The sequence below is a fragment of the Carassius carassius genome, chromosome 46, assembly GCF_963082965.1.
Source record: "Carassius carassius chromosome 46, fCarCar2.1, whole genome shotgun sequence".
Taxonomy (NCBI): Eukaryota; Metazoa; Chordata; class Actinopteri; order Cypriniformes; family Cyprinidae; genus Carassius; species Carassius carassius.
Genome location: NC_081800.1, coordinates 17,121,242 through 17,342,660, shown reverse-complemented (window position 1 = coordinate 17,342,660; position 221,419 = coordinate 17,121,242). Strand labels below are relative to the sequence as shown.

Below are 221,419 nucleotides of genomic sequence, written 5' to 3'. Positions count from 1 at the left end.
TCATTCCTTTACTGTCTGAGTGCCCTGATACTGTTTCACCATGTGTTTGCTCCCGCTTTTAACCGTTGCGCTCGGACCATTAAATATTTGAGACCGGACAAAGATCGCCCTCCCTTCCTGCGCGCGCTCCGGAACAGTAGCGCACACGCCTCCTCGCGCGCGTTTCCAGTCAAGCAGTTGTGAAGTCATTACAATGTATTGCAACGAGTGGGGGCTACTTTCCTGTGCGCTGTATTTAACAGCATATTTACATGCTGTTACAATAGAGAAAATAGGAGAGACTAAAGCTATATAAATCAATATTTCTAAGGGTCAGCTTACTAATAAAAATACATTTCTGTACAGTTTACTATCTTGGATACAAAAACTCGGTTGGACATTTCCACCGTTAATGCCTATTAAAAAGGCCTTTTGTGACAAAATGCCCCAATTGTGTTTGCTATAAAAAATTGTTGTAGAAACAATTTTCACTCAGAAATTCTTAGTAAATTTCACAATTACAAAGAATTGGAAAGTAGGATAACACTGAATTCAAAATGAAATTGTGAAGTGAAGACTGCAATGGTTTTGTTAAACGTAATTTAATTATAAAATAAAAAAATGACGACTTGCCTGGATCTCACATTTATGAAAAATCCTTTTGTCGTGAGAACACAGTTAAAGCGTTTTATTAAAATCAACTTCCATTCTTATTCTATTGTAATTAATGATTTAAATGAATTAAAATATTAAAATTTTTCTAAGAGAGTTTTTCAACACCAATGCTAGGGGGAAAAAAACATTTATGGAAATTTTCCTTTAAAAAAAATAAAATAATAACTTGTGACAACTAGCCAACTTGTCTCATCTCCTAGGAAAGTGCTTAAAACTAGTCATTCACTCATTCAGCTTGTAGTGTATTTAGATGCAGGTGAGGGTCATTGACATGAATCTAAGCTTCACTGACAGCTTCCCGCTCAGAGATAACAGCGTAATTTTTGTGACTTATTCATTTCTCACTCTTTGTTTTTCTCCCGAAGCATAAGACACTGGCTGACACATGCACCTTGTGCCAAGAAGACCTCTGGGCTGTTAACACCCATGTTTTATCAGCTTCATAATTATAAACAACCTCAGAACAATAGCTCAAAACTAGAAGACAATACAAATATCTCAAGTCAATATGGCAATGTGAGCACGAGGAAGAAAAATAAAGAGCAGCAAAATATCAAAAAATTTCCGCTGACCTACGTTATATGCATCCAGACCTTTGGCATCTCAGACAATTCATTCACACACAGAGATAATGCATGCAAAGGTTAAGGCTCTTAGGAAATCTGTCAACCTTTTAAACAACACTTTCAGTAATTTTCCTTCATAATATATCTTTGATTCAAAATGAATTTAAATTATACTTTTTAAATTACTGTTTTTCATTGGAGGCTCAGACTAATAGACAAAAGCAGCTATAAAGTATGATATTATTTTTGTGTTCAACTAGTTAATGCAACATGTTAGAATAAATCAAAGATCCATCCTGATCATGCAATAGATCATATTTTATGTACTTCTAATAAAATCTGAGGTACAGATCTGTGGTTCAATCACACGGCCCAGACACCACAAATAACAAATGTGGGGAAAACCTTAATCATAAGTACAAATGCTTTCAAGAGCACACTCAGTGATACTGACATTCAGCCAAGGAGAAATAGAGAAAATAGCTGCCATTAAACATTAAAGGAAGCAGATGACAATAAAAATAAACACAACAGTTTCAAAAAAATTGTTATTTCCTGAGCAGCCACAGCACAGAAAATGCGATCTTTCCTGCCAGAGTTACTCTGGCCCTAGTTTTCCCGTTACAGATTAATTGTGACTACACCTGGCCTTATAATAGTAAAGCGCCATTGAGCTCATGCTACCTTACTTGACATCAGCAAAATTAGATGATGCATCATTCGCATTCCAAAAATTACTCTGAATAGTCAGCTGATCTTTGGGGGTGATGCTGTTCAATCAGTCATGTCAGACGTTAAAGAGCATGTTTATGTAAGACAGGCCTGTAAATAAGGCTGAACCACTTAGATTTAGTAGGAAAATGCTGACTAGACACTAATCTGCATATGTTTCCGTAGACAAAAGCTATTGGGGTTGGCAAGAAGAGTCAAGGAGCTGACACCCATTATAACCCACCACCATCGGTCAATTCTGTCGTCTCTCACCCTGTTATCAGTGCAGGAAGAGGCAGAGAGGTGTGTCGGACTGTGCTATGCTAAAACCACATGATTTCTGGCTTCAGAACCAACATATGGCTTCATAGGCTGCCCCTTACCTTAAATAACATGCTTATCGCAGTCCAGGGCAATGTGACAGGGGATCATGGATAAACAGGATGATCTGTCAAAGGTGTACATAGATACAGCACGCTGCATTATGTCCTGGTTTAGTTGACATGTCATGCGCCGTCTATATATGCATGCTCCATGCTTTTCTAAGAGACTGAAATTTGCCTATATAACAATTCTTGCGATACAACAACCATTACAAAACAATAACAGATCAGGGTGGAGCTTCCTTACCAGAAACAAATAGGTTTACAGAGAAGAGAATATATTGCAGATAATGTACTGTACTTGCTATCATGCTGACCAGGTTTAGAAACATGTTTTTACAGCAGTGCATAACTAACTCAACCAGGAAAACAAAAGATAACACAGGACAACTTCTTGTCTTGCTTTTTAAGGATAATTCATATATTACACTCAGCCTAAGTATTTATCGGAGGATAAAATGTGAATGTCACTTTCAGGGCTCTGTACTGTAAAAACCCTGTGTTTAGAATGTCTAGAAATAACAGCAGGTGACTGTCTTTACAAGTGAGTCATTGAATCATTCACTCAATCGCTACATTCAAAACACAGATTGATTCAAATGACTTGTGTTTTATGGCAAAAATATACTATAGTAGCACTATGTGGTTCCGAATTCTGCAATCTTAATGAGTGGATCATTGAATCATTCACTCAAATTATTAATCGAAATACCGATTAATTCAGTAACGAAACACCTTTACTGCATGTTGTTCAGATACACACATGCTGTGGCTTAAAACTGATAAAGTGGTAAGTAACAAAAGTATCAAAGCAATGTCAAAATGTAGGTTAAAATAATTAGTATAAATGACATCTAAATGAAGATTTGCGAAACACCATGGCTTTCTCTCAACTGTATTTTGCTTGCCGACATGGTGTTGTCTACATAGTGGTCAACAAAATGAATAGCACATATCAAACATGCTTTGTCTGGTTACTGCTGTGGCACTGCAACCAAACCTTTATTATATTTTATTTGTCAAAGAGATGAAGTCATTTGGTGTACACTAAAATGAATTTAACATACTAACTACTAGATCAAATCTGCATGTTGTAACCATGCCCTGTTTTATTTTTATTTATCTATGTTTATAGATATATAAAAACCAAATCTTTTTTTTTTTTGCTTCTTGTGGTTCTCTGGCAAAACATCTCTGTCTGAGAGGCTGCTCAAGGGAGTGTGTCATGAGTGTGCAGGCAGAGAACGCCACTCATTATCAGTTGATTAGCAAGTCTTTTCCGGCTGTGAAAGAGCGCATTTCTTCCTCTAATATGATTGATTTGGACCAGCCAAATGCCCTCTGCTGATTAACAAGTCACATGTATCCACCCAATATTATTAGACTAAATGTTTCTGAGGTAAACTGAAATTGAGAGGACAATTCCTAAATTGCCATCATTGTAAGCACATTGATTTATTAATTTGATTTCAATTTATCAATGTCACAAACTTGCTTTGATTTGTGACTTACATATTTGATATACATTTCCTTCATAATATTTTATTACATATTTTTCACTTAAAAGGCTTAAAATTACATGTGGAATCACAAGTGAATGAAAAATGTGCAAGATTAAATTGCTAAACAATTCAGATTTGATTATAGCAAAGTGGTTTAATAAATGCTAAATATTAATTGTATATTTCATGTTATATAATAAATCTTAAATGTTATTTTAACCTTTGCTTGTCATAGCTTCTGCTTCAACTCACTGCCTAAAAACTGTCTTCAGTTTCAGTAAAAACTTCTTGTTGAAGCTGTTTTAGCAGAGGAAATTCAACAATAAGCACTCCTAAGGAAATCCAACAAAGAGCACAAGAAACGAAGAGAAAACAAAAATCACGACAGACAAATCATAATAAGAGGCCAGGATTTCTTTTCTTTTTCTTTTTTTTTTAAGGGAAAAGACAAAAGGAAAAAGATATGAACACTCAACAAGGAAAACGGATGGACGATATAGAGGTGGGGGGTAAAAAGCGAGTGGCTTGCACTCTCCTGATGATGTAGGGCTTTTATCTGTCATGGGCATCCGTGAAGGGAAAGCACAGGATGGGTCAGCAGCGGCGTCTCTACAGGCCTGCTGACAGACCTGGGGCAAAATAAAGACCCTGATTAAAGCTGGCCAGCTCTGGGCAGAAGGACAGCTGGGGGAAGATGTATAGACAGACAAGCACACTAACACCAGAGCTAAACATAACCACCACGGCGCCATTAGAGCAGTGGTCAGGTGCTCAGATGGCAAGAAATGTACGCTGACCTCTATGGAGAAGTCTTTAACAGATCCAGAACTAAAAATGGGTTCAAAATGACTCACAAATGACACATTGGTTGGAAAAACAGATGTAAACACATTTATTGTTCTTTTCTCAGTCCTTCGAAGGGAATGAGGAGAAATGGTTTGTCACAGTTGCTAACTTGCATTAAAGGATGCAGCTGGATTTTTCAAACAAACTATTAAAAGGTCAGCAATTTCTTTTTTGAAAAATGAGTAATTTGTTCAATCTACTAGTGAAGTAAAACAAACATCCACATATGATCCAGTAATGCAGGACAGACAGTCTGTCATCACGAATCCAGTTTTTCTGAGCAGTAAAAAATGCATTTTGTGAGAATAGAAAAAAACTTAAATGGATAGTTCATCCACATTGTTACAAACCTGTATGAATACAAACTAAATTTTGAAAAATATCTCAAATGTCATCAGTGGGGTCTATTGAAAAATAAAATCTGTTATTAAAATATGGGTGAGAAAAAAACGAATTAGAGAGATGTTGTAATGATGGATTTGTGGCATACTGTCCTCTACTGACCACCGCTTAAAGGACGTTTAAAAAATATGCTGTTATAGAAACAAATTCATAAATAACAGAATCATACAAAAGAATAAACAACAGCTGGATCAGCATGTGTACACCACAATACTGCTCCATATAAAACGAGCGATTATTAAATCAAAAAGTCCACATTTATGAAATCACAGCAACATAGTGTCCGTGAAACTGGAAATGGTCATGTGCGTTGATTGTCCCTCTACACAGTTCAAAACATAACTTATAAACTAGCCAAACTCTAACCATATTGCCCGAACTAGGTGTTCTTAATTGAGCCAAACACCTTTTGTTTTTGATAGGAAGTTAAGTTAGATTTGCATAATTGTGACACCGTTTCATAATACAATATTGCACTTTAAAACAATTCACTTATTAAATATAACCAAAAAAGTTATACATTCACAGTTGTCTTGGCCTGAAATTACAGTCAGCCATCTTTTAAACATACATTTTAAAACCTAATCTCTACAATAGTGTATTTTACAAGCTAGAACCCCATTTGTTTCCTCACAACGAACATCATCTCTAAGATCACTGTCACTTTTTCCACTTTCATCCCTTTTCTCAGGTTCAGAAGCAGACAAACTCCGTCAGACTGGTCTTCCAATGCCAGTGCAGTAATGACCCACAGTAACTGAATTCAGTGAATGACACTAAAAATAGTGATATACAAGGGGAAAGCGTGGGGGGGCCCACCAGGACAGGACTCAACACTCTCGTTCCACCACCAGGAAAAGGAAACGCAGTCATGGCCGTGATGTCATCCTCTGAAATAGCTCTCCTGTCTGGATGCGTGTCAAAGTCCTCTGTAACCATTGTTCATTTTTCATATGCTGATTGTTCAAGGCGTCCAGTGATTTGACATCCCTTTATTAAACGGAGTAATATGATTGAATATTACTGAAGTAAACAATGCATAAACCTGTAGTTGTAGAATCCCACTTAGGAGGACCCATCAGTCGACAAATGTTATCCAACAGCTTTGGTGCCTATTCACCTAAAACGGACTAAAAATAGCACTGGTCCAGTAGGAGAAATCCACCGACTGGGAGCCAGAACCTTCTCCAGAAGGTAAAGGGCTTCAATAGTCAATTATATATCAAAAAGCTGATCGCTCTTCAATGAATCTTTGAGAGTCCATTGGCTAGGAGGAGTTTAAGGGGGATGGTTGATCGAGACACAGTCCGAGGCAGTCTGTGGAGACCTGGAGAAAGGAAAAAGGACCGTAAACAACAAAGGGGTAACCGTGATCTAATAACCAGAAAAGCTTATTTTGGTAGGCGATGTGCAAACAAATCAATCAAAGAACAATAGTCGGTTGGCAGAATAAAGAAAAAGAGATGCTATCTGAAGATGTTCTATGTGAGCGAGTGTGTGTGTTCACGTTCAGCAGTCTTGTTTTTATTAGGCGGAGGGCGATGGGCGTGTGTCTTCCAGAAGGAGTTTGACGCCCTGAGGTCCCCAAGGAACCCTTCTCCCCTTCTGTCCCCCCTCACTTTCCTGAGAGAATTGTGCTTTTTCTATCTGAGGAAAGAGACCTACCCATAGAGAAACATGGCCTGTGCGGGGCACACCTCACCCAAAGACTAACTACAAACACTGGTGAATGGCAGCATAGCACACCCCTTGCCCTTCAAGACACAATGTGTTCATGCACAAATCTTTCTCCCGACACGTTTTCCTTGAGATAAACGTTACAGTTAAGTGTTACAAAAGGAATGTTCTAAGTTCAGTCCAAGTTAAACGTGCACAGAAGCATTTGTGGTGTCTAAAATAAATGACTTTAAAAGTATATCCACAGGTCTTAAATATTATATGCATTGTATTAAAAAAATATATTTTTTAAAAATGTATTTGTTTAAAACAAAAAATAACAAATACATATATTTTTTACATATATATATATATATATATATATATATATATATAGGTAAAAATAAATAAATCAATATGAGACATGCTATTCATGGAAAAATAAAAAACAACTAACCAAAGGCACGGATGAGTTCTCTTTGCAAGGCCCATGTGACTGTGTTGATGAGGCAGGCGGATGTGAGTCCAGCAAAAAGCATGTTGTACAGGAAAACAATGTGGAAACTGCCAAGCCAGTTATACCGTCCAAAGTCTCCAAGCAGATCAAACCTTGTGATTCCTTCATGAAATTACATGGAAAATAGGAACATAATCTTATAAAGTTGAATATTTGTCTAATTGTATAACATAACGGAAACATATTGCTATTTAGTGTCCTCTAGTGGACAGACAAAACAGCATTACAATTGGAACTCTTGCCATTCATAAAGTTTGACAGGTGGACCTTAAGTACCCATTTATTAAATGTTTTTGTTAATTTAATTATGACTTTGAACCACCATTAAGGGTACAGTACTCTCAGCTACATTTAAAAAAGTTGAAATAAAACAATTAAATAATTCAGCAGATGTTTCCCTTAAATAAGTGCAGAAAAAACTTTGCCTACAAAAGACTTTAAAACCATGTCGCTATAAAATAACATTTTACAGTAATTTAAAAATACTTACCCAATGTGCGGGAGAAAACAGGCAAGGCTGAACTGAGTATCACAAGAGAAACACAGTTCCCTATAATCTGTGGAGAGACCAAAGTAAAGGGCTGTCACTTTTGTGAAAAAATAATTTTCGATTTTTAAGACATATGTGTTCATTGAATTCCTTTTTCAACGTCAAATAACGGACGAACGTAAAGAGAGCGCTGGAAAGGCACAAGTCAGCAATATTCCTTATTTATTGGCATGAAGTTTCGTGCAGAATAACAAACAGCAACAGGAGTGCAACATTCTCGAAAAAATATATATGCAGAGGGGACGGCTGCCATAACAAAAGAAAAACATCACTGCAGGCTTCAACCTGGCTGCATTTATGATTTAGGCAATTCAAAAATCTCCAAGATTATTTTAAATAATGATTCAATCCATTTCAAACAACTGTTCAAAAAAAATGAAACTTTAAATGGACTTGAGAACAGGCCATGTGTGTTTTTTATTGAACGTAACCAACACTTAGGCTAGGCGGCACTAGGCAGGCATAATGAAAGGCTAGGGCCATTACAAATATATTGGACAGGAAAACAAGTCGATCAACATTTTCGGGGTCCCGAGCAGAGCATTTTTTATTCACTATATGTCTGCATTGATGTCCCAGGGACACTCGGGTACAGCTGTGCAAGGTGGGGGTATTACTGCCAATTTTCCACCACAAAAGCCAGTTGCTGTCAGCTTGCAATGGTCCTTTTCATAGCTCAGAATCTCCTGTAACTAGATGCGCGAATGAGGTGAATTCGCATCTACCGCGCCGCGAGACATTTTTACATTGACTTAACATTGAAATCCTTCGCGCCAGATGCTCTATTCGCGTTTGGTGTGAACGCAGAGTTCGCTTTCGACATCACTGGGTCTTATAGGCGCGTAAAATTGCTGGTATTTTCTGTCTAGCTTTCGCAAGGCATAATGCACTTTCGGAATTCTTTATTTCCTTTTTCTGCTTGTTTGTGAGTTTTGTTAGATCTATATTTTTTAATTGTTTAATTATTTTAATTAATAGTGTACATATTTGGTTAAAATCGATTCCCTATTTTCATTTTCGAAACTTTTTTTGGTTGGTCCGATCGATTGTGCAATCGATTTTCGAACTAAAAGTGACAGCCCTACAAAGTAACAATTTAATTTTTCTATAAAGAGCCACCACATGTGAATGTGTAATATGTAATTCCCACAGTTGTTTAATGATGAGTATAAGAGATCTCTGGACCTGTGTGAGGGTTGTGTCCTGTGCACGTGGCAGCAAACCGGTGAAGAGTGGAGAGCTGTAGAAGCCGACGACCGAGGAGACCATGAGATACAAGATGATGACCACCTGCACTGCAGCTCCCAGAGAACCGAACATAGAGAATGATGCACGGCCCAAGTGAGGGTCCTGCAGCAGAGAAAACCAACCAATGTGAAATCATCATGATAAATTACTACTGCAATACTGCATGGACTACTTTTATGATGCTTTTGGATGTTTTAGTACTATATGAGGGTGTGTAAGTTAAATTATGACAATGCCCCTAAATCTTTTTCCATGAATTACATTTACAGGTCCATCTATGAATCCTGAAATGACAAATACAAATGGGTCATTGTCATGCACCTCACCTCCATTCCTCTAGGCATAGCAGACTCATCGAAGAGCAGTTCAAGCACATGGAAACACACCATCAGCGCAGACACCGCCTGAGAAAGACCATAAATTTGGCTTTAGCACTACGGTATAATTGTAGCCAGAGTAAGTATTCTGTATTCCTTAAGGATTACTCTTACAGTTAAAGCTAAAAGCAGCAGCATGGCCACTGGGTATCCCAGGTTGCGCTGCCATGGTGATGCTCTTTTCCTCAACTCTATAATGGAAGCAGCAAGGGTGAAGAGCAATTCATGATAGCTGACTGATGCATTCAACACTCTGAGAGGCATGTCTGTACCTAAAGCAATGCGTTTGGACTGCACACTCAAAAACTCGGTGTTAATGGACTCTGGGTTTGCACTGATCCAACAGAAGGTGTTACCTGAAAGAGAAAGAGTGATAGGAAACCATGGTTTTGAAATGTAAATCCTTGTTTGACTTGCCAGTAAAGCTTCTTTGGACATTAAAAATAAAATGAGAGAAAAGAGAAAGAAATCTGTATAAGGTGGGGTCACTTCCTTATCAGTCAGTATGTCTTTCTCACATCCTGATACTCACTTTTCAACTTCCTGGACAGAGAGGCCTCTTCAAACACTGTGCAGTTCATGGTCTCTTCTAGGTTCTCCAACAACTTAAAAAAATGTATAATAATAATTTAAAAAAGACAAAACTTCATAGCTCTAATTCCTCAAATATTTACTCCATCCTTCAAACATTTGGCGCTCAGTAAGATATCTCAAAGATATTAAAACTTTTATTCAGCAAGAATACATTAAAAGTGACAGTAAAGAAAGTAAAGACATTATTTCATATAATGTTAATCAAAAATAACATTTCAAATAAATGCTGTTCTTTTTAACTTTCAAATCATCTTGAAAAAAGACATATGGTTTACAGAAAAATATTCAGCAGTACAACCCTGAATTAATTTCAAAACTGATAATGATAAGAAATGTTCCTTGCACATAAAATCTGCACATTAGTGTGAAATATTTTTTTAATAATCAATGTTTTTATACTTATTTTTAATCAAATAAATGCACCCATCGTGAGCGTAAGTGATGTCTTTCATAAACAATAATTTTCATACCACCTGTGCAAATAAATCACAATCAAAATTTAAGAGGTATTATGTCTACCTACCCGAGGTTTGACCAATAAGCTCCCAGTGATGCTAAACATACGTGAAAGCCCAAAGGGTGTGCACACTATAACAACAACAACAACAACAAAAAGAAAGAAAAAAAGAAATGAGATGCAACAAATATATAATTATAGGACGTCAAATGCAACCATTTGCATATACCAAAAAATACTATAACCTACCAACAACATATAAATAGTACATACATTTAAACACACTTACACAAAAGCAGTAGAACTCCAAAAAGTGAGATTCCAGAATAAAGATAGGGCAGGTAATATTCCCACAAGTCTAAAAAGCACAAGAAAAACAGAAGACTATTAATAAGACTATTTCCTTCTTTTTTTGCATTTATACAATTAAGAGGAAATCTGGGAGTCTAATTGGCATTATAAATTGTGCTCTATTCAACTGAAGGCAATCAAAGAGACTAAACAAGTGCAGTGCATAGCCTCTAATGTTACACGGCCTCACCATAAAGACTCTCACGTGCGGTATTGTGATGGAGGAGGGCTGATGCCACCCACACAATGCCCAGCACCAGCAGACTGAGGAGCAGCAGCATCACGGCAGTCTCATAGACCCGCGCCATAACGCCCTTTCAGAGGAGAAAACACACATACCAACTGAGTTCAAGTGCTCTGGATTTGCGTTTACCGCTACACTAATGACATTTTTACCTTTTTGGACCCAGTAAATCCTTCCGATTCAGTAAAGAAATAGGCAAACGGCATGAGGAAGACCAATGAAAGGTTTGAAAATAAGAAGACTAGGTTCCACAAGCCTGAAACAGAAACATATAGAGAATGATTAAGTAAATGAAACATGATTTTGTAGTCTAACCATAATAAAAAACAAAAACCCACATCCTGCACGATAACGCACCCATGTACATTTGTGGTTTTAATACTGTTCTAAAGTTGTTGTTTTTTAATACTTTAGTATACATGGATTCATCAAATTGAGCAAAATTGACTTTTACAAAGTAAAACATTTCAAAAGTAAAGAATTATATTTCTAATAAATGTTGTTCTTTTAAGCTTTTATTCAAAGAATCCTAAAAAAATGTATCACAGTTTCCACAAAACTGTTTTCAAAATTGATAATAGCAAGAAATGTTTCTTGAGCTCCAAATCAGCATACAAGAAAAATCTCTGAAGGACCCTGTGACACTGAAGACTGGAGTAATGATGCTGAAATTCAGCTCTGCCATCACAGAAATAAATTACTTTTAACTAAAATATATAATTATTTTAAATTATAATTAAATATATTACACTATTACTGTTATTTTTGATCAAATAAATACAACCTTTGTGAGAGACTTTAAAATATATATATATATTTTTTACCATCCCTAAAGTTTGGACCAGTATATATGAGCAATATTTAAAGTTCTGTTTCATATTGTGTATTCACAAGAACTACGAGTTAAACAGGTGGAATAAAAAGAATCTGTCAAACTTACACACCACTAGGGGGCAACCACGTGCCATACTAACTTCAACTTTTACTAGCTCTTCATCTTAAGTGCCATTAAGCTTTTGTTCGGTTTATTTCTCAGTTGGTCTGAGGTTATATGGCTAATTCTATTGAAATCACGAACAATCCGTGAAGCTTATGAGGTCAGGTGTTGCACGTGCACTGCAAAACACTAGAAAAGGCATTTCACCATGTGCTTATCAAAGTGCAAATTAAAATCTGGATTTTATACTAATAGTAGCCTTAGATTTACAGCCAGAACATATTATACTCTTGGCAGACTTGCCGCCATGCCCAAACCCGAGATAACACGACACAGAGCCATAGACATTGTGTTAAGTCTTAAGACCTTGTGGGAAAAAATATTAACGTCTCAGTTCATATTGGGCAACAAAATACTATTTGAGAAGTTGTAAATCAATTAGATCGATAACTCTATTGATATTATAGTCACATAATCCAAATGTGCAAAGCAAACTTATTAGTTATTCATGTATTTACCACGGATGAGCGAGCCATTGAGCCACTGCATGTAGTAACTGTGTGGGAATGTGAGAAGAACTTCATTGGACAGGATGGAGATGGGCAAAAGCAGTACTGCACATACGGCCACAGAGAGTGTGAATGTACACAGCCGCAACCTGCAGAGTGAGACAAACAGTCAAAGAAGGGTCAGGAAGCATTTTACTTTGACACAGTGCCAACTGTGAAAGAAGGCGGTTTTTAAATGCCACGCTGGAGACCAAAGGGCAAACTGTCCACTTACACCCATTCAGGGCAAACTAAAAAAAAAGCAAAATAGCAACCAGTATGGTGTCTTCAGCTGCCTAGTTTCCTTTTTGCTGTGAAATGTAACATTTTTCTGCCATAACATGACATATTTCTGAGTGAAACAAGATATTCAACCACTTAAGTAGGGAGGAAGCTGATTTTATGCATTTGGAATTTATTGGATGGTGAAAATGGGATGTTAAACACTAGAAAGAAACCAAACTAAATTTGATTTTGCTTGCCTAAATAGATATTGGCTATTACTGACCAAAATCCAATTGTCATGTAGCCTACATTAAGAAGAAGAAAAAAGGAACTTACACAATTTTGTTGACAGTGGCATCCTCAATGTCATCTGTGGGCAAAAAAGGAAATACGTTTGTCACCACAACACTATCCCACAGCACAATTCAGCCTTGAACTGAAATTGAGGCAGATTCAGCATGAAGCTATTCTGTGAAGAAAACAACACTTTTAAACCCTTATTTTATTTATGGACTTTTTGTGCCTTTTTTATTTTGAGAGGACAGTGGAGAGATGACGGGAAAGTATTGGGGTTGGTAGAGGGGAGCGCGATCAACAAAGGACCTCGAGGCGGGATTCGAACTTGGGTTGCTGTGAGCGCAGTTGCGCTATATTTTGTAAGAAGTCTGGGGAAGCTTTCATTGTTAGATTTTTCATTATTGCACATGCAGAGTGCATTATTGCAGTGTGCAGTGTGCAATATCCGTTTCAAGAGGAATTGGTCTTACTAATACGGATGGATTAAGAACATGAGACAGACAGAATTAAAAATATATCTCAAACATTCACATGTGAGAAGAGCGAAACAGGCACAGTGTGACAAAGCTGCAGGGTAGATATGTGTGACATTTCCTGGGAGTGCTCGAAAACCTATGGCAAAACAGGTTCTTTGCACATATCCTTCAAAAACACCAACTGAATCCAACTGAAGAAACTGCTTCAGCCCTTCACAGCCGGTCTCGTAAAAGGGATTCTGTTTATGTTCCAATATTAGAATATGGTAATGGTTTGGCTGGCAGTTGAGTACACAATGTTTTTTAAGTGTGTGTAAATGACATTCTTATAACCGTCTGCATTATTTTTTATTGTTTGATCATGTAAGCATGTGCTAAATTGAGGTATTTAAATGTTGTGATGACACAGGAGCACATCTCACATATTTCAAGACCCCTAGCTGTTTTGGAACAGAATGCATTCTCTGTTGATGGTTCCTAACAATCCTTCAACAGTCTTAACTAGCCTGAGTTAAAAAAAAAAAAAAAAAAACATCCCTCAGATTTTCCACAGCAAGTAGGTATAGCAGAACCTGGAAAGAGCAGAGAGTTTATTTCTGGGGTGTATACCAAAACACAAGGTAATGTTCTCTCTTATGAAACCTCAGGCAGTGTTCGGGCAGGGGGCCTATGTTTATCTCACGGGTCGGGAACATTCCTCATCCCCACTGATGCCCTCCTTCAATGTTACATAACAGCTGTTGACAGCTATCAGAAGCTTTGACTCTTCTATTCTGAAGATGATTTCTATTATTTAACAATTAACACAGAATACTTCATTATCCGAGTGTGACTGGATACCAAACAAAACATTTTTGGAAAGTGCAAGAGCATGACCGTGTCAGGTTGTGCTGACCAACAAATGTTATTTAGCTCTTAGAGGAGCTGTAGTAAATCACAGTTGTGCCTTGAAGGACTGGACAGTATGAAGCCAAACAACAGCAGCGGTTCCGGGGTTACACTTTACACTTACCAGCGACAAACTCGGCATTCTTCTTGAAGTGAGTGAGAATGAAGTGTGACAAGATGTAGAGGCAAATGAAAAGCAGCACGCAAATCTAAAACAAAAAAAACAGAAGAACGTCAGCGCAATATGAAAACATTCAAAAATATACATTATTTACAGACAACATGACTTAAACACTGCAGCTTGTCATTCTAAAAGTCTGAAGAGGAGGAGAAAAAAGACTGATAATATAAATACAGTGCACAGATCTATTTTCAGAATCAAAATGGCTTTATTGCCAAGTGTTTACACACACAAGGAATTTATCTTTGTGTCAGGAGCTTCCAGTACAGAAAGTACAGACCTAGTGCTGACATACATATAATTTAAGGTAATATGAAGTAATAAAAAACAAGTGAATAGACAATAAATAAATAAATAATATGGTAATAAGATATAGAGAAAAAAATATCAATAGACAGAATTGTGAATGTGAATATGCTATTTAGAGATGAAAAGTTTTGATGTACAGTCAAATTTATTTGTGCAGTCCTGAAGGATGTTATGTGTTGTTCAGGTGGAACATGGCCTGGGGGAAAAAGATGATCTTGTTTGTTTGGCCAGAAGGCAACAGTTGAAAGAGGAAGTGTGCTGGGTGTGAGGGGTCCAGGGCTCCTAGCCCTTTTCCTCACTCTGGAGGTGTAAAGTTCTTGGAGGTTAGGCGGGGGGCACCAATAATTCTGTCAACAGTCCTCACTGTCCTTTTTTAGCTTTCAGAGTCCTTTTAGGAACATTACGAACACTACACTTGGTCTCCACTCAATTTCATTACATGTAAGAGAGCAGTGTGAACATCCTTCAAAACTTTTATTTCATGTTCCACAAAGGAATAATCACAATCTTTCTTGAAAGATAGGGTACAAATGCCACTTTGCAGAATATCAGATGACATACATTTTCACAGGCATCTGCAGTATGAGTCACACAGTTAATATGAGCAACACAATCATCAACAGGCAGTGACAAGACATGCTGTTCAAACAGGCTGCTTAGGTGTGATGCCAATTTAAGTTATCAAAGACAGGTTAGACAGTAGACTGTAAGAGAGCAGAGGTCATGAAACACACTCCAACACAGCCCCATTATCACAGATACATGCAGCTGTACACAGTCCAGATCGTCTTTACAGCTCTGTGACATAAGAGCTCCAACTCGAGGACATTTGGTTCTTAATGATAACACACAGATCGGTGATGGGATAGGATGGGAGCAGTCAAAGATATTATAGAAATACATTTCATATTATTGATAAAAGATAATGGGAAGAAATGTATTTAGTGTCCCGGAATATTTATCTTAAAAATATATATATATCTAAAAAAACAGTCATTTGTGTGGCAAAAGAAAGTGAATCAGTAAGTGAATTAGTGAATTATTTAAAAAAAGCAAATTCCTTAAATCATAAGAGCCAAAAACAATTGTAATACTGCAACATCTCAATATTTGACCAGAACAGAACAAATACAGTAGTGATGCAATAGAAAAAGAATAGAAAAATTTTATATTTATTAGGGATGTTCATTTTAACTAGTTAACCATTAACTGACCATTAAGAATTTTTAACCGATTAATACAATCAGTTAAACGGTTAAAGTCATTTATAAATTTGTAAGAATTTATCAAAATATTTGAAAAGGTTTGCTGCATGGTTGAAATAGGCTTATGCTACGCATATAAAAAAAGTTTTTAGAGAGATAAAATAAAACACAAGTTGCGTTTTATTATTTCATTTAGAAAATAGGCCGACAGGAAAAATGTTTACAAACATTATAATAAACACTGTAAACATAGCTAGGATATTTTAGTTCCCCTCACTCCACAACAATCCTTTCAATTAACTTTATTTAGAAATGAACAATAATTAAAAATAAGAAGCTATAGCTATATACAACAGAAGCTATATAGGAACCGAATGCATACTAGGCTACTCGTTGCACAGTTTTTTGTTCATTTTCTTAATTTATTAAGTAAAAATATATTTATCATACAGGCCTATTTATTTGTTTTATATTTAAATATACATTATACATCTGTAATATGATAAAACAAACAGGGTTCAGCAAATGTTTGTTGATGGATGCACATTCTGGCTTCCCAACACAACAGCAGAAAAAAAAAAAACTTGCACAAACCATTCACTCTTGTTCAAAGTGAATGCCGTATGCTGGAATATGAGCAGTCATTTATTCCGTCATCATCCGGATGCTGATAGCATGCGCACGCACAGGTGAGACCTGAACAGCACAGTTTAAACTAAACTAATTTAAGCTTTGGCAGTTTAAACATTTAAGACCAATGGACACAAGCTCACGCGCGCAGTGAGAAGATTTGTGCATGTACTCATATTAAGCTCTCTCTGAAGTATTGTGTGTAAATGGACAAATTCACACAAAAATTGTCAAAATGCCCATCTTTGTACTGTAAGTATCCTACAGCAGACATAGCCGGATTAGCACATTATCTTAAAGCGACAGTCTTTATATCATGCAGCAACAACAAAGAAATCACATACTGCTCTTTATTGAAAAGATTTTGTAACTTTAATAAAGAATAATCTTTAATTTATACAGTCCAATATGCAATGCTGTTTTACATTTGATTACTTTATTCAACTTCTGTACCTAAAAACTAATGCTAGAACTACCAAAAAAAAAAAAAGGAAATCACCTAAAAATCACTGTTTATTTTTTGATCTTTATTTTATTTATTTGTGCTGTTGCTTGTAGTTGGATAGAATATAATTTATATATATATATATATATATATATATATATATATTTTTTTTTTTTTTTAATAAACTTAGCACATACTGAACTGTACCGAAACCGTGACTATAAAACCATAAAAAAAGGAACTGTGAAAAAGTTGAACCGTGCCACCCCTAATATATATATATATATACTCATGTTCTGTTGTTTGCTGCTTTTTGCGAATGTAAAATTTATTTCCGGGAAACAAATATTTGTATTTTTAACAGGTCACAGGCACTTATCCTTTCTTATTTATTTAAATTCTAATACAAAATAATCTTGTCGGTTAATAAGCGTTGGTTATCAGTTGAACCGAAATGAACAACCCTAATGTTTATGAATTAATGAACAATGAATTAATGAAGCATGTCCAAAAGAGTTTGACATTTTTTTTGCTTACACTGAATTCTTGTCGATGTCTCATTTAACTTTAAAATAAACCTACAAAGCCACAATCTCTAAAAATCATATTGTACACATTTCCTGTACAATGCTGGCATCTATTATTCAATATCTCTTTTGGCAATACTTTAACATGGAGAAAGGGCAATGCTTGACTCTTCTCATCCTGAGAGAGCTGCAGTGGCATCTGTCCACATGACAATAACCTTCTAATTCAATGATTAACCTTTATCCTGATTTCAGATATAAGATCTGCATTGTGGAAACAATACTTTAGAGAAATGAAACAAAAGACATGACGATTATGTATTGAACACACCTTATAGGTGTGTTGTATGGGTTATATTGAGTGAACTGAATAAGACAAAAACATTTCTGAAGTACCATTATGTCCAATAAAAGAGAGGAAGAATGACAGCAAGAGGAAGAGGGAGGGGACGGGACAGGAAACTGGGATTTTGTCTTCAAATTGCAAACAGCAGTGAAAACAATTGATCCGTGGGATAGTATCACTGAACCTCTGAAGGTGGTTCACACAGATTTGTCTGCTCAGCATTTGAATACTTTGTTTTCAGTCGACTAAAACAGAATATACTCAACCCTCAAGTTAAAACAGTCAAGCTAAAATATTGCATGTCAAAACTGAAACAAAAGATTGCGTAACAAAACTGTTGGATATAACATGAGAATACATGTCCAGTTCTCATTTAATAACCTTTCAAATACATTTTTTTAAATACCTCAGGGTTTTTATATCGATACAATGAAAGTCAATAGGGTCTTAAACAACACTGGACTCAACAGACTCTCATTGAAAGTATCTTCTTTTGAGCTTATTTTTGTTGAAAGAAACGTCATACAGGTGTGGAATGACACTTTGTGACGACAAATGTCATTGCACAGTTTCCCTTTAAATCCTTTCAAACAACCAAAAGGGTGGACAAAGACAATATTTACCAGTCCCTATCAATAAACAGAAGATAAGAAATCTATTCTATTTCACTAATCTTATTAGGGCAATGGTGGGCATGTTTTCAAACCTATTCATCAATATGGGTAAATGTTACTTTGACTGACCGACTGTATAATGCAAGTGTAACTTTAGTATAGGCAACCAGGTCATATAGTGTACATGCTGACCAAGCGGAGCTCAAACGTTCTGAATCTTAAGGCTCATTCATCTGCTCTGGGTAATTCTCACTGCATAATGAGACCTGGAACCAACCCCAAGTTATTTATTCTAGTGAAACAGCCTATTTAGCAAAACAGTCACTGAATTGACACAATGAGAAAAACAACACTAGTGGTGCCCTGGGACAGATTATGAAAAAAATACTAATATAACTTGATTTGATGAGAGGTACTCAACCCATTACTAGATAGGATTAGGATAGAACTTTGGGAAGATCACTTCTTAGTAAACACCTGCAGGCGTGCAGGTTTTGTTGTTGGTCAAGTAACATGTTCAGATATGCACCTTAATACACACTGCATTCCTCCACATCTACAGAGTGGGAACCGCAGCAAATCTGCTACTCCCTCTAACAGACTGTCCCTTCTGAAGGTCAACCAGGTACAAACCTGTGACATTGTCATACACTGTGTTTGGTTTGAACTTCAATAGTTCTGAGTTCCACCCAGGGATCCATTTACACAAAAGGCTTTATCAGATGAAGGACCTATTAAAACATCATGTATGTTCTCGGGATTATTTCAGCTTTTAATATGAACAAAATGTATTCAATTTAGGTGGTAATAATTCTATCAACTATTTGATTTTAGTTCAAATATCCTGAAACAAAAAAATAAAACTAAAAATGCCAGAGGAATAAATTACAAGACAAACTGTTTTTCATACAAAAGTAAAAAAAAAATGAATGCATTTAATTAGCATTACAATGAACTATACAACATGGAAAATTTATGAATATGAACAATGAAAACTTGGATATAAATAACAACATAAGTAATTATTTAGCATAACACAGTGAAGAATCATCGAGCCAAATATTCTTTTATTAGTATTAGTCATATTACTGAATTACAGATTAATCTGAGCCAGTCTAAATGTATGTAAATTGTACTGTAAGGATCTTTGAGTGTCAACAAGAAATGATGTGAAGCATTTTCTCCACCCTTTCTAAAAGCTGAATTGACCTTTTGTTACTCTAACTACAAAAATAAAATAAAATAAATTAAATACATAGTTGTTTGCATTATTTTTTAGCAACTTTACATTTAGCACTGTCTTTCCCTTTAGTCTGTGATTACAGTCCAGCGACATGCTTTTAGGTCAAGATCCACCTGTTGTAAACCACTGATTTAAATTATAAATCCCAGATAAGCGTCTGCAACAGGGATAAATAACCATAACAGCATGAGCTCTGTGGTGCTTGGCCCGGGGAATGACAATAGATCTAGATTTACATTTTCTGGTGTGACCCATATGGTCATTTCACATTTTCTGGGAGGAGTACAGCTTTGCATCACACACAGAAAAAGAACAGAACAGTGTATAAGAGACAAGAGTGTATGGACTTAAAATATCCAAAAGTGGAGCTTTTGTTTGATAGAAAAATTAATGATGAAGTGGACAATCCATACGACAGCTTCAAGCAGATTATGACTAGAATTTTGAGCTGATGTATCAAATTGTCATTTAATATATAGTTTTAGGAGGCCAGTTTTTGTAACTAGTGAATTACAAAATTAGTGGTTTCAAAAAAAAAAAAAAAATGTATTGTTCTAAATGCTGAGTGGGATACATTGTGAAGGAGTAAAGGTTAAGTCCAAGCATCTCGCTGTACTTAGGTCTGAAGTTCAGTTATAGTTGTAATTTATTAGGTGACAGACATTTTCATGCACAAGAACCCCAAAAGCTAATTTGTTCTCAAAAAATGAGTTCTGGACACTGGAGCAGTCTCAGTGTTACAGTGAGCAGCTGTGCATCACCATGTAATCGTTCTTAACGTTTCAAATAAAGGGTCTCTTTGTGTACACAATACTCTATAACAAAATGTTTTGTTAAAAAAAAAAAGCAAGGACAACATATACACAGTGAAATCAGGATTTTATGAGAACAAAGTTCATGATCAACACACAAGATCATGGTTCACACAAACATCTAATCATTCAATGGTTATTGGTTTTCTTTAGGAAAAACACAAGGGCGCATTCAAAACTGTAACACTGCAAACAGTAATTCATAATCATTGTAAACAAGAAAAGCAAAGAAAGGGAAACTCACAATGGTTTCTCGGACTCGGTTGTGGAATAGTTGCTCTCTAACCGTCACGTCTTCGGTTTCCATACTTTGAAACCATGTCTTGGCGTCTTCGCTGTTATAAGTTGTAAAACATTTGAGTATCCGAGAAGATAGCCTACGTGGAAACTTGTCTCGCGTTAAAGCGAACGGACGCTTTCCACCTCCAAATGCATCGCGGTTGCTCTAGCTGAAAGCACAAATTCAACGAACTAGTCCTGTTTTGCTTTTATTTTTATAGATTATGTTTTAATGATTATTCACCTGCTAAAAAGGGAAATTATAAACTGTGAAACTCTTCGAGTCAGCGTGCTCGCAGATGCTCCTCAATGAATCTAGACTCCATCTACTGGAGGGGCTGGACTGTGGGAGGAGGAAGAGGCGGATTTAAAGGGATAGTTCACCCAAAAATTTAAATTTGATGTTTATCTGCTTACCACCAGGGCATCCAAAAATGTAGGTGACTTTAGCCCCTTTCACACTGCACGTCGGACCCGGCATTTTGTGTGAAAGCAAACACGTCCCGGGATTGATTCCGGCATTGAACCCGGGTCGGGGACCTAGTAACATTGCGGGTTCGACCCGGGACGAGTGAAGTGATGACACGCGTTATCGCGCGACTCTTTTACCGGCTGTTTTGAAGGAAGACAAAAAAATATGTGCAAACTGTAATGAAACAGAGATCAGTTAGTTCCTCACTTTCCGCGCTGACGCCGAGATCGTTCGCTTGCTTCAGTGAAAGTATAACGTGCCTAACGTTTTCGACTCATACATTACACGTCACACCCTGATGTCACGTGTCGTTACGGGATCTTTACGGGTTGTGTGTGAAAGCACGCACATATTCCGGGTAATCACTGGCAGTGTGAAAGTGCAAAATCTAGCGACCCGGGAACAATTGCCGGAACACTTTACCCGTGTATTTGCCGGAATGGCAGTGTGAAAGGGGCTTTTGTTTCTTCAGTAGAATACAAATACAGTAGAGAGAGAAAAAACCAAACAAAAACAAATAAAACCCTACAGCTCGTGACGATACATAGATGTGTAAAGATGTGTAAAGTAGTCTGACAGCAGCCAGTGCTCCACACAGAGATCTGATCTCACTATCATCCAGTCTGTTTGGAATAACATGAAGAAACAGAACAAACTGAGACCTGCAAAGCTACAGTACTGTGCAAAGTTTTAGGCACTTGTGTAAAAATGCTGTAAAGTGAGGATGGCGTCAAAACTAATGCCATAAATAGATTTTATTAATTAACTTCTATTAACTAAATTAAACTTTTGGTGTGATCACACTATGCGTTAAAAAAACCTTTTGTCCTAGGTGCACTTGCGCATTGTTTTTCAGCTTTGCAGGTAGATTTCTTGAAGTGTCTTCGAGACATTGCCACAGTTCTTCTGGATTGAGTCTGTCTCAGTTTGTTCTGTTTCTTCATGTAATCTCTGACAGACTGGATGATGGTGAGATCAGAGCACTGGCTGCTGTCAGACTCATTGTGTAAACAAAAATCTCACTGGATTATTACAATTAATGGCAAAAATAATGTTTGGAAATGTAAGCTGATATTTACTACTGACACACTACAGCAAAAGATAGAAACAACTGACTTAAAAAAAACATTTTTTGTTGTTGAAAATACTAGTGGCCTAAGACATTTGCACAGTGCTGTATATATTGGTAGTATTATGATACTTTGATATTGCTCTTAGAGCCGAGCTATCAATACTGTTTGCTCTTTTCACAACTCTGGGCATTTCTTTGTAACTTATTAAAACAAATAAAAATGTTATAGCAATAACTGCAACTGTATTGTTATGAATAATAACAAATGCAAAAATATAACCCATCCATAAAAAATATTCTAATATTCTGATACGTTGCTCAAGTAACATTTCTTATTATAGTCAATGTTGCCCTGCTTAATATTTATATATATTTATATAATAATAATAATTCTCCTCAGGATTCTTTGATGAATAGAAAGTTCAAAAGAACAGACCCCCCCCCCCCCACCTCCTTTTTTATTTATAATTTTTTTTAAACAGAAGCTTTTGTATCATTATAAATGTCTCTGATAAATTGAATGCATTCTTGCAGAAAAAATCTTACTGATAACAAACTTTTAAAATTAATTCAGATTAGCAGATATGTGTTTAACGTTGCAGTATGAGGAGCATGGCACAGGATCTTTACCCTGTAAAACCACAATTAGACCCCACGAACTAGTCATTACAGACAGATCTCGAATCTTCCTTTTCTGTCCAAGAAACTAGAAAAGATAGTATCCTTACAATTATATTCCTTCTTAGAGAAAAATGGTATCTGTGAGGATTTCCAGTCAGGATTTAGACTGTATCATAGTACTGAGACTGCTCTCCTTAGAGTTACAAATGACCTGCTCTTATCATCTGATCGTGGTTGTGTCTCTCTATTAGTGCTATTGGATCTTAGTGCTCCATTCGACACAATTGACCACAACATTCTCTTGAATAGACTAGAAAACATTGCTGGCATTAATGGAAGTCTATAAGCAAGGTTCAAATTGTACTTATCTGACTGCCATCAATTTGTTGTAGTCAATAAAGAGGTATCATATCGATCACAAGTGCAGTATGTCATACCTCAAGGCTCAGTACTAGGGCCGTTACTTTTCATGCTTTACATGTTACCCTTGGGAGATATCATCAGGAAACATGATGTTAGCTTTCATTGTTATGCTGATGATAGTCAGCTCTATATTTCTTCAAGACCTGGAGAAACATACCAATTTGAAAAATTTATGGAATGCATTGTTGATATAAAAACCTGGATGAGAAGTAATTTCTTACTTAATTATAGGTTAATTATAGGACCTAAAAACTCTGCATGTAATTACCTAGAACACTATCTAAGACTTGACGGCTGCGCTGTCAATTCTTCATCATCAGTTAGGAACCTAGGTGTGCTATTTGATAGCAATCTTTCCTTTGAAAGACACATTTCTAGCATTTGTAAAACTGTATTTTTCCATCTCAAAAATATATCTAAATTATGACCTATGCTCGTAATGTCAAATGCAGAAATGTTAATTCATGCTTTCATGACCTCAAGGTTAGATTATCGTAATGCTTTATTGGGTGGTTGTTCTGCACGCTTAATAAACAAACTCCCGCTAGTCCAAAATGCAGCAGAGTTCTTACTAGAACCAGGAAGTATGACCATATTAGCCTGGTTATGTCAACACTCCACTGACTCCCAATCAAACATTTTATAGATTTTTTTTTTTTTATAGATTTTGATATTGCTCTTAGAGCCGAGCTATCAATACTGTTTGCTCTTTTTTAAAAATCTTGCTTATTACTTATAAAGCCCTGAGTTGTTTAGCACCTCAGTATTTGAATGAGCTCTTATTGCACTATAATCCTCCACATCCGCTGCATTCTCAAAACTCAAAATTTGATAATAATTAGAATATCACAATGTCACTGTAGACACCAGATCCAGTCTGTATCCAGATCAGATGGTCACAGCAGTCACCCGGATCCAGCCCAGGTGGTGGATCAGCACCTAGAGAGAACCTCTACAGCCCTGAATGTCATCGGAGACCAGGACAACTAGATGAGCCCAAGACACAGACACACAGGCAAGACCTTATCTCCTAGACCTAGACAGCCACCAGGACAAGACCACAGGAAACAGATGATTCTTCTGCACAATCTGACTTTGCTGCAGCGTGGAACTGAACTGCTGATTTCGTCTGGACAGAGGAGAACTGGCCCCCCGACTGAGCCTGGTTTCTCCCAAGGTTTTTTCTCCATTCTGTCACCGATGGAGTTTTGGTTCCTTGCCGCTGTCGCCTCTGGCTTGGTTTGTTGGGGACACTTAATTTCCAACGATTTTGTCGACTTGATTGCAAAGACACTATTTAAACTGAACTGAGCAGGATGATGACATCACTGAATTCAATGATGAACTGTTTTTTTGCTTTATTGACACACTATTTTCCTATTTAATGCTGTTCAGCTGCTTTGTTACAATCTGTATTGTTAAAAGCACTATATAAATAAAGGTGACTTGACTACTAAAAACATATTTAAGAAGTCTAGTGCATTTTAGTAAATGTTTAATGTTCCATGTCTGAAAAGTGTTCACAGATAATGGGATATTAAAGTTTGCTCTTTACAACTGTGTCATCATCAAACCAAAGTCCATACTGATGCAAACACGGAAGTCCATAGGTTATTATTTTCTGAAAGTGAATGATTTCAATTTAAAAACCATTATGCTGTGATCTATTGGATGGATTCTTAAATTTTTTAATGACTACCATTTTATAGGAGTCTTCTAAAACAATCTGGTATTTGAATGAAGCTTGATCTCTCAGTTCCCGCAGGTAAGAGAGCAGTGAGCTGTGTGATTTTATAACTTGAAAGCCAGTGATATGGGTGATATGAGAGAGTGAAAAGAGAGATTATCAAAAGCATAAAACCCAAAAAATGCCAATTATGTCATTATTTACTCGTCCTCATGTTATTCCAAACCTGTATGACTTTATTTCACCAAAGGAGAAAATATATACCCAAAATGTGCTTTTCTTGTTCATACAGTAAATGCTGACCAATGCTATCAAGCTCCTAAAGGAAAAGGCACCATAAAAGCAATAAATAAAGCAACATTCCATGCTATATAGTCTTATAAGATAGATTTACATGAGAAGCAGGTGAAATTGTTACTATTTATTTAAAAACTGCATGAGATTCACCTAAAATGCTTGTTCTTAGACTTTATTATTAAGCACTATTCGTACTCATGTTATTGGCTAAACTTTTAAATTATTGACTTTTTTTCAAGCTCCTGTGTGCAGCTAGAATGACCTTATGGCTAAAAAGGTCATGATCACATATGCCTTGTGGGCAATGGGTGGCCCACTTGGCCTTCATCACATTTATCTTGGCAGAGACAGCCATGCTCTTCTTTGGATACTAACTTTTGGAGGTTTTGGCATTGGCTGGACAAGAGACTTCTTCCGTATCCCATCGTATGTGAACGAGGCCAACCATGCAGCAGAGAGAGCCCCCGTTAGACGTCCACAAGCCACTCCACCACCACCTGTAGGCCTGATTCGGTTCGCCGGTCAGATTTGTGTTGGTATTTACTTCGGCTCTGTGGCTTTAATAAGTCTTAGTTCTCTTAGCTTCTTCTACTTCCTAGTGCTGCCACTGAGCGTAGCTACAGGTATTCATCTGGTGTCCTCTGTGGGCCAGCAGACCTCTGACCTTCAGAAGACCCTCATTACGTGCATCATCACATCATCCATCTTCTATGGAAGCAACCTATCTCCTCTGCCCATCAGCATAGCTGGCAGTGTTACCGCTGCACAGCACAGCACGTTCAGACCTCAGAGGCTAGAGCCACTTGGTGAGATGCACTTTACATATGCACATTTTATGCATGTCAACCCATAGTGAATGTTCCAAGAACTTTGACTAACACTTTGGCAAGGCTCTCTGAAATGTTATTGCAGTAAAGGTATATAAGTTATTTGATCTCTATTTGGTTCTCAAATTGTTAGTGCAAAAAAGTTATTTATGCATAATGTACATGTGCGTTTAATTAAGCCAGTTTGTGTTAATCTTCCCAAGGGCCCCGTCTGTATCGTCTGAGTTTAGGTGTGCTGGCTTTCTCTGCTCCGCTGGGATACTGTGTTTTCCACAACACCACTGCCACATTATACTACATATCGGACTGTATAGCGACACTACTTGATTTCTTCTGGTTCATTCCGTGGCTCAAAGGACTCCTAGAGTATTTTTTGCTGTTGCCATATCGTCTGCTATGTGTCCTGACAGGAGGAGGTTTCTACGAGGAAACCTGGAGGAAGATGCTAGAAATAATTCTTAATGAGTATAGTAAAAAAGAAATGGAGGCTCTGAAGGTGAGTTCAGTAGTTTCAAGTGGTCAACTGTGTATAGAATATTTATAGGTCTTACTTTGCAGTGTTTTTACATATAATAAGGTAAATAATGGATTTTTTTATAATGGATACATTTTAATATTTTCTTACAATCAGATGCTATCACTGTCAGAAGAAGCATCTCTGGAGGAGGTCACTCGCAGCTATAAGGAACTGGTTAAAGTGTGGCATCCAGATCACAACCCGAAGCGGCAAGCAGAGGCACAGCAGATGTTTATTCAGATTCAGGAGGCATATGAAATACTTCTGAACAGACATAAGACAAAAAGGAGAAAATGATCTTCTTGGAAAGAAGTCACATAGGTTACTGTTTAAAAGTCACAAATTTAATTTTTACATACTTGAGAGAACAAAAGGATATTTTTTTCTTGATAAAGTCAATATGATGTAATAAACGTTAATTAAAAAAAAAGGTTTCTCATTTTTATTTAGAGAAGTTCTCCCTCGAGGAGGACGACTTAGGATTCTCTGCCATCTTGTGGTAACATTTAATCAATTGTTTTGCTACTCAGCGGTCTTCCACGGGGAGTTGGCGACCCCAAGGGGTTTTCAGTGGCACTGCGGGGGGTTGGGGGGGCGGGGGCACTGTCTATTATTATTATTTTTAGCAATTTATTGTAGGGAAAAAATGAAAATCAACAAAATGTATATAATAATGACAAAATTAAAAGATTATTGTAGATCTCAGGCTTCTGGAATGGATGTAGATTTGTAAGAGTGAGTTGATGTAGGAGGTTGCTGAGCCTGTGGCTGTACAATTTGCAAGCATCAATGACTTGAACTTTATGTGAGCTGCAACGGTAGCCAGTACATGGAGATAAAGAGAGCTGTGACGTGGGCCCTTCTGGGCTTGTTGAAGATCAGACATGCTGCTGCATTCTGAATCATTTGCAGAGGTTTGATTGCGCATGACGGAAATCCAGTCAGAAGAGCACTGCAGTAGTCCAGCCAAGAAAGGACAAGGACCTAGACAAGAAGTTGTGCAGCATGCTCTGTTAGCAAGGGCCTGACCTTTCTGAGGTTATGCAATGCAAGCCTGCAAGATTGAGCAGTTTTTGCAATGTGGTCCTTGAAAGTTAGCTAGTCATCAAAGATTACACAAAGATTTTTGACCGATGGTGATATAATTGTTGATGAACCTAGGATATGAGTAAATACTAAATATAGGTATATTATATATATACATAGCTATATATTTACTAGTTTAAATTAGTATGACTCTAATATGAAAATTAAAATCAAAACAGAGTATTATATGACTCTGCAATGTAGGTATCATAGCCAAGAATAAAAATAAATGAACGTGGAACTATATGCATGTTACTGTAGGACAGGCCTATATAACATCATCTACTACAATAATGATAATATTATTAATGATAATAATACGCACTCTTATTAAATTATTAATGGTTTTAGAATTAAGAATTTCGTGAATGTTGCCTATCATTTTTGTCACATTTTTAAATTCAACAAAATCCCCAAAACTAAACAAATATTAGGCCTGTTACCTTACATAGGGAAATTATTAAGTGTTGCTTTAATTAAGGATATTTGTATGTGTGACAAATCTTAGCAACACATCTGCTTTTAGGATGTCTTTTTTTATTTGCACACTAATAAAATGATTAATGGTTTTAGAATTTATAATATCAATACTGTGTGATTTGTTCTAATAATACGTTCAACGATTCTCACAAACAGACACATTTGACCTGTTTGTTAGAGTGAAGTGTTTTAAGTGGCTTAAATGAAAGAAGTAACGTAACGTTATTACTTAAGATAAATCATAGGAAAGATTTGTTTTTTAAATGTCACTACTACTGACACTGTAATTGAAATAATAACAACAGCATAATTAGTAATATAATTAGTCTCAATTGTCCAAATTATACGGTCACTTTTACTGACACACTATCGTCGAAAATAAATAATAATATAATAATAATAAAAGGTGGCGTTTGTAGCTTTTGCGTAGCTTTTTATTTGCTAACCTGTAGCATGAGGATCGATGCAATCGATAATCTCTCGCAATCGTGGATTTGAGAGGCGGTTTTCGGTTATAGGTTACTCGGGCCTGTATCCCAGCATGGGCCCGGAAGTTGTTTGGGGTTTCAGGTAAAAGATCCCGGAGATGTTGCCTTCGCCAGAGAAAACAAACGGCGCTTCTGCTGTATAAATATTGCAATCACAGTCGATCGTCAGGTAAGAAAATACTCACCGTGCAAAATCGCTACCGGTTATTCAGAGAAAGTGACATCAGATCAGGTAACTCTGCTCGGATTGGGAGGGTTTACACGGCTAGACGCATCTGTCGAGTACTGGGTGCCATAGCAACGCGAGCGGGCTCTCAGGAAACAAAATTCCGCTTTAGTTTGTCACATCTAAAGATCGACTGTATTTCACGACAGGAGGCTGCCGATTGGGTTGCGTTGTCAGCAACGGTAGTTCTTTCGTTTGTGAGTTAGTTCAGCGGTGTCTTTGCCTTATTGTGAGCTGTCACGTCTCGTTAGCTGGTTAGCAGCGGCTGCTAGCTAGTGCTGCTCTTAGACAGACAGGATTGACATTATTCTGCGTGCGGTCTGTCAGTCCTCCTCTGCAGCACGACGGTGCAGGAAAGTTACTAAACACACAAGTCTCGTGTACGACAGTCATGTTCTCGTCGTCAGGCGTTGTTTTGTTCTGTGATTGACAGACGAGGGCTGTTTGGATTAATGCGGTAATTAGACTCAGTGACAGCACTGTGAATTCATGAGACTTGTCTGTTGGAGCTGTCTGTTTTCTGTCTTAGACGACGCAAAGACGTATTACATTTCTGAAGGCCTGTTTGTTATTAGCTCATATGTTATTAAATCTTTATAAAAATTAAGCGGATATAAGATAATAGTCTTTAAGAGCCCATATTTATTCTAGGTTTAAAAGAATGAAAAAGTACCCAATGCCGTTTGTCGTCTAATTGCAACTGTCTACTGTCTAGATATTTTTATAATATCTGAATGTGTTTAAACTGTATCTTCCTCTGATCCTTAGGTCAGTTTTGACCCATATTAACCCCCCCAAAAATAATACAGTTGTGATACTAGAGATTCTAAGTCCTTCAGAATGAGTTTTTATCTGGTCCCAAAGAGTAGTACAATGGGGAAAAAACTCAATATTTTTAAACTAAATAATTGTCATGTGTCAAAAAAAAATGTTCAGGTCTCAGTGTGAGCCAAAAGTGTCACTTTCATGCTTATTTCAGTCGCTTTTAGGGTTTCTTTGTCTTTTAAAACACATTGCTTGCATATTATTTTGCTGTTAGTAAATGTATGGTGTATCTTTTTCTCTAGTTTATGTGTTTCATAATTCTATGTTATGACTGGAGCAGACAAAATTAGTTTATTTTGCATGTTGATTTCAACAAATACATTAATTCCCAGTGTTTTTAGTGTTGTTATTTAGTATAAAATATTACATCCAAGGGAGCTTTTACTGCAGGTGGTCTTTAGCCTAAATATTTACAATCATAAAGAACAGTACGTGTGAGGGTCTAAATTTGAGAAAATATGAAATATTTTGGGGTCAAATTTTATTTATAGATATCAAAAAAAAAATGATAATAATAATATATGTATATATATGTATATATGTGTGCCAATGCCACAGCTCGCAATGCCAAAGATTAAAAGCTTTAAAGTCTTAAAATTACAGTCCTTTTTTGATGGCAGACGTGTCAAATAGTTATTTTTATAAACAAAAACTTTTATTTCGTTACCAAAAGTGTTGCATTTGTTTCCAGTACCAAAGGCGACAGATAATATGTGGAAATTTCTGAGTAATGGCAAATCATAACAACCCCTGCATTTGCCTTAGTATCATGGTTGCTTTAGATGTCAGCCTGTGTTCTGATAGGTCACAGTCTAAAGGGAGGGTAGTTTCTTGCACACTACGCTTTCCATTTAAGACTAGAAATCTATAGAATGGACACTCAATTCAGCTGTTGAGCTAGAAATGAGATCTTGACCAGTGTGTGCATATAAATTATTCAGCTACTCGAACCGTTCAACCACACAGGAAAGGGAGATATAACGAACTGCAAGTGAACCAGTTTATTTTTTCAGTTGAAATCAGAAGAGCCAAAGATAAACATTTTAGCGTTCTTTTTGTGCACTGTATTATTGTATAATGTATCAATGCATGCACTTAGGATTCTTAAAAATGTGCTTCAAATTGTAAGTTGTTTTTTTGTAAGATGTGTAAGTTTTATGCCTTATCGAGTAATATTTTTTGTATGATTTCTCGGTACAGGCACCTGGTGTGATGATGAATGCTGACGATTGCAATGGCCGTTCGTACATGTCAGGTAAGGTGCCTTTATCAGGTCTTATTCTTTTGTTTTTTCTCATACACGTGCATGTAGCTAAATATAGTGGGTTTCAATGTCCATGTCCACATTAAAATCTTTTTTTTTTTTTCATTTCAACTTTTCACTCAAATTGTCAAACTGATATAATTTATAGTGGGACATTTGACTTAAATGTAAAAAAAAAAAAAAAAATTCCACAGACTATTTTGACCCCCTTTGTACATGACTGTTTCAATGTTTTCAGGTAGTGGAGATTCTTCAACAGAGCGGGAGTTTTTTGCAGGGGTCAGAGGACCCACTGTGAGCACACCAAACAGTCAACAGTCCTCACCCAGCCGCTCACTCAGTGGTCAGTATTTCTGTCCATTAAACTCACTTTTACATTTTGAATAATTTCTGCATTTGCCATTGATTTTACTGCCACGCACTGATTCCTGATTATTTCTACTCTGGAATGGATGGAATCATTTTCAGAGTGAATAAATGTACAACTTTCTCTCCATTCCCAGCTAACTCCATCAAGGTGGAGCTGTATAGTGACGAGGAGGCAGGTGGTGCTCCACTGGCGGAAAGGAGAGTTGGGGAGAAGGATGAAAGATGGAAAGATGAAAATGGTGAGTTGGCAGAAGATGGTGGTGTGGAGATGGTCGGAGGTACACGAGGGCAGTCTGGTAGTGGCTGCGGGGAGATGGCCAGCTCTGAGTCCGCATCCCCGGGTCCCATTCGGCTGCCCAATGGGAAACTTAAATGTGATATATGTGGGATGATTTGCATCGGACCCAATGTTCTAATGGTGCACAAGCGCAGCCATACAGGTAAGTGTTTCTTTACTTACTCTTGACAAAAAAAAAAGATCAAACTCTTTTAAAAATGCCAGCTTGAAGATATGTGGTGCTGTTTTTTTGGGCCGGTGGGAAAACTGGTAGTCTTGGTCTCTGTAGGTGAGCGGCCATTCCAGTGTAACCAGTGTGGGGCCTCCTTCACTCAGAAAGGCAACTTGCTGCGTCACATCAAGCTCCACTCTGGCGAGAAGCCCTTCAAATGTCCCTTTTGTAACTACGCCTGTCGCCGCCGTGACGCCCTGACAGGACACCTCCGCACCCACTCCGGTGAGCCTTTGTGGTTTGAGAGAGGCCATTTGCGAGAAATAAAGAGAAGGAAGGAAAGAGAACTTTGCTGCTGGAAAATAAATGGATGGAAAAGTGTGTGGGATGGAAAAAGCCTTTCGATTTGCCACGGAGCAGAAATTAATGTAGTCAAGGTCATTTTAACCTTTTTCTCCTTTAACGCAAGTGGTGATTATTTTGCTGCCTAGAACTTTGCTAAACTTCATTTTAAACCTGTTTCTATACTTATGGTTGTGCGAGCAGACTAATAAGTGTAAATAAGACCTCATCCATTGGTTATGTAATCAAGTTTTAGTAAAAGACAACAAAATTCAGCGGTCTAGTATGACATTTAGAGTATTATGAAAACAGGATATCCTGCTTGTGTTTTTGAATGATGAAGAGCATTTACCTGTAGTGCCTAAGGTCCTTTGAATGAGAATGCAGATATTCAGAGAAATGACTTTAGTAATGAATTTCTTCGAAATGACGCACATCTCTAAAGCTGAACGGACAGATGCGGTCTGTAGGTTTTCCTATTCTACAAACGTCATAGATGAGCAGCGTGTCATTTCGTTTTTGGGGAAATTGTGACAAGGGAAATTCTGTGGTCTGATAAATCCTGTATAAGTCATTACATTATTCATTTTTAATAATCATATTGGAAATATTAGTATATTATATTAAAATTTCTATATTGCAATTTAAAAAAAAAATCATTTTAAGTGGGTAACATCTTTTATTAGCCACAACATCAATACTGTATTAGTAATGTTCATGTTTCACCTGCAAAGCTGTGTGAAATGCATTCATGTTCTCTGTTATTTCAGTGTCCTCCCCTACAGTAGGGAAGCCCTACAAGTGCAGTTACTGTGGCCGCAGCTACAAGCAGCAGAACACCCTGGAGGAGCATCGTGAGCGCTGTCACAGCTACCTACAGAGTCTGGACCACCAGCCTGCTCGCAACACCCAGCCTGCACACGGTAATACCATATTTACTCACCCAAATGCAAGGGAGGTCAGAACTAGCAGTACTTTGGCATCAAGATGTTAAAATGCATGATCTCATTCTTTCTGGAGCATCAGTGGTATTCACTACTCAAGTGCTGTCTGACAGGCGGCTGCTTTTGAAAGCTCTCCAGTGTTATTGCATTCATGCTCTGTGAAGATCACAGCTGGTGATGTAGCTGCGTGCATGAACGGTCCAAAGCACTTCGTGATTAAAATACATGCTTTGGAAAGGTATAATTGTAAACACTGAGAATATAAACAGGTGGTTATGTGTAAAATATCACTGTGCTGTAGGGCTTGCAGTATGAGTTCAAATGTAGCTTATACCCGTCTCTTTTGTTGATGATATGCTTTTTTATTCTTATTTGAAAAACAGACCTGCTGTGTTAAATCAATATTAATGTATTGTAAGTTCATTAATAATCATACAGTTAATGCTCTGCTCTTAAGTAATTTATTTTACATTGGACTGTGTATTTATATTTTTAAATAAAGGAGTATTTTTTTAAATAAAGGAGTACGCTGCTGTTCAAAAATTTGTGGTCAGTGCAATTTTTCTTAAGGACAGATTGAATTGATCAAAAGCAACAGTAAAGACATTTGTAATGTTATAAAAGGTTTCTATTTTAAATAAATGTGAACGTTACTTTTGCAAAAGAACCCTGGAGAAATTGAATGCAGTTTCTACAGAAATACTAAGCAGCATTGTTCCAGGACTGTTTTCAACATTAATGATAATAGGAAATTATTTCTGAGCAACAAATCAGTATATTAAAATTACTGATGCCTGGAGGGATGACGAGGAAAATTCATCACAGGAATAAATTACATATAAACATATTATTAGTAAAATAGAAACTCTTGAATTTCACTGTAGTACTGATTTTACTGTCATTTTGATCAAATAAGTGCAGCCCTTGTGAGAGATTTCTTCCAAAAACAGACCCCAAAACATCTGAACAGTAGTATATATTCAATACCATATAAATAATTGCTGTGGAATCAAAAATGGTGTGAAATTGCACTGGTATTGGCTAACACCATTTTGAATACTATTCTATTATAAACATGCTTCTACATTGGTATTATGTTCAGGTGAAGAGTCCCATAACGTGGAGATGATGTCTGAACCCCTGATCCAGTCCTCCTCAGAGAAGATGACTTTCATTGACCGGCTGACCAATAGCATCACCAAGAGGAAGAGATCTACACCCCAGAAGTTTCTGGGTAAGACCATTTCTTTGAATACCTAAGTAGAACAGTGTTTCTGCTCTGACATTCCGGGTGAAAAGTTAGTGAGTTAGTGAATTGTTTACAGACTATACACAACAGAAAACATGTTTATAAAAATGTATGACCAAATCACTCAGGTTGTATCAGTCAAAGCAAATCTGTCTGAATCAAGGGCCAAACCATGATTTGGACTTCAATGTTTTGGTTTGGATGGCTTTTTCAGTGAATCGCATGTTATTATGTCTGACTCAAAATGAGCTGAGCACTCAAAATGAGCTCTCTTTGTACATTTTTCAATTGTTAAACATGCAAATTTGTAAGATTAGTGAAACTTAATTCCATCTAATTATTGACTGATTGTTAATATAGCAACATTTAGATAAATGTGGATGCAAAAGCTGCATTTATTTGATCAAAACAGATTTATATATATATATATATATATATATATATTTAAATTTTTGTAATGTATTTTGGTGATAACATAGCTGAAATTTCCCCAGCCAATTCTCCAGTGTATATGTCTTTAATATCACATTAATTTCTTTAAAAAAATATTACTGTACTCAAATTGTCTACAGTAGTGTGTGTGTGTGTGTGTGTGTGTGTGTGTGTGTATATATATATAATTTATTTATATCTTCTAATTCTTTTGCTCTGTTTTCTCAGTTAAGGTTTTAGAATTTTGCTGCAATGAATTAGATTTAGAAAAACAATGTTATAAAAATTTGATTGGTTATTGCTTTGGTTATTTCAGTGCAATCTAGTGGTTACTGAAGACCAATGATGCTCCTTGATTTTCTAGGTGAAAAGCACATGCGACTGAATATAGCCGAAGCACCTTATGAACTTGACCCAAATCCTGATAAAGAAGGGAACATGTTGCTTTCGCACTCCGAGGGTGACACCACTGCTTTAGCAGGCATGGGAGGACGTTTCCTGCGGGCTCAGAGAGGCGGCAGCAATGATATGGATCCTACCCACTCCCTGCGGATGCCTCCCCACTCCGCTTGCCTCTCAGAGTTCACCCCAGTCATCAGCTCCGTATACCCTCACATAACTCCTCTTGGGCAGCGTCTAAACTGTGCAGGGGGCATCTCCATGGGCCTGGCCGGGAGGGAGGCTGGCGAGGGTCATGAAGATGCGCCCTCCACCCGCAACCATGTCGCTTCGCCAAGCAACGGTTACCAAGATTCGACAGACACTGAGAGCATGGCGGAGGAACAGTGCGTCATCACCTCGGTGCCACCGGGAAACTTGAACCACCGTGGGCGAGAGCGGCACAGTCCTAGTCACGCCAAAGAAACAGACATGGAAGGGGACAGGGAGAAAAGGGTCCCTGGGGGTTTACCGACCAAGGCGAGTCCACGCTCGCCACCAGCGAGGGAAGCCATGCAGGTGGTGGACGGGGAAGGGCGGTCGGTGCGCTCCTTCCGCTGCGAGCACTGTCGCATTTTCTTCCTGGACCATGTCATGTTCACCATCCACATGGGCTGCCACGGCTTCCGCCAGCCCTTCGAGTGCAACATCTGTGGCCACCGCAGCCAGGACCGCTACGAGTTCTCCTCGCACATTGTCCGCGGAGAGCACCAGGTTGGCTGAGGTGGGCTTGTAGTTGGCGGAAGTCGAGACTGGGGGGGAGATGTACAGAGTTGTATGCTGCTTTGAGATGGCGTCATGGCGTCTAGTTTGGTCTGCACCAGATTGGGGTATATTAGCACTTGCTTTTATAGTTAATGGACATAATGTTTTACCGTCGAAGACTAATCGCTTAGGTACAAACATAAAATGTGCAATTGCATCCCGTGTTAGAGGATGTCAGGAGGATTCAAACGGGGGACAAGTTGCATCCTCCGATTGCACTCCCATACCAAGTCATTCATCGCAAGACGCAGCTGTTTTGCTTTAGAAGTGCCTTCCTTCCGTGGGGTTTATTTTAATCAGTTGAGAAGAGAAATTCGAGGTGTGAGATTAGGTCTATACTCATCTGTTCGGTGGCGTTTACATAGAGTCTGCCTCTTGAAGAGAGAAAGACAATGAACTGCTTTGGCGTCCAAAGTCTGGACTGTTTCCAGAGTGGTTTTCCAAAATTTCTGAGCCTGTTAAACAAGAGAAATCTATGCCTAGGAGTATTCACACAAACTTTGTGCTCTTTTAGGATACCTTGGTGGGACTGTTGAAATAAGGCGACTCAGGGAGGACATTGCTGACAGAGAGGGAATGGAGAGCAAGCAGCGTGAATTGCAAAACTGAGGCTGGAGTATTGGTATGTTAGCCATATAAGGAGCACAGACACATATTGCCTTAATGGTTGCTTTATATGAACCCTGTACAAGCTTGTTGTCGAATTGCACATGGTTTTTAATGCTGGACGATTCAGTAGGTACAGTGCAGCTTGAATTCGGGGAACTTTAAAACTGAGATGATACGGCACTTTTGGGTCAAATAGGATTTGGCTTAAGCTATGGCTCGGGTAATTTTATTTCTTTCTAATATGTATGTTGATGTTTTACTTGAGAAAGGAAATGAACTTGAAACATTTGCCTTAGTTTTTGAGTCTACAACCTCTGCCCTGAAGAAAAAAAAAACAAACACTTGGTTTCCTCGTGCCTCAGATCTTGATTGTCATTTCAAACTTTATCTCGACCTCACTTAAATGATGATAAAGAGTTTTTTTTAAAAGCATTTTTGTAGTATAAAGTCCCTGCCATCCATCCTTGGTTATGCTGCGATCACAGTGAGCCACATTATGTTTTTTAGATGTGGAGGGGGGGTGGGGGGCCTTAATGTTCTGGTGCAGACCAAACGCAGACCCATGTTGCATTCCGAGACTTTGATGACAAGTGAAGGGGAAGGGTTGTTACCTCAAAAGGAGGATTGCACTTTTTCTAATTCTGCTTAAATGTGAGTGTTTTGCTGGGGCTGTTGGGAGGGTTTCGGACAGACGTGGCGGCACGGGGGTGGGAGGGGGATTTTATTCAAAGGCTTTAGGGGGGGAAGGCACAGTATTGGCTGGTAACTGAGCTTTGAAACATAATCCTTTTTTTCTAAAATTGCGCTATTGCACTGATTTCTGATAAAAATGCTATTTAGAGAAAACAAGAAACAATTTGATACGAGAACACGTTGGTTATAAAGACCAGATGAACAGTGTGGTGTTTTTAAAAACAATTCTATAAAGGCTATTTTCCTAATAATAAAAGGCGTCGTGGTCATTTAAGGATTCAGAACTGAACATTTTCTCCTCGTGTTGTAAAATTTGGTGCTTGGATGTTTGTGTGACTTCTGCCCTCGATATTGGACTTGTATTCTGTACGCTTGTCCTGTGTGGTCAAGTCCTGAGTTCATGCATACGGTACTCTCGATCCCCACTGAGTACGAACGAACTGCTGCTCGATTTTGAAGGAAAGAACTGAAATGTTGTCGTAGAGGTACTTACCGTCCTGCCAAGATATATCATGGCATGTTTTATCAGTGGATCTCACTTGCACAAACTGAGACAAAACGAAAGCACCAATGAGTGAATTTTGAAGATTCTCGAAGATTTGTTTTGTTTGATTGCTTGTACATTTTATCACCTTTATGTGACGTGGGCTATGGTTAAGGGTACTTGGATGTTGTGGCATGTGTGTATCACTTGACCTTGGAGGTGGTCAGCTGTTTCCTATACTTGCTTATGTGTAATCCACTGACCCTACATCTTACGGTTACTTTTAAAATGTTTGTAGGCCTCGTAATGCGTATGCTTGAATTCACTCCGGTGCAAGCCTACGGAGTACATGAATGGTATGAATGGATCAAAGAAGTTAGATCAAATCCAGTATTTACAAAGGTTAGTTAAGGACTTTGCACCCTTCATAGACTTTTCTGCAGACATAAATTTATTAACTTGAATTATGGCAAAAACCATATATGACACAATGCACTTAATGGTCAAAAAGAAATTATTTAATGAATTCTACTGCGTGTGTGAATGGGGGAGGTTGCATGTGTACTCGTTTGTTTGCTGGGGTTCTGCAACTGTTCTGCTTGTGAAATACTGGCTGCAATTTTCCCTATTTCGTCTAAACCAAACCCAGCTCTTTTCTGCACCATTTCATATTTCTTATCCCCAAGGTGTGAGGAGCTCAATATTTTTAAATGAACTGTGAAGCAACCATAATGAGCAGCAACTGAGAAAGAGAGACCTAGCATTTTGGGGGAGGCAGGGATCAAACTCTGTCATTCTAGGGTTTTATCCCTGTTCAATGTTTTTAAATATTTTGTGAGAAAAAAAAATGTATATGACAAAGAAAAACTCTTTACCTCAAATTTGTTAGAATATAAAAAACTGCCTCATGTTCTATAAAAGGTGTGTTGGTTTCAAGAGGTATTGTTTATTTGATCTTGTTTTTAAGGAGTGTAACCCAACTTTAAGTTGAAGTAATTTTTCATGTCCAATAAAGTAATATTTGTTGTAACTTCTGTCCGCTTACAACTCTAAACACTTGTTTTCTAGTTTGCCTAATTTATGTCTAATTTTGTGTATTTTATGTTTAGTATTCTTTTGATTGTATTGTTCAGTATGTTAAAGGGAAGGTGGACATTTAAGGTGGCTTATGTAGTGCACTTAAATAGTTTTGCTGTATCAGATTAATTTTGAAAAGAACAAATATTCCATGCAGTCTCGGTTAAAATAAGGACAGAACCATGACTTAAAAAAAAGTTCTAGTATGTATTATAAATTACTGTTCTAATAATTATTTTCTCAGTTGTTCCAACTTAATTGCAGATATTTCACTATTATTAATATTCTACTATTGTATTTATTAGTGTTTTTAATGTTTTTATATTTTCATTAAAAAATTTTTTGAGTCTTTATTAGTTAAGATGTTAATAGTTTGTTAACGAGAATACTAATAGTGTTTCATTATTATTTACTACTAGTACATCCATCTTATTTGAAGTAAAAATATAAAAGATTTTATTTGTAAAACAAATATTATTAACACTTCTTACATGGACAAACAATGAGTAATGTATTTTACAGCATTTATTAATCTTTAAGTTTATTGTTCGGACTGCTTTAATGTTAACATATACAACTTTAGATTTTAAAACCGTTTTAGTAAATGTAATTAACCATTAAGATTAATAAATGCTGTAGCATTATTGTTCATAGGTAACTAATGTAAACTAACAGTGGTAAAAGTTTTAGCAAAACTTCACAATATTTTCCTTTTCAAAATGCACTTCAGTAAGTGTATTGAATTTTGTCCTAAAAGTAGAAATGAGGAAAAAAAAAAAAGTCTAATTCATTTGACTATAAAAATTTAGGGTTTTATTTTCCCCATGTAATCTTTCCCCATGTAATTCTCAGAGTAAAACCAAACTTAAGTACACAAAGTAAAGCAACATTTTTAATTTGAGGGAACACATACAGAAGAACATGCTTTTAATTTTAGTCCACTTTATTTCCTTACATAAAAATGTATGCAAATATCTCCAGATCACATTGGTTTGGGAGGGGCTCTTGGGGGACCACCCTGAAAGAAAAAAAAACATCAGTTAACTTTGTATTACATATTAAATTGGTATTAAATTAGCTTGTTTTATAATTCCTAACTGCTATCAAGCACAACACATGATTATGTTCTTATTGAAAGTGGATGTTGATGTAAGACTTACAGCAGGCCTGAAGCGTGGAGGAGGGGTCCGGTCCTTTCTGGCCTCACGAGAGCGGTTCCTCACCACTTTGCTGTGGATGGCACAGCTGACACAGTAGTGCAGCTTCACGTACAGTTTGGGCAAAATGTAGGCTGTAGAAGGACAAAGAAACAAGTTTGATAAATTCTTTAACAAACCTCTGATTGTTCCCACTACCCAAGAAGCCTAGTATCCCGACTTGCTAAAAACAAGTGCATTAACTCACAGTCAAACACACTGGCTTCAGAGATGTCCCTAACAGCTGCAGCCTCCACAATATTTCTGATGACAAACTTCTTGATGGCTTTGTCCTTAGGGACACACCGGGCACAGTTTGTGCATCGAATGGGCTGGACATGTCCACGTCCTTTTTTGGCACGACCATTATTCCTCCTTTTCTTAGTCTAGATTAAGAAATAACGTTACAGTTGGCACTGGTTTATAAATGACAAACTTGTTTAATCATAAGCTTATAAAAAAGGTGTTAGATTTATGATTAAGTTAAAATATACTGGTAACCCAAGTCTCTTTGTCGGTTACTCCATTGTAGGCGTTTACATACTTGATTTTTATAATGTACATCTCGTGTATTATAGTCTATAGCCTAAAAATCTCCATCACTCATCCGGGCTTTTAAAACATAAATAATTAAGATAGTCGTTAGTTGTGTACGTTACCATATTTTAAAGCTTAACATAAGCAGTTTAAAGTCAAGATAAATGTCTTATAAATGCTTGTTACGAGTTTAAATGTACATGCGTTACACTTCAGCCGTAGTATCGCTTTAATGACTTCATCTGAACAAACAGGAGTAACGTTAGAGTTTATCTGTACGTAGTAACAAAAAAAAATCCGATATGTAGAACCAGTGTAAAAACCGCACTAACTCTTTCTCATAAACACATTATGAAGCACTGGCCTCTGTCTGAACGATTGTTAAACTCACCATCTTGTTTCAGAAAAGCATGAAAGAGGACCGGAAGAACGTTTACGTCATTTATATAGAGCGGAGAGCAGCCGGAAGTCTCTGGGTAAGATAATAAAAGGCCCAAAGATTTTAAAGGAATAGAATATCGTTTAATTATGATAGATATTTCTGGTCTGGATCTGAATTGGTGCCATTTAGAGATTTACAGTAAAAAAACTTCCTGAAGTACATTGCACGGATTGCAGCTGATTTATAATCATCTCGGTAAATCCAAACAATGCAAGATAAATTCGTGTTCATACATTTTTTGGCGCATTAAGGTTTCCACTAGATGTCAGTAAAGGATTCGTAATACTTTCCTGCAGAGACCTATACTTGAGCGTCTCTCCCAGACCCAGATGCTTTTGTCAGAGTTTAGAATAAGTTAAATTAATGGTCATCCACTTAATGGTATTAGCAGCCAAGCACTGAAGAAGTTGCCATGAATTGAAAATTGAGACATTCCAAATGTAGAATCATTGAAATACCCATATTTTTGTACCACAGATCTAAATATTTGTGGGGACGGGTTCTCTTTGGTGCACAGTTGATTTCTTCATGAACAGTTTTGCTGTCCGAAATACCACTGTCAATTCAAGATCAACTCACACCTCTGTATGTGGCAGTGTTGTCATTTCAATGAGGGGGATTTCTGAGATGATGGACAATAATTGACAGTCGGCATAATGGCATTCTGAAATGTCCTCTGCTTTGCTTCTGGAAGTGATTATAGAGTTGGATTGTGGAGTGGAGTGTTGGTGAGAGGTGGGGGCAAAAGAGGGAGGTGTTCTAATGCAAGCAGCTCTCAACATGTGTGTGGAGTCTGGAAGAGTGGATGTGTAGCTCCTGCGGTTGACTGTCCCCTGTGTCACTGCACTTAAGGAGCTGTTGCAGAGAAAAAATTTCTTCTTTACAGGGTAGCTGATGGGAACTGAAGAGATGAAACCAGGCCTCACTGATTCAGAAGTGCATGCAGTCATATTTACTTCCACTACCTTGTTGAAAGAACCAACACATGTTGGTTAGGTATGTTTTGAAGTATGGAAGCTGGTTTGAGCTGGTTAAACCTGGTCCTTAGTTGGTCTTGGGCTAGTTTAAGCTAGTTCTGAGCAGGAGCTAGTTGCTCAACAAGTTTAGGAATAGCTAAAGACCAACTAAGGACCAGCTCAAACCATCTGCCATGCTACAAAACATAACCAATGAGCATATGCTGTATTTTTTTTTTCAACTGTAATATTGTTTATCTTTGACCTTGTAATAGTATGGCATTTAAGATGTCCATTTTAGCTCTGGGACTTGAGGGAAAGACTGCTGAATTTAAGATATCATGAGAGAGAAAAGGGAGAGTTGGGGACAGAGGAATGTGTCAGTGTTCCTGTAACCAGTATGCCCCTAAACTTCAGCAAATAAACATTCCTCTGTTCATGTGTCAGAGTTGAACACTTACCCACTGTTGCTGTAAAAACAGAGCCAATAGTTAAAACCTAAAAACCCAATGCTTTTTCCTTTGTCGTAAACAACCCCCCCCCCCCCCCCCCCCAGTGGATTTCATTCAGACAGTCAAACTACTGATAACTGTTTTTTTCTCTCTCCAAAACTAGATAGGATGGAAGTGCATGAAGCACTGTAAATAAACTACAGTATATGATTTGCAGCTCCACAGGCAACTTGTGTGATCATTATGCTGGAAGATTTTTAGGTAGGTATGATCCAGTTAAAATTTATACTTATTATGTGGCTTTTTGGGATACTTGATTCTGATTGGTTAATCACGCCATCCAGGGGTCAGATATTTGTTAATATTTAGTCTGTTTTGTTGCTTGGCCAACTGTTTCATACATTGTAATGTTTTGAGGTTAAACAGGTAAAATATACATAACATAACATATTTTCTGTCCATGTATTTTTGATAAGTAGCAACACTGCAAACAACATTGGACCCCATTGACATTTATTTATGGAAAAAAAACACTAATATTTTCTTTTGCGTTCTAAAGAAGAAAGTTTTGAAAGTTTGTAATGATGTGAAAGTGAGTAAATGATGACAGAATCATAATTTTTGAGTGAACTATCCCTGTAAAACATTTGTTTCTGAGCCAACATTAACAATTCACAATTTTCAGTAATCAAAAAATAAATAAATAAACAGGCACCATTATTTAACCTTTATCTCTGTCATCATGTGGTTGCAGAATGTGATTTAGCCTGGCTGGAAAACAGACCTACTGAGAACCGTCTGTCGCCTCAATAGACTAAATTAAGAGGTCATGGTTCATTGTGTCGATATTGCCACCTAAATCATTACTGCACCAGGCCCGTTCGCCCACACACACGCCAACATATACACTTGCACAGGTATACAGATATTATTTCACACAGACTTTCTTCCACAGACTTAATGCTCAGCATAAGCAACAGACATCAGTCTAATGGTTTATAATACTCACCCTCATTCCACAGAAACATCCTCAGAAAAGATGTAGGTTTAAGAGTGCATGGCTCCTGTTTCTGTAGATATAGACTTTTTATCCACTAAATAATGTAAAATTCTCCTTCTACACAATTATTAATGTCAATCCTTTGTTCTTTTAAAAGCAATTTTAGGTGTGTCAGAGCTTCTTGATTAGTACATTTTTAAATATTTCTTTTTGAAACAGGATATTTGAATGGACATATTGAAAGATCTTAGTTACATCACAGCTATCAAACATGATTTGCTATTGCCACTGCATTCATAAGCAGGTTATATATTTCACCCAAAAATGAAAATTTGCTGTAATATTAGTGACACCCAGGCCATCCAAGATGTGTTTGTTTACTCATTAGAAAAGATCTGGAGAAATTTTGCATCACATCACTTGTCACACCAATGGATCCTCTGCAATGAACGGGTGCCGTCAGAATGAGAGTTTAAACTGCTGATTAAAAACATCACAATAATCCACAAGTAATAGAGCACCATGTGTGATATGCAAGAGAAAACAATATATTATGGCCGCAAGTTATACATTTATTAAATCATTGTTTTGTTTTAGGTAAATCAAGATAAATCACATTATATAAATTTTCGCTTGTCTTAAATTAAATTCTTCAACTCTTAATTTATTGTGACAATATCTACAGTATATTCTTATATATAGACTAAAAGCCATAAAACTCTTTGTAGGTATTTTGCAAAATGTCAGGTGTTTTTTGTCCATATTATAAAATTCATAAGGCTCCGGTGTTGTTTTGCACCCTACAGACTTTCATGGGCAAAAACAGTTGAAGCATTTTTAAAAACATCCGCTAATGTGTTCCACAAAAAAAAAAAAGTTATACAGGTTTGGAATGACATGAGGGTGAGTAAACTATCCAGTTAAATGAAAGTAGTAGCTCATATGAATCAAATCAAATAATCTAGTAGGTCAGTGATCATACATTCAATCGCATTATGATTTCTATACAATGATGCCAACTAATGCCCTGTCATCTTTAACATTGCTTCTTCTCAGGGAGCAGTTGCAAGGCAGAGTACGAGTGAATGATGGAGATGTTACAAGACTAGGGCTTTTGTGATGTGAGATGGCAGTTTCTCTGGAGCCACCATCTGCTGAGAGGGTCATGCAGCATGTAGAGTTCACATCTCCTGGATTCTGCCTGCTTCCCAGCTGCCATGCCCAGGCACTCCGAAATCCACACACAACCGCACTTGCACACCTCATTATTATCACACATACTCGCAGACACCCATAATCCCAGGCATGCTGTGCTGCTGAAACCATTCTCATCAGGGCTGACACTAAAGAATGTTGGGATTCTTGTCTTGAGGTACCAGAGTTTGTGCAGAATCCACACATTCTGTTGAAGCCATGCGCCCACACTACATCAGCTCTGCATGTGACCACTGCTCCACTGTGCTCTATTCAGCATGGTGACCCAAACTTTGCTCACATTCCATAAACTTTCTTTGGCCCATTTTGCCCGGCAGCCCGTACCTCAACCCTTTCTACATGACCCAAGCTAGAGGTGGGAAAACAGTCTTCTGTATTTTTTAGTAAAAGCTGCTTGTCACAATTTTTTGTGGTCCATATATCATGTACCTGTTTTCTGTGCTGTGACTCTTTTCTTTCCTTGGATTGAAAGTATTCGCTCTACAACAACATTGCTTGGCCAAACTCTTACTCGGTCCAGCCCTGTGAGGATTTGTTTTGGTTTTTTTTCAAGTGATTTAATTTTCTGCCATTATTCTATTAGCTTCAAACCACAAGTGGAAGGTTACGTTTCTCTAAGCTTTACACAGCCCCTCAAGGGCACTTATTAAATTAAAACTGTATTGCTCAGCTTTGGAAAAAGAGCAGACCGCTCCAATGAAGAAAAACTGCAATTCATAAACTCTTTCGACCATGTTACTAAATAGAGATGTACAGTGTTAATGAGTTTTCAGCTTGTGGTTGCATATATCATAATCTGCGACTCTGAATTTGTGCTTTTTTTTGACTCTGTCGTTTGCATATGTCCATCATGATCCTTACTGGCATTGAAAGCAAAATGAATTTATGCTTTTAAGAGCTCTTGTGTTCTGAGATCCCTTTCCCAGCCTTCCTCCCTGCTTGCCGCCTGGCAGGCCCGTGTGTCAAAGGTGGCTGCTGCAGAACAGACTGTGGGAACAGCCGGTCAGCCTCCCCTGTCCCCTATTCCCTAACCAGAGGGGCAGCCATCAATCCAAGGCTGCTCGAACCCCTCCCGGGGCACACATCTCTGCAACCCACACACTCGCTCCCCAATAATCCGCGGAAGCAATTTCATCTCGACTCGGGTGGCGGCCCATTGTCGCCAACTCCTTCAATCTTTCCTAATTAACTCTCGCTTTGTCCCACATCCGAGCTTCTGGACTCATCTCTACGACATTCCGATCGGGGCCAGTCTTCACACTCCCGGGCAACCCTCAGACCCTAATCCCACTGTACCCCTCCCATCCGAGTATCTCTTTCCATTTTTTTTCTTTCCCCCAACCTGCTGATCACCTACTTACAGAGTTAGGTAGGGGCATTAACTCCTTGGGTTTTTTGAAAGAAGAGGGCGAAGGAGGGGGCGAGGAGGAGATGGCCAGAAAGCGACTCCAACCCAGACAATTAGAACAATGGGCCGGGCCTGTAGGGGGCTAACTCGCAGCGTCACGCCTGGACGGTGGGGTATTTTGTCGGTTTAATGAATTGTCCGTCAGTCCCTGGCTGCATCACAGTCCGTGTAGAGAGTGGACAGCAGGGACCCAGACACTAAGTCGGTATTTATTACATTGCCTTTGTCACTAATTGAGCTAATTATCAGTGACTCTTCAGCACTCCCACAATGACAGTAGCCCTCCACCCTCCGCCTCCCTCATCCCACCAGTGCCTGGGAATGCAGCCTGACTTTGCTTCTTTATCCCTCTTTTCTATCCTTCTCTTCTTATTCTAACTATATCTTTCCCGCTTTTATTAATGCTTTGTATTTTAGCACTGTTTTGCCTTGTAATGCACCTGCATATATCCAGAAACTTCCTGTAAGGTCGAAGATCGGTTTAAGGTTTACATTTGTTATTTTTAGTTTATTCATTATTATTTCCCTTTCATAGGGAAGCTTTTCTGGTTATATCTTTTGGGTGTGTTTTATTTATTTACAGCCCACAAGGCTATGCTTTTCAAAGTTAATCTATTGCAAAAAAACTGATTGTCCTAAACTATCAGTCAAAATTTTGAATAATTTTGTTAATATAATGATGTTTTGGAAGAAGTCTCTTATGCTTAACAAGGCGGCATATATTAAATTAAATAATATTGTGATTTCTTTTGCCATTTAATCACTGTTTTCTATTTGAATGTGTTTTAAAATGGAATGTATTCCTTTGATGGAAAAGCTGATTTTGCAGGGGCTATTAATTCAGTCTTCAGTGTCACATGGTGCTGATTTGATGTTCAGTTCTTATTGGTACTCAATTATTAATGGTTCTTAATATTATTCATCTTGAAAACTGTTTTTACTGCTCAGTATTTTTGGCTCAGTATTGTTTTTAGGATTTTTTTATGAATATAAAGTTTAAAAAGCAGCATCTAATTAAATTGGAATTTAGAAATCTTTTGTAACCTTATAAATGTCTTTCTTGTCACTTTTAAATCAATTCAATGCGTCCTCTTTTTGTAAAAGCCTTTTTTTTATTCGTACTTACCCCAGACTGTATCCTGTATCAAGGTTTCCACAAAAATATTAGGCAGCACACAGTTTTCAACTTTGATAATAATAAGAAATGTTGCTTGGGTACCAAATCAGCGTATTAGAATGATTTCTTAAGAATGGTGTGACACTGAAGACTGAAGTAATGGCTGCTAAAAAAATTCAGTTCAGCATCATAGAAATAAATCACATTTTAAAATATATTAAAACAGAAAATAGTTATTTTAATGTGCAATAATATTTTGCAATATTACTGTTTTTACTACATTTTCATGTTTCATGTTACATGTTTCAAAAACATTACCAAATCATAATTATTTAAAACTTTTGACGAATAGTTTATATAATTGAACATATTGTACATAGAAGTATAACATTTACATTTAAGCTTTGTTTCAGTCTATTTTTTAGTTTTAAATCTTAGTTTTTCTTCTTTTTTTCTATCAATTATCTTTGAGTTATCTGTGAGTTTCATTCTGTCAGCATTCCAGATCCTATTTTTCTTTTTTTCCCTCCGATCACTTTGCATTCTGGGATGCAGTTGTGACGACGGTTGTGGTGCAGCGCTCCATCCTGCTGACCTTCAGTGGCCCTGTGATATGTTGCGGTGAGTGAGAGAAAGAATCATTCTGCCTTGGTCCAAACTCATGTGGTTGCACTGGTCTCACCAGCAGGGCGGGGGCAATGCAGCCTGTAATTATTTTTAATACCATTCTTTATTTTATTTCTGATATTAAGTGAAGCAAAACCTCTAGTGTCGTGAAAACACACCAATTTAACGCTGTGTTACGCTGCTGCCCAAATTCCCTCAGCGGTTACTGTGGATTCAGGGTGCATGACTGTTCGAAGAAGAGGGCTGCTCTTGTGCTTTTAGTGGTGGGAATGATGTTTGGAGGAACGGATATACTTGCACACTCACACTGTTGATTTTAGGTTAAGTGATTTAGACATACCCTGTCATAACAGATTGCGGTTCTGAGAAATTATTGATGGATCACAAATGTAGCTCTGGAACATATGGAAAGACAAACCTGTTATTGAACCCAAACTGTGAGCACTGTTAAGAAATGAGTGGTTCTCTGCAAACACAAATAATGAAAATATAAACTTTATTGTTCTATTACTCTATATGAAAACAACTTTTCTAATCTGAGCTAAAGTATTAAATTTTATCAGCATTTCTTTTTTTAAAAAAAAGCCATCATACAATAATAAATACTTTCCATTCACAATATTAAAAGTTGGTGTTCAGTGCATGTAAAACAAGTGTCAAGAGACAAGAAAATCAGGCTTCTGACAAAGTAATCATGTCTCTGAGATGTATGTGGCCTCAGTTTGATCATCCATTTGTGATCATCGGTATAAATTGGCACACAACTGGATGGAATTACTCCTAAAATTGTAAATAATGATAGTGTACTCACCCCACTTTCAGATTAAATCACATTGCAAGTTGCAGCATAAATATATATAGATCATATCCATTTATAATATTTACAACATTTTGGTTATTTTAGCTGATATACATAATACAGTTTCCGTAATTGTGGCTCTTTAAAATATGTGAACTGTATGTCCACTGTAAACTAGGTAGCAGGGCATTTACAGGATTATCTTTACACACTTTTTAAAAAAACTAGTATGTACTTGTGCGTAATCAATGTAGTCAACGTAATGTAGTCTTCCAACAGAAGTCTTTTTCTCTCCCAAAAGAGTTTTGGAAATAACATGCTTCTGTCAGAGCCGAATCGACGAGTCAATCTCGGGTCAATCTTAATTTTCTCTTCCCAATACTTTTCCATCAGTACAATAACATGGTATACCACATGATAATAAATGGTATTAAAGAATGGCAGGAGACTCAAAGCAATGACGGGAAGTGTGGCAGGTCCGAATGGGACATCACAAGAGGTTGAGCCAAGTTCGGGATTCCGCTACATAGTAATCGGAAAAGGAAGCCCCATCCCTTGAGAAGCACTTCACACAGTTTTATGTGAGACGAGTAGGACTGCAGCTAAAGAAAACAAAACGCTAAAATATTTTAAAGAACCGCCCATATGTTAGAGTTTTGCACTGGTTTATGAGAGAGCATGCTTGTGGTTCGCTAACCACAGGAACATCTGTCAAACTGTGTCCAGTTACTACTTTCTAGCTTCCATGTTCCCAAGAGTACCAGAGACGGAGGTCAGGAGAAGAGAAGACAAACTAGAACCTCAGAACTAGTGCTTCAGCATGCTGAATTTCAAACTGTCTACATGAATGCTCGGTTCTCGACCCATTTCTATAGATTTAAAGCTATGTTGCAGTAACATCACCAAAATATTGTGTTTCTGGACTATCATCAGCTAAGAGTTCTGTACATGTATTTTCAAACTTTTCTCAGTAGTTAATACATTATACTTGCCTGTTCAACCAACAGATTGTTTAGTCCCTTTTTACCTTGCTGTCTTCTCTCTTTTCTTCAGTATTTAAACTTAACATGTTTATTAATTGATTTATGTCTTCCAGATACACCAACAGCCCATTCCAGTATCCAGTTTTGGACCCTTTGCCTCCAGTTTGTCAGTTTGTTCAATTATGTGTTGATCATAGACACTGATGGACAGTCTGTGTACTGGTGCAGTTGAGGCAGCTCACATGACAGCACCAGTGGAAAGTACAGTGGCATCTTTCTATGACCTGCTCCATACGAGTCTTGTATCCCCTTCCACAGCACAACAACTCGCATCCGTCCAGTGCCGGCGATGAACTATTGCAGGTGCGTCCCGATGTGCCATGCGTGCCTGTTTTGCCATTGTAGGAACAGAAGTTGGGTGACTTTTCAAAATACACGAGGTCCCGAGCTGAAGGGAGCTTATGTGCTGGGTTCTCAGGTTCCAGGTGGCGAGTGTCAGCTCGATGGGATGCACGGTTGCTTCCTTTGTTGGCGTACACGACTCGGGAGGCGCCGTCGAAACGGTCCTTCAGGTAGTCTCCCACTACACGGAAGCTGGGCAGTCTCATCCAACATGTTCGCACAGTGCAGGACCCAGACATCCCGTGACACTTGCACTCTTGCTGTATCTCTGATTCGACTGTCTGTAGGGAGAGAATTGAAAATTAATTTATATTGTGCAAAATAATTTATTCACTTATATTGTTGATCCATCACCCATAGATCGAAATAATTGTATTGATAAACTTGTTAATGACATTTAAGTATATTTAATAAATTAGATATTTATATCAAAATTCTGCACATTTTATCTGTATTGTAACCTGAATTATTATATTTGTATTTATATATTAATGGGAAAAAAACATATAATATAATATAATATAATATAATATAATATAATATAATATAATATAATATAATATAATATAATATAATATAATATAATATAATATAATATAATATAATATAATATAATATAATATAATATAATATAATATAATCTGTAAATGTGCTGTGTTAAATTAAATTCAAACTAATTTTATTAGTTCATTAATATTTCAATAGTAAAGTTCATTAGTATAACTCATTAGAAAATTAATTTGAATAATAAAAATAGCCATTTTAGGCTGATAAAATTGTTATTTTAGCAGCTTTCCACCTGTACTTTGAGAAAAATCCATGTATTGACAGATCAATTAATGGCATCTACATTTGGAGGAGACAAATGGCTTTTGATTGTCTCTTACCATTCTCCCTGCCTCATTGTTGTGCAGGTTGGTCAGATACCGTAAATCTCTGCCCCTCTCACTGGAATCTACAAACTCTCGCCCGAACACCCTGCCAAAATCCACATTGTCGCTGCAGCCTCCCCAGTGCCAGTCTGGCCCTCCAGGACCCCGGCGCCGGTAGTCGCAGGTGCAGGACTCAATGGCTCCCTCAGAGCAGGACCGGGCCACGGCATGAGTTACACCAGCACTTGTGATGGCAAACACAAATGCAGTCTCACGGCAACCTAACAAAACAATAAGCACAACTTAGAATCTCTGTCGTGCTGTGTCTCCATACAGAAAATATTAATGCGTAATTCCATGTTCTGCTATTTCACTGTATGAGATATGAATAGTGTGTGTTGTTTAAATCTTTCATAATGTCACTCTGAGAAGCCATGCTCACCTCGGTTGACAATTTTCCCAAAGACATTGGGGCTGTGGATGGTCGGACAGTTCCAGCGCCGGTTACGAAACTGCCATTTGCATTCCTTGATGGCTGTATGCAGGCCTGCAGCAATGGCGTGCAAGATGCCAGGGTTTAGCCGGATCAGTTTTCTCTGACGACGACTCAGCAACGCCAGGCTGGGGTCCAACGCCAACTGCACATTCTTGGAGTTGGTCAGGAGATTGCCTGAGGCTGCCACATTCACAATACCCCTGTTGGAGAAACAGGAAGATTGACTATTGTAAGTAAAAAATAAAAATAAAAGGTATTTTCTCATTTGACTGGTATGAGATGCGAAAACATTTTTGGCCAATTTCTCATTGATTTGCCTTTTTAGTTTGTGAGATGAGAATCACAGACATGTGATGTGCAACAATTTAAATTGAAAAATCAATAGTTTCACTAGAATGCTTTGAAGGAGATATCACAGCAAATAAATATAAAATTTTAATGATGTAATATTGAACATTAGCCAAGGTATGCCTATTTTTAAATGCAACTGGCAGTAGACTGCAACAGGTCAAACTTAACTCATGTCCAATTAAACTGAAATCAATCTGAAAACTACTTAATACAAAACTTTTCAATAAAACAATAAGGACAAATAAGGTACATAATTGTATAATTCCTATAAATAACACGTGCATTTAAAGTATATATAATATAAAATAATGTATTTATAGGCTATGGATTAGGAAATAACAACACGTTTCTACGTATATCAGCGTGTTATCATTTTTTTATTCTCACTTTGCCATTGTTATGACATATACATACAGCTTTACATCAGCATAAACCATTTTTAATTCTCCTTCTCATAACGTTATTATGACACATACAGCTTTGGCTCATTAGTCGTGTTTTGTAACCTACTCTACAATGCTTAGCACATTACACAAATTCGACCCTGAAAATGACCTGGAAAGGAACTGCTTCCAGCCTTAAAAATAACTCCACATTTAATTTATCCCACATTGGATTGAAAAATATTGTCCCGTGTTCAAGCCACACTGTCAAAATGAAAGAGAAACCGAGAGGAAGAGAGAGAGCGCGCGCGCGTATGCAGTAGCTCCCCGTAAACAGGCGTAAACTCAGATTGCATTGATTTATTTGGAAACTGAGTTTGACTTCTCTAATTTAAGCATAACTTCGCGCTACTTTATTATATCAGTAATACAGTGTTTTTTTATTATTATTTAAAGGGATAATTTACAATACAGCTGCGCGCGCAAATGTTTAGTAGCCTAAATGACAGATTCACTTCAACCCTTAACAGCCTACAAAAGAAAAAGCATTGGTTGTTGACATTCTAGGATGAATGTACTATATCTTGTATGTAGGCTTCTAAATGCCAAATATTATGGGCTTGCTGTATCTTACCACCACCGGCCGCTGTTGTTCACCGCCACTGTGCCAGTGAGAGAGGAGACCAGGAGGACACATGCCGCTTTGACTGCGAGAAGCAACGCGAGTACCCGCATGATATCTGAAAGGGTAAAGTTAACCAATTAACCTCAAATAAGATTCCTGTAATGGTAAACGATATCAGGACCTTTCTATATTAGAGGAGCTAGTGAGCATCTTACCAATTATGAATTTAATAATAATAGCAAAACAATTAATGTAGCGCACAGTAATGAATGATATTATGTTCTCGCTATTTAACGTAAGAATTGTTTATATATACAGAAAATACGATTTGTGTAGGAATACATGTAATTTTAAATTAATGTGCAATACTGTTCTTTAAACGTAGATATGACTCAACAAAAATCTCAAATATCAACCAGCGCAATATATGTAGGCTATATATATATATATATATATATATATATATATATATATATATATATATATATATATATATATATATATATATACCAGAAAAAGTGACAACCAAACTAGTCCGAGTGCCATAAAATATACTTTAAGTTCTTTCAAAAAAACTTAAAGAACATGAATACGCTTAATATTCTCCAAAAAAATCATACAGCAACTCACGAACTCTATACAGCCTAAAATGCTTCTTTAAGATGTTTCTCAATGTGCTGCACCTTTAATTTAACATTCTAAATTTGAATAAAAAACATAAGTGTTTTTGGTGCAATAAGCAATCACTTACCACTCCACATTCCAGTGCGACTGACAGCGTGGGTCAATGTTTATTCATAAAATCAGGGTAGAAGTCACAGAAAGGTTCCTGGATGGGATGCCAGTGCTGCTGCTGCTGCTCTTACAGTCTGTGCGTTAGTGATGCTCCGCTCGCAGCACTGAGCGCGTGGGACAGTCCCGTAGACCTGATCCCCTCGGTGACTGATAGGCGACACATTGTTCACATATTGAACGCTACAAGATAAATAAAAAAGGGATTTGCTGCACTCATCTCCCTCCGTTTTTTTCCTCCCTCCTTTTGAGTGGAACTGAATGGACGGATAGCTTAATTCTTCTCATTGGGCACAATGAATACTGGAGGCAAACCCCGACATAAAGGAGAGGAGATGAAGAAAAGATCCGTTATAGGCGCTTTAAATTACATATCATTTTGTAATCCTCGTCCGGGGATTCCTCAGATACATTCAAGCGAACTCATGTAAAATGCAGTCCCTTCAGGCGTCTTCCGTACACGCAGAGCATATTTATTCCTTCTCATTGCAGTGGGAGTGTGCGCGGGCGTGTGTCCCTCTGCGTGGATGGTGTCGCGACACAGTTACATTAACAGGGGAAAATGAAACATCTAAACTGGGCTTTTTACCCTGAGTGTTTGCATGTATTACTCACTTAACTGCGTCTCCTCCCTCTTGCGCGTTCCTTTTTTTTTTTTTTTTTTTTATAGATGTCCATACTTGCGCTCTGCACTCACTCGTTTGTACTGTTTAGCCTAAATAAAGTAGCCTACATCAAGCTGAAACGTCATTCTAAAAATCTGAAAAATCTGGTCTTAAATGAAAGGTAAAATAGATTAAAGACAAGGATAGCGCTTAATGCTGCTTCAGTTTAGGTTTAATCTGTGTAACACATTTTGGTTTCAAAGTCTGTACTCATCGTCTTTTTCATTTTTTTTTTTGTAACTCAACTTTTTTACCCTTTTTGTTTTGGTTTTGTGTGCCACTTATTTCGAAATTTTTCCATATCTGCATGCCACAAATTTAAATCCACAAATATGCCCATCTCTAAACTGTGTAGCATTCTCAACTGCAATGAGACTGTTGTAACGATCCGGTTGTAACAGTTTTATAAAACGTGGAGAATTTACATATTGGACGTGAATTTATTATGGTAATCAGAAGTATTTGTTTACTATAATTATTAAATCACCACCCTAGCCTTATTTCATTTTAAACATTCCGATGCAAAAGGAAAATAGCAAACGTTTTATAAAACGTTGGGTAACAACAAAAGAGAGCGTTACAAATCGTTTAACCTTACAATGAATCGCATAAATCTTAAATTTTTTTACAGTCTTACAACTTCTAATGGTAATTTAACCCATGAAGCTAATTTACTAGCTACATCATTACCATTTTTGACATTTTAGAGAACGAATAAAATAAATCGTTACAGATAAATAACTCAACACGTTTGACTTGCAATAGTGACACCAAAGTAAAAAGAGCCAAGATAAAACTGTTCACCATCTGGACTGCAGACCTCCCTTGATCACATATGGTCAGTAAAGGCACGAATCTAATAGTATTTTGCTGTCAGTTTTGACTCCATACATTTATGGTGTAGTCTGCGCTAAGAATTATGAGCAGTTGGCAAATATTAAATTAGCTTTTTGATGTTTTTTTTTTAACACATATAGCCTAAGGTGTTTGACGTCGCCATGAAAGAATCAGAGAGAAAGAGAAAGTGCATTATTATTTTTTTTTTTTTTTTTTGAGGGATTGAAGTAAATGGCTAACTGAAGGAAGTGCGCTTTTGTTAGTGGTATTTAATGAAGGCTGCTTTTCTGGGCTTAGCCTAGTCTTATAGCCTACTCTTGAATGATCTTAAACAGTTTTCCTGAAACACTCATGCGATGCAGCGAAGATTAGTGCCAATCCGGTTAAAGGGACGCCTTTTATATACAAATCAACTTCAAATCACTTTTAAACCACTTATATACACGCCATGGCAAAATGCTAATGCACTTTTCGTTGCCTTTAAGAAGAAGAGTAGAGGTGATTAGCTCCAATACAAGAATTGATCGTCGGGAATAGGATGTGATTAGTCCAAAAACCAAGAACTGTTGTCAGGATTTGGTGTTAAGGATGGTTAAGGGTGGATTTAACTAAATTTCATGACATTAATCCTAGTTCTACTACTGTTAATAGTAATATTAGCTAAGAAAGATAGGAAGCAAGATGCTCGTTAGGATCAGTTTTTCTCGCCTGCTGTGTAGGCCTATAGTGCATAGCTGACCACCAGCACGATAATCCCTTAATCTTGTAAATTTCTAATGCCTCAGATATTCTGGTTTATTCATATATTCATCAGAAATATGTTCAAATCTTCTTGTATCATGTCATCAGGCCTACGTTGCAACTAGATTATTTAAAGAGAGAGAGAGAGAGAGGGAGAGAGAGAAAACACTGACAGCTTGTCTATTGAACAAACTTATTATGTGCATTATGCATAATTTGTTGGCCCACTATGTAATTGCGTATCACTTCAATGAGCCTTGACAACAACCTCTCCATCATGGTCAGTTATGGGACTAATTATACGCACAAACTCAGACGTGTATAGACAAACAAACGAAATAAGTCTTTTTTCCAGTAGTGCTGTATAGGCTATCCGCAGCAACAGTCAGCAAAGCCTTCTCATTAAGAGTGTCGGGGAAAATGATGAATGTGGGCTTAATTAAAGTGAAACGTCACAAGGGCTCTGCATGGTGAACTGTTGAACTGATTCGGAGAGGGAGGATGGGCGAACACATGCACGCGCACACGCACCTAGCATTGTTCATGAAGAACCGCACGCCTGCCTGCTGCTGCTCTGCTTATTGTAGCCCATATGAATGACTTTTAGTTTAGCTTATACACGTTTTCTTGACATGTCTTGTCACGAGTTCTGCAGTGCAGACAGGTCGGATAATAGGCCTGCTTCATAAACAAACAGAAATACACAACAAGAAAAATAGATCAATAAATAAATGATGCACCCACTGCAAGTAACAAGTCACAAATTTCTTGGATCACAAAAATAAAAACAAATAGGCTACAATAAATTAAACGTCGATTTTTCATATCAGTTGGTCACTTAGACAAAAATAATCTATATAAGGTGCGAGGATAATACAAATAGATTGAAACCTGGCGTGTAACACATTGTTAGTCACGTGTTGCTCAGCGCACTTGATGTGAAAAAGATCCAAATATCATCAGTGCCCTTGTTGTCAGTATGCGTCTCAATTGAGAATGTAGCCTACACTGTAAAATCTAATAAGTTGGGCTTACTTAAAAAAAGCATGCAAACTGATTGCCTTGAAAAAACTAAGTAAAGTGAAATAGGAATAGTATGTTGTACTGATAAATGCTTAGTTAGTATAGTTAACTTACACAAGAGTTCTAGTAACTAAAAAAGAACTGTAGGGGGTACTTGATCCTTTCATTTAGGTTTACTCATGACTTAGTATAGCTACTGACTCCCAGAGTGCATTGCGCAGAATAAATTATGCAGTTTCTTTGTTTTAAAGTTGTTGTTTTTATTTGCCAATTTTATTTGCTGTCTTGTGTCAGCAGTAGCACAACAAAAAGAGCAAATAAAATGGCTATTGTTACAATTAATGAAAATAAATTAAATTTAATTGTTACCATTGTTGTGGTTCATGTGATGAATGTTTAAGTCTGTGTGTGACTTCAGCATATTACCACTCACTATTTAAGGATTATATAAAAATCATATCAAGGTATTTATGAAAAATAAAATCTCATAAAAGGTCATTATTAAACACACACAAAAAATGCTTTAATTAAAAAATAGATCACTTTATAAAAGCAATCTATTTATTAATTTTCTTTAAAATCAAATTCAAAGAATTCATGATGCATTTCTCCATTAATAGAGAGAAATTTATAGTAACATAAATTAAATTTCAAGTGCCCAACCAAAGGGAACGCTACTCACTATAATGGTGAGCTAAAAAAAAACCCCGGCAATTAGCAACATATTAGTGCACCGCTGCCTCTCACTGGTTTATTAATGTAATTGGTTCATTTGTGGCTACTTGAATATTTTAAGTAAGTGTCACTCAAAACAGTAAGTAAATTGTTTTATTTGCCTTGAAAGTAGTTAAAACTTAATAAAACCTAGTAAGTATAACAACTAAGTAAAGATAACTAATTAACTCTAAGTAAGGTAAACTATTGGATTTTACAGTGTATTGGCTTAGGCTTCTACAGAAACTGATTTATTCATATGCAGGTTTATGCCCATTCAGCATGCCCACTATTGGTGGGGGTCAAGATTATCACATACATTTTTAGAAATATACAAAGTTTGTCTGGCCTTGCTACTTTTTTATCATATTGCCCACCCTGACGGCGCCCCCTCTTCTCCCTCCTTCTCCTCCTCAGTGACACACACGCTCCCGTCCCAAGCTCCATCAAATGCTGCTTGCTCAACTCCCCGCTCCTCACACAAACAATTGAAGTCATTTCCAGTTCGTCTCTAACGCGATCCTACAGGTGTTTTAATGTCCCGTCGAGAAAAGCTTTCAGCGCAATGGAGTTACCCCACAGACAGTATTTGGGACGAGTCCTGATTGTCACTGCAGCGCTTCTGTCACCTGCGTTCACGTAAGTAGAAAGGTAGAGGCGCGTTTAGGTTCGTGCCATGGCTGCTAGTATCTAAAAGTAGTAAGCTAGTAAACGACTTGTATCGAAAACGAATCAGTATCTTTTTAATGCAGTTTTTTGCTATTAATATAGTCCAATGAGTATAATTTTCCAGTCAATAGAAGGCTACTTAATCATTACATACTAGGGTACTCATTCCTTTGATACTAGACGTGACTCTTCAATTATTGACAAACTGCACGTTTGCCATTGATTATATGGGAATTTGTTGTTTAGATTCTAAGTAGAATTTATTCCAACTGTTGCTGGTGCTGTTATTACTAGTTAAACAGGTCTTATTAGTAACAATTACCTCCTAGTACTAATTGAATAGAAACTAGTGTCTTTTCTGGTAATTGTTACATTTACATTTATTCATTTAGCAGACGCTTTTATCCAAAGCGACTTACAAATGAGGACAGTGGAAGCAATGAAAAACAACAAAAAGAGCAATGATATATAAGTTCTATTTATTTTATAATAAGTTTGTTATCACAAACATTTTAATCTCATTGCAACTGTGTGGTTATGGATGTTCTCTCACTTCTCAAAACTCTCAATGGGCATAATGTATTTATTAACATCAGCGTGTTTTGATTAATATTTTCCCCACAAATCTTTTCCATATAGTAATTTTCTCATCAGATTATGCCAGACACTGATAGAAACCAGGGTGTTTGAAAATTCATGGCTGTTTTATGTATGCCTCTGGCAAGGTCACAGCCTTGTTTGAGTGTCAGGCCACTCAGCTGCTGATATGAAAAGCTCTAGAATCTTTGCAGCATTTAAAATGTTCCAGTAAATATGTATTGATCATACTATTTGAAATGAATATGGTACCATAAAAATATCCATTCCTGATACAATATTTTACTGCTTCTCGTTAATGACTGAATTCATTGTCATAATTTCTTCACATATGAGAGTCATTTAAAAAATACCACATTTGATGACGCTTTTTAACAGCAGCCTTCTGCAATATTTACTGCATGCAGTGTTACTTCATGATATCACTTCTATAAAATTAATTTTCTCCTTTCTCAGGGTATTGGGCAATGACATCCTTGGCCTGAAGGTGGCAGGAGAGCCAGTTCTTACCCCCAACGCAGTGTGTTTACGACTGGCAGGCCTGACCAAAAAACAGATGCGTTTGTGTGTGCGCAGCCCTGATGTCACAGCCTCTGCTCTGCAGGGCATTCAGGTTGCTATTCCATGCCAACACCAGCTCAGAGACCAGCGCTGGAACTGCTCCTCCCTGGAGAACCATGGCAAGGAGCCCCATCAGAGTGCCATTCTCAACATGGGTGAGTTGATGGCAAAAGGAGCATGTGCTGAAGCTGACGTTGTAGAGAGCCAATACAGTCATAATCCGGGCATCAAAATGCTACATTGGCCAAAGAGGGAAAATATCAGAGCTTAGTCATTGTTTAACGCATTTGCGCCATGGAAAACATCTTTTATGAGATTTTAGATAAAGGTCATTATAGATAATTATCTCACTAGTTGACTCATATGCACTTCTCTTTCTGAAGGCTCTGTTTACCCCTTTTTTGTGATGTAAAGGTACTTTCTTTCATCCCAGGTTTCCGAGAGAGTGCCTTCTCGCTGTCCTTGGTGGCTGCAGGTGTCGTGCATTCAGTGGCTTCGGCCTGCAGCCTCGGTAAATTGCGCGGCTGTGGCTGCGAGGCTAAACGTCGCCAGGATGATGACAAAATCCGGCTCAAGTTAACCCAGCTCCAGACTTTTCAGAGGAGTGGAGTGTCCATAGCAGGTGCAGGAGAGAACACACATGAGTTTGGTTCACTTCACGGCAGCCTGCCGGCCAATCTGCACTCGTCCCACCCCATCAGTCTCCTCAAACCCCTGCCGGATGAGGTCACGACGCTGCAGGACACCTGGGAGTGGGGAGGATGTAGTCACGATGTCCGTCTTGGTGTACGGTTCTCTTGGGATTGGTTGGATTCTAGAGGATCCCCCCGTGACATACATGCTCGTATGCGGATTCATAATAATAGAGTGGGCAGACAGGTGTGGTTTTAAATCTTCAAATCCAAATCTTTTCTGATAATCTGTACTGCTGTTGAATAGGTCTTTCAAACAATGACAACCATGTCCTAAACCATGTCCTTTTTACATCTGACATCTGACAGTACATCTGTAAAATATTTTCTTTTCTATTACTGTTGAGACTCTTAAATGTCATTGTTCCATTTTTTTGATTAGCTATAAGCTACCACATGTAAAAATATATAGACAGACATTTATGACATTTATGACATTGTGTTAAGCATTTGTTTAACTTAATAATATAGATATACTACATTCTTTTCATTATGTGTTTGACTTTAACAGGTAGTTACTGACAACATGAGAAGAAAGTGCAAGTGTCATGGCACATCAGGCAGCTGCCAGTTCAAGACCTGGTGGTATGTTTCTCCTGAATTCCGGCTTGTTGGTTCACTGCTACGGGAGAAATTTCTGACTGCCATCTTCATAAACTCTCAGAACAAGAACAGCGGAGGATTCAACTCTCGAACTGGTGAGAGCAGCAGCTCAGATCAGCTCAGAGCCCGGCGGAGGAACATTTCCCGTGAGTTAGTGTACTTTGAGAAGTCGCCCGACTTCTGTGATAGGGAGCCAGCAGTGGATTCACAGGGGACACAGGGTCGCATCTGCAACAAGAGCAGCCCCAGCATGGACGGTTGTGGGTCGCTATGCTGTGGCCGCGGACACAACATCCTCAAACAGGCACGCAGCGAACACACCGTTCGCTTCCACTGGTGCTGCTATGTGCTCTGTGAGGAGTGCAGGGTTACAGAGTGGGTTAATGTGTGCAAATAAACCAACCCACCTTGATCCAAATCCTCATTTCTTTTTTGGACCGAGAGACAACAAGTGTGTTTTGCTCTCACACAGTGTGCCTGTTTCTCCATTTCTCTCTTTTCTTTAACCTTCATCATCTGGGATCCATTTGCATTGTGTTGCTGTTGTTATTCTCAAAATGCCAAGTCAGAGATTGAGGAGGAGGTGACTCATGTCATTTGTCTTTTTTTCCTAACTTTGAATCTTCAGCCTCCAAAACCAAGCAAATGGCCCGAACCCCATCTGCACTCCTCCAAATAACAGCAGGAACAAATTATTCCTGTGAAATATAGGCACTGCTACAGTCTACCTTTTTTTTTACATTTAAAATGTGCACTTAATGTATATTCCTTACCTTGGCAAAATGTTTGAGACATTATTCTTGATGGCGAAATACCATCAAGAATCTGAAACACTGTGTTTTGCAGTATTACAATCTTTGCCCACATGGATCATGAAGAATCAATGGCTGTGATGATTGAAGGGAACATCTCAGTGCCTTTTATGAGGTTTCTTAAGATAGGAAAACTCTCCCAAGTCTGGAGCGAATCTTGGCCATCAACTGAGAATGTGCCTAGCATAGGGGTCTGAGATTATTTGGTTTTTATGAAAACCAGGACAATTGTGAAGTTGATATGCTGTGTAACCCCATCCTAACCCAGAGACAGACTAATCAGAAAACGGAGATGGATAGAGTGAAGGAACGACTGGAGAACACTTGTGCCTCCTATAGATTTTTTGCAGCTGATTAAAAACAGTCACATCTCATCTAATACTGCTGAACAATATTGGATGCCAGATGCCTTTGATACATTCATACTCTCAAGTCTTGAGTTCAGCTATATTTAAACAGTTGCCATTGCAATCATATTACAGTGAATTTGATTAATTTTTAAACTTTAATTTTGAGCAATCAATGCTTAGGGAATCAAATTAATTATATGGATAAATTAACTTTCATATATTGCTGCCTTTTGCATTCTTAAAGAGACTTTAGAGAATTTATGTTACAATGTTTAAGAATGCCTCAATTTTTGGTTATGAAACCTTTGTTGGTTTATCGTGTATAGGTTTTAGAACCAGGAAAGACCCTCTAGAACAGAGGAAGGGTCATAGATCAGTGTATTAGATATATTTCTACTCTTCTGACCTCTCATAATGGGCAACAGGGATATGCTTTTACAGTTTTTCTCGATTGGTTTGGCTCATTTCTTGAAACCGAGATGACATTCTCAAAATAACATGGACAAATCTCCAAACCACCTTGCAATTGTTCACAACAGAATGTAATTTTTCATTGGTTTTATCAAATTGCAAATGCTTTAGTACATGTCTCAAGTGACTCTGTGCTTTTTTTCAAATGAGTATGTACAAGTAGCTACAGTTAGCACAATGAGCCCACATTTAGCACATTTTCCAAATAAATAGATCTTGCTGATCTAAACTGATTAGTTGATTTTTCAGTGAAATGGTTACTCTCTCCAAAACATATCAGCATGGTTTCATTGTGTAAGTCATCATATGCACAATTGTCTGTTCAACTGTCAAAATTAGTCAAAGATATAATACCATGAAAGAATTTCTTGGAACATTTGATAAATTTATGACAGTACTTGACAATCAATCAGTATGTTCTCTAATGTTAACATTTCTTTGTACGAATAAAAATGTTTACAGTTTCCTTGAGTATGAGTGGTTTATTGGAGGCTGATTTTACTGTAAAATCTTTTAGTTTTATTCATAGTGGAATTCTGTTGCTAGACCTGTGCCTCAGTGACAAAACGTCTAAGCATTTTGACTTGCAGTGCTTAAACAATGCAAAAGGTATAATGCATTTTGGGGGCATTGACTATTTATATGAGAAGGATATTTAGTTTTGACACATGGATAAACTGTTTTGGGAGAGATATGAGCTTTTGCAGGGGATCCATGGTGTTGTGCTAAACCATCCAGGTTATTTTGACAAAAGGACTAAATGAATGCACATGTGCCAAGGCAATTGAGAAGGATCTGTGCTATTTTGACTGTACTGACCTTTTATATGGGAAAGGAATCTGCTTTTGAAGCATGGAAGAAGAGTTTGGGGAAAGATATTTGATTTTGCTAGTGAGCTATAATGTTGAGCAGAACTGTAAGACTGTTTGGCCAAATGACCTTATGGTTTTGAGAATGTCATCTCGGTTTCAAGAAATGAGCCAAACCAATCGAGAAAAACTGTAATAAAGAGTTTTATAAGCAGATTGAGGCATGAACCGGTTTTATAGGGATCAGCTGTCCAAAGTTGCACCATGTGCTGCTGAGTGTTTGTCCTTGTCTGTGAATCTGCAACTATCAGAGACTAGACCACTGTGTGATTTCCTAACTAAACACAGGCGTCTTTGATGTCTATGCTATGTGTGAGTTTTCTGACAGCACAACAATCACAAACATTTTAGGAATAAATGAATTTTTCTGTATGATTCCTCACGAGACTCTGTAATGAGGATATGTGGTGGTTGTGAATTGAGTAAAGTGACCACCTATGGTCTGCTGGTTTTATCGAACTTGCTTCTTGTGGTATTTCCTTTGGTAATAAAGATGGGAGCAAAAGAGAACTAGAGAAGGAGTGGTGTGGAATGATAAAGCGCTGGATATCTGGTTTGCATTTCTTTATTCATTTAGCATTTCACCCTCGAGCTGCTGCAAGGGGGAATTTCCTGTCGCTGTTTCTCCCATGTGTGAGACAGAGAAACTGGATGGCCATAGACCCCCCCCCACCTCCCCCAACACAATGCAGTGTAGCCAATCACACATACAAAGCAACATACTGACAGCATGAAGAATAATGACAACCAGACACAGCCCCAGTAAAGACAGGAGACCACAGAACTAATCTGAAAATGCTTCAGTTAGCTACTATACGTTTGGATGGTTGGATGGACAGACAGAGAGACGGACGGACGGACGGACGGACGGACGGACAGATAGATAGATAGATAGATAGATAGATAGATAGATAGATAGATAGATAGATAGATAGATAGATAGATAGATAGATAGATAGATAGATAGATAGATAGATAGATAGATAGATAGATAGATAGATACTAAGGTAAATCAAAAGAGGAAGAAAAGGGGAAGAAATACAGCTGGAAACATCTGCTTCTGGGCTCCTTGTTCAGCTTCCATTTTTGATGTGGGATAGAGAGAAAAAGAGAAAGGGAAAGAAAAAACAAGGAGCCAGCTACCCAGAACATCAAAGCCGTTGCCTAAATGTGCAAGCCCTCATTAGTTCTGCAAGCCTAACCAACCCGACTTATGATTGTGTTTGCTGGGGTGCACTTTGGCAAACACTTCAGAGTAGAGGCTCCTTTAAATTATAACCCCCTCTCCCCCCATCCTAGCTCTCTTCTCCCAAATCTATCCACTGTAGCCTCTTCTGCCCACCCCATAACCCCCAAAACTCCCAGTGCACACAAGCACAGCACTCCCCCCACACAGCACTCCACCCTATAATCTGGTGTGCAGCTGCAAGCATCTGCTCCACTCCTTCTCTCTTCTCCTAACAACCACTGAATTGATAAACACATCAATCATAAAGCCACTGACACACGGTGGACCGTGTGAAGCAACACGGGAACAGAGTTTCCTTTTCATCTGGACTAGGTCTGGGCAGGCACTGTGTGCTTAATTACTGTTAATGCAATATTACTTTTTAATTAATAAATTGATGCATGAGAATGAGCACTACATTATGAATAAGCCCGACTTGAATGATCATGTCATGATAACTTAGCGTTCAGTTTAACCGTATAATTTTTACTCAATATGAGTGATCTTTTGCTTAGTCTCTGTTTTTAATCTGGCATGCATCTACTGAGTAATTTGGCAGCCTGTGGAAATCAGCTACTTGCTGCCAAGTTCTGTAATTTGGCAGCATCTAGCAGGTTACTTATTCATTAGGTTCAGTCAAAGCTGAATAATCACAATATGGAAATGTGCTTCCAAACACTTGCAGCAATAGATCCTTCAGCCGTAAATTATCACATAATACACATTTCAGGAGGAAACTTCTTCAAAATGTTCACTCATTATTGAGACACAAGACTTAACACGTAACACAATTTTGCCTGACAGCTTTACCAATGTAACATTTCTGATATGATTTAGAGATCATTAGAATGTTCTTTACACAAATGTACCATTTTTATTCTCTTTTTTTATGTCCTTTTTGTCAATACTGTTAGATATTTATGAAACATATAATTAGATATTTATCTTATAACATCAAAATCTGCTTTCAGGTCCTGAAGGTCACATTTCACCTTTTATGAGTTCAACAAGATCATGGAGAATTAAACCTGAATACAGACTGACTTATGACGACTCATGTAACATTGGGACCTAAACTGAGTTTATAAATCATGTAAAATTATTTATTTATTTATTTTTGACAATGTAAAAATGCAAAAAGTTTTCTGTGAGGGCTAGGGTTGATGTATGGCTATAGAATATGCGTTTTGTAAAGTATATAAACCATTACGCCTATGGAGAGTCTCCACAAGAATAGTAAACCGGACGCGCGCGTGTGTGTATGTGTGTGTGTGTGTGTGTGTGTGTGCGCGCTTATATTTTCTGTCACAACCATTAACAAAACATTGGTTTTTAGATAATTGAAAGTATTAATGCTTGTGGGTAAATACTTAATCATCTTATTCTGTTCATTTCGATAGATTTTACATCTTGGTTCAGACAGAACACCGCTTGCAGGAGATTCATTCATTGACTTTCTGAATGTTCATATACCAGGGTGCGCTTCGATCATATCGCGAGATCTTTAAGACTCTCCTGCCTATACCGCTGATGTCGTCGCGAGAACGGAGTGACTTGCGTGAAATAATCCGGTGTTGGTCTCCGAGGTGAGTAGGCATGTTGCAAAACGCCAAAATACATTAGACGTTGTTGGCGTATTTATATGTGTTATTATTTGCATTAAATAGCGGAGCAATTTATAATATGTTGCTCGGCTCATGCTGCTATAGTATCTCTACGTCGTGACAAAAATAAAAGGTGTTAACATTAACATTAGACGTAGCCTATAAACAGTATCACTGCCTGATGTGACGCGCTGGTTTATCATGAGAAGGCATTTCTGTTTTATGATACAACAGGATGCATCTTTGTGTATTCATGAGCAGCCCACATACAGTCCGTGTAGGCTGACATTAGAAATAATTTCTCATATTAGGGTTCTCTGCTCTTAAATGATTGTTTCCATTTGCTAGTGTGTTCAAGCCGGCAGATTCTGAAAGCTGAATGTGATTAGATCTGGGCTTCAGTAGTTCTGTTAGATTAAAATTATGATACAAGTAAACAGTCTCTGATTTTCTGGCATTTGCATACTACACACATGATGTTGATGTCATCACTATTTTATGGAGGATGAAGAATCTCTCTTACTGACAAACACATTAAGAGTCACATCTCATGAAACTGTCCATTGGCACCTCTCATACGGGCAGTCAGCAACTAAATAAAGCAATACTACAACTTTAAACAATACCGTAAAACTATTTTGAAAACAATCATCATACTGGACTTTTAATCTATATGCATATCATTTTAGTGTAATGCTTTGTTATAAATGAAAATTCTGTAACTATTTACTCACCTGATTTTCCATTTACTCTAAATGTGGTGCTTTCTGTGAAAAAAAAAAAAAAAAAAAAATATATATATATATATATATATATATATATATATATATATATAATTTTTTATTTTTTTTTCCAGCAAAAGTTAAAGATCATAGATGTATTAATCATTAAAATTGCAGAAGGATTTCTAGATTCTAGATTTAAAAGAGGAACATTGGCATATGTGTAATAAATTGGATGAAGATAAGAGAGTACAATGTGGTAGCAAGTGTTCTTTTTGAAAGGGCCAGTGCTTTATCTGGAGGTATGACAGTTTATGTGTCAATAAAAAAAACTGACCATAGATTTTCTCTTCTGATGTTGGTAAAGGCTAACCAGCTATCATGGGGAACATTTTTGGCAACCTTTTGAAGAGCCTCATTGGGAAAAAGGAGATGCGGATTTTAATGGTCGGGCTGGATGCAGCTGGGAAGACCACAATCTTGTACAAACTAAAACTGGGAGAGATAGTGACTACCATTCCTACTATTGGTGAAGCTCATTTTTAGACTTGAAATGTTGAATTGCTTGGTTATTATTGTATTATTTTCCTCTTGCATAGAGACAAAAGCATTGATGTCATGTTTAATTTGTGTGCCATTGTGTTTTTTTGTTATTAGGTTTTAACGTGGAGACTGTTGAGTATAAAAATATCAGTTTTACAGTGTGGGATGTTGGTGGCCAGGACAAAATCCGACCTCTGTGGCGTCACTACTTCCAGAACACACAAGGTGAGTAGAGGACTCATACACACACATAAAAACAAACAGGGTTTTGTATCAGACAGAGCCATGATGAATAGCCAACGGATGTGACAAACCCTACTGGTATTTAAAAATGAAAAACATATATTCCTATCCTTCTTTCTTTGCGTGAACATTTGGGCGGCATTATGCAAATATTTTGTAGATATGTGGGGGCTTGTTTGAACGAGCCGTTTTAGGGGGGCGTGGCAGAGTCTTAACTTTGATAAAGAATATCTCTTTGGATTTGAGACTTTAGTCTTTGCAACTTTACAGATCTTCTTCATGCACCAAGAGCTTGTTACACTCCAAAGAGAAAGGAAAATTTTAAATCGCATCATATGACCACTTTAAAAATGTAATTTATTCCTGTGATGGTAAAGCTGAATTTTCAACAGCCATCACATGATCCTTCAGAAATCATTCTAATATGCTGATTTGGTTCTCAAGAAACATTTCTCATGTTATATTATCATTAACGTTGAAAACAGTTGTGCTGCTTATTATTTTTGTGGAAACCGTGATACACTATTTCAGGATTCTTTGATGAACAGAAAGTTTACAGGTTCAGCATTTACTTGAAACAGAAACCATTCGTAATATAATAAATATACCTCTGGTCCTTTTAATCAATGGAAGGGGTCCCCGTTGATTAAAAAAAAAATTTTTTCTTAACAATGTACTGTTTCAATAGGAACTACATCAACACAGAAACAAAGAAAACAGTACGTCTCTAGTTTTATCATTTGATCTTTAATGCTTCTTATTACATTTAGCATTACATAACATTGTTGAAATTAGAATTAAGATCTTATATTGGGGTCCCCAAGGGTCTTTATTTTTTCCTTTTATTAATTATTAACTTTCTATAACCACATTTCACATAAGGTCTCATCTTTGTGGTGGACAGCAACGACCGTGAGCGAGTGAATGAAGCCAGAGAAGAGCTGATGAGGATGCTGGCAGAGGATGAACTGAGAGACGCTGTACTCCTTATCTTTGCCAACAAGCAGGCAAGAGCTTCCTTGTGCTTCTGCTGTTTTCTTCAAACCACAAACAGTTCTTTGATGTTAGCGATGCATCTGCTGTCTACCCATTTTAAAGCAGCCCTAGCACGTGCATCAGTTTCTGTAATGTATGTGGCGATTTGTTGAAGATGGAAACCTAGCTGCAGTAACATTATGTATGGTTGTAGTTTGTTAGTTACAAAGGAGCTCAGCCAGGCAACGTTTGTTAGACAGAAAATTTCCCTCAGTCGGGTCTGTATGTGTTTGCCTCATCTTCCAGATGGCAGAGGTAAAAACAGGCTATTTTTGGGCTGGATGGGCTCTCTGATGATTTGGAGAACAGTGGTTGTTGAGGTCTGCCACCGATGTGTTGAGCAGTTTTGACCACTCGCTGAAGGTCTCTCTGATCTAATGATGTGCAGCTGCTGTATCTTAGTGAGAAGCAGTAGGTCATGATGCTCCCAACACTGAATCTGTAAAAGATTTGAAGAGAAATGGAGGCTTTTCAGTGAATGCAGGGATTATAGATACTGGGTCCAGGGAAATTAGTGGATGAAAAAAATTAGCAGGAAATCGTCAATGATGAGGGCATGTCGTATTTATATAAATAGTAAGATATGTAGTTGTGTCTGTTTCTGTCTCACTCTCCAGGATCTGCCAAATGCCATGAATGCTGCAGAAATTACAGATAAGCTGGGTCTCCACTCCCTGCGCCATCGTAACTGGTACATCCAGGCCACTTGTGCCACCAGTGGAGATGGTCTATATGAGGGTCTGGACTGGTTAGCCAATCAGCTCAAGAACAAGAAATGAGAAACAGAAGCAGACCGGATCCAAGAGGAGCCGGGGTGGGCGAAGAGTCACCTGAGTGGCAGCTCATCAGGGAGCACCAGTGGTTTCCAAGTTTCTTTCATTCTGTTTACAAGCAGAGACCAACAGGATTTGGGTCATTTCAGACCGTTTAACCCCTCGCTATGTCTCACCTAACAGATCTGTGAGATGATTGGGGAAGCACCCATGATTCATATTCATATTTCCTAGTGAAGTTAGACATGTTTTGCTGTTCTCATGTGATTTTAAACATCTCAGTTTCTTGTGTCTCTACACTGTAAATATATAAAAGACAGAAACGGGGAGTGAATGAAAAGCTTTTACTTATATTAATATTGTGGGAGCAAATCTTAAATGCAGGTCATTTAAACTATATTAACTACACTGATAGATGAGAAACCTGTTGATTCAGTTTCCCAAAATATTTAAATAAAATCAAGTGAAGTGTTAACACAATGAAGAAACATGTTGTGCGTTTTGCTACAGTGGTGTCGTTTTGCTACTGAAAATTGAATATGCATTGTGATTTATTATTAGCATATCAGCCAGACTTCATGACTGTCAGTGTTACAGACAAAGTGGTGATGATGCTCTTATTGCATGTATTCACACAATAACCAGTGTCTCTGCACAGGTTGCTGAGCAAGCTTTGGTAAGTGCTGAATGTAAATAGATCTGAATGTAGAGCTCTTGTCTTGGCATGCATATTTTGCAAACGATTAAATAGCACATTGTTCCGTTTTCAAGAACTGTTTTTCTGTGCTTATATTGTTCACTACCCAAGCTGCTGTTCTGTTGTGTAGCTAATTGCGTTTGTTTCACCCATTGCACACTGTCGTCTGTGTCACGCCGTGCAGACATGCTCATTGACTCTGTCCTTGCATTCGTGTTAGTTACTTCTTGCTAGTGTTGTATGGGCAGATCTGAGGAGCTGAACAAGAGCTGATCTCTATAGACCTCTGACAGGAAAGATTGTCAAAGCGACTTTACAGTAGACGCAGGTACTAATAGACTCAAGTATTTATGGCTGTGTGTGTATGCTCATGAATGACTAAGTGTGTTTATATATTACACGCTTAATAAAGCATGCATTTAGATCATTTAATGTGAAAATCTTTTAGTTGTTGTAGTCCTGTGTCCATACATTTTTTTTATTTATGTTCCATCACATCCTTGCATTGAGATACTATGGAGACAATTTTGCAAGCAATTAAAATCATGTTGCCTAAAAATATATATTTTTTAATGTTCCAACTAACTGAAATAAATACAAAAATTGCTTATAAGTTAATTAATGCTTATAAGTTAGTTAAAAACAAATAAAAAAGCAACAAAAGTACATCACAAAAAAAAGAAAATAAAGAAATTCCAAATATTAATAAATACTATATTAGTATATAAATAATACTAAAATAACACTGTTGTCAACTAGGCTTTTTCATTTATTACACTCCAAAATGTTTAAATATGGTCAAATAATAAAATATATATTAAACAATACCAAATAGTTTAGTCTACTTGTGTATTTTATAATATTTCATCAAATCATTACCTTCAACGTGTTATAGTATTATAATATTTATTATTTATATTTTGAATTAGCTTTTATTTTATATTTTGAGTTTTCATTTTATTTTTAGTTCAAGTTTATTAAATTTGTCATGTTTTTGTGATCTTTATTATTAGTTTTTGTTTTTTAATGTCCATTTAAGTTTATATTTCAGCTAGTTGCCAAGGCAGAATTTCTTTCTTTCTTTCTTTTTTCTTTCTTTCTTTGTTTTTTTTAAGTTTTCTTTAAATCTTTTTTTTAAATATAATAATTATATAAATTTTTATGATTTTAAGAGTTTAGTTTTGACTAGCAATAACACTGATTCCATTCAATCAAATTCAGAAGTATTTACATATAAGACAGGTGCTTGTGCTCCACAAAGTAAAAATTATGGAAAAAACAACACGACACAACAAAACCACTCAAGTCTTTCAGAACCAACCAAGTCTTTATAGCAAAAAATGAACCCACATGCCTGATGAAGTTCATCTACTATAATTGCTTCCATTCTGGGATCTTTTTTTCGGTTTACACAAACCGCTTATTCGCTTCAGTCATTCAGCGGTTTGGTGTGCAATTATAAAATTTGTTTCTGCATTATGAGAACTTTATCAGACACCATAGAATGTGATAAATCTTATCTTTGTGTGGTTTGTGAAAATTTCATAGAGCATACTGAGAGCACTTCATCTGCTCTGTGTGAACATTTACCGCTCTTAGTCTTAGAAAAGCCTATAAATAATAAGAAGGGAAGTCTGTTTGTTTAGCAAGATGCCCAGTACCTCACCCCCTTTTTCTGTGGCAAATCCCACACACCTCCCTGCCTGCCCTCACAGTGTGTGTCTCCAGGGGTGTGACAGCAGTATGTGGGTCAGGGCTGCTCCCTGGGTTGCCAGCCCCAATGGCCCCCTGCAGGCCGCTCATAATAGCGGCACCATTGCGGGTGCCATAGCTGGGATTCCCTCCTGTAACCGGGGCGCCCTCGCCCAGGGCACAGACTCACTGGCAGCAATGCTGCAATCAATTCATCAATCTGTGATGGGAGTGGCGACCACTGAAGCCAGGCCAGCACACCCCTCATCCAGGCCATGACCACCAGCAATGAGGCTGATGAATGAGCATGAACAAGCAAGTACACACACACACACACACACACACACGCACACACACACACACACACACACACACACACACTTTAACACAGTAATGTTACATTTGGAGTGAGGCAGGGCTGTAGCCAGCAACATTGAAGGGAACACATCAACTCCAGATTAGTGGTTGTTCAACATGGCTTTTCAGCAAACATTAGAAAAGTTGTAGTTGTAATTAATATTAATATTAAAAGTAGTAGTAGTAGTTTTGCTCATTCAAACGGTAGCAAATGCAAAAAAAGTAAAATAATAATACAAATTTTTGCTTATTCATAACAAATAAGTCCACTGAAATGGGTCAAAATGTGGTGTGATAATTTACCAGGGAAATGTAAGTGATTTATGGACATGGGGGTGTTCAGTAGGCTATAATTACTGTCAGTGTAAATCTTTGTCTGTATTCCCTCAGAGTAACCATTATAGCTGTACAGTACAAAATAAACTCGAACCTATTAAGAATGACGTTTTAGCAACATCCTTCATCATTTAGTTGATGTCTCCATCTGCTGGACAACGAAATGTATCGTTACGTCCGTCTTCCAAGTCAAGCCACTTTATTTTAATAACGCTTTATACAGATTGTGTCAAAGCAGCTTTACATTTACAAACAGGAAAATAGTTTTATAAAGTAAAATAGTCAATAATGTAAGAGGACAATAACAAAACTTGATTCAGTGATGTCATCATGCAGTTCAGCTCTCTTCAAATCATGTCTGTGCAATCAAGCCGACAATATTCCTAGGAATTAAGCTTCTCCAACAAAGCAAGCCACTCCTCATGGGCTCATATTTTTTAAATCCACCACGTAGTAACAACTGCATTGAGCTTTGTTGAAGACAGGATATAAAAACCCTTCAGAAACTTAGCTTGGCTTTACCCAATGTAGCACTATAATACACTATATGTAAACAAAAATAACAATACAACCATAGAAAATGCAGTGAAAGCTATTGCATTAATGTAGTAGAATCATACATTCATATTCAGATAAACAAACCCTGGCATTTGTACAGTTTCTACATTTTGTAGTCCATTTATTTTATATCCCTTACGAAAATTAACCATGGTTTCGTTTACCTACCACAGATAAAATCTAAAAATCACGGTTACTATAGTTAAACCATGCCACAAATTTACCATAGCTAAACTAACCATAGTTTAACCATATTTGTAGTAAAAATGTGGTTATACAAATGGTAATCAATATGGCACAAAAAAAAAACCACATGGTTACTACATTTTCACTACAATAAAACCATGGTTAATGTTCGTATAATAGATTAAACATAATAGTTTGCTTTAGAAGCTTTGTAGAACTTAAATGAAGTGAGGAGCTTTTTTAAAGCTTTTTTTATTCATTTTATTCATTTTTTTTATTTACTTGTTACATTGAGCTAACCATGGTGATGAGGAGCTATCCTTGGTGTTACATTTGGTTAATGTACAAGAACCACTGCTAAATCAATCTGTCAGTCAATCTTATAGTTAGTATAGTGGCTATGAAATAGTGTTGTGGAGTATACATGCAACTGATCTATATATGAACTATATGTTTTCTATTATAGATCAGTGATACATGCTTATCTGAAGCCTCTGCAGTCCGAAGAAATAGCTACCGACATGCGAAGCAACTTTATTGTTCCCTCTCCCGCAGACAGTGGTCGCTGCTCGGGCGGATTGGGATGGATTTATAGCACGGGAAATCGCTGCGTTATGAATTTCATAAAATCTTTGCTTTTCAGCTGTGGACTGTATTCTTTCGAGATCTTGCCAGATTTGTTTATCCACTCTCCTTTGTTAAATACGTAAGAACGGAAGAAGTGTACGATTTTTAGAAAACATCTTGTTGTTTGTAAAGCAGGCCGCTTAAGCCTCGGAGTTTACTAAAATTTTGCCCGGCATGTTACGCTCGGCCCACGGAATACTCGCGGCTTTTTTCACCCGGTAAGACCCGTTACCGCCGTTCGAAACAGCGCGCGCTGCAAAAAGTTTTTTTGTTTCGCAATGGGTCGTATGATCCCAACCTCCATATTTCATATTTTAGGTAAATTTGAGTTTAGATTAGTGAGTTAACTCAGTAACTTGTCGTTGTTGGATTGTAAACACAAAGATTAGGCAGATCCACGTAGTTAGACGTTGACGAGCATGCTATGTTATTAGCAGCTAAGCTAGCAACTAGCTATTGTGGTTCAACAAACAGTTTTCTGCTATCACAGACCGTGTGACTAAATCAAAAACATTTCTTTTTAAATTAACAAATCCAGTGGACACATTAATTGTGCATTGCACATAATAGCTTTTATAATTATTAGCATCGTCCAAGTGTAAGCTCTGCAGCTCTGAACTATCTGAATTAACTAGAAACACAAAGATGAGTAGTTACTGTTTATGTTATTACTTCATTTATACGATTATTAATAACTTTTTAGCGGTCACTGCCATAAATGTGCGGTTTATACATCTACAATGCATAAATGTGTATAAAAGTGTTATGACTCGCATCTCAAAAACCTCTTGAGATCTAATCTCTGATTTAACCCAAAGTAAAATAATATCAGGACCAGATAGACTAGGCACAGATGGTTTAGGGATGATGTTTAATAATTTGCACATTTTGATCTTAAAATATATAATTATAACAGTTTTCGTGCTTTTGCCCTTTATTGTATGAAGTATTTTGTTAGAATGAATAGAAACTTGCTTATATGGAGTCTCTTGACTATAATAAAGGCAGAGGATGCATGGGTGTAGAACTTAAGCTAACCAAATGAAGCGGGAAACTGCTGACAGATCCTGTAGGACGTAAACATTTTTTTTAGTTTAGAGTGCATGTAGTGTTATTTTCATAAACGTATGTGTATATGAATGACCATTCTTCCTTTTTTTTCAGCTAATTGTCCTCCACTCTTTCAACAGGTGCATGGTATCCACCTAGTCCTCGGTTTGACAGCAGTGGTCGTAGTAGCGACACATTTCTCATCTACGATTGACTGAGAGCTGTTGTCACTGCCCGCATACTTCTTATACAACACTTTACTGTAAATACAGCGGTCTTGACAGGATTGCAAGTTGATTGGTGAACCACTTGCAAGTGAAACTGACTCTCCACAGAGGCAACTAAGTGAACTGTGGTCCCCAAACAGAAGCAATACCATATCACAAGACTTTTTTTTTTTTTTTTTTTTTTTTACATTGACATATTTGGCCAGAGATTTTACAATGGCATCTGTTCCAGTTTACTGCTTATGCCGTCTCCCTTATGATGTCACGCGGTTCATGATAGAGTGTGATGTTTGTCAGGACTGGTTTCATGGCAGGTGAGGTTGCATTTTGTAAATTATAATTGAAAGCCAAATTGAAATCGCCTTTATGGTATATATGATGTTATTTGTTTGCAGTTGTAATGTTTTTTTTTTCTCTTGTAGTTGTGTTGGTGTGGAGGAAGACAAAGCGGCAAATATTGACCAGTATCACTGTCCTAATTGCCAGGTGACACATGGACCCTCTGTCAGTAAGTGCCGCAAATACTGCACAATAACTACCATTTTGTTGATTTGTAGATGAAATGCTTTTTTTCCCCTGAAAGATTTCTTTTATTTTCATTAAAAATCATTGAGGTACTATTATATTTTTTATTAATAATTTGAATCTGTTATATATACAGTGTCTATAAAAAGTATTCATACCCCTTTGTTTTTTCACATTTTGTTATTTTGCTGCCTTATGTTTTTTGTCCCACATCTATCTACACTCCATACACCATAATGACCAAGCAAAATACAGAGTCTGTGTAATTTATTCAGTTTTTTTTATTTATGAATGTATTTGTTTTTAGTATGTTACATTACAACAAGAATTGTAACCTTGGTAACTAGCTGAAATATATATTTACGTTAATGTTGATTTTTTTTTAAAGTTCTAAAAAGGTTTGTGGTATCAGACTAATAATCTATCAAGCGCATGTAGGAATGAAAATAGACCATTTATAACCTCATGGTGGAACACAAACACAATGTAAATACAATTTTAAACCATTAAAGTAGATCAGAATGGACTACCAAAATTGTGAGCTTGCACAAATGGATTAGTAACTATGGTATATGTTTCCCTCTCAGTGCGCAAACGTCGGGGGGCTATTAAACATTCTGATGCAGGAGTGGTGAGAGACTCGGGACGTCCTGTGAAGACGGGCAGTGCTCAGTTTGTCAGAGAGCTACGCAGCCGCACTTTTCCCGGGTATGGTCACAGGATGATTATTTATTGCCATGTCCAAATTAGGCTACTGGATGACCTTACTTTATTAACCCAGATTAATTTAGCTCTGATCAGACTTTAGGCTATGATTCACACCATTCAGCTTTGGCTAGCAATCTTTGGTGTCATTGGATTTTTAAAAAGTTGATGATGAGTATGCTGGAAAACGTATTTGACTTTTTATTTGTTTCTGTTTAAGTGCTGATGAAGTCCTGCTGAAGCCGACCGGGGCCCAGCTCACGGTTGAGTTTCTAGAAGAGCGCTCCTTTAGCGTCCCAGTCCTGGTCCTCAGGAAAGATGGTCTGGGCATGAATTTGCCCCCGTCATCTTTCTCAGTGTCAGATGTAGAGCATTATATTGGTACATAACTCTAATCTGCATTGCCACGTTGTGCTACTTTTAAGTAGTATTTTAGATGGGAATGTAATGCTTTACTATTGCTTTATAGGTTCTGACAAGGAAATTGATGTGATTGATGTCAGCCGCCAAGCAGACCTGAAGATGAAACTGGGAGAGTTTGTCGAGTACTACAACAGCCCAAACAGAGACCGAGTGCTCAATGTGATCAGCTTAGAGTTCTCAGACACCAGGTACTTTTAGGGATGTGCAAATCTACAAATGTCCATCTGAATGTGTACAGCTGTAGCAGTGGTGCTTTGAAGGAAATGGAAATTCACCCTTTATTGATCTTACTGTGATTGGATGATCCATAAACACTGCCATTTCTTACAATCAACCACAAGCTAGAGTTCAGATCTGCTTCTGTCCAGTCTACAACCAATCGATTGATTAAGTCCTTGCCCTGCATTTTTCTTGATAATCGGATTCACTTAAATGTATGTCACAATACAGAAGAAAAAATCTGTTTCTATTTCCATTACATCACAGCTTCAGAGGGGTTCAAAGGTACAACTTTTCAAAGAGGATTTAACCTTGCAAATTGTCTTGTATTCTTTGTCTCCTTTTGTAGGTTGTCAAATCTAGTGGAGACACCAAAGATTGTGAGGAAGCTGTCATGGGTGGAGAACCTCTGGCCTGAGGAGTCTATTTTTGAGAGGCCTAATGTGCAGAAATACTGCCTGATGGGAGTGAAGGACAGTTACACAGACTTTCACATTGACTTTGGTGGAACATCTGTGTGGTACCATGTACTCCGGGTTAGTTGTTTTCTATTAATTATATGCAGTGGAAAATGGCGGAGAAAGAGAATGACTCTCTAGAAAGCATCATGTTTTGTCCTCCAGACGAAAGTGGTCATATGTATTACTTTTTCTGCATGTCAGGGTGAGAAGATCTTTTACCTCATTCGTCCCACTGCTGCTAACCTGTCGCTTTTTGAGCGCTGGAGTTCATCCTCCAATCAGAACGAGCTGTTTTTTGGGGACCAGGTAGACATGTGCTACAAATGTTCACTAAAGCAAGGAAACACCCTCTTCATCCCAACAGGTACTATCTCTTTTTCTGCCAGATTTATTTCAAAAATAACTTTTTGATATCCCATGTGACTGAGAGAAATTATAATTAGATTAATAATGGTGATTCTTTGTGTGATAATTATCTGCTGTCAGGGTGGATTCATGCTGTTTTGACCCCTGTGGACTGTTTGGCATTTGGGGGAAATTTTCTACACAGCCTCAACATTGACATGCAGCTTCGGTGAGATGACGCTTCTGTTTGTCTCCTTAGTAGTATTGTGTTGCACTGGGCTTTTTCATTGGTCATTCTTTTCTTTTTTTTCTATCAGAGCATATGAAATAGAAAAACGACTGAGCACAGCAGAATTATTCAGGTTTCCAAACTTTGAGACCGTGTGCTGGTATGTTGGCAAGCATCTGCTGGACACCTTCAGAGGTGAGGTTTCTCCTCATAAAGCAAATGGCTTTTTTTTACTGTTTATTTTTTGTTTTAGTACAGCATTCTTTCATGTACTTTAGTTTTTCTCTTTTTCCAATCCACTTTAGGTCTAAGAGAGAATCGACGGCATCCTGCCACATACTTGGTCCATGGAGCCAAAGCACTCAATAATGCTTTCCGCGGCTGGACACGGAAGGAAGTACGGTTAATTATTATATTAATAGATATATTTGTATATATGAAGTCAATTGGAATAAAACATTCAAAGTGTTTCAGTGAGTTTAATCAAAACTGTAATTCAGTAATTAATGTGCATCATGTTCATTAAACACCTCATGTAAATATAGGTTGATTTAATATTGAAAAATAACTGGAGAATGTGAAAGAAAATAATGAGTTAATTTGGGGAAAAAAGTAATTGGCAAACCAGATTTTAATGTTTTACTTGTCATTTTTAATAAATGTATTAATGTGTAATTGGTTTGACTGAAATGTTTTTACATTTATTGGAAAAAACACCGTTTGAATATTAGATTTATATTGAATTTTGACAAAAGGCTAAAAACCATAAAAGAATTTGAGATATTTGATATATATCTTGAATGGCATGCTAACGATATTAAGTATTTGTCTGTACATTGTTGTTAACCATCATAAATTTGTTTTGAGAATGTATATATATATATAATTTTTATTTTTTTCTCCTTCTCAGTCCCTGGCAGAACATGAACATGAGATACCAGAGACTATAAAGACCCAGCAGCTTGTGAAGGATCTGGCTAAGGAGATACGCCTAGTTGAGGTGAGAGTAGCTCTGGGTTAGATTTCAGAGAAAAAAATCTAGTCATTTTTGTCTTGCATCTGAATTTATGTCTCTTTTGCAGGATATCTTCCAGCAGAACATCGGCAGGAGTGGGACACCATTTGGGGGCTCTCAGGGTCTTCCCTCTCCTCACCCCAAAGCTCCGTTAAACACATCCCTCACTTTTGGCCAGCACCCTGGTAAAAAGAGAGGCACCAAGCTGAAGGATGGATTTGGAGGAGGGGGTGTAGGCCTTCCAGGAGCTAAGAAAAAGAGCCAAAAAGGCAAAGAGATAAAAACAGAAGCTGGAGAGCTGGACCTGCTGGAGATTCACACTAAACACACGCTCAAGAAGTTCCAGCCAGGAAGCAAAGTCAAAAAGAGCAAGGTAGAGTTTCTGCTCAATAAGATTTTTTTTGTTTGTTTTAAAGAATGTAATAATTTTATTCAGTTAACATGCAACCAATTGATCAAAAGTGACAGAAAAGACATTCAATGTTACAAAAGATTTCTATTTTGAATAAATGCTGTTCTTCTGAACTTTCTATTCATTAAAGAATTTTGGAAAAATGTATCACCGTTTCCATATTAAGCAGCACAACTATATACAGTATATGTGTGTCTATATATATATGTATATATGTATGTATGTGTGTGTGTGTGTGTGTCTAACAATTTATTTAAAATTGTGATAATATAATATATTACTATAATATAAAAGTAAATATAGCTTTGTGAGCATAAGAGACTTGCCAATCTCAACATTTTGAACAGTAGTTTACAGAATATTATTATGGTTATGATTTATTATTATTGTATATTCTCTGTCTGATAAATTATTACATTATTAAATTTGTTTTACAAAAAAAAAAAATAATAATAAATATATATATATATATATATATATATATATATATATATATATATATATATATACACACACACACATATATATATACACACATACATATATACTCATTAAGAAAAAAATATTTTTTATAATGGAACTAAAGCTGAAAAACTAGTAATGTTATGTTATACTTTCGCCTAATATCGTCATTGTAAAGAATATAATTTGACCTTTCAGCTTGAGCTGCCCAATGACTGTCTAGATGATTTTGAAGAGAAGATCAACAAGAGCAAGCTTAAGCTTGTGCTGACTAATGGAAAGATACAAGGGTAAAACCGTGTCCTTCTCCCATCTCTCTGAAAAGAGTTTTTAATGTTATGTGATGACACTTATTTTTAATACCTCTTCTTCTTCCTCTCATAGAAAGAAGGGTCGTGCTGGCAGTGCAAATGGAGCCGGGAGTTCACTTCAACAGTTCCATTCCCACATGGCTACTTTGTCTGACTTTGACTCCGAAGATGAGCTTCAGATTGATGAAACCCCTCCACCTCGCCGTAGACCGTCTCTATCTAGCAAGAAGAAATTAGCTGGTAAAAGATTTCTCCTATTTATTAATCATGCTTTCATGATTCCTTTGTTTACACATCATTTACCCCCCTTTATATCATTCCAAACCCGTAAGATTTACTTTTAAAGTTAATAACAGTAATATCTTGGCTCAATGGTCTCATTAAGGTCTACCAAGGAAACTGCCTCGGGCCAAACCGTGCAGTGACCCCCACAGAATTCGTGAGCCAGGAGAAGTGGACTTTGATATTGAGGTATGCAAATCTCTTATAGGCAAGCTTAAGATTTCTCTCTAGATGTCTGGTTGTCACTGCTTTTATATCTTGCTTTTAAATAGGAGGATTACACCACAGATGAGGAGATGCTTACAGTGCAGGGAGTAAAAGGTGGAGCAGGCGGGATTTTAGACTTGCTCAAGGCAAGCAAACAGGTTGCGGGTCTTGATTCTGCACTGAGGTACTTCACACGGACCCTTTTTATACTACATGCTGATCATTACTAGCCTTTATCTCAAAGTAAAATATGTAGTTATCTACTTGCTATTAGGCTCAACTCTACTAATTTTCCCCTTATCATGAAGTGAGGAAGCACCAGCCTCCCCCAGCACCCGTGATGCTATCCAGGGCATGCTCTCGATGGCCAACCCTCCATCATCCTCATCCTCTTCCTCCTCTTCCTCTCCCCTGTCTGTCTCTGGAGGAGGTGAGATGCTGGGGCTTATAAAGGAGAAAGGAGGGAGAGCTGGGTGGATAAGTGGAGTCAAGAAGAATGAGAAAAAGACCACATTTCAGAGGCCAGGAAAACGGCCTATCAAACGACCAGCACGGCACCTCAGTGATGAAGAAAGCTTGGATGAACAGGAGACCTTGGGTACCTGTTTTAAAGACTCTGATTATGGTGAGTTCACAGATTCTTGAACATTTACACCACTGTTGCTAACATACTTATCAGAGGAAATACTGCGACCCACAGTGATTCTGTTTAAAGGAGAATTTCCACCCTCTTCTACAGTGTATCCATCACTAGAATCTGACGAGGAGGATCACATAAGCAAGTCCAAAATGAAAAGAAAGCGAAACTGGGATGATACACCCTGGAGTCCTAAAGGTATCTGTGTTAATGATTTATGATTATGTAGCATTTCTTAATGGTTCTAAACCTCATTTCTTCGCATATCCTCAGCACGTGTGACCCCTACACTGCCTAAGCAGGAGCGGCCGGTGAGAGAGGGTGCAAGGGTGGCTTCTGTAGAAACTGGGCTTGCAGCTGCTGCTGCCAAACTGGCGCAACAGGTGAGCTTTTGTCCCACACTTTGCCAGAACTTTTATAGATGTGGACCATTACAACTTTGGATGTGAATCTTTAAAGGGATAGTTCACCCAAATATGAAAATTCTGTAATTAATTGTAAATGTCGTTCCAAACCCGTAAGACCTTTGTTCTTCTTCAGAACACAAAATAATATATTTTTGATGAAATCCGAGAGCTTTCTGATCCAAAAAAAAACAAAAAAACTTTATTTAACAATTCTCCCCCAAGTTACCATCTACTGCCATTATTGAGAATAACACGACACATGCGCATGATGCTGCTGACGTAGGATATTAACTTTTTAAATATATATGAAATTGTCTATATTAATTGACGCATAAAAACGTGTAAAAACCTGTTCTCCTGAAATTAAATTACGCTTTAGTTATTCATTGTCCATGTTTTATGTGTTTTAGTGCTATAGTTCAAGTGCTGTCACAACTTGATCTACATGTTCTAATTAGCATGTTTTGACTATAATTGGATTTTTAAAACTATATTCTATTTTGCTTTTCTACAAAAAAACATTGCCTTTAAACGTACACTATGGTTCAAAAGTTTGAATTCATTAAGTTGGTTTGTAACTGCAGCTATTTAATCCAAAATACAATAAAAACTGTAATATTCTGTAATATTACTACAATTTAAAATCAAGCAGCTGTGCTGCTTAATGTTTTTGTGGAATCTTACTGACCCCAAACTTTCGTATATAAACATTAATATATATTTTTTTATATTTTCATCAATGCTATAATTTAATATAATTAAAATTATAAGTATTTTGTCATTGTCATTTTTTTTTGTCTTGTCTTTATTGTTGATCATCAAAACATTTTGTTTTCTCAGTATTTTCCTTGACAAGATTAACACTGACCTTAAACATCTTGTTACTTAAATGTCAGGAACAGCATAAAACCATAACCAGGAGAAAATACACCAAGAAGAAGGTCCCTCAAGAGAAAGTACATTCTGCAGCTGCCCAACTCCAGTGCCAGCCGGACTCTGCCCCTGTGTCTCCTCCTCTGCCCTCTGAGCCTCCTGTGGACTGCATAGTTGAGGAGAGGAGAGTGGAGGTGTACTCTGCCAGCCTGCTGGACCATGAGTACACAGCAGGACCAGGTCCTTTTAGCCCGGGGGGCCCAAGAGGAAGTGGTGCCATGGCTCCTGGCGTCTTCCTGACTTCAAGACGCCCCTCACTCTCTCCCCAAAACAGCAGCAGTTATCCTCCCTCTGCCCCCTCACCTGGAGGGCTGGCTTCTCCAACGTCAGCAGGAGTGTGTCAAGGTAACTAGATTTACCGTACGTAACCCTTAAAAGAATAAGGGGCGGCAGTGGCTCAGTGGTTCATGTAGGTTGTCTACAAACCGGAAGGTTGGTGGTTCAATCCCCGGCTCCACCTGACCAAGTGTCGAGGTGTCCTTGAGCAAGACATCTAACCCCAGCTGCTCCCGACGAGCTGGATGGCGCCTTGAATGGCTGACACCGCAGTTGGTGTATGAATGAGTGTGTGAATGGTTGAATGTGAGGCAACTTGTAAAGCGCTTTGGATGGCCATGTGGTCTTTTGAAAGCGCTATATAAATGCAGTCCATTTTACCATTTTGTTTTTACCAATAAGTGTTTCGAATCACATTGACATTTTTCCACTCTTCTTTCTCACAGGAAAACGCCCGAAGAAAGGACTTGCTACGGCTAAACAGAGACTGGGAAAGATTCTTAAAATACATAGAAACGGCAAGCTTCTTCTGTAGTTTGATAATATGGAGAGGAGACTGCAGGGAACAATAGAGGAGGAGAGAACGAATAAGGATTAGAGAGGACTTGAGTGATTTTGGTGTTAATTTATGTGACTGTTTTATGGTTAATGTTCTGCTAGCCTGGTTTTTAGTTGCTTCATCGGGATGAAAAGTGAAAAGAATGAGAAAATTCAGTTGAAATCCATTTAGCATGGTGTTTTAGAAATAGAGCTAAACAGATGGATACAATAATGGAGTGATGACTGTATTGCTAATTGTTTTTCCATAATTTTCAGTACTCCAACCTTTGTTTCATAGTTATAAACTGACTTTTAGTTTGAAAATTGTATATTTCTAGAAAAAAAATGCTGAGGAGCACTTGATGTTAGATCAAATTGCCTAAAGCCATTGCAAACAAAAAGATGACACTGTTCAGAAGATCTCTGACTGGTTTATTTGAAGTCAATTTATAAATGTCACTTTCTCATGGCTATTTGTCCCGGTCCATTCTCCTTCTGAATCCATGCATATTATTTGTTTACATGCTTCATTTAGTATCTATTCATATCAAATTATTTTATACCATAGTAGGCAATTTGATACACAATGGAACGTAATTGCTGTAGAAGTCCTGTAGTAACGTCTCTTTGCTTGTTAAAATGTTTTTACAGTAATACTAACACATTTTTATCAACAATTGTATTTTAGATGTGTATATACTTAAAGTTTGTCTTGTTTTGTTTGTTTTCCACCTAGCATGGGCAGCATAGTGTCCTGTCACCATTTGGCCAGGGTTGTCTTTCCCATCTATAGTACAGCTCCATGTTTAATTGTAGAGATTGAGCTCAGTGGTGGGCACGTTTTAACGTAGTAATTGTAAAGAACACAGAAATTGACTTTAGAGCAGTTTGAGATCATACGGCTGATTCAGTAGGTTCAGTGTACATATTTGGTGTTTTATTATTATTATTTTTTTAATATTATTAACGTTTTTCTTTAGAAAGAAAGAAAATTGCATTGGAATCTTTCTTGACACCTTGTACAAAAATACGTTTTGGGTAAATGACAGCATACCAGTTGTTTAGTTCAGTTTTATTTGTATAGGATAATTATGCTGTTATTTTTCATTGACGCTTATGATATTAGCAATGTGATGAAGTTAATGTATTCTATTGCTACTTCAATGTTATTGTTCATTTACCCCCCCCCCACTTATCAATGATATTAATTTTAATGTCAATATACTTTAGTTTTGCTTTTTTATATAATACTTCATTCTAGAAGAGTAAAATGTAACATTTTCTTGTAATTCTATGTAATGGCAACAATACATATTTTTTGTCTTCTCCTTTGACCATTATGTCAGAACCAAAAAATATTGATAAATTAGTGGGCCAGTGTAAATATTATTTAGTTTTTTTTTTCTTCTTCTTTTTTCCCCCCTAAAAATATCACGGATCTTGTAATCCAAGTGTAATTGGAAATTTGTTTTGAGGTTTGTAGAAATATGTTTTGAACGTGAAATAACAGAAGACAGTTGTTCGAATATTCTGGTAAAACTATTATTTTTAGATATTGTTGTCAGATGATTCTGAAATGATTCTGGATATTTTTGTAATATTTTGAGTTTTTTGTACATCCGTTTGATTTGTCATCATCTTCACATCGTCTCTTAATGTTGCTACTTACACTCATATTTTACTAAACATCTGTGCCTTCAGTAAAGTACATAGCGAGCTCTCTTACTGAAACCGTGCATATCTGCACATCTTTTGATACTAGATTTAGTTTAATGGCATCTCTTGTCTACTGAGACAGCTATTCAGGATTTCTAGCAATTGACAGTAAAAAAAAAAAAACAGGAATGATGTGAAGCAAGATGCGCAACAAAGAAACTGTTCAAAAACCTCAAAATATGCGAGGACTGACTTTCAAATATGTTCTTATTAAAACTTACATTTACTTAAGTTATTCTCTTCTCTATCTTTCTCTCTTCTTTATTAATTGTGTGCGTTTAGGATTTATGTATGTATTCATCTTTTTTTTTTTTGTCTGTTAAAGTTAATTTTAAACTATTATTGTTGATCACAGTTCCTCTCAGGGTTTAATTTGTATCTAATTTCATTTTGATAGAATCGTTTAAAAAGAGCAACGGTAGTGTTAGGAGTTCACTTCTTTCAGGACAACTTTAAAACCAAGTCAAATTTGAACCCATTTAATATTTATAATTGGACGTTGTCTTTTGCTAGTGTCACCACCTTTGGTTTTTGAAACGGCTTGAGCAGATTTTTCCTAATGACCTCTATTAAAAGATATTTGTTAAAAAAAAGTGTTTGCATTTTTGTCATTTTAAGTCTATTTTCGTTTTACTTTGCAATATAGTCTCTCACATGCTTAGTTGGTTAACTCCACATTTCCCCGCGAAAAAGAATCTTTGTCTCTTGACGTAAAAAATATGAAACCATGGAAATGGAATGATGAACAGCACAAACGGAATTTATGTCAGTCAGCAATTGGCTGATGCCACGTCTCCGTCAGCCAGTCAAAATGCGCGCTTTTTACAAACTACCCCGGAAGTCAGCACGCTAGTGTTGTTTTCCAGCCTCGCCTGGGAAAGGGAGAGTGGCTTGGTGTGGAAAGTCCTGTAGCTTGAAAACAACATAAAAAGCTGCAGTTTTAGGATACTACTGTAACCCAGGACTTACGTATGTAAAGGTTTGTTAGTAAAACTACATACCTACCGTCTTATTCACATTGAATATGACTTTATTAGCAGTATACTGACGCGGTACACTGCTATAGTTATATAGTAGTGAGGTTTTTAATGATTGAGCGAACATTTCTTCGTTAAGGAACGTTTTGTGACCACTCTCAAGGGCACTGAACCCCTTTAGAGATTGCGTCCTCAAACACTATGAGACCCCAGAAAAGAAATCAGCAGGTTCATGCAGGGTCAGGGTGAGTGAACAGATCATGAATTAAACACATTTGACTCCCTAATTTGCAGTACTGTAATGGATTTGATATCACCTTGCTCAGTTTTTGAATAATTCATTTGTCATTTGTTTTGTAATTTTTTTAAGTTAATAATAATCAGTTTAATGACTGAATATTTCATGTAAGTATCAAAACTGAATAATTTTACAGTGATACTATGGTGTTGATTTCTGAACCATTTTCCATTAGGATCTTGAGGCATCAAGAGTTAAAGACAAAAAGTGCTTCCTCTAAAAGAGGATCTGAAAATGTGGACCCCAATGCCTCTCCTGAAACTGGAAAAGGAGTCAATAAACTCAAAGGTGTCAGCAGGCTTCCAGTCCTTGCCAAATCTCTGCAACCAGCTCTAAGTGAGCTCTCCCAAAATCCCAGTCACAACAAATGGGAACAGAGGGCTCTTACAGTAAGGACACCACAGAAGTGTTATTTTGGTATTATTTATATACTTATGTATATATTTTTATTAATATTATTAGAATATTACAATAAGGTTGTATTATTATATTTCAGTTTTCATTTACATTTTAGTAAGTAATATTTTAGTAACATGATTTCTACATTTTGTTTTTGCATTTCTATACATCTTTAATTTCAATATGAGTAAATTTAGTACTAATCTAATAAAAATTTTGAGCTGTTTCTTAGGCAACTACTTGAAGTAAGATTAAGTTCTAATTCTAATATTTACATTTTTATTTCAGCTTTGTTTTGAATACCAAAAATTATTTTTGATAGTTTTAGTTAACCGTAACTACGATGGGAAATAATGATTTCTTTTTCTTTTGTCTTCAGAGTAAAGCTCAGAAAAAAAGGATCAGCACCAAACCTTTTCCTTTCAATTTGTCCCAGTCACGCACACACAATCAGAGAAACAAAGCCATTCCTCTTGGAAAAGCTGCCCTGGTGACTTCTACCCGACTGAAACCAGGGGCAAAAGTGAGGAACTTGAATCAAAGTGCCAAAACTGAAACTTCAAGTAATAAAGCTATGACACCAGGTGTCCTTAGGTCTCCGGCTAACAATTCACATCAGCTGCAGCTTGGTAGTCATGTAGAATATGTGGCATCAAATAAAGACTCCATTGATGTTCACCCACCTTCACATGAATCCGGAAGCTGCAGTCACACTGATTTAAGTTCACGTTTAGGTAGCATCACTCTTGTACAATCTAAGATTCCTGAAGACTCAAGTTTGAGTCATTTATGTAAAACTTCACTCATTAAAGTAGATGTTAATTCTGATAATCAAGCACCAAAGGACAGGAACTGTCTCCCAACAACAACACAAAGCCATGTAAACACTAAAGGTGAGTGACATAAGATCTTTTCTTATTGTGTCAGTGTTCAAGTTCGATCTCAACAGTGTTCATAGGTTTTTATTTTATTTATTTTTTTATAATTAATGTATGTAAATATGAGTCAAATCATTCATCAGCTGTGCACAATGTCCTCCCATGTGAAGGATCAAGTGCTGTTGGAGCACAATACATGATGCCACGTTTATCTACCTTCCCCCCTGGACCAGAAACCTTCAATAATCTGGTTAGAAATTGTTGATCTTGGTAATAAAACCTAAGTGTTTACTGTCCCTTCATGATGATCATGACCGTTGTCTTTTCAGTCAAGTATGTGCTCTGGTGCACATGTATTTTCATCTTGTAGCTTCAAAGAGTTGTGAAGAAGAGTCATGGCGTTGATGTCATCGCAGGTTAGTTCCTTTTCAAAGACTCAAACTTGTCTTATTGATCACAGAATGTAAGCGTTTTCTTTCTCCTATCATCTCAAGACAAAGAAAAAACACTCAAAAAAAACACTCATCCTTAACGGTTTGAATGAAAAGACTAAGAGTTTAAGAGAGATTAAGATTGATCAAATTGTGTTCAGTAATCTGTGTATGGTTTGTGCCTGCAGGAAGTGCCTTCTCTCCTGATCCATCAGTGCTCCGTGGTATTTTACAGATAAGTGGAACAACACCTCATGCACCAACCGGCCTTACTGGCAGAGCAACTTCTGTTTACTCTGTAATGCCCAGTCAGATTTGCTGTCTTAACAGTTGAATTTTGAATGCTAAAAAATAAGGTTTGAAATACCTTATTGTTCATTTCAGGCTCAAAGAGTACCAGTTAGGAAACTTCAAACAGATGATTCACCAGCTGTCAAAGTTCCTGCAGGTAATCTAGCCCATTTATTTTGCATTAAATAAAGTGTATACACTTCTGCTAAAATCAATACTTTTATTTAACACGGATACATTAAATGACAGTAATGATATTTAAAATGTTATAAAAGATTTCTATTTCAAATAAATGCTGTTCATCTGAACTTTCTATTCAAAGAATTCAAAAAATATTTTTTATCATGGTTACTACAAAAATATTAAGCAGCACACCTGTTCCCAACACACTGAGCCACAACTCCGCATATTAAAATGATTTCTAAAGGATTATATGATATTAAAGACTGCAGTAATGACTGCTGAAAATTAAGCTTTGCCATAGCCCATCACAGGAACAAACTACATTTTAAAATGTTAAAATGGAAAATTATTTATAATTGTACTTTTTCACAATATTTTTTAAATTAATGCAGCTATGTATAATGCTAGTGTATACTGATATGTTACAGCACTATTTACAAACTATGTGTTATAATGCAGTGCTTTTTCCCCCATAAGGTTAATATGAATGTAATGTGATTCCAAAATATTTTTCTTTTAGGAAGTGGTGTGTCCTTCTCCCCTGACCCTGTGGCCCTGCGCAGTATTCTACTGAATGAAGGTGTGAGGGCTGGTGGAGCAACACCCAGAGTTTCCACCTGTCCCACTCGCAGAGGAACTTCCATTTATTCTGTGAGTCTGCTCCGATGGATTCATTTACATTTATTCATTTGGCAGATGCTTTTATCCAAAGCGAGTTACAGCTGAGGAATACAACCAGATTAAGGGGAAAAGGTACAATAAGAGAATAGAAAAAGTGAAGTGCTTGCAGGAAAAAAAATAGTTTTCAGTTGTTTCCTGAAGGTTGTGAGGGATTCGGCTGTCCGGGTGAAGTTAGGTAGGTCGTTCCACCAACAGGATACAGTGAAAGAAAATGTCCTGACGTGAAAAGTGAAAATGTGAAAGAGTGATTTTATGCCTCTCTGCAATGGGACCGCTGCACATTTACCAACCACAGGCTCCTGAGGGGAAATAGACTGTAGGAGATAGGGTCTAGAGGGCAGGTGGTAGGGTGACGGGAGAGGGTAAGTTTAGAGACTTCATCTTCTGTAAAAGGAGAGAAGATGATCAGCTGTGTGATTGTTTGCTGTGAGTTCCTGGGTGAGTGGGGCAGAGACCTGGCTGCTGTTGGATGTGGTTTTTGTGAAGTAATTAGCAAAATCGTTTGCTGCTAGAGAGGTGGTGGGAAGTGACGGAGGTGGTTAAAGGACAGTATTGTATGTTTTGAAGAGTTTTGAAATTATTCAGATTCCAGTTGTGTGCCATAATGAAGGTGTTTTGAATTTTCTTTACTTTAGGCCCAGAGAGTCCCAGTGAAGAAGAATAAGCCTGAAGTTGTTGTAGCAGCAACATCATCTGGGAGTAAGTTTGACTCTCCAGTGTTTCTTCCCTTTCAACATCATGTTTTCATTCCTGTAAACCACTGTCTGCTGTGGTGCAGGTGCAAATAGAACACCAGTGATGAAATGGACACCACAGCGGATCGCAAACCCCAAACCACAGTCAGTGGTGAGTGTTCTCTGGTCTTGTCTAATTGTTTTGTACAGTATCCATTGGCATAAAGGCTGTGAAAAGTTTTCAATATCCTTTTTATTATTATTTTATTATATCATATTATATTAATAATATTTTTTGTGTGTGTGTTCTGTTTTGAAACTATTTGTATCCCAGGTTTATGTTTACTGTTTCTATTTACAGAGGAAACTTTGTACTGCCCATAAGATGTCCAGTTTAAAGTGCTCCCCAGGTTTGCGTGAAGCCCACAACCCCAGCACTGGACTCTTGGTGTCACAGAAGGTAAAACAGTCCCATAATGCAGAACCCTTTTAATTTCTTACTTGATCTGCATGATAAAATGTCAGGTCAATACGGAGTGTTGAATGTGTTCTAGAGGGAAGATGTCGTTTAAAGGTTATTTGAGGACCAAGAGCAGATGGATGATGACCAGATAGACCAAGATGATGCTACTTCACAACAGTTACTGAACAGCCATCAAACTGTACGGTTGATTTTAGTCTAAAACATGAATTTATGCATTACTGATCAATTTCTTTATGGCCTAAAAATAGTCTGACGTGATCTTCTCTTCATGCAGACTGAAGTGCAGTCAACAATTAAAGAAAATTTGAATTCAAATCATTGTCACACTAAGAACGAAGGCAAGAAAACAGCTCAGCCTTTCATACAAGCAGCACACAGAGGGTCAGTCATTGTTTTCTCATCAAGCCAAAGACTTGGAAAAGACTGGTCTCAGGATACTCTGAAGACTCATGGGACCGGTGACCCTCTGCAGCTCTTTGAAGGCCAGCTTACATCCCATAATGCATTACCACTACAATCAGACCAAAGCAATGGATCACAGATCAATCCCAGCTTAGACCTGCCTAAACAAAGCCAATCAAAAGGTAAGCATTCCATCCGACGTGAAACTAATATGAACCTTTTTTCTATTTTCTTGTAACATGCATTGCTGCAAATGACCATTTTTGTCCAGTGTTGTAATTAATGATGCTTAAGCAGATATTTTACACATCCTGAAAACTTAAGCATTTGTAACATTAAATGCATTTCCACACCTGTCTGTAGCTCCTACTGTAATGCAGTCTACCGCTGTGTCTGCTCTGCGGCGGCGTCATACTCCTCTGGAGGAGATGTTTCTGGATGAGGAATGTGCTACTTATACTTCTCGCCTGCTGTCCTGCCCACTGCAGCCCCGCTATGGTAACCCGGTGGCTGCCACACTTCTGTTTCAAGACTCTAAAGTGAGTGATCATTGTATTTTGGATTGTACTTACTAAACTGGTTGTCAAGCTGAATAGCTGTTAATACATCATCTTGTTATCTCGGTCTTCTCCACAGTGTTTTTTACCCATTGGCCTGTCCTCTCCTGTACTTCTGAGTCTTGTCCCTTCAGATTTCTCTATCAGAGCATAAAGGTAGATGTCCCAAAATACCCTGCACGTGTCAGTCTATGTAAGACTGTCTGAAACAGTATTTCTAGTTGCAATTTTGATACAGAGATGTATCTGGCTACAGATTCCACAAGCAGCAAAGTCTTGGATAGACACAGTATTTGGTGGTATTCAGTGTTGACAATGTAACTGAATGCATCTTTTTTACACTGAACTTATCACTGACTGGAAACACTGTGTGTTTTCCACTTGTCTCTTGTATGAAGTGTATAATAAATGTATATATAAACACATTTTTACATAAAAAATGTTTTATTATAAATTGTATTTGTTCTTTTTTTCCTGAATTAAACTATTGCTTTAACATTGAGACATGGCAAATTTGATCTTTTTTTTTTTTAAGTGAAAAAAAGTGACGTTACTCTCAGCCAAGTATGGTGACCCATACTCAGAATTCTTGCTCTGCATTTAACCCATCCAAAGTGCACACACACAGAGCAGTGAACACACACACACTGTGAACACACACCTGGAGCAGTGGGCAGCCATTTATGCTGCGGCGCCCGGGGAGCAGTTGGGGGTTCGATGCCTTGCTCAAGGGCACCTAAGTCGTGTTATTGCCGGCCCAAGATTCGAACCCACAACCCTAGGGTTAGGAGTCAAACTCTCTAACCACTTGGCCACGACTTCCCCCTTGGTTTTTCTTCTTCTTAAGCATGTAACCTTTGCTGTGTAATTCAAGTTGATACTTTATATTTAGCTGAGTCAGGGGGTGTCCGACTGACGCGTCTGTGTTTGTGAAATTAAATCAAGGGGGTGGGTACAAATTGCTGGAACACTGTCCTATTAAACTCTTCCCTCTGGAGCCCCTTGCTTTGAGAGATGGTGCAAGCACGTCTTTCATTAGCCTCCTTTTCCTATTCTCTCTGCAACCAATTTCTGGAATACATGAACCGTGGCTAAGAAACCGCTGGGGTTGATCCAACAAATATGGGGGCCGGAACGGGCCATTGCTGTACTGATGTCAGGTGGTGATGGCCAAGGTAATGCCTCTTACATTTTGTGTAATCTACATGTGATGTCTACATTTATCTATCTTCTGTTGAGAAATAGAATGTAACAAGAATTGTACTGAATTGGAAGACGTGATAAATGACCCCAAATAATATATAAATCATAAAAAATTTAAGAAGCTTGGGCAGAAAATTAAATCTTCTTTAGTTTTTTTTTAATTGCTCTTGTAGCCTTTAGCTTTAGCCTGTAGCTATTGTCCCCCTCTTCCTATTTTGCATAATTGAAGGCTAAATTTATCTCCATTGACCTTCTTCTGAAATGACATAAGTGTATGGAGAGTACCAGGATTTTCCACAGCCACACACTGTTGAAACTAGAGACACTGAACCGTGTTTGTGCACAACACCTTTAGTTCTGAGCTCACAGAATTAAGTTATCTCAGACACTCTTGTTCACACCATTCCACAATTTGGTCAAGTAATGAAATGTAATGTGAGGTATCTCTCCTTACTTTCTCAGTAGCCTTGTATATTTCTATATTTCTATAGTTAAAGATATGAAATGAATATTTTCTTGACTATTGCAGGGAGGAATGCAGCTGTGAGGGCCACTGTGAGAGTTGGCCTTTACACTGAAGCATAAGTTGCTTTGTCTGTGAGGTACATTTTCATTTATAAGAATACTGACAAAAGTGTCCATGCCAGTGACATCTGTTACCAGTGTTGTTGAAGTCACGTCTGTTCCCCATGTGCAGGGCTATCAGGGATTTGTTGATGAAGGGAATCACATCCGTCCTGCTACTTGGGAGAGTGTGTCCGTGATACTACAGCTGGTGTGCCTTCAGATGCTAGAATTTATTAAATTCAGTTTATTATTCTTAGCATACTAGGGCTTTAATTTCAATGCAACTTTTCCATGTACTCTATGCAGTGCTATAATCGTGTCTTTTTTGTGTCTGTCTAAAGGGTGGTACAGTCATTGGCAGTGCCCTCTGTAAGGATTTCCAGACCAGAGAGGGGCGTTTGAAGGCTGCCTACAATCTCGTCAAACTGGGCGTCACCCACCTTTGTGTAACTGGTGGCGATGGCAGTTTGATTGGTGCCAACTTATTTCGCACGGAGTGGAGTGACTTGCTAAAAGTTCTTATCAGCAAATGTAAACCAGGCATATAATTAAAAATATTATTTAAACTTTTTAAAAGTTTGTTTGTGTATGTTTGTGAGTACTAGTGTTCCCTATACGTTATGGGGAATATGTCCCCACAAGGATAATAATACCAACAAATTTGGACCTTGTGTGGACATTTTTGAGAGACCGTATTAAAATTAAGTCACATGGCATCTGATGTACAGAAGCCACTGGTAGATGCCACTATGCTCATCTGGTGACACTTCTGGTTTTCACTGACATGTGCCACTGAGACTTGTGACATGTGCTGATGGACTGTGTCAGTGTTGCTTGTCAATATTGTTGCGGGACATATCACCGTACTGTTGAGGTGTACACCCCAGAGACAATGCCGCTAACAGCCTGAGTATAATGTAGACTGTGTAACACACGCACTTTATTGCCGAACAACCATTAGGCTTCTTCATCTGTTTAATATTTGTCTTGTGTCATGTATTTATATTTATTATAGGTTTTGTTTTATATAGCCTACATTTTTTTTATATAGCCTACATTTGTATTTCAATATTTTACAAAATATTGAAATACATATTTTAATTATGTATTTAATGTCAGTGACACTGACACAGTCCATCAGCACATGTCACAAGTGTCACCGGATGTGCCCAAATATTGTTTTATTATTGTGCAACAATGACCTATTGACGGTTTATTATGCCTTAATTATTTGTCAGTTTTCAAAACAACTTTTAAATAAAAGAAAATGTATTCCCCTTTTGACTGTCTGTACAGGGTGAATCTTTGCCAACACCCCAGACTCTGTTAGTATGTTGGGCATGAGAAAGAGAAGACCGGTGTTAAAGCCACTGGCTGAATTGAAAGAACAAACAGATTTTAAGTAAAAATCTTCCATTTCTAAGTTTGTGTCCCCATTAATTAATACTGGTATTACAAACTCCCTCCCTTATCTCTTTCCCTCAGACACTGTATTCCGCAGAACCAGTGGTTGAAGCTGAGGCCTATTATGAAGATCTTGGCCAAGTACAAGATTAGTCTGGACACCTCTGAACATGCTTTTAGGGAGCATGTCATCAGTAAGAAGCCTCCAGTGCACATGACTCTCCCGAAGTAATCATTAGCAAAAATGTGGACAGACAGATACAACAAGCTTATGAAATGACAGAATTATTTATTTAAATTATTATTTGTTGGTCTGTCTTTTTCTTATTCTTTCATTTGTTTGTAAATTTAGTGTTTATGGTAACGCTGTTGCATCATGCAAATTAAAATGATCTTATTGTTAAATGCCCTTGGTTTTGTTTCCCTTTTTTTCATATAAATATATTTACCGAAATTTATTTATTTTAATGAAATGTAACATGCATTTTTCAAGCTATAGTAAATGTTTTATTTTGTTTTATATATATATATATATATATATATATATATATATATATATATATAAGTATGAACAACTGAACACATCCTCATGCAATATTTTATTTGATACAAGATCTGACTGAATATACATTTCATAGAAAAGAAAGATTAATTTCCTATATATAAAGTAAACTTTTATATAATTGTCCAGTCAAAGAACTACTGTATGTTAACCACCAAATGTCAGTCATGAATGGATCATCCTCGAAATGCTATAATACATCTGTATGTTTATTCATTGCCATGCATTATTGAAATAATGACACTTATTGTCTTCATTTACATGTACTATTTGGGTGAAATGCTCCTTTACTTTAAACTCTTTTCCTCTTAAACTTTAAAATTGTTTCTTTAATTGATAAATATCTGCCTGTTAAAACACCTTTGTATTTTGGGGGAGTTAATTTGAGAAGTTTTACCTGAGTTTACTAAGATTTATCTGTTTACATTCAGAAAAGGCATTCACAGACATGCTATTTAATAAATAAATGTTTTATTAGAAATTGTAATTATAAAATTTTGTATGGACTAGCCTAATACAAATAAAAAATTATAAATAGTAATATCTTTGTTTCACAGAAGTGATGGGTTTGGAATAACGTGAGTGAATGGTGACAGAATTTAGATTTTGCGTGAATTATAGCAATACATTCATACTGTCTACTACTACAATACTAATATTAGCAATACTAATACTGTCTACTACTACAAATAAAAACAACAACAGCAACCAATCATCAGATTGAGTTCTGTTGCCAAATATGTTTTTGACAAACACACAAAAAAGTCGTCTTTGTTGACAGAAGAAGTATAATAAGAAAACTGCATTTGTGTCTGTTGTAAAATATAACTTTTATTTTGGCAGTCAGCCTACTGTAAGCCATTGCTCCAACCGGAAGCGGAGCAGATCAGCTTCAGAGGGTATCAAGAGGTCGCTGAGGAGTGTGGGACGGTGGCGGACTGTATTGATGTCTGCCTACTCATTGGTAAGGTGCGTGTCCCCTGTGTCCGCTTCGATCGCCTGTTTAGGAATGCACCCTATGGCACTGGCGCTGGTGTAGATCGGAAGGAAGTCGCGTTAGGGACGAAATCGCTGTTTTCGGCGCTTGCGCTGTCATTTTCAACCGTCGGTTGACAAACGTCGGAGCTTGCGCCGTATTTGTTAATGCATTGATAGCTAGCCAGCTAGTTAGCAGGAGAACTAGTCCATTCGGTGACTGGCCAGCCAGCTCGCATTCTGAGCTTTCATAACCGAACACTCAAGTTCAGGTTCTTGAACCGGACTACCTACTGTGCGTACACTGGTGTATTAGCAAACCAACGTTACTCAATCAGCAAAAAGCGTGACTCGAGGGGGGCAGGGAGAGCACGACGGAGGCGCGGTGAGCCAGGAGCGGCCGATGAGTTCAGACCAGGGCGGAGAGCCGCAGCTGCAGGAGGAGGCTGAGCCGGGACCCAAACCCCGTGGGGAGGACGAGATCACACCCGGGACCGGGGGAGACTCAGGCGTCATGGTGAGTCGGGGCCTCTTCACCCCTCCCCAACAGGACGATCGGTCTCTGGCCGTTGCCCTTCTTAAAAATAGGGTCATAGGAAGTATGATCGCTCGCTATATAAGGCCATCGGTCCGTTCAGACAGCTTGAAAGCTCTGACATCACCTAAATTGCAAGCTGGCCATGTTGTTGAAGACGCTTCTTGTTGACAGTATGATTAATTAATCTCTTCGATGTCCCGCTTACAAAAGCCATTTCTGATATGCGGCTGAACTTTTGCAGCATGTTTGTGGTTTTAAGATTGCTTTCTCTCTCACAGTTGATAGTTCACCTCCCAAAAACACAATTTCCCCATGCTCTTATTGTTAAAAAGTCCTTATGAACACACAGAAAGACAGGGGCGCAGTCCCTATGGACTTCCACTGGAAAAAGATGCAATAAAAATGATTGGAGACTTGAGGCTGTCAGTCTCTCTCGTCCTAACAGATCTCGTTTTGAGTTATAAAAGCACTCGTTTTCTAAGATGAACCCATAAAAATGTTACTGTTTTGTAGTCACAAATGCATTTACAGTATATTTATGTAACTTAGAGTTGTGTACAAAAAATAATCTGAATTTCACATTTAAAATAAAATGTTTATTTGTTGTTGAATCTGTGTCTGCCGTAAGAATGGTATATAAATCTGATATAGCAATAAACTCAAATGCAACCAAACAAGCACCCTTTTGCTTTTTACTGAATAAAGGAAGTTTGACACGACGTGACAGAATTTTAATTTCTGGGTGAACTGGCCCTTTAAGACTGTCGAGCATGACAGGAGTTAACCGGTTAAATTAGCCCATATGCTAGCGAAGATACACATGTAAACGTTTTGATTGTTAGTTATAGATTAATTCACAATTTGGCCTAGGGATAACGTTAACGTTACAGATTTTTACCCGACATATTCAACCGTAAAATACGCTGTAATTCGCCAACATTTATTCAGTGGCCTGCTTTCATAAGCTTATTCACGCAGTCGCAGTCATGTGACACGAGCTCTCGGGAAGTTACAACCGAATAGAACAGACTAACTCCAAATTATATTTTTTATAACACTGACTTAGGGAGTTTATACGGTTTTCTGAGTAATAACTATCAAATATTTGTTTCTGCGTGTGTAGTTGTAAGCGGACGTCCTTGTAATATACCAAATATTTCCTGCATTTTTGCTCGGGAGGACCCGTAGCAACCCTGTAGCTTTTCGGAGAATGACAATCTCTGCTCTCGGCCTAAATCCTCAGGCTGACGTATTCTAGAAACACTTTAGTATCCTAGAGGGTCTTTAGTGTTGTTTTTGTTACAGGCTCACGAAGCTTAACAGCTGTTTTTGATAGTTTATGTGGAGGATGAGGGTTAGGAAGCAGGTGGCGGTTCCCAATGGCGCCCCCGTGGCCATGTGAAATGAGCAGGTATGGATTATTGGATGCACATTTGTAGCCAAAATATTAAACGTGTAATAAATGTACACATGGAAACCTTTTTTTTTTCTTCTTCTTCTTCTTTTTGCACCTGCTTCAATGCTTTCCTTTTAAGTGTGAAGACTAAATGCTTTTGAACAAAGGTGCACATTAGACTTCTGGATACTTCTATTTTGATGGAAACAAAAAGAGGACAGTCTGACTCTGTATGCTTATTTGTTAACCGTAATTTACCATAATTTCAGGTCTTTTCAAAGGTTGGTTTTCCACAGTGTGTTAAAATGAAAAATGTTAATGATGTGTTTTGACAACCGTGTGTTTTCTGTCACTTTATGATCACCAGTGTGAGGGGAACTCTGCTGTTCCAGACTGGATACTAAACACTTTAGCTTATTGTTTTTTTTCTTTCTGGTGGACAAGAAACCTACAACTTACTGGCCAAGATTTGTCTGAAATGTATGTTACACAATATTATTTATTTATTGAACTGGTGTATAAAAGCAAAATCACACACTCCATAGTGCTGTTGGATCAGTGGATCAGCTCTTGTCCTGTGAAAGCTGTCTGGTTTTTGGATGAAATGGAGCTGTCAGTCTTTCCCTGGCAGAGAGAGATTGAAGAAACCGCTGCTTGTGACCAATGGGAAAGTGGTAGTTTTGGCAAGTAACAAGTTGTAAACATGAGCCCATGTGATTCTGCTCACCTCGTGCTGCCTTTGTGTGTTAGTATTGACTGAAGGTGTCGATGAAGGATGTGGAAGTGTTTTGCATGTCGTGCTTATGATGAGAGACCAAATGAGAATAAGGAATGACAAGATAACAATGCTTATACTATAAATTGTCTTTTGAAGATTTTAAAACAAACCTTCAGGTTTAATAAATTCAATGCATTTCCTTCTGTTGTTCCAGGTCACCGCTAAAGGAGCTGGTCTGAACCCTAATGCCAAGGTGTGGCAGGAGATCCCTGCAACACAAAGTGAAGCTCCTGTGGATGGCACCGTCGCCTCCCCCTGGTCCCAGAACAATACGGCTGAAGGTAAACAAACCTCTACAATGCCAGTAAATCACTCACATATGTGACTGGGCCCTCACACATAACACCGGGTTCACATTACTCTGTTTGTAGTGCATATGCGTTGCTTTTTTTCATGCTCATGTTAATGGAGCAGAGCATTCACACTGCACACGGTTGCAGTCCAGCAATGTGTTCCAGGAGCGGTGTGTCTGCAGCAATGCACAGATCGTTTCAGTCTATTTTTGCTGCACTGTACACACTGAATTAAAGTAACAGCGCATTGTTTGTGGTAAATATGTAAACGAAAATGTAGTAATTACACCATTAATGCATATAATTGAAGTCTACTGTTTCTCACAGTCAACACATATGGCTTGTTGGCTAGTTTTAAAGGAAAAGAGCACTTTTAGATAAGGCAATAATAGATGGCACTTGTGTAGGTAGAAAAACAAAGTTCTTTGATTTAACTTCAGGATTGCATTTAATAAAGATTTAAATGTAAAAGAAAAGGCAGTAGAGTGACTTTCAGTCAGTGGTAAGTTTTAATTTAGGATGTCTGTGATGTAAGAAAAATATTTTAAATGTCACTTGCTTGAGCAACTTTTTTGTGCAGTGTGTATATTGTGCAACAATTGCATGAGTGTAAAACCACAAGTGCACTGCATGATCGAACATTTAGGTGAGATAAATATATATTTTTGAAAAATGTTTAAAAAAAAAAGCCCCCCCCCCTCCCCTCAAAAAAAAAAAAAAATCAAAAGAGTCAGAAGAGAAAAATTTCTGCTTGAGGTGATTTTTGACTTGTGCAAAAAAGGGTTAATGCCAGTAATGGGAAATGGAAATGCATTTTGCAAATAAATTTCTCCAAGGGCATCAAAAAAGTCATGTGACTTTGCACTGTGGGATGGCAAATCCTGACTAACCAGCGGAATGATCTTGTTCCACAGCATCTGAAATGCTGTTATATGGTCATTCGGAAATGCCTGAGCAAAGTCTGTCATCAAAGTATTTCTGTATAAGCGCCTCCCAGAACTGTTAACTGTTCCCAAACAGCAGCATCCACTTCTGAGAGAAATATCTGCATTCATTGTTTCGTCTGCTCATTCTGACATGCAAGTAATGTATTAAATAGGAAAATTATTATATTCATTCATTTCTCCTACTTTTCTTAGTGATGTATAGTGCCAGTTTATCAGGAAGTGACAATTTTGTTCTCTTTGACTCATTGGATGGAAACAGTGCTTGTTCACAAATGTTTTTGTGCATAAGTTAAATTTGCAACTTTGGATGGAAGCCGGCTACTGTCACTTGACCAATTTAATGCATTCTTTCTGAGTAAAAGTATTACTTTATTAAACTGACTGAATGCAAACTATGAATGGTAGTTGCAAAGCGTTTGTGCGTTGTCTCACTTTTTCCCAAAAAAATGTCTTTTGCCCTGGACATAACCATTTAAGACACATTCTTGTGACAAGACCCCTGCGTTTTGTTAATTATAAACTGCACCTAGCTGATTTTCTACACATGTAAAATCAGTATCCAATGGAAAAGCCTCCTCCAAGAAGTGCATTGGATTTTTTTATATATATATATATATATATATATAAAAATAATGATTTTAATAATTTAGCTCTTTTATTTGTGTTCACTTGGATACCTCGGTAGGTAAACCGTACACGCCTGGCTTCTTCACTCCTGAGGACAACTGCACCTCTGGTACTGTAGTTGGTGTGGTGAATGGTATGGACCCCCCTGACCAAAGCTTCCCGGTTTCTGAGCACACTACAGCAACTAATGGTATTTGATGTTCGTAATTGTGAAATATGTTAAGTTTCATATATACATGTTTATTAGATAAATCTTGTAAATCCATCCTTGTTGTCTGTTATCTGTACACATTTTTACCTTTGTTTATGCGGTTTGTTTACACAGTGGAGTCCAAGCTCCCTGAGGAACAGCCTGTCTCTGAAGAGACTTTGCGTGAGTCTCTCAAAAAAGAATTGGAGTTCTGTTTCTCCAGGTAAGTGCAGTCCTGTAATGCAATGTAAGCTTTCAATTTAAATGCAACTAAGTAAACAGCACTTTAAGGCCATCCTCCTCCCATCAGCTGCGTTTACAGATGCTTCTCTTTTATCCCACAGGGAGAACTTATCTAAAGATCTATATTTAATATCTCAAATGGACAGTGACCAGTTTGTCCCTATTTGGACTATTGCCAGCATGGAAGGAATCAAGGTCCTTACAACCGATACGGATCTCATCTTGGATGTCCTCAGATGTACGATCTTGCATTTTGCATGTATGGTCCATTTTTGTATTTTTTTTATTCAAAGTACAAAATTAATATTACTCTGACCATCTACAGCATCTCCTATGGTCCAAGTTGACGAAAAAGGGGAAAAAGTGCGGCCAAATCACAAGCGTTGCATCATTATTCTGCGAGAAGTCCCTGAAACAACACCTGTTGAGGTGAGAAATATTATCAAGAAGTAGAAGCTGTGGCTATCTTTGGATCCTCTTATATTTATATGCATGTTTGTTGTTTCTTATCAGGAAGTGGAAACCTTGTTCAAGAATGACAACTGTCCCAAGGTAATAAGTGTGGAGTTTGCACACAACAACAACTGGTACATTACATTCCAATCGGATACAGACGCTCAACAGGTATGAATTTCTGTTGTTATTTAGAGAGTAAACAAATTGCTTGCCTTTGGATCTGAAACTAATTGGGTTACCTCCATCCAGGCATACAAATATTTAAGGGAAGAAGTGAAGACATTTCAGGGAAAACCAATCATGGTAAGTTCTTTACAAAAATGTTCAGTGTTAAATTTGTTTATATCAGATGGGCTAATAACTTCCTGCTTTTTTTGTTCTCAGGCCAGAATAAAAGCCATCAACACTTTCTTTGCAAAGAATGGTTACCGCAGTCTAGACTGCAGTGTGTATCCTCAGCAATCTCACACTCAGTCCCAGTACAGCTCCCATCTCTTCATGCAGCCCGTTTACAGCCCCCAGCAGCAGTACCCACTCTATGGCATAGTACCTCCTACCTGGACGCCTTCTCCTACTCCATACTTTGAGACTCCCCTTGTAAGTGTTTTTTTTTTTTTTTTTTTTAGTTTGACCTGACAATACATTTTTGCATTTCATTATTTTGACTGATGCTGTTATCCACAGGCACCTTTTCCCAACAGTGGTTTCGTCAATGGATTTAGCTCAGCTGGACACTACAAAACTGGCTCAAATTCTCTCAACCTTAACCGTCCCTTTAGCAGGAACCGGTGGGTCAAGTTGGGCTCTTTCATTCTACCACCAGTTTATTTTGAATTAATTAACTGTCTAGTTCTAAACTCACTATAGAGTGCAACAGGGTTCTGGCAAGCAGATTTATTTTCTCTAGGTAAGGGAATTGATGATAACTTCTAAATCGTTAAAAGACAGCATTACTGCAAGCTGTGAGGTTAAAATCAATGGTATATGGTATACATGGTATATAATGGTATATTCACAGTGTTTCTAGGGATTGTAATTCTTTGCCTCATTAAAGTCTGTGTGTACACACTACACAGTCTTGTTTCTTAGGTTTTTTTGTCTGTTAGAACTCAAGGATTACTTTTTTCTTTTTCTTACTCCCATGGAGAAAAAATACTTCCAGAACCAAGGCTGTTGAAAAGGTGGACAGGCACTGTTGTACTCTATTGTAAAAGGATGTCTGAAATCTGCTTTCCCATTTTTTGTATTTGATACAAGAAGTTTTATTCATGTACAAGCTTCTTTTCTGTAGTGTAAGAATATAGGCAGTTACAGTAGATCACTTGGAATTTTTTTTTACTGTTCCCACAGTGTTCCACTCTATTCAAGAAAGAATGTAATAAATGCCTTCAGGTACAACTTCAAAAACTTCAAATATCAACAATCATCAATCCATTCTTACTATCCTCTCCAGATGACTAAAATACCAGCTTTGGTGTTCAGCTAACTGGTTTACTAACAAAACGAATGGGGGAGGGTTATAGGAGAAAATTATTATTGCAATTATCATCACCTTGATTCAAACGATCTTTCAGACACACAGAATGCATATTTTGCAACTTCTGTCAGAAAGAGAATTACATTTCCTTTGTGTGTGTTTTACTCATTTGCATAATTTATTATATTCACACTCAAATCATCACACTAACAGCTTTTTGTGTTGAATTATCTTCATGAATGGTGTTTAAACATTTCTGTCTGTTTATTCATTTAAAGAAACATTTAGATTAAGGGCTGACAGAATTTGTGTAAAATAAATTTTTAGCTAAAAATGTTAACTAAAATTTTTTTATTTTACTACATTTACAGCCCTAATTTAAATGCCTGAAGTGAGTTTACTACAGACAGTAATCTAGAAAAAATTGGGATAGAAGACAATGTAAGCTCACTGGCAGGAAAAAATATACCGGTTTCAACGAATTTGCCTGTTTGTCGTCTTCTCTTTTTTTTTTTGGAGCCATTGCATGCTGCCCGTTGTTTAGCAAAAAGACATTTGTATGGACACTGTTACATAGAAGCAAATCTCATGTTTTCTTCTGTTTCTGCTTTATGTAGGAATCATGTGAAGCCTCAGACGAGAGCTAATGATGGTCTGTCTTCCACTGTGTCCCCGGTGGCTCTTGTGGATGGACTGTCTGGTTTGCACAGTCCTCAGCCTCCCTCCAGCGCCGGGCCAGTGCTGTCATCCACTGAGCTCAACTCATCTTTTCCACACCTAGCTTCCAATGATCCGAATGATGATGGTACCATGGTGGGACATGGAAGGTTTGTCAAGTTTCCCTTTTATAATACTGAATGTCATCTACTGTAACAATATAAATGTCTCTACTGTCACTTTTGATCAGTTTAAAAGGTCCTTGCTGAATAAAAGTAGTAATTTCTTACAAAAAAAAAGCCCTACTTCCTACTTGCAGCCCTACTTCCTTTTCAGAATCCCATGTGACCTACAAAATGTAGTCTTTTAATTTTCGTTTAGTTTAGCCTTGTGAACTAGTGCAATTACAGCGTGTTTCACCTCTTTGGAATGTCATTTAAATTCAAATTCAGTCAGATTGCACATTTTGTAAATTTGGATTAATCTTTTGTTTTCAGGAGAACGACATACAGAGGCACTCGAAGGCGGCGAGAGGATGATCGCACAACAGTAATACATTTCTATTTATTGTGTTGCTGATTACAGTTAAACCTCTTTCTATTTATGCCCTATTAATATATATATATATATATATATATATATTCTCTCTGTTTTTTTTACAGAGACCATTTCCCCTGTCTCAAGTCAGGGTACCACCCCCCAAGTTTGACTTGGCTGCCTCCAACTTCCCTCCGCTGCCAGGCTGCTCTGCCAGTCCGCCGGGGGAGCCTGTGCTGGAGAACCGCCTTTCTGATGTTGTACGGGGCCTGAATAGGGAAAAGGTATGTTAATATAAGATAAACAGCTTTTACACCACTCTGATTGTTTTTGTTTTTGTTCATCGTTTGTTGTTTTATTTCTCTCCAGCAACAGGATTCAAACAAAGAGCCTGCTGTGAGTCCCGCAGCCCCAGCCTCAGAGGAGACCGTCTCCAGGCCCACCCAGCCTGTAGCCAAGATGACTGCTCACATCCCTGATCCTGTGACCTCCAGGTAAGCGATTGTTATAAATGGCTGGCATTCAGAATCTTGTTTTTATTAGTGTTTGAGATTAGCTACTTGTGTTTTGTAGCTCCAACCACCTGGAGAAGAAACCGGAGAAGGTGGAGCCTCCGGTCTATAAAGAGACGTCTGTGACCTCTGCCCCTGTCACAGCCGTGCCACCCAACCCTGTCCCCACAGCTTCTGGTCCAAAGCCTCAGGCCACCTCGGCCACGCCTGCAGCCCCCCAATCTGACACTGCCCCCCCCAGTACCCCCGCGCTGGTGAGTTCTAGCCTCTCTCAGGCGGATGATTATATTTAGAAGTACCAAGTAGTCAGTGGTCTTTCTGAAGAACTATAGACTCTGTATTCAGTGGGAAGTAGGTTCAAGGCCCTATTCTTTTTTTCTCATTTTCTCTCTCCACTTTTTCATTCTTTCTAATCTGTCCTACAAATTAAACTGCCCTGTTTCTAGATTTGTGGTTTTTGTTTGTTTGTCTTTGTCTTTTTGACCTGGGTGATTCATTTTCCCTCACTCTCCTCTTGCAATTTTTATTTTATTTTTTTTATATATTTGCATAGTACAGTCTGTTACAACATATTACAATACATTGTACAATGTATGTTTTGTGGTGTAAATATTGCATATAAAATATTGCTACCATGTAACTTAGTTTTTATTTAATTTTGACAAGCTTTGCTAAAATCTGAATTCTATATGCATATTTTTACCACAAAATACAGTAGAAATATTAGTCTTTTAAACCACTTAATCAACACAATTATCAATGTGCACTACTGTTCATAATTTTACAGAAGCTAAGTCTGCATATATTTGATTGAAAATGTCAATATTTTGCAATATTTCAGTTTATAGTTTTATTTTAATAAAATAAGATCCGAGTGTATAAATCTATAAAAAAATATATATATAAAATCTTATTAATATACATATTTTCTTTGGTTACCTCTATGGTTGAATGTTTGAAATTAAGACTAAATATTAGCATTGTAATTTTACTGATGTTGGGTAAAATATTATTTTTATTATTATTAATAATAACCTTTTTTGCAATAGTAATGTCTTTTTTTTTCTTTTCTATGCTGATCATGTCTAATTTATTTACATATGGTTTTTACATGGTCAAATACATTAACCCCCTCCATCTAACTCAACACTAAAACAGACATAGATTCAATTAAGTCTCTCAGACATTTACATATACCACAGCTATCCTAACCTATCTTTGAATATTTAGTTGAGAAAGGCTATTGCTAATTCAATATACTTCAAAATGTTCTCCTCTTGTCTTCAGGAACCTCGTAAACTCAGTTACGCCGAAGTATGCCAGCGACCACCTAAGGATCCCCCTCCTCCAGCATCCACTTCCAGCCTCAACAATGCCAGTACGCAGCCTCTGAGAGAGCTGCGCGTCAACAAGGAGGAGGAGCAGCCCTCCAGCCCTGCAAACAAACAGGAGCGCCCTCAGGATACAGGGGGAAACTGCAAGGCCAGGGAGGGCCGACTGGCCCGTGACTCCCAGGGCTTTTCTCGCAGCAATGGACCCCCCAGAACCAGTACAGGGGGGTTCAAGCTACGGGAGCAGCAGAGACGCCCTCCTTTTGGCCATCGTGGTTCCCCCCAGGGAGGTTCCAGACACACTGGAAAAGAGCAGAACATCCCCCCCATATCGCCAAAGTAAAGACTCTAAACAGAATCCTTAATGTATGAATATTTACACACGCATATATAAGAAGAATATGTAAATATATATAAATGAATATAAGCATATATATATATATATATATATATATATATATATATATATATATATATATATAAATATATAAATAAAAGGTGTGTATAAGATATTAAATATGATATCAAATTCAAAATTTAAAATGGTATTCACCTCTCCTGCCTGGAGCACTTCCAGAGGAAAAGTCTCATGAAGTGACAATGCACAGACTCGGGTATCCAGGCAAAACGGGCATCAGAAATTGGAACCAGTTGTTGCTTGCTGAAGGACGCCATTGAATAGAGAAAAAAAAAAAAAACATTTTATGCTTCTAACTTGACAATGTCCCTTCAGAATGTAAATCCATGGTGATTTTTTTTTTCTCTTCTTGAAAGGAGGGTGGCCTCTCTTAGTTTTGGAGAGGTGAAAATGAGAGGTCTGGTGGCCCTGATGGTGGTCTGCAAAGATCATATGCACTAAGAAAAGGAACATGCATAAATGATGTCATTTACCTATACAAAGATATCACTTTGACATGCAATGATTCATCTTTTTCTTTTCTTTTGTTTTCGGTTGCTTCATTCGCAATCACGGGACACTGGGCGCTCGACCCCTGCGGTGGTTTGACCATGTAAATGAACCTTCGTGTGGAAGGATGTGGTTTGCTTTAGAGTCAATTCATCTGGGATTTAGATCCTGTGTAGAATATGCCATGCGTGCTTGAGTGAGTAATTTTGCAAGTATCTTTAGGGCTGACAGTGCGATTTGGTCTGGAGTTATGCTTTAGTTTGTGTGACATACTGTAGTGATTAATTCTGGAACGGGTGCTCAGATTTACTTATGATCAACTTTGGAGCCTTGTTATTGATTCAGATATATAGCCTACTATCACTTCAAGAAGTCAAAGCCTGCCAATTATGATGCTGTTATGTCACTGATTTGCTAATGGGTGATTTGTTTCTTTTTTTTCTTTTTTCTTTTATGTGTGATTTGTCATTGTTTTTGTAGCTAGTTTGAGTAACCAACAGCCTGTGAATGATAACTCTTAACAGTCTGGTACATAGGCACTCATGAACTTTGTGTCATCTCAGATTAGTCCTTTTTGTTTTTTGTGCATTCTCCTTCCTGGACCGCTCGAATGTCCACTCAAATATCCTGAAAATCAGTCAGGTTCTTGACTATGTTTACAACAAGGTTGTGGTGGTGGATTAGGATATTGCAAGGCAGAGTCAAGAATCATGTTCGTTATGTGGATTGGTTCTTATTTAGAGGTTTTCTTATATTAATAATCAGTAGCTGTTGGTCGTCCTGATATAGCTCAAGCTGGTCTGAAGTTTAGTTTCTATCCATTACTGTTGAAATGATCAAACATGGTTACCACTGTTATATCCAAGCAATTGTTTCTAAATTAAGGCAGATTCAGCTTGTCTTTTTGTGTTTCAGTGGAAGAAAGCAACCAAAATCTACAGTGCTGATTTGATGATTTATGTGGAAATGTAATGCCCAGAGTGGGTTTTCTAGCTCAGGGTTGACGTTTCATCTCATTCCTGTCATTTACAGCACCCGTACTAGTCTCATATTTATATTAACTTCCAATTCGGCAATGCTTAAAAGGCACAGTCATTTCATGCAGTTTTATAGTTTGAAGGAGTTGAGATTCAAAGGAGAATCAAATGTTATATACTTGATTTCCCCTGATTATGTCCTCCATGAATTGTAATACAAACCCCATATTTAAACGAATACATTTCTTCCTCCCTAAAATGAGCATTTTGACTGTTGGATAAATGTCAATATCTGTTCAAAATCCTCGTTATGATTGCTGCAAGGTTTCTTATAGGTTTGCCAAGGTAATGTGAGTGTTGTCATTGCTATGCCAATGTCAGCGTGTATTTCTTTTTCTTTTTTTTTGTGATTTGGGTGGCATGTGTTTGGGTAATTAGAAATTGACCGATGCATTGGTAGATGGTACCTGATAGTGACTGAGAGGAAAATGAATAGCAGGGGTGCGTTCACTACAAAATATTGCTGTGGTGAATTGGTGCTGTTATTTGAATGTTTAATCAGGAGGATACAGTATTGCTGTTCAATTCATTGTAAAGTATTGCTTTTAAAAAATATTTTTAATTTATTTTAATTCTGCTGTCCATCTCCAATACACTCCCCTGTCCCTTGTAAGTTTATCATGACTTATGTACAAAAAGACATTGGGAGAGAATCACAGATTTAACATTTGTTTTATTTTTTTGAGATTTCAGCAGAGAAAATACTTGATGCATTTACTAGAGGCTTGGTAATGCAGTAAATAACAAATCACTGGGGCTTTTTTTTCTTTCTTGTTTTCATTAATGAATATGAGCAGCTAGTGGTTTAGGATAATGAAATGCACTAACTTGTTAAAAAATCTTATTGTCATGTAATGTGAAATTATACTAGGAGCATAAGGTAATGATATTGATGTTGACAGGCTTGCAGAAATCTACAGAAAATAGCAAATTTCTCTTTAATGTTTGGGTTATTACTGTTAATTGATTTGGGGTTGGTGTGGCAAAGGGAAGAATTATATAACAATGGATTGAAGTGAGACACTAAATTCTAGCTGTCTGCATAAAATGTCACAAAAAGAAAATAAATTATTTTGTTTTGGCCTTACCTTTGTCTGGTTCATTTGCTGTATTATTTCTAATTTGTTGTCAAATTATTTAGTGTTGCCTTTTTCTGGTTAACAAGAAATATATAGAAATCAAGTAAATACTATATATTAGTTAGACTATTTTATATTAGTTACATTCTTTTATATTAGTTAAATAGTTTCATAATTTATTTTACCTAAGAAGGGGCTTTTAGTTCGTATTATTATGGTTTAGTTTTCAAATATAGGAAATTAAAGAGTGTCATTTTTCCCAGACGTTTCCTGATGTACTGTACACTACCATTCAAATGTTTGATTTTTTTGTCCACTGAAGCTGCATTTATTCGATCAAAAATACAGTGATATTGTTTAATTTAACATACTGAAAAATGTAATTTATTTCTGTGATGGCAAAGCTGAATTTTCATTGTCATTACTCCAGTCTTCAGTGTCGCATGATTTTTCAGAAATTTAATATGCTGATTTGCTACTCAAGAAGCATTTCTTAATGTTGAAAACATGCTTTATTTTGTATTTATTTACATTTTTTTTTTGTGGAAACCATAATACTTGTATCGGGATTTTTAGAATAAAAAGTTCAAACGGTTAATTTGAAATATATATTTTTTGTTGTTGTAAAAATGCAAGTCTTTACTTTCAGTTCTAAACAATTTAATGCATCCTTGCTGAATAAAAAAAAACGAATTTTTAATATAAAAAAAAAATTTAAGACCGTGATTAATTTTGAGTTGTAGTCTTTATGTAAGGGACACTGTGCAGACATTATCACACATACACAAAATTATGTGTATAATTACAAAGTCATAAAGTTTGATAAATCTCAGACTAACTTAACTAATTGCTATTCTGGAGGGTACATTTTAACAAAAGCATAGGCAACTGGCAAATACATGTCAATTTTTTATACAGTTATCTCAAAACCCACTGAAAATGCAATTTACAGGAACTCGTCACAGTAAACTATGAACATTTATAACCGTTTCATGTGATGTTTCTTTTAAAAAATGTAATGTAACCGGAAACAATCTACAGTGTGAGGACACTGACATTGAGTGGTAAAGTGTCATTCCCTCAGGAGCCCCTCAGCACAGGGCCCATCGTTTGCGTGGCTATATTTGGCCCAAACAGTACGGTATGTGAAGAATGGCCTATCACAGACGCGCATAACTAATTTCAGCCATATTTTTTGACGCATTTCCACGCTTCAAATGTGTTTCTTCAATACAAACCGACGGATAAATGGCATTTTAAAATTGTTTGTCACTTCCTCTCGTGACGTCACCGTGTTTGTGTTGAGCACTGGCAGATTAGCTACAAACCAACAGCTGTTTTCATTTCTTGCAGGTACCGTTTTAACACTTAATTGTCTTCGATTACATACTTTGCGTTTTGCTTTTGTTTTATTCGAGCACTTGCGCTAAAGACGATCCAGAGGTAAGAAAATATATTATTTCATGTCCCGGGTCTCGAAACTAGCTTCAAACGGCTAACGTTAGTTCACTCCGGTAGGACGCATACGTTACAGAAATAAGTAATAGATAAACATAAACCTGCCTTTTAAAAAAACAGCAAGTCTTCTCTGCTCTATTAAGCTGTCATGTTTTAGACTTCATTTGCTTGTTAAAGCTTGTGTTTCTTCGCTAGCTGATCTGTCATGGGAGCTTTTGTTGACAGAATGACAACACGAGGCGAACAGCAAACTGACCCTTTGCTTTATTCTTTATTAGCATGACCATGTTGCATGCATGCTTTGATCAATATTTATAAGACAGAGCGAGTGTGGCAGGCACCTGCTACACAAAGAATAACTATATGTGACCCTGGACCACAAAAAACAGTTTTAAGTGTCAATTTTCCGAGATTAAGATTTATACATAATCTAAAAGTTTTATAAATAAGCTTTCCATTGATGTATGGTTTATTAGGATCTGACAATATTTGCCTGAGATACAACTATTTGAAAATCTGGAATCTGAGGGTGTACGTTAAAAAAAAATCTAAATTCTGAGAAAATCACCTTTAAAGTTGTCCAAATCAAAACTGGACAACTAACTAATCAAAAAATACGTTTTTATATATCTACGGTAGGACATTTACTAAATATCTTTATTTAACATGATCTTTACTCAATATCCTAACTGTTTTTGGCATAAAAGAAAAATCAATAATTTTGACCCATACAATGTTTTTTTTTTTTTTTTTTCTCTTGGCTATTACTAAAAATATACCCCAGCGACTTAAGACTGGTTTTGTGCTCCAGGGTCACATATTATATTACTATAAACAATATGTCTGAAATGTGATATAACCCACTTATTACCTAACGTTAGATGGAGTAGCACAATTTGCAAAAAAAGAAAATAATGAAATGAATGAACAAATGTTTTGAAGAGCTACATTGTTGATCCTCGTTACCAATATGAACCAAAAAAATAAATAAACAAATAATGTGTGAAAAAAATCTTCAAAAAATATAAAAATTATTGAAATTGAAGAAGTTAAAGATTAAATAAGCACAATAGTCTATAAACAAAACAATAAATAAAAACAGCTAAAACTATTGTAAAACAGTATATACTTTATTTTAACAGGCAAATTGATGTAAAAATAAAGTTCTAATTTTGATGAGAAATTAAATAGTTAAATTTTTTATTAGCTATATATTTGCATGTATGTATTTTTAATATTTGCAAGGTTATTCATAATTGTATTTATTATAAATGTATCATATAAATAAATATATTATAAATATTTATTAGTATTATATCATTTATTTGTTTAACATATTTATTGACATTTATTATATTTATTTTGATTATTGTCTGATTATTATTATCATAATTATTATTATTAAATAAATTGTAAACATGGCAGTAAGCACATCACAGTTGGCATAAAGCAATACTTGATGCACTATTGGTATTGTCTTTAAAGAGATTGAATGACTGTATGATTCCTAATGTAAAGATATTACTTGTTCTATCAACTTCATTCTCTTGTTAATCAGTTTTCTGTTTTCTTTTTTCTTTGATTATTTTTCTCCCTTTCACAGCCATTTCATTTCGGTGCGGTGTCACCCGATCTGGGTGAAATGTCCTTTAGTTCCACATGAGCTCTACTATGTGGTACATCATGCAGAGTATTCAAAGCAAATACTCATTGTCAGAAAGACTCATTCGAACCATAGCTGCCATTCGCTCCTTCCCACATGATAATGTGGAAGACCTTATACGCAGGGTGAGTTGTGTTACCAAAGTTTTAGATAGTCTTTCATATATTGCGTTCTGAATGAATATGTGCTTCTTTGACAGGGAGCAGATGTGAACCGGATGCATGGCACGCTGAAGCCCCTGCACTGTGCCTGTATGGTGGCTGATGCTGATTGCGTGGAGCTTTTGCTTGAGAAAGGTGCTGAGGTACAATGTAACAGGAGTCATTTTTTTTTTTTGAGTTTGCAAACGGAAGTCAATTCCCTAAATTCAGTGTTTTGACAGTTTAAAAGTAAAGCGTTTTTTTTTTTTTGCCACTAGTGGCGGAGCAATTACACATTTTACTGTTAAGTTGTTAAGGGCTCTGTGGCAAGTAAGTGATTAAAGGTTTTTCAAATCCAGTTTAAAACATGTCAAGATTTATTTTCTTACATTTTGAATAATCTTAATTGTTATTTTTCAAAAAAGTTATTAAATCGTTATTTTCAATCATTAGGTTTTTGTTATAAAAAGTTTAAACTATATTATTATCTTTAATACTCAGTCATGCATCTGCAGGGTTCCTCTCTATGACATAATTTATGAAATTTTTTCCTGTATATTTTTGCTTGTTGGTTGCAGCACATAACTTTGATTTGGCAGACTTAAAGGGATAGTTCACCCAAAAATGAAAATTATGTCATTAATGACTCACCCTCATGTTGTTCCAATCCCGTAAGACCTCCGTTCATCTTCGCAACAGTTTAAGATATTTTAGATTTAGTTAAATCTATGTATGGTATACTGTCCATGTCCAGAAAGGTAATAAAAACGTCTTCAAAGTAGCCCATGTGACATCAGAGGGTCAGTTAAAATTTTTTGAAGCATCGAAAATACATTTTGGTCCAAAAATAACAAAAACTATGACTTTATTTAGCATTGTCTTCTCTTCCGGGTCTGTTGTGAGTGCGTTCAAGTGATATCCGGTTCGCGAACGAATCATTTGATGTAACCGGATCTTCTTGAACCAGTTCACCGAACCGAACTGAATCGTTTGAAACGGTTCGGATCTCCAGTAAGCATTAATCCACAAATGACTTAAGCTGTTAACTTTTTTAATGTGAATGACACTCCCTCTGAGTTCAAACAAACCAATATCCTGGATTAATTCATGTACTCAAACAGTACACTGACTGAACTGCTGTGAAGAGAGAACTGAAGATGAACACCGAGCTGAGCCAGGTAAAGAACAAAAGATTCACTTGTTCTCGAGTCAATGTATCGTGGACTAAATCTAAAATATCTTAAACTGTGTTCCGAAGATAAACGGAGGTCTTACGGGTTTGGAACAACATGAGGGTGAGTTATTAATGACATAATTTTCATTTTTGGGTGAACTATCCCTTTAAGTTTTTAATCATATTTGAGAAAGTTTGGTTAAAATATATGTACACTACCATTCAAAAATTTTGCAGACAGTATTATTTTTTTCTAAAAGAAATGAAAACTTTTTCAGCAAGGATGCATAAAATTGATCAAAAGTGATTGTAAAGACATTGATAATAATATAAAGTATTTATATTTCAAATAAATGCTGTTGATGTGAACTTTCTATTCATCAATGAATCCTGAAAAACATTGGTTTTCACTAAAACATTTTTTTTCATGTGTCTGTCTTCTTGATTATCATATTAGAAAAGATGCATCCCCCCAACATTTTTCACTTAATTTGACAGAATTTGAATTCAGAATTAAAAATAATAATAATAATTTTCTCACACAGGTAAATGCCTTGGATGGCTACAACCGCACTGCCCTGCATTACGCAGCGGAGAAGGATGAGGGTTGTGTGGAGCTGCTTCTAGAATACGGGGCCCAGCCAAATGCTCTGGACGGCAACAAGGATACGCCACTGCACTGGGCTGCCTTCAAAGATAACCCTGAGTGTGTACGGGCCCTGTTAGAGAGCGGCGCGTGTCCGAATGTCCGGGATTACAATAACGACACACCCCTCAGTTGGGCAGCCATGAAAGGCAACCTGGAGAGTGTCCGTGTGCTGCTAGAGTACGGCGCTCAAGTCCACGTCACCAATCTAAAGGGCCAGACGCCCATCTCTCGGCTGGTGGCGCTGCTGGCTCGGGGCCTGGGCACGGAACAGGAGGAAGAGTGCCTGGAGCTGCTTTCCCGCGCCGCGGGGAGGTTCGAGATCCGCAGGGCCGATGGCTCTTTACCACGTGAGCTCAGTAAAGATCCTCAGTTACTGGCTCGACTCACTAGCCTCGTAGCCCAACCGCCTTCATTGCGAGCATTGGCGCGCTGCGCCGTTCGTAACAGCCTGGGAGTTCAGTACCTTCCATCTGCAGTAAAACAGCTCCCGCTTCCAGAGTCAGTGAAAGAATATGTGCTCCTCAGAGACTGAGCGAGAAGACTGTCCTTAATGTCAGACGTGGAGGAGGTAGATGTCTTCTGTGTACGTGAACATGTGATTGTAATCAGAGTGCAATCTGACGTGTGTCTGTCCATATACAGTGGGTGAATAAGTGAGGAAGTTTCACGTTTTGTTTGTTGCTATAATGTTATCAAGCAAATTCAGACTTGGGTTGCAGTACAATTATGTGCTTTGGTGCAGAGAAATACTGATCTGGTAGGAGAGAGATGGTAATAAACCACTTATGAACCCATAATGTTAAAATATCAGTAGATAATATGAGAAATACTCTAATTGCAAAAACAAGAAAATAACAAAAAAAAATATTTAACAGTAAATCATATGTACACACAAATAACACTTTGACAGCACTTGTAAGTTCTAATTATATATTACCTTTATTTCAAACTTATACTTGAAGATAAAAGTTTTTATTTATGCATTAATTTTTTTTAAGATAGTAAACCTTTAGATAACATTTTTAAGTCAAATAAATATTAGCTTTTTTGTTAAATAATTTTATGAGGCTTCCCAGTCATCAAAAATAATCTTGGAAAAATGGGTGAAATTTTGCAAAAATATAGTAAATTTACCACAAAGTAACCTTGTTTTATATTTGTTTACTAATCTCTGGCATTTTGAAGCAGAACAATGTCTGAACACTTAATTGGATTTCAAATCAATATCAATGTCCATCTATCACTTTGGGAATTATGAATATTTATCTTGAAAATTAACTGGTTTAGTGTGTTGGATTGTACTCCTTTTTTTTGGTGCTGAAAGTGAGCTGTACTTTTGCCTTTGAGATGAAAACACAGCAAACCTTAACAAGAATATTCTGTCAGTAATAGGAATGTTACATTTTTTTTTTAGCTTCAGTGTCATGTTTGCATGATCATTATAAATGCTTGTAAACCGTGAATGGGATGTCTTAACTGAATTCATGTCAACATTAGTGTCACATCTTGTGGACCTGAAAATTATTTTATATATATATATATATATATATATATATATATATATAACTTTGAGGTCCACAAGTATATATAATATTATTATTTTTTTTTCAGTTGTTTTCATTTCACTGTTGTTATATTGCTTGATTAAGAGGTATGTGGTGCTTACATCTAGTTTTATGCATGCAGTCTAACCAGTAAAATCCCCCATGCATTGTTGCAAGTGTTTTACTGCAGTTTTTTCTCCTAAACAAGTGAAACCTGAACGTTATTATGAACAAATCAAGATAAGAAACATTAGATAAGTTACGTGTGTATAATTTTAACCAGTAGAGGGTGCCGGAATACCACATGATATAAAACAGTCAGCTAAAGCTACAGAATTTTGCCATTTACCTGGTTTGTAAAAAATTATATTTTTTAACATATCAGACCTTCAAGAAAAAAAATAACCTATATTTATTTATAACAGCTAAATAAACAGAAATAAACAGTCATGCAGTCATTGCTTACTAAGACTATTTTATATTAATTATCAAAAACATTTGATTGTCATGAACATTTTCGGTAAGTTTTTTAAGACTTTAAAAAACGCTTTCCGTGAATCCATGTTTTTATTTTCTGAATAGGAAATGTAATAACGAGAAAGAATTGTATTTTAATTACAAACATTTCGCTTCCTGACTTCAGCAAGTGAATTTGTGTTTTGCATCATGCTTTATTTAAACTCCATTCTAAGCACAGGATGTCCTCTTTAAGAGAATATAAATCGGTCAGGAAGGAAACTACAGCAGGACGGAATAAAGGCCCTCTGCAAACAACCTCCTTCTGCTTTCAAGGCCATCACATTCAGTTTCATCATCGCTTTACATGGTTAATGCACAGCAAAATCGGTATTTTGCTGATCAAGATTTTAAACCTAAAAGACTGAAAAAAAAAAACTTCTTTAAAAGTCTTTAAGAAAAAAGTCTGGCGTTAATATTGAAAAAAATGTCACAATTAAAAATATTCTATTTTAGAGTAAGAACATGATTTACATTCACATCCATCGCAACATTCAAAGTTAAAATAAAATAAAATAAAATAAATGAGCTACAGTTTCTTAATCAGAAAGAATCAGGGGAAAAAAATAATCACCTGTGTGTATATTGAACACCCCAGGTGAGCGTTGAGGGACCGGGGTAGTGTGACGCCAAAATCTCGCGATACTTCATCGGGAGGGGCGTGTCAGATTCCAGAGAGAGAACGTGAGAGAAAGAGAGAGAGAGTGGGATAGGGGCGCTGTGGTAAGTTTTTAAACATTCTTCCTTTGTCAAAAAATGTGGAATCGATGATTGTCTTAATTTGAAACAGTGTCCAATTGTTTTTATATCCGTTAACAAGGTTTGTCTGTGATCAAGAGTAACTTTTATGAGGAGACTGTGAGGCTGTCAGATTGGCAGTGGGTTACCAGCCGAAGTCTGCGCGTAACCGCGGCTCGCTCAGAGCCCTTGACAAGCGAGAGAAGAAAATCTTAGGCACAGAAAACTGCTCCTAGCGTCATGTATTATCTTGTATATGTATGTGCCATATTACAATATACTATAGAGATTTTAATTTTGTGTCAGTATATACGTTTATTTGCTTATGTAAAATGACAAAATTGATATCACGGTCAGTTTGTTTGCTTCAAAGTGCTCTTTGCATAGTTTTGTTTCTAGCGGGAGGGGGAGGGGGTGATTGAGCGGCCTGTATGCTTTAAAACCATTTTTGAGTTGGATTTCCGTGCGCCAATGAGACGCAACTAATAATCGTGATTGACGTTTATTGTAGCCAAACAGCAGTTCGATTTTCGTGATTGACGCTCATGTGACCAATCAGAACACTGGTAGGGCGGGCACATGCGGGAAAGGGCTGGCTTTAAAGTTGGCATGTTCGCAGGACACCAAGCTAGCATGGGTTTGCTAAATAGTTAGCAACGTTTATTTTCGGCGAGGCCACTAGAAATGAACGTAATTTTTTTTGGTGTATTGTAGCAATCCAACAAAGAAGGTAGAAACTGCACATTAAAGTGTCCCAAAACTGTATTTAAAACAAATTCTGCAATCGTGCCTTGTGTTTTTAGTACACATTTCCATAAAAACTTTTTTTAACAGGTTTATAAAAGGTGCTTTGCCGTAATTACTGTTATATTAAGGAATATGTTTTTAAGAGGTCAACCCCACACAAATGTCAAAATTATAAATCACAAAATTTGCTTGCAATTTAAATATTCAATATTTGATTATGATGTCTTGTTTGTTGGCCATATAACTATGTTATATAAAGCACCTGCTGTTGATCAGTTTGCCAAGATGATTCCGATTCCAAATAAAGCTAAAGAAATAAGATAATCTTTGCTCATAATGCGCATAATCTAGTGTGAAAATAGGCATCCTAAAACCACTGACAACAATCAACTTGATTTCATCCGAGAGTGCCTGTAAACACCAGCTGAATGTCTGAGGATGGTAATTGTAGATATAGGTCATCTTCTCATGGCACTTGTTGAATTCCAGTAATGTTACTCTTTGGAATGACTGTACGTCTCCATATAATACATCATCCTCTCAGCAGACATATTCGCTTGTGCACTAGTGAGGATTTTTTTGCAGCTGTTACAGTAATTGCCTCCTAGCAGCTTGATTAATGAGAGCTCGTAGCCTTGTTACTTTCACCTCTGCTATAAGGCAGATTCACAATGTGTTAAGTGAAGACATTTTACAGGAAGGAACTTCATATCTTCATATGATGAAATGGGCGCTGTTTGTGAATGCCAGGTCATTTGTTGAACCATGCTAACCATTAAAAGTCAGAACTGAGAATGAAAGATTATGTTATGATTATGTAAGTTGTCCTGGCAACGGTTGTATACAGGATATAATAATTGACAGCGTATGATGATAGTTGCCCGGATGTGACAATAGAGTAATAGAGCAGACCAAATAACACTGTTTCAAATATCCAGCAGACCAAATAACAGACTGCTCAAATAAAACAGACAATAAGGGTAAACTGCCAGCTGTGCTTGAGTTGATTCCGGGCAACTGTGCTCATTTAAAGTTATGTAATATTTGGTCTGCTCTGCTCATGGAGTGCTGTGTGAGAGCTCGCAAAGATTGAGGGAGATACTGCATAGAAATAATGAATGGACAATGTGGGTGGCTGTTTTCGTCAGATTTTGGCAAGCACTCCTGGCTTGATGGATCGCTCAGATTTAGGAATCATTAAAATATGATATTCGCATGCCATCATGGTGCTGTAATGGTAGAGAACCAGCAGAATATGTCAAAATTGAATTGGTATGTCTATTATAATGTAGTTAGCTGCTCTTTTTTTAGAACATTGCCATGCTGACAGCAATACATCTTGATTTTCCCCCCAACCTTTTAATATAATCTTGATGATTGTTAGCTCTGAAATTGCTTAATGTTTTTGCAGTTAAATCATAGGAACCATCATTTTGACCATACACTGTGGTTTAATGCAAGAAGTAAAATATGGTGAACAATCTGGATAGTAATAAAGAAGAGAGGTTTTTTCACACTGTTTTATAATACAGGAACACAACATTTATTTTAATTTATATACATTGTTGTGTTCAAAAGTTTTGGCTCTGCAAAAAAAAGAAAAAGAAGTTTTTGAAAGAAATCTAGATTAATTTGATTGAAAAAAAAAAAAACAGTGAAATCAGTAATATTGTAAATATTATTACAATTTAAAAATAACTGTTTAATATATCTAAAAAATAGGCAAAGCTGAATTTTCAGCAGCCATTACTCCAGTCTTCAGTGTCACGTGACCCTTTAGAAATCATTTAAATAATCTTTTTTTGGTGCTTAAGAAACATTTATTATTGTCAATGTTGAAAATTTGTTGTGCTGCTGAATTTTTTTGTAGGACAATTAGATTCTTTGCTGACTAGAAAGTTAAAAAGAACAGCATTATTTGAAATTTAAATCTCTTGTAACATCATAAATGTCTTTACTGTCATGTTTTACCATTTCATTGCGTCCTTGCTGAATAAAAGTATTAATATACTAATTATATAACTATTAACTATACCTGCATATTTAGCTATATATGGTTTTACTACATGACTTTTAAATGACTTCAATTTATTTGAGTAATGGTGCAAATGAGACAATTTTGAATCAGTTTTGCATAATATTATATTGCCAACAAAATTATTGCAAATGTATCGTGGACATTTGATCTATTTATGTATGCAGGAGAGAAGAATCACTGTTGCTGTTTTGTTGACTTGTAGCATGTCCAACATTTACTGCAGCTGCAGTATAAACTGATCTGATGAGGATTATGGGTTTACAGAGGGGGACTTCGGGTCTACATTGTTCCTAGCAGAATACAGGCCAAGGGAAATGTATTGGGCTACATTGTGTATTTCCTCACCATGGATTTAGCACCGGGCACACTGCAGTCATCCAGACATGGATCTAAAGTTTCATTTGTTCCATTTTCCAAAGCTCAGGTTCACTAAGGTTACATAAATCCAGTTCAACCATTAAACACACCCCACACCATAGATCTCCCGTCCCCAACACCATCCGTAGGACCCTTGGCCTTTACCTGCGAGTTACCGAACACTCTCCAAAAGCATTCGTTCCATTCTCTGCTCTCAACCCCCACCCACCCTTTTCCATCGCTCCCTTTTTGTGGGGTCTCCCTTACCCTCTGGCAGCTCACTCTCCAGATTCCTCATTCTTGGCTTCAGCTGGAGCTATTAATACAGTTTGTTTTCTCAGTTTCCTAGCAGACAGCATCAAACAGTGCACGCCTGAGGCAGATTATAGCCGGACCTTGCTACACCGTCCACCTGCTGAATAGGAGAAATCCAATTTAACAGCAGGATGCTGGTTGTCCCCATGTCAGACCACCAAGACCCAGTTGATCCTGAGGAACGGGCATTAAAAAAAAAAAGTTCCCACAGTCATGGAAAAAAAATCTGGAAATGTGAATTTGAAAAGTCTGGGAAGTTGATGACATTTTAAAATGTCTTGGAAATTCCTATAGTGAATATAATTCTTTCAGATGTTTCATAGCTCATAAATAAATAAATATTTTTATTTTTTATAAATGCAGTCTATTGAAATCTAATTTTAAATATTAATAAAATAATTTTAAATAAAAAAAAAATGTTAGTAATTTGGGATGAAAGTGTCCTCTTGATGATTCGATGCAAATATAAATGTAAATGCAAAAGTTATTAAAATCCATTGGTCAGAAGGTGTGGGAACCTTCAATCCATTACATTGTAAAAAACTCAAGCAGTGGACTGCTGGTTCTGCCAGCTGTCTTCCTGTTTAAATAATTGATGATAGACAAACCCAGCTGTTCAGTTTATCTTCAGTAGTGCTATCAAAGATGGCAGATGTTGTCAGAGCCGTGGCCTAGCAGCTAGCACTCATGCAGAGATTTGGGATTCTCATGTAGAAGACCAAAAATTAAGTTTGGGTAATTGATTTTGGGAAACTGGGTAATTAAAGTTGGTATGCTGTTTAGGGTTTCATGTTCTCTGGTGACAAACAAAATTGTAAAACAGTTTTTTGAAGTTGTTAATAAAACAAAGATTATTGGAGTAAGTTTTACAATAAATTACTTTTTTCAGTTATACTTCAGAGTGTAACTTACCATTTCTTCGTAATTATTTGTGAAATTTACTAGCAATTTATGAGTGAAAATTGTTTCAAAGTTAAGTCCTACACAATTTTTTTTTGAGTGCCGTTGTAGTAATGTTCTTCAGCAATGAGTCACTTCTCGATATTTCAGCATAACAGTTTTTACTTATTGTTACTTTAGCATCTAATTTGCCTACTGTGAAGTGCATCCCTGCTAGTTTAAACATGTTGGGTGCACTAAATAATTGTTGATACAATTAAAACATGTAATTGCAAAATGCTAATTAAACATCACTGTTTTGTCAATAGCTGTAGCCCTACAAAACCATTTCAGCCAAAACCAAAAAATTATAATTTTTTGGTTGCTAAAATTTCAGTGCATCACAATTTTGTTTTTCATATTTTTAGGTCCACTTATTATTATAATGCGGTTATAATGCAGAGACTCTTTTGAGATGTTTGAGAAGACAAAGGATTTGTTGGAAAAAAAGTACAAACATTCTTAGACTTTAATTACACATGCTTCCTATGCTTTTATTTTGCAAACTTAATCTTAATCTTAGTGGTCTTAGATTACTTCAGAATGTCTTTGTGAATAATCCATCAAGGCTCTATTTTTGCTTTGGATGGTCAGTTGTTGCACACATTGATGCAGGTAGCCCGTTCTCTGTTCGGCTGATTTATTGTGCCATGGTAAACTTCAGACTCCTCCATGAATGTGCTCCCTTAGTTTGAGGCCTACTGAGATGCGGACACTTCACCAAGGGGATAATGAATGGGTGGTACTCATTTGTATATGCTCTCTCCGTGCATTTCTCTGACCAAACTGTCTGTGTGTATTGCAACCAGATTGAAAGCTCTGGCACCAAGCTGTTGGCTCACTTGTAGAGCATGTGAGGTCTGCAAGGAATCAAGCTGCTTAGCTTGTACTCCACTTTGATCTCGGCTGTAAAGGGAAGGGCTTTTCGGGGGAAACAAGATGCAGTTATTTTCTTTATGGAAAACAGAACAAGGGTCTTGGCAGTGGTTGCTGATTTCAGTTTATAACCGCATGTCCTTCCATCCAAGACACTTGAACACAATTGACATAAGGATATATAGACATTGGTTTTTAATAAAATTCAGTTTCTAAATTGTCCTATTTAGGGTTGCAGGATTCTATCTTAATTGTAGTTTTTTATTTTATTTAATATTTTAATTTGTTTTATAGTTAGATAGTTTTATAGCCACTGTGTCACATCTTGCAGTGTTTTTTGAGTGTCCTCCCACACGTGTTGTGTTTTAAGGTGGCCTGAACTTAAGAGTAGTCCTGTTAACCTTAAAAAAACCTTTTTTGAGGCCACTGCATTCTGTTTCGTTCTTTTGTGCTCTGTCTACCTGTACTTTAATGCAGTAATTTGAAGTAATAAAGTATTTTATTTTGTGAAGGCCCCCTAAAAATAGCATGCCCATATGACTGCAGCTGAAACCAGCCTCATTACACATTGATTAGTTGACTATTCGTTCAGACAGTCCACTGAATAATTTAGTTTTTTTTTTTAAATATGTACATTTTTGTAGCCTGTATTTCTTCTCCATTGGCACTTTGAGAGCAGTTGCTTTTGTTAGCTGTAAACTTTACAGCACTAATGTTACTTAAATTAGCAGCGTCTCAGCCTGCTGACCTGTCATTCTAAATGGCTTTTTAAATTTTTACAGATTACATGTAGAAGCTTTATCCTTTTAAATCCCTGCTGTTATAGTCAAGGAAGACGTTTGTTTTTTTCTTCACCTTTTGTTTGCGTTGGTAGTTTTGTGTAACTCACCAGACGTCATTCAGAGCTGGTGGGGCATGTTGAAAGTTTAATGAAACTTCCTTCCATTTAAATTTAATGAACGTGTTACTTTTTCCAAAATTCCCAGCCTCTCCATGCATGGTGCGTTGGTTTTTAAAGAGTGTAGATATTACACTCAAAATTATCCGACTTGCACACAAAATCATGTTTCCCTTGGTTATATTTCTGTTTTTTTGTGCTCAGACAATTTCTGTTCATATTTTGTATTTTTTTATATGCTTATGCTGTTTTTCCCTTCGCTCTTGTTTCTAACTTCTGCGCTTGCTTTTCCAAATGTTGCAGTTAAGAGAAATCAGAGTGTGCTTAAGCATTCTCATTGGTCCTCTAGCTAATCAGTGGAAGAGAGGAGCTGATGTCACTCCAATGCGCCTCATTAGCTGCTGATGCTCAGTGTTCACTATGTCAGCTGGGGTAAAATCTTTTCCATACAGGACACCGTTATATGTGTCTGCCTGTCACTGGCGATCTGTAACCAAATAAATGAGCCATCCTAGCGACCACCATTATATTCTTCTATATTTATTCACTTATGGTCACATTACGAAAGGCAGCAGCAACTTTATACACCGGCCTTCTAAAGTAACTGTTAAATGTGTCTGACTAGCCTGTACCTGACTGATAGGTCTTGTTATTGTTATTACTATTAGGAGAGAATAATAGGAATAATATGTGTTAGGGACAATTGTTTAGATCACTGTATATTACTCTTGTCCCTTGTAATTGTTAATTTTCTGTCATGTATTGTTTTTGTAAACAAATTTCCATCTTTGTCTTTCATGTACAGTGTGTCATTGATAAGGTTGTTGGTTTTGTAAGATTTATCACATTTTGTGTTAGTCTGCGATTATAAAATGACATACAGTTAAGCAATATCACACGAGGAAGAGTGTTGTTTTCCTGAATATCAGCACCATTGCAAATGTTTATTGAACTGTAGTATAAAATCAATATGACAAGAAGTAAATTTTGTGTTTTAAACACAATATTGTACCTATTTTGTCAATACAACCTATTTTTTTACTCCATTTCGATGAAGAGTCCAAACAAAGCTACAGCAGAACAGTGTCCTCTACGAGCACTACACAGCAGCCTTTCATATTGAATGAAGTTTTGGATTTGAATATGTCAGTCAAGTGAATGATTCCCTTTATTCCCCTCACTGAATGAATCGAGAGTTTGAATGAATGTTTTAATGATTCACTCTAAAGATAGTAAGTAACTTGCCGCCACCTACTCACAGATTTACTTTTATATTGTTGCTATGTTAAAACTATATATTCAAATTATATTCAAAGTTCAAATAAATACAAAAAGTGTACAACAGAAAAAAATTGCATTTCTCAGAGCCCAATGCTTAATGTGCATGATATTGCAGATATTACAACAACAACAAAACAACAGTAAATAATATAATATAAAAAAAATGATTTAAAACATTAATATGACAGTGTTATACAATTATATTTGTAGCTATGTACATAAACACAATAAGTATGCAAATAAATCAGTGTACATTAAATCCACCTGGCCACTGTAATGGTGCGTTCACACCAGACCCGAATGAAGCGTTAAGCGCGAGTGATTTAGTGAAGTGAAGTGACATTCAGCCAAGTATGTTGACCCATACTCAGAATTTGTGCTCTGCATTTAACCCATCCGAAATGCACACACACAGAGCAGTGAACACACACACACACTGTGAGCACACACCCGGAGCAGTGGGCAGCCATTTATGCTGCGGCGCCCGGGGAGCAGTTGGGGGTTCGATGCCTTGCTCAAGGGCACCTAAGTCGTGGTATTGAAGGTGGAGAGAGAACTGTACATGCACTCCCCCCACCCACAATTCCTGCCGGCCCGGGACTCGAACTCACAACCTTTCGATTGGGAGTCCGACTCATTAGGCCACGACTTCCACCTTCCAACATTTACATGTTAAGTCAATGCAAAGATGCGAATAGACATCCTGCAGCACGATTTTAATCTGTGCGACCTAAAAATATATTTGGGAGTAACGTTATATGCACGGAGCATATGAGCATATCTGTCCACTAATGACGCGTCCGATTTGCGAACTAATGACTCCTTTGAAGCGATTCACTTTAATGAATGCTTAAATCTGATCTGGGTCGAGTTTCCCGATATGTATCTTAGCTCTGAAGAGCGCTCTCAACGTGCAAGGTTATAAACGGTCGCCACGAGCCTTTCCCAAAAACTTTACTTGACATGAACGCGTTCTACCTGCTACTTAAGAGTCGCTGTTCATTCGCAAAATTCGTGCTGAAATATAACCTATGGAATCGTATTCTCAATGTTCAACCTAATAATCGTCTTCTGTTGTGAATTAGCAATTTTTTTTATTGCTAATTAGCAATCATAGAAGTCTATAATAAAGCACTGACAAAATGGCTGAACAAAAACACAAGAAAAGATACCTTTCAAAAATATAGAGGCAAATAAAGATGTTATTTTTAATAGATGTAAAGGACACCATAGAAATAAGGAAAAACAAAACATCTGGTAGGACAAGAAATGCCCAATAAATGGCTAGTTTTCGTGCATGTCAGCAGAAAGTTATTGACAGATCTTTTGGATTTCATCCCTATTTTGCCCAGTCTTTGAAGCATATTTCCCACATGTACTCCTTTTATGATTTTTTTTTTTGTTCAATCATTTAATTTAGATGTGTATTTAAATTTTTCTTCCCTTTTTTAATTATTTAATTTATAAATTCATTTAAACAAAAAACAAGCACAATATTTTTTATTAATTTATTATTATACTATATAAATTGTCACTGTGTGCGTGTGGTGGGTGGTGGGGTAAGTGCACCATATAGTTTCCTGCTTTTTTGTCCTTTGTCGATCACACCTATGATCAGAGCCAGCGGCAAATGTCAGAAGGACTAGCTGATTTGGGAGTGCTCTAGGTGGATACACCTACGCTACAGCTGCGCTGATCACGTGGAACTGACTGTCTCCGAAATCGGCAAAACACATTTTTTTTATAGGCGCCGTCTTTATAAATAAACCGCATCTTTGTTTAAAACGACTACGTTCTTGCCTGAAATACTTTTAAAACTACATTTCCTGACACAATAACAGTAATATTTTTTACAATTATCAGAATAAATGGTGGTTGAAATCACAATGCTGCGTGAACTCAACTGGCAGATGCCCCTCCCATGACTCAAATTCGTGTCTGGTGTGAAGTTAATTTCACTCACAAATGAAGCGAATTTCATGCATGAAGGAAGTGAATAAACTCAAAATGTTCAAGCGTCAAACTACGTGCGAATAGCACAATTTGTTTGCGCAAGTCGCGTCTGATTTGAACGCACAGTAACCGTTTCCTTTGAATTGTTTCCCAATTTAGAGTATTTGAAACTAGAGCTGGGCAATATATTGATTATTGTAATATATTTCTTCTGTTAAAACTATGCACCATTATGATCTTTAATGCCCTTTATTTGACCAATAAGTCCAAAGAACTTTGAAATGTTGCTAGTTTTATGATACCTTTATGTAAATGACCTTAAACTGTGAATTGATTTAAAACTTTCATTCACTGATTCATTTACTTCAGTTAAAAAGGTTTTAAAAACCACCTTGTTGCATTTTTAGTAAATATGCAGCTATGTATAGGTAAATATTGCTGTTTATTGCCATATATTATGTTGGTGGATTTAAATTAAATTGATTAAATTGCTCTTTGTGAGTGTATCCTTCTTAAAATATTGTTGTGATGAAACTAGTAGAATGGGTTATTGAAAAATAAAATAAAATATTATTTTACTATTTTATTTATTTGTTTGTTTTGGGAGAAGGCCTTCAAACATCACCAGAGAGAAGTCTTAGGATTTATATTTTTTAAAAAAGAAAGGATTTTCATGTCATGCTGACTTTAAGGCCTGGTAATCATTAACAGCTGGAAAAGTAATTGAAAAGTAATTGATCGGAATTTGTGGAAACCCTGTGTAAGTTTTAGCCGCCCAGCCATTTTTGACCATATCATGGATCCATCAGAGTCCAGAAGCTTTTGTTTAGTTTAGCATTCATTTGATTTCAGAGTAATGACGAACATGTGTGTTTGTATGGGAGGTGCTGGCAGTTTGTCTGGAATAACTGCAGTGGTTTGTCTATGACAAGCCAATACACACGCATGCCATTCCCCTGGATCATAGCGGCTCATTCCAGACATGTCTCTTCAGAATTAGCATTATTGCATTGTCCGTTCCTCTTTTACAACACTTACATTCATTGCACCCTCTTGAATTGGATGAAAGCAATCAATCGATCTTATCTCCAAGATAAATTGGGTCCCGGCGTCTGGCAACACGGTTCCAGCACAGCCTCTTGATGTCTGTGTAGATGTCTTGAGTTCCTGTGAAAAGCGATGATCGTCTGGGAGTGCGGTTTGCTGATATTTGAGCCTGAGAATCAGGTGGAGGAGTTCAGAGAATGACTGCAGACAAAGGTGTAGAGTGGCACAAGAGTCGTCGCCGCAGAAGAGCTTTGTGGAGATGGTGTCAGGAGGACTATGATGGAAAGTAGAGGAGGGGCTAAAAAGACTTTGCTTTGAGCAAGTTCCGAACTCCACCTATCATTGGTCTGGCAGATGCCCCCAGTGTGAAGGAAGTATCACCAAGGAAACTTGTAGTGTGTCGCTATACTAACATGCATGAGCAAGGATCCAGGCTGAATCATCCCTCGGAAAGGCTGTAGAACTTTTTCTGGCTTGAACCTCTAGAAAAACCCTTCAGTAATGTTCTCGTCTTCTCTTCCACAGTTCTACTGCAAAGCCTTTGCAAAGATGGGGGATGACAAGCCTTTTGTGTGCAGTGCTCCTGGCTGTGGGCAGGTAAGTTCGCTTTCACTTTGTCTTGGGTTTCAGGTGTGGGTGTTCTTTTCTGGTTCATAGGCCATTCTCTGGTTATTGAAGAGTGATCGACCTCTCGGCTGCACTGTAGCAAGACGTCTGCCTGGCGTGTGTGTGGAGGGAGGAGCGCCAGCTGCACCGCTCTGAAAACGTGTTGTTTTTGTCACACTGCAGCCCAGGGCCACACTGATGAAGCTGATAGCGCACTTGTGAAACTGCGCTAACGTCTGTTGCACTGTCTGACTCACTCACAAACTTGGCCAGTGAGTAATCGCAGCTCAGTTATAATCTACACTTGTCTGGTTTGAGTCAAAGTCCATGCAGATGCTTTGAGGAGGTTATTGATGCTAATAAGTGCACTTCCAATTAACTTGCAGACGGGAAAAAAAGTACCTAACAAGCCAAATTGTGTAAGGCAATAAAACTGTTTACAGAGAATGTATGCCTTGATTAAATTTGTAAATAAATTTTTGTTGGAAAAACAGACAAACATCTAAAAAATATTTATAATATATAAATAATAATATATTTATAAATAATAATAATTGTATATATACATATATAGGATCATAATACCAGAATTTTTTCTGAAAAAATCTGAAAAACAGTGTGGCTTTGGAGGCATGTGCTGCTTTGAAGGCATTGAAAACCGAAAGAGGAAGTGATCGAGACCCATCCTACTCAGAGACAGTGATGTTCATTTTGTGGTTTTGATCTGAATGTTCTGCTCCGCAGTTACGTAGAAAATGGCATGAGAAATTAGCATGGATCAGAATGAAGCAATTTACCAGTTAGACATTGCCTCTCCAATACCGAGTGCAACAATGATCATTTAACCATACCGTTGGCGGCATAATCTTGCGAATTAAGAGGAACAACATGAACTTGATGAATAATTTATGCTAGTTGTTTGCAGATTTTTCTTTCTCAGAAGCCAAAGGGACCTTGACTGTTTAATACTTCTCGCTCTGACCTAGCCAGACTTTGAGCAGGAGAAATCTGTTTTGATATTTGACCTCTCTATTACTATTGCTAATACTTAAGATTCGAGCTTCTATTATAGTGGACATAATTTTTCAACTTGTACTGGATTTTGAGGAGAGATGCCATAGTTCTTTTTCATTCTTTAGTCTTGTGATGGCAAGCTGAAGTTTCAGCAACATTACTCCAGTCTTCAGTGTCACATGATCCTTCAGAAATCTTACTGATCCCAAACTGTTCAATAGAAGTGTACATTGAAGCATCTTGGTTTCTAAATTGAATATCTTAATTCATAAGTGGTAATGACGTATCTTGTCCTGGGGTGAAAATAAGGCCGTTTTAAGACTCCTCCGCTCCTATATATATAATGGTTGAACTGGAGATCAGGTTGGGCACATCTGTCTGGCTCTATTAACACCGGTGTTCAGCTTCACGAGGGGAGTGAGGGTTTATGCTAGTGGAGGTATTGTTCTTTTGTTGACGACCAAACGCTGTTTGCGTCATACTGAAGTCCACAGGGGTTTAAAATTGTTTTGCTTCATCCCAGTGAACCAGATTTTCACGTGACTCCTCTGTTTTGTCAACCTGTTATTGAAAAATAACACGCCGAAGGAAACTGAGATTGTGCTTTTTTTAAAGCTATTTTCAGAATAATTGAATCCTTTTTTAATGTACTCTGATTATAATGTCTGATATTTTAGCTAGTGCTTGCTAGTCAGATGATGGTTTCGTTTTTACAACAGGAAGTCCAGGACTTGCATTACCATTCAGATATTTGGGTTCAGTAAGTTAAAAAAAAAAAACTTTGTTCGGTGCAAAAGTATTGAATTGTTCAAAAGTCACTGTAAAGATATTTAAGAACATTTATTACAAAAGATTTCCAGTTCAAATGCTTTACTTATTTATTTAAATATTAGCAGCACAACTGTTTTTAAAATTGATAATAATAAATTATGAATTTTTGAGCACCACATCAGTATATTAGAATGATTTCTGAAAGATAATGTGACGCTGGAGTAATGGCTACTGAAAATTCAGCTCTGCCATTACATGAATAAACGTCATTTTAATATATTATAAAATAAGAAACTGATATATAAATACTAATAATATTTTATAATATTACTTGTTATAATTTTTGATCAAATAAATGCTGCCTTGATGAGCATTAGTGATCACTTTCAAAAACATTAAAAAAATCTTATAGAGCACAAATTTTTGAATTGTAGTGAAGTGTAGGTTTGGTTTTCATTCTTTTTTTCATTCAAATCTACAGTAAATTAAGGTACACTAATAGCTATTAGCAATTGGGATGAGCAATATTAGCTAAGACTGTAATAAACTGTTTCTTCAGTATATTAAGGCCATTTTTTTGCTAGATATTGAAAATAATGCGAAAAGATGAGGAAAACAAGTGAGCTAGGCTCTTAACTTTTCTTGCCTGCAAGAGCACCTCAGCTCAACATGTAGGTGCATGTGTACTAACCTTAGGCCAACAAAAAATGTATGTATAGATGACCATGTCCTGGTGGAAGAACTTTGTCAGAGTATTTATACTTTAGCATTTGACAAATAATGTTCATTACTTCATGCATTGCTTGACTTGTTATTTCAGCTAACTATGTTTCCCCTTTATGTTGACGTGTATTAATGAGATGAAATGAAAAACATTTCAACAAGGTCTTTGGAAATGCATATAATATTGATCCAAGTAATGTCAGTTTAATACTAAACTCTGCTGCTAAATAACATTATCCATTCTCATTCTTGATTACTAGAAAAGCTGTATTTTTTGCATTTCCCCATGTCACATTCTTCTTTCTGAGAGGAAGGTACAAGCTTAAGCTATTACTGCAAAAGAGGAAGTCTAAAAAGTCTACTGGATGCACATAAGGCACTCTAGCTGCACTCCTCGTTTGGTGGTGTTAATTAGTTCCTGTGTTTGCTTCAGCCATGCTGTTGTCCAGGGGCGGACTGGCCATCTGGAGCACCACTAGCCAATGTGGGCCGGCCCACCCGGTACACATATATATATATTTTTTTTTAATTGACGGAAATCATAATATTACATCTCTTTTCTACGCAAATGGATGAGTGCGTCGATCGCGCAGCAAACAAGCGCATTTTCGTCTAATTTAGAGAGAGACCGATTCATCTGGTACAGTCAATTTCTCTGAGCAGCAGGCCACTGTATACGTTCACTTAAAACATAACCGACTGTGTTTACGAGAATACTTGCAGAGACAATTATTTTGAAATAATTGTGTGTGTATTTGTTCATTCAGAAGTTAGGGTACCCAAAAGATGAATTAATTCTTTGTACGCGCATTGTCTGAAATGCTGCTCACAGCGCGTGCTTTGAACGAGTGCGCCCAAGCTTCGAACACGCGCACATTGTTTAAAAAAGTTGAATCAGCAAGATTTAGAAACAAGTGAAAATGATCAACTACGATACATTTCACCCCTCCAAGCGAGTGAACAACGCAAATTTTAAATCACTATTCACGATATCCCGTCGGGAAGAGCAGTGATACATTTTGGAGCCCGACTGCAAAACACAATAGCCCCTGGACGTCGGGCTAGCGATTTTGCGAGCCCTGCACCTCAGATCTATCCAGTTTGTGAACCACTGGTTTCCACAATGTTTTCGTTAAACAAAATAAATGATTATTTTAAAAGATTTACTCAAGAGAATAATCTGTTCACGAATCGGATCACGAACTTATATTACCGGATATTCATGCATCTGTTGCAGTGTTGGGAAGGTTACTTTGGAAATGTAATAGGTTACAGATTACAAGTTACCCTATTTAAAATGTAATAGTAGTGTAACTTTTTCAATTACTTTTATTAAAGTAATGTAACTAATTACTTTTGATTACTTTTTGATTACTTTTCAAAATCTCCAATAAATGTTTATTTGCAACTGTTAATCATCTTCAAACATTTACACCATTCAGGTTTAACCTTACAGCAGTGCTCAATACTGTCAGACTTTTACAATCCTTCATCACTTGAATTAAGATGATCAAATTTGAACACATGTCTGCATGTCTGCTTCATTAATTTCCACATGGGGCGGACTGGGATAAAATTTCAGACCGGGAAATCTCAAACTCATACAAACAAATTCATGGACAACACTATTTTTTGTATGGACCTGATATAAAAAAAGATTTAAATCTTCAGTTTGGGGACATGCAAAATAATTAAAAGTTCTCTCCTGAACTTCACCTTCACTTCATTTCTTTTTTCTTTTCAGTCTCTTTATTTTGCCCTGTTATCCATCTACCTCATGACTTTAACACTCAAGATTTAACAAAACTATACTTTCTAAATTGCCTACATGTCAAATTGAGTGCATCACTACAATATAAAATCCTAATACTGAACATGAGTCATGTTTTTCCCTCACAAAAATTAACTGCTTTTATTACGTAAAAGTACAGTAACCATGTTTTTTTTAATTATTATTATTGCAAATGGATTACCATTTGTATTTATTTTTAAATAAATAAATATGTAAATTTGTGGCATGGTTTAACAACAGTAACCTTTGTCTCTGAATTTATAGCAAATATTAAAACTTTGCATATGCTTTGATTCAAGTGTACTTTTGATATATTTGTCCAAAATGTGGCATATTCCGTCCGTGTTAGGCAATAGCAATTCCGTTTTTATGACTGGATTCTACTAACCAGACTATGTTTCTGCATCGCGGAAATTATAGGGCCGTACGTCTCAGAATAGTCAGTTCAATTTGGGAAAGAAATCAATTACATCTGTATGTGGATGTGTGTAAATATTCAAATGTAATCCCCACTGTAATCTTTAAAATTTTCAGAAGTAACTGTAATTTAATTACTCATTTTTTCTTAGTAACTGTAACTGATTACAGTTACATTTATTTTGTAATTAAATTACGTAATTAAGTTACATGTAACTAGTTACTCCCCAACACTGGTTAATTGAATGCAAAGTGTGAGTTCTAGGAGAATGTTTGTCTCGTGATGAACATGTATCGCTCACTAGGAGTCGCTAAATGAACAGCTGCAGCACGCAGGTTATTTTATTTTATTTTTTTTCAATGGAGGATCAGTTGCCCTATTGGTTAAAATCCCCAAACAGTATACTTAAATATCAAATAAATAAATTACATCAAAACAGGGGCGTTTGCGTTTTGATGTGGTGGGCTGCTGTGGGCCAGAAAGTCCAGGGCCACTTTTTGGTCCCAGTCCGCCCCTGCCTTGTGTTGTCATTTAAGTCGAGGGGGAAGAAGCTACGGGCCATGCAGTTGTTGTATTGGTGATGCTGGCACATCTAAAAATACGCATCTAAGACTTGAATGTTTCCACGGCTGAACTGTAACCGTGACACGCAGGCAGAAATAGTCTGAAGAAGACTGTGAAGACCATTGAGCATGAAGTGAGTCATGAAATCCACACAGAAAGAGGAAAAGCTAATCCTAGAGGCTCTGCGTCCGCTCAAACTGTTTTGGAAAAGACCAAGGATCCAGTAGTTGAGGAGCTTCTTTAAAAAAAGTGTTATTTTCCGCAAACCTTTCCATCAAAAAGAAAAAACAAAGTGAACTGAATGATTTTGACTAGTGTAGTCTGATTCCGAATGACTCTTATGAGCCAGTTCTTTTTAACGAATTAAACAAATACAGGGCTTACCAGAAGTCCAATTTCTGAACCAATGACTCTTTTGAATTGGTTCTTTTTAGTGAATCAAAAACATGCATCACAACCAGTAAAGTCTGAATCCAAAGCAAATAACTATTTTTGGTCGGTTATTTTTTGTGAATCAATTACATAACAGCTTGACAGGTGGTGTCCAGTTCCCAAACAAATCACTCTTTTGATTCCATTCTTTTAAGTGAATCAGAAACATGGTATAAACCGTGTATTCTGATTCCTGAGCAAATAACTATTTTGTGTCAAACGTTTTAGTGAATCCAAACTATGCACTGAAACCAATGTTGTCCGAATCCCAGGCAAATAACTAGTTTGAGTCCGTTCTTCTTAGTGAATCACAAACATACAGTGTAAACAGTGTACTCCAGTCCAGTGTATTCCTGAGCAATTAACTTAATAATAAGAAAATAATAAGTTCCTGAATGAATGACTGGTTCTTTTTAGTGAATTAAATGCGACTAAATCAGACTACATTGTGGTACATGTGTATGTACAGTGCTATCAATGTAGTCTGATTTGATGAATGACTTTTAAAAGCCAGTTCTTTTGAGTGAATCAAACATACATCACATCCCAAGTATTCTTATTCCCAAATGATTAACTTTTTTTTTTTGGTGAATCATTCATTCATCAAAGAATGACTCTTATGATTTTTTTTTTTAGTGAATCAAAAACAAACTAATAATAACCAAAAGTGTATCACGGTTTAATCTTGTACTTACCACTATTTTTCATAATTTATTATTAATATTATTAGTTTAACATGTAATTAAAACGATAAGCGACAATATGACAATGTTGCTTCTAAGAAAATGAAAAGTCATGTAAACACTTTTTTTCAAGAATTGTTGTATATTTATATAGCAAAAATTAACGCATCATTTGGCAATGGACCAATCGGCTGATTTTCCACATGACTGACCGGTCGATCTCATGTTATGGTGATTTCGGGCTGATTTTTGTTTGTATATGCCGTTAAAGTTATAATTATCCATTATAAACCGCATATACAAATCAGCAAAAAAAACCATTAAAGGCAGGTCACACTTACAAAAAAAAATCTTTAATGGGAATCGGCCAAGAAAACTGTAGTCGTTGCATCTCTACATTTTATGCGTCATATTTCAAAAAAGCATCTTTAATACTGGTTTCTTAAATATCCATGATTCACTGGCTGTGCATCTGTAACGTACAGTTTTACCACCTTAACAGCTGTTTTGTTTCAAAGGTAAATAGAAAAAAAAACGTCATAAATGTTAATTGAATACATCTGTGTAGTTTGCTCAGCCCATGAGCTGTTGTGTATCGCATGCATAACATCTTGGCTCGGGCACTGGGTCAAAGTCCTAAACCAGAGAACTCCACCTTAGCATTAATTCTTTTGTCATTTGCACAATGTATTTTTGTTTTTGTATTGTCATGAAAGCTGGTGGAATTATTTTTTTTATTATGCGACAAATGTGGAAGTTAATGCTTACTGTGTAATGCTGTAGCTGCACTTCTGAACGGAAGCGTAAAGAAAAGTAAGAGTTGTAAGCCTTGAGGCTGTATAAGGGCACAAAGGTCAGCTGTGAAGCTGAAATCCACCTCTGCTGTACGTCTTTGACATTGACACTCTATAGTTACATCCTATACCTCAGAGACTTTGAGTAGAGCATGGGCTTGGTGAAAAACGATCATTATAAAGTCCTCTCTGGCCTACATTTCGAAAGACAAATCTTGTCAATGCCACTCCCTCTTCTTCCTCTTGAAATATGTCTCTGCCCTGAGGTCTTGGAATGCTCCTTTCTCTTTTTCTGGTCCGATTTGTCTCGTAATCCATCTGTTCATCTTTGTAGAGGTTCACTAATGAGGACCACCTGGCTGTCCACAAACACAAACATGAAATGACGCTGAAGTTTGGACCCGCCAGAACTGACTCAGTCATCATTGCAGGTACTTTACACGCAGACAGTATGATTCAGTATGAATCCACAGTGCACAGTTGTCAGAAATATTCTTTTTAAATATAACTATGCACATCTCAGTGTGTGTGTGTGTGTGTGTATAAAAAATCACTCCAAAAAATATATAATTTTTTGTTATTTATTTATAAAATTTATTGTAATTATTTAATTATTATATATAATATAAATAATAGTACAATTAATTGTACTATAAATAATAGTACATTTAACGACCTTTTAAATTGAATTAAAATATATTTTAGATTTTTAATATAAAACATTTAAAAGGTTATGATTAAGTGTGTGTGTGTTTTAATGATGTAATTCAATTATGAAATTGATTTATATATTAATTAATTAAATTATATAAATATTGAATGCATTTTTATATTATAAAATAAATATTGTAGTGATTTATTAAAGGATTAGTTCACTTCCAGAATAAAAATGTCCTGATAATTAACTCACCCCCGTCATCCAAGATGTTCATGTCTGTCTTTCTTCAGTCGCAAAGGAATTAAAGTTTTTGAGGAAAAGATTCCAGGATTTTTCTCCACTTAAATGGTGGCCAATGGGCTGATGATCCAAATTGCAGTTTCGATGCAGCTTCAAAGGGCTCTACATGATCCAAGCCGAGGAATAGGGCTCTTATCTAGTGAATCAATCAGTCATTTTCTAAAAATGAAACCATTTTAACTTTATAACCACAAATGCTCATCTTGCTTATCATGTGTATCCGCAAATTCACGCATTACGTAATCTTGTTAAAAAATGTCACAAGCAGTTAACACTTCGTCTGTGTTCTCCGGTTCAAAAAGGTAGAGTAGGGCGAAAAAAAAAAATCCTTGAATGTTTTCCTCAAAAACCGACCGAAGAAAGACAGACATGAACATCTTGGATGACACGGGAGTGAGTAAATTATCAGGACATTTTTATCCTGAAAGTGAACTAATCCTTTAATTTGTCTTTGGTAGGTGCATGTCCCTAGCATCCATCCCCATATTTATGTCCATGACCCCATGTGTTTTATCACTTCTTTTGTGGGTAATGGTAACCTAGTTTGCTTGTTTCAGTGGCACTGACAAAGCCAATAGTAATTTGATATAATTACTTTATAGCTGTGGAGTGAAGTACCCGTAAGCTGGTAATTTTAAGGGGGAAAATTCACAATGTGATGTTGTTGTTTTTTTGTAACATTAAACCCTTGGAAAAAAACACAAATGTAATAACAGACTTGAACTCTTCCAGATTTAACCAGATTTATCATGTTAAATCGCAAGCAGACTTGGTTTGTACTGGTACAGCCGTTCAGCTGCGTTGAACCGTTAATATTGTCTTTGAGGCCATCTTGCATAAGGAAACCATGAGATCTCTGTTTCTCGCTCTCTACTCCAGACCAGACGCCGACTCCCACTCGTTTCCTGAAAAACTGTGAAGAGGTGGGCTTGTTCAATGAGCTGGCCAGCTCGTTCGAGCAGGAGCTCCCTAAGGCCCAGGAAGATGAGGACAAGAGGGCCAAGAACCCGGTGAGCTGTGGGACAGGGTGGAGGGATTCAGTCATACAGTCAGACGTGCTCCAAACATGAGGAGCTCGGGATGCCTGCCGCCAGAAACTCAAGATTTATGGACTGCAGAGTTCCCTATCAGTTCTCATGTTTAACACCGTCTCGTCTCTCTCTCTCTCTCTCTCTCTCTCTCTGTCTGTCTGTCGCATTCTTCATTTATCTTTCTCTTTTTTTCCATGTAGTTGCCTGCTCTTAATTCAGGAGCACTTGATATGAGTTTGCAGACGCCTTCAGATGTTAAGGTGAAAGAGGAGGACCCTGTGGAGGTGGACTCCTCTCCACCTAGCAGCCCTGACTCCATCTCCAGTATGTCAGACAGCAGCAAAGAGCCCCTAAGCAGAGGAAAGGTACATGCTTTATGCAAACCAGACTGCTAGAGTGAAACCAAATACCAGTCCAAAAGACTGAAACCACACTGGATATCTGTCTGATTTAAAATGTTATGATTTTGAAACTTGTAAGTGAATATTAAAGATGCTGACATTTATCGTGTGAATGTTTTGTACAGACAGTCAGATGTATTTCTACTGAAGCACTAGATACTCTTTAGATCATTCTCAAATCATGGAGAACATGATAATCCGGTTTTATAATCAGAGCTCGAGTTCTGCAAAAGAAGAACAAATTAAATACTAAGACATGAAATTCGTGTACATTATTTTACATTGAGCTTTTTGCTTCTTTTGGTGTGTTAACGATATAAATAATCATAAAACAGGTTAGTTGATAAACCGTTAAGTTAAATAATTAATTCATAATGAATTGAAAATGGTTATAAATTATATTTTCTTATCATTTTTTAAACCATTTACTTAATTATCCTAAATTAATTTATTAATTTAATTAGTTCAAATACAAAAAAAAGAAAAAATTTGAAAAATGCCAATTTAAGCATAATCGCTAGTTGTCTGAAGACTTTTTGTAGAATACTTAGAATATAAAATATATCAAATGGTTAATTGTAAGGTATGCTAGCACACATTTGGCATTCAACTGGCCACTGTACAGACCATAATTGTACATTTCACTAAACTACGTATTTAGCAGTAACTGAACTAGATGTGTTGCATCACTAAACAAACAGTCGTGACTGGATGACATTTCTTTTGGAAACAACAGTGTTGCTTTTTGAATTATTTTGTGCTTAGCTGGCTGATTATCCTTGTTACAGGATTCTCCCTCAAAGCCTGCCTTCAGTTCGGCTCCCACCCCTGCCATAGTGCGTCCTGGCTCCCTCCCCCTGCACCTGGGTTATGACGGCCTGCAGCCCACCATGCCCTCCCCTACCTCCGTCATCACACACACCCCACCATCCAACCGCACACTGGGGTAAGAGTGCAACCACAGCCTATCACCGAGGAGCCGTTGTTTTGGGCCGTCAGCTTATTCTCTGTGACTCATTTCTATATGACTCACTGCACTGCTATAAGTTGGTGTTGTAGGAATTCTTAGGAATCCGTGGGAAGCTGGCTCATTTATGCCAGTTAGTGGACAGGAAGAGAGGGGAACTTCAGTCTGTGCATTGCTTTCTGCTGTTGCTGCTTGTGCAAACTTGAAATTTCTCTACTTCTGTTTTAGGTCTCCCACAGTGCCGTACCCAATGATGATGCTTCCCAATGGTCAAACAGTTCCTGTTCTTCCTGGTCCTATGCAGATGCCCTCTGTAATATCTGTAAGTGTGAAGTGTATCTCTTGAGCATTGAATATAAATATATGGAGTATGAAGAGATGGCCCACTCAAAGTAAAAATAATGGGAGAGTTTGTGACAGTTGACTTTTTGTTTTACTGTAAAACTGATTTTCAAACTGGGGTCTGCAAGGTGGTACTGGGAGGTCTGTGGAAAATTAATTGTTAGGGTTAGATAAAACTAAAGCTATTAAAATATTTTAAAATTTAATTAAAGCTGAAATCAAGTCAAACATAAATATTACATGAAAAAATACTTAAGGAACTGTTGCCTTGAAATGTTCTCTTGGCGACCAACTGAAATAAGATATGTTTTAGTTAAAGGACCAAGATTTCCTAAAACTAAAACATTACTTAGTTTTTTTTATTTTAATAAACTTAACAATATAACAGTAAATAGAACTAAAAAATAAAATGACTAAGCACAAAACAAATGTACTAAAACCAAAATCTAAATTAAAACAACCAATTTTAAAATAAATTCTAGATATATTTATAACTAATATAATAGTACATAAATAATACTAAAATAAGACTTCACAGTAACTACAATTATTTTGAATAAATACTCATATTTCCCAGATAATATTATTTTCATCTTTACATAATTTTAATAATATTATTAAATTTGTAAACAAACATTTAACACAACACACCATCATTTTTCCTCACACAGTATATATGTCTTAAAATATATAGCAGCCTTTATAATATGTGAAAGAGGTCTTTTGTATCATCTTTGCATCAAGAAATCTGTAAAATGGATTTAAAGAAGCAAACTTTTGAAACTATTGATTTGAAATATATTATTGAAATGTTGTCCTGACAAACAGATGGAGATTTCAGTTTGTCAATCACATTCAAGTAGACAGGAGCTGTAGAAAATAGATTCTCGTGACTTGCCATAAATGGACTTTGCTGTGATTTAAATTTTAAAGGCATACTGTGTGATATTTTTCCAATGATAAAGTGTCAGCACAGTGTCATTTGTAGCTAAAAAATGACCCACTTCTCTTTTTAAAATGTGGTTCATGTGAGCTGTAATTTCTGATTTTTGGAGTCTATGTTTTGCATTTGTCCCTGTGGTGTAGCTGGCGAGGCCCCTGTGTATGGTGCCCAACATTCCAGGAATACCCGGCCCTCCACTAGGGGGCAGCAGCAGCGGCTCGTCTTCACCCTCTGGTTATAACCCCCACAATGAGGCCAAGATGGTGAGGGCAAAACTGTCTTCTTCCTAATCCATCCTGTGGATCATTTTGCAGTGTGCTCGGATGCATAGCTTTCCTTTAGTGTTCCCATGTTGAAAGTCTTTATCCGGCACATCACATGGGTGATAGTTTTCACAACAAACAAACACAGGCTTTTCGGACAAAGCAGCTCTATAATTAACAGTGTGTATTTCAAATACACTTGTTATACAGGGATATGCAGAAAAACACCTTTTTTATAATAGAGTAGTTTGTGGGTGGCTGTAAAATACTATAATAGTGGTATTTAAATAATACTAAAATAACATTGCTATGTTTGTTTTCTTTAGCAGTACATTTCTCGGTTTCTTGAGTTATAAACTTGCTCGAGATTAAGAAGAAAGAAAAAAAACCTAGATGACCGTCCTGACCCATAAAAATAAATGCAGAAGTTCACACGTTTATTTCCTTTCTGTCACATGATTTCTCTCTCTGAGTTACGGTTGAATTTTTTTGAAATGACTTCTCTCACCAGTCCACATGAAGGAGAAATCAAATTGAATGTTGCGGCTGAAACATCTGCCTTATAATGAGACAGAATGCCATCTTGTGCCACATTACCATGGTGTATTTGTTGTTATTCTCAGAGGCTGAAGGCAGCATTGTCTCAGCAGATGTATGCAGCTCAGGGTTGTCTTGGTGTGGCGATGGGGTCCAGTGCGATGATCCCTCAGAGAGTGGAGCAAAGCCAGCTGCTGGTCCAGCATCCAGATGCCCCATCCCCTGCTCAGCCACAGGTATGGCGTGTTTTTTGACACTCGAATTGTCGAGTGCAAACATTAAATGTACAACAGATGCCTGAACAGATGCCTTCATGTTTGTCAGGGAGCAATCTTTCACTTTGCTGTGGCATTGCGCAGTCAACATCCCTGTTTACTCTGCCCTGCTGTGTTCAGGTGTCACCCGCTCAGCCCACTGGAGGTCGCAGGCGGAGGACAACTGATGACGACCCTGATGAGAGGAGGCAGCGCTTCCTGGAGCGGAACCGGGCAGCAGCTTCTCGTTGCAGACAGAAACGCAAGATATGGGTCAGCTCTCTGGAGAAGAAGGCTGAAGAACTCACCTCCTTCAACGTCTCGCTGTCGGTTAGTGTGTGTGAAAGATTTTCAGCCACATCTAAAATGTGAATGAGTACTGATATATTGCTTATAGCATCTTGAGAAATGTGTAAAGTGGTTCCTCTGTGTATGTAAGTTTTTGTATGCAGTGCATGGAAATCCCAGATTTTATGCAATCAAGGTGTGTGATTCTGTATCCCACGATGCATTGTGGATAATATAGTGCATTTGTCCATAACTTCTATCTAAAGAGTCAAGATTGAACCAAAAGCATTGTAAACTGTGATGTTGTCTTTCTTTTGTGTGGCAAAAGTTAAGATCGATTTTGTTTGGGCAAAATTGCACCAAAAATTGCAAAAAAGGCTGTTTATTTCCCACATAACTGGATGTCACTCACCAAGATATAAATATGTAATGTTATAAGATCATGTAACAAACCTGTTGCTTACCGTGCTCTGAAATGTTTAACTTTATTGCAAACATACTGTTTCACACACTGGTTATTAATATCTTTAAAATATACTGCAGTGTTGCAGTATATCTCATTCCAAACATAGCCTGAGACTAGATATTTGATTTTATTACGGTTATTGGCATTATTTAAAATTGACTTCATCATCGATACCATTGATAATAATAATAATAATAGTAATAATAATTTATTATAAGAATAACAATTTTAAATAATTTATGTATTTATTTATTGTTTTTATTTCATTGTTTTTTATTTTTGTTTATTTTACATTTAAATATAATTATTTTAAAATAATTTTACAATTATTGCCCTTATTTTATTTAAATATAGATATTTTTTATTAAATAGTTTTACCTTTACTGGCCTTATTTTATTTTTTATCATGTACTGTTATGTTTTTTTTTTCTTCATTGGTTTTGTTGTGTGCATTGATGGTTTGGCATTGTACTTTGAAATGTAGTAGGTACAAAAGTTTTTGTCCAAGTGTGATGTTCACACCAGTTTCTTCCTCTATTTGTATCTGTACAAGAACGAGGTGTCTCATCTACGAAATGAAGTTGCGCATCTGAAACAGTTGCTGTTAGCCCATAAAGACTGTCCTGTCACCAACCGCCAGAAGAAAGCTGTCTACCTGGGTGAGTGGAGCTCACGTTTAGGTCTTTCACTTGCATCTGCAGGATCAAACCTTCATTTGTTTTTTAATGTCTCTCAGGAGAGGAACACATGAAAGATACATCTGAGCCCACGGGTTCCCCGGCACCAGTCATTCAGCACAGCTCTCTGGCCCCCAGCCCCTCATCCGCAGTAGGGCCCAATGGCCTGAGCTCCCGTGCTGCAGCCGAGGCGGTGGCCATGTCAGTGCTGGCGGGTATGGGCAGCCAGCGGGGGGAGAGTGGTGGACCGGCACACGTCATCATGGCCACACAGTCCCACCCATCCAGCAGATGATGAGCGCAGCTAACTGTCTGCCTGGGACTCTCCACATCCCAGGAGAGGAGCAGATCTGTGAGAGGAGAATGCACTCTGTTCCCATTCTTCGGTCTGGTTCTCTCTCATGCCATCAAGCTCTGGCCTGGAGATCAGCTGCATTCTGGGAATGAAACTGGGACTGTGGACACATACTGTTATAGAGAGAGACTTAAGGAGATTGACGTTCACTATGCCATAGACTACAGGGGCTGGACTCCAAACCATGCTCTCATTTGCATCCTCTATAACTCCTGCTTCTTCCTTCAACTTCCTTCTGCTCCTCCACTGGCTGTAGGACTGCAAAGCACTTCCTGTCATTAAATGTATCCCCACAGACACACGCTGCAATAAGGACATTGCCTGAACAGTGACTGTGCACTTTGTTTTTTGTGTATGTGTGCACAATATTTTTCACACACACACACACACACACACGCAGGCTTCATCTTGAAGTTGTGATGATGCACTATATATATATATATATATATATATATATATATATATATATAGTGCTGGGCAATGATAAAAAATTTAATGGCGATTAATCGCATTATTGTCTGAGATTAATCGCATTATGCACAGAACTAGTAATGCATTCAAAAGTAGTGTATTGTGCACTTTTTTTCATTTAAACGTACTGCTATATGAACAAAAGTGTAATAACATTTGGTTTGCAAACACCTTAAACATTATTAAACAAATAAGCTGCTTTTTTTTTTTACAGCAGTTAATTTTACATTGTAGCAGTTAAAATATTTATTATAGCCTAAATCTCAACTTATAACATTAATGTAATGAAATTAAATATAAAACAAGCCAAGTCACTGTCAGGACATTAACATTTTTATAGAAAATATTTCATAGTTTGTTATAAAAAAAACAATTTATGCTCCGAGTCTAGAGCCTGATAACATTTTAACAGGCATCTTCCTATTAGAGACCTGCACGATCGTGGGACCCATCACAGCAGAGTGTGGTGCGGGACAACACTTGACCTGTGGGTAGATACTCGTGTGTTAGGGATGCGGGAGAATAATTAGAGGTGTGCTTACACTAGGCAATCTTAACCATGCCGGAGCGCATTTGACCCCCAAAGCCTGGTTTGTTTGACTAGAGTGATCACTTCGTTTAGCAGTCCCTGGCTCAGTTGGAAAAGGTGGGCAAGAGCACAGTTCAGTTATATATAGATCAGTGAGTGTGAGCGCTAACCGTGCCAGAGTGCAGATCTTCTGATACGTGCTGCATGATTGCGTGAATATTTCTGAGCTGCAAAAGCGATAGATCTGTAAAGCAATATATTGTGAGAGGGCCGTGTGTTACCGCGTCCCATACGACTCAAAATAATAAACCAAAGTTTACAAAACGATTCACTCCACTGTGCTGAGTGAGAGCACTTCTCTGCTGTCTTCACATGCTACTGGAAACTTTATTTCCAGCTTATAAAGTCATGATTACAAACTTGTTGCATTATTTTCTGTTAAAAATGGTTTGTGAAGGCTGATTCTTAGCCTAAATAATTTGATCGGAGCATCCCCTCCTGTGACCCATGATTTGTCAGTATGTGTATTCAGAGCCAGTGAGCAACGGACTTTTATAAAAATAAAATAATAATAATAATAAATGCTTTAAAAATTAAGTTGCCCAGCCCTAATATATATATATATATATATATATATATATATATATATATATATATATATATATATATGTATATATATATGTGTGTATTAGTAAGTGTGTGTGTGTTTGAGAGAAACATGATGCTTTAATGTTCTGTAGGTTCTTCTACTTTGCTATTTCAGAACAGTTTTTTTAGTTTTCAGGTGGCCACCCCCTTATCTGACCCTCGCTCATCTTACCTCATTTTTAACCTGATATATACGTTTATAATCAACGTGTGCATGTGTGATTCTCGTGTGGGTGTACAGTAATGTCAAATGAAAATAGCAGCTTGTGAAGGACTGATACACTAAGACTGCCTTGTTAGCATGCAAACGTTTTGCTATATATAAACTGTTGTATTGGCACATTGCGTTCAGTTTGGCCTATGGAACCTCATAACTGTCGTTTTGTTTGGTCCTATCATTGTTTTCTTGTGTACAACAAACTCAGAAACCGCAAACAGCATACTGTCTGAGGTCATTATGGATGATTAATTTTAATCAGGACCATTGTGTCCGGTCCAGAGTTTTGAGAAATCTATGTATTGACTGTCCTAAATTATACCATTTCCTTTACCTGTGATCACAATGTTTTCATTTCAGCTTTAGATTGAGTTAAGATGGACATTGATTATTAAGGCTTTAATTAAGACCTGTCTTTTTCTGTTTTTATTAGTTATTATCTAACTTTTATAACTCATGAAATAAACCCTGCTGTTGTATTCTTTATGGAGTCCCATTTCCGCCACATAAAAAAAAAAAATATATATAAAAAAATTATATTATTCAGTACAAAGTCATTATGAGATAAACCCGTGTTTAATGACTGAGATGACTAGGATATCGCACTATAGTGTTATATAAATTAAATTGCCTTTGCCATAAAACATCAAACGTATGACATAACTATGAGATTAAAAAGTAGAAAATAGAACAAAATGGTCATAATTATGCCATAAATATTTGAATAAAAGTGGAACTTCTGGAAAAAATTCGAAAATGAGAAAAACATCTCCAAATTATGACTTACTACGTCATAAAAATTAATAAGATGAAAGTAAAAATTCACCCAAAATTTTAAATTGATAAAAACTCATAATTAAGAAGTAAAAAAGAATCATAATTTAGTTTTTTTCCTATAATTTTACCTTTTCTTTCGTAACGATAACTGTCATTATTTTTACTGTCATTATTATGAAAATTATTTAGAATTTTGACTTAATTTCTCATTAAAGACTTTTTTTTCCTCATGATGAAATTTTGACTCTTTATGTGATAATTATGTGATACTGTGCATTGACTATTTATGTCATAAATGTGATTTACAAAGCATGATTTTTTTTCTTGTGGCAGAAATTGGCTTCCATAGTTCTCTGCTCAGTTTACAGAAATGCAGCCCTAGTGCCTCTGTATTCTCCCATTCAGTCACTTTCACCATTACCTGACTGTTATGGTTGATATCACAATGCTTTGTAACACTATTTTTATTGCTTATCAACAACTTAACTTACACAATCAATCATGAACAATTAGAAGGGATGAGGATTCTGCCTTATGAATCACATGAGTGCCTCTTTTTAGGTTGACCTCACTCCATGTCGCTGAGCAGACTGTTCACCTGGTGTTATTCTGGAATCTGTCAGGAGATGTTAAAAGCTTTATCTGTATCATCAGACCTGGGGTAATTAATTAACAATAATGCCTTTAATACTTTCAAACAGCTAGAGAGCGCTGCCCTTGATTTTTAGCATACTATACTGCCACCTGGATGTAATAGGGTGCTATTACATGTAAGTAGAAAGGCTGCAGGGAACAAAGAGCATCAAATTATACTGTTGTTTGAATGCTTTTATCTGTAATAAGATGTTTATCCAAACACATGGTCAATTTATGAAATATCAGACACTTTTAAAAAATAAGGCAGCATGTAATCAAGGGACTAAGATGTATTGTTGTTGCTCAATGTATGTAACTTGAATTTTCTTTCATTATCTGTTGTTATCTGCAGCTTGTAATCCTGCATTAACACAGTCCAAAATGTATTTAGGACTGTCAGAATGCACTAAAATACATTTTGGGTTCATTTTTTTTCCGTACGATGTCTCAAGAGATTGTCAGCTACACTTTTAAATAGCATATCAAGGTTAACCAATATCTCACAAATGACCCTGGCTTTTCTATTATATTATCTGTGCCCACTGTAGTCATTAAGCCAAAACCATTTAGAGGATTGTTGATCTGAAATGAGCAGAATTTAGGATTTTCAGCTTCACTGGCACTTTTTCTAAGATTTTTTTTTCATTGTACGCTGCCAGGACTATATTACCTGTTATAATAAATCTTTTTGTTTGTTTGTGTGTTTTAAGACCGAAAACTTTTTTAGACTTTCTTTTCTCATTCTATTTTGTTTTTCTAACACTTTGTACTCAACTATTTGTAGTTATTTGTATTTGTGTAGTTTAATAAGAATGCCTGATTCCCCTTTTTACTGATAGTCACTTTAAAGTTGTACCAGATTTTGATGGACTTAATGTTCCATAAATCCCACATATAATGCACAATTAGTTTATTATGGAATTAGTTCATGCAAATTCAAATTGAATGCAGTTTCCCTGAGATAGATTGAACAAAACAAAAGTCATTTAGAATAGGATGATCTTATAGGCTAAAGAAAAAAAAAGAAGGATATTGTTGGGGGGAAATGCTTTAAGAGTATGTCTTTAATGGGAAATAACCTCACTCCAAGTTGGACTGATAGTTGTTGGAATTGTCATTATGTACATATGTGTACCATATATATTTTACAGTTTTTCATGCATGTTGAAGTGAACACAGTGCTGCAGTTTTGATTAAATGAAAAACAAAACAAAAGTTTCTAGTCTCATTTAGGCACAATGAAAGATTATACATACTTAAAATTATGTAATTCTTTATAATTTTGTTTTCACATAATATAATTGGGCAGAGTTTGATTCTTGTTATTTAGAGATTTATTGGTCCACTTAGCTAAACTTCTGAAATATTTTTGAGTACATCCAGGGTTTTATTTATTTATTTATTTTATTTATTGTGATACCAAAAGTTTGGAAGTGTGACTCATAAGTTAATGCCAATATACGATTTAAACATTTTATGGAAAATCTATTTATTTTTTAGATTCAACCTGTTTAATAAACATATGCAATATTTGTAATAAAAATATATACAACATTTTGAATATCAATAATATTAAAAATAGTAATAATCTACCTATATATGTAAAATATTTAATAAAAAAATAAAATAAATACACAACTATATTTAAAAATATATAATGGTCTTATAACATTTTATATTAATATATATTATATATTAAATATCAGTAACATAAAAGTATCAGTAATATACATATATAATGATAATATGTATTAAAATAATTTTACATTAAAAGTAAATACATACCTATATTAAAATACAAAAAAAAAAAATAATTCATATGATGTATTAATATGTACTGTTTCTTATGCACCATACACTATAATAGTCTTATTTTGTAAAATATACATGCATTTTAATATTATATTTAGAAAATAATATAAATAAATACATACATTTAAAAAAACATATATTTGAATGTATTATCAAATAATTTTTCTTATGAACCAACAAGTTTTTGAAGGTAAAAGTACAGTGGTGATCTGTTTGATAGTCTATGTATCTACTGTAGTGTAGTACATAGCAGCATGGTACATGTCCATGGTAGTATTACAACCAATACAATCGGTCGTGTTGCCGCTAGAGGGCGCGTGTGTGTGTGCGCGCGTGCGCCATCGATCATACACAGGAGGTAAACGCGATCACGTGACCGTTGGTGAGTTCTCACAGCATGGCGGAAGGAGTAGTTGTCCGGGTGGATTGTTACGCACCTTTTAACTCATGTCCTCAGTCTTGAGGGGAGAAGTTTTGGCTTTCGAAACGCATTTTATCACACTTAAAAAAACTTCAACGTATTTTCACGACGATGGCAGACCGCGGTGTGGATTTGGCAGTTCTAACGTTACCGAAGGAGGTTAGAGATCAGTTGGCGGAGTTGGAGCTCGAGCTGTCTGAAGGTAAGAGATGGAGTTATCGCCTCAGCCTCAATAATGTTAATAAAATTAACCTAATATTTAAATCCCACAGTCGTTTGACGCTGTAACAGACACACATATAAGCTCAAATGGATGGATGTCTGTCTACTGTTTTGTGTTAATGTTTGAATGTCCTCTGTTTCTATTCAAATATTTTTTTCAGACAGGCTGTGTCTTAAAAACTAGTGAGCTGCCTACCTAGAGAGAATGTCTGCTTTTCCGAAATGCAGTTTCTAACGTTCCGAACGCGCCTGTGGTGCCCAGACATGCTGTATAGGTAGGCAGCTTACTAGGTTTCGAGTCACAGCCGGAGTGTGTCGGCAGAAATTATGAATTTTCATTTTTCAAATGTGCTTTAAACTGGTGAATTAGAATAGCTATGCTGCACCATCCGGCCGTTATTTTCACCTCAAGAGACTTGAGACTATTGTTTGTTCGCTGATTTAGATGAGCCCTTGACAGTTAACGTTAGGCTAGACACATTACTAGACACATTGAGTGCATATGGATTTATGTTTGTATGTTACGATCTTTGTTGTTCTCAAAGCCTTTTGTTTTCATCTAGGAGACGTTGTTAAAGGGGCATCACTTTTGCAATGACAGCGTTGGTCTGTTTTTGCTGTCTGTAAAACACACCTTTTCTGTAGAAAATTATTTTCTCTCTTTTTATTCATTGTTGTAAAATGATGATTATCCAATTTGATGTTATGGTTTGATCCTTGTAAACTATTTTCAGCCTTTAGAAACATATTAGTCAGCTTATGGAGAGCTCATTATTAAATGGTCTTGTCAGTTATTACTTTAGTTCATTCATGTAGTTGTGTATGTAGTTTATAGTTTTATTTATCTCTTTCATTGACATTCGACTGTACAGTAATGCAGCACATTTGATGGAAGACAATACTTTTTGTATATTGTAGAACGTATACACAACAGTTCAAAATTATGGGGTCTATAAGATTTTTGTATTGTTTTTTAAAATATTTTTTTAATGCTCAACAAGGCTTCATTTGACACATAACACAGTAAAACAGAAATATTTTCATATTTTATCTATCTTTTTATATACATATTTTAATATTTAATATTCTGTCTATTCACATGGTTTAGAAGTTCATTCAGTGTTCATGACATCACAGCAGTGGTGTTTCATGCACCGTCATGTATCTTCTTTCAGTCTGTGGAAGGCAAGGTCGCTGTACTCATTCACTCTGTCAGAGAGCACTATGTTGGGGAGATGTGCTGGTTTTGAGCTTAGTAATAGTTTTATTCAACTGGAAGTATTTAGTAGGTGGGCCATGCTCTCAAACAGCTTGTTGATGTGTGCAACTACTTATCAAGAAAACCAGCCATAAAAACTGTAACACAACATTTTATGACTGTATGATGACAGCCCTCTACGGACACCTTGGCAATTGAATAACCATTGGCTAGTAAATATTTTAGTTTACTCGCAGTTTTTTAAATATATCTTTAACATTAGTACACTTTTAACATCAGTCAGTCAAGATTTATAATAATCATTTATTATAACTTAAGTAATTAAGTTTAATTATTAATTATAACTTAAGTAATTAGAAGTAAACTTGATTACCATGTTTGAATGCATATTAGTCATTTTAACTGAACATTTTAACTTGAGAGGTGGTTGTTTTTTCTGTCATTCAATGTTTCTGACAAAAAAATGGAAAAAAATTAACAAAAATACTGGTAGGATAATAATGATATAATAATAAGAACTACAAAACACACTTAGGATTACTAAGGATTAATGAGCTGCTGGATTCATGAATATTAATCAGGTTTTGTGCGTTCGCTTGAACTGATTTGCTGAAATCAAATCAGGGACGATAACAGGTGAGAACCAGCCAATGAGATTGCTGATTGCACATCAACTCCACCCACTACCAGGAAACCCGGCTGTTCTTAAAAGCTGAAGAATTCCATTAGGAACGCTGTTATTTATTTATACAACAAAGAATATTGTTTAAATGTAGCGCGTCAATTCACTCTCTCTCTCTCTCTCTCTCGGTCTCGGCGTGTGTGTGAGAGAAAGTGACGGCGATTTGTGTGCCTTCACACTAGAGTTTACAGTACATCAAGTACAGGTGCACTGCGCATCCATTGAGATGAACTGAGAAATATCACAGATCGCTTGATGGAGAGTGAAACTGAAGTGCTCATTCAGAGTCCGAGAGTTTGCGAGTGAAAATATATCTGTGCTAAACTTATACTTAGCCTCCAATTAACACACTGGCGAATAAAATCTGATAATTTATTAGCCATTGGCTAATATTACACATTATTTAGTCGCCAGAATGATTTAGTCGCTTATGCGAGTGATTTACTCGCAATGTAGAGGTTTGGATGACATACTATAAATCATGACCATATAATTACTGATGACCGTTGAGCTAGGGCTGCACAATTAATCGAATGCGATTAATCGCGATTGTGATGCACATTTTGTCAGTAAAGATGGTTCTGTGATTAGTAGTAAAGCTCCATCACCTGCTTTCCAGTGGAGCAGCATTTACTTCACAGAGCCGTAGTTCTCTGACAAGCTATGCAAAATCGCGTTCATAACGCGATCGTTATAATTGTAGGATTATGAAATCGATAAAATCGTTCGCGATAATGACAGCTCTTCTCAGTGAACTACGGCTCTAGTAAACTTCACTGAAAGATACGCAAGACAATCGCAGCTTCTGCCTAATCACGATTAATTGCCTTTGCAATTTAATTTTGATTAATTGTGCAGCTCTACTTTGAGCTATGTTTTTTTATTTTTTTATTTTTAATGTTTACACAATTGTTGGAACAAAAAAGTCGTACGTCTTTGCAATGACATGAGAGAAAGGAAATCATGTTCATTTTTGGATGAGCTGTGTTTTAAACCACTGTTTTGCATGTGAACTAGAGGTCTGTGACTTTTCAGAGTGTGTGCAAACTGCAAACAACATGAAAGCTCTTGCAACTTCGTGTTTAGTGGAAGGCTTTAAGCACCCTTGGGGCAGGTGAGTGATCCGGAGTGTCTGGTCAACTTTAGGATGGTTGCAGGCTCCCTCTCCCCCTCTTCCTATAGGAGCACTGCCAGTCTCGGCTGTTGCCTCCCTGGACGGTCACCTCCCCACTAGCGTGTCACAGTCATGTCCCTGCTTCTCCTCTGCTTGCGCCATCTCTTTTTTCTGTCTCTCTCACTCTTAGTTTCTACAAATATGACTCAAATGAATCACTGCTCACTGACCAATCAAAATACACCACAAGCAAATTAATCATCTTAATCAGACTAGCAGATAAGTTGTATTTGGATATTTGATTGTGCATGCTCATTTTACATTCAAATGACCTAGCGCTGCTCGATTATGTCAAAAGTCATTATCAAGATTATTTGGTCAATATTCAGTTATCATGGTTATTAAAATATTAGGAGTCGGCAATGTGGCCAAACTTTTAGATGCCAGTGAACTTTCACAGTTCTCGATACCAACCACGGCAGAATCTAATACTTGGCTAACTAATGAGGGATGAAAGAAAGGAACACAAGGCAGTGCAATAATTGTTTTATTCATTTGTGTTTCAAAATCAAAACAAAATTTTGATGATTCACACAGGCCTAAAATGACATTTTAAAAAATACAGCACTTAAATTTTAATTTAATACCACTGGTTAATATGATCTTGGCTACGTATAAACTAAAGTAAAACTCGCTTGCAAGTCTGAACTAAATCTTTCCACGAAATGTCTTATTTGTAACATTTGTACACCATTAAGTAACTATTAATTTTTAAATATAAAAAACAAAAACAAAACAAAAACATCCAAATAGAAATCTGACCCTGGGATCCCTGTAATGATTTTAAAAAACCATGAATGTCTGGAAAACTTTTGGAAATGCACTGTCTGAAACTGTATGAACCCTGGTTTCTAAATTTCTGTGTATAAGGAGTTTGTGCTGTTGCCATCTCTTGCATTTGTCCCTTATTTCTGGATCTGTGCATGCCGTGGTTTCCACAAGGGCACATATTGACCTTGGAGGATAGAGATATTTCCCATTACCATGCTTCACTGGGGCTTTTTACAGTGGAAAGACTCTGTCCAAATGATCTCCTAATGACCTAATTCTGCAGGGTTGTAGTGATCGAAGTAACAATAGGCACCATTGAGCTGATCTGGACTACGGTGGTTTTGATCTGAACTGGTATTTGAAGCTTTCAACCGAAACTTTTGTGTCCCAAATGACCGTCTCTGAGAGAGGAGACATGGACTCAGTCTGCAAGCGCATGTTTGTGGTCATCCACCCTATGGCCTCCTTAACAAATGAGGCATCCCATCAACAGTTGTAGTCTCTTCCAAACAAAAATAACACCTTGATAATCTCTATATTCTAGTGAGCCCTAATTCTTCTGTCTAGTAGTGCTTGTACACTTTGTAATAAAACCAGTGCTGTCATATGTGAGTCATGTAAAGGTGTTGCAGGAAGTCTAGTGCAGCCTGAATCTGCTCTTGAATGTGTTCCACTCTTTGTCTAACCAGCTTAACCTGGAACTGAACTTAACCTGGAACTGCTGGGCAGAAGATCTTTAGCTCTCTAATCTCTTCTAAATAGTTTTAGAACAATCTAAGCGTTTGCATCATTGACGGCTCCTGTGGTGCGCCAACTTACCGTATTTTTCGGACTATAAGTCGCACCTGAGTATAAGTTGCATCTAGAGCCCGACCGATATGGATTTTTGGGGGCCGATGCCGATATTAACTCGAAAAGAGCCGATTTATAAGCTGATATTTTGATTTTAAAAATAATCTGGATATTAGACCCATTTCCTATAATCTGCACTTACACAACATTCAATAGCAAAATATCTGCCTGTTCTATGTATGTGGGCTGTATAAACCTTTTTCCAGAATGGACTATGTTAAAAAAAGCCTTAGATTACAGTCTCAATGACTAAACAATTGCACATCAAAAGTATATATTTTTTAATGATCAAAAAACAGTCTGGTTTTAAACATTTAACACTTTTACTTTCTTCCAGTTGAAGCTGGTTTTAACAGTCTGTGTGTGTACTGTAAATATTAAATAAATTATAATACTAAAGTTAAAGTATTTGCAGAAGTAGTCCCACACTTTGCTGCTACAGCATTCACCGTTTCAGCCATCTGTAGGCAGAAAGAGAGACAGAGAAAGAATAAGCATGTGTATTAATAATATCAACATGTATCATTACTCATGTCATCATTAGAATTATAATAATAATAAACTGGGATCTCCTACATAGGCAAAAATGAGAAATATATATATATATTTTTTTTGTCAAGCAATAGGTATTACCTACTTATATTTAACAATATTATTTCAACATTTTCCTGTTATGTCTGTAAAGCTGCTTTGAAACAATATGTAAAAAAAAAAGCGCTTGTTCAGCTCACATTTATTTACATGTCCCCTCTGGTTTAATCATTTCTGACGCACCTACTGTAGTTACTGTAACTACACTATATTTGCTCTCACAGAACATCGTCTTGCCTACTATTACCGGACGATTACAGAATCAATTCGAAGTTGAATGGTTAACGTTAGTGTCATGAACACACCGCTGTCAATTTTGAGAAGAACCACCTTCAAACAAGTTAATAGCAAGCATTTAAGGGGCCTGCTAAAAAGGAAGCTATTAGCGTTAGAGTAACGTAACCAGCCTGAATTCACCAAATTGTTCTCTGGACCTGAGGGTAGCATCTTCTTCCTTGCTTCTCTCTTAATTCTCATCAGCAGGACTAGCGCAATCGCTCGCTTCTTCTTACAACGGGACAGATACATGTTTGCTGCTGACCGAAAGGAGGAACAACAGACTATGAAAGAGCTCCCGCTAAACGTTTTTAAAACTCCGCCTATGCCATAGCGCAGCGCAAATCGCGTTGTATCTGAAGGGCAACGCTGAGCCCAGCGCCGTGCATACCGCGTCCTGTGTGAAAGGCCCATTACGCGGTCATTATGTGAGAAACACACCGCAATAGAATAAGAATAAGTTATACGCTAACGTTATAGTTTGACCTCCTATTAACGTTCGCGCTCTTCCACTGATAAACATGGTATTAGCTTTGTGGCTAATCTAATACAGCAATGCATTAGCTGCTGTAAGTGATGTTAAAGAATATTTAGAAGTGATAATGATAGGACCGTTAGCTAGAACTACCACACAGTTTTTATATACAGGGTATGAACTAAATCTACAATCATTTCACATCACGAACGACTGACTCACCGTCTGGCTTGTTACATCTCCGTGGCTTGGCTGACCGCTTTCTTCTGTAGTGGACTTCTGGCGCTGTTGTTAACTCTGGAGCTGCAGAGCTCCCTCTGGTGGGCACACTATGCAACACTCATAACATGAGTGAAGCATGAGACTCTGTTTCTCATGTTTCATCGGCCGTTATAAATGCCAATGCCGATTTAAATGCAATTAGCTTATATCGGCCGATAATATCGGCCGGGCTCTAGTTGCATCAGTCCAAAATACGTCATGATGAGGAAAAAAACATATAAGTCGCACTGGACTATAAATCGCATTTATTTAGAACCAAGAACCAAGAGAAAACATTACCGTCTACAGCTGCGAGAGGGCGCTCTATGCTGCTTAGTGTAGACTACAGGAGCACTGAGCAGCATAGAGCGCCCTCTCTCGGCTGTAGACGGCAATGTTTTCACTTGGTTCATTTCTCTCGGTTCATGTCAAATTAATTTTGATAAGTCGCACCTGACTATAAGTCGCAGGACCAGCCAAACTATGAAAAAAAATACGGTACTTAAATCACTTCTGTCTAAGGGTGAGTGATTGTTAGGCTACGTTCACACTGCAGGCTGAAACGACCCAATTCCGATTTTTTTGCCCCTATGCGACCTGTATCTGATCTTTTCATGACAGTCTGAACGACACAGATCCGATCTTTTCAAATGTGACCCAGGCCACTTGGGTATGTGGTCCTGAATCCGATACGTATCCGATTTTTTGAAAAGCGACCTCCGTCTGAACGGCTAGGCCACATGTATCCGACCCGTACGTCATTGATACGCTACAAACGTAATAATTCTGCGTTGAAGTAGGTGGGAACGAGAAGATAAACTGATGAATTCTGTATTAGTGAAGCCACTCACATCAGTATCCCACCACTCCTGGCTGCGACTCCACACCCACACGTTTCTCTGTACCGACGTTGCTAACACTGCTCCACAAAACGCCATGGCCAAAAACCTTGCTCTCCTCCTCCTTTTTAATTTTCTTCTTAAAACGAGAAGATTGTAATTGTGCTGGCTCCGTTGGGAAAATAACTTTAATATTGCAAAAAGAGCTCTGCTGTTGACTACACTGTTGTTGACATCCATGTTTAACGTTAGCTACTTCCGCGAACAACGAGTGATGTCGTTGAGCGTTGAGTACTCTTCTGCGCATGCGGGTCACTTCTGGGTCATTTCACGTTCACACAGGAGATCAAAAAAGGTCGCATTTAATTGGAAATGTGAACAGCCTTGCAAAAAAATCGAATTTTTTCAAAAAAATCGGAATTGAGCATTAAGCCTTGCAGTGTGAACGTAGCCTTAGTGGCGTCTGTGGACAGCTGTGATGTGGAACTAATGTGTATAATCTGTTAGTATTGATTGCTGTTATGCAGAGGGTTGAGTTCAGGCTGTCTGCAGTATGGAGACTCAGTGCTTGACTGCAGCTGTACTGATGGAGGGGACATGTTATTGCCAGCTGCTTCCTATCTAGGACACAGAGTGACCGAACATGGACTGAACCCCGTTCATTAGTGCTCTGAGTCATTCTCGCTGTTTCTTTTACTCTCTTAAACTGTCCACTGACCATTAAGGGAAGCCACAGATATCTCTTTTTGCCACAAAGTTGTTCCCCTTTTTCTTCTGTTGTTTTGTGTATTCTATCAAATTTTTCTAAGCGAGACTAAGGATTTTTTTTCCCCATTGGAAAGTCAAGGTCAAAGCATGTTTGAGCAAAAATGTAAGGAACAAAACTATGAAGAGAATAAAGCATTTTTTACATTGACATTTTCACGAAAATTAAGCACATTTTTTCCCCATCAAAAGCAAAAAACTAAACAGTACAATATTAGAAATGTATTATATTATATATAAATTATTATAAACATAACCATGTAGGCTGTTTATTTATTTTATATATAATATACAATTTAAATGTGCATCATAGTTGTTTCTACTGCCATTAATGCATGTTGTAATTAAGTATATTTTAATATAAACATTTTCTTTACTCTGTGTTGAAAATTTGATTTTTTTTATTACTGTAATCAGAATTTGTGGAAAAAATAAGCTTAATTTTCATGAAAATTGTCAATGTAAAAAAATTGCTTCACTAAAACTGGGCCTCATTTTCTTTATGAAAAAAAAGGTTTTTTGTTCTTTTGACTTGAGGTGTAATATGTATAATATGTAATTTTGTGGTCCAGGGTCACATATGATGACTCAGACATTTCTTTGTGAGATTTGCTATGAAAAGGGGCTGACATCCATCGTCAATGTAAGCTCTTCATTTAAAACACGAAGACTTGATTTTCTGTAAAGCTGCTTTGAAACAACATGGGTTGTGAAGAATGCTATACAAATAAAAATGACTTGACTTGAAAATATGTTCAGTTGACTATAGGCAGACTATTTGCATGTAGATATACCCTGACCACATGAGTACATCGTCACAGTTCCTCTTTTCTATAAATGACCCTTTGTTACACATTTTATGGAGGAAAGGTTTGTCACATACTTGCTGGATAATCAAATGAAGTTTCTGAACTTTAAAAACTTAAAATTACATGAAATTATATCGAGCGCCAAGTTTAGACAGATGGGACATGATCCGATGTCCAGGCTTCACACAGATTCCCTTTCCCTCAAACAAAGGCCCAGAGCCTTTTCTCCTGGTACTGGGCCCACTGGGTCTGCTCCCTCAGCGTGGGTCGTGTAAGGAACCGATCCAGGCTGCCCTTTGGCTGTGAATAGTTAATGTCGCATTGCTGTGGTCTTAAAGGGGGCTGAACCTGAATTATTAACATGCTACAATAAATACCATGAGGCTTTGCTTGTACCTCCCTTTACTGGCACTATGCGAACCAGGGTGTGTACGGGGGAAGTGCCATCACACTGCTCCATCAGTGAAAGTCAGTGTTGTGGTATAACGGAGCTATGCGCTGCCAAGGAAACACTCATAACTTACAACACAATGCACCATCCATGAATAGGATGAGGACTCCTTATAAAGTCAATATCTCAATATCTCTTAACATGTTTGAAGAAATGCTATAGCTGTTACTTTCAACAGTTCAAAAACATTTGTATTGTTATACAAATATTTTATTTCAAATAAATGTTATTTTAAACATTCTATTTTCAACATTGATAATGAAAAATTATTTCTGAACTATCATGTGACACTTGACTGGAGCAAAAGCTGCTAAAAATGTAGCACTACCGTCGTGGGAATAAATGTTATTTTAAAGTATGTTAAAGCACAAAACACTTATTTTAAATAAATAATATATCGGAATATTATTGTTGCACTGTGTTTTTGTTCAAATGAATGTAGCCTTGGTGAACATACAAGACCTTTTTCATGATCTTACTGACCACAAACTTTGGAAACAGAATTCTTCTGATTTTACTTCGGCAATCAGTTTCCAGCAGTTTCAACCCTGGTGAGCAACACCGCGAATATTCCCGGTGCACAGAGCTTAGCCAATCATAACAAAGGTAATTTACATATAGAAGTCATAACAACAGGCTTTTTTTCTTAGATTCATAGATAAGATGGAAAACTGCACGGTGAAAGAAACCATCTCGGTTACGTATGTAACCTTGGTTCCCTGAATAGGGAACGAGATGCTGCGGTGACGTCACCACGTATGGGAACACCTTCGGTGTGACGAATGTCTGAAGCCCTATACCATCCCGCCAATCCTATTGGCCAAATAGCGCGTGGCACCGCCCAGTCATGCGTAGGCATATATATACCTGGTGCCGCGCGCCATTTACCTCAGATTTCATGACGAGAAGGGAAGAAAACTATCAAGGTACGGCACGGCCAGAACCGCAGCATCTCGTTCCCTATTCAGGGAACCAAGGTTACATACGTAACCGAGATGTTCCCTTTCATAGGTCACTTCGATGCTGCGGTGACGTCACCACGTATGGGAACGCTATACCATCACGCCTGACGTACCTGATAGCTTGGATCCAAGGAAGCATCTGCTCAAGCGGAGAGAACCCGGGAGCCAGGGGCCATCCTCACATCCAGACTGTAAGACCTAATAAAAGTGCTCGGTGAGGACCAACCTGCCGCAGCACAGATATCATCCATAGAAGATCCACTGAGAAAGGCTTGAGAAGAAGCCACTGCTCTTGTGGAATGACCTTTTACTCCTAAGGGCGAAGCGAGCCCGCGCGCCTCATAGGCCAAGGAAATAGCCTCCACCAGCCAATGGGACATGCGCTGTTTCGTAACTGCATGGCCCTTATTCTTATGTCCAAAACAGACAAACAGCTGGTCAGACTCACGCCATGGGGCAGTGCGATCCACATAAGTCTTCAACGCCCTCACAGGGCAAAGACTTAGATCTCCAGACTCTGTCGCAGCAGGAGAAAAGGCCTCCAGGACCACCTGCTGAAAATGAAAAGGATTAGACGCGACCTTAGGAACATAATTAGGCCTAGGTCGCAACAACACTTTCACAGAGCCTGGTGTAAACTCCATGCACGAGGGTGAGACAGAGAGAGCCTGTAAATCCCCAACTCTTTTAAGGGAGGATAAAGCCATGAGAAGAAGTGTCTTCAGAGACAGGAGCTTATCCGATACAGTTTCCAGGGGCTCAAACGGATGCCCTGACAAACCCAGTAACACAATGGATAAATCCCATGAAGGAACTCGCACAGGGCGGAAAGGCCTCAACCGTCGCGCACCCTGTATAAAGCGAGAAACCAGTGGGTGACGACCCACTGAAACACCACCTATATGCTCATGGTGAGCTGAGATAGCTGCCACATAAACCTTCAAGGTGGCTGGTGTCAATCCCTCCGAAAAACGGTCTTGAAGAAACTCCAGTACTGAAGCCACAGGGCAGTAAACTGGATCCACATCATGAGTTTCACACCATGTCATAAACAGTTTCCACTTGAAAGCATATAAGCGTCTCGTAGAAACTGCTCTAGAGTTCAATATAGTCTCGGTAGTTTCAGCAGAAAGACCGGGACATATCAACTCACTCCGCTCAGAGGCCACGCCCACAGGTTCCACAGATCTGGTCTGGGATGCCAGATCCGTCCCTGTGCTTGCGATAATAAATCCCGTCTGAGGGGAATCTCCACCGGAGAGCCCGCTAACAGATTGATGAGATCCGCAAACCACGGCTGTGTGTGCCATCGCGGAGCCACCAGCAACAGCTGTCCCACTCCGTCCCGCCGTATTCTGCATAATACCGCTGGGACTAGCCGAATCGGAGGAAACGCATACAAGCTGGTCCTGGGCCAGCTGTGAGCTAGCGCATCCAGACCCAGGGGTGATGGAGGGCTCAGGGAGAACCATAGCGGGCAATGCGTAGTCGTGCTCGACGCGAATAAATCCACTTCCGCTTCCCCGAAAATATGCCATAGGTGATTCACCGTTTGGGGGTGTAATCTCCATTCCCCTTGTTCCAGAGTCTGCCTGGATAATAAATCCGCTCCGAAGTTCAGTCGTCCGGGGATGTGAACAGCCCGGATCGACAGAAATTTGTCGTGAGACCAAAGAAGAATCCGCCTCGCCAGTCTGCACAGAGGGCGAGAACGTAATCCTCCCTGATGGTTCAGATAAGCCACGACCGCAGTGTTGTCCGTTCTGAGAAGCACATGACGGCCGGTCAGTAGACTCGAAAAATACTGGAGAGCCAGAAAAACCGCCAGTAATTCCAATTTGTTTATGTGCCAGCTGCGTTGTGCCGCTGTCCACACTCCGTGGGCTGGGCGCCCCTGACAAACAGCTCCCCACCCGGTCAAAGACGCGTCTGTCGTGACAGTCTCTCGGGAAGCACAAATTCCCAGCCGAACCCCGGTGAGGAGAAATTCGGCTGATGTCCATTGCTTTAACGACATCACACACCTCCGCGTCACCGAGATCGTTCGATGCGGAGAACAACGGGGTGAAATATTCTGTCGTTTCGTCCACCACTGAAACGGGCGCATGTAAAGCAAACCCAGGTGAATCACGGGAAGCGCCGCCGCCATTAGACCTAGTAGTCTGAGGCACAGTCTCACTGTCACTGTGTGACCCGCCCTGAAGTGCTGAACGCATGACGTAATCGACTGAGCGCGCGGGACAGAAAGCTTTGCTGTCATCGCGCGAGAGTCCAAATCTACTCCCAGAAAGGTAATCCGTTGAGAGGGGATTAATACACTCTTCTGGAAGTTTGTGCGTAAACCCAGGCTGTGTAAATGATTTAGCACAATATCTTGATGAGAGTGTGCTTGAGTCTGAGAATGCGCTAACACCAGCCAGTCTTCCAGATAGTTTAACACACGGACGCCCCGGAGCCGCAACGGGGCCAGAGCTGCGTCCATGCATTTTGAGAATGTACGGGGAGCTAGCGCTAAGCCAAAGGGAAGAACACGGTACTGATACGCTTTGCCCTCCAAAGCGAATCTGAGGAACTTCCGGTGTCTCTCGATGATCTGAATATGAAAGTAAGCATCCTTCAGATCGATCGTGACAAACCAGTCGTTTGGTTGAATCTGAGACAAAATAGATTTTACCGTCAACATCTTGAATTTGCTCGACCTGAGTGCAAGATTTAGACGGCGTAAATCCAGAATGGGTCGTAATCCGCCGTCCTTTTTTGGTACCACAAAATAACGGCTGTAAAACCCTGACTCCATCTGAGAGGGGTGTACTTCTTCTATAGCCCCTTTGCTCAGTAGAGCTAACATTTCCTGTCTCAGCACCGCCATGTCCATCGGTTTCATCACCGTGGAGAGAATTCCGCGGAAAGGGGGCGGGCCTTTCCGAAACTGAATGGTGTATCCGTGACAAATTGTGCGTAACACCCATTGAGAAATGCCGGGCAAGCGTTCCCACGCGGCCCGAAACAATATTAGCGGTTTCAACATGTTCGTTTCCTGCAGCGCTGTTGCACACATAGAAATGTCCGGGCACGAAAGACTCATGGTGTTCGTGCACAGGGGAAGTATATGTAGAGCAGGCGTTGTATCTCGTTGTACGTAATCCTGAAACGTGTCCACGGCAGGAATTAGGCCAACAGATTGAGCATCGGGCTCTGCCGCTAGCGAAACAGCGGCGGCTGAGCGAGCCGTCATGACGGGCCGTTCGATGAAGACCCTTTGAAGCGCTCCTCGAGCTCTGAAAACTGGATCGTGCATAGTGTCTGAGGAAGCGATTGGTGTTACAGTTGGCTCCAATGCTGTTCGAGGCGCTGTTTGCGGCGAAACAGTCAGGGTTTGAGCGTGGGGACTGCAATGAGAGTGTTGGATGTGCGAAAGCGGTCCAACAGCGCTCTCTAGCGGAGGGCACAGTCCCTGGCAGGCAGCGAAAAAATCAGGAGCTGCTGTTATGTGCCCGAGGGCGAGAGGCCTTGGCCGTCGAACTCAGGTTCAATCTTTTTCGCTGGCGTTGTTGAGCCGGTGGAACAACCCTAGGGCCCCAGTCCTTGCGAGGGGGCGCCATAGGTGAAGGCTCTTCCCGAGAGGGCACTTGCTGGCGGTGAGAGGAGGTTGAGCGAGAACGCGCGGGCGCCTGACGGCGTTCAACCTCTCTGGGTCTGCGGGGAATCAGCTGGCGGAAAGCGGCTGATTGTTGTTTCGCTGCTGTGAACTTCTCCACCACTGAAGTGACCGCCTCTCCAAATAAACCGTCCTTAGACACAGGGGCATCCATGAGGAAAGATTTATCTTTTTCCTTTATATCGGTGAGATTAAGCCAGAGGTGGCGCTCAACCGTAATTAATCCAGCCATGGAACGGCCCACTGCTCGAGCAGTATGTTTGGTAGCACGAAGCGCCAAATCAGTAGCTCGCCGTAGTTCCTTGACCGCCTCAGGTGTAATGCCGTCCCCCTCGTCCAATCCTTTTAACAGCTCCGCTTGGTAGGCCTGAAGGATCGCCATGGAATGAAGCGAAGCAGCCGCTTGACCAGCGGCCATATAGGATTTTCCCACTAAGCTAGACGTGACTCGACACGCCTTCGAGGGGAGGAGGGGGCGGGACTTCCACGCCGCGGCCGAATTAGGCGCAAGATGTTCGGCGAGAGTCTCTTCTATCGGCGGTATCGCTGTATAGCCGTGACTCGCCATGCTCGAAATGGTGGCGAAATCCGCGGCTGCAGCGTTCGTGATGCGCGCCGCAAACGGCTGTTTCCAGGACCTCGAAACCTCCTGGTGGAGGTCCGGGAAAAAGGGTAAAGGCCTCCGGGGCTGCGCAGGTGTCCGACTAGTTAGAAAACGGTCGTCCAGCTTCGAAGAAGGTTGGGCCTCGGCCTTCTCAACCTCCCATTCCAGCCCCAATGTACCCACTGCACGGGAAACCACATCCAACAGCTCACTGTAGGAGGGGGAAACACGCCTCTCCTGTCCACTAGGAGGGAGAGGGCTCGTGTCGGCCGCGAAGTCCTCAGACCCCGAGGCCGCGGTGGAAAGAACGTCGTCATCATGGCGGTCACAACCGAAGGAGATGGCACTACATGCCCCCGGTGTGGGCCGTAAATCCTCACAGGAGAAAACGACAGGTTCAAAAGTTTTCCTGTGTATTAGGGTAGGGGAGAGCGAGCGATGTGGAGAGTAATTTTCCATCGCTGAACTGTCCTCGAGCTCCATGTCACACGTGTCACCCCAAGCTATCACCTCGTGCGGTGCCTCGGCAGTCGCAGAAGTGGTGTGGCGGGGGTTAGACACGGCGACATCGGAGAATACATCTACCCTCGAGCGAAGGACCCTGAGTCGCAGGCCATCGCAATGGGGGCATGAAGAAAGGCCGCTAAGCGCCTCCTGTGCGTGGTGTAAGCCTAGGCAGACTACGCACCTGTCATGAGTGTCCCCCTGAACGATGTACCTGGTACACGGGTCCTTGCACTTCTTAAAACTCATCGCGTCCGCGGAGAGGAGTATACTGCTCGTGATGATTCGCTGAGAACGCGAGACAATAGGGCACAGAAGATTCGCTTCGTACTGAAGGAATGAAATCTGAGGTAAATGGCGCGCGGCACCAGGTATATATATGCCTACGCATGACTGGGCGGTGCCACGCGCTATTTGGCCAATAGGATTGGCGGGATGGTATAGGGCTTCAGACATTCGTCACACCGAAGGTGTTCCCATACGTGGTGACGTCACCGCAGCATCGAAGTGACCTATGAAAGGGAAAGAAACCTTGGCTTATGACATAAGTGGACTTCTTTGGAAAAGTAAAATGATATAAAATGGCTTCTTTTGGTGCTAAAAAGCAATAACTTCTAAGTTCATATTTAGCAAGTTATTCGCTGATACTGCCCAAAAAGTACATTTTGGCTTAGTTAAGTCCCCACAAAGTTTTTTACAGAACTTCCTTCAGTAGTTAAAGGAAAAATCTGATTATTTAAAGAACAGATGAGTGTAGAAGTCAAAAGCTTTCTCCAGTCCACATTCTGCTGCTGTTCCCAAACCTCAGCCTTGTTTACAGCTTTTATTCAAAGCACCCGGGACACTCCTGTTTTTGTATCCCTCCATCCTGCACTTCCCTTCAGGGAAAAGCGTTTCACGCACATTCAGACTGTGAGAACCTGTTTTCCCTGTGTTTGTCCTATTGTTTTTGCTTGATTTGCACTCATGCCTTGTGGTATTTTGCTCTGCACTCTTCTCTGAGTAAAAGCACACTGAATCAGATCTTACATTTCAAGAAAAAGGGGGGACTGTAATCTCACGGTTTAGACAAGCACCGGATTAACCTGAGTTTTGAGCTCTTGATGCTTGACGTGAGCTGGAGTGGTTGTTTTGCTGCCGTTGCTCAACCACACTCTTGTCCTGAAGGCCCAAAGTTAGTGCGAACTGGCTGGCAAGTGCTGACAGATCCCTCCTGAAGTCCCACGTACATTCACTGACATCAGGTTTCAGTCTGGGCTTCTTTACAATAGTTTGTTTTACTTTATCTGTCTGACTGTTGTGATATGGTGAAGGGGAGGTTCTGGGTCGAAACTTGGTCTGCTGTTCCTCTCAGATACGTATATTTCATGACTCATTTGTGGGAGTTCTTGTGTAATATTTTGTAAAATAAAACACCGCATAGTTGAAGTTGTTTAGTGGTTGACCAAATGTGCCACCAAGATGCCAGCGCATTTTTCCTTCCATTTTAGTCAGAAAATTAAGGCTGATTGCCTTTCAAACACCACTAATTAGCTTTTATTTTACACAAAAATATTTGAAGCCATAAAATGTGCATTATTCCATGAGGCTTTTGGTTTATGCCATTTCTGAGAATCGGCCCAGTGGATTTGGCTCTATGATGCCGTTAAGCTCAAAATGATAAATTATTGGCCGGTTAATCAGTCAGTCTATCAGATGTTTTATTATTCTGTCAGCAAATGCCCCAGTCGGGAGTGAGTCATAACACTCACGTTCTCTTTCGTTGTTGTGTTGCTTGTCTTGTCTACTCGGGCCAAAGTTGTTGTGAACTGAATTTAACCCATGAGTAATGAGAAACTGATTTAAGCAACAGTCTACTCAGATAAAATGACCTCTCTTATGTTTTAACCAAAGTTCAGCTCTAATCCTCTCTCCCAGATCTTCCTCCCCTTCCTCGCTCTGTCTGTTCTCTGTGTGTCATTGTGCTGGAGTCGGGCCTGCTGAATCAGATTATGAGCCCTCGATTGTTGGTGGAGGGTGTCGCCATTGTTAAGCATTTTACCAGGAGCTCTACATGGTCTAATTTTAAATCCAAGTGTAACATCATGAGCTACAGAAGGGCTCGCAAGATCTTGACACTTCTCAAGAAGGCCAAAACTTGTAAATGTATACACACATATAGCCCAAGATCTCTATTCTCTAGTATGTAAAGCCTACTTATCCAGATCCAAATAATTCCTGGCTGATAGACCTGCACTCTTTTTTTCCTTCAGTATGCTGTTCCTCTTGGAAAATAAAACAAGTATTACATTACAGAATTAAAATGGGTTGTGAATCTGACCCAACGTGACTTTTTTTGGTTTGTGCAGTAAGGACAAATTCAAATGAATACCATATATAAGTTTATATTTGTAACATGTAGGTATCCACTATCTAACTGACACAAAGGCATGTGTGAGTTTCTTTAGTTTACAAGGACTACATAAGAACAAAAGCTGGAGATCTTTGGAGGTGTGGTTGCACAGATCCCTGAAATCTGTCAGCAGTTGAGATGTGTTGGCACTTTGCCGTATCATAAAGCTGTCAAACATCAAGGTTTTTCTTTGTATATTCTACAATTTATGCAAACATCATTAAATCTGGTGACAGAAATCGATTTCTAAAAAAAGGGTAGGCTAACCTGCCAATCACCTGTTTTTCAAATGACTCATCTAATTGTCTGTAGGTTCCACCTAAAGGTGAGTGAGGGTCGAGAGAGTGTGTTGTCATGAAATGGTAAGAAATGAATGAGGATCTAGCATGTGCCTTTTTCACAATGAAACTCTCCCTTCCTCCCACTCTTCTACTGGCGGACACACCCTGTTGCTCGGGGACTTATTACATGTTTCCAACAGGTTGGATGGAGACCAGGATGCGTCAGAGCTTGGCAGCTCAACCAATCCCATGTTGCTTTATGATACACTCCTGATATAATGATCAGCCAACCTTTGCGTATATCAGTGTGCATTTACAGCGGTCTGAGTAAACATATCCTGAATGCAGGGCTTTCCCCTCCTGGTCATGTTTAATCAGCTATTTTCTTACAGGGCTGGCCTCAATGATGTCATAGTTTTCCGAGTAAACAGTTTTGAGGGAGCAATGCTCACTCTCTTGGGAAACTTAGTTTGAAGCCGAAAATCCAGTCTGCTCCCACTATAGTGAATGTTATGAATTTAAATTTGGCCGTGAGAAGTCATGTTGTAAGAGCACATGAATCTGTGCTTCCTGAAGACTGGATGGTTCCATGAGGAGAGTGGCTTGAGGAATATAGGTTTAAAATGGCATAGCTGTGTTTGAGAAAGGGAATTAGTAATTATTTTTTTATTTTATAATCTTTGCTGTTTATAGACTGCGCACCAGTTGAACATTGAACCCAAAAATGTTCCTTGCCCAAAAATACTATATTTCTATATATATTTAGACCTTAAACATAATGTAGCCTATTTTGGAGGTTTACAACCTTCACAGACCCAGGAACAAAAAAATTATCTGTAACATTTTATAATAACAAGGAGTGTACAATATATTGAAATCAGTGTAACTCTGTCATAAGGCTAAATTTACGCTAATATTTAACCCTTTAAAAGCATTATCTCTTGAAGAATACTTCAGTTAAAATACTTCAATTCTCATCTCATTTATTCAGCTTCCTCATAAATCTGTGTCACAAAATGAATATTCATATTTCATGCTGTAACTTATGGTGTTGTATGCCTAAACGCACATAAGCATCACATTTATTTGACATAGAGCAAAAACTATTGATTTTGAGTTTTTGTGTTTTATATTATTGAACATACATTTAATTAATGATACTAACATTACCTTCTATAATGCTTAATCTATGCATGACCTTACCGTATTTACCGGACTATAAGTCACACTTTTTTCATAGTTTGGCTGGTCCTGCGACTTATAGTCAGGTGCGACTTATCAAAATTAATTTGACATGAACCGAGAGAAATGAACAAAGAGAAATGAACCAAGAGAAAACATTACCGTCTACAGCCGCGAGAGGGCGCTCTATACTGCTCAGTGCTCCTGTAGTCTACACTGAAGACATAGAGCGCCCTCTCGTGGCTGTAGACGGTAATGTTTTCTCTTGGTTCTTGATTCTAAATAAATGCGACTTATAGTCCAGTGCGACTTACATATGTTTTTTTGCTCATGATGTATTTTTGGACTGATGCGACTTATACTCAGGTGCGACTTATAGTCTGGTAAGGCTAAAAATTATTTTAAAAAAAGTTGAACTGAGATTTTCTGTGGGTTATTAGCTGAAAAAAATAAAGCTCTTGATTGACATGATTAAAATACATGTTTTCGACCAATCAGAAATCTTCTAAGCATAGAACAGGAACATTGCCAGCTCCTGCTGTTTGTTTAGTATGTGTGAGTGTGAGGTGGTTTATCCACAGCACTGGTTGACTTTAACTGGCCTGTGTTGAATGTGTTGCCTAACTGTAGTTGTGACCCACTTGATGGGTTTGTCTCTGAATCTGTTTTCAGATATCAGTGCAGTTACGCAGAATCTTTGAGTCAGTTGTGCGGCGTTGATTCCATCGTCTGTAATCACCAGACACTTCTCAGACAAAGCCCTCCAGATATCTAGTTGCGACATGAAACCTCCTTTTTCTGTTTGAAGATTGATTTAGATGTCATGCATGCAAAGACACTAGTGCTTGACCCAGCATACTTTCTTATTCACTCTGGGTGTCATACATGGATAAAATATAGTAATCTGTTTGTTCAGGTAGTTTTTTTAGTATAAAAACATTAATACAATGTGACAATAAATCTTATTATTATTATTACATTATTTAGTTTAACTTAAAGTGTCTGAAATAAAATTGTAGCCTAATGTTTAGTTTTTATTCCCATTATTTTCCCTAAATTGTCATGCAAAAATGTTAATATGAAAATGTATGTCATACTGATCCTCTTTTTCTCCTACTTGTCCTGGCCAGGATTACTAAATTACTAAAATGTCCAGGTTTTGGTTTTCTTTTTCTTATGAATATGCCCTCTACGGTCCTCCATATATTTATTTGGATTGTTTTGACCATTCTCTGTAGATCCCACCTATTCACACGCCACAATTTGTCGACTATGTACAGTGCCTACATGCTATTGGTCAAACTACTTTTCAGCATGAAGTACGAAGTATGAAGACAATTGGAAAACAAAGCTAACAGGTTTAGCTGCAGTGTAGCGGAGTGGTCTTGATTTGTGGATGTACTTGTAGGCAACTTAGAGGCAGAAACACATGTTTTTCCATGACACTACCTTTGCTAGAGGATTTACAGGGTCAGTGAGGTTACTGAAGCCTCACTATGACCCTTAGAATCTTATGGAATTACATTTGCTTCAATAAAAATGAACGAAACTTTATAAAATTGAACATAACTTTTTCAGAAACTATCAAAAATATGCCATTACCTAAGAAGAAAAACACAATGAAAATGAAAAAAAATGAACTCCGTCGCAAAAATTTAACAGGCTCTTCAAATATGCTTCAATTCTTTGTTAATGTTTTTCAAAGATTCGGTTTCACTAACCGTGGATTCTTAATGCATTTCAACAGATTTCGCTTAAGCTTCGCAGTTTTTCGTTTGGTGTTTTGACACAAACTTCTCGTGGGGGCGGGCTTAACAGTGATCTACTCTGATTGGATAGTGAGCTTTTGATGGACAGGTGCTCTCTGACCGGGAAGTACAGACGCCACTCAGTGGCGCGCATATTGGAAAGCACTCGCGTTGATTTCTATTACTAAATATGTAAATAATATTTGACCGTCGATCGTCTCAGTTAGGGATGGCCCGATACCGATACTGGCATCGTGTATCGGGTCGATACTGTCCTCATATACTCGTACTCGTACTCATAAAAATGAGCCGATACCACGCACCGATACCACGTGTGTTTTGTGAAACGAAACTGGCCGCCGCTTTGTCTAGGTGAACGCCATATGAACGTAAAATGTCGGCGGTTTGGGCTCATTTCAAGATAAGGGATGATGACAGCAGCAAGGCAGACTGTAAGTTATGTTCAGCTAAGGTGTCGAGAGGAGGAAAAGAAAGTACATCGTTTAACACCAGCAATCTAATTAAACATCTGAAGACGCATCATAGTGCTGAATAAACACAGTTTAGTCAAGCTAAACAAGCAACTCAGCAGCCAACATTAACACAGGTTTTACAGAAGCGCGAGAAGATGTCCAGAGATAATCCACGGGCACTAAAAATAACAGAGGGAATTGCATACTTTATTGCACTTGATGACCAGCCATTGTCGGCTGTTAAAAATATAGGATTTCGACATCTTCTTGGCATACTGGAGCCGCGAAGATGTCGAGAATTCCGAGTCGCCATCACATTACAACCGCTATGCTACCGAAAGTGTTTCATGACGTGAAAAAGCACGTCAGTGGCCTGTTGCGTGACGTTTCGAATGTCAGTTTTACAACAGATATTTGGTCAAGCGGCCGACATAAGCTAATTGCATTTAAATCGGCATCGGCATTTATAACGGCCGATGAAACATGAGAAACAGAGTCTCATGCTTCACTCATGTTATGAGTGTTGCATAGTATGCCCACCAGAGGGAGCGCTGCAGCTCCAGAGTTAACAACAGCGCCAGAAGTCCACTAGAGAAGAAAGCGATCAGCCAAGGAGATGAAGGAGATGTAACTTACTGTTTTGACGGTGAGTCTGTCGTTCGTCATGTGAAATGATTGTAGATTTAGTTCATACCCTGTATATAAAAACTGTGTGGTAGTTCTAGCTAACGGTCCTATCATTATTACTTCTAAATATTCTGTAACATCACTTACAGCCGCTAATGCATTGCTATATTAGATTAGCCACAAAGCTAATACCATGTTTATCAGTGGAAGAGCGCGAACGTTAATAGGAGGTCAAACTATAACGTTAGCGTTTAACTTATTCTTATTCTATTGCGGTGTGTTTCCCACATAATGACCGCGTAATTGGGCCTTTCACACAGGACGCGGTATGCACGGCGCTTGCCGCTGGGCTCAGCGTTGCCCTTCAGATACAACGCGATTTGCGCTGCGCTATGGCATAGGCGGAGTTTTAAAAACGTTTAGCGGGAACTCTTTCATAGTCTGTTCCTCCTCCTTTCGGTCAGCAGCAAACATGTATCTGTCCCGTTGTAAGAAGCGAGCGATAGCGCTAGTCCTGCTGATGAGAATTAAGAGAGAAGCAAGGAAGAAGAGGCTACCCTCAGGTCCAGAGAACAATTTGGTGAATCTGGTTACGTTACTCTAACGCTAATAGCTTCCTTTTTAGCAGGCCCCTTAAATGCTTGCTATTAACTTGTTTGAAGGTGGTTCTTCTCAAAATTGACAGCGGTGTGTTCATGACACTAACGTTAACCATTCAACTTCGAATTGATTCCGTAATCTTCCGGTAATAGTAGGCAAGACGATGTTTTGATTCAGACTGCACCAAGAGAAGAGGAGAAGATATACGGGTCTGTTGTGAATGTGTCTGTGAGAGCAAATATAGTGTAGTTACAGTAACTACAGTAGGTGCGTCAGAAATGATTAAACCAGAGGGGACATGTAAATAAATGTGAGCTGAACAAGCGCTTTTTTTTTTTTTTTACATATTGTTTCAAAGCAGCTTTACAGACATAACAGGAAAATGTTGAAATAATATTGTTAAATATAAGTAGGTAATACCTATTGCTTGACAAATTAAAAAATATATATATATTTCTCATTTTTGCCTATGTAGGAGATCCCAGTTTATTATTATTATAATTCTAATGATGACATGAGTAATGATACATGGTGATATTATTAATACACATGCTTTATTCTTTCTCCGTCTCTCTTTCTGCCTACAGATGGCTGAAAAAGGTGAATGCTGTAGCAGCAAAGTGTGGGACTACTTCTGCAAATACTTTAACTTTAGTATTATAATTTATTTACAGTAAACACACAGACTGTTAAAACCAGCTTCAACTGGAAGAAAGTAAAAGTGTTAAATGTTTAAAACCAGACTGTTTTTTGATCATTAAAAAATATATACTTTTGATGTGCAATTGTTTAGTAATTGAGACTGTAATCTAAGGCTTTTTTTTAACATAGTCCATTCTGGAAAATGGTTTATATAGCCCACATACATAGAACAGGCAGATATTTTGCTATTGAATGTTGTGTAAATGCAGTTTATAGGAAATGGGTCTAATATCCAGATTATTTTTAAAATCAAAATATCGGCTTATAAATTGGCTCTTTTCGAGTTAATATCGGCATCGGCATCGGCCCCCAAAAATCCATATCGGTCGGGCTCTATTTTAAACATTCTCCTCTAAACTACTCCTGCCTCGAAGACATTCAGTTAGAGATCAGTCAGCCTGCAAAACGACTACAGCAGGATGTACAGACCCGCTGGAACAGTACATTTTACATGATCCAGTCTCTGATTGAGCAGAAACGGGCACTAGGAGTTTTTGTGTCCAAACATGAACTCCCTGATAATCTCACGGCTCACCAGTGGGAACTGCTGGAGAAGGTTGTAACTGTTCTGGGTCCGTTTTAGGAGTTAACACGAAAACTTAGCTATTCTGAAGCTATGGCAGCAGATGTGATTCCTGCTGTCACTGTATTGCAGCGATTTCTGTCTAGAGAGACCGACGATGACCATGGCATCAAAACTATGAAAGGGACTTTAGCTGCAGCTGTCAGGAGGCGATTTTCTGATGTGGAAGAACAACCCCTGCTGCAAATGCCAAGGAGATGCTGATGCGTGAGCTGTTGAGGTCATCTAGAGAAGAGGAGAATCATGATCTGCATGAACCTCCTGCTAGAAAACCACGCAGGGACCAGGCAAGTAGCAGCCTGGACAGTATATTTGATGAAATAGCAGATGAGCAAGCACCAGTCTCTCTAAACAGAGCTCAACTAGGTTCTACTGCACAATTAGAGACATACCTACGGGAGACCACAATTTCTCGAAGACAAACCACTACAATACTGGGCAGTTAACAAAGTGCGGTTCCCTACTCTGGCAAAATGGCATCCAGATACCTCTCAGCACCATGCAGTAGTGTTGACAGTGAAAGGCTGTTCATCTCAGTGTCACATATTGTGAATGACGAGAGAAACAGAATCACAGCTGATCATGCAGAGATGATTTTGTTCATCAAAAAGAACCTGCCTCTCATTTTCCCAAAAAGTACCTAAGCTAGTTCAGATCACATTGCTGACTGAAATGTTTGTTTAATTGAAACAAGGGAGCTGTCACTGTGCCACATAGTTTAATTGTTGTTTAATTGAAATATGCAGTAGTTTAATTGAGACTTGCAATAGTTACATTGATGTTTTGTTTTATTGAAATATGTAAGTGTTTCATTGAGAGTACACAACAGTTACATTGAAATTGAGTTAAATTGAAAGCTGGAGATGTTGTCAAACATTTCATTGATATATTGTTGAGTTGACGGTGTTGACTGTACAATACGTTTTATTTATATTTTGTCAGTTGTGAAGACAGTGCCAGTATTGAGGCTTTTTGTTTACCCACAAATATAATTAATTTTTTTATTTGAAATTGCCTACATTTATCATTTTACTCATTATTTATTTTAGACTTGTTAAAACAAGCAGAGAAAATAAAAACAGTCTTCTAACCTGTGTTCTTAAATAGTCTTCTGTCTTCTTTTCCGGTAGCCTGTAATTACTTTCGTGGTAGAAATATCGGTATCGGTACTCGGTATCGGCAGTTACATAAATGTAAGTACTCGTATCGGTTTGGAAAAAAAGGGTATCGGGCCATCCCTAGTCTCAGTCTGTAAAGATGAGCTCTTGTCCTTCAAGGCTGCTTGAAATAAGCTTGTGTTACGGAATGGCAATAATAACCCACAACAAACTGTAGCACACTGTAACATGAAAAACTTGTATCGATGTTATTGGTTACTTCAATAACACAAGCTTACTTCAAGCTGCCTTGAAGGACAAGCGGAGGAGGAAGATGATGCCGCTCCGTGTCTCCTGAGAGCTCATCTTTACTGACTGACATGATCGAAGGTCAAATATTATTTAGTAATACAAGGCACGACGCATTGCATATAAAACACTGCGAAAGCTTTTTTTTCTTTTTCTTTTTTTATTAATGCAGAGAACAAAAACATACAAAAGTATAAACATACATCATATAATATCAACCACACACACAAAAAAGAATAAAATAGAACTAAAGAAAAGAGGGCCAAAATCTAAACAAAATTACACAAGGAGATCAAAGGCAGAGCAAATTCTAACAGTCCTTATAGCTTTCTTATTAGTAGATACTGAGATTACATTCAAATAGTTTTCCATTTCTTTTAGGAAAACAGAGAAGACAGGTTTACAGTTGGAGAATTTGCATTTGTGAATGTAAAATTTGTTTAGGAAAAAAATTTAAATTAATAACAAAACTGATTTTCGTTTGTGGGGTCAGTCATAATACCCACATATAATGTTTTTCATATGTACTGAGAAGCCTGGAAAAATCTTACACTTGACACACACACCAATATCATCCCAAGGTATCTGAGTGTAGTGACATGACCAAAATAAGTGTACAGTTTCTTCAGAACTCGAACAAAAAGAGCATGTAAGATCAATGTCAGATTTAAATCTTTGTATACACTTCTTTACAGGGTAGAACCGGTGTATGAGCTTAAAATAAATTTATTTCACTTTGTGAAAGAATTTTTGCGGTAGAGACCAGATTTAATCAGCGTGAGAGCTTTCCAATATGCGCGCCACTGAGTGACGTCTGTACTTCCCGGTCAGAGAGCACCTGTCCATCAAAAGCTCACTATCCAGTCAGAGTAGATCACTGTTAAGCCCGTCCTCACAAGAGGTTTGTGTCAAAACACCAAACGAAAAACTGCGAAGCTTAAGCGAAATCTGTGGCAATGCATTCAGAATCCACGATTAGCGAAAACGAATCATTGAAAAACATTAACAAAGAATGAAGCATATTTGAAGAGCCTGTTAAATTTGTGCGACTGAGTTCAGTTTTTCTTCTTTTGTAGTGGCATATTTTTGATAGTTTCTGAAAGTTACGTTCAATTTTATAAATTTACGTTCATTTTTATTGATTTTATTTTAATCGGGAAGGTACACATGGAAGACACATTTTATTTTATTATTTTATTTATTTTATTTTATTTTTAATTGATGCTTTTCAGTAGATATTTATACATTTTTTGCATGTATTTTTTTTTTTTGAGCTTGTCGTAGTGCATTCTGGGATAGCATCTTCTATAAGGGAAGCTGTCTGAGAATTCAAACAATTAGCACAATTAATTTATCTATTTTTTTAGAACAACCTTAAGCCGTGTGTCCATCAAAGCATTTTTTTCCTGAGGCTAGCGTATTTTTCGATTGTTTTCAATGGGAGCTTTTTTTAATGCCAGTAGCATGTGGAGCGCTCCGAGTTTTTTTCTCACTGCAGAAAGTTGAAGAATGTTCAACTTTGGGTAAAACACAGTTCTCATCACAGTGGAGGAAGGGCGGATTAATACCAGAGTCCCTTTAAGGCAAGTCATGTCACTTGGTGACTTTACAGATTAGTAGGAGTGCGCAGATCCGATATTCAGAATTAGTATCGCTCCGATACTGGCATTTTCTGCTGGATCGGGTATCGGTCAGACGAGACCGATCCAAATCTGGTATAGTGCGTATACTATTATGTTATTGTTAAGCCCTACGAACCCCACAAAAACATTATAAAGCACCATAAAGTTTCCGTGCACTATATTCCACGCGTTCTGAAGCATTTCATAGTTTAATGTGAGGTACAGATGAATATTTAAGTTGTTAAACACAAGTTCTCTAAACTCTTCTCTCTGTTGAAGCTGTCAGTCATCCTCCATTCTCCATTCTGTCTATGCAGACCGCTGCATGCTGTGGCTCCGTGTTGCTTCAAGCACATCGTTCTGTGCACGGGATGCGCATAAGCGATTTGTGCCGCTCTGTATTGGAGCCTTTCATGTTATAATAATTTTGCACAATGAAAGATTGTGTTCTGTCTTATCTATCATATGTTGCTGCCTCATTACTGTGCTATAAATTTAAAAGAAATTTGCTTAATTTGATGCATTTATTTATATATAATAATTATATTTACTTGTAGTGTTGTTACGGTACCAAAATTTCAGTATTCGGTACCGATACCAGTGAAAATCCACGGTTCTCAGTACCAATTTCGGTACCAAAGCAAAACACAAAAATATGCTAATTAAAAAAAAAGAACTTTTTAGCACTAAAAATAAAACCAATGCCATTCTTTATACTTATTTAGAATTGTGTTTAAAGTTCTTCTACAAGTAATATAATTATGAAAAACAGTAAACAAGTTTCACCCAAATTTAATTTGTCTTTTAATTTATGAAATTTAAACACATTTTATTTTTGGTAAATAAAGGGGATTTGCTATTAAAATTAAAACATGGAAGAAATATGTGATTTATTTCTTTAAAAAAAATAAAGTTTTATAAAAAATTTTCAACAGTAGTAGCAGTATCACATACATTTTACTAAATAATAGTAATATTTCTAGCACAATGTCTTTATGTAAAAATTAACTTTTAGGCCTAATGAATGCATATTTGTCATTTTAACTGAACTTAAGACTGGTGGTGATGCTTAAGATATTTTTGGTCATTGAGGGTTTCTGTAAAAAAAATAGTAATAGATCATATTAATTATTATTAAAAGATAATACTACTATTAATTCTACTATCATACTAATGTATATACAATGCACTATGAATTGATGAGCTGCTGGGTTCATGAATATTAATCACGTTGTCTGCGTTCGGTCAAACTGATTTGCTGAAATCAAAACAGGGAAGGTACTAGATCAGCGCCAGCCAATGAAATTGCCATTTGCGCATTAGCTCCACCCACTACTGGAGAAACCGGTATGTCTTCTGCTTGTTCGAAAATGAATATGAATAATTCTAAATGAACTCAATTATTTTAACAGGAGAAGACAACAAAAAATAGTTTACATATAGCATGTCGATTCAGTGTGGTAATACTCTCGCTCTCTCTCTCTTTGCATGTTTGAGAAACAGCGCTATCAGTCAAGCGACGGTGAGTCGTGCTCCTTCACAAAGAGTTTACAGAGCATCAAATACAGGTGCGCTGTGCGTCCATTGAGATGAACTGAAAAGTTCAGATCGCTTGATGGAGAGAGAACTCTGAAGCTCAGATGCTGAAATTAATGCAAGTGTCATGCTCTTCAGTCTATGTAGTAAATAAACCCGCACGTCTCTGCCATTCATTAATTCACACAGAGACGCGCAGATCACGGATTCATATTTCAAACAACTTTTGCGGCTTAACATTTACAGATACTGGTCCATATAGATTTTATTTGATTAATTTATGCTAACTTTGACAAATTCCATGACTGTCCATATTAAAATGTAAGTTTCATTTTCATGACTGGATTTTGAGATTCCGTCCTCGTTTTCTGCTTCGCGGAAATCATAGTGCTGAACCGGGTTTGAACGGGACCTCGGTACTACCGGTACTTAAAGAAACCTGGTACCGTCACATTTAAAATTTTTTAGTACTGACTTGGTACCGAACAAGTCAAGTCACCTTTATTTATATAGCGCTTTAAACAAAATACATTGCGTCAAAGCAACTGAACAACATTCATTAGGAATACAGTGTGTTAATAATGCAAAATGATAGTTAAAGGCAGTTCATCATTGAATTCAGTGATGTCATCTCTGTTCAGTTAAATGGTGTCTGTGCATTTATTTGCAATCAAGTCAACGATATCGCTGTAGATGAAGTGACCTCAACGAAGCAAGCCAGAGGCGACAGCGGCAAGGAACCGAAACTCCATCGGTGACAGAATGGAGAAAAAAACCTTGAGAGAAACCAGGCTCATTTGGGGGCCAGTTCTCCTCTGACCAGACGAAACCAGTAGTTCAATTCCAGGCTGCAGCAAAGTCAGATTGTGCAGAAGAATCATCTGTTTCCTGTGGTCTTGTCCTGGTGCTCCTCTGAGACAAGGTCTTTACAGGGGATCTGTATCTGAGGCTCTAGTTGTCCTGGTCTCCGCTGTCTTTCAGGGCAGTAGAGGTCCTTTCTAGGTGCTGATCCACCATCTGGTCTGGATACGTACTGGATCCTGGTGACTGCAGTGACCCTCTGATCTGGATACAGACTGGATCTGGTGGCTACGGTGACCTCGGAATAAGAGAGAAACAGACAAATATTAGCGTAGATGCCATTCTTCTAATGATGTAGCAAGTACATAGGGTGTTATGGGAAGTGTTTTCGGTTCCGGTTTACCTAATTAAGGCAGCCTAAAAATCCTTTAAAGGATTTGGATATTAAAAGCATATTAGTATGTTATGTGTAAGCCAGGTTAAAGAGATGGGTCTTTAATCTAGATTTAAACTGCAAGAGTGTGTCTGCCTCCCGAACAATATTAGGTAGGTTATTCCTACCTAAAAACCATCAAACCCTGGTTGTACTACAACTGAACTGAAAAACAATGGATAAATATATAATATAAACAAGTTAATATTGCTTGTCTCTTTTATGGCTTTACCAGATGGAATTGCTGGACTACCATATTATTATGAAAAATAAGGCTTGGAGAAACATTTAATTCACGATGCATCTGCCATATTACTTAAGTGGGTATCACAGCAACTGCAGCGTCTCAACTGAAAAAACCTGCTGTGCTCAAGCGTTCACAGCTTTGCATTTTCAGCTGGCTAAAAATTCTTTGGCCTTACTGCTGGACCTATGATGCCTAATCTACCTCTATAGACCTCTTATTAGGTCTTGAAATAAAACAGTCAGCTCTTAACAGTTCCATTACAGCTTCTGTATGAATCATCCATCACACATGGTGATCATATGAATGCAGAGTTGTTTAGTAATTTTCGTGTTCTTGTCAGTGTAATGAATTATGACTGTTGTGAAAGTGTTTTGGGGAACTGATGTGGGACAGAGTGTGTTTAGCAGAAGTACCATAGAGGTTTCATGGAGAAATCTGGTCTGGGCTCTAATGAATGCTGTGGTTTGGGGAACGGGCTGATGTTTTTGTCATAGAGACCATGGGAATTTATGGAAAAGAGAATCGTGCTGACCCTCAGCAGTTTAGCTCTAGTTCAAGCTTGTCCGTTTCTCTCACGGCTCTACAAGTGAGCTCCCAAGGGTCTGTGTTCATCTGCATTAGAGAGATTGTAACCCTCACATGCACAAAGTACACACACACACACACACGTTCGTGAAGTCTCCCAAAGCCACACCCTTGCATGTTCATTAGTCTCTCTGGGGAAGCTTACCGAGGTGTAGTGTCCTGATTTAGCTTGTTAAATGAGGCCGGAGACCCATAGGGACATGTCTGCAATAGACTGAAACAAGGACACACATACTTATCAAAACTGAATGTGCTGCAATGCAGTTAATGTATAGCACCCATAATAGATATGTTATAAAAGTAGTGATAGATGGATAGATAGATAGATAGATAGATAGATAGTAGTTAGAAGTGATTATAGATAGAAGCAATATAAGTTGTTATAGATAGATATTAATATTATTATAGATAGATATAGAGTAGTGATGCACCGAAATGAAAATTCTGCACCGAAACCGAAAATTTAGAATGCACTTGGCCGAAAACCGAAACTGAAGCCGAAAATGGCTTCTTTTAAAAACGTGTATATATATATTGCTTGGATTAAATGGATCTGAATTGAAAAATCACAATATAATAATCAAACTTTTATTAACAGTTACATAACAAAACATAAAATATTTTTAACAATAAATATAAATAATAATTATTCTTCAAGTTTTATGTTCCATCAAATAAAATAGTTTTTTAAAAATTGTGCAAAAAAAATCCACAATTTTGGAGATTTTGCAGAACAAATGCTACATATTGCAACTTTGGTGTCCTCTCGTATAGGGCTGTCACTTTTGTGAAAAAAAAAAATCCTGTTCGATTTTTGAGACATAGGCAAAGTGTTCACTGAATCGTTAGTAAATTGCCTATATTTGGCGTTGATCCGTTTTTCAACGCCAAATATAGGCAAATCCACCGACAACTAAACAGGCATTAGGGCGAACGTAAAGAGGGCGCTTGAGACGCGCACAAGTCAGCAATGTGGGCTGCCATAACATCAATGAAAAACATTACTGAAGGCTACATTGATATTATGCACTAATAGGCTCTGTGTGTGTGTGTGTGTGTGTGTCAGAACCTGCAGTTGCTGTTTGACGCGCATTCGCTGCGAGCGTATAGTGACGAGCTGGACGCGCTCCGAGAGAAGGCCGTTAAAATCGATTCCCTGTTTTCGTTTTCGAAACTTGTGTTGGTTGGTCCGATCGATTGTGCAGCTTTTGTGACAAGCTTTTTTTGATTGTGACAGCCCTTTGACATGCTTAATCTTTGATAGGCAGACGCGTGATAACAGCTCGACCGTGAGTGAAACCTAAGCGCTTGCTCACAGATGGGAGGGGCGGGTGACATTCATTTTCGGTTTACGTTTTCGGCTGTTTTTTTTATTTCGGCCCGAAACCGATAATGCCATTTCGGCCGAATTTTCGGTGCACCCCTAATATAGAGAAAAATTATAGACAGGGTTAGCGTTGTTACTAGTTATGTAACAGTCCACTCAACTCACTAGGGCTGGACGATTAATCGAAAAGTAATCGAAAATGAAATTCAGAACCTCTAACCGACGTAATTTTCCCATGTCGGTTATTTCGGTTTTTTAATCCTGTTAATACTTCCCCCTTAAAAGCATACTAGCGCGTGTGTAGCCACATGACTCTGCCCCGTCCAGTCAGTGGCATAAAAGCAAAACACGGAGGTGAACACCGGTTCAACACATAGTCATGGCCTTGTGTCTTCAATAAACTTTGTCAGTTGTATTTGTTTTATGGTTTGGACATTCAAGCGATTAGACGATCGGATGTGTATTATTATATCGAGCTTCCATGTTCGCGCAGCTGCATTGTGGCACGAACACTCATATAAACAGTAGCTGTGAAGATAGAGCGCACAGAGGAACGCAGAAACTAGTTGTCAGCGCTGTCCTGTGATTTATCACTAAAGTAGCTTAGAATCTCAAAACTTATTATAGCATATTTTTCTACTTTTGAAGGAACTAGACTATTTACAACCCACAACTTCACAATAATATAAAGACGGTATGACTAATTCACACACGCAATCAGTCATACTGGTACTGTGTTAATTTATCTTTATCTGATCTTTATTTATCTCTTACACCGAGCAATAATCTGTAAGAAATGTTAAGAACATAGATAAAATAACTGCTGAATATTGAGCTATGATGTCAGATCGCTCTTTCAATAGGAAAAAATATCCCACCTTTAATAGTCAATAATATTTACAGTACAAACCTTGTCAGTGAACTATGAGGGCAAAAAAAACTAAACAGATACAAAATAATCGTTCATTAATCGTAATCGAGATAAAATGTTCAATTAATCGAGGTTTTGATTTTAGGTCACGATGTAATACGATTACATATGATTTTCTCACAATTGATGTCCTTTTATTATTGCTTGGACAAAATGTTGAACATTTCTTTGTGTAATTGCAATATGAAACTTTAAAACAAACCCCAAATCAAATAAATAAACAACACAAGTAAAATAAATCTTTTTATATAAACTGCTTTGCCTGTGCTCTTTCCATTCGGTTAGAGGTAACCACTAGATTTTAATCATGATCCAAACAAAGATTCTGCGTACATGCTGCATGAGCAGTTTTTAAATCTATATTAGATTGTATCTAGGGCTGCACGAATTATGAATGTGATATTGCGTAGCTTGTCAGTGAACTACGGCTCTTTGAAACAAAAACAGAATGGTCTGACTTTAACTTTGTGAAGTTTTGCTACATAAAACATCTGAACGAGTCAGTTCCTCTCAAAGATAATTCATATAAACTCTTACCCTCAACTGTATTGCGATTTGATTAATATCTCAACCGATTTGAATCATCACATATTTGTTTTAACCAGCTCGCCGTGCATTGTTACATCACTAGCTGTTATATATTTAATTTAACAAATGTTTTTCAATGATGATAACACGTTTTCAGGGAACAGGATCTGCAAAATATTCTGAAAATATTGGTATCTTACAGTTTGAAGTCTGTGGTATTGTTTTACTTTTTTTGTACCGGTATACCACACAATCTTAGCCTGCCCTCCCATTGGTAGCTGCTGCACATTGAATGATTTCAAAATGAATGACTCGCGGTTGCTTTGTCTGCAAATCTCTGTCAGAGTGAACGCCCATGTAGTCCTGTGACTCAGTTTTGTATCCTGTGTTTGATTTACAGTGGATGTTCCTCCATCTATGACGTGTTCATATCTCCATATCTCAATGTTTTCTATCAGAGAGGGTATCATACCATTCAAACAGATGCATATTATTTTTTTTAGTACATTCAGTGGAAAATGCTCCCTCAACTTTTTGTTTATTTAGAGGATTAGTGGCTAAATTCACACATTGTTTAAATATCTGGCATTACCCTGGAACTAACACAGGCTTGTTGGGTTGTTTCTTCGTTACTGTGACTGCAGAGCACATATTGAGCCATTGATGGCCATTGAACTGCCTCAGTGTGTAAATATTGAAAGCAGAAGCACATCTGTGAGCACTTAAGTGATGGAAAGTGTCAGCCTGCTGAATGCTAGGGACAACTCTTTAAAAAGTGTGCTTTACAAACCAGCAGATTTCAAAGGTCAGTGTGATTTATTGATTTGTTTGGTGCTCTATGACAGATCTCACTTGTTAGACTGAAGACCAACCCGCTGAAGGAAGTGTCTTCCATTTAGCCTGTATCTGTTTCTTTTAACTGGAGTACAGTAATGATCGTCACTCCCATCCTCTAATGAAGTTTAATCAGCCTGATAGTCTAATAGTCACATAGACTAACTGTCATTAGAGCCACCGGTCTCTAATTACATGAAACAACAAGCTGCAGTTCAGACAATCAGTTTTTTCTTTCAGACCCTGATTGTAATCATAAAGTGACTGTATCAGGAGGATGTAGCCCTGTAGTGTAGTAGTAATGGGTCTGCTGTACTGAATTCTTGGTTGGTACGATTAACTACAGATTATTATTAGGCAATGCATGCCTCTCTCCCCATTTTACTTTATCCTTAGCTTTTCTAGTGCAGAACCAAACAATTCATTAATAATAATTAGGGCTGTGCCGATCCAATATTCGGTATTGATATTGCTCCGATACTGCCATTTTCTGCCGGGTCGGATATCGCTCAGACAAGACCAATCCAAATCTGATATTCCGCGTATACCTATTCTGTAGGGGTGTGAGAAAATATCGATACATGAGTATCGTGATATTTTGTTTGGCAATACTGTATCAATTCTCAAAAACAGAATATCGATGTTTTAACAATGCTTAAAAACGTGCGCAAACGAAGCACAGCAACGTCACTTGATTGTGTAACCGCGATAGAGATGATAGTCCAAAATCTCAATCGGTTGACAAACTTCTACTGGCTAATTGTGTCTATTGGTATATCACCCACCCCTAAAACAAAACACTGTCATTAAAATAGAAGAGCAGTTCTTAATTTTTTCTTTTAGATGTAATTTATTCCTTGCATTTAGACGGGTTCAATACTTATAAAGAACAGGCCTCAATCATGCTGGAATCTCCATAGGCTATTTATCTCCTCAATTTCATTTTTTGTAATGAGTTTGTCTCCTACAAATACTGTCTTTAGTGTCAGACATTTAGATTTATATAAGATTATGGCTGTGTTTTAAAACCTAGTGAGCTACCTACATAGACAGCAGACAAACCTGAGGCCAAAAAATGCCCTATTGCGGATCAGATCATCTCTTTGAACTGCAGACACACAAACACAATTAGGATTGATTGATTCCCAGCACCGCCACACTCATTTTACCTTTAAGTGTGATAGACTCCTCGATATCCACACTGTTGAGTAGAGTGGTTTTAAATGAGATGCACCAGGTGGGTTGTTTGCATGTGGTGAAGATGGTTGCAAGAGTTGACAGGAAGTGATATCAGCCGCAGACCCTCTGACTTGCACCTGCTTAAAAACTTGCCATTGTAGTTAGCTGTGCAAATGGCCACCACATGTCATGGTCTGCAATGGCTTTAATATGTCACACTCCGCACTCTCTTTAAAAACATAATTCATAAAGCAGGTTGCAAATTATTTACATTTATTCATATTTATTTAGAATATGTAAATTATAAAAATGTATTATCTAAATATGCAATCTACTCCACTTTACTGAAACCCTGCACTCCTGTTTAAAACTTTCGTTTTAAATTTAGCTAAGAGGTCACAACATGATGTATGGATCTTCTATTGGTCACACGTGATACAAATTTCCAGGGCAGAGTTCTACTTGATCATTGGGACATAGAAAAAATTGCATTAGCATCAAGTCTTGAAGTAATATTTGATCAAGAGTGTTTGGATCAGAGCTTAATGACTGGGAAAATGTTGGAAGCTGGCAACCTATTTGCTTTCAAAACACCCTCATATGGACCTGCATATGTGTACCAAGCCACCAACAAATAACAACCTTGATAGTTGTGTAAATTTGAAAACGAATTAATGCAGGTCCATCGCTTAACCCCGCACCATATGGATGAAATATGGATTTAAAGTGTGCTGAGTATGTCTGCACGTGGGTGTTTGCATATCCGTGTGTAATTCTACACATTCCATCTGCCTAGTCTGACAATTTAAGTTCTTATTATGTGTGTGTTGTTGTTGTTGTTGCCTCTGTACTGGAAGCTTCTATCACCAGAACAAATTCCTTGTATGTGCAAACATACTTGGCAATAAAGCCCTTTCTGATTCTGATTAAAATGTGCACTGGCTCATCATATTGTCTTAATAACAGCTCTTTGGAGTCTTTTGGACTGACCCCTGCACCCTGTGACATGCATCAGGAGCTAAATTTTACCCAATTGATTTCATAGTGAAATATGCAGCAGTGCATTCCTGCCTTCAGGACTTTTTCTTCTTCTGGCACTGTCTTTTTATTAGTAACAATGATTGGCTGTTAAGCAGCTTTCTGTGTGTGTTTATAAAGGGTCCTCTTAAATCAGGTGGACTGTATACAGAGCCTTGATAAGTGTTTTCAGTGTAGGGAACAGCCATTCAGGGTTTCTTTTATTGGGAAGACCTGTTTGCTTTAATGAACCAGTTCCAAAAGAGTCAGTTCACAGATTTGAGTCATCCCTGTGCGTTTTTTTTTTGTAAAATACATAAAACTTACTGTCTGTCATGACGTTTACAATTATATAATGTAGATTGCTTCAAATAAGTTTATGGTTCCAACATGTTGCTCTCCTGACAGTTTTACCACTCACATTCTTCCTTTTAAAGGTGTTCATGACAGCAGTTCAGTTACTAGAGGCGGATCATGTTTCACATAATTTAATCATTAACTTAATCAAATAAAATTTCATGGTTAATCAAATCCAAATTAATCATTATAAATTTGACTTATGAATCAAATTGTCTTTCAAATTGTCCCATTGGTAGTCTTGATAGACATGAACTGCTCAACTTTGTTGAATCCCAATAGACATTGTTTATCATCTCAAAAAGCCAAATCTCCTGCAGTCACTCTTTCACTGCAAATCACTGTCATTGTGAATGCCTTTTTGCAGTTCAACATTTGACATAAAATTAAAATTTTAATGAAAAAAGTTACAATAACAAGTCAGTCACATATCCCTACACTGAAAAATGTGGTGTAGGATTTACATTAAAACAAATTTCATTCATAAATTATTAATTTACAAATAATTACAAATAGTTCAAGACAAAAGCAACACCTTGAATTAAATGTGAAATTTTGAAATAGACTAAAATGGTATTTTCTTGTAAAATGTACTCCAATAATCATTGTAGTCTGGACTTACTAACCCTCACCCAGCTTTGTTCATTAGGTGGTCTGTGAGCTAAATGAGGACGTCACCTCAGCAACTGATTAACCGTTGTGGAATGAGAGCCGTTAGCTGATGGGAATTATGATTAGAATGGAGTAGATTATGAAAAATCATCAGGCAAGTTATTTATATTCCTGTCTTTCTCTGGACCTTTGCCTCATTTTCCAGACCGCAGAAGCCTGAAGCCTAGCAACCGCTCCTGTGGTGGGGTATTCAGCACCCTCTTAGTCGGGTTCTTTGTTTTTGCCATCACTTTCTTGCGTGTGTGTGTATGTTCTCATTGCACTTCCTCCCTTGTACTCGTGGGTTTTTCCAGTCACCCTGGGGCCCAATGGAGCAGGAAGCCCCACAAGCTTATCATTTCCTCTGCTACATGGCTCTGCCTGAGCCGAGTGTATGGTAAACACACTCACACACAGATCCTGACAGGCTTGTAGGGTGAATCAAAGTTCTGACACACTGACACCGATAATAGTGTGGACGTTAAACAGGTATTTGTAGAAACACACAGCCCCTCATGTGGTGCTTGTGTGTCCGTTCAGTCTGTGTTTTGAATACTGAAGGGAACTAACTAGCGGTCCCATTTGGCCACCATTGCCTTTCTGCTAGCCAGTTGGCCCTAGTCATCATCCAATCATCCAATTCCTCCCCATGAATACACTGGGACCACTTTTGGCAGGCCACTCTGGGTGGGGTAATGTCCATATCCTGTGCGCTCACCACTACACACACACATACTATGAGACATCACAGCCATTATAATAGACCTTTTTCTTTCTTGAGCATGTCAGCCAATCAGTCAGGCATGATTTCTCCGTGCTTAAATAGACAGGTGTGTGTAGATGAACAGATGAAAGGAATTGAGAAAGGAAGCGAAAGAATAGCTCTTTAGAGAAGAGTGAGTGGGCACAAAGCTCCCTCAGTGCTGGAGTGGCACTGCCAGTTTGCGTGGACCTGTTGTTGTGCGAACACAGACCCTGCTCTGTGTGAGCGTGACCCAGCTGCCCTCCCAGCATTACATCAGTCTCCCACATCACCCACACACACAATGAGACTCCAGTCAGCCATCCCTCCATATGCCCAGCACGCTGCCTGCATGCAAAAAGCAGCTTTACGCTCTCACACACTTGTGTGTAGTGTTTTTAGTTGAGCTCTTTATTAGTACATTTTGACAAGATAAGCATCTCTATTACAGTCGCCGATACTTAGGGTTAGGCATTTAATCAGATTCCTAAGCATAAGTATTAAACTTTAGGCATCATGGACTGTATGCGTTTTGAACATTCACCATCATGTTGTTCCAAACCCTTTCAATCTCTTTGTGGAACATAAAAGATATTTTTAAAAAGTTGTTTTAGACAACATTCGCATTCATTGTATGGACACATTTCTAAATATATTATTTGGTGTTCCACTGAAAAGTGGAAAAATAATATAGGTTTTAGAGTAATGTGAGAGTGAGTAAATGATGACAGAATTTCATTTTGGGTGAACTATCCCTTTAAATTTGAAGGAAGGAAGAACATATCCAGATAATAATGGATTTGAGGAAAGTAAACAGTACACAAAAAACACTATTACCACCATAGCAGTGCCCTAGAAACTACCTAGAACACCATTGCAACTTACTGGCAACTCTCCAGAACACTTTATTAACACCAGAGACACATAGCATTGCTTTTAGCAACTACCTAGAATGCCATAGCAATGCCCTGGCAACTCTCCAAAATATTTCATTAATGCTATAACAAGCAACTACCTACATTTATAGAACTACCCTAGCCCTGGCATTTTGTATGAATGAGCAGCAAACACATAATCTTCATAAATTGTAACATCTGAATCTGTACTTGTGTTGATAAAGTTTGTTCTGCTGTAGTAGGATTTAAATAAGGAATATTGTGTGTGTGAGCTGTCACACACTGAGCAGATGAGGCAGGAAAGGGCTGTTGGGTTTCTAGGCCACATTCTTAAGCAGAGAGAGTAACCAGGCATGAAGTCTGCGCTCAGTGCGACCCGTCCCTTCTCATGCAACCACAGAAAGTGCCATCTCTCTCATTCTCTCTGTCTCTTTCGGTCTTTGTGCCTCACTGTTTTCTCTATCTTCTGCTTGCTTGCTTTCTCCTCTCCTCTCATAGCTGAACTGTGCCCACTTGGCCCCTCTGACCTTCTTTAAACTTCCTTTGTCTGTGAAGTTCATGCTGACATGTTGCATGTTGATTTTTCAGCATAAACACCATTGTGTGTAATCTTATCACCTGAAGCTGACAGCTTTCTCCTAGACGGACCAGATCTGGTTTAGAAGGAGCCTTGTTGTATCCTCTGGAAAACCGATAGTCGTCAGCCGATCTGTCACTCCTGGTTTTGTTTAGCCGCGATTTGGCTGCATAACGTGTTGTTGCCTCAAACCCGCCACAGGCCACGAGGTGTGAATCTCATCTAGCCACGTGTCAGAGGAGTTTAGGAGTTACTTCTCTACCAAAGCTTAGAGGAGACGTGTGTGTGTGTGTGTGTGTGTGTGAAAGAGGGGTGCTTTGTGTGAGTTTGACGAGCTTTCAGAGTGGACTTTCACCACTGATTCTAGTATGCCAAAAACTACTTTAAGAGAAACAAGAACATAAACAGGGTGAAGGTGGATACATGTGATTGTGACTTTGCCTTTCTTCTGTTTTTTTGCTTGTTCTGTTTGTTTTTCCTTAATTTTACGGAACCGTTAACCCACAGATGAACATTCTGTCATTATTTACTCTTGTGTTGTTTCAAACCTTATGACTTTCCTCTTTCTGTGGGACACACAAAGAGAAATGTTGAAAATGTACTGGCCACTTTTACCCTTCAAAATAATTCAAAAGCACCTTAAACATTTTAGAAAAACAGTCAGTATGATTATGTTCCAGGTCTTCTAAAGATGATAGCTTTATGTGAGGAACAGACTGGAAGTCATGCTATCCATTCAAATATGTCGTGCTCTATGAAATTTGTTTAATTTTTTTCCAAATTCTGTTTTTTTTACTTTTTTTTTCTGGACTATGTTTTAATGGTTAGATTAAATTTTATTAATCAAAAAGCATGTCTAATTAATTGAAATTATTAAACCTAAACATTTTAACAGCAAGTTATTAAAAGTTTAACAAAAATATTTTTTAGGTCCAATGAAATACTTAATTTTTTTTTCTCAAATTCAGTTTTATTTATTTTACCAATTTCTGTGTTTTCCATTAATTTTCTGGATTCCATTTTAATGGATCTTTTAATTAGTTAATCAGGGGGCAGGGAGCATTGAACACTGTGTGTAGGGACAATGTCAATCGGAACAGTTCATTGAGCTCTCCTTTAACTAGCTGGTTACCTGGATCAGGTATGCTAAATATACAGACCAGTGGTACGCAACGGTTAAATTTGAGAACCACCACATTAAGGAATGCATTTCTGTAACAGTTTCCCGAAATTAAACCTAACTTTTATTTTAAGACATTGCTGTTAAGACCTTTATAATCTGTGTGAACCGGAAGGTGCTGTTATATTGAGGCGGCAGAGACTAAAAACATTTAGAGTATGTGTGTAACCCAAACAGCTCGACTTAGAATATAGCAAATAGTCTCGTGCAGTGCTGTTCGGGTTAATTAGAATGATTGCATTTTTTGTTAATTTAAATAAAACTAAAATTAAATATTACATGAAAAAAAAATTGAAAAACTTAGAAATGTTGGCAACTAACTAAAACAGGTGAAGTACTAAAATTATAAAAAATAAAATAAAATTAAGCTAAATAGAAATTTAAAAAAATTGCAAAATAATAAAACAATGATAAAAAAAGGCTAATTCCGATTATTAATAAATTCTATAATGGTAAAATAATACTAAAATATAAATAGACAACTGAATATATAAAAATGAATACATAAAAAATAAAATAAAATAATTGAACAGTAATTAAATATTACTTTTTGGTGCTACTTTGCCATTTTAGAGCTTGATAGCTCCAGTCAACTTTCTTTAGCATTTCTCTTTCTCCTGTTCCTCAGAAGAGAAACATTAAGATATAAGTCGACCAAAAGTATAAGCAATAGTAGGGATACTTTGCTTTAGCGATAACCTCTAATTATGAAATACCCAGCAAGAAACTTGTTATTGTGTTTTGTCTGTTCACCAGTCTTCACAAAGCCAGGAAAGCTCAGTTTACGGTTATAGACATGTAGCCTCATCACATCTCAAACTAAATATTTATAGATTTGTTTTGTCGTTCCAGGTGACATCACACAGAAGGGCTATGAAAAGAAACGAGCTAAAATTCTTGCCCCGTTCGTACCACAGACCCAAAGTAAGACTCACCATGCACACTTCCTGTCTGCTAATTTCCCTTCTCTCTGTTTCTTCTTTTGCATGCCACACAATGTCATTGTCACACTGATCGAGTCAATTAAATATAATGCAGAATTATGACATCTAACACTTATTAGCATAATTATGTTGCACTATTTTATCTGAGATTTTTATTTTCTCTGTATTGTTTGCAAATGTGTGGCTCTATGCTGCACCCTAATGGTGATCTGTAGAACATCACCTGCTGAAGGCATCAATCTCTTCATTAAAGGCACAATATGTAATTTTTCTGCTTTAAAAATAGCAGATATCACTAGATCTATGTTATATATATTTTTTTGTTGTGTACTTACATTATCCCGACAGTTTCCACGAACTTTAAAATCCGGAGAAAATTATAGTTTAATTAGAAGACACGGCACGTTTCTTTATTTCCGTTTTGTCGCCCGTCTATGGCGTCATATAAACTTTGACCCCTCTAGTTTATCTAACTTCCTGCGGAACCGCTAAAATACAAAGGTGAACCGAAGCAAAGACGAGTCGAAGAAGAAAAAGTAGTAGCTTGCCTTGGTCGAGACTATTATATTTTATATTTATATTGTTTATATTCGTATTTATACCTCAATCAATAACTTAGTTATGGATCATGATTATGCTTTGCCTGCATGTTCTGTGAAGCGCAAACGTACGGGTGAAATAAATGACCTGAGAAGGTTTTGGGACGAAGAAGAAACGAGACACGGGTAAATATTGGAGTTGCATTTCCAAGATAGAGAGAGCTTCGTGACAAACTGAAACTACAGAGAGATGCTTGCATTCTAATAAACAGGTATGCATCCATTCAGCTAACTATATCTATCCGTATATTTTGTGAAACGATGATGTCTTGTGTAAAACGCAGACGGACTAGCTCTCATGTAGAGTATAATGTAAATCTACATGTGTTCTATATCTAGCTGGATAAAGTAGCTTCAAATGCAGTTCACTATCTTGTTCGATATCATAGTATAAACGTAGCCTAATTATAATTATTAACGAAAGGCAACCGTTTTTTTTTTAACATATATTACTACTAGCTAGATGGTATTGATTTGATAGGGGTCTGATAATTCATATATCTCTCCGTTCGAAAATACGTGATTGTCAAAATACTAAGGCCGGTGACACACTGGATGCGTGGCGTCTCTGCTGCGTGCCAGAAGCGCGGCGCGCTGCTGCTGCTGCTGTAGGTGACATAGAGGGAGACCGCTGACAGACCAGGCTCTTGTCTTCATGACAACAATATCAACACGCGTGCGTTTCGCGTGAAAAATAGGCGTCGGTTCTATTTCTAGCATGCACACGTTTTCACGCAGGCAGTCTGCAAGCTCTAACCTATTAACATGGGAGCCGAATTAAAAACTGACACGCCACGTAGCTGAGACGCTTGCGCCACGCATCCAGTGTGTCGCCGGCCTCAGTTAAAATGAGTGAGGAATGTGGGGAGCGACAGAGCGCGTGTTCCAATGAACAACAACTCCCATGAACCTACGCTCTTTCCCGACGTCATCAAAGTACGTCTCATGTTATTGTTTTGATTGAGTGACCCCTGGTGGCCAAAAATTCCATACTGCGCGTTTAAGAGACTGCACTTTAAAAATAAAACAAACAGTTGAAATAGTCTTGTGGCCTTGTGGTCATATTTTTATCTGTAAAAAATCTTGAGATTATTTGATTATTTTCCGATCGTGCAATCAGCCATCACATTTCTCAGGGAAATTTCTGACCCGTTAGTGTCCACACACACACATACAAATAGGCTTCCTGTATGCAGCAACTTACCTAGAGGAACTGAAACAGGTGAGTTCACTATTGGTGGGTTTTGATAGTTCAGTGACCTCATCAGTTGTTCTATAGTTACACAAGCCATTATATACTGGATTGCAGGGACACATTATTTTTGATCTTCAAATATCTAATTCACTGTATCTAGCCATATTTGTTGTGTAGGTGCCAAATTTAATCTATATGCACAGCTGCCAAATTTTCTCTATATTGTAATCATTATGATCACACTTATATTAATTGCTTTAATGAGCTACTGCCTGAAATTAACTTAATGTTAACACATTCACTTCTGCTAACAGATCCCTCTAAATTGTAATGTAGTCTGACACATGCATTTTCTGTAAAGATACTTTGAAACAAAGTGTATTGTGAAAAGTACTTTACAAATTTTTTAAATTGAATTTAATAGATACGTTTTCATTCAAAATATAATGTAAACTAAATGTTATAACTAATGTTTTCTTTATTTACTCACCCTTTTGTCTTTACAATCCTGTATTAAGTTCTTTATTCTGTGGAAAGAACAAAAAAACATTTTTAAGAAATAAGAGGAAGACTTTTAAGACTTCTTTTCAATATCAGGTTAATAATTGATTCCTGTAATAGCCGTTTATATGCATGTACTTTGCGGTTTCTGAAAATGTACCTTATGGTGTTGATTTTGTTTATGAGGGAGTTTATTTTATGAGCTGTGATCTTTATAGATGTGGATGTGAGCATCCAGTTGACCCCGGGCCTTTCTTCAGAGTCTACCTCTAGCCCTAATGCTGTCCCCGTTGCTGCCCCACGGCAACACCGAGCTCACCGCAGTGGAGGAACACGGGATGACCGCTACCGGTCAGGTAAGGAAAATCAGTTCACTGTACACTTCTGTTCAAATATTTGGGGTTGGTAAGATTTTTAAAATGCTTTTGAAAGAAATCTCACCATAGCTGCATTTAATGAATTAAAATGCAATGTATTTGTGTGATGATACAGCTGAATTTTTACAAGTCATCACTCCAGTCTTAAGTGTCACATGATCCTTCAGAAATCATTCTAATATACTGATTTGGAGCTCAAGGAACATTTAATATTACTATTATAAATGTTAAAAACAGTTGTGCTTCCTAATGTTTTTGAGGAAACTGTTTTTCAGAACAATAGAAGGTTCAAAAGAATAGCATTTATTTAAAATTGAAGATTTTTTGTAACATGTTTTGCAAATGTCTTTACTGTCACTTGCAGAAGTATTCATTTCTTTAAAAAAAACTTTTGAACAGCAGTATATGTTTCTACTCTTTCTTTTTTGAGGCTGACCCAATGAGATATGTAATACCTGAAGAAGAAAAAAAGGCGAAAAAAAAAAGGCAAAACATCTATAATATTTGTTGTGTGTATAGTGGTTGTAAAAATGGAGGATTTCTGAAAAGTTAACAATGCAGAAAGATGCTTTTTGTCCCCTAGTTATGTAATTGCAGCATCAACCAGAAGGTAATAAACAGCCAAACCTCAAGCCATTTCTCAATTCCGGCCCAAATAAATGTACATTGTGTTACTGAATGCCTCAGTGTGAACAGACAGTTCTCTCATGAGTTTGTCACCACAAAGAGACATTTCTTTGTCTCTACATGAGTCAGTTTAATAACTACAGTCACTGCTGGTGACATTGCTGGGTGTCTCATCTGCCTCCTGTCATGTGCATTGGGTAGCTGTTTTTCTCTATGTTTGCCTTTCTGTACTCTTCATTCTCTTTTATTCTCATCGTTCTTTGCATCCTTCTGCTAGATATCCACACAGAGGCTGTGCAGGCAGCTCTGGCCAGGCATAAAGAGGAGAAGATGGCCCTTCCAATGCCCACTAAGCGTCGTTCAGCCTTCGCCCAGTCTGCTGCGGAAAACTGCACTCCTCCAGGTGGGTCCTGCTTCACCCACAAGCCTTCTGCTGCTCCTTCTGTCCAGATCTCACTGACCAGCAGGGTCTCAGAAACTACAGGCACACCCGAACCTTTAGGGCACACCATAGCCTTAAGAGCAAGAGAAGATATTTAGCAAATTTGATACTATATAATGTGATTAATTTAATTAGGTAACCTCAATTTCTATATCACTGCTAATACTCTTCTAATGTATTCAGATTTAACAAGTATGTGTCTGCCTTTTGTTGTCTTTTATCTGCATTTAGTTTTTTACTTCTGTGAATAAATAGCTTTTTTAACTATTGTTGTACGTGTGTCGCCACAGATACGTCGTCGGCGTCAGAGGACGAGGGCTCCCTACGGAGGCGTCAGGCCGCTATCAGTGCAATGCTGGCTCAGAATCTCCAGAGTCCCGAGTACTGGATCAACCGCTCTGTCCAGAGCTCCTCCACCTCCTCTTCTGCCTCCTCTACCCTCTCTCACGGCGATGGCAAAACTCAGAACCACAACCACAGCCAGGGGCAGACCAGCGTGCTCGCTGACGTGCTGGCACACACCCGCATAGGTACTGCAGGATAATGAGTCACACATACACACACGTTCAGGAGATGAATCATAGACGACCACTAATACACATACAAAAGAGCTTCAGTTTTATAGTTGTCATACGCTTACATAGGCACTATTTGACTTCTAATGACCTGGTGAAGGCAAAACAAAGCAGTAGCAAATCAGAATTTCCAAAGCAGTCAGCATTACACTGTCTATTCAAACCTGTTTGTTCAGTTGTTTTATATTAAGCAAGTGAAAGAGTTGAATCGCCGGATGAATCACTGTGCTGTCATGTCTTCACTTCAGAGAGCAGCAGCGTTCCGCCTGACGTCACGTCCACAGCACCCCAGGACAGGAACTCCAGAGTGGACCTGCCACCCAACATCACAGTGAGGGGCATGAGCCGTGGCCAGAGCCGCTCCAGCATGATGGACACTGCCGGCGGTATGGGCAACATCACATATCTAGTACAGAGTTGAATCCCAACATTGTAATATTCGAATCAAAGAAAAAAAGCCTTTCCTGCACGCACGGAACCTGCGTAAGCATATAATGTACCGGTCCGCGCCCTGAACACGAGTAGACCGTGAAAAGATGTTCAGATCAACTTCTCGCAAGCTGGATGAGAAACGAAACGGATAAACTGTGACAAAACTGAAATGTTTTTTTTTTTTTTTGTAAAGTAGAACTTGCATACACGTTTGAAAGCCAGAAGTAAACGTAAGTTCTGTATAGGATGATTATTTTTATTTTACCTTAAAATTACATAGACTTAATTTGATTTAAATTCACCTGCTGTAGCACACTGCAAAAAAGTGTTTAATTCATCCAATTACAACATTTTAGGGTAATGATTCACATTTGTTTTATTCACACCAACATTATTTGATTTTAACATTTTGGAATAATGTATTTATATAGAATAATTTTATTTAGTCTCACTAGTAAAGACCATTTTTTTTTTTTTTTAAAAACAAATTGGTTACAGTTAATCTTTTCATTTAAGGCCCGTTCTATGTAGTTTCAACTAGGGCTGTGCAAAAAATCGAATGCGATTTTCATGCGCATCTCATCAGTAAAGATGCTCCTGTGATTAGAAGTATATCTCCAGCACGTGCGTTCAGATCAGGGTTGCCAGGTTTTCACAACAAATCCTGCCCAGTTGCTTCTTAAAACTAGTCCAAAACTAGCCCAATCGCGTTTCGAGGAGGTTCCCCGATAAAAATTGCTTCCCGGGGTTTAAATCTAAATTTTTTTGGAAGGGTTGCCTTGGTAAAATTCGCATTTTAGGGGCTAAATATCACGTTATTTGTATTGGGGTTGCTTCAAACCAAGTCTGTGGTTGTTTTTCATGTCCGCGGGTCGAAGCGACCCCAATACAAATAACGTGATATTTAGCACCTAAAATTCAAATTTTACCAAGGCAACCCTGCTAAAAAACTTATGTTGTAACCCTGGGAAGCAATTTTTATCGGGGAACCTCCTGGAAGCGCGATTGGACTAGTTTTGAGAAGCAACTGGGCAGGATTTGTTGTGAAAACCTGGCAACCCTGATCTGAACGCACGTGCTGGAGATATACTTCTAATTACAGGAGCGTCTTTACTGATGAGATGTGCATGAAAATCGCATTCGATTTTTTGCACAGCCCTAATTTCCACTTATAAATTATAAATTAATAAATAATTTTTGTTTTTAGAAATTTCAAGCTATAATAAGATCTAATTAATTAACAGAAAATATGATTGTAGTTTACATCTTAATATTATGTTTTTTTTTGTAAACATTTTATCCTTATCCAGTAAACACAAGCGACTGTATAAAATAATGTAAATTAATTGATTTGAATGGCTTTTTTACTTTCTGTTTAAAGTGACGCCTGGTTCAGAGAGATTTTAAACTGAAGTGGTTGTCATGTGTTTCCGTTACCATTTTAATGTTTTGCTTCCTCCTTGGTCCCATGCCATCTGACTGTAGGAAAAGGTAGGGGTGGAGGGGTGTTTAGTGCAGTGCAGTGACACCCAGTGGTTTCGTCCTCCCAACTTGATCCTGTATGATGCTCTGTGTTGTTGATGATTTCTGTGTTGTGACAAACCTGATTGAATCATCTGTATTTGCTTTGACTTATATGTCATCATATGTCATAATTTGACCAGCTCACATTCCTGTAGTATGAACGGATGAATGAGAATATTTCTGTCAACAGGTGTTCCAGCTCACAGTCGTGTCTCCACCAAAATACAGCAGCTGCTTAACACATTAAAGAGACCTAAGCGGCCTCCGCTCAGCGAATTCTTTGTGGATGATTTTGAAGAGATTGTGGAAGGTATGGAGCTCTTTCTGGTTCTATACTACATTTATTTGAATATTTTTCACTTCTATTATGCTTCTAAATTATTTTATAATTGAATTCAACAGTCTTCGTTACAAATTATATCAGAAGAGCAATTTGAGTTAAAAATAATAATAATAATATGAATTTCAGAATGTCTTTTTTATTTGGTTTGTCCTCGTTTTACTCTAATACCAGCAGAATTGAGTTGCATGAACTTCACAAGTTTGTTTAAAACCTGATTATCATGTTCTCCAGCATGATTAAAGAATGATCCAAAGAGCATCTTGAGCTTTAGTAGAAGCAAGAACCTCTGACCACCTTTGCAGAGTCACTTGATCAATGTCTCAAATTTATCTGATCTGTGACCTAGAATTAGTGCAGAGTAGTAAATCATTTCATTTTACATTGTAATGTTACTGTTTCCAGTATTAAAATTAGATTCTCAGTCTCAGATTTTCAGTTTGTCCTTAGAATTTTTGACCCTACTGTACTGTACCATATTCTGTGTCTTCTCTGTTTGCAGTTCCCCAGCCAGATCCCAACACCCCCAGGCCAGAGGGGCGACAGATGATTCCAGTAAAGGGAGAGCCACTAGGGGTGGTCAGTAACTGGCCTCCAGCTCTGCAGGCGGCACTGGCACGTTGGGGAGCCACACAGGCCAAGAGTCCAGCCCTCACTGCTTTGGACATCACTGGAAAACCACTCTACACCCTTACCTATGGTAAGGTGTTGTTTGGATAGGCACAAGTAGACTCACCATGTTTTGATGGAATACTCAAAAAAGAAGTTCTGTCATTATTTACTCCCCTTGTGTCACTCAAAACCCATACGCTATTATATTTATTATTTGTCTGACTATTTCTTTTAATATATTGTGTTTTTAATAAGCTTCGGTCATCCTTTGATCCCTGTAGGTAAACTGTGGAGTCGCAGTCTGAAGTTGGCGTACACGCTTTTAAACAAACTTGGCACCAAAAATGAACCAGTTCTGAAACCTGGAGATAGAGTAAGATTTCAACACAGTACTCGGTACACCACAATCATATACTGTTTTCAGCTCAAGGCTGTGTCTTATCAAAGTCCCTTTCAAGAAAAGTATGTTGAATCGGGCAGCCATATTTGCAATGCCACTGGGTGGCTCATCCAACACAAAGGCCTATCTAAATTAATAGATCCTGATCCTAAAATCTGAAAAACTGCCATATGAACTCGCAAGTAATTACATATTTCAAATCAGCAAGAAAATCTGAAATGATCAAAAAATGAACGAAATGAAATGAAACAAAACAGAACAAAACAAAAATGTGAATGTTGTTTCTTATGCTCAAAAAGCCTAAAAAAGGTTTATTTTTCAGGCTAGACCAGCCAATGTGCATTCATATTGCATGTGCATCGGGTGGTCTAGCCTCAGATTTTTATGGGAACTGGAGCAACAACTAACGGTTGCTGCAGTGACGCAATGACTTTACCAATCAGTGATTGGCTCTATCATTTAGAAGGTGGGACTATTCCGCCATATTGCAGTTTCTTTCCATTCATAAGTATAGGTGTAAACCGTCTTAGTATTTCTGTAGTCTTTGATCTTATTCTCCAAATTTTTTCTTTAGGTGGCATTAGTTTATCCCAACAGTGACCCTGGGATGTTCTGGGTGGCTTTTTATGGGTGCCTTCTCGCTGAGGTCATTCCTGTCCCAATAGAGGTGCCTTTATCTCTGAAGGTATGAGAGAAGATTAAGTCTGAACAACTTTTCAAACATAATATTAGCTAGATGAAATGTTCACCGTTGTTCATCTGATTTTTAGGATGCAGGAAGTCAGCAGATAGGCTTCTTATTAGGCAGCTGTGGTGTGGGTCTCGCTCTCACTAGTGAAGTATGTCTAAAAGGACTTTCAAAGACCCAGAATGGAGAAATAATGCAATTTAAAGGTTAGTTCCTGTTTCTTTTTCTTATTTTATCACCTTGCTTTCTCAAATTCATCATAAAGTTCGCTTTTGAAGCTGTAGATTGGAAGTTTAACCTGTTTTCTTACAGGATGGCCTCGGCTCAAATGGGTGGTCACTGATACCAAGTATCTCACGAAACCTTCCAAGGACTGGCAGCCGCACATACCTACTGCAAACACTGACACTGCTTACATAGAGGTGAGTGCAGTCATGTGTTTACATGAGTAAGAATCCTTTCAATCTGTCAAATTCTGTGATGTGTGTGTTTTCAGTACAAAGCCTCTAAGGAGGGTACAGTGATGGGAGTGGCTGTGTCAAAAATTTCCATGCTGACACACTGTCAGGCTCTAACACAGGCCTGTAATTACTGTGAAGGTGAGTGCTACGCAACTGCTTTACAACAAGCGCACTGAAGACTGTAATTACAATAGCACAACACTTAAGCAATGAGATAAACTTCCAGTGCTTAGTCATAGATTATTTCATTATTTTAAAAATAATTTAGATTTTTCTGAATAGCAATTTGAAGTGGAGATTTTTGTCCCATTTAATTTAATCAAACTGTTGCGAACTTTGTCCTTGAAGAATGTTCGAATCTTGACCTGTTGACTGGCTTATATCAATTTGTCAGCCCTATGTATTTTTAAAATTCTAATTTTTTAATTTTTAAATTTAGGTCTGAAATGATTTAATATTTTCTATTCAGTATTATTTAGTAAATTATACCATTTGTATATTTTCATTAAAGTCTTTAGTAGTTTCGTTTTGTGCAAATTTTTAATTACGAAGCATTATGATATTATAAAAATGTACTTTTTTCAAAGAGAATTGTATTTTTCTGTGCTCTTCTTTAGGAGAAACACTGGTTAATGTCGTGGATTTCAAGAAAGACTCAGGCCTTTGGCATGGAGTTCTAACGGTGAGTGTGAATCTTCTGAATATTTCAGTTTTGTCAGTTCTTTTCAGTTTTACCCACTTCCCGCATGGCTGCATGTGTTTGTGTCTTACAGAGTGTCATGAACAGGATCCACACTATTAGTGTGTCATACTCTGTCATGAAGGCTTGTCCACTGTCCTGGGTGCAGAGAGTTCATGTTCACAAAGGTAAAGACATCCTCACCTTATGTGCTTATAACTGTTTCAGCAATCTGGCTGATGGTCAATCATCTAGAAAGAAATCATGGCACATTATCAAAATATCTACAGTTCTGTGCTACAGGATCTAAATGTCTTTCATGTATATGTGTGCGCACAGCTCGTGTGGCCTTGGTGAAATGTAGAGACCTGCACTGGGCTATGATGGCTCACAGAGATCAGAAGGACACCAATCTGTCTTCCCTGCGCATGCTAATCGTAGCTGATGGAGCCAATCCTTGTGAGTAAACAAGCTATGGGAAAGAGCTTGAAATGGCTGTATTTCTGTGCTTTAGTGGCTGTAAGTGGAAATAATTTATCCATATTTCTGTCTTTAGGGTCTGTGTCTTCATGTGATGCCTTCCTAAACGTGTTTCAGTCTCATGGGTTGAAACCCGAGATGATCTGTCCATGTGCTTCCTCCCCTGAGGCCATGACAGTGGCTATCCGCAGGTACCTGCATGTGACAAGAGCTATGCATATCATCATTGTACACGTTATTGCAGTAGATATGCTTTAAAGTCACTTTATGTGTTTAGGCCTGGTGCTCAGGGCACTCCGCTCCCTGCCAGAGCCATTCTGTCAATGGCGGGACTCAGTCATGGGGTGATTCGGGTCAACACGGAGGATAAGAACTCTGCCCTTACTGTGCAAGATGTAGGACATGTCATGCCTGGAGGTGAGACTCTGCAACCATTTGAAAATTTTACTGTAGATCATGTATATGTGGCGTGAACTGTCTGTAAGTTTGAAACCAGCTGCCGCCTTGGAAACTACTAATGGGTTTTGGCAACAAATTTAGCATGCAATATAGGAGCAAAAACTTGACTTTTTGGTGTATCTGATTTCAGTCCTTTTATTAGCATGAACCAATAAAAAATACAGTGTTTACAAACACATACATATTTATGTATGGTTTGAAATCTGTCTGAACTGTCACTATTACTGAAATGTTTGAATTTTACTCTTTTTTAATAAATATAAATGATTGTATAGGCACAGAATTGTTTAAGATGCACTCTTGAATGTAATTCATTTAAGTTTGAAATATTCTAAGAATTTAGTAAGTTCATTACATTAGAGAGCATTTCTGCGTTTTCTTTCTGCACTACAGGTCTGATGTGTATTGTGAAGTCCGATGGGCCGCCCATGCTCTGCAAGACCGATGAGATCGGAGAGATAGTGTTGAACTCTCGTGCCGGAGGCACCATGTACTACGGCCTGCCCGGGGTAACCAAGAGCACTTTTGAGGTAAGGATTCATGAAAAGGAATATTTCTATAAGCAATATACACATTCACTCAAAATAATGTCTCACTGACCTTATTTGCCACAGGTGATTCCTGTAAACTCAGGCGGTAACCCTATTGGAGACGTTCCCTTCACACGCACTGGACTGTTGGGCTTTGTGGGTCCGGTAAGTAATAGTATAGTAGACTTTGTTGCATTTTTAAAGCATCTCTACATATATATACTGTATACAGAGTACCATTAATTTGGGGTCAGTTAGATTACCTGTAAAACAAAGCCTGTTTGCAGATTTGTGACATGGTAATTTGTCTTTTATTGAAAAAAACTCTTCTCTGTGCCCTCAGGGAAGTTTAGTGTTTGTTGTTGGGAAGATAGAGGGTTTGCTTTCAGTCAGTGGGCGCAGACACAATGCAGACGACCTGGTGGCCACAGCGCTGGCAGTGGAGCCGGTCAAAACGGTCTACCGAGGGAGGTACGAATGACTCGAAACACAATCAAATTACAGGTGGATGCGTATAGGCTATTCTCATAGTGTGATGTGGTTCTGAAACTGTGTCGTGTACGCAGGATTGCTGTGTTCTCCGTCACTGTATTCTATGATGAGAGAGTAGTGATTGTGGCAGAGCAGAGGCCTGATGCCAATGAAGAGGACAGTTTCCAGTGGATGAGTAGAGTCCTGCAGGTAATACACAAGTTACCAATCATCCTTGGTGCACTGACCTCGCTTGAAAATGTATTTAAAGTGAAGTGACATTCAGCCAAGTATGATGACCCATACTCAGAATTTGTGCTCTGCATTTAACCCATCCGAAATGCACACACACAGAGCAGTGAACACACACACACACTGTGAGCACACACCCGGAGCAGTGGGCAGCCATTTATGCTGCGGCGCCCGGGGAGCAGTTGGGGGTTCAATGCCTTGCTCAAGGGCACCTAAGTCGTGGTATTGAAGGTGGAGAGAGAACTGTACATGCACTCCCCCCACCCACAATTCCTGCCGGCCCTGGACTCGAACTCACAACCTTTCGATTGGGAGTCCGACTCTCTAACCATTAGGCCACGACTTCCCCAAACTTTCGGTTAGTCTGAAGCAGGTAATTGAGATGAATGGACCTGAGTAGACAAGCTAAATGCAATGAGGCAGATAACAATGACATTTACAGTATCCAGTGTTGCCAATTATAGATTTTGACTCTGTTTCACAATAATAGGTGTCATGACTCCCTGCTTTCTGCATGCTTTCTCACAGGCGATAGACAGTATCCATCAGGTGGGCTTGTATTGTTTGGCCCTGGTCCCTGCTAACACGTTACCCAAAACTCATCTGGGTGGTATTCATATTTCGGACACCAAACAGCACTTCCTGGAGGGATCTCTGCACCCTTGCAATATTCTGATGTGCCCTCATACGTGTGTGACCAACCTTCCAAAACCCAGACAAAAGCAACCAGGTACAGTTGGTTTGCATCTAAATCTGTCTCACTTTTTTCTGAATTTGATGAGGGGAATAACCTTCAAGCATCAAGTTAACTGAGAATAGTTATATATTTTAACGTATTCCACTTGTTACAGTTGATTGTTCTTTTTTATACTTACTTTTTCTTTCACTTTTTTTACTCTTTATTATGTATCTGAAAAGCACTTTAAATTACTATTATGTGTGAAATTTGCTGTAAAAATAAACTTGCCTTTCCTCACAGTGGGAGTTGGTCCAGCCTCCATCATGGTGGGGCACCTGGTGGCAGGAAAGAGGATCGCACAGGCTAGTGGGAGAGATCTTGGGCTCATCGATGACCAAGAGCAATCCAGAAAGGTTAGCCAAAGATTTCAGGACTACTTCGTAAACTCACTATTGTGAGGCATCCCTGCATGATGTCCCAGGATTCAATAATACATCTGATCTCTATAGAAGTTATAAAGTAATAAATCATAAATTTTACCATATTACACAACATCTCCATTATAATTATTTTGCAACATTACGCCTCCAGTTTCTGAGTACCTCTAGACGCCTCTGGCATTCCATGTATCGATCTAGTTTAAATGATAGTGTCATTAACTTTAACTCAACACAAATAGAGTTTAAAGAGAGCTGGGGATGAAGAGAGTTTGTCTCGTCTCCTCTAAGCTTGTGCTCTGGTCTGTCTTTTTCTCTCGTGCTCGGCTGTAGCTCTGTGTTTGGCCCACTAACATGGTAAGCCTAAATGCTAGCAACTCTCTGCTTTCTGTGTGCGCTGGGCTTTAATTCCCCTTTGCAACCAGCTACAACAACAGCAACCTCAGGGGCAAAAAATGTATAAAGTTATAGATTTTATTGAAGATATTTTGGTTTTATTTAAGCATAAATGGAGAATGGACTTTATTAACTTATCTCAGAACTGTGACTTTAGATTTGTCACAGTTTATTATTATTTTTATATTCTACAAAGTGGCTTTATTTCTCATTTAAAATTTTGTTTCAAGTACTTTTTTTACTTTTGAGATGGAAACAGAAGGCATACACATGCTCTAATGCTGTATGGTGTGGTCATTATTGCTGCTGTCTGCATGAGTCCTGCTATGAGTCCTGCTATGGGTGTTTAAATATACAGACAAATTATGTAACACCCCTGAAATTATAAAACTCAGACCCTTTTTTTATTCGCTGGCTTTGTAATGCTGTTGATTTGTGAAAAAAAAATGCTACGTGTTGATTTGTGGCTTCCTGTTATCACGTTCAAGGCTGAGATTTCTGTTGATCTTATTGAGGTCTTTTTTTTATGGATAAGTTGAGACCTGTCCTATTCTGTCCTGCAGCATCAGTTCCTGTCTGAAGCCCTGCAGTGGAGAGCACAGACTGATCCTGATCATGTGCTCTATATGCTGCTGAATGCAAAGGTGACATGCATACAACCCCCATCAAACTGATCATTTAGTCAAACTGTCCTGTACTGAGTTTTTTTGCTTTGGTCTTCAGGGTGTAGCAGTGAGCACAGTCACGTGTTCTCAACTGCACAAGCGAGCAGAGAAGATCACTGCAGCTTTGCAGGAAAGAGGAGGAATTAACACTGGAGACAATGTAGTACTGCTTTATCCTCCAGGTAATGACGGCCATCCAAGCTTTCACAGTTTAGAGTATGGTCTAAAGTATGCAAGAAAAAAATGGTCCATTGTCTTAAGGCAATAGTGTAGCGATTAGATGAATTCCCTTTCAAACCAAGTAGCTTTCTATATGTCAAGACGGTCAGTCAGCATGACCAAGTTGAACTCTTTGCACAATCTGTATGTGGAAATCTTTGGCCCTCGTTAGAAATTTACAATGGTGTGGATTCCTATTAAAATGACTGGATTTTACCCACAAAAATACACTGAAAATTTGTAAATGACGTTCTTTAAAAGCACATGAAATTTTATCAATAAAAATGTTTCTTTTCTACAGGCATAGACCTGATCGCCTCCTTTTATGGCTGTCTGTATGCTGGTTGCATTCCGGTCACCGTCAGGCCTCCTCATCCACAGAACCTTGCCGCCACTCTCCCCACAGTCCGAATGATCATAGACGTGAGTCGTGACTATTTTGCACATGCCATACATTTATGATTTTATAAAGAGTAGGATGTTAATCTGAGAAATGTTGTCTGTGTTAGGTGAGCAAAGCAGCCTGCATCCTCACGACTCAGACCCTGATGAAGATTTTGCGGTCTAAAGAAGCGGCAGGCTGTGTGAATGTGAAGACTTGGCCGAATATCATAGACACAGGTACAGAATTATTATTTTTTTTTTTACATGGCATTTATACAAATTGTTGAAAATCAGTATCCCTGACTTGACTGATTTTATGTGTGCAGATGATCTTCCCAGAAAACGGCCTTCAAACATCTATAAACCCCCCACTGCGGAAATGTTGGCCTACCTGGACTTCAGTGTGTCCACCACAGGCATGCTGACCGGAGTTAAGGCAAGACTTGACTGTTTGCCTTTGCATCCATTCAGTTGTTCATTTTGCTTTTGGCAAGAACAAGTATGTAGGATCTTAGACCGGTCACATCCTGAACAGCTTGTTCATTTGTTTCTTTCAGATATCTCACTCAGCAGTCAATGCTCTATGTCGGTCCATCAAACTGCAGTGTGAGCTGTACTCATCCAGACAAATTGCCATCTGCATGGACCCCTACTGTGGCCTGGGCTTTGTGCTATGGTGTATGTCTAGGTAGTGCACACAGTCAAACCTTTTAGACAATGACCTAACCAGGCGTAACACAATAAATCACATCTATTCAATGTTAATCTGAGGTTAAGCTGAGACTGCACCTGGTTAGGACACAGTGCCATGCCATGCTTGGAATTTATAGAATACCCACTGTAATTTGTATCTGTGTGGGTCTAGTGTTTATTCAGGTCACCAGTCAATCCTGATCCCTCCCTTGGAGCTGGAGACGTCTCTGCCCCTGTGGTTGAGCACGCTTAGTCAGTATAAGATCAGAGACACATTCTGTTCATACTCGGTCATGGAGCTCTGCACCAAAGGCCTTGGCACACAGACTGAAGCTCTGAAGGTGGGTCAACAGAGTCAACTTCAAAACGTTGGGGTTGGTGTGATTTGTGTTTGAAAGAAGTCTCTTATTCTCATCAAGGCTGCATTCATTTGATTAAAAACACTGTAAAAACAGAAATATTACCATTTAAAAGAACTGTTTACTATTTAAATATATGTTAAAATGTTTTTTTTTTTTTTTGGATAAGATTACAAAGTTTTACAAAAATAAAAATGTTTTGTAGCAATGTAAAAGTCTTTACTCACATTTGATCAATGCATCCTTGCTGAATAAATTTCGTAAAGAAATTGTACTTACCTCACATTTTGGTTGAATGGTAGTGTACAGTCACACTCAGTCACATAAAAGTTACTATTCATCTGCATGTCACTGAACCTGTATGACTGTAGTGAAAGACAAAAGGAGTATTTTTGAAGAATATCCTTGCTACTTTATACAGCTCTAAAAATGACCAAAAAACTAAAAAGTGATCCATTAAACTTGTGTACTATATTCAAAGTCTTCTGAAACCATACAATAGATTCAGGTGAGAACATATTGTATACAAAGAGACTCCTCCCTAGTTGGCATGAGAGTAGAAGCAATGTCCATTTGTAAACAAAACCAGTGAATGATTCATTCAGAAAAAGGACTGATCCAGTATGGATTGTATGGCTTCAGAAGAAACACAAGCCAGATGTGCCACTTTTATTATGCATTCATTTTACTTGAAAGCTCCAATCTCCATTTACTGCAACAGAACAACCAGCACATTATTAAAATTCCTCCTTTTGTATTCCTCAGAAGTCATACAGGTTTGGAATAGCATGAGGGTGAGTAAATAAGCAGAATTTTCATTTTGGGGTCACTAATCCTGTAATAATGAGGAAAACGGCTTTCAGAAAGAGACGTTCAATGTAAACATTGTGGAAGTGTCTATAAAATCTGACGAGAGATGTATGTGCAGGCGCGCGGCGTGAACCTCTCCTGTGTAAGGAGCTGTGTCGTCATAGCAGAAGAGAGGCCTCGTTTGGCACTCACGCAGTCATTCTCCAAGCTCTTCAAAGACCTGGGCCTGTCTCCACGCGCAGTGAGCACAGCTTTCGGCGCCAGAGTCAACCTGGCCATCTGTCTACAGGTTGGGGCAAAAAATGCATTGTGTCAACCTATGTCATGACGCAAGAGCAGAGCCTTATTTTGATTTCTGTGTCCTTCCATCAGGGCACTGCTGGTCCAGACCCGTCCACTGTTTATGTAGACATGAAGTCCCTCCGGCATGACAGGTATGTGTGAGACGAGGCCAGTAGTGACATGAAGACAGTCAGCTACATGCTTGCAGTGTGACATTGTTCTTCTTTCTCTGTCATAGAGTGAGGCTGGTGGAGAGAGGAGCTCCTCAAAGTCTGCCGCTGATGGAGTCGGGGACTGTAAGGCTGTCCTACTTTATCTTGCACTGTTATTATAAGACATATCAGTCATCCCATATTGTTTTCTGTGTCTTGCCTTAAGATTCTTCCTGGAGTGAGAGTAATCATCGTGAACCCAGAGACAAGAGGACCACTAGGAGACTCTCATCTAGGCGAGGTGACCAAACACATTTTGAGTAATCGCATGAATAATTAAATGTCCACAAAGGAAATGCCACCATATTCTCAGTAAGTTCTGTGTGGCAGATTGCATCTTAATCAATTTCTTGTCTTGTTTTCCAGATCTGGGTGAACAGTCCTCATAATGCCAGTGGTTATTATACGATCTATGGTGAGGAGAGCCTGCAGGCAGACCACTTCAACACACGGCTGAGCTTTGGAGACACTGAAACGCTCTGGGCCAGAACTGGATATCTGGGATTTGTCAAGAGGACAGAGCTACTGGATGCCAGTGGAGGTCTGTACTAGTTTACAGATTGATGATTATTGTTCATATAGATTTTAAATGTCTAATTATCAATGTCTAATTTATTTTTACATTTAGTATTATATTTGTCATTTTTTTTATGTTTTATTATACATTAGTGTTCAAACGTTGGGGGTCAGTAAGTCGGTAAATTTATTTTTATTTTATGCTTTAATTCAGCAAGGATGCATGAATTGATCAAAAGGGACAGTTAAAGCGTTTACCATGTCACAAAAGATTTCTATTTCAAATAAGCAGCAACCGTTCTCAACACTGATAATGCATGTTTCTTGAGCACCAGATTACAATAATTTCTGAAGGATCGTGTGACACTGAAGTAATCGCTGAAAATTGAAGATTTGCCATGACAGGAATAAATTACTTTTTAATTTTTATGAAAAAATACAAAACATTTATTATTCAGTTGTAATAATGATTAACAATTAATAAATCATTTTTGCTGTATTTTGATCAAATAAATGCAGCCATGGTGAACATAAGAAACTTCTTTCAAAAACATTATTAATTCTAGCTGACCCTAAACTTTGTATAACAGTAGACTACATTTTTTATGCAAATAAAATAAATTCCATTAAATGTTCAGGTTTCCTTGGCAAAAATGCAAAAATAGCTGGATTTAGAGTTATTTTAATTATACAGGAAAATCCCAAGAGAAAGCAAAATTCATAACCAAATGTCAAATTCACAACCAGATGTTTAAGTTTGCAAGGCATAAAAATGCACATGCTAAGCTTTTTTTCTTTCTTGTCCTTTAACTTCCCTCAGATCGCCACGATGCTCTGTTTGTGGTGGGTTCACTTGATGAAACCCTGGAGTTGCGAGGTTTGCGCTATCATCCCATTGACATTGAGACCTCTGTGTCTCGGGCGCACCGCAGCATCGCTGAGAGGTGAGAACCTCAAGAACACTTACACTTCCTGTCTGCATGCATCATTTCCCGATTACTACACAAAACAAGTTTTGTTGTTGTTACTAAACATTATGCTTGTGTTTTTATGTTCATGCCTCTGATTGGATCATGTGCTTTATCTTACAGTGCCGTCTTTACATGGACCAACCTTTTGGTGGTTGTAGTGGAGCTCAGTGGATCTGAGCAGGAAGCTCTCGATTTGGTTCCCCTGGTCACTAATGTGGTTCTGAAAGAGCATCACCTTATAGTTGGTGTGGTGGTCATCGTGGACCCCGGCGTCGTCCCGATCAACTCGCGTGGTGAGAAGCAACGCATGCACCTGCGCGACTCCTTCCTGGCTGATCAGCTGGATCCCATCTACGTGGCGTACAACATGTGAGCATGGACCAAAGTGCTTAAAGCTCAAAGTGGCACCCAAAGAACCACTCACAACGTGGCTGTTCCTCTGTGCCGTCTGAACACCACACGGAGGAAGGAGCTGGTTAGTCCTCTTTCTGCCCCTGCGCTGAGCCTTTTACATATTTTTATGTTCTTTATAATGTGATTGTGGCCCGTTTAACCTGGCTCAAGCCACCCAACCTTCTCTGGACATCCAGGAGTGTGGTGCTCTTCTTTTAGAACATATTTTTGCCCTTTAAACCAGGTGAAACCACATTTCCGCCAGTTGTGCCACTTCCGATATGCCTCTTCCATAGAGCAGCGCTTGTGCTCTTGCAGTTAGACCTGAGGGACTAACATGAAACTTTTCTGCGCACTTTATCTCCTCTCGTGGCCAGAGGAGTCTCCTTCGGTTTTCATTCTGGAAGTGCTAACTTCGTTTTATGGATCAACAGTATCACCAGCAAAACAAAAATATCTTCTTTTATTCAAAACTGCTAGTCATTTGAATGATTTTAAAATAAATGCACCGCATTTTAAGATTGCGAGAAAAGTTTTTTTTTTTTTTTTTTTTTTTTTAAACTTAGAAATGTAATTGTAAGAACTGGAGTGAGGAGGGGTTTGTGACATTGTCCTCACTAAAAGCACAGCAGTTTTAACACAATACATTCGTAACTTGACATCAATGTTTTAAATGTGTATATTGAGGGTGACAGAAATGTTTGGAGATGAACACAGTTCCATGCCTTATGAAAATTGTATTTCTGTCTTCATATTGATTTGAGGTGACTGGAAAGGTTTGTATGTAGACTATATATTGTAGTGTCTCACTGGTGTTACCGTATAAACAAATGGACCCCCTTATCTGGTCCTCCAAAAAAAACAAAACTTGACTGATCTTTTATACTTGATGGCAGTTCTTAGCAGCACTAACTCAAGATCATGATTCAGAAACAGGAACGACCCTTCAATGCTTTCTTGAGGGTTTTGGATGTGTGTGTGAGAGAGAGTGTGACAAAAGGCAAAAAGGGTGTTTTAACTGACTTGTTGAAAGAGAGAGTGTGAACTAAGAGAGGAAATATCTTTTCTATCTTAAAATTACAGTAACATTTATTAGCACCTAACCTTTTATTTCAGAATGGCCTTAGATATCAAAATGTTCTTTCTTCCTGCAGATTGTTTACATGTGAATTTTTTTTTCTTTAACAATGCACACATTCTCAAATCCGTTTTTGTATTTTTAATTCAATTCTTATTTGTCAAAATATCAAGTGTGTCGGTGCAAAATTTATAGCTTTATGTTAATTAAATGTATTGTTGTCATCACTGAATCTTTTACTGTCTTTATTAGAGTAATTTTATGTAAGCAATGTGCAAATAACAAACTGCTGAATGAGCCTAAAAAGATTTGATGCTCTTCCACATTGAAACAGCAACCAATTCTATAAGGAAGCGGCAGTCTAGTTCATTTATATTTAACCTGTGCTGTGAAGAAAATTCTTTATCCACAATTTAGTGTTTCTGGTCAAAAACCAGCGCGCTAAAAGTTGCTAGAAAATCTCTCAAGCTATATGATAACCAAATAATGGATTCATCCTTTGTGTCGACTTTGTGTCTTTCGATTAGCACAGGATATTAATATTTTTGGAACTGACTCGCCATAGGCCTCATTAATCTGAGCTCAGCATTTTAGCTTTTGAGTTGAAAAAAAACACAAGCTCCGATCATTGAGGCCACTTATCCAACAGTTCCAAAAAAATCATAACCTGTCCTAAGTGAAAGAATCATAAGCATAACAAGAAATGTACAAGTCACTAATGAGGGTTATCAAAACATTCATTAGTGCAACTATTGAGTTTAATTTATTTGAGATGTTTTTAGGTTCTGTAATGTCCGTTATGCACATTTTTCATTCAATGAAAGCTTGCTGTACACTAGGTATAAATGCATTTCTATTAATGGCCTCAAATAATCCACACACTTTTTCAGGAATAATCCACTATTATTTACATGACATTTGAAAGATAAACAATTACAGAAAACCAGGAATCATCAAATAAAATCAACAGGATACAACCTCTTGCAAGCTTCAGGCTAAATTCAGTATTGTCCACCAGAGGTCTCTATATACTCTGATTCTAACTCGTTGCTTTAGGTATCTCCATACAATCATGACACATGCACACTCATACTATATACAGGTCCTTCTCAAAAAATTAGCATATTGGATTAAAGTTCATTATTTTCCATAATGTAATGATAAAAATTAAACTTTCATATATTTTAGATTCATTGCACACCAACTGAAATATTTCAGGTATTTTATTGTTTTAATACTGATGATTTTGGCATACAGCTCATGAAAACCCAAAATTCCTATCTCAAAAAATTAGAACATCATGAAAAGGTTCTCTAAACAAGCTATTAACCTAATCATCTGAATCAACTAATTAACTCTAAACACCTGCAATTGATTCCAGAGGCTTTTAAAAACTCCCAGCCTGGTTCATTACTCAAAACCACAATCATGGGTAAGACTGCTGAACTGACTGCTGTCCAGAAGGCCATCATTGACACCCTCAAGCGAGAGGGTGAGACTAGTGATGGCAAAATCGAGGCCTCGTGAACCAATGAAACAGTTGAACCAAATGTGCCATATTGTTTCGAGGCTTCGAATCAATCCGACACCTGTCTCAACGGTGACACCTAGTGGTCACTTGCAGGTGTTGATCTGAAACAACCTTGACGAGCCATTAAAAAAATGTGTTGTTTTTTTATTATTATAATGTTCTAATATGTGAAGCTTGTAACCTATAGGCTCCTCACTGTGCATAATGTTATTTTGGTCATGAAAAATGAATATTAATAAAAGAAATCAAGCCACAATGTCTCACTTTTTTAGAGATTTTTATTCAAAAATATTAATTTATCTGCTGTGGAAGGACTTAGCCTACTTCTTTTTTTACAGATAATTTCTCCAGCCTTTGAAAAAATCCTCTCACAAGGGACACTTGTTGCTGGCATACAAAGATATTTTTTTGCAAGGACATACAAATGAGGAAAGATTACTGCTCTCTCTTTCCAGTAAGTTAGTGGATCATGAGTTCTGGGCAAATACGCATCGTTGATGTATTTTTTCACTTCCACTGTGGCATCAGCTGTAGCATTGTGTATCATCTTGGTTTGATGGATGCGAGTATCAAAAAGTTCCCATAAACTGTCCTGTGTTTCTACTGGTGTTGATGTTGATGGTGATGGTGATGATGATGATGATGGGTGTGATGTTGACATTTCTGGGTCTGAATAAAAATGAAAACAGCAATTAGTAACAAATCCTAAACTGACGGCATATATGAAGGATATATTATATTACATGATTCAGATTACATAACATAACACAGACTGAAACTGCTCACCAGGATTTGTGTTTGAACGCATCAGTGAAGCACACTCCAGTGTGATATGCTTTTCAGCTTCCTGGGCTTTGGCAGCATTTCCAAATGCCACATTTTTGAACCTTGGGTCCAGCAGTGTAGCCAGTGCCAAGGCTCTAAAACTCTCATAACCTCCACATCTGGAGTGCAGACCTTCTTGCAGATGTGAGCCTATGAGCCAAAACAGGAGAAACACATATTTATAATAATGACAATAATATGACAGTTATGGCCAATCACATGGGTAGTATGGTCATTGTGGCCTACCTAATTGAACAGTTGATTCCTGCGTTGCATTTCCTTTTTTCTGTGCAAGCTTGTGTTGCAACATCCTGTACAGTGGTATAAGCTTTGAAGCAGACACTCTCTTTTCCTCTGACATCTCTGTTGTTGCAAGTTTGAATGGTTGCAGTATTGACAATGATTGTTCAATAATGTCATAATCAATACTTGTCAGGGGAGCAGTATCATTGTTTAAGTTGTAAAGTGCAGCAGCCACTGGTTCACGTTGGTCATACAAGCGCTGTAGCATGTCAAATGTGCTGTTCCATCTCGTGTCAACCTCCTGTATCAGTTTCAGAGTTGGTCTTCCCATCAAGCTCTGCATCTCCACAAGCTTGTCCTTTGCTTTGCAGCTGGATCTGAACAACCCCACTATCTTTCTGGCCTTCTGGCGTATTTCATTGATGACTGGGGTTTGATCTAGTGCCTTTTTCACAATCAAATTTAAAGTATGAGCAAAACATGGGACATGGCGAAGGTGGAGTAGCTGGGCACTTAGGATCATGTTAGATGCATTATCAGTCACCATGCACTGAACTTTGGAGGTTATTCCCCACTCAGCCATTAGCAAGGCTTTAGCCTCCATGAGATGCTGGGCTGTGTGGGTTTGGTAAAACCTCCTTACACCCAGTACAACAGTTGCCATTTTTGCCTCTGGTGTTATGTAATGGCAAGTCACACCAAGATATCCATCCATATTAATGGAGGACCACATGTCAGCTGTAAGGCTAACAAATTCGGCCTTTTGTAGGTCCTCCATTGTCTTCTCCTTGGCTTTGTTGTACTTTTCGCTGACCATTATTTTAAGCACCTTCCGGGATGGGAGGACATAGCTTGGATCAAGCTTGTTCACAAATGCCCTGAATCCCTCATCGTCCACGATGGTGAAGGGCTGCAGATCCTTCACCACCATGTTTATAAGAGCCTCATCCAATTCCCTCTGTCTGACTTTTAAAAGAGAAGACAAAACATACTTTCAGACAAATACATTGGAAAAATACAGCTTCAATTAGTGCACATCTATTAAAAGTATAGCCTACTGGTTCATTATTTGGAAACCTTCCAGTGTTTATAATCAGTGCTTTATATAACTTATAAACTTTATAAACAGTGTCCCAAAAGGTTGTAATTATATTTCAATTATAATTATATCCCAAACAATGCATACCTTGCTTAGATGGCCCAGCAGTGTCAGTAGCAGGCCTAGGTACAGGGGGAATGCCATCCTCTGCACCCTGCAAAATGGCAGGATGAGTGCTCCTCAAATGGCGCATCATGGATGATGTATTGTTGCAGTAGGCTAGCTGCCGATCACAATACACACATCTCACTTTATTTGGGGTTTCTAAATGGAAATGCTCCCACACCACAGATGTACGGCATCTCTTCTGGGGAGCTTCCATTTTATCTATCTATCCAAATCTATCTATCTATATATGAATCGATCTATGTATCTAGATATGTATCTATAATCTATGTATCTATATATGTATCTATCTATAATATATGTATTTATATATGTATCTATAATCTATCTATATATGTATCTATCTATAATATATGTATTTATATATGTATCTGTAATCTATCTATATATGTATCTATCTATTAATCTAGCTGTCTATATATATTTATATCTATGTATCTATTAATGTGTCACTATATGTATACTCTGTCTGTCTCTAGCCTCTCAGTCAATGTGTTGTGTAAATTTAAATGTAAGTCTAAATTGCCTATAACTAATCAAATCGCACTATGTCACTATATCACCAAAAATCCGCTATCTCAAAGTCAAACTCCTCTCACAAAAACCCACGAGGTCAAAATGCGTTTATTTCACTTTTATACAGATGTGCGATTGTGTGGTCTGTTGCCGACCGTTCCAATCAAACGCTGATTCGGCGGACCACACCTGATGAAACAATTAGTGAAACACTTCGAGGCTTCGTTTGGTCATAGTCACGTGACATGGGTGTTTCGAATCACGCTTCGGATCAGTGTTTCGACACATCTGCGCTTCGGGATCTCGCAAAGCTTCGGAACGACTGTTTCGCTTCAGCCATCCTTAGGTGAGACACAGAAAGAAATTTCTGAACGAACAGGCTGTTCCCAGAGTGCTGTATCAAGGCACCTCAGTGGGAAGTCTGTGGGAAGGAAAAAGTGTGGCAAAAAACGCTGCACAACGAGAAGAGGTGACCGGACCCTGAGGAAGATTGTGGAGAAGGACCGATTCCAGACCTTGGGGGACCTGCGGAAGCAGTGGACTGAGTCTGGAGTAGAAACATCCAGAGCCACCGTGCACAGGCGTGTGCAGGAAATGGGCTACAGAGAAGCAGCACTGGACTGTTGCTCAGTGGTCCAAAGTACTTTTTTCGGATGAAAGCAAATTTTGCATGTCATTCGGAAATCAAGGTGCCAGAGTCTGGAGGAAGACTGGGGAGAAGAAAATGCCAAAATGCCTGAAGTCCAGTGTCAAGTACCCACAGTCAGTGATGGTCTGGGGTGCCATGTCAGCTGCTGGTGTTGGTCCACTGTGTTTTATCAAGGGCAGGGTCAATGCAGCTAGCTATCAGGAGATTAATCTGCTGAAAAGCTTTATGGAGATGAAGATTTCGTTTTTCAGCACGACCTGGCACCTGCTCACAGTGCCAAAACCACTGGTAAATGGTTTACTGACCATTGTATTACTGTGCTCAATTGGCCTGCCAACTCTCCTGACCTGAACCCCAAAGAGAATCTGTGGGAAATTGTGAAGAGAAAGTTGAGAGACGCAAGACCCAACACTCTGGATGAGCTTAAGGCCGCTATCGAAGCATCCTGGGCCTCCATAACACCTCAGCAGTGCCACAGGCTGATTGCCTCCATGCCACGCCGCATTGAAGCAGTCATTTCTGCAAAAGGATTCCCGACCAAGTACTGAGTGCATAACTGAACATAATTATTTGAAGGTTGACTTTTTTTGTATTAAAAACACTTTTCTTTTTTTGGTCGGATGAAATATGCTAATTTTTTGAGATAGGAATTTTGTGTTTTCATGAGCTGTATGCCAAAATCATCAGTATTAAAACAATAAAAGACCTGAAATATTTCAGTTGGTGTGCAATGAATCTAAAATATATGAAAGTTTAATTTTTATCATTACATTATAGAAAATAATGAACTTTATCACAATATGCTAATTTTTTGAGAAGGACCTGTATATGAATTAGGCCTACTATTTATATTTGCTAATACATATCTATGTATTAGCAAAATCAGATTTAATGTGAGCTGTTATTCATTTCATGCTCAGTCCAATAATGGAGGGTATAGTCTGTCAAAAAAACATTTGTTCTGTTAGGTTTTCAACAAGATTTTAATGTTTTTGAAGAACGTCTATTATATTGACCAAAGCTGCATTTATTGTAACTCTAATATTGTGAATTATTACCATTTAAACCAATTTTTTTCTATTTTAAAATGTACTTTATTATTGTGATGGCAAAGCTGAATTTTCAGCAGCCACAGTCTTCAGTGTTACACGATCCTTAAGAAATCATATGCTAATTTGGTCCTCAAGAAACATTTCTTATATCAAAATTGAAAACAGCATTTATTTGAAATGGTCACTGAAGACATTTGTATAAAAAAAGATTTGTCACTTTCTTGCTGAATAATAAAATAATAATATGTAAAAAAATCTTCCTGACACCAAACCATTGAACGGCAGTGTAAATATTCACAATTAAATGATTTTTAAAAATCATCTGAAAATCTCCAATATTGATAATGGTACTAGGATACTATACTATGCAATTCCAATGTAGAAGCAGCTAAATGCCTTTAAATATTTTACCTTGAGTATTACACACCTCACATCCGTCAACATTGAATTCACTAGCACTCTGCTGCAACAGTATAGTTCCAGTACTCTGGCTTATTGCACAAGGACTGTGACATTAAATCCACTTTGGCCTCTTGCGGTATGCCAAGATTATCTGATAAATGTAAAATATAGAATAAACTACAAACATCTTCAGTCAGCTACAATTGTCAATGCCTGTAAGTTGAGTGTTGTATACTGCTACAGTATGTGACATGATTCATATCTAAGATCGTCTCTTCATCAGGACAAACCCATTTTATTTTATGACCGGTTTGCTTTTTACAATGCTTGCAGTCTACTATTTACTATTTTTCTTAATTTCATTTTTGATAAATTGTACTAAAACCTTTTAGGGTCAGTTTGATAGTAAATAAGTATATGGAACCCAAAACTAATGTACAAAAATGTATTGCCTCCATTTATTAATTCACAGATACTGTATATAAGAAGTAATTCAATTAGCCTATGTTCTGGCCACTTTGTAAACATCCCAGTTGGTTTCCATTTCAGAAATCAGAATGTAGGATAGTAAAAGCAAAAAAAAAAAAATAATAATAATAATTTTATTGAAATGACAGGAAAGCAGCACATAGCCTAGCCCAGAGAGCTGTTCTGATGTCTGATCGGGGACAGCTCACATTAGCAGGCCCATCCAAGCAGAGAATAACAGGCCTGAGATTAATTTAAAAACTGGCAGATCTGTGACTGATGCAGCAGATCCAGGTCTTGCTACAGCTTTTCTCAGCCAGACGGTGTACCAATGCACAAGTATATATGCCAGGTTTGTTTAGCAATGCACAATTCTCTCCATGACTTGTCACACCATAAATGTAAAATCTCTGCATGTCTTCATGTAACACTGTAGAGGGCCTCCGCTGTCACCCTTGATTGAAGAGTATTCCAGATATTGTTAATCACTGTCATTCACAGACCACTTTCTCTGCAGCGTGATAGACAATATTACCTGACATGTGTCAACTCCTCCTTTGTCAAATCCTGCGCAGATCATGATGTCATTAACATGGCCATTATACCAGCTTCTCTGGTTTCAGTATCAATGAGATTAACTTCAGCTTCCTGAAGAGTGTTGAATACCATTCCTAGAGCATAATTATAAATTCAAAACAAGGTAATTCTTTCTTTAAATATTCTTTTTAAATAGGATCATAAGAAATATTCTTAAATCATCCGTGAATGTTAAAAATACAAATTTTGTTGTCATGTAAAATGTGTGTGGTTTTCTTTTCAAAGGGGAACTGATTATATAAACCCACATACTATTAACAGTTGAACTGCCAGAAAGATTAAAAAAAAAAATTAAGCTCCTCTCTGATATATGGACTCTTTTCTCAGACTGTGATGACACATTTCCTCAGTTTTATATATATATTTTATATAAATATATATATATACATATATATATATATATATAATTTTTTTTTTTTTTTCATAATTTATATTTAAAACACTGTACTTTGAGTTATATTACCTTGGCATTAAATTACAGGAAACTCACTAAAGCTGATGCATGAGTGACAGCAAATTTGACATTTCGCTCTTCCAACATAATAAATCTTGCAGTATTTTTTTACTCCTTTGGAAAGTAATTGAAATGCTTTAACAGCTTTTTTCCTTTTGATATTTGAACAAAAGGGAATATATATATATGTACAGTATATATGTATATGTACAGTTGCAATCAAAATTACTCAGCCCCTCAGAGACTGCGGTACTTTACACATACAGGCTTTTCTGAAGATCCAGGATAATCTATAACAGTTCACTGGCATATTAAAAGTGATACTGTCAATATATAATGTAATATTTTTGAGTTTTAAGATTTTTTTTTTTATAATACTGCTATGTCATAAAAATCATGGATGCATGGTGGGGAATAAAACACAATTAAGCCTTTAGAAACTCTATTAAAAATAGAATTAGCTTGAGCTGTTACACATACAGTTAGCCCATGCATGTGTTGAAGTTGAGTAGCAAAAATGTCAACAGAGATCTCACAAAAGCTAAAGAAAATATTGTATTACTTAAGAAAGGCTAAGGCTATATGAAGATTTCCAAGACATTGAAAGTTCCTAGAGACACAGCTCTCAGCCTTATTCCTTAGTTTAAAGTGTGTTTTACCAGAAAACCTTTGAGGGTGTTGAAAAAAAAGCACAATATCATAAAATGTTTAATCAGAGCAACTGAGAAAAACCTGCAATGTTCAGTCAAGGACTTGCAAGATGACCCTGATAAAAGGAGGCAAACCATTTAAATGCAGTGTGTAAGAAGAACACTAGACCAGTATGACCTTTATGTTGAGACATCTTGATGAATACCACTCTTGATCAAGAAGAACAAAAGGCCAACTTGAACTTGATACAATTCATTTGTGTGGACCTGTGGAGCTCTGGAGGAACGTTTTATGGAGTGATGTGACCAAACTGGAACTTTTTGGACCCATGGATCAGCGGTATGTCTGCTGCAAAAAAGGCAAAGCTCATAAGCAGAAGAACACCATCTCTATCGTCAAACTTGGAGGTGGATCAGTCCTATTATGGGGTTTATTTACTGTAGAAGGAAGTGGAAATCATGACTGAATGAAGGACATCATGGATTCTTTGAAGTATCAGGCCATTTTGACAAGAATTGTGATCCCTTTGGTGCAAAGACTGAAGCTGATGATCAGTGGACTTTCCTGCAGGACAGTCATCCCAACGTACACAACCAAATCTACTTCTGCTTGGTTCAGGGATCATAGGGTCATAGAATGTACTTGAGAGACCTGTTCAGTCTCCAGGCTTAATTCTCATTGCAAATATCTGGTTGAATTTGAAGAAAGCAGTGGCAATGTAAAAACCAAAGATTATCAGTGATCTGGAAGCTTTTTCAGGCAATGAATGGGCCAAGACTGTAGTAGAGAGGTGACAGAAGCTTCTAAACATTTACAGACAGCGTTTATTGGTGATTTTAAAGAACAAAAGATTTTGCACAAAGGGGGTAAAATAATTTTTAACATGAATGTTTAGAGCCAACTTGAATTTTATCATGATTAATCAATGGTCCATTCTCAGAATCACTCAAAAGTGTATTAACAAACTTTCTCTAATACTTTACTTATGCCTTTATTGAATTGATTTCATAAAATGTTGTTTTCCGCAGCAAAATGTCTTGCAGGTCAAAGGGGTTGAATAATTTTGATTGCAACTATATATATATACTCACCTAAAGGATTATTAGGAACACCTGTTCAATTTCTCATTAATGCAATTGTCTAATCAACCAATCACATGGCAGTTCCTTCAATGCATTTAGGAGTGTGGTCCTGGTCAAGACAATCTCCTGAACTCCAAACTGAATGTCAGAATGGGAAAGAAAGGTGATTTTAAGCAATTTTGAGTGTGGCATGGTTGTTGGTGCCAGACGGGCCGGTCTGAGTATTTCACAATCTGCTCAGTTTCTGGGATTTTCACGCACAACCATTTCTAGGCTTTACAAAGAATGGTGTGAAAAGGGCAAAACATCCAGTATGCGGCAGTCCTGTGGGCGAAAATACCTTGTTGATGCTAGAGGTCAGAGGAGAATGGGCCGACTGATTCAAGCTGATAGAAGAGCAACTTTGACTGAAATAACCACTCGTTACAACCGAGGTATGCAGCAAAGCAAAGTGATGCCACAACACACACAACCTTGAGGCGGATGGGCTACAACAGCAGAAGACCCCACCGGGTACCACTCATCTCCACTACAAATAGGCAATAGAGGCTACAATTTGCATGAGCTCACCAAAATTGGACAGTTGAAGACTGGAAAAATGTTGCCTAGTCTGATTTCTGTTGAGACATTCAGATGGTAGAGTCAGAATTTGGCGTAAACAGAATGAGAACTTGGATCCATCATGCCTTGTTACCACTGTGCAGGCTGGTGGTGGTGGTGTAATGGTGTGGGGGATGTTTTCTTGGCACACTTTAGGCCCCTTAGTGCCAATTGGCCATCGTTTAAATGCCAGGGCCTACCTGAGCATTGTTTCTGACCATGTCCATCCCTTTATGACCACCATGTACCCATTCTCTGATGGCTACTTCCAGCAGGATAATGCACCATGTCACAAAGCTTGAATAATTTTAAATTGGTTTCTTGAACATGACAATGAGTTCACTGTACTAAAATGGCCTCCACATTCACCAGATCTCAACCCAATATAGCATCTTTTGGATGTGTGGGAACGGGAGCTTCGTGCCCTGGATGTGCATCCCACAAATCTCCATCAACAGCAAGATGCTATCTTATCAATATGGGCCAACATTTCTAAAGAATGCTTTCAGCACCTTGTTAAATCAATGCCACATAGAATTAAGGCAGTTCTGAAGGCGAAAGGGGGTCAAACACAGTATTAGTATGGTGTTCCTAATAATACTTTAGGTGAGTGTATATACACACACATATATACACATAATAGTATTTTACCCAACAATGGATCGAGAATTCACTCCTGCCACTATTCGTAGTTTATAGTTGCTACTATAAAAGAAAGATGTATGGCACATATTTCAAAATGCATGCAAAAGATCTGAAATGAAAACTATTATTTTAAAAATTAGGCATTTTCTTGAGTAAAAATGTTTGATGTAGCAATGTTAATCTAAAAAAGCAATAAATACAGTGGGTATAGAAAAGAAGCAACCCCCATTAAAATAATCAAATTTTGTTGCTTTGCAGCCTGAAAAACTGATGGACACAGTTTTTGTTGTATCCAGATGTATTTAGGCTACTTAATGCAACTTATCACATCAAAGTGAACATATCAGAAAAAAAACGGAATCACTGAGTTTAAAAAAGGATCACCCCGCTCTTCCTAAAAATTATTTGCAAAATCAAACAGGTGTAGCTAATCACATTCTCGATGGCACATAAAGCCAATTGACTTTCAACTGTAATCAGCTGTTGTCATTTTGATTAGCTCAGCCTGAAAAGAGCTTTCCGGTAGCATTTCAGTAGTGCAACTGAAGTAAACAATCAACTATGGGTGGTAAGCTTCTACAAACAACATTTAGCATTGCTGAAAGTAAGTAAGATGTGTATCTGTGTATAATGCTGCATATTATGAGGGATTAGAAGCATAAAGTGTCTTACCTATATCTGAAGCAGTGGGATGCGGTGATCACCCACAAATGGCTGATGATGGACCCACCACAGATATGCCTAGACATCCGCTG

The 221,419-nt window shown here is 37.8% G+C and overlaps 13 protein-coding genes and 1 long non-coding RNA gene across 21 annotated transcripts; 10 read left to right on the top strand and 4 right to left on the bottom strand.

The window, feature by feature from the left end:
• Positions 1–6,040: 6,040 nt before the first annotated feature.
• Positions 6,041–21,301, bottom strand: LOC132128991 (limb region 1 homolog-like protein). The gene is made up of 16 exons (XM_059540404.1): positions 20,986–21,301; positions 14,554–14,638; positions 13,105–13,138; positions 12,514–12,653; positions 11,211–11,314; positions 11,005–11,128; positions 10,753–10,821; positions 10,530–10,594; positions 9,945–10,017; positions 9,685–9,768; positions 9,527–9,603; positions 9,362–9,439; positions 8,973–9,137; positions 7,728–7,794; positions 7,178–7,339; positions 6,041–6,391 (listed from the first exon to the last, which is right to left on the bottom strand). Exons 1-16 carry the CDS (start codon positions 21,046–21,048, stop codon positions 6,306–6,308), a joined length of 1,476 nt encoding a protein of 491 aa, XP_059396387.1. The 5' UTR covers positions 21,049–21,301; the 3' UTR covers positions 6,041–6,305.
• Positions 21,302–25,857: 4,556 nt separating this feature from the next.
• Positions 25,858–27,370, top strand: LOC132128846 (dnaJ homolog subfamily C member 22-like). The gene is made up of 3 exons (XM_059540212.1): positions 25,858–26,398; positions 26,623–26,915; positions 27,051–27,370. The coding sequence occupies exons 1-3, from the start codon at positions 25,858–25,860 to the stop codon at positions 27,231–27,233; spliced, it is 1,017 nt and encodes a 338-aa protein (XP_059396195.1). The 3' UTR covers positions 27,234–27,370.
• On the bottom strand, positions 26,728–29,284 carry LOC132128847 (uncharacterized). Its single transcript, XR_009428395.1, has 4 exons — positions 29,176–29,284; positions 28,949–29,095; positions 27,045–27,200; positions 26,728–26,864 (listed from the first exon to the last, which is right to left on the bottom strand). It is a non-coding gene; the product is annotated as an uncharacterized LOC132128847 (long non-coding RNA).
• On the top strand, positions 29,055–39,109 carry LOC132128844 (zinc finger protein Eos-like). 3 transcript variants are annotated; one of them, XM_059540211.1, is made up of 8 exons: positions 29,055–29,159; positions 31,242–31,296; positions 31,544–31,648; positions 31,809–32,114; positions 32,241–32,408; positions 33,236–33,388; positions 34,512–34,643; positions 35,455–39,109. In XM_059540211.1, the coding sequence occupies exons 2-8, from the start codon at positions 31,254–31,256 to the stop codon at positions 36,249–36,251; spliced, it is 1,704 nt and encodes a 567-aa protein (XP_059396194.1). In that variant the 5' UTR covers positions 29,055–29,159; positions 31,242–31,253; the 3' UTR covers positions 36,252–39,109. The 3 variants fall into 3 exon arrangements, with proteins under 3 accessions (XP_059396194.1, XP_059396192.1, XP_059396193.1); XM_059540209.1 differs by having other exon boundaries at positions 32,226–32,408; XM_059540210.1 differs by lacking the exon at positions 29,055–29,159 and adding an exon at positions 29,293–29,413 and having other exon boundaries at positions 32,226–32,408.
• Positions 39,110–40,081: 972 nt separating this feature from the next.
• On the bottom strand, positions 40,082–41,416 carry LOC132129071 (small ribosomal subunit protein eS26). Its single transcript, XM_059540495.1, has 4 exons — positions 41,281–41,416; positions 40,561–40,738; positions 40,317–40,447; positions 40,082–40,174 (listed from the first exon to the last, which is right to left on the bottom strand). The coding sequence occupies exons 1-4, from the start codon at positions 41,281–41,283 to the stop codon at positions 40,139–40,141; spliced, it is 348 nt and encodes a 115-aa protein (XP_059396478.1). The 5' UTR covers positions 41,284–41,416; the 3' UTR covers positions 40,082–40,138.
• A 7,272-nt stretch (positions 41,417–48,688) lies between these two features.
• Positions 48,689–54,335, bottom strand: LOC132129583 (protein Wnt-1-like). The gene is made up of 5 exons (XM_059541216.1): positions 53,769–54,335; positions 53,027–53,132; positions 51,605–51,858; positions 51,178–51,443; positions 48,689–50,571 (listed from the first exon to the last, which is right to left on the bottom strand). The coding sequence occupies exons 1-5, from the start codon at positions 53,776–53,778 to the stop codon at positions 50,080–50,082; spliced, it is 1,128 nt and encodes a 375-aa protein (XP_059397199.1). The 5' UTR covers positions 53,779–54,335; the 3' UTR covers positions 48,689–50,079.
• Positions 54,336–58,211: 3,876 nt separating this feature from the next.
• Positions 58,212–62,175, top strand: LOC132129114 (protein Wnt-10b-like). Its single transcript, XM_059540575.1, has 4 exons — positions 58,212–58,428; positions 59,512–59,771; positions 60,050–60,495; positions 60,820–62,175. The coding sequence occupies exons 1-4, from the start codon at positions 58,355–58,357 to the stop codon at positions 61,306–61,308; spliced, it is 1,269 nt and encodes a 422-aa protein (XP_059396558.1). The 5' UTR covers positions 58,212–58,354; the 3' UTR covers positions 61,309–62,175.
• A 3,935-nt stretch (positions 62,176–66,110) lies between these two features.
• Positions 66,111–70,685, top strand: LOC132129435 (ADP-ribosylation factor 3-like). 2 transcript variants are annotated; one of them, XR_009428515.1, is made up of 6 exons: positions 66,111–66,227; positions 67,335–67,496; positions 67,625–67,735; positions 68,636–68,760; positions 69,406–70,355; positions 70,443–70,685. XR_009428515.1 is itself a non-coding variant. In XM_059541036.1 (5 exons), the coding sequence occupies exons 2-5, from the start codon at positions 67,349–67,351 to the stop codon at positions 69,565–69,567; spliced, it is 546 nt and encodes a 181-aa protein (XP_059397019.1). In that variant the 5' UTR covers positions 66,111–66,227; positions 67,335–67,348; the 3' UTR covers positions 69,568–70,685. The 2 variants fall into 2 exon arrangements, 1 of the variants encoding a protein (XP_059397019.1); XM_059541036.1 differs by having other exon boundaries at positions 69,406–70,685.
• Positions 70,686–73,929: 3,244 nt separating this feature from the next.
• LOC132129707 (histone lysine demethylase PHF8) lies at positions 73,930–83,879 on the top strand. Its single transcript, XM_059541387.1, has 22 exons — positions 73,930–74,232; positions 75,205–75,605; positions 75,714–75,799; positions 76,404–76,524; positions 76,742–76,902; positions 76,991–77,132; positions 77,513–77,699; positions 77,826–77,988; positions 78,111–78,198; positions 78,287–78,393; positions 78,504–78,595; positions 79,109–79,198; positions 79,281–79,586; positions 80,286–80,377; positions 80,472–80,638; positions 80,784–80,869; positions 80,953–81,071; positions 81,196–81,512; positions 81,627–81,722; positions 81,798–81,907; positions 82,828–83,209; positions 83,587–83,879. The coding sequence occupies exons 2-22, from the start codon at positions 75,508–75,510 to the stop codon at positions 83,673–83,675; spliced, it is 3,099 nt and encodes a 1,032-aa protein (XP_059397370.1). The 5' UTR covers positions 73,930–74,232; positions 75,205–75,507; the 3' UTR covers positions 83,676–83,879.
• Positions 83,880–86,574: 2,695 nt separating this feature from the next.
• Positions 86,575–92,023, top strand: LOC132129029 (uncharacterized). The gene is made up of 12 exons (XM_059540443.1): positions 86,575–86,618; positions 86,847–87,060; positions 87,450–87,593; positions 88,319–88,364; positions 88,568–88,677; positions 88,764–88,827; positions 89,374–89,504; positions 90,170–90,233; positions 90,313–90,380; positions 90,967–91,276; positions 91,458–91,633; positions 91,731–92,023. The coding sequence occupies exons 1-12, from the start codon at positions 86,575–86,577 to the stop codon at positions 91,803–91,805; spliced, it is 1,446 nt and encodes a 481-aa protein (XP_059396426.1). The 3' UTR covers positions 91,806–92,023.
• A 4,274-nt stretch (positions 92,024–96,297) lies between these two features.
• On the top strand, positions 96,298–106,814 carry LOC132129690 (la-related protein 4-like). Of its 2 annotated transcripts, XM_059541354.1 has the most exons (17): positions 96,298–96,879; positions 99,229–99,355; positions 101,000–101,131; positions 101,267–101,354; positions 101,476–101,612; positions 101,700–101,803; positions 101,888–101,998; positions 102,080–102,133; positions 102,215–102,427; positions 102,515–102,618; positions 103,181–103,222; positions 103,925–104,134; positions 104,462–104,513; positions 104,627–104,785; positions 104,871–104,995; positions 105,075–105,267; positions 106,301–106,814. In XM_059541354.1, exons 1-17 carry the CDS (start codon positions 96,766–96,768, stop codon positions 106,685–106,687), a joined length of 2,352 nt encoding a protein of 783 aa, XP_059397337.1. In that variant the 5' UTR covers positions 96,298–96,765; the 3' UTR covers positions 106,688–106,814. The 2 variants fall into 2 exon arrangements, with proteins under 2 accessions (XP_059397337.1, XP_059397338.1); XM_059541355.1 differs by lacking the exon at positions 103,181–103,222.
• Positions 106,815–110,462: 3,648 nt separating this feature from the next.
• Positions 110,463–115,985, top strand: LOC132129273 (ankyrin repeat and SOCS box protein 8-like). Of its 3 annotated transcripts, none has more exons than XM_059540803.1 (4): positions 110,463–110,508; positions 112,429–112,613; positions 112,688–112,792; positions 114,348–115,985. In XM_059540803.1, the coding sequence occupies exons 2-4, from the start codon at positions 112,485–112,487 to the stop codon at positions 114,981–114,983; spliced, it is 870 nt and encodes a 289-aa protein (XP_059396786.1). In that variant the 5' UTR covers positions 110,463–110,508; positions 112,429–112,484; the 3' UTR covers positions 114,984–115,985. The 3 variants fall into 3 exon arrangements, with proteins under 3 accessions (XP_059396786.1, XP_059396785.1, XP_059396784.1); XM_059540802.1 differs by lacking the exon at positions 110,463–110,508 and adding an exon at positions 110,522–110,720; XM_059540801.1 differs by lacking the exon at positions 110,463–110,508 and adding an exon at positions 110,522–110,810.
• A 1,169-nt stretch (positions 115,986–117,154) lies between these two features.
• Positions 117,155–143,341, top strand: LOC132129339 (cyclic AMP-dependent transcription factor ATF-7-like). Of its 2 annotated transcripts, XM_059540891.1 has the most exons (12): positions 117,155–117,234; positions 128,226–128,297; positions 135,832–135,928; positions 137,335–137,465; positions 137,687–137,851; positions 138,676–138,833; positions 139,083–139,176; positions 140,283–140,402; positions 141,026–141,175; positions 141,335–141,523; positions 142,501–142,606; positions 142,684–143,341. In XM_059540891.1, exons 2-12 carry the CDS (start codon positions 128,250–128,252, stop codon positions 142,917–142,919), a joined length of 1,494 nt encoding a protein of 497 aa, XP_059396874.1. In that variant the 5' UTR covers positions 117,155–117,234; positions 128,226–128,249; the 3' UTR covers positions 142,920–143,341. The 2 variants fall into 2 exon arrangements, with proteins under 2 accessions (XP_059396874.1, XP_059396873.1); XM_059540890.1 differs by lacking the exon at positions 117,155–117,234 and having other exon boundaries at positions 127,600–128,297.
• A 5,101-nt stretch (positions 143,342–148,442) lies between these two features.
• On the top strand, positions 148,443–209,951 carry LOC132129621 (disco-interacting protein 2 homolog B-A). The gene is made up of 38 exons (XM_059541260.1): positions 148,443–148,692; positions 189,895–189,966; positions 192,500–192,637; positions 193,563–193,688; positions 194,018–194,257; positions 194,551–194,688; positions 196,449–196,568; positions 197,101–197,298; positions 197,492–197,583; positions 198,185–198,295; positions 198,381–198,504; positions 198,611–198,720; positions 198,795–198,897; positions 199,377–199,441; positions 199,533–199,626; positions 199,778–199,897; positions 199,995–200,109; positions 200,196–200,335; positions 200,771–200,907; positions 200,992–201,072; positions 201,251–201,378; positions 201,474–201,588; positions 202,159–202,360; positions 202,610–202,722; positions 203,706–203,786; positions 203,866–203,989; positions 204,328–204,449; positions 204,536–204,647; positions 204,737–204,846; positions 204,968–205,098; positions 205,276–205,444; positions 206,391–206,561; positions 206,645–206,706; positions 206,793–206,850; positions 206,933–207,007; positions 207,133–207,307; positions 208,103–208,226; positions 208,374–209,951. The coding sequence occupies exons 1-38, from the start codon at positions 148,602–148,604 to the stop codon at positions 208,624–208,626; spliced, it is 4,740 nt and encodes a 1,579-aa protein (XP_059397243.1). The 5' UTR covers positions 148,443–148,601; the 3' UTR covers positions 208,627–209,951.
• Positions 209,952–221,419: the final 11,468 nt, after the last annotated feature.

Bases quoted from the DNA above. Each gene is read 5' to 3' on its own strand.
- LOC132129690 (XM_059541354.1), top strand. From the start codon at position 96,766: ATGAGTTCAGACCAGGGCGGAGAGCCGCAGCTGCAGGAGGAGGCTGAG. The intron at 96,880-99,228 runs GTGAGTCGGGGC...CTGTTGTTCCAG, and splicing joins GGGGAGACTCAGGCGTCATG to GTCACCGCTAAAGGAGCTGG. The intron at 101,613-101,699 runs GTACGATCTTGC...GACCATCTACAG, and splicing joins CATCTTGGATGTCCTCAGAT to CATCTCCTATGGTCCAAGTT.
- LOC132129029 (XM_059540443.1), top strand. From the start codon at position 86,575: ATGAGACCCCAGAAAAGAAATCAGCAGGTTCATGCAGGGTCAGG. The intron at 90,381-90,966 runs GTGAGTGTTCTC...CTCTTCATGCAG, and splicing joins ACCCCAAACCACAGTCAGTG to ACTGAAGTGCAGTCAACAAT. The intron at 91,277-91,457 runs GTAAGCATTCCA...ACCTGTCTGTAG, and splicing joins TAAACAAAGCCAATCAAAAG to CTCCTACTGTAATGCAGTCT.
- LOC132129707 (XM_059541387.1), top strand. From the start codon at position 75,508: ATGGCATCTGTTCCAGTTTACTGCTTATGCCGTCTCCCTTATGATGTC. The intron at 80,378-80,471 runs GTAAAACCGTGT...TTCCTCTCATAG, and splicing joins ACTAATGGAAAGATACAAGG to AAAGAAGGGTCGTGCTGGCA. The intron at 81,513-81,626 runs GTGAGTTCACAG...CCTCTTCTACAG, and splicing joins TTTTAAAGACTCTGATTATG to TGTATCCATCACTAGAATCT.
- LOC132129621 (XM_059541260.1), top strand. From the start codon at position 148,602: ATGGCAGACCGCGGTGTGGATTTGGCAGTTCTAACGTTACCGAAGGAG. The intron at 199,442-199,532 runs GTGAGTGTGAAT...TGTGTCTTACAG, and splicing joins TTTGGCATGGAGTTCTAACG to AGTGTCATGAACAGGATCCA. The intron at 208,227-208,373 runs GTGAGAACCTCA...TTTATCTTACAG, and splicing joins CACCGCAGCATCGCTGAGAG to TGCCGTCTTTACATGGACCA.
- LOC132129114 (XM_059540575.1), top strand. From the start codon at position 58,355: ATGGAGTTACCCCACAGACAGTATTTGGGACGAGTCCTGATTGTCACT. The intron at 58,429-59,511 runs GTAAGTAGAAAG...CTCCTTTCTCAG, and splicing joins CTTCTGTCACCTGCGTTCAC to GGTATTGGGCAATGACATCC. The intron at 60,496-60,819 runs GTGTGGTTTTAA...TGACTTTAACAG, and splicing joins ATAATAGAGTGGGCAGACAG to GTAGTTACTGACAACATGAG.
- LOC132129435 (XM_059541036.1), top strand. From the start codon at position 67,349: ATGGGGAACATTTTTGGCAACCTTTTGAAGAGCCTCATTGGGAAAAAG. The intron at 67,736-68,635 runs GTGAGTAGAGGA...ATTTCACATAAG, and splicing joins CTACTTCCAGAACACACAAG to GTCTCATCTTTGTGGTGGAC. The intron at 68,761-69,405 runs GCAAGAGCTTCC...CTCACTCTCCAG, and splicing joins TTATCTTTGCCAACAAGCAG to GATCTGCCAAATGCCATGAA.
- LOC132129339 (XM_059540890.1), top strand. From the start codon at position 128,202: ATGTTCTCGTCTTCTCTTCCACAGTTCTACTGCAAAGCCTTTGCAAAG. The intron at 137,466-137,686 runs GTGAGCTGTGGG...TTTTCCATGTAG, and splicing joins ACAAGAGGGCCAAGAACCCG to TTGCCTGCTCTTAATTCAGG. The intron at 142,607-142,683 runs GTGAGTGGAGCT...AATGTCTCTCAG, and splicing joins GAAGAAAGCTGTCTACCTGG to GAGAGGAACACATGAAAGAT.
- LOC132128844 (XM_059540209.1), top strand. From the start codon at position 31,254: ATGATGAATGCTGACGATTGCAATGGCCGTTCGTACATGTCAG. The intron at 32,115-32,225 runs GTAAGTGTTTCT...GAAAACTGGTAG, and splicing joins GCACAAGCGCAGCCATACAG to TCTTGGTCTCTGTAGGTGAG. The intron at 33,389-34,511 runs GTAATACCATAT...TATTATGTTCAG, and splicing joins CAACACCCAGCCTGCACACG to GTGAAGAGTCCCATAACGTG.
- LOC132129583 (XM_059541216.1), bottom strand. The intron at 51,444-51,604 runs GTGAGCATGGCT...TTGTTTTGTTAG, and splicing joins TGGGAAAATTGTCAACCGAG to GTTGCCGTGAGACTGCATTT. The intron at 50,572-51,177 runs GTAAGAGACAAT...CTCTCCCTACAG, and splicing joins ACAATGAGGCAGGGAGAATG to ACAGTCGAATCAGAGATACA.
- LOC132128846 (XM_059540212.1), top strand. From the start codon at position 25,858: ATGGCTAAAAAGGTCATGATCACATATGCCTTGTGGGCAATGGGTGGC. The intron at 26,399-26,622 runs GTGAGATGCACT...AATCTTCCCAAG, and splicing joins TCAGAGGCTAGAGCCACTTG to GGCCCCGTCTGTATCGTCTG. The intron at 26,916-27,050 runs GTGAGTTCAGTA...TCTTACAATCAG, and splicing joins AAGAAATGGAGGCTCTGAAG to ATGCTATCACTGTCAGAAGA.
- LOC132129071 (XM_059540495.1), bottom strand. The intron at 40,448-40,560 runs GTGAGTTAATGC...GTCCTTCTACAG, and splicing joins TGAAGCCAGTGTGTTTGACT to CCTACATTTTGCCCAAACTG. The intron at 40,175-40,316 runs GTAAGTCTTACA...TTTTTCTTTCAG, and splicing joins CTCCACGCTTCAGGCCTGCT to GGTGGTCCCCCAAGAGCCCC.
- LOC132129273 (XM_059540803.1), top strand. From the start codon at position 112,485: ATGAGCTCTACTATGTGGTACATCATGCAGAGTATTCAAAGCAAATAC. The intron at 112,614-112,687 runs GTGAGTTGTGTT...CTTCTTTGACAG, and splicing joins TGGAAGACCTTATACGCAGG to GGAGCAGATGTGAACCGGAT. The intron at 112,793-114,347 runs GTACAATGTAAC...TTTCTCACACAG, and splicing joins TGCTTGAGAAAGGTGCTGAG to GTAAATGCCTTGGATGGCTA.
- LOC132128991 (XM_059540404.1), bottom strand. From the start codon at position 21,048: ATGGAAACCGAAGACGTGACGGTTAGAGAGCAACTATTCCACAACCGA. The intron at 11,129-11,210 runs GTAAAAATGTCA...CTCCTCTGAAAG, and splicing joins GATTTACTGGGTCCAAAAAG to GGCGTTATGGCGCGGGTCTA. The intron at 10,822-11,004 runs GTGAGGCCGTGT...TGTGCTTTTTAG, and splicing joins CGCACGTGAGAGTCTTTATG to ACTTGTGGGAATATTACCTG.